Source organism: Myzus persicae, unplaced genomic scaffold (genome assembly GCF_001856785.1).
Source record: "Myzus persicae strain clone G006 unplaced genomic scaffold, MPER_G0061.0, whole genome shotgun sequence".
Taxonomy (NCBI): domain Eukaryota; kingdom Metazoa; phylum Arthropoda; class Insecta; order Hemiptera; family Aphididae; genus Myzus; species Myzus persicae.
The window spans coordinates 1-248,550 of record NW_019102619.1 but is presented as its reverse complement, the minus strand read 5'-3'; the positions used below and the strand labels follow the sequence as shown (position 1 = coordinate 248,550).

The 248,550-nt window shown below is 26.6% G+C and overlaps 1 protein-coding gene and 2 non-coding genes across 3 annotated transcripts; 2 read left to right on the top strand and 1 right to left on the bottom strand.

Moving 5' to 3' along the window:
• Positions 1–26,304: 26,304 nt before the first annotated feature.
• Trnat-ugu lies at positions 26,305–26,377 on the top strand. Its single transcript has one exon. It is a non-coding gene; the product is annotated as a tRNA-Thr (tRNA).
• Positions 26,378–29,290: 2,913 nt separating this feature from the next.
• Trnat-ugu lies at positions 29,291–29,363 on the bottom strand. The gene has a single exon. It is a non-coding gene; the product is annotated as a tRNA-Thr (tRNA).
• Positions 29,364–104,912: 75,549 nt separating this feature from the next.
• On the top strand, positions 104,913–237,859 carry LOC111032680. The gene is made up of 6 exons (XM_022313105.1): positions 104,913–105,342; positions 185,454–185,665; positions 190,757–190,892; positions 199,363–199,496; positions 220,005–220,209; positions 237,584–237,859. Exons 1-6 carry the CDS (start codon positions 105,279–105,281, stop codon positions 237,676–237,678), a joined length of 846 nt encoding a protein of 281 aa, XP_022168797.1. The 5' UTR covers positions 104,913–105,278; the 3' UTR covers positions 237,679–237,859.
• The last annotated feature ends 10,691 nt before the right edge of the window (positions 237,860–248,550 follow it).

Genomic DNA, 248,550 nt, shown 5'->3' with positions numbered 1-248,550 from the left:
TGTGTCGTTCGCGAACGAACGGGTCGTTTGATCCGATTCAATGTAATGAACGAAATGATCCGGATCGTGTAAAAATGAACCAGTCGTTCGTCAATATATTTTTTTTTTTCGTGAATTGGATACACTGGATACGACCCGTGGGCGTTGATCGTTCGCGAACGAATTTACTTTGATTTACTTTGTAGTATTATTGTTCTGACGACTCTAACAGGAGATAACAGTTATCATAAAAAAAATAATAATCTAATATAACCGTTTTAGACCAATGCTGTAAAAAGTAAAAACACACAAACAGTAAACACACTAAACACAAAAATTGTTTTTTTCTAATGTTTTTATGCATGAAACTATGAAAGATGAAAATATTGTCATAAAGTTTTAAATTCTGACATTAACTGTCTTCAGTATTATTATTCAAACATATCAATATGTAAGTAGTTAAGATGCAGTATAAAAACAAAACATGGTATTTATATGAATGAAATTGCCTTTATGTTTTATATGCTGTCATAAACTTTCTTCAGTATTCTTTTTTAAATACATGTCAATGTAACATAAAAACATTTTTTACAAATATACAAATATAGGTACATATTAGAAGGTTCACATATTATGATTCAAAAATAAAATTTGTGAAATCTTACTGGTTGTCAATCTACTTCTTTTTTCAGTCACTACTTGTCCAGCTCTTGAGAAAACTCGTTCACAAGGCACTGAAGTTGCAATCATGCATAATCTTCTTTTCACCAACTCATACATTCTTGGATAAACCTTTTTTCGCTCGGCCCACCAAGCTAAAGGATTTTCAAATCTACTTATTAAAGGTTCGTTCAAATACTTATCTACTTCGATGATTCCAGCAACTGATGGATTTGTTCCTCCAATCAAATTAACAACCGTTTGATCAAATTCTTCCCACAAAATCTGACTGAGCAGGAGACACAGCGCGAACGGGGCACAGATGCGACGGCGCTGGCGCGCTCGCAACCGGGTTGCATTAATTATATTTTAACAATTAGCTGGCGCACTCTGCCGTTGTCTGGTCTGAACAGTCACACATCGTCTTTTTCGTGCAGTTTGCAAGCGAACCAGACGGCATCGACGAAACTTCATTTTTGTGCACCTTTTATACAATATCATGGAGAAATAGAGAGTCCCATTAGGCGTTAAAGTTTCGTGTTGAGTGCAAGGAGCACACTGCTGTTTGTATCGGTAACGTACCTCCTAAGATATTGTTTTAAATGACCACCGTACCATCAATTCTTAGTATTATAATTTATAATTATTTCATGTTACCTTTTTGTTAATTATTTATGTCTACGATGAATGTTTGTTTCTTCCACAAGACTACGTATATTATGATGACATGAGCGTGAGGTGTCGACGTGTCGTTTAAGAGAATCAGGTCTATTAATCAATATTATGATCGTATGTCTAGACATATGTTGTCATTTGTCAGGCGTTATATACTTATATTACAATATAAATATAATGTACATTGTATTATTTGTTTGGGATTGATGTGTTCTTACCAGTCGATTTGTTCTTTGTTTTCAGTGAAGTTGGTATGCCGAATTCTTCGCATTTATATAATTTCTTATTTTCATCCAAATAATGTTTCAAACTAGTTGTTCCCAACGAATTCGAAATGTGTTTTTTTTTTATTTAGCTTATGAACGATTATCCTGTCTCACGAGAGAACGATTTCTGGTTGATAATTACAAAAATCCTACCCAGACTGTTGGCGGCTCTCCAATATTCAACTGGTCAAATGAAACTTCATAAACGAACCTGTGGCCTTAAAAATATGCTAGATGTCACAAAATAAATCTATTAGTAATTTGTAATTTGCAAAGAAACATTGTACACTTCACAAATCACGATGTGATCAAAAATTGCCGTTCAGATAGCTAAATGTACGATTTTGGACTTAGCAACACTGTGTTAAGAAGTAGGAACACATGTAAAATATTTTTTTGTCAATAGTAAAATTGTGATCTCACGGCGTTTTAGATAGACTATTTAGCTACACATATATCAGCGATGAGGGTTTATTCTTTCACCTTTTATTATTTCGGAATGAAACCACAAATTCAGAGGTATACTTAAGTTCCAGAGTACTTTTTGTTATTTTAAAATGTTATATATACAAGGTAATTATTAAAAAAATCTTTTTTAAGTTTTTTGTTGCAGTTATTATTTGTGTTTATTGAAGTAAAATAAATGCGGTAACGTTTTTATAAATTTGTTGAAATCATTCAAGCAATATTATAAGTGTTTGGTATTTAAAGTCAATAAATGAAAAAAATAGGGGTAAACTTAAGCATTGCAATAAAGTAAAAGTTTTTAAACTAATTTTTCGTATGATTTTGGATAGTTCAAACAAATTGAACATTTGGTGTAACAATCTTCAAGTTTAAATAATAATATTTGGTTGTTTTAATTTTTAATTAATCGTTAAACTATAACTTTATAAATAAACAGTCAAATATTATAATATTAGGTCATTGTTTAATAAACTTTAATGTTTAATAGGTACTTATTTATACCTTTTTAATGCAGCGATAAAACTATAAGACTGTAAATATTATTTTTTGAAGAATATAATAACTTAAACTACATTAAAAATGTTGTTCACATGAAACAAGTTTTATGCCTTGTTTCAAAAAAAGTTATGTACGAGTTATGTCTTGAAAAAAAAATACTAATTAATTGAGTGTCGTGTCCTATAAATTTTAATCACGATTTTCACTTTGCTAATTTACACAAAATGCAATTATGTTTACTCTGTGACTTACCCTACGTGCCACAGCATAAAGCAAGTTGAAGGGTATTTTCGATTAGCTGAGCGTATCGACGGCGGCTCCGAGTGGGAGAATTGCAAACACGGTAAATCACCGGCATGCTAAAATGCACAGATAAAAAGTTCATTGCAGTTTGCAGTGCACATGAAGTCGTTATTCGTGTGTATTAAGGACTAGTTATCATATAATTGTATGGGCACAACCCGGGTGGATTTCGTAAGTATAATTAATTTTGATGTTGAAAGTACAAACACAACGTAATTAAAAATCGTTATTTCAGGCATAATATTCAAAGAATGGTCTTATATTTATATGTATATGGTATATCCATTGAGATGATGTGACGATTAACGATTATTTATTTATGTGATATTATTTTTATTGCACAACACTTATAAGTTGTATGCTTGTAACGAGTGTTCGAATGTTGAAATGTAGTACGAATATTACAATTATTAAAGCTAAACTATAATGTTATAATATAATTGCGGACCATCGTACTCATCCGGTATTTACCTGTAACGTTTGTTGCGGTTCAACTAAAATTTAAGCCTCGTCCTTCGTATAAATCAATCTTCAAACGCATAAATGCATTCCCTGTATTATTGCACTTTTGGTCGTCTAAAATGTGAATTCACAATGTTCTAAATAATCGAATTCATTGTAGGTTTAAGCCGATGAAATATGTCAGATAAATATAAACACAATATTCACAGTTTGGATAACACAACATAATATACTATACGATGATGTAGTCGATGGGTCGTGCCTGTAGCTGCAAGTATTACTATTATTACAGCTAACCAAATAGGTAATGGTTAATTTACATTATTTTGCGTGTTTCAGGACAAGACGTGAGGTAATAATATTATGTATGAATATTCTCGGTACCTACTGTGTAGCGTTCGTGACAAATTGATTATAACTTGTATACCTGATGCAGTACTGAAAGCTGCCGTGGCTGATAAATTAAATATTTTTTGTCGTATCGCTCTAAGGGTTTCGAGAGTGAGAAAATGAACTAGTTTCTTCGCCGTTAACCTCTTTTGTGTGATCGTGATATACTTTTCGAGATATACCTTTGCCCGAAAACGGAACTCACGCAATTCCGATCGATCAATCCGTTTGCATAGGACGAATGTCCTTTGTCCAGATTATACTCGGCGCCCGCACATTCGTTTCGGCAACACTATCCATCCATCAATCCGTTCATTGTTGTTTGCCCGCCGTGTGACGTGGATGACTATAGAGTAAAAGGACTCATTACCTTTTTGTCGTCAATCGCGTAATAATATTGTCATTGTTTGGGCACCGATTCTATCCTGCAGGGTGGTGGGGGGGAGGAGTAGGAGGTCGTCGAGTGCACTTAACAAGAAGCTCCGGCACGCAGACCATCCGTGTTTTCATTGCACGGCCCATGTAAATAAAAATAAATCATCGATGAGTCTATTTGCAATATGTATATTGTGACACGTCAAGTAAAGTAGATATTTTTTTCAATATTATTATTATTACTGTTATCCTCTTTTTATATAATACATTCGACTGCCCAACAGTTCGATGATATAAAATATGTGTCTACTGTAAATTATATTCAAAATGTTTACCTATTAATATTTATTATTAATAAAAATGTATCGTGCAAATCGATTTTTTGCTGAAATTTCACCCAAAAAGTTTCATAGTTCAATTTTAATATAACTATCCTTACCTGGGTTAATTTCTATAATATTTTTCAAAAATTGTTAGGTTATAGGTTTCGACACATAGTACCAACATCATTGCAGGTCACGTGAATTGCGTGTTTTTATGTTTAACTCATAGGATACGAACATTTTACTTTTAACGATGATAATATTATGATTTATAAGGTAGCTTCTACAGGATTTATATAAATGTTGCATCAATTTGTCAATAATAATAAACGGTTATTATAGAATAGCCTCACAAAGGTTGTCCGGAGATTTGAGATTACTATTTTGACTGTAGCGGTGACATAACGAAACCTTTGTAATCCTTTATAGTTTACCACGTATATAGTATATGAATAGAAATGATATTGTGAATTGTGATGCATGCTTTTAAAAATATATATTATCCTAAATGGATACTACAAAAATGAGTATTATTTTTTATATCTTGAATGCAGTATAATATATTAATACTAAAAAGTATGTAAGTACATTGTAATGAATTATAATATATGTGATGATACATATATTGTTTATTGTTATGAACAAGTAATAATATAATGTTTAAATGAATAATTTTGATCTAGAATAAATATGAGAAACGAAAGTAGCTAAAGTGGGTATATAATTACACTTTAAAGTTAATTCAGGTATACCTAGTATACCCAGCTACGCTGTTTAGCTGTTTATAATAAGAAGGTATATAATGTATGCAAGGAAAAGTGATATATTAAATATTTTTTTCCGTAGGTATGTTGAAATAAATGTAAAAATATTATTACACAATTATTGTAAAATCTTTTATGGCTGGTTTCTGTATTATAATTTATAAGGGGAAGGTGTTGTTTTGTAGAAGTAATTTTTAATGCCCAATGTTAATGTTAATATTTTTTATTGGCGGATCAATAAAATATAGAGTACTAGTTAAAAAAAAATTAGTTTCAAATTATTCATTAGGTATTGTGTAATATTAATTTTGTAACTGTTGAATTCATTAGTTAACTTATTTTTATGCACAGATTATTATTCAAAAACCTTCAGGTGTAGTTTATTATAGTAAAATTTCAAATATTTTAAAACTTGAAGAAATATCACTAAATTTAAATCAAATTAAATGTAATACAAATCACGAATATGTAGGTTTCGGGTTTCGGCATAATAAGCTTTTTAATGTCAATTGTCGGGCATATTTTGTATAATAGAAGGGGGCAAGAATAAAAATATAAATCGTCTCGTGTCTATTTTAATTTGATTTCTTGGAAATTTTATATATTTTTCAAATGCAATTAATTGTCTTTTTCGTTATAAATTAAATATAACTACAAATTATATATTTGGTGAACCTATATATTGTCAGTGGCGTATTATACTTGTATTTAATGTTTATATTTAATCGGTTAAGGGGAGTTAACATATTCATGCCTATGGTCGTTTCTATGAGGCAGGGTGGGTCAAGGCGAGATCACTCTCTGCAAAAATAAAGTCTTCGGAAGCACCAATGCTCCTTACTGTGCAGATTCTTAATAAGTAATAACTATAATATGTGTCTATGTCACTATATTAACTTTAATGAATGACGCTTTATCATATATTACATAGGTACCTACTGAATATTATAATGGGTCGTTTACATGCAGCTACCGTAGTATACTAATATGTCGTGTTGATAGATTTTTACCTATCTACATAATAATATTTATTAATATTGTAATTTCAAAAATATAACTTATTCAAACTCATTAAAAAAGAAAAAAATATAATGTTGTAATGCTGACACATATTATTTTTGAGTTACCTACACACCTTGGTATGTATCAAACTCCATTCTATACTTTCTGACTTTAAAATCGAATCAGTCAATACCAATTAGCTTCCAAACACGACAAATCATTTTATTCAAAAATACAAAACTCATTAATATCACATATCTCATCCAATACACAACCCAGTAATCCTACCCATCGACTAAAAAGACTTATTAAACTAAAATAATACCTTTTTTCCGTTCAAAAACCGGAAACTGTTTGGAACTGACACAGTTTAGCACAAACTAAAATAATACCTATGAATATTTAAAAAAAACATGCTACTTAATATCGCTAGGAGGCCCTCTCTCTATTATAGAAATTATTTCTTATATAGTTGGTATGAAAACAATAATAACTGTTAACTGTTTATGATTTAAATAAAAATAAATAAATATCATTAAATGAGACATTAGATTGGTATTATTTATTTCATAAACATTATTATATCTAGAAGGCTCAATTATTCAGTTGTTTTTTTTTTGGTCATGAAAAATTAAATACTTGCACAACAAACCATTATTAGTTATACTTAAATACTTCTATATAAAAATAATTACAAAATGTATACAACACATAATTTATTGAACTGCAGGTTGTTTATTTTCGAATCTGTACTTTTAAAATACGGGCATAAAGTTAATAATTTTTTTTTTTTTTAATTCAGGTATAATATTAAATATGTATAACAATTAGTAAGCATAGCAATACTTATTACTTATGAGCTATGATTATGATACATGATGGGAGCATCAATCATCGATACTTTGTAATTTGTATGTATAGAAAATTTAAATGTTGTTTATAATTATTAAACTTCTCAAAAGGAATTTAAAAGAAAATAATATTAAGGAAGGCAGGTACTTCTGAAAAATGTACTCAGCTTTGATTCATTTTTTTGTCCAATATATCAATTGATATGCTTTGAAATCTATAATAATTACTGTAGACTACAGGTTAGGCTAGATTAGATTAAGATTATACGTAATGTATATGTTACAGTTAAAGTGTTGAATTCCGTTATTTTATGAAATAACTAGGTAGTTCATGAATTACCTACGAATGTTAGTTAAAGTATGAAACAATACATGAAAATTGTACTTTAACTAGTTATTTCATAGAATATCTAGTTATTATATACAATTTCAGTTTGATATCCGTTAAAGTATAAAATACATTAAAATTTAAAGTACCTATATATTAAAATATTTTATTTTACTGAATTAATTATAGTTATATTATTTATTTATATTTTTTCATGTAAGGCTATTATGGCATTTAGAGTTGCACAATACTTTTTTTTTCTACAAACATATCACTTCGTGCCACATTTGGTACAAGTTCACTTAAAAAAACCCTGACCAGTTCCCAGTGACTGCGCAGTTGCCGCAGATCTTAATGTAATACTTTTATTTGGAACTTCTACAGCTAACAAATTTTCTGAACATACTGTGAACTGTGAACTGGGATCGAGAGTATAGTTGTAATAACGCTCTTGTAATTATAATGTGTAGGTAGGTATCGAATAAATAAAAATAAAAGGTTAGGTCAATCTTATCTGATTTTGTTATATTAAATTGATGAAAATGTTAGAACTATATTTATTATATTTTGTTATTTACAATTTGACACATTAACGAAGTGATACCAGGGAATGTATAAAATAACTAGTTAAAGTATAAATTATATACATTACCTACAAGTTTTAGTTATTTTATAAATTACCTAGTTATTTCATAAACGAACTGATTCAACACTTTAACTGTAACATATATAATTGAAAAATTATATGTTGTACATTGTACAATTATTTAAATTTAAACATTCTGAATACAAATTTCATATCATTGTGGCTGTTTACTAATATTTTATGAGTCGTAAAATAAAAAAATCTTTAAGTACTTTAAGCAAATTAGAATAATTTTGCATTATACCTACGTATTAAATTATTTTAGTACACATTAGTAGAAATCGAAATTGAATTAGAATAATTGAAACTTGGCTTTGGTTTTGAGTTTACTGCGGCTTGGAGGGAGCACAACGATGTAAATAATCTTATTTTGAATGACGTTATTTCTACTTATTGCACGTGTATATAGATAGATAAGAGTTTATTGTTTATTCAAGGTCCTGATAACATGAGCTCGTTTAGTGCAGAGAGTGAGTACCCATACTAACTCAGTAACTCTTTTTTTTTATATGAATATAATTAATGCAATGAAAATAATAATGGTCTTTAAATTGACTTTAAGAACATTATTGATTGCTTTGTAGATATTGAGTTTGTACTGTACACAAAGATAATGTGTCTAATAATTATTTTGTAATAAATTATAATATTATGTGTGTTGTGTTAGTATTTCAAAGAGTGTCATTGATATTATGGTTGAGTATATTGCATTTTGCAGATTCCACATTAAATTATACATGATATGTGCTGAAGGACTGACACGTATACTGTTAATGTTTATAAATTGTATTTGACATAAATACATAATATAGTTTTGTTAGACTGCGTCTTGTATTATACATTATGTTTAATTTTTTGCTTGTTGATTCAATAGATTTGTACTTTTATTTAAGACAGTAGTCTTAGTTGATATGCTTTTGAAAAACCGTTGATCTAAGTTAATAAATAAGCAGCAAAAAATGTTCTTGATGATCTTATAAAATATGTATTCGAGACTATAAATGACAACTGCATATTTGTTTATGCTACAGTATTTACAGTATTTGTTGTATATTATATAGAATATAGATCGACTACATTATTGTATTATATCAAATAACTAATAAGTATAATAAGTTATGGTATAATATTGTTTTGATAAACCTAGGTACATCCAATTAACCTATTTTTTGTATGCAATTAAACTATATTACATTTGTTGAACACTTTTATTAGAAAATAAAGGAAGCAAAGGTATAGCTAGATGGGATTATTGATAGGGATAGGGATAGGGGAAGGGTTTGTTGATTGAAATATCAGTAGTACCTAAAAAATACAATTGTATTTGTAAATTCCTACAGAGTTATAATAATATAGCTGTACAATTACAGTTCATATCATACAGCTAATTAAATAAGTATAACAATAGTTAGCTAGTAATAATTATAATGATATTGTAATAAAATGTACAATATTAGTATGAATATAAAATCAAAGACCAATTTAAAGTGTACACTGTACAGGTAGAAATAACGTAATCTATTGAGTAATGACGTTATTAGAATAAATTAAAACTAATGAGATAGAAACAATATCTATGGAATATAATATTATTTGTATTATACAGGCACATAGCAGTAAGGAGAGGAAGAAGAGGATTATACATCGTATGTTTTGAAATGCATGTAGATACCGATATACTAATATTTGTAATTTGATATTATTGGAGTTAGAAGCAACTGTGGTGGAATAAGATGGTTTGGTCTGGACAGGCGTCGAGTTAAGAATGGACGCCATTTTTTAAATTTTTATTCGGAATGATTAGATCGTTTGACTGATTAATTTGCGGCGCTTGAGAATAGCTTTGTACATTGGAGTATTTGAGATACATTATAAATAAAACTTGAAAGTGTGATCACTTCAGGGTGCACTTTTATTGTTTTATCATTAATACAGATGTTTAATAAGAGATCATCCTCGAACTTGGCGCTTTGGTAAGGATGGTGACAGTAATTCGAGGTATGATGGTGGGGTTTGGAGGTTGAATTTGTTAGTTCTTGAGCAAAATCGTTGGATAATTTGAGACATAAGAGACACAAGTTGGACATGAGAGCAGAAAAATTTAGGTTTTTGCCTTTGTGAATCGGTAAATTTGTGAATGATGGTGTAGAGTTCTTGACTGCAATTTTAAAACGATTTTTAACTAATTTAGACTGTTTATCGTAATTGATAATATAAAACGACAATACACGATGGGTGCCGTACTGCTGTACAGTAGTTATGGAGTATGCCATTGTGATGGTTGTAATGGATGTATTAGATTTGAATTCAATAGTAAATCATTGCATATGGAAAACGATTCTGAGTGGAGACGGCTAGGTATGTTATCCTAGCATAATCGTAAATATTAAATAATTAAAAATGCTGAATATCAAATATTTTAAAAAATATTTTGTTAAAAATAGAAAAACGTGTGGGGAATCTTCTATTAAAATGTCTAACGTTAGCTTTAAAAACAACATTTTTTCGAATTTCTAATTGGAAAATAATTTGCAAATTTTCGGAATTTTAATGAATTGCGTATATATTTTAACTTTAAATGCATATACACGAGGGTCAAGTCCTTAGATTACCTATCGCAGTATCTCGAAGTCCTATTGATCCGTGGGGCATAGTTTGAGAACCTCTGCTATAATCTGTACACAACATTCAAAAATTAAAAAAGGTCCATAGACATAGGGTCAAAATCATTCCGCTATACCGTTAGTTGTTCACATACTAAGTCTGATAGAAACGTCAACACAATATTTATTTTAATTAATTAATTAATTTTTTTATACAAAAACAAACCATAGGAACGTGGGTGTCGCGGTCATGACGGCTGACCATAGCGGTTTTTTGCGTACCCTCTGTAAAGAAGTTTTACTTAAAAAAAAAAAGGTATTACTCATGTTGCAAATAGACATTACATTCAAAAATATAATTTTATAAAACGAATTACGTAAATGAAAAAAAGCGATAAAAGAACGGACTATCAAAAATATGTGTGACCGTGAAGCGGGTCTACACCAAAGTTATCGAACCAATGTAATAGTTGGTTCTTGCCTTCTCGGTAGTATGGAAATTTTAAAATGTGTTAAGGGATTGTGCGTTAAGGGAAAGGGCTGTCTTATCTAACAATTTATAAGCAGGGTGCTTTCTCGATGTTCTAAAGCCTAAAGGTATGGGATTTGTGGTAATCATGTCCGTTATTGTACTATCAAATGGGGATGTACCGATGTCTATTGTCTATCACAGTATATTATATAATATATTATGTTTATACTATTATATTGAAACCTGGTAATTATAAGTTATATTATATGATATGCTATCTTATTCCTATTAATTGTATTGATCAATAATAATATTCAAGGCTTAATTAGGTGAATACCGTTGATTCCTGGCTTGGTTATGTTGTGCTCGAAATTATCGATTACTTCGTCAACAATAACTTTCGAGAACATTGCGGACGGTAAGTCTATATTTGTTCTATGTGATACTAACTACTTCAATCTATACTGTTATGTATGCGATACTTAGTACAGGCCCTCCACAATAGATTTGTGGCGCTTGCTGCATCTACTAAATGTTTTTGCTGGTTCTACGTAGAAAACTTCCAATAAAATACAACACATTACAAGTTTGTAATATCGCTAGCCCTACGGGTGTTCCATAAAAGTTTTAAAGGTTATCAATGGTTAAAATAACAAAATGTCTTGATATATGCATAGGTTAAGTTACACATTAGTGTCAATATAAGTATTCCTATCAACATTTAAAAATTTTAAATTAATTTTAACGCGGTCCTAAAATTGGCCGGGTCCCTGTATTCTGGTCCAATCTCCCTTATGGGGGTCCTGACTAGGCGTGTTATATGCAAGGATGTTGTATTATATATTTATATCATACATGTTATGGTATGTGATCCTATATTATAGCATGGGTTAAGTTATAATAGACAATACAACTGTCAACTGGGGTAAACTGGACTAAGGAAACAGTGATAGTTAACTATGTTATACATTTTTTTAATGAATAGTAAATTGCATAATTTAAAAAATGTATAGTTAATTTATAATTTAAAAAAATATATGATTTAACCTGTACATAACTATTTTAACTATTTATAATTGATAATATATATATTATACATATTACATAGACACATAGTACTATACTATATTAATCATCGTGTAATTTCTAAAATTATTAGTTCTACCTATACTAAATAATTGTTTTTTCAATAGCAGAAAAAGATATTACCGAAATTGATAAATTTTACTGATTCTTTCACACGCAGTATACAATTTGTACAAAAAATATATGCAAACATTTTCTAAAAAACTATTTATAAATATTATCTCATACGAAGATTGATAACCGAAATAGGTAATACTAAATACTAAAAATACTACCTACTGAGCATTCTTTTTACTAAAAAACGTAGTTATTTATCTACCTACCAGACATTAAATGTATCTCTCCGCTTATATATATCATATTTTTTATTTTTAAATTATTAGTTTATTATTTATGACCATATTAACTATTCAATGTTCGGAAACAGTGTATTTATCGTCTTAAGTATAATACAACCCAGATTAAAATTGACTGACAAATGTTCACACGATCTTCGTTGAAATCTGCTTAAATATTCATAGTTTATAGTTTATAGTTTATACCAAACGTATATAAAATGATGTAGGTATACTATTTTAAGCATTCAAATGATGTATTGTATATTTTGATGTTGCTTCAGTTTACTGAATAATAAGTACCTACTATGTTATCATATTCAGTACCTAATATAAAATTCGGTAAATACCAATGTATTTTTGTTTTAAAATCTGTATTTTACTATTAATACGGTTTTGTATTGCTTATTAGGGTTGTAAAATGTACAGAATGACTCACCAAGCACGCTCACCCCAATAATTCTTCAATAATGAAATTATTCAAAATCTGATTTTTGGAAATTTTTAATACAATACCATGAAATCCTAAAATTCTTGAGATTTCTTGGAATTTTTAAAGACTTTTCATCGGGTATACAAATATCTGTTTTTTAAATAATATCCCCCCCCCTTTTTGGAACACTTTAACGTATCGAATCAAAACTCCAATGAGTAGTTTTTAAAATAACTATAATTAGTAAAAATTGTCTAAGTATAATTAACAAAAGATACATCCAGTATTGCATATATTTTATAATTTAGTAGAAACATTTTTAAGGACTATTATCTTTAGTATAAATATTTTTATATTCATACAAACATTTAGACAAGATTGTTTATTGCATGATATTATAATGTATAGTAAAAATGATCAGTTTTATTTATATTTATGTATCATCCAAAAGAAAGAGTATGGCGAACTGCGAGCAAATTGTGAAGGGAGGTGGCACAAAATTGTGCTTCAAAAGTCATATTTTTATTCTACCTTAAAAACAACATTTTTTCAGCATACATATTACATTTTTAAATGTGTATGATTTTGTTTACTTGCACACAGTACGTGGCGGACTCAATGATGAAATTATGAAAATAGCGCAAGACGTATAAAAATAATTGTGTTCCATTAATTAATTGTTGTTATAAAAATGAAGGTTATAACAAATATCATTACTTCAATTTTTTTAATTGGTAAAAAGGTGCCTTTTTTTTTTTTTTTTTTATTGATCTTAAGCTTCGGCAACTGAGGCCATTAGCTGTAGTAGGATTTGTATTGTAGGTTTGTTTGTATTGTATATTTTGGGACGGTAGGGGGGAACACGTGTGTGTTTGTTTTTGGCAGAATTTCGAATGGGGAACCCGTAGGTTTCTGCCATGCCCCGGGGGTGGGGGATGGCAGCACTTGTTCTCCGGTAAAGGTGCCTTTTCTATGTTTACTAGGGGCGCTAACGAGTCCTTCTACACCACTAGTATCACCATACAACATAACAATTTTTTTTTTTTTTTTGTAACCGAATATTGGTGTCTATTTACTCAAAAGAAACTGCACATGGTTATTTTGTTTTCGTACGTATACTAAATTCGATTTCACCAAATGTTTTTAATATTGCCGAATGACGATATATTAAGAATATAAACTCGTAGTATAATTTAATAATTTTATTTGTGTATGTGCAGCCACATGCACAGAAATGTAGACCAACATTTTTCTTCTATTAAAATTAAATATAGATATTAAAATGTATTTAAGCTGTGATGACAAATTTAAATTTCAAATACTTTTAACTTTTAAGCTTATCATCTGAAGATCGAAACTTGTAACAAAAATAAAATAAAAATACTGCCCATTATTTTAGGAAAAAATGACGTATGGCTTAAAGATTATTACAAGAAATATGTAAGATGAAAAAACAACAATGGACATTGTCTAAAAAATGTATTCATTTTAAGAGCAGCTCGACATCGGGTGTCGGCAAATGAAAAAATGTTAAAGAATTCAATGATTTTTCCAGTCTTTTATCTCATGTGAATGTTAAAAGATTTCCGATATTTGCGAAAAATTAAACGCATTCAATTACATGATAGCCGAGAAATTTTTGTCACTTATATTTTCAACGGATGATACAAAAATTGTTTGAATAATGAATAGTACTTAGTAGTAAACTACTAGGCAATAATGTATATTATATTATTATCTATTATAGGTATACAATCGTCAATTGATTATTGTCATAATACATACTTACCTAAGACGGTCCGAAAACGATTTCAACTGTCTTCAAGTTCAATGTAGGTAGTCTTAGAATTAGTTTTATTAGTTATTAATCAGTAAACGATACACCGTGCCTACATACAGATACACTTTGACTGCGGATAATAACATCTAAATCGAATACTTTTTATGATATCAACTCAGAAATAAGTAGAATACTATGTTGAATTTATTTTCGTAAAAATCAATAGATAACCCATATAATTACGTTTGAATAAAAAGAAGAAAACCGTGTTGATTAAATATTCTGTATTCATTTTAAACTAATGGACAAAATAAATTTATGATTCATCGCTTACAAAATCTTTGAGGAGTACTTCCTAAAATTGTGGTAAATTCTTCTTTATTTAAATGTATCACGCACTGTCCAACATTAGCATTTATATTTTATAGTCTTAATACTTGGATATTTTCTTGGCCTGGGTTCAATAGCAACTTTACGTGGGCATTTTCTACCGAATTATAACCTTTTGTCGTCTATATCTAAATAATATGTCTTTGTGTATTCGTCCTGGTAATTAATTTACCTACTTGAACGGAGGCCGTCCTGTAAGTTTTTGAAGTGTTATTGCAGACACGACTGATGAATAGAAAACTGGAAATACCATCGACGAAGAGGGCGCGAATCTGGCGCCGTTCGAGATGGCCATATGTCAAAGTCAAACATGGTGATGATGAATTTCAATGGTGAACGAAACTATTCGACGGAACTTTTGCATGATCAGTGGACGAAGCGATGCATCCACTAAGGTGACCTAGTCACAAAATAAAAGATACGTCATATACGTCGAAACCTATCTACTAAACGACAACTAATAATAAATTATGACCCATTCAATTGTATTATTATTATATAATATATATATTTTTGGTCATTTTTTTTTATATTGTACTAATTTCGTCTAAATACCTAGTATAGTTTATTATATAAATTATAAAGCATATTGATGTTTGTTCGCTAATCGTGTTTGTAAACTCAAATCTTATTGAGGTAAAAAAAAAGTACAAGAGTATATAACCATAGAAATACTGTAGCCTGTAGGCAAATAACTTTGACTAACCACACACAATTTTGATTTATAACTCAAATAATGGCTTAGTGGTTTCCAACTTTAACATTCTATTTTTTGGAAAAAAAAATATCAGAACATTTATTTATCTAGACTCTACATACGCTAGTTGAGAATTTAAGAACCACAATTATTTAAATAAGTTAATTATTTATATTGTAATATTTTTAATTAAATAGGTAAGATAATATGTGATGAATTATTTGTATAGCTAATACGGTAATACTGTAGGCTAATGCTAATAACTAATACCAGACGGCAGCCACCAGTGTTGATCTATTAGCTGTGATTCTGTGAATTATAATATGAATTATTTTTAATTTACATTTTGTAATTAGTGCTTCATAAATATAAGCAATTTATAAAATATATTTAGGAGATTAATCTATAGTATTTAATTAATACGAAGTCAAACAATATTACAAAATATTAACACATTTCGAGCCTAGTTATACCTATATTTTAGAATAAGATACGCTTTTCGAATGACATAATAATAATAAATTATAATACAATTATACATATTAACATTAATTATATTTTATACTTGATGCGTTGTTTAAATATCGCATACAAAGATACAAGTATTCATACCTCTCTCCGCTCGAAATAAAATATGGAGTAACAAAAGAGTGATACTATATTTTCCCATAACTTTGATTATACCATGTTTCTCTTTATATTACTAGATTAATTTGTTGTTATCGAAGTCATTATCGTCATCATCACTTTATGGAGTCATAAAAGTATTTTCGATAATCTAAACCAATTTTAGATATGAACATTATTGGGGAGGAAAATGTCCAAGTTGCACATTATATATACAGTAAACCCATCTATATTTTATAATAGGTACATGTCTACAGCAGTTCAGCATGTTTGGAAAATGAAAAGAGAGTTTATTTTTATCCTCCTACTCCCAACTACCATCCACCACTGTTTGCAAATATCCCCTATCTTAGGAAAACATCGTGATGTTTTTGATAAATTTTTTTTTCAAATAAACTGTTGCAGCCGGCTTCAATACAATTTTTTGATAAATTGATCATTGAATTCTTCCGCTAGATAGCTATTATAATAGTCAAATATACAATAAAAACGATAGCATCAATAATGATACTCATATATGAACAGTTGTGAATAAATTAAAGATGAACAAAATTGCTTTATGATTTTATCACTATTGAGAGCAGTCGATATTTTTATCAAAAACAAGTTGTTTATTTTTTAATAACGCTTATTGGGGAAAATTAGTTGCTCTAATTATAGATTTAAAAGTAGTTTTATTAATGTGCATAAAAACAAATCTAAACGTCACGTCACGTCGTGGCGGGTTGCAGGTGCCTGTATACGTTATTTTATTTTATTTAAATTTTAATCATTTGGTTATTCAGTGAACAGTTGATAAAGGAATAAATAAATTAAAAACAAGCAAGTTATTCCGTAAAAAGATCAAATAAATAATTGCCACGCGCTAGCTTGAAATCCGCGCGTCGTACCTCCGTGGTTGGCGGCCACGGTGAAAATTCGTAGAATGAGAATATATTTTATTTTAATTGCATAAAGGAATTGTACTACGGACTGACTGTACACCGTTTTCAAGATCGTGTGACGCAACTCGATTTTAATACCTACGTCAAAACGAATGATCAAAAACGAAGGCACTGGTACAAAAGAAAGTCGTTTCAAACAATAGTAATAATAATACCTACTAATGAAAAAAAAAAAAAAATGTATGATGTTACGGAAATCCTAACGCTTTTATTGTATAACTCCTCTTGTGCTCCGAGGATCAGTGTGCGTTACGATGACATTGTTTTCTTATAACACGGAAAAATATGCGTTTTATTGTTGTTATCGACAAGGGGCTGCAAACGGGACAATAAACACACACTTCCACAGTTGTATAGTTTATACACACTGCAATACTGCACATCATAATATACTTGCAGCTGATGATCTTGGATGCACACAAGTATATGTTTTATACGTTATACCTACGTTTACGTATAATGTATTATATATTATGTAAACAAATACGTATAGGTAGGTAAAAAAACCGATATCGGTGAAAAATATCGCGAAACGATGCGTTTGGCGCGGTATAGTGTTCATACATTATACCTATACCCGCGTTAAACAAAAGCGGGAAAAAATAAGGAAAAGAAGCTTTTTGGATAATATAAAAGCGTATATTTACAAGGCGCGAGAGCGAACGGCGGCGGTGGAGGCGAAAGCGGCAACCCATCAATTTCTATTACACGCACAATCGGCCGTTTGTTCGAATGCTTCGACGGCGAACCCTTTTGTCTTCACGCCGTTATACATGCATATCTATATACAATATATATATATATATGTTATTATTATATATATATATATATATATAGCAAATACATTATACATATATTGCATACGAGCATCGGGGAATTCACACTGTAGTCCTTGCCGATATACGCGCTCACACACAGACCGGACGCACACACAATATTGCCCAAGTATAATATGTTTTATTTCCATTCGTTCTCATTCCGTATAATATTATACAGCCCATATATAGGTATATTGTAGGGATATGTCATACATATACACACTCACCCCCGTTTTATCCTCTGTAATCATATGCATTTATTCAAATAATTCTGATTTTTGGAATTTTTGAGTAGACATATACGTCTTACATTATATAAAATTATAAACACAGTACACACCATACTTTTTAAACTACTTTTTTTCTATACAAGCATGAAATGCTAATAGCTGTACAGACTTCGTTTTTTAAAACGAGAAAAATAAATTTTTTTTAACATAAATTTATGTTTGGACATATTACATTACAGGAGTCAAACGATTACCTTAAAATTGATAAAACAAATAAATAATAGCATATAGATAACATAGTGAAGATGCCACTCGATAGAGATACATTGTCAATAATTGTCATGAAATATTAGTTATATATTATATCTATAAAATATAATAATGATATTTTTTTTTTTCTATTTATGCAGAGGTTATAAGACAGCTGTCTTTTTAGTATTCTTTTGCCATTCCCTGGGATAGCCGTGGATGAAAATGGGGATGGTGAATTAGTCGGTTAGGGAAGCGCGTATAATGCAGCTTTCACAATTCATGCCAGTGAGTATCTTTAAATTTCAGTGAAGAGTATTATTGGACACAGTTGGTGATGGAATTTTTGACTGCACCCCATAGTTGTTAGCCGTAAGACCAAATATAAGTTCGCAGTAGCTTACACAAAATAGTACTTAGGATACTAAAAAAGTAGTGTCTATGGTTATGTTTTTTAACAATCTTAATTTAAAATTGAAAACGTAAGTTTACCGAAAAATGTGACTGGTTAAAAATAAAAGGTTTCCCCTTCAGAAATATTCATCGAAACAAAATTTAATCTTTAGTTTATCACTAATGTGCGTAGTTATTTATGAGACTTATCTAACATAATATTATAGTCGAGGGCTCGGGGTAATTTTCTTCCGTTAAATTAAAAATAATTGTTTTAATTACACACCTATTGCATGTTATTACAAGCTTGATAAAATGTTTACATTCAAATATAAAATATATATTATAATATATACTCGTTGTGTAACTATTTGTTACATATTATTATACATACGAGTATACAAATAGTATATTGATTAGTGGGTTAGTGGCAATAATTGATAGGTAATTGATATTCACAATGTGATCAGTGCATTTTAACATATTAATTAGAATCACTAATCCTGAAGTCTTCGACTAGCGGCCTAGGCGTTTACAATAATACTGAATAAATAAGATAATAAATTATTTTACTATCTAGTTGATTGTTATAAACTTATTAGCTGATCCTGTGCACTTCGTTGCTCATTAAAAATGCCAACTCTATACATGAGAATCACTTGTGGTAATGGAAGCAGTATTATATTATCGGGTAGGCAATCCACGTGCGGCGAATTTCGGACCCTGCTAGGTGCATATTCTATATGAATAATATGTTTTATTTTTATTTTTTATTTTGATTGCAGACACGGCGATGAGCGACTGTAAGTGCAACTCAGCCACCTTGGTAGTCAATGCGCGAAAATTATTTTGATGAATGCTTTAACCTGATCCTCACGACTAAAAAATGGCAACCAAAAAACCAGAAAAACACTTATTTCTACTATACAATTGAGAAAGTTGTTCCGAGAATTAGTTATTAATTAAAATAAACGCGTAAATTGTATGTACACAAATAGTACGTGGTTTCACGTGGTATCGTGTTTCCAGCCATTTGCAACTTGACCAATTTGTCCATCAAATTATGTGTTTTACTTGCTCTTGTATATTTTCTTTGACTTGTAGCATTGCGAGTTCTGTGACCTAAGTTTGTACTCCTAATTGCCGTCATTTTTAAAAACAATAATATTCCATCAAAACTTACCAAAACTCCTTAAGCGTGATTACTTTGAACTAACCATGATGAACAAACACTTGTCAAAAACTTATTGTACAATTTTTCATTAATTTTCCGATTGAATCGACTGTGAAATGTGCAGTGTGCACCAAAAATTGAAGATAAGAAAATTTACTATTTTATATCAATATAATTTCGAAGGATGCATCTGTTTTAAACGATAAGCGTGATGCCGTGACTAAGGAAAATAGGGATTCATATATATATATTATAAAGATACATATAGATAGATTGTCGAATTTTACTTCTCGGAACAATTCATATAGTATCTGCACGCCGATCAAACACATAATTTGAAGGCAAAAAAAGGTCAGGTTGCAGGTAGCTGAAAACCCGGGGGCCGCGGCCGCCGTGCCGTGCAATATGTATATATATGAATAAAATGTACACGATTATTTTAATTAATAATGAATTTTCCGCTCAACTTTTTAAATTTTTTCTTCCATATGAACCTTCTCCTGCAAATAACAAATACAACAAAAAAAAGAATTAACGAAATCGGTTCAGCCGTTCACGCATGAATGCACGATACCGTGATTGAGGGAAAAAGGGATTAAAATAGAGAATAATGTTTGGAGTGGGTCACTCTTAATACCTAAGAGTTTAAAAAATAGCCTATGACCTATTCTCAAACCTACCAATTATACACAAAAAATTTCATGAAAATCGTTCAAGCCGTTTCAGAGGAGTTCAATAACAAACACTGTGAACGGAGAATTTAATATTTAAGATATAAATTATAAATTATAAATACAATGTTCATATTTAAAATAAAAAACTGATCAAATATCTTACAACCACGAAGATTATTTAGAAAATGTCTAATAAATTTAATTATGTTTAAAGTGTAAAATTATAGATATTTAGAAAATTCTTGAAATTTGTTTTTCACTTTTAATCGATATTTACTGGAGACAAAGTAGAGTTTCAGTATTTTATTCGAGTACAATTGTTATAGCTTGTCAACGATTGCGAAAGCTAATTATTATTAAATAAATATTTGTTTTAAAAATATATAAAAGTATAAAATACTCTTAATAATATTATTATTTTTGGTTTCTGATAGAAAGTATTATTGAGCCTTATAAATTGATTTCAGTATGGTAAAATATAACTAAATAAAATATATTATATATACGATTCAATATTTGGGCTACTTATTAAAATGAAAACTAAAATAAAATAAAAAATATAATAACAAACTCAGTATTTTAATAATATTTATTTATTTGTTTTTTGAAACCCAATAAATTATTTTATTTAAGAATATTATTAATGCGTTTTTAATTATATGTCGATAGTTTGGGAATAGTTTTAAAACATTTTGATAGAAACTTTTTTTTTTAATTAAAAAATGTACCTATCATTATTCTTTTATTCTTAGTGGAACAACGAGTGCACGATGTGTAAATTGGTCTTACAATGGTGCATGTTTTTTAATCAATTTTTTTTCCATTTGAAACTGCAAAAATTCTTTAATTTACTATAGTTACAATTATATATTCTGACAATATAGTTAATATGTTTTTTTTTTAAATATTTAAATTAAGTTTGTTATTTAACTAAATATATTATATAAATAGCCGTAAATAGTACTATATACTTCGAATCTATACTGTATATTAGGTATGGGCTTGTAATTTAGAAGTTAATAACATCTAGACTCTAGTAATATTGTATGAGATAATATTATAATAATTATTAATGTTCTATATTATATGCGATTTGTTTTTGGCCAAAATGAGTTCAATCCACCGTATTACTTCCTACCTAATAGAAAAGTAAGTAACTATGATAGCATTAGAAATATGTAAAAAAAATATCCTTATTTCTTTGAAATTTATAGACTAACATATGATGTGACAAACACTCTCGACTCAGAATCAATTTTTGTGTGCGATGACTTATAAAATTGACTCAAAAATTGCAATGAATTTATTTAACAAAACCCGCCATTACAACCCGTCACAATTACTTACTTATTGGCGAGGTATACTTGGCACCTATTATAGATACATCATTTTTTTTAAATTAAAAATTTTTTATAAAATAATTACTTTTGTATTTTTGTAGTTATAATATTATAATTTCCTCATTGTTAAGCACCTAGCACTGAAATCATTATAATTTGCATGATATTATGCACTCAATTATATGTTGTAATTAATATAAATAATACATAAGCGAATTAATGGCACCAATAAATGAAATTCAACAAGCTACATACAAACGTTTTCTTAGTAAGTAGAAGGGTCTGTTTTGTGTGAAACTGTGAGCATGAACACACACATAAATACATAAATTATATTAATTGCATCCCTAAATTTTGGAAATTATGTTATTATTCCTTGTAACGTACAACAGTTAACAACAAACATAAAAGTATTAAGTATTTTGTAATATTTGTATTTTGTATATTGTAAATACTCATATTACATATACGTAGACTGTGTAGTTTTAAAAGTAGATACAATATCAATCGAATACAAACAGTTAATCGAGAATTTTGAAATCCAAAATAATCTCTAACTGTGCAGATTATTTCAATGGCATGTTTTGACACAAAACATTATTTTTAATTGGAATTTGGGAGAAAGATTGGGAACACACGTTTAGATACATCATATTTATAAAAAATGCCACTTTTAGTACCAACGTTTAGATTGTAACTTTAAGGCTGTAAAAGTGTGTTTTACTATTTTACTTATAAGGGTCGTTTACTTTACCTTACCCATTAGAAACCACGAAGAGTCACCCCAAAATCGTTTCCCAAATATTATTTTTTGGAATTTAAAAATATTTTCATTATTACCTATTGCCATATTATATAAAATCATTAGGGCATTCATTACAAAAATATGAAATCTATTAAAATTGTATTTAATTTATGTAAATATATCTATATTTTTGTCCCAACAAAACGATGTCATATAAAAATTTTCTTTTATCGTTGTCGACTTTTAACTCATAACAATGTTTTTTATACATTCAACATTATCTGAATCCTCTTTACTCATAATATTTTTAACATTTCTCTTAAAACTGCGTCTTTTTAAAAAAAGTTTCTTGTTGACTTTCCATCTAACTATCTAAGTATAATATATTGATTATACTAAAACAATTATTTGCTTGTATAAAACGGAAAATGAGTATATGTATCACTATTGTACATTAAGGGTATATATGTTTACCTAAACTTCCTTTGATTTACCAGGTAAAAACTATAAAATAACTATATATATATGCCCAAAGGTATGGGCCCTATTTGTATCAAAACCACGACTTTTGGGTTAATGAGCTCAAACGTTCTGCGCCCATTTCAATAAAGTACCTACTTGGCTACTTATTAAATGCACACTCGTATATCCTTCTAAATTTTTCAATTTTCTTAAATAGTTAAATTTTAATAAGCCCGAACTTTAAATTTTGATAAATGATCTTGATAGCATGCAAATATGCAAAAATATTTCAAAATAATTATGTATATAGCTATATTGGTATAAGAGAGGTCATAAGTCATAAATCATAGTTAATTTTTATTAAATTGTATTTTTGATCCGAACTCTTTTTTTTCTGCTAATAAACTAATAACATAAATTCCTGGAATGTTTAATAATATTATTAACTATTATCAGAATCGAAAATAAATATAATTGATTTTTAATTTTTCTGGAATATTCTATCGGCTTGTTTTTGAAATACATTCAAAACTATTATTTTAATAACTTGGAGAATAACGCGTTAGTGCGTTACTTCATAGAAATTACTTTTAAAAAGTAATTTTGTTACAACTGCGTTACTTTAAGTAAAATGTAATGACTAATGAGATTACTGAAAAAGTAATTGCGTTACAGTGATTTGTAATTTTCGTTAAGTTACTTCCCAACACTGCAAATTACGAAAATATATTTTATAATTGTGTAATGATTCCATCCATTCATCAAGATAAGAATAACCAACAAAATGTAGGATTGACCTATTATTATTCACAAAGGCATTGATTAATCACCACCCCTCCCCAACAATTTTCTGGTTGACTTTGTTTTTAGCTTAAAAAATATTTACAAACCCTTGTGAGTTGTTGAATGCACGGCACAGTGTACATATTATAGACACTGTCTAGACAACGATTACCTACTATAATAAGTGCTTTTTATGAATTTGAAATATCCATATAACGTAATAGCATTATCTATGGTAATAGGTACCTAAAAGTAACTACTACCAACCCACTATGATGTGTATTTAAAAAAGGTAGGTAGGTATTTTAATATCTAATACATTCAAAGCATGTTACCGGCTTTATTTATTCTCAAGTCCGGATTTAGGTTAGTTTTTTTTAATGTGTTTTTATTGTATGTGGGAATAAATGAATACCTATTGATTCTGTTTTGATATTTTATTTTTAGTTTAAACAAAAACTATTAGGAAAAAAATATAAGTCAAAAACATGACTTTAAGACCAGGAGCCATAGGTACGAACAGTATTTATTTTAAATTATGAAAAACAAAATTAAGTCTATCTGTTAAACAAAATATCGCGTTCGAAAAAAATACCAAAAACAAGAAAATAATGGTTGAAAGTTTAATTGCCGAAAAATCAACTGTTGATTTAATTTTTAACACAATGAATACCGTGGAAATATGGACGAACTAAGTTTTATGTTAGAGTTACTGGTTGTAGTAAAATTGTTGCCTTTACAAAAATTGGTCCATTTCTTAAAATGCTTTGTCGATTTTTCAGGATTGAGAAATTGTTGAATCCTTTTATTATTAGTACAACAAAATATACTACAAAACGGCATAGTATAGTGGGCAACTAAAAAAAAATATCAAAACAGAATCAGCATTAAAGATTAAACGTACATAATATATTAAACAATCGACAGGCGACGAGAATAATATGTTTGTACGTATTATTCATTCGGTTTACTGCGGCCGCCTGCCAGTGCCGCGTAGAGGCGTCCGACGCAATGACGTCACAGGTTCGTTTGAATTTCACTGTAACTCACAGATGTATAAAAAAAATACTGGATTAACGACTTGGAAATGATTTTAAAGCCGACAAAATGGCTGACATTCTCTTATCTAAGAGGTGAATGCTTACATTTTCATAAAATTGATAAAGATATTAGTGTTATCATATTATCATATTAAATAATAAAATAATAATTATTAGTTCATGATTTTATTATTTCAATAACTTAAGTTACCTACTTAAGTCTAATATATATATTGTTAACTTTAAACTTATTCAACAGTTATGTAAATTATTTAATAAAAACTTACTTAATCTAGTACCAATTTATCATGTGAATTTTATATTTATAAAAATGTATTTTTTTACATACATTTATTATCTTTTTAAATAAAATATTCCTTTGTCTGATTTTAAAAGCAGTCCGATGGGCCGCTGCCGAGTTGTTGCCCTTTAATCATTATTATATTTTATTAAAGTAAAAACATGCCTATTTTTATATTTTCAACAAATATTAAACCGTGTACTAAGAAATTACTCTCACAATTATGCATTTTTAATTGATAGTTGGTATATATTTATTATTTATATTTACTACACTATACTATTTATATTTACCGGTCAAAACCTTTGACCCCTCTATTGAAAATTGAAATGACGCCACTGTTTACTAAAAGTCTAAAACTATATATACCTTCTTAAACGACGTTAAGACTGCAATTGTTGATTGAAATGAATGAAAAATAAAAATAATATTTAAAAAAATAAAGTTACCTAATTATATTTTAACTAACGCTCAAAATGTTTATTTACTGCAATTGCCAATTGGTAGATATTCCAATGATGACGATTTATTATTCATAAATATAAAATATTTATTTTATAGGAAAGTACACTGTTTTATTTGCACTATTTTTGTACCTATATATAAACAAAAATATATAGTATATACTCTATACCTGCATAATATTTTATACATAGGCATATCGCATATATAATAAATAGCAACTATCATCTTTCATATTGTCTAAACACATATAGTTTCACAACTACTCGCCATCGGGCCTCCATAGCTCAGTGGTTAGAGCACTGGTCTTGTAAACCAGGGGTCGAGAGTTCAATTCTCTCTGGAGGCATTCTACTTTTTTGCGTTTTTTTTACTTAGATTTCAATAGTTCTCCTTATTATTATAATTTACTATTTGTTCACTGGTTACAAAATCAACATAATATTCAAATTAAACTTTTAACTGGAAATACGGCATTGTTTTATATAAGCGATTTTAAATCGATTTTAGAAATAAAACTTATTAGAAAAATTCTTTTCCTAGGTGGAAATATTTGGTGGTATTTTCCTATAAACTATTCTATTAAAAATAAGTTATCCCAATTTGAAGCTACTGAATAAAATATATCTACTATCCACAAACAATTTATGCTAATAAAAAAATACCAAATATTGCTTTTCATTTTTTTATCCTTGATATTATAATGAAGTACCTATACGATAATACTAAATAGATAGTACGTTATTAATGATAAAACCATGACATTACATCATTTTTGTTTTTGAAAATTCCATTATTTTTTAGACAAACAAAACACGTACAGTTTGAATAACTATCCCAATAATTTATATTTGAACTTGGTACTTTAAAAATAATAATGTCGTTTTTTTAAATATCAAGCAAAATTTATAAATGTTACTTAATTAAAATTAAAACACAGTCACATCGTGTATACAAATTATGCCAGATACTCAAAACGAACGTTAAAGAACTACGATTTTTATAATTTACTAACAAAGCCGGTGTTATTATTCCGAATGGCTTTCTACTTTCCTTATATTATATATAATAAATTGTTATCAAGCATTTGTAAAACATTGAAAATGAATATCCATAAATTGAATTTATAATGTATTTATTATACATTATTATATAGTAGATATTTTCATACATTATAGTGTATTGCAGTCCTAGTCCTAGTCTTAGTTCTCGTAAGCAGTCCATTCAATATAACGCATTTATTATTATGCACCAATTTAAATAATTCAAAATATATTTTGCATCATGTCATAATTTTAACATTTACATTTTTTATTCATATTACTCATTTACTCTGTTGAACGTTTGGGTTTTTGTCATATATTAAAACGGGCCGGATTTATTAATCTTAAGTTACCTTATCTTAAATTTCCCAATCGAGCATTTTTAATAAGACCAAAATGTTTTGAATGCAAGTAATATTATTCGTAGAATAGGTATTAAAAACAACTGCTATGACGTATTGTTAATGAAACGTTATTGAACCAATAAGTAATTTTCAAATAATAAACTATACTTATTATAATTTAAAGGTAGTCCCGTTGATCATAAACATTATAGTTATCCGATGATACCTAGTTCGATTCATGCATTATGTATTCGTGGCATCATATTTGATTTTTTAAGCCTTTATAGAAAGCATGCGATATGACATATTTTGGGGTTTTATGAGTTTATTTGCTTGCATATTTCATTATACCTTATATCATATCTTATATATTCATAACATATATATTTACTGATACTTAGGTACCTATTCATAATTTCGGATCAATAACTAGGTAATTAGTAATTACTACCTAATAATATTTTTATAAATATTACATGAGTAACAATTTCCATGGCTACCTAAAAAATTATTAATTATTATTTATAATATTATATCGAATCAAATGAAAAAAAAAATAACATTAATTATTGCTATTAATTTAATCAGTGGATCCATTTATTATAAGTTATTAACTACAATTTCTTATGATATGTGCTTAAAAACTTGTTTTTATTTTTTGAAAAGTTTCCATTTTGTATAGGTTTTATTAAAAGTGGCAAAAAATGACAGAATGATGGAGTGTAAAAATAAATAATAAATAATAATAAACCTTTAAAGATTGTGAAATGTGATATTGACTCCTCGATACTAAAATAATCAAATTATTAATATATTTATCAGCACGTCATATAAAATTATCCATTCCATATGAAAATGATGTACCTATATGGCTATATATGTTACTTGCATAAGCCATGTTGGAAATCTGTCCATAACATTACCATTATATAACCGTTATTTCAAGTTTTAGCGTATAAGAAAATGTTTTCATGCCTAGTACCGTGGTTGGTAACTTACGGTTGAAAATAATATCATAATATAATATATTATTTCGCTATATTTATTCAGTAAGTGACCTCCCTTTTTCCGTTTTGGTCTACTGGAATCGATAATTTGTTATCTTCTGCGTCCGTGACAACTAGCTTCGTGTACATGTATACACCACAGCAGTCAGCAAGCTACCCGTCGAGGCACTGGTCAGAAACCACCCCTTGGCCGATTTGTATAAAGAGATGGCACTTATCTATGTTCAATGGGACAGCTGGGCGGGAACACGAGTCCCACATTTAACGAATGATCCATCGAATGGATTATTTTGTTCTTTGATCGCTTAAGAAGTCACCGACGAGTTATTTATTGATATAGTATATTGTATGTATAAAGTTCGTTAACCAGAGACTTTTGGTTGTAGAAGTGAACCTAGCTCACATTGTATACAGCGTGTATATAATATATATATAATACATATATATATATATATATATATATATAAACGTTGTTTTTGTATATAGTGTTAATGGAAATTTAATAATAGAAAGGTCACATAATACACAGACGGGTACAACAAACATATTATAATGGACACTGACAAAAAAAAGAAAAGTAAGTTATCCCTTTATTATTTTATATATAAAAATGACCACGACACACTATGAAATTGTAAGCTATTATTGTATATCCTTTTTATTATTATTTATTTTGTACACGATTTTTAATGTACTTTTTGTTGAGGGAAAATAAACCTTTTTTCATCTGCAAAAAAATTGACCCTAAATCGTTATTAAATGAATAATTAAAGATACATTTTAATCCTATAATTATAAATTTATTTATTTTTTAATTTGACATACTAAAATGTATTAAAAAAATATGAAAAAAATGAAAAAAATTAGATGCCTCCAGAGAGAATTGAACTCTCGACCCCTGGTTTACAAGACCAGTGCTCTAACCACTGAGCTATGGAGGCCATATATGCGAAATGGGCCAAATGTTAGACATTTGCACACTGTGTTGAGCATTTTTCTAGTTTCATTCACATGAACACGTGTTTGAAGCAATTAATATTTTTAAAAAAATGATGCGAAAAGATATACTTCCCGGAAGAACGGAATTGGTGGCTGCCGTTGGATTTGTGAGACACCTGGGAAATTTAAAAATTGATTTTTTTTTTAATCAACAATTAATTTTTAATCTATGTATAGATTTTATAAAACATACACAAACACAACAGTTTGTTCAACAGAAAAATTCATTAAGTGATAAAAAAAAAACGTGGCACAGTAACAAACTATAATTGAATATAATTAACTATCGATATTAACTAATGAATAATGATATTAACAATTTATGAACTAGGTATAGGTTTTATATTATAACCAGTCTTAAATTACCCTACATATTTAAAATGAAATAGTACACTCATTAGTACTCACTTTGACATAATTTATTATGGTTATAACAATTATTAAATAAGTTATAACTAAAAAGTTGTAATAATTTAATACATTTAAGTTATACCTTTTTTATTTTATTTATAAATCTTGAAATAGGAATGAAAAGGCTAATATTTGACAAAAAATAAACATATAGGTACTAAATATATTCGCCGTAAACATTTAAAAAAATTAGCTTTGTTAATAATATTGCAATGTACATAATATTATCATTGAGCTTATAATATTATACTGATATTATAGTATTCTTCTATCTACTATATTATTTTGTGCAATAATATATTATATACTCATATACCTAATGGCTAATATTACTTGATAAGTACTGTGTACCTATATAATGATAGTATTACGACTATTACGAGCTTTGTAATTACATCTCGCAGTGATGTAGTCTATCTTTAAGAAAAAATATAATTATCTATATACCTTTATCTCACCTTGCTACCCCGCACTACTGTTATACTACTCCTACGAATAATCAAAAAGCGCTCTCTATTATGTTATGTTTTCCATACACTGATTGCTTGTCTAGTAGTGTAAGGTCCACAATATTGTATTCCACGATACTATCATATCTATCTATTAATCGAGTATTTTTAGACTAATGTGCACAAATCGTAATTTAAAATATGTACCTACCTACTTGTATAAATAACTAAACAATTTTCAACTTGTCAACAATTTAATTGTGTTGTCACTTGTCAATCCTGTTCAATCGTGCACATGTAAAACATAATTCAGACGTTCTAATAAAACAATTGAAACAATTTTGGTTAAAATCAACTATTTTATTTTTATATGTTAACTTTTTTTGATGTGCAGTCGTGTTACGTTTTTTTCACAAGTAAAAAGTGTTCAATCTTGTTTAGGTACCGCCTAAGTCTATAACCTTTTTTAAGGTTACGTCTACGCGCCAATATTTTGAAATAAAAGTTTTAAAAAAATGCACGTGTCAGTTATATCTTAACATTTGTTTTGGTCAGATTTAAGAGGCGTGTGTGAGATTATTTAAAAAATGTATTACCTAACACAAAGTTTTTAATAACATTTTTATACGTATTATCTTCGTTTTAATAAATGATTAAATAAACGTATTTTCCCATCCTCCATCCACTTCATAATATTTTTTTAATGTGATTTTTGCTAACCATTTCATTGGATTATATATTTACATTTTAAAATTAATATCAGGTACATATTTTCTTAGTTTTGACGAAGAAACACTTGATTTATCCATCTCATCTAGTTTTGATTGCATTCTTCGTGGAAAAATAAACTTTCACCACCGTAGGTTGACGTGAATATAATATAAAGAGTATCTAATGAGTCATTTTTTAAAATCAAGCACAACATTCCTCCGGTAGTGAGTTTCAAACTTTAAACATTTTTTTTGGTAACAATATTATTTAGAAATAATAAAGTTTTTAAACCATTATTTTTCATTAAACTTCAGATTTAACAATGAAATAAAAATTTTCGAGTGATGCTGTTTAAATTTTTCGAACGTGTCTCCGATACGTGTCATAGATTAGCATAGATTATACCACACCTGATATATTATTATATTATATCAAATGGATGGTCCCGATTAAATATATATAACGAAAATAGAAAAAAAATTTTTTAATAAAAATTGATGAATCTATTAATCGATTTTAATCTATTTACAGTTTAATAATATTAAACTTATAAAACAGTAGACGGACGGAGAAAGTGCAAAGGTCACTTTTGCTCTTATTCCCTTTAATGCTCCTGAACGATACAGCCATATAAACATACACAAACAAAATATAATTTAAAAATATTATTATTATACGAATTCAAAAGTAATTGTATTTTTGAACCTAATAAGCATTCTCATTTCTCAAATCATATCAATAGTATACAAAGTTTTCAAAATGTTTTTATTCGTCCGTCTTCATACAACCAATAATAGAGAATAATATATACTTATAAAACAATTAGGATTCAGGGAAAATAGAAGTTGTGAGATTATGACCAAATATTAGCTTTATTACTAATATTGAAAATGGTTATCAATGTAAGGAAAAATTTGAAGTAGAATAGTCTTTACTTGCAATACTATTGTATATTATATATTACCTATACAGTATATACTATATAGTTTGGTTGAAAAAAACTTATTTTTATAAGGCACAATTTCATAGTGTACAACTTTTTCATATACCCACTCGGCTAACGATGGGTACCTGCCACTATAATCTTAATCTTTTTTTACTTGTATGAACTTTCTTTCAAAGAAACGCTTAAGTTAGGAAAACAAAATATCCATCGTGGATAATTTTTTTTTTGATGTTAGATATTTTGGTGTGTAAAAGCTAGTGTTTCGAAGAATATTCTTTTATTAAATGACTATCAAACAATGAGAATGTCAGAATGACATCTTCAAAATAATCAACTCATATTCTAAAAAAATTCGAACACACTTATTTAGATGGAGAAATAATTTGATTGGAAAATATTTTTTTTCTAATACTACCATTTTTATTTTTATTTTTAAATAGTTAAAATACTAAGACAACGTCCTAACAATTATATTTTTATTTTATTGATGTCCGGGAGAACTATTCACATTTTAAAAAGTATTTTATCTCTATGAATATTCTAATTTTATGATTTCGCGTTATTCATAAAAATACATAAAGTTGTATAGTAACGAGTAAGCTTTAAGAATTGCCCATTAAAATACCAAACATAATTATATGCGTGGGTATAGAAATATAGGTAGGTAGTTGAAAAAGCATTGCATGTTTAACGTAAACTGCTCTTTGAAAATATAGTCTTAAACACAAAACAGTTTAGTAAGTACTTATATATTATAATTTAAAAATAAATACCTACATTTCTGAACTATTATAGTAACACACTTTAAACATTTTATAACGGGTATAGATCTTGAGTTATTGCTATATTTCTTATTTAATTAATTAAGTAAACGCTTTGTAACAAAGTTACAGCACGAAATAAATAAGTCATAGTAATTCATCTATAAAGGAATTTGTGTGTATGTGTCATGCGTGTAAGTGATTTACAACAATATATATCGCAATCAACCATGCAATTTAATTCACAGATAATTCTATACCTCGAAGCCAAAATTTAAAATGTGTTTTAAAGAGGTTAACATTTTGAGATATACGACGAAAATTGATTTTTTTGTTGTTCATAAATGTTTTGATTAATTATATATTACAATAGTAATTAATGTAGAAATTATTATTTTTTTTTCTATAATATAAATGGTTTCCACTAGTTACATATAATTAAATTGTTTTTTTGATTAGATGTAATTTAAATAATATTAACCTGTATTTGATATTTTATCACCGTATTTTTACCGATGCTATAATTGATAAAATCATAACCAGATATTTGTTTGTTTCTGTTAAAAATTGATTACCCTTAGGAAAAAAAATATTACATACCTAAAATTACTTTCCACCGATTACAATTTAATAATTTCTTTTTTCCATTTTTTAAAGTATTGAACACCATTACACTTGATATTAAATAATTTAATAATGAATTGAATAAAGTTGAATCATATACAATTGGTATTTTTACGGACAACAAAATGAAAGGGGCAGCTAGTTTATTATTGGTTATCATTTTAGACCTGTATTTTATATTTAGTCAAATAAAACTACTGTGTTAAAAAATGTGTAAGTACCTAGTTTACATTTATTAGAGTAGGTACCTATAATAATACTGGTTAAATCCGCTATCATTTAATTTGTTAAGGATATATATCGTACAGGATCAGTTAGTATTAAATATGTATAAAATACCATTATTTTATATAATATAATTACACTTAGAAGTATACTTTATGAGAAAAATGTACATAATATAACCTAACCGTACTTATATACTTACATGTTATATTTTATACATGTTTAATTCATATAATTAATTTTTATATTATATTATTCCCTGATTAGGACCCTTCAACGAAAATACTATCAATTAGGTAGATTATAAGTACGGTACATATTAAATAATATAAACGTGCACATTTGATTAACATATTTTCATACAACCAATAGTCATGTTTTTTTGTTTAGCCAAGTATTCGTAAAAGCCTTTGAGCTATATTTGCACGATACCTATAGCTACTGCTCACATACTGTTTAAACAAAAACTACCTATGTCTTTTCCTACACCAGTATTTCTTCTTTTACCAAAACATATTTGGTTGTTTATCTTTGAACAACATTTATTCTCAACGAATGGGCTGAAGATATCCAAATTCACAATATGGAAACACGGAATTTTATCCATTCATATTTACACTTGGTTTCAATATTATATAAACTGTGGATCAGTGTAACAATATAAAGACAAATGCATTGCATAGTTCCTCACTTATAGATTTACAAAAACATGCATGAAAAATGCAGTAAGACAAATAGGTAACCATTTACCATTTGACCAACGGATGACGATGTGATTAATATGATTTCAATATAATTGAAAAGTTTTTGGATGAACATAAGTTACAGTTGTGTAGACACTTGTAGTTTTAGTTTACCAATACAACACGTATTGTCTACGCTTCATATTAGTTATTACTATAACGTATCGATTCATGTTATACGAATTATGTGGGATATAATAATAATATTGTGTCAAGCAAACACTATACGCCTATTAGTTGGGTAGTTTTAATCAATAAGTAACAACAATATTATAGCTTAGGTACGTTTTTCGCGAACACAACGAACTATGTTGTACTATATGTCATATTGTCATCATTCTTCATATACATTTCATGCGTTTCATAAATAAAAAGATAACACATTTTATTCAACCTGTCCAAGTGTTTTTATCAGCGATGACTGGTGAGTGTACCTATATTATTACAGTAGTATAGTTACACACACGACACACAATATCTACAGTAACAATAATAATAATGAACCGATTCGTAAAATAAATAAACAACATTATAACGGTAATCCAAACGGTTTTCCCTCGAGTGATGTTGTATACGTTCGATGTATATTCCATTCGCATGTTTATAATATTTAGATACATATACGTAATTTGCCGAATAACAATCATATTCATTCGACCCCGTTATAAACCTCAAGCTTTTGGCGTTGCTGTGGTATCGGGGTGTGTTACGAGGGGAGGGATCCACGCACTATGCTGCGGGAACAAACACGGATATTGTTGAAACGAGACACGCGTATAAATTAATATTGTGTGTGTGTGTGTGTGTGTATGTTCTTGCCATTTTCTGAAACAATATTTGAGAAACAATTATTATTTTATTCTTCCGTACTGTCATAACACATACGTTATACAGAACAAAACGGTCAGCTCTCGGTGTATTAATAGTTAATACGATATTGATATAATATAAATGAATTATCTAGTAGTTTTTGTTATTTATAGAACCTAATATACGTCTTGAGTCGGGTAGTTCGTTGGGACGAGTGTCTCATCTCAGGAAAATGTTTTTCTAGAAGAGAACGATTGAATCGGAGAAGGAGTCTTGGACAAGAAAGATCTTACAAACATTTTAATGACAAATTTTCAAAAATAACAATAAAAAAAATTTGGTCACAATTTAATGAATAAGTGATTTTCCCTATTTTCCCACCATCTGGAAACATGCGGTCGTAATCGTTATACCAAAAGCTGGGAAACCAAAAAACTTAGCTTCATCATATAGACCCATCAGTCTCTTACCAACGCTTGGCAAATTGTTCGAAAAATTGATTCTTCTCCGAATTCGACCCATCCTATACGAGCATCAAATCATACCTTCCACCCAGTTTGGTTTTCGACCAGGACATTCCACTATACACCAAGTTCATCGGCTCACTGACTTAATTGCCTCTGCCTTAGAAAGAAGGCAATACTGTGCTGGACTCTTCCTGGATGTTGCTCAGGCCTTTGATAAGGTCTGGCACGACGGGCTACTATTTAAATTGAAAAAATTCATGCCAGCTCAATTATTCCTAGTCATCAAATCTTTTCTAGAAAATAGAAGTTTCACTGTTAGACTAGGAAACTCATTTTCGCCTCTATTCAACATCACTGCAGGAGTGCCCCAAGGTAGCGATCTAGCGCCCGATCTTTATAATATTTACACTGCCGATATTCCACAAACTCCCAACACACTATTAGCCACCTTTGCTGACGACACAGCCCTATTGTCCACAAGCGATGATATTTCTATAGCGGCACACAATCTACAACATCATACTAGCCTAATTGAAACCTGGTGTAAAAACTGGTTGATTAAAATAAATGAAAGCAAGTCAACTCAAGTTACTTTTACCCTTCGCCATGGCAACTGTCCCTTAATTAAATTAAATAACGTTAATATTCCTGTCAGTAATGAAACCAAATATCTCGGCATAATACTTGACAAACGCCTAACTTGGGGCCCTCACCTAAAAAATAAAATAAAAATAGCGAATAGCAGACTCCACCTTTTTCGGCCTCTCCTAAAATCCAAACTAAAACTAAAACTTAAAATACTATTATACAAAACCGTTATCAGTCCACTATGGTCTTATGGTATCCAAATTTGGGGACCAGCCAAACCTTCAAACATTCGCCCTATCCAGTCATTTCAAAATATAACCCTTCGAATCATCACTGGTGCCCCCTGGTATGTATCGAATGAAAATATTCATAACGACTTACAAATCGAAACAGTAACTAGTAAGTAAGCTTTCAAAACGTCACTATAAATCCTTTCACATAAAACTGCCATCGAACATTAATCACCTAATTCAAAAAATGTCCTCAAATCTTATCCCTGATCAACCTCCAAGTAGACTGAAAAGAAACTGGAATCGTGACCTACTACTCTGAAAAAAAAGGAAAAAAAAAAACAACAACAATAGCAACATCAACTATACAATTTTCCTTGCTACACCTAGATATATAATATAATATAATAAAACCTAAATATTGTGTGAGGGGTATTACCATTGGGTGACTTCCCCTATCATGTGAATCATGTTATGTCCATTTCTAATTGTTATCTTAATGACTTATTGTACAGACTATGTGTATAGATTGTCTTTTTTTGAATAAAAAAAAAAAAAAGTGATTTTTCAATATAATTAAGCATAAGGTAAGCGTTATTAACTGCAATTTATTTATAATTGATTATGGTATTGCATTCTATAATGTATGGGTTGCTGTTATAGGATCTATTGAGCACAGACGATTGTGTATACTTGTCATGTCGATAAAAACTGGTGACAAAATGTATGTAAAATCAGTGGTAGACCTGAAAAATAAGCACTTAACATTAATAATTCTTTTACAAACCACATCTATAGAATAATTTCATAGCTGTATAGAAAATGTCATAAGAGATTTGAAGGATGATGATGAGTGATGACACTAATAGGTTTGGAATGTATTTTGAAAAATGTTATTCAAGACGGCCAGAATGGTCAACAGCCCAACCGGCTTATTGTTTTAGGTTGAGGCTTGGGATAAATATGAATAATATATATTGATAAAATAGGATAAAAATATGAACAAAATTAAGGGAAGTTATCGTACTCATGAATGAAGAAGAACAAATAAAATGTAGGCCAGTTGAAGACATCGAAGTTCTAAAAAAAAATGATCCTCAGATTTGGCTCTACTCAACTAATAAAACTCAAATCTCAAAACCTTCCGTAAATTAAATGAATGCAATAGTAACCGGATTTGAAGATGTCTTAATAGTGAGAGTGTTCATTCACGGTACATTTGATCATCTGTATGATAGGTATAATATAAATACTAATACACAATACTAAATAGTAAATACTAATACATGTAATACTTAATAAATAATGTATGTCTTGATAAAATTATTTTTATAGACACTATAAACTATAAAACTAAAAATATTGACATATTTTATGTTTATCAAATTTCAAATTTGACTCACAGATATAATTCAATCTATGATATGGTGTAAATTTGATATAATTATTAAGTGATAACGAAGCCAAAAATACTACTTTTTTGACACTTCGGAATCCAGAGTCAGGGACTCCATTTGACTAAGCCAAATTTGTCACAAGATTATACAAGTACCGATAAACTGTAAATCTGTAAACCTGTTAGTTCTAATATTATTTCCAGAGAGGGTTATTACTTATTATAACTAGGTAATAAAGATTATTTGAGAATATAGAAGCAAAATTAATGTTACAAAATGAAAATAAATGATACATTACTTAAAATAAGAAATAACTAAATAAAGAGTAACTTATTTTCATTTATCTTGATGGATGCAATAACTTATATTAGACGATAATATTAGATAGGTACTTATTTCCGTATGTCGAATATTATGTGATAATTATGAAGTAGTTTATCTACGACTTTATATCTAGATACATTTATTATATTTTTATATGTTCTATATTACGATGTTCGTATACCATGCTAAATCGGTCCCGAACAAGTTTGATCGCAAATAATATGAATATAACGGCATCTGTGTAAATAAACTAATGGCGTAGGTAGGTAACAATTTTTCAGGCAAAACACATTTTAGACTAAAAGTTTTTACGGTATCTCGTCCCTAGCTGAAACTCTTAATTAAACTTATCGAACGAAACAACTTTTCATTCCATTCATTTCAAACGTAAGTTTATTTCCTTAATATCTCAACAACTATCGAATCGACTATAAAGATCTTTTATGGTAAAGTATGTTTAGCAAACATCAATTTGATAATATACTCTGTGTATGGTGCACAGAAAAATGTATATTATGTAAGAAACCAAAAACGTACAATACTTCACAAAATTAATACAACTCAACTTAACCTTTATTTATTTAAAAACAAATTAACAAACATGCAATAAATTTGAAAATTCTAAGTGAAATATTGAATTAAATTTTTATGGTTTTAGTCCTAACTGTCAGTTATTTCCCTTATACGTCGTATTTTGGCAAACTTAAAAAACATATTTCATAGTTTTTTGATTTTTTATGCTGAGGCTAAATTAAAAGCGTTTGACTTAGTTAAATATAAAACATATTTATATAATTGTACGAATTGTCAAGCTTATTTTAATAATAGTAGGTATCCATAAATTTCGTAAATTTTAGTGTTTTTTTACAATTTTGATGGGAAAACTATACATTTGTTTTGATCAATTATTCTTCTAAGAGAGGTAAAATTACCATAGTTTTTACCATACTGTAAATTTAAAATTTAAAGATTATTATTTTAAATAAGTGTAATGTTTTTCAAGGTTGTTAAAGTTATCAATTTATAATAATTATTATCTAACCAAAAATCGTTAATAGCAATACTGTTCTAAATGATACTTATTAGGTATTAATAATATTCAGTTATGTTGTAAGATGTCTAAGCCCACGTTACTTATTAACTTCATGGTAAACATTATGAATTTATGACTCTAAAATGCTTTTTTTCTTGTTGTGTATTTTATTTAACAATAAATATTTATTTTAACCACCAAAAAATGCTGCAAAGTCCGTTTCTGTAAGACTAGTCATTTTTAAGGTTAGACCCATTATTTCATAAATCATTTTAATACCTATAATCTATATGCCTTAGTTGAGTGGGTTTTTTTTTATAATCTTATAATTAATTTCGTTTTATAGTTTGTAATACATAAATATATATTTATTAAAATTATGTTAAATGCAAGTATACATTTTCGCAGATAAAAATTAATTTGGCGATATTATTCAGCACTAAGAATATTATTAAAAAGAAAATTAGATAGTATTTTATTCATAACATTTTAAATACTGCATGATTTCATCATTATAATAATAATACGCAAATCAAACATTTTTGAAAAATATGGTTTTAAAAAATAATAAGTTATAGGTACAAGTAGTAATAACAATTAATAACAATAATATTAAATGTGAATTTTCTAATAATTTAAATATAAAAATTTATTAGTTACGTTTATAAATTGTTATTAGAATTTCTAATATTATTTTGCTGTGATAAAATTGATTCATACTGTGGATTAATAACATAGGTAAATTTATAAAGTACTTATTTTTATGAATAAGAATACAATATACTTTTATAAATAGTAGGTAGTTGTTCACTTAATTGTTTATGTTCTGCATAATCATACATTATTATTTTATATGGTTATATTTAAAATTTAAATGCTATTGCGCTAAGATAATATGTAGGCAATCGTTGTGTATAATGCCATTGCGGCATTGCTACCTACATGTGATGAATTTAATTATTTTTTCTGATGCCCAAAAACTCTACTTCAATCATCTACTTATCAAATAATAGTCTTGAATGAGGAATGAAAATGTGTTACGCTAGCAATATAATAATATAATCATATGGCAATTATTTTTGTTGTTTATATGCAACATAAATATATATACATTGTTTTTATGTATGTATCGTCATACCTTTGCTATGTCAAACCTTGTCAAACAAATAAAATAAGATATTATTTATAAAATATTAAATTAAATTGTTTACAATAATTAATTAATTTATAAAATAATTAATTTTATGGTGCGTGTAATTAGACGGTAAGTACCTACTTGTATACAAGTGTACTTAGTCGTCATATTTTGACCAATACAAATTGTTATATTGTATTGTTAAAATATAAATTAATGTGCATAATGGTGATGTATCATTCTATAGTTTATGTCAAAACCATAACTTTTTTCTGAGACATTTTAATAAAACGGTTTTTTGTGACACAACTTGCTTATTATTCAAATTATTATAACTATTTTGGCATAAGAAACAAAAATTTTAAATAATTAGTTAATTCTCAGATACTTACAATTACATACTTAAGTCATTATATTGACTTTAATAACAATATGATATTTATTATTCACATTGCTTATACATACTCGTTTATATCATGTCAGATGTACTTAAAAAGCCTATCCATGACCCACGACGATATTTTAAGGCAAATAAAATTGAATTATATTCAATATAATTTGAATTTCCTCCTATGGGAGAATTCTTCATTCTGTGAATCAAGTTTTTTTTATCATTATACACATAATCATATTCTCTTATTGTTTGATATATTTATGAACAGATTATGCAATAAAAATTAAAGAATAAAACAATATAATATGTATTATATATTTTGTATCATCATAATATTATTAACGGAAAAACGTGTTCAGCAATGGTATATTATGAACTAGGATAAGAAAATAGTCCTGTAAATTCATGCTCTGGAGTTTTATAAACCTTCCTAAGTAAGTTGTTATGGAATCAAGATTTTTTATAGAGAAAAAAAATATATTTTTAGATTTCTGAAGGTCGAAATGAATGAATACTAATAAAGTTCTTCAATCGTCGGAACACCAATTGCACGTACCTTCTGGACTCTGGTACCACAATCGGCTATTTGATTTATATTTTAACGAGTGAATATGACATGTGCACTTGAATATTTCATCGGTTTTCTGAAAAATATTTGTCTAATGTGTGGTGTTAAATATTAAATTTCAGAACTCTATTTCACACCGCTAGTATTAGGATCATTGCAAATATCTTTTGTAAATATAATACTCGTATATGGTTTTAATTATTTTTAATTATAATAAAATCTGAGTAACCAAACAATTAAAGTGTGTATCAGTGTATCACATTATAAAAAATCCTAATATGATAATAAAGGAACATATTACGTTATATATTTTGTTTGGAGAAGAACAGAAGATCATTTATTTAGGAGGAGAGGGTTTTTTTTACTTTTTTAAAAATGGAAAAAAAAATCTTTGGGTCACTGTCAATGTATTTTTATTATTCTACAATATAAAATATGTTTGTCTTGGAACTTTAATTATTCCTATGCAGTTTCCGATTGATAGAAGTATTTGTGTAGTTGTGCAATGCCCAAATTGAAATTATGATTGACACATTGGACCTAAACAGCTTTCGCATACGGTTTTTGTGTAATGAACACACATTGGCCTAGAATACTGCTGAATTATCGTATCAATTAACAATTTAAAAAGTATCGTATTCTATTCAGGGTGGTTTAAAATATTGTACAAAACAATTTAAAACTGTTGAGTTAGGTACTAATAAAAATAATTATTTAGAATATCATATAAGAAAATATGAATAGTATAAAAACTTGTATTAAAATATCAAGTCTTTACCTATAATTATTAATTCAATTAAAATAAGTGTCAACAAATAATGGTAAATATTTATAATAATGGCAAAATTGAAAATTGTTGTAATATGTTTGTATCGATGTAAAACTGTAAAAATGTATGACTTATTATAATTGGATTTTAAATTATTGAGGTAAACGTTACAGAATGTTCTTAACACTGTATTAAATTGTTAAATCTATTTGAAGTGCAAATTTCAAATGTATCACTAAGAAACATTATGTAAACTTGTTTTTGCTAAAAAATTTATTCTGTCTAAATGTTATAACATTTTTACTACTTTTGTACTCATTTTAATGCTTGAATAAATAATTTGAGAAATTTTCAAATGTCTTGAGTCATTTTTTAATGAATTACAAAAATCCATTTTCTCATACAAAAACATATATTTTTAAAATTTTACCATTTGTATGCTATTTTGTCAGTACTTTTTTCTTTGTGCTTAGGAAAACTAATAATATCTCTTTAAAGTACCAAATCGATACAATTTTAAATCGAAAGATAGGTTCTTATGAAACTTTTGGAGTACTCTTTTATTAGAAAAAATGATAGTAGCAAAATAACTAAAAATCAAACCCCAATTCATTGTAAAACCAATACAAGAGAGGGCTACTAAACAGGTAATCCGGATATCAGTTGGGGTCACACTTCCTTTGCCAGCCGGAAACTTTACATTATACTTTGTACTAAACTGAATAACATGAAAATCCTTTTTATCGAATAGTATAGTTTTAATCAAACAAATAATATTATCTTGCCGGTCGTTATTAAAATTGTAAATAAATAATACTAGTTTGTAAAATAATTTTGAAAGTTGGTTAAACTAATGACACTAAAGCCATTATTATATTTAATACAAATTCAGTTTCATGAGATGTCGAGTTTTAGAAGCAATACCTATGTAATTAATATAATAACAGCTTATCTTTGATCTACTATGGCTGTGAAAAAAAAACAAATAATTTTACATCACACAGAAACTTGCACGTTTGGCTAGGGGTAAAACGAGTTATTTGTTAGAACAGTCAACAAAATACTGTGGACTCTCTTTAGAATAAATAATAATATGTAGTCTAGACTTTAGTACCTACCCAGATCCCAGTTAATTATTAAGTTGTACACGAACCTATGGTATTTACTTACTCACTCATTAGATATTATTTTACTGTCATGCATCTAGGAAAATGATCTTTTACAATAGATTCATAGATACCACGTATGTATTGTGTAGGCATCTTGTTTGTCATGGACTCAAACTTCAATTACCTAAAAATCATATGAACAATATTATGAAAATTGTTTGGGCAATTGGGCTATTAAATTATACACAAAGAGGTATTTATTAGTTTTTTTAAAAATAATCTTCTTAATTTAGATGACATGTTCATGATATACTATCTTGCATTAAATGTGTTATAGGTCAAGTGTACAACTAATACAGTTGAAAAGAATTGCTCGTTATAAAATCTAACTATAAGCATTTCAATTCAATTTTTTAAACTTTTATTATGCTTATTATTTACAAGTCTTAAGTGGACGCTATACAAACGCATCCTATAGCAAATTGTAATAGGTTGCTATGGGTAATTAATTTAACTCTGTTAGGTATGTTTAATTTTAGAGTGAATTGATCTATTACCAGATTTAGAAGTAAGAATGTTATCTAGTGGATGACATAAGTCTTTTTTCCTAATTTTTTTAAAGCGATTTATTAGAATTTTAAAATGCTCATAACTAGCTTTGAATTTAAAATATAATAAACCTAGGTTATTTACTAGATAATTTTTATACTTACAAATTTGGTAATAAGTCAATTTACTCTAAAATTAAGCATACGTAACAGAGTTAAATTAATGTACAATTTGATACATATTATGTTATGCGCTTGTGAGATGGGGACAACACATGCGGGCATGGTGTCCCCTTAATAATATTTAGTCATTTATTAATACTTGATATAAAAGAATATAAGAATATAAGTATTATATATGTATGCAATGAATACAAAATTTAATTTAATTTTTACTTGTTTAACTATTTCTTGAAATTGTTTGCATTTGTTGTCCTTACAAGCCCGAAGTCCTATATAAATAATGTCTATGCTTGGTGACAACTATCATCAGCTGTACACAATGCTCAAATTGAAAATAATACAATAAAGAGACGTAGAAATGTATAGGAAACTATCGTCCAATTGTACACAGTTGGGAAAATTAGTTAAGGTGGGTGGTATTGGTACGTTACATTATTATATAAAAAAAATAAATGCAATTCTATGTTTGTATCCCACCAAACCCTTTTAAATAAAATACTGCAGGGTATATCGGAACGAATCTAAAACAAATACTTAACGAACAATAAATGGCACAATATCAGAAATGGTCTGTTTGCTAAACTTGACATTTTTTATCGTGGTTTGAATTTTTAAAATTATTTGTAATTTTAAAGACAGATACAAAGGTGTTATTAAAAAAATATATATATATTTATCTTAAAAAAACACTTAATTTGTGAACTATTAGAATACGTTAAGAGTTACATAAAATGATTAACGTGCATCTAACCACACAAAAAAATCTTCGTTCATAACAGCCCAACATTGTTGCTAATTTTACCTCCGTGTGTGCAATATTTATTGTACCTACGTTTAATTTATTACCATATTCCCTACAGACTATGTGCACAAAATAAATTGCTGATTGGAATGTAATTTGTACATCAAAAGAGTAAAATATTATCTACCTATTTTTGAGTAAATAATACAAGAAAATTGATAGTTCCGTAGGATAGTATATAAATTATGTTTTTCAAAACAATAGGTAGTGTACCTTGTTTTTGTATAATATTTAACCAATATTCATGTACATGAAAAATATACTTATGTTCGACCAAATTACCTATGCAATTATTGGTTTGAGCACTTTGAGCAATGGTTGGCCTTTGTACGGTATTTTGTTGAATCCGTGTGACGTGGAAGAGTGACAAGAGGTCGCAGAACTGAATCGAAAAATCACTCGACCCGATGTGGGTGACATATGTGCCAATTGTGTGTCTGTAGGTGTGGGATATTCAGCCATGTATAGGTATACTGTCTGCGATGTATAGTGACCGCTAAAGTGAAACTTATGGTGTGCGGCGTGCAACAGAGCAGAAGAAATAGAGTGGGGATGACTTAAAAATAATTTCGAAAAAAAAGAGACGAAGAGCGAACGAGTTTAGCGGTTTCGGTGGAGCTGCAGGGGGGTTGCGGTTTGGCGATGTTGGCGGTGGTGTTGGCGTGGGTGAGGGTTGGTTTGATGGATGAATATGACTCTCTTTTGCAGCCACTCCCCGCGGCTGGCGTCGTCGCCTTTCACACAGGAGACGGACGCACGTGGGACGCGCGAGCTCCAAAAAGGACTAAATGCGATTGATGAACGACGACTTTTTGGCGAACGGTTTGAATGCGACGGGATTCTGTCTATGGCCACTGCATCCGAAGTACCTACGCCCGATGTTAATGATTATATACGGCGATGAACGAGAAAAACGGAAGAGAAATAAGAAAAGAAAACCGCCTAACCGTTGTCAGCCATTATACATTTTTCAGTGACATCGTGGATCACTACTCGGCCGAAGTTTTCACCAAAACGACAATATCGTAAACTTTGCCAACAAATGAAAATCAATTTAAAAAAAAAAAATACCTATGTATACATATATTCACATAATCAAATAATGTAACATTCTGATTAATTAATTATTTAAAACGTATGTCAGTAGTTATCTAATTAAAAGTGTAATTATATGTTATTATGTAATTTATGAATTTAAAAGAAATCGTGTCGTTAAGCTTGGACGATTGTTAATAAAACTTTTAAAAAAAATATCGATCTATTAAAAAAACTTTTTCTTTATACTTGAATACCAATTTTCAGAGAACTATACGTTTTGGATTCAATGGATTTACTTAAATAAAAGTTAGGAAAATAGTTATATGAAATCAGCAATTTAAAATTTAAAAATGATTTTTTACTTGACATCTTATTTTTTATTTATACGGTTGGATTCATTGAAGTCTGTTTAATTAAAAAAAGTATATTGTGTTCTCTTATTATGTTATTATTGTCTTGTATGTTAATTTATCTTCCCTAACATTTTTGTGCTCAAATTAAACTTGTGAGTTAAATATCAAACAAAAAATTTTTATTGAGTATTGCTTAACTAAAAATTAATTATTATTGGTGTACAACCTCTAGTTTGATTACTGAATCATACATAATCATTTTTTTTATGATTTAAATGTACAATTTTTTTTTTAGAAAGCAATTTGGTGAATAAATGTCTTTTCATAATCTGTATTGTTAACACGTAATACATTTAAACATAAGTTATGTTAAAGCGCATTAAACTATTAAGTTTTCTCATGAAATATGATTTACTTATTTACACATTTAATTTTGGAACGGAATATTTGATAAAAAGTTTTGACATCAACGATGCACAAGTGCACGACACACTAAATAAATCGAAACTCATACACCACACTCGTTTATACGGTTAGTAGAATATTTTTGCATTACTGTTATTTTATTTTCGTTTTGTTATCCACAAACATGTTTCTATAATAAGTTTCTTTATGTTTGTTTTTAGAAGTTTGTAAATCCTGCAGTAACGCAAATGGTCATTTCGGATAAACGTTATGTGATATAACCACTTTTTACTGTTCAAGTTTGAAACTTTATGCATTTGACTATCTATAAAAACGATAAGGACGATTAAGTGATTATTCATCCTCACATTAAATTTGTTTTCTTGAATTTTTGAATTGTAATAACAATATCTTGATTTGAATAGTAGTACTTTTTAAAAAAATAGTGTACTTTGTATACAATTTAAAAAATTGATTTATTTTTTAGAATTTAATTTTTACTGGAAATGATTTTTAGTTAAAAGTTATTCAATGTTTTAAATAATATTTCAAACTATAGTATTTATCTTTGGAAGTTTAGTCGTTGTTCTAATATGAGTTCTATATTATGTATTATTATTTACTATATTAATTGATTTCTTTTCAAATAAAAATAATCATGGGAACCTATAAATAGTCTTAAAATGTATTATGATGAAAAAATCCTTATACCAACTATAACAAATATTGTGAATTTTTGGTGAATAAACCTCTGTTGGTGGTATTTATAGGAATAATTCCTAATAGAATAGTAAAATTAACAAAAATAGTTCCTACAAAAAGCTCAAAATTTATTTATGCCCTTTAATTTAATCGTTAATTCAACATTAACCCATTACACATGTACCTAATCTTACGATCCTTTTTATAAAGGTATTAATTGGATTTGTGTACTTATATTACGAAAGCTTAATGTGATAGTTTTGCTTATACTCTTACCTCGTTTCTTTATTAATCCTATTGACAGTTTGAGCGTTACTTGGACTTAAGTAATATCGAAAACGATTTTAGTTTGTGGTCGTGATATACCTACGTACTAAATGCTTAAATATCTTTGCGTATCGACAGTTTATTTTAATACTATAACTTATTGATAGAATAGATAATCACGAGACATACCATTTCTTAATATAAATTATTAGGTCAACTATATTATTTTATACGAATACAGTCATTAAAAAAAAAATTTTTGGTTGAAGTAAATCGATGGAAACTTTTAAACTCTTAATTTTTTCAATTCGATAGAAGATGTCTCTATCGAGTATAGTTGAGACTCGAATGTGTAGAACACATACTAGTTTATTATTATCCATTTAAATTGTAATATTAATAAGGCTATAGAAGTTACAAATGACATAGACAAATCAGGGTACTGTATAAACAAATATACATTATAAATTATATTTAATGTCAGCAGATAATCAAAATGCTTCTAATATATAGAAAAAATTATGACGTAACTATAATAATGACAAATTATCTAAATATTATAATATTTTAGATGAACTTATACTACTATTAACAACTACAACCAAATGTACAAATGTAGTTGATGTTAGAGTTTCTACATAAGGCATCAGAGGTTTTGACGAGACCTTAATTATCTGTTCTTTTGACTGTTTGTATATTATTACATTTTTAAAGATATTGACATATTGTTTAAATATTAAATTATTATAATATTAATATTAAATTATATTTAAGTATTTTAAACACAATTTTAAATAACTTCGCAAACGAAAAGTTTACTTCAGCGTTGATACTGTTTATTTTTCAATTCTTTAACGTTTCTAATAGTACATTTTTGAAACATATCCTTGGAAAACTTTATTTGGCTTCCTATTTTGCTAATGTGAACTGTGTTTAAGAATTATACCCTTGTGTAAAATACATTACTAAAGAACTTTTACACTCTATATATAACTGTCGAAAAAAATTATCTTATAAGTGTTGTCGTTTACACTGTGCTATAATTCACGAACTAAGGAATGACTCTCAAAAAGTTTAAACCCATACTATAGCGAGTACACACAAGACCACGAAGCCACTGTTGTTTAAAAACATTAGGAAATTTTAGATTTTAAAGTTGTATTCTTTTAATTTGATTATAAATAATAAAATTATATCACAACTAAATTCCGCCATAAGCATCATAAATACCATTAATTTTTGGTTAAGATGTGAGATTTTTTTACGAAAATAAATTTAAAATATTAACCTCAACTTTTTGCTATAAATCTCTATAATAAGATTCAAATACATGTTATATTATGTTTATATTGCACACATGTATTATGTATATTGGGCTGGTAGGTTGCAGTGTTTACATAATATAAACAATAACGATATAGTAAAACTTACTGTTTATATTTAAATAATGTTTGCTAAATTAAAACGATAATACTAACTTCCTCTATTTTTTTTTAATATTGGATAGTCAGTGAAAATGTATACTAAAGATATATTATTTTATTCATGATAAAAATAATAATTTTGGTATGAGCCAATTATTCTTATCTTAGATGAGATTAAAAAAAATGTATAAAACGTCAAGTTAATATGGTAAAAACTGAAAATCATCAGTGAACGTATTTTATCGTTTAAAAACATAGAATATAATATAATTATGTTGAACATGTAATTGTATTATTAGTTAAACTACTTTATCATCTTTGGTATGGGACATATTCTTAGGATATATTCTGGGCTTGGTTGAGTAACTTAATTAATCCTAAATCGATATAAATCCTTGTCATTTGTTTGGTTTTCTAAAGACTTAGCCTGCTACTATTGTGGTAATCATGATTTTTCATATAAATACTTAAATGCAGCTAAATACTTCTATATTCTGGACCAAAATCAAAAGAAATATCTAAGATTCTTAATTCTTTATTACATAAAAAAAAACGAATGAAGATCTTGAACAATTTATGAGTGCATATTATATTATAATACATTTTGAACAATTTATGAGCACATACTTTAAGATTATGATATAATAATAAATTATTATGAATACAGATATTTTTATAAGACGGCGCTTTGTGTATGCAATTTTAATACGTTGTTATAATGTTATGTGCATATTGAACGTCAAAAAATATTTCTAAAAAGTCACAACTCAAATGTGATGAAATACGATGTTCTAAGTTATTATATAAGGTTATTATTTATAAATTTATATTTATTATTTATTAGTATAATAGTTGTAAAATTTGAGTATGACACGGTATCAATTTTAAATCATTTCTAGTTGGTATTTTTAACTGGTAAGTTCTTAATATCTCAGTAGACTTCTTGAGGAATAAACAACTTATAGAAAAAATAGTCACGTTTTATATATTTTATGAATTACGGCGACCCGTTTTTAACAAAAATCGATTTTGGTTATATTTTTGTACTCGATAAAAAAAATGTACCTATAATATAAAAACATGACTCTACAATGATTATTTATTAAAGTTGTATTTTGAAGAGAAATAATTTTCGAAATAAGTCATAATTTATTGTTGTGTTTCATAATACTATTAAAGGTTGAAAATGTCAGTTTTTGATAAAGCCCAGTCTAATTTAGTCTAGCAATTTAAGCAAGGTTTACTAAATATTATTCTTTAATTCTATAGATGCCACAAAATATATTATCTTTACCACTATTATTCTGAATATTAAAAAATCCATTCATAATTTTAAATTGCCATACACCGTACCGTATACTAAATATTATAATTAATAAAATATAAAAGTTGTTCGAAAAAAAAAATATTCTGGAACTGAAAGGATTAAAAATGAGAAATATTATGTGGCCCATACGAATATAATACTATATTTGTTGATTTTCAATTACAGATTTTCATAGATAATAAATTGAGTGTTTTGTTCTCATGCAAATATTGCATAAGAGATCCGCCTCCAGTTGTATTTTAAATTAGGAGTTAACCCAACTCAATTTGTCTTCATAAAATATGAGTACCTACTAATTGATTTTTTTTTTATTAGAATATAAGGTATCTAAGCTCAACTACCTATATTATAGTTATAGAAATCAAATTTGAGAACAATACCCACAACTGCAGCTATCTCATTTCATGCAATTATCGTACCAAGCATAAGTGAGAGAGACCACGGTTGAAAGTCAAATAATTATTAATGTTTAATTGTTTAAATTCATTTATTATAATATTGTATTTATACGATTAGTTCGTCGTGATGTTATAAACTCTAATTGTTTAGAAAGTAATAGTGCAATAGCAAAGGAGTGGAACGAAATCAATAGCAAGTATGACATTATTGGAATATATGATATTTTAATAATTCTTTATTTCTATATTTCTATCTATAAACATTTTGCTAGTATTAAAATTGTTTATACTATAACTGTTAATGATTACCTCTACTATAAGCTATTTATTAATTCAATATACTCTGTAAATTATAATGGCATAATTCTAAAACAATAATACATATAATCATATAAGGAATATAAATAATATTTATATTATATACATTCAACTGAAGGTAACACTAAATATTTCCACCGGATGAACTTGTATTGAAATTAACTTTGGGAGGAACCTAGGAGTTATTAAAATATAAAATGTATTTTTTAATGGTACCTCACTCCTATTTTTAGGGCATCGTTTAGATTCATCAAATTTTTTCAAGTCGATTTGACTCATAATACTTAGTTCTAAGTTCAAAATTGAATGAATAACAGCCATAATTCAATTTTGAAAAATCAATTTTTAATTTACTTGGATAATTTATTAATTTTAGGTTCATGTAAGTTATTTTTTTTTTCATTGAAATATGTTATAATTATTATTAGCATGGTTATTATTATTATTATTATTATAAATAGTAGTAGTATTAGTATAGGTATTGAATATTGTTATTATTTCTAAATAAACACAAACAATAAAATGTACATAGTATTTAAATACTTAACATTTTTATTCATAATTTGATATTCTGAAATTAATTATAAAAATTAAGCACACAGTTGTCCTGAAGGAAGCAAAGGTTTTTGCATAGAAATTATAACAAATTATAAATGTATGATTATTGAATAAACTATAATACTATTGCTACTATAAATCCAGGACTTGAAAACATGGTAGCCCACCCTACAATACATAGTAAGTGCAAACACGATATACTAACCGGTCTTGCCATCTTGGCCGATGTCGATTTATCGTTTCAGTGCACACAACAATATGTACTGATGGTTTTGGAGTTTTAGAGTTTCCAATCGGAGTATTTTTGAACGACTCGGAACCGGAAAAATCGAGGCAGATACGAACGCATAATCGAGGCGATGGATGTCTGTCATCGTTTACTGTAATTGACTACAGTATGGTAAATGGAATTTCTATCGCAGAAAATATAATGCAATGCATTTTAAATTAACTACGTACATGACAGTATATTATTACTATACTCATATTACGTATATTGTGGAGTACGAAAAGTGTATGAATCACCATCGCTGTAACCACACATTTCATACTAGGTAGAACGTCAAACTTATATTTATATAATATGTTTAACGTTTAACGTATCAAATAATAGCAAGCAAATAATTATTTTCTTTTAACCAAAAACGAAACCGAAATAACTTTACAGAAGTATTTGAGCCTTGATTGAAATATATTCCATATTATTACAGAATGTAGTCGATTACGGTAACAACGACGTGTTTAAATTGCAAAATGTTTGATAAAAATTAATTTATCATTATAATTTATGTTGGGAATTGAGTGACAAGTAAAAATGTGTTTAATTTTTTTTTTTAACATGCCAGAAAAATATGTTGACCCATGTACATATTTTACCGTAGAAGTGCCAAAATATGTTGAACAGTTAATCATCATTCAATTAAGTTGCTTGTAATATAATAAGGTTAATTAAGGTTATACCTATACTTTATAGATTAAAGAATATATTAACTAATTATTATAATATTAAATCATCGCATAATATGATAAGCATAATAATAATATAGCTATTGAACTTGATAATCTGTATATATAGGTAAAGGAATGTGTCCTCCTGATTCATAATCAACGCAGAGCCGAACCTATTAGAGTTATTGACTTGACATTTTGAGGAAAGATTAATATTATAATTTTACCGTGTACTAAGAAAGGATTTTTCAAAATTTTGATATTATGGGGTTGTAATCGTCAAAAATAAATGTTTTCGTGTAAATTGTACATCTATTACATATTGTACGGCACGGCCACGGCGGCCCACGGGTTTCCATAGCTCAGTGTTTCCTTAAACTGCGTTCACTTATGAGATCACTTCAGGGTTCCGAGAAATTGAGTGCTTTTTTCAAAAATATGTTCAATAAAATTAATTTAAAAAATCCAACTAAAGATTAGTAGAGACTAGCGGGGAAAAAAATGTTTGGATTATAGAAAAAATAATATTTTTATATTAAATAATAATGTATATGGTATAGTTTATACTTCTATAGTGTGCTTATACAGTATACAGAAATAATATTTGAACGTTGTTTATATAAATGTATCAAGAAAAATAAAATACCGCTACAGACTTGATGCCGAATCTAATATGACTAATATTCACATTGACTATCAGGGTGGCTGAGTTTCACTTACAGCCATTCATCGGCGTGTCCACAATCAAAGTAAAAAATAAAACATAATATTCGTATAAAGTATGCACCTACCTGATAATATACTGTTCGCATTATCATAAGCGAATCTCATAGAGAGTTGGCATTTCTAACAGGCAATGAAGTCAGCTAGTCATTAAATACAAATATAGGTATGTATACATATATTGTTTTATATTATTAAATATTAGTTATGGATAATTCTTTAACAAAAATATCTCAATACTACTTTTTATATATACCTATTTAATTTTTTTAATTTATGGTTTTATTATATTATTGTGTTATCACTTATTCGTTTTTATAATCAACTTTAAATAGATAATGTTTATAACAGTTTTAAATATGAGTATTATATTTTATATTCAATAAAGTACCAATTTTAATTATCATAAATGCCAAATTCTACTCAAATGAATTTTAAAATTTCACCATCATGCAATTTAACGAACTAGTATTCCTAAAATAATGTTCACATTAATATAATATTACATAAAAATATAAAAATAATATATTCTTGGTTTTACTAAGATGCTTGCTGATTTTAGAACCTACTTAATGGACATAAGCAACAGGATTTTTTATAATTATCAGACATTTTATACTAGAATTTGAATTTATTAAAATATATCCATGAATAGTGTAAAATGTAAAGCTTAAATAAATTACTTCTGTGGTAAAGCATCTTAACTCGATTTTCAGCGTATGAAAGATTCCAAAATAATCAATAGGCGTTCGAGTTTAAAAGAAATTTAACTTCATAATATGGATGTATTGAATTTTTTTTACACTAAATTAGTATAAAATATAAACTAGGAGAAAGAATAATTCCTCTACCAAAGTAATCTGAAATAAATAATAAACTGTTGAAAAGGGCTGACATATTATTATAGTATGTTGTAATGAGGAATAATATATCAGAGAATCGTACTATTATAAAATAACAGTAAACAAATGGAGCAGATAATGAAATGTATTAAATATAGTCGGGTTAATGGACTAGAGGTTAGGTTAGGTTAGGAGTATCGATGGACTGTGAACATAATATTAGAGAGTTATTCAGTACTGTTACAATGGGCCTTGAAAGACGAGAAGATACATAAATATCTCGTTGTAATGGGGGGTAACAAATTTTAATTGTTAGTATGGTGTATTAACGTTGAAAATAATATATTATAGATTATTCATATTAATTATATTAAACTCTTCAGATTTTAAATATAGACACGGTTTTCATACCAGCATGAAATTAATTTTACTAAGTTCCAAGTGCAAACCAAAGGTTAGAAAAGCATAAAGGTTTTAATTGTTGCACACGATAATATGCAAATTTTTATTTTAAATTCATATAATTAATATCAGAAAAATGTCATAAATAATAATTATCTTTATATAAAATATATTTTTTATGTTTACCAGCTTATAGTGTATTCATCATAAAGCCATAAATGTAGGAAGGTACATAATTCATTATAATATTATGATCATATTTTTTTATGTTCACAGTAAAGATAATCTATTCAATAACAAACCGTACAAAAATCTAAGTTTTCAATAAGATGAACAATAACTACATCGTTTTTTTTTTCAAAAGATAACAGCGTAATGTCGTTATATAACTTGAAGAAAACAAAACAGTATTCAATATTAGAACATTAAAATATTTTTTTTGTAAAGAAAAACATTCTTTAATAGGTTAAGTATACTGGTGATGTTAATCAATAATAGATATACGAATGTGCGCAAAAATATTAATTACTTTAACGTGAACCGAATAAAACTTGGTGTACCTAGTGAAAGCTTTTGAAAAGAAAGAGACGGAAAATTACTCAGATCAAATAATGTTTAAGGTACCTTAATAGCTTTATTCAAAGTTGATGTCGAGTTTCTATCAATACCGAGTTTTGGTAGGCGAATAAAGAATTTCAAAACAATATTTTATTTGAGATTTTTTCACCTTACGAATAAAGTACCTCCTAGTAATTTGAATTTCATACGTTTACATTATACTTTAAAAACAGGAATAATAAAAATAGTTTTAGTTTTTAAGAGGAGTATGGGAGCTATTGGTTTTACGATGATGTGTATTTTTTTTCTTAAACATTTGTTAGAGCAGTAAATAGACTCCAATTCTTTTATGGCACATTCAAACGATCGGATCCGGGTTTTAGTGAACGGCATTTTAGGTCAAAATTGAAACATTTTCCATTAGTTGTGTTGGAGGAATTACGATGTAATACAGCTGAGGGCATTTTTTTGTAACTCAGTTTATATTAAAAATTTAATCGCTTTTTAAACTCAAATTGAAGTTTTATTACATGATTTTATATTCATTATTACACTATCAAATAAATTTTCCATTATTGACTTAAATAATAATTTAATATGATTTTTAGATTAAAAATATAGCCATAAATGTATCCATTGGTTTTATAATGATTTTTTTTTATTGTTATAATCTTTTTCTCCGAAGATACTTACATATTTTTATTAAAAATCTTATACTTGCATCATCGGTTTTATAAATCTATAGTTATTATTGCTTTTTACTTTAAAAAGGTAAATTTAATCGTTGTTTATCAGGCTTAAAAAATTAACCACGAACAATTTTTTTCGAAAAAATGTAATCCTAATAAGCGTGATTTTAACCGAGTTGTGCTAAGCTGGTTTTTAACAAAGCGATATTTATCAATGGACAAAATTAAATAAATATAAATATTTTAAAATAAAATGTAGTATTTTATCAGTTAATATCCAAATTATGTTTTAGTTAAACCCAATTTTTAAAAATAATTCATCAATAAATATGTCTTAATCACTTATTGATACAAACTTAAATGAATAACCATTTTTGAAAATTCTGATTTATATTTCAAAAATGAATTCTTGGTATTACTTCACCCAAAAGCCAAAATCAAAGAATTACAAGTTACAGTTTTAAAAAAATGATAACACTAATAAATGTATATGTAGGTATCATACGTTACTATGGTACAACAAGGTTTATATTTTACATTCAAGTTGTAAAAACTTCACTCGAAAAAATAAATAATAACAATATATTTTATTCAAAGACCACTCTCTCTTCGTCTATTAGTTTTCAAAGAACAGAAAAAATAAATAATAAGGGTTGGGTAGATTTAAAAAAATCAATAAGTTAATAGTGTTGTAAGCTTGTAACTTGTAGTTATAAGTCAAAAATACATTTTAATTATTAGAAATTTGGTATAAACCTAGATTAGACATAAATAATTGGTAATGGCCTAAACTTTATGAGTAGAGAAAGTGGCCTATTCACCAAGACTATTTTAAATTTCAGAGCAATGATAACTGATAAGTAATCTAATAATATTTGTACCTAACTAATATAGTTTAGGTAGGTATACCTAAAAATAGTTTTACTAAAAATGTGCTTGTTTATAATATAAGGTATGCCTTTTTTTATTTTTCGTGATTTTTTATAGAACTTTATAGAATAATTTATTGATAAGCTTAGACAAATAAATATGAATGAATTCTGGAATATGTTTTTATTTTTCCCTTATCAACTTATGATAATAAAACAGGGGAAAAAATGACTTAAAAAAATACAGAAGTTTTGTTTTTATGTGTGAAAATCTTTAAGAACACTAATACAAGTGACGAAAAGTATTTTTACATAACATGCTACATGTTAAATGTATAGGTATAGTGGTATATAACTGAAACATTATTGATACTCTAAATGTTTCGGTTAGCCAATATTTGTTCATATCTTAATTGTTACTGATTTGTTTGTAAATGTTTAGTATTCACTGTTTTAATTTTTAGCAACAAAAACCAGTGTGTTTTTACATTTTTGAGGAAAATAAAATGTATAGAATTTCTTATATTTGAGTAGATATTAAATATTTAAATTCATATTTTATTTTTTATTTGATAAAATATATCAATTCGATTTTAGTTTCTTTAGATGTTACACGTATATAATACAATTATTTCAAATGGTAATACTTATAGCCTATAGGTTAATATTATAGACATTTGAAGTTGGAAAGCAATTAGTTGTAATATTGAATGTTGATGTTGTCTTGTTCACGAATCACGAAAATGGCTTGTGGCATTTGATGAATGTTTGATTGTTTGAATGCATTGATTCGAATTTCAAACATGTCTAAATTTGTAATTATTTATATTCATTAGATTCACAGTTTTGGCTTTTATTGTTTTTGTATGAACATATGTTTGTGTTTAAGTATAGTGTTTTATTGTGTGCTTAACCGGCGATAACATTTTGTTACTTTTGTTAGGATACACAAAATGATAAAATGTGTAAATGTATTTTATGATTTATTATGTTTAATGAAATTCTATTTTATGATTATATAATTTACGGCTTTTGACCAATTTATAAACAGTTCTTTAATAAATTAATACGACCATGCTATTTAATTTTAAACAATTACATATATCAATAGAAACGATTTTTTTATATTTTAGTTCATTACATTTTTTTCCAGTGTTGAAAAATTGTCATCGACTATTATTATATTCCAGATGGATATTGATTAGGAAAATGTACTTAAGCAAAAGACGTTAGGTAGATTCAAAATTTAAGAGTTGTGTAAATGTGTAATACTGTAATAGTGATTAGCGAGTAGGTACATACGGTTTCAATATATTATATAATTATGCTCGTCCAAAAGTAAGTTCAGGACTTATATTTTAATATTTTGAAGTACAAAATTTAAGTTAGAAAACGTTAAAAATATTTATTTTTTGTTATTTATAATAATTTCTATCGTTGTTAGATTTAGTTGATAATCGGAGAGTTATGCTCATGCTTACACGAGTATAAACGAAATAGTAATCCACTCGTTGAGTAAATCTAGCAGTGAACTTATTTTTTTACGTCAAATGTATAAAATAGTACTATACTGTGCATTTGTGCTATACAGTAATATATATATATATATATATATATGATTAAATTCGACGAGCGATGAATTGTGAGACGTCCGTGTTCGTTTATCAAAAAAAAAAAAAACAACAAAAAAGTGTGTTTTGGAAAATGTCTAAGTACGTCTCGTAACTTTTTTTCTGAGAAAAATGGATGCTGGACGACAATAGCGATTACATCAGTGGTCAAATTATATTAACAAGTATTTTTTTTCTTATTTCGGACGGAACTATAAAACATATTTTATTACTTTATGATACATATACCTATGTATATTATATACGCTTTTGATGGGGTAAATTATACGTCCTGAATGTCCGAACACCATCCAATGAGAGACGAAATTATCGTGTCCTAAATCAAAGGACGATCTACCAATTTATATTTTATACAATACGTCAAAATATTAATATATATATATATATATACGTAATATGTCTGCATACTACACGTCGCATTGTTGTTGTATACAGTCAGTCAAAGGTTGATCGGGTCATCATAATATTATTATTACACATACCGATGAATACATCAGACAAATACGCGATGATACGATTTTAGAATTCAATATTGTAAAAGAATTCAAGTGGACCACATCATACGGTAATAAAAAAAGCTGATGACCGATTAGCCAACGAAGCGATATTATATCACTATTCGCTAATGGAGAGCAATTCCTTCTACGGTCTTCGAAGCCACGAGGAAAAAAAGATCATATATTACGGAGCATGGATGGAGCCATAGCCTACTCGTCTATGTAAACAATTTGAAGCACTCATATCTCGCTGATCAAGTAAGCTCATTGAGATGCGTTATCTACGCATGCTCGAGTATATTCGTTACATATTTATCACTATATACGCACTCATCACAGATGAATTCCAAGAGAGAATGCAGTTATTAGAATAAATATGTGACGAGTATACAATGCATGCGTAGGTAGCACGTCTCAACAAGCGACTCGTCGCTTATAATAATATACGCTTCAAATATCGGAACATGACTCCATCCATAGTACCTATATGATCGACCACATTACACTTATTCTATAACAATTCTAGATTTATCACTCATTAACCACGGCCAACAATTATAGTGGCAAAAGTCTTATAGAAAAGCCATTAAATACCAACAAACTTGAAGAAATTAATAAAAATAACATAAACAATTATTGATGTAACTAGCTTCTATAAAACATAAAATAATAACAACAATAATATTATATTCTACATAAAACGCGTTATTGCCCTATTTCAAAACAGTTATGACTAGATTCAGATCAGACACAATACGAGTATAATATTATGCTGCTTTGCTCAGGATCGATTATATTATTATAGAGTAAATGTCCATTGTGGTTTTTTGAGGATAATCATTGAGATTTAGATTTTTTTTATAGAAAACATAATTTTTAATTCAAAATATATTAATTGTCAATTATTTTTTTGTAACTGGAGAATAGAAAAAAAAAATCAAAAATGTTTCGATAATGATAATTACGTACAAAAATGATATATTAACTAGATATTTACGATTAGAATTCTTAACCACTTTGAACAATAATATAATTGTGTATTTTTATTTTTATTTTCTTAACAAAAATACCAAAATTCAATTGTATTTCTAATTGAATTATTAAAACATTAGAATCAAATTTGTAGTAAGGCATCGAGTTATTTAATAATCGTAAATTTTGTATTGACATTTTAATATTATGTAGGTACCTAGTTATTAATCTAGAACGCCGCCGTACAATAATCAAAGATACGGCAGTATTTCATAGAATATCGCAGTTACGGCGATGATTGCGCTTATAGCACAAAATATGTTTACTTTTAATTACGCGGTATTGTTGATGTTTTTTTGCAATCGATCCTGTGTATGAATAAATAACATTTATAAGAAATGTGTAAGGGTAGTGTATTGAATATTTGAGAATATTATTTCAGTTTTAATTTTTCTTTCGACTCGCTGCACGCTTTTCCCGAGTATGGAAGTGCGCGTAATATATATCTTACAAACAAAGAGTACAAAACAGAATGCTATGTTTTAAGTCGTACGCTCAGTATGAGATACACTTCCTGTTTGGCCATCCGATTACAATGGATGGAGCACTTGGTGATCACTGTTTCGACCAAATATACATTTTTCTCGAGAACACGGTCATAGCTGGTCAGGGGCGTATCTTATACTGCACGTGGGCGGTGGAGCGGATGGGATGATCCGGGTGGGTTTGCCCTTACGCATACTTAATATCAACACGAACCAAGAGAAGATGATTTTATCTGCAGACAAGTAACACAAACTGCACGCGTCGTCGGTATTCAGTTATCATATTAAATTTGTTGTTGTCTATATTATAATCATACGATAGTATTGTGTATAGTAATATAGTCTGTATGATATTGGCATTGGGGCTGCATATACTGTTATTCCATTATTATACTGGTGTGGCGGAGTGGTTGCCCGCAGGGAGTCTAGAAATGTCATGTATTATGTACTTGATCACGCGACTCGATGATAATAATTATATTATAATAATGGAATTTAAATTAAAATGTTTTCGCACTAAGAATCGAAGATATAATGAGTGAACCTATGCGAGACGAGAATGATAAAAAAAATTATTTTATTTTTTTTTACAAAAGTGTAGGGTGGTTATGATTTCAAATTATGTCAAAGAGAAGTTAATAAATCGACAAATTGAATTGTTTGGATAAAAAATACTCTGCGTATAGTGTATTTATAGGTAGTAAGACGTATATCACAACGTAGTATTCGGTGTAAATTGATTCGATAACCAAACATAATCATGATGATTAAAAATATATTCATATAGGTAGGTATTTATGTGTTCAATCTACTCATTTATCATGAGATAAGAAAATCATGGGCTCGACGTTCCATTATTAGGTATTATATTTAAATCAATTTGAAAACGTTCGATATCAACTATATCGTCTGGAATTGCAGATATAACAAAATAGTATTGCATGTGAATATTTAATTGTACGTAATTTACTAATTTACTTGTTTGGGTCGACGGTGAGTTCTTTGTGAATTTTCAATGTGCTCAGTCGTTCGATATATAATATACTTAACGCTTGCAAAATATTTTTCCTGTTATACATTCACTGCACGTCTACTGCAGTTGTTATACCCACAATAATCATTATTATTCGGTCGACTGCGCATTGTGTAAGGTGTAAGTGTGTAACAATGTTATTATGCTTTGGTGTATTATATTATCATTGTTTGTTGATTTAAAACTAGAAGTTTCGGATCCATTTTCGTGGGCGATAGTTTCTGTCCGTGGTCGCAACTAGCTCATCGCTCTAATTAATTATACAACCCAAACCGTCGGGTTTTAAATCAAGAAACTGACGGATACAAACAAACAAAATTTAAGTAAATCACCCGAAAGTTGTAATTTATTCACTAGAATAATATTCACAATCGATATCTTACAGTGATTAAGCAGTTTGATAAGAATTTCAAATGATATTAAGAAAACACACTGCATTATCAGTTGTACGAAATATAATATGAACTACAATAATAATTTACAAGTATTAGTTTAAATAATAATACCTATTATTACAAGCTCATAAACACACATAAACAATATAATAGTGTTACACCGAACACGCGTTATTGTATATTATTCACGTTAAACCGTTTATTCGAGAATAAATTATACATTGTTAGAGCTATTCTAAATACACGTGATGCTATAAAATGTAATTGTTTAAAATCGATGGTTTAACGATAATGAGAACCATATTGTAGTGTTACAGGATTACAGTATTGGTAATATCTTTTTTTAAGGAAATCGTTAAAGTAATGACGATAATATGCGTTGTAATATTTTATAACATTTGTAACGCCACATTGACCATAACGATATGGGAAAAAATCAATATAATATTGCACACCTATTATACGAATATAATAAAACGTGTTGTTTTCAATGATATCGTAAATAGCCGTGGAGGTAGATAATATTATATACTATAAAGGAAGCTGCGTTATTAAAATTGATGATTTCTCGTAGTTATTATTGCGACAAACGATCATATTGACATTGTGAAATCAAGGCGTTTTTATAGTTGTTTAATACATTTTTTTTTAAATTCTTCATGAGAACATTTATTTTTATCATTTTTTACATTAATACAATTTGATTTTGAATACAGTAAATAGTACCTAGTTTTGCTTATTTTATTTTTCAGAGTGTTGTAACCCTATGTATTAATTATGTAGAATATCATTTTAATACATTCTGAATTTAAATTTATTTTCTTAATTAGGTAGTAGGTATATTATAATTCCGATCCTAATTCCCTCTCGGTTTATTCCATTAAACACTTATTATAATCCCCGGCAGGGATTTCTTGCATTAAACTTCGTACTTTGAATCTACCCGACTTTATATTTCTCTTATTTTGTTCTTGGTTTTTTATAGAAAATCCTAGTAATGTAAAAATATGACATTTACATTTGGTTGTAAATTCGTAACCATTCAAATGCTTAAAATATTTTTCATACACATTAATATTATATTTTTTATTGCGTAATAAAATAAGCTATCTATATTTTATATTGTGATAGTATTAATTTTAGAAAATTGAGCTTTTACTATATTAATACGAGATACAATTTTTTTAGGAAATTAATGTTTTTTTTTTTGTACATAACGGTTATATTGCAGTCGACTAATGCTTATTTTACAATTGACTTTTATAATCTTTATGACACACATTCACAAAATTGTTTATGTATAAAAACCGTATCGGTTAAAAAAATTACCATTCAAAACGCAATTTATGAACGGTATATAAAACAATATTATTGACTGTGGTAATAGGCTTTTTATTTTTTTTTTGATATTATTTATATCAAAAAATTACTATAAAACTAAAATTAGTTATTTTTTAAATTTAAATATATATATTTTTTAATATTGATGATATCATACAATGAATACATTATAACATAGAATTTGTTGTAGGTTTTCTATATCTTTAATGTGACATCGTTTTTGACAATATACCGCCGTACTTCGTATTTACTCAAAACACCACAATGGTACTGACGCGAGAGTGTGAGACCACTTATAACCTAAAAATAAGTTTTAATTAGTATGTGAATAGATTTAAGATTTGGATTGTTATTTTTCAAAATTTTATCAAAATAGAAAAAATCATATTGCCTCATAAAAAATGAGTGTGTTGTTTTTAATGCACAATGATCATATTGTTCTACAATTTATATAGTGTAAACTAAATAAAGATTTTACTCTCATTCTTAATTTCTCTGATCTCAAATTAAATTGCTTACTTAAGTTATAAACGTATAACATAATATTTCATAGTTATAAATAATAATTGCTTTCATTTTATTTAATAATTTTTGAACTTAATTTTATACTTAAGATCTACTTGTAATACTATTAGGTGTACAAATAATTTAGTGTATTTTGATTGAATTTTTTGAGTTTATACAAAGATACTAATTTCTACGATACTTTGAATACCTATTTTATACGTTTGACATATTTTTTTGTATTAACTATACATATATCGTAAATTATTTTTAATTTTTAATTTTTATCACTACGATTTTAGAAATTAAAAATAAAATATAGGTACAAGCATCAAGGAAAATATATTTTTCACGTAAAAAAAAGAATGATAGAACGTTTATTTAATTTTAAGTTGAGATCAAAGCGAAAAATGCATTGATATAAAAATTATGTTTAATTATTTCTGTATGTATTTCTTTGGGTAGAAAGAGTAATAAAAACCACTTTTTAGACAGGTGATCATGTGCAGTTGGAGGGCATTTGAAAAGTTATTAGATGTCTCGATTTTCCGATCATTTTATCAAAACACAAAGAAAATTGACGATCGTTGTGATAATCAGGTAAAATGCCTGGAATTACCGTTTTAATTAAGTTCTATACAGAATGTTTTTTGAATGTGTTGATTTATTATTGATTTAAAATTTTATAACACACACACATCGAAGGGTACATGATGGTTACATTATGTTAATCTGTTAATGTGAAATACCACTATACTAGGAAAAATATTATTCTTTTATTGTGTTATTTTTACTGATATGATGATTTAAGTTATGGGTTGTAACTATACATATATAGTATATACCATAAATGTATTTATAACAGTTAAATTATGTTACAGATTATTGAATCCTCTCAATGTTTGCTATGTCTATCTTTAAATTATAATCACATTATGATAGTATTTTGACTGGTAGTAAATAAATAATTTAAATTATCTAATTTAATCTATACCATTATAGATTAATTATACTAAAACAAATGTAAATAATATTATTTAAGTTATTTGATTACCTTAATTTTTATTTATTTGGGAAATGAAATGGTTATTTTTTAATTGCAACAATATCTTAATATTTTTAAACTTATTGCTTATACACCTGTTAATTTGATGAGGTAGGTTAAGTTTATTTGTCTAGTGATATTGCACGATATTGAGTTCGTGATAGACTCAAGAAGACTGGAAATATTACACTTACGGATCAGAACCATTGGCAATTTTTCCGACAATTCATCTGATTCTAAAATTGTTCAGACCCAACGTCCATATCAGGGAGATATTTTACCTACGGGTTACTAGTGTATAACCGGTCTAGCTGTGTGGGATTCTGTCTAATTCGATTTCTACCCAGCCATTTAACGAGAACTCGCTGGGCACACTACGGGGGTCTTAGAACCAATATAAACTAACTCGTTTCCACCATTATCCTGTGTGGCTACATGTGTCGACTTGTCAAATATTAGACAAACGACCAACCATGACCGTATAACGACCCCATTGCGAGACAAACGGCGTCTACTTATATGGCTAGTAAAGAAAATATACGCCATTTGAGATAATTGTACTGAAATTTTATTATAATTATGTATGGACGCACAAGTCAGGTTATATACACGTCGCTGAATTTACTAAGCCAGGCGTTATATGACATGGGTAACTGTCGTCATAATGTGACTATATACCATATATCTTCCCTATTCATGTAAGACCTCAAATCGTGATTAGACATGGCGTTTCCAAAAGTGTCTTATCCTTTTTTTTATTATCGGTGCATGAGCGTGGTTATTATTATATTATCCTGGACCACTTACTTGGACTTTACTTTATTGTCCAACAATGCTCGGACTCTGCAATCAAATCTTTACCAGTCACTTGCATCAACACAAGACCACAACAAGCCATTATTCCAGAGATGCTTCATGGCACCATGTTGTGATGAATTGCGGTATTTTATAGGACACCGGTGATGGAACGACTACTCGCTAACCATGCTACCGCATAGTTTACGAAGTACCGCGAAGGACTAATACGCTCTTCATACTCTCGCCTCGATGTGGTGAAGAACGTTTTCCTCGTTTAAATGCAACATCACTATTCCGAAATATCTTTTACACCACATACGATAGTATAAGAGGCATTTTCATTTAGATATGGTCTCAAGTCAATAAATATTTGGTGGTGACCAAGTCATGGCTATTCATGGCGACTAGTATAGGCGCTTACTGATTGTCAGACATAACGGTGCTTATTGACGGTATAAATACCATTTTCATAACACGAGGCAGCACGTTAAATTTTTATTGTACAGTTATGTTGACAAATAATTGTAAGAATTATACACTTATAAAATAAAATAACTCTATGTAACAACAAACGGTCAGAAGAACTCCCACAATATACAACAGCCAATTACGTAGTGTTTTGCCGGTGACCCACCAAACCTCACCCACCATGTACTGATACCAACATTAATGAAGACCAAGTACAAACCATGATAAAAATGTGTTTGGTCAAAGAGTTTATTTTGATTTAAAACGTATTCATTTTTCAGATAAAATATATAAACATATAAAATTCACAAAAGTGCTTTTGTATACGTATTTACCTATTTGACTTCAATTTAATATAATATGGTTCAATGAAGATATTTATCTTAATATATTTATTGCGAGCTTGGACAACCATATTATTTATATACTTAACACCAATTTCTATTTTTTTAAATTAAATATTAAGTAAACAAATAGGTACCCTTGATCGTGTTCTCGAAAAGGGTAAATCGTATATACAATCAGGTTTTTCCCGTGGTGAATGTCTTCGAGATTTGATCGTTTCAGAGGTCTGCTGCGTATAGCTCATAATCTCATTAACTATTTAACGGTACATCAATAATAGAACTTAACATGTCGTAATGTGAAGGCGTATATAAATATGTAATACACGAATTCAATACATTTGCAGTGCGCGTAAAAAGTAATAGTAAAATAATTTTGTATTAATCACTACAAACTATAGGACAAAGAGAGAAGAAATAATAAAGTTATTGCGATATTGGGACGTGTCGGGCGGAGTATCCCGGCTCGAATAGAGCCTCGGTATACCAACGGGGAGAGTGGCCTGGTGCAGATTGTTAAAATAATCCAGAGGCCTACACTGGCAGTAACGGTGGTGGTAGGGAGGGATGTGGAAGCTGGCGTTGGTGATGACTACGTGATCCAAGGTTGAATTATAATTTTCACAACCATGACGGTGAATTGTCGGTGATCAATCAAACAAGTTAATGTCAACTTAAAAACTGTTGATACCCGTGAGTACACTTGTACCAATGTGCTTTTAAAAAGCGAAGAAATTGTTTATTTAAAAAAATATATATAGACGACGCGGTTGAGTGTTGATGCTTGTGTTGGTAGATATGGGGTGGTCCGTTAGACCGACGACGGCTTACGAGATGAAACTTCTGTTTTGTATTCTTCGGTCAAAAGCTTGTTGAACTGATTGGTTGAGCAGAACTGGTGAATTGGATGACGAAGTCGAATTCGATTTCATAATTTAGTGACGCTGGAAACCAAATTTCATTGGGACACATCACACATCGCTTTTATTATTATTTATTACTATTCGCCGCTGTTATGCGTCACCATATCGAACAACATACCCGTGGTGAACTAAATAATAATAATAATAATAATAATATTGTATCTAAAGGAAACCATTTAGAAAATTTAAAAATTCTTAAATATTTAAATTTATAACTTGTTCTTAAAGGTTATTCCGTGTTTGCCTGGTGTAAAATAATACCATTGCAATATAATATTCTATTGATTTAATCATAATGTAATAAAAACAAAACTATAAAATATAATGTAGTAAAAAATAAAAACTTTATAAAAAAAACTTTAAAATCTTCAATTCCTTTGAAATTTAATAATTAATTAAAAGTAGTCTTAAACAATAATAATACATCGCGAACAAATATTTATATATACATTGACTTAAAAAAAAAAAAGAAATTACACCGTTATACGGAGATACTGGAGCATACGCCTGATTACTTTATAATATTATAATATACATTATACATGTATACAACAAATTGTGTACCGACTACCGAGTATTATTCGTATTGTCTTGACTGTTGGCTGCAACCGACGATGTCAAGGCGGAAACTTTTTTTCACCCGTCTCGCGCCAACGACGTTCAACGATCACGGTCGTAAATTATAAGCAATATCGGTGCACCCACGAGGGCCGAGGAGATCACGGGCGCCTCCGCGACGTTCATCGCTCGAATCACATTTTTGAGATACCTACGTCATCGTCTGTGTACAATTTATTTATTAAATGTTTTCGTGTTTGTTGACGAAATAAAGAATAAAATATTTTATCACCGTGCGACTCCGATTGTCTTGTCTCGTTGTGCATCGGAGCACGACCTATTGTGAATCCGGCTGACACTCGAGCGGTCCAGACAGAGGCCATCGCGGGCGGAATGCGCGCCTTTGTATTTCTTTAATGAAATCTTCACATTTAAGAACAAAAGCTTCCAAGGAATTGAGAATTATCGATTATAATACGCTCGCTTTTGCCGGAACATTTCGGCGCCCTTTTTGGCACCAACAGCATATCCCGTCTAAAAGTTACCTAATTCTCTATATTTATTTTTTGTTTATCACAGCCATTTCGGCAGAGATTTAATACACACTCCCGCTAGCAGTAGTAGTGCTGTTTATATGCGTATCGCTACCTATTGACAAATGGACCGTTAGAGTCTTTGCCGGAACTGCCGTGGAAAACGCCCCGAACAAAACAAATGCAGACACCCGTTTTTTGCCTTTACTTTTCCATCTTACGAGTATAAGTAAGAATATATACACGCATATACATATTTCTTATGGCCCAGAAAACGCTTCCAAGTTGAACAGTCTGAAACGGTTGTTGTGTAGAAAAAAATACCATGTAAATTATGTTTATTGCCTGTGAAAACGGGGTGCATGACTAAAACGAAAAAAAAAAAAAACAAAAAAAAACTGCGATTTATTTATTTGTTTTGTTTTTTTTTTTTGCTGCTCTGCAGCGCTTCCTCTATAAAAATATGCGAAACGACTTTTCAGTGAACATTTTTTTTTCATCTACACTGGGCGACAAGAGCTTTTGGAAATCATATTGTGGATACTACAGCCTGGGTTCTGCATGTTTTTCTATTAAAACCATTTGGTTCGGATGTCACGATTATCATCAATGTTTTATGACCTGTGTATTTTGCACAAAACACGAATAGAGGACTCTGTTGTTGACAGCAGAGTTTTGTGAAGTGCAGAGAAAATTCACGTGGAATAATCCAGAATATTGACAAAGACAATAGACTATTAAGCAAATAATATGACATTATATTATATTATATAATGTAAGCCGAGTCTCGACAGGAAATTTAGTCTCGAATCTAAAGTCATCATTGCGATTGTGTAAGTAGGTGCTAAACGTTTTCCGTAAATATTAATAATTTAATTTAAATTATCTTAGAATTCCCGGGAGACGAGATGTTTATATTATTAAATTGCGTTGTATTTTACTGGAGATAATAATATGTTAACAAGAAATTTAAAAATAAAAATATTTTTTATATGCGTTATGATATAGGTATGAATTAATTACGTTCACGATTTTTTTGCTCAGTACATTTTTTCTTCAGTGTTCATAATAATGACTAAAATTCTTAAGTAAAAGAATGAATTAAAAAATGTTGACATAATTGTAATACAGTATCACAGAAAAATGTGAATTAATTTCATAAAAAAATATACGTTAGGTACTAAAATATAGTGATTTAAAATTTAAAACATGTTGTTTTGAAATCTAAAACTCGTATTAATAAATCGTTGGGATTGATCATGCGAGTTTATGTAGCAGTAAACATACCATAATACTATTACTTATTAGAAGAGTCGAACCATTTTAATTGGTTTACGCAGTCGGTGGTCTTCGGGGAATTTGATAAAAAAAAATCATTTGTCGTTTTCCGACCAACATATTATCCTGTTTGTCGCATTAACGAGGCCCGCAACGAAAAACAATGACAATAATAGCTTGGTTCCGTACAAATTAGCCACAATTACAGCAAAATCTCTTTTCCAAGAATTTTTTGTTGAAAAAATCCCTCCCTAGCTCTGATATATTACCTGAACTATTCTACAATAATGCGCCCCTATCACTATCACATAGAAATATTTTGTCATCACATCATAACATAGTTATTGTATTGTTGTTTCAACATGACACGTTCTGTGAAATTCTACGGTCAACTTTTATTATTGCACCCTCCATTAAATCCTAGTTTTTTTTTTCATTTTCACTCACATTATCTCACATACCACCAATATCTCGTTGCTAATCGATTATGGTTCGACCACTTTGTAATAAATATGTGTTGGGGAAATCTGAATTTAATGGCTATAAAAATATCACGAACACGGAGCTATAAAATATATGTGTTGATATTCGAATGCCGAGAAAAAGGAAACTGGGTCAATGGGTAAAAGTTTATTTATGTTGAATTTTTCCACGATAATCTCAAAAGTTCGAATAATTATATAATTAATATTGTTTAGGAGGGACCTATGCGATTCGTAAAAGCGTGAGAAAGAACAAAAGCCGTTTGTTCGTAGGTTTAAAAAACGTCGCGAAAAATTATTCTTATAATGTATTTGAAGCGTTAAAAAACAAAAATGTCTGTTTTAACATTTAAAAATGTACAAAGAACTTGGGAATTGTATAGAATTTATACTAAATGGTATACATTTGTTTTGTAAAACTGAACACCATTACAATTTTTGTTGTTATTGAATACTGATTTTTCTTCGTTTGTTACCCTCTTCTGCGAAATCAAAGTATTTATGTATTGTTTATTCTGAATTTTTGGCTCACCTGAATTAAGAATAGTCTTATAATATAATGTGTACACTCAATTTATATTATACAGGCTATTGAATCTTGCAAGATAAATTAAAAATAGAGAGACGCATACGAAAACAAAATATTAGCTTATGCGATTGTTTATGAGACTTATCATAATAATTCCTAGTCTTTTTTTAGTTAGAACTTAGAAATTTTAGTATGAAAATGCTGTGGGTTTTTTTAATAGATTGTTGAATATTTTAACTGGCGTACTTAAAAACTTTTGGGGGCGTTTTATATGTTGTTTAAGATTCAAGTATGGTTTATTACGGCTGTTAAATTCATATAGATAAACTCCAAAGCTGACGTGTATATATATAATATAATTGTGTCTATTTAATTATTTGAATACAATTTAATAATCATGATTTAAAAAGAGTCAACAACGAATAAAATAAAAATCATTTTTAAAATATAATGAATTATTCTCATATCTTCACACTCGTAAGTCATTTAGTCATTAGTTAATAACTATAGTTGTATATTTTGACACATTTTTCATTACGAATAATTATTTTATTAAAGTATTTTTATTTACAGCTTATAATTTCTTCACTCATATTATGTAGGTACATCATCTTGCACAAGATATTTGACTAACGTCGTTTCTATTATATTTATAAATAATAAATAAGGCCTACAGCGTGTATGTTATTATGTTTCGTAAAATAGATTTCAAATTATATGTAAATATTATACAGATAATACAATGAAATATATTATGCATCAGATACCAATTGTTAAAAAAACCCTAACCATTTAGGTCCACATTAAGTCCTACAAAATTAGGTAAAAATGTTTGAAACAGTGAAATTTTATTTATGGCAGAAACTTATAAATCTAGAAACCTCTCTATTGTTCCCAGTGGCATAAAAAGCCTCAAATGGTGAATTATTAAAAGAGTAACTGCTATTTACAGAGTACTAATTAACAATAAATAATACTCTAATATTTTTTTTAGTAATCTTTATTTTTAAATTTAACCTAATTCTGGAATAAATGTTACATTGCATTTACTTTTTTACTAAAACTAAAATCTGATTATTCTAAGACTCACATTTTTGTCAGTTATAGGTTTTATTAAGTCATTAAACAATATATTTTATTGAATCTACTAAGATTTCCGTTATTGGAATGTGTCCCAGTGTAGTTAGATGTTTAAATATGCAATTCTGATGAATAATTTACAACTAATTTTCCGTCACTATATTGAGTCATACAATTTAAAAATTCCATGTTTGATTATAACAAAAATCATAAAATTGTATTTACGTAAAAACTATAACACTTGAGTGTATATCTCCATATCTACGATTCATTATTTACACATTTATAAATACAATTTAAGTCGTGTTAAATTAAGTTATAATAAACAAATTATTGAAACTAAATAATAATAATTCAATACTTAGACAGGATGTATTATTTATGTTATATAATTATGTAATATATTGTAAAAATTCAAAAAATTTTTGGATCGCGAACGTAATAAATAATAAAACTTATTTAAGTTATATAATGTTTTTTTGTAACACATTTGAGTCCATTAATGAGTCAATATTGGGAAAATGTCCTAAGAATAAAAATGTATTATATGCATTTTTTTTTTAATGTCTTGGGCCTTTATTAGTTAAACGACCCAAATGGTAGTAGATAGGCTAGTAAATATTTTTAACAATTATATACATTTTACATAATGGATATAAATTTTATATATTTTACACGTGGTGCAAGTGGATCTTGCCTTAATCTAAAATTTCCTGTCATAATTATTTATGATGTATTGTATTATATTTACTAAATTGTGCTTACATATTATTGTGTACAATCAGAGGAAACTTGATAAAAATGTTTAGTAAAGTGTACCAATTTTTGTTAGTTATTTATCCTTAATTATGTATTTAAATTGATTTTCCTTTAATCAGTTTTGTAAGATCGGAGTCCAATAGACGATTTTTTTCTACGTATTCGTGCAAATCGGGACTAGTCAGTTTGACCTTAATTAATGGTCAAAAGAGTTAATTATCCACTTTTCCTATAAGTAGCGACTACTGCATTTTGTTTAATTATGCGAACACATATTTCAATAGATACCTACATATATATGTGCTTTTTTGATATATGTTACATATGTATATATTTGAAATACATTTCAAAAGTATTTTTAAAAAGTATGAATATTAATACAAAAAATAAGTCATGACGTTTCCTGGGTATAAGAATAAACGCATAACACTTGTATATGAGATCAAATTCGTTGTAGCCACTCAAGTTGTACTCACCTTTAGTAATGAAATGCATCATTGTTGTAACAGAATACCTATACGGTTATACTGTCAGTATGTCAGCATGATAGCATATCGTTATAGATTCAAATTCTCCGTGTGACGATTACGATTTGCTCGTATGGATCTAGAAGTACAATGCCGATTACCTACATAGTGTCATAGTATAATGACTATAATGCATATCATAACAGTAGGTATGATCTCAAAATGATAAACAGTACATTAGTTATAATGTATACAGTGCGGTAGAAGCACCAAGTCACTATTTATCTAATCTTAACGCGGCCCCCACAGTGCAGAGTCTATGCCCACATGTGTTTACCCTGTCTTACACACGTGTTCGTAGCAAATATACGTGTCGGATCATTACTACAGTTTATTTATATTAGAGTAACATTTTTATATGCTATAGAATTTTGAGAAGAGAACATAAGCTGCGTGAACGAAAGTTGTTTTTTTTCATATTTTTGTTTTTGAAAACGAATTAAAGTACTTAATAATTCATTTTTTTAAATTTTTTTTTATTATATGAAGAAACTATCTGCTTGGGTAATAATATTTAAACTTTCTCCAATATTAACAATAAATAAACTGTAGAAAGTATACTTTAGATTTGTTGTTATAAATGTGCAAGAGTGCAGGTAAGACAGAGACAACACAATATGTGGATGAATAGTCTTCTTAATATTTATTGTGGGTGGTATCGTGGTAAGTTGGTAACAATTATTGGATTCCAGTTGAAGTAATTCCAAAATTGTTTTGTTGTTTATTTAAATGATTACCTACCTAATATTTTAATGACATATTTGTTATTACATTGAATACAAATATATTGTGGTGTTAATACATTATTTGAAATTCCTTCGTCTGTCTGACTACTGTATATTCGAATAAACAACACGAATAATTTCAAGTATTTTATTATCAAGTTTTAATTTGTGTTTAAAAATTATTTTATATTATTATTTTTTTTTTTTTGAATGAAGAACATTTTTAAATTTTTTTAAAAGAAGTATTATTTAAAAAAATATAACGTTTTAAAATATGAGATATAAAATTAAAAATCTTGAAGCTATGAAAAACATTTTATAATTTATTTAGATTTTAGAAAGGAGATGCAAAGGCTAAATACCAGCCACCATTAAGTTATTAACCCTGTTGACTGTAAAGTATGAACCAGTAAAGTGTAATTAATAATATAGCATTTTGTTCGTTAATTGTAACATAATAATTATAAACCCAGTATGACATGTTAATATTGCTACGTGATTGTTTAAAAATAATGTTCGTACATTTTATTAAATTTGTTATTATTTATTTTTACTTAAAATGTATAAATGAAAACGAACAACGCTTGTAATCTAAATTTATTTGTATAGATAAAATTTTAATGAGTATCCTTTATTTAATTACATTTATTATTTTATAACTATTAAATAACTCTTTAATTTCTAATTTACTCTACTTTTTTGAGTCATTGATTAAGACTTTAAGCGCTTTATATTATTCATATAAATTACTTATTTAATTATCAGCCTTTATTGCTAATTAGCTGATCCTGTAGCATGACTTTTCCCGGGATTAATTAAATGCCTGTTATTTACTCTTTCTTAAATTCCGATGTAAACTACACACATTTTTTACACAGTTATTTGTCTTGTTTTGACTCTCAGATACAGGTGTAACATTATATTTAATTAAAACAACCATTTTATTTTCTGTAATCGATGGGAAATCGCAATTACCCTATACCTACAAACGAAATTATACATGTTTTTAGTTGATAAAAAAATCGCTTTCTGAAATGTAAAATTAAAAAATTGGCTTCGAGACGCACATTCTAGGGAAGATTACTCATGTACCAAATTTCAGAAAACCACGAGTGCGACAGACTTGGCTGTGGATCGCTTACACATACACCACCCTCTCAAATATTTTCTTTTATGGAAAAAATAACATTTATGTTACTCATATTTTAGACTTGACTATCTGTATTACCCGGGGCAAAATTAAACCAAGATGAGCAATCCACCTGCTGCGGATAGTTATAACTTATAAGTAACTAAAAGTAACTTTTTTTTCATACGTGGACCTAAATCTAAGTCACCCTGAAACAACTACAGTTGAGTTTATTATCTAAGACTTCATTGTTAAAATTGGTACTTAAGATATTTTTTGGATTCTATAAACGTCAGCCATACACTTTGTCTTTTATATACCCATTACTCGCTATTTAAATACACCAATTTTCCAACCCGTTGGAATAATACGTGTGTGTGTGCAAAATTTGGTATCCCCTAATTGGTTAAAATCTGTACATATTCATATCAGCGTCATTTAATATTGGGAACCAGACCATAATGATACCTAGCTATTTGTATTATATCTGATTGTTTATTATTATCTATATATCTATTTATAGGTAGTTTGAGTCTTGCTTCAGTTGAAATATTTTCAATTGTATTTTGCCAAAATCTCCTGAGTATTCTTTTAGTACCTACCTATATAGAAGTCTGTCCTCAGCCATACACTTTTCCTCTCAAATATAATAGCAGTTACAGTACTACTCAATTTTATGTTTTTATAGAATAGGTTTTTATTTTTATTAGAAATAAGCCTCGGTAGCGGTGGCTATTGGCTATAGAATAGCTTTATTAACCTACATGACGAAATATATCACAATACAGTAAATCAAACATCAGTAATTCCCAATAATTTTTACTCTACGCCCTTTATAGATTTTAAAAAATCTCACCTCCCCCCTGCCCAGACACGCACACAGTTACTTATTATCTATTTCCTATTTAACGCCCCCTCTACAAATTTAAAAAGCCCACAAGAAGGTGGTACCGCCCATGCTGAGAATCACTGTAGTAAATGATACCCAATCATAATAACTATTTTATTATCTGTAACCAATGGTAACCATTTAAATAAACAAAAGAAAAATTATTTTTTTTAAACCTAAAATCTTGTTTGTATGGTGGTAGAAGTGATATGGAAGGGCTGTAATTGGTATGAAATCCTTCAGGGGAGTATTAGGAATAACTTTGCGAAAACTAGGTTCGGTAATTTTCGGGTTAGCTGCTAGAAACTAAAAATCACTTACTTCTTCGTATAATAGTGTATAATTCAGATTATAGAGCATTATTTTAAATTATTAAAAAAAGAGAAGTTAGCTTTTGTATTTATGTCTGATTTGAAGTTGTAAGATTCGTAGAAATAGTTAATGTATTTATATAATACTACAATACTATGTTTCAAATAATTTAACAGCATACATTATACTAACAGAAATGACAATAAACTAATGATAATAATGAATTAGACAAAAGATCAACAACAAAATTAAAATTAAATTCAAGATTTATTTTTGCTTTTAAGTTTTGTTTGAAATTTGAATACATGGTACCACCCACATTATTAGGTTTTAACTTTTATGGACAATTGTATTGGCAGGCACTTGTATAATAATAATATGATACTCTATAATAATATTATGCAATAATAAGCAATTTATTACATTTTGTAAATTTATTTTTAGTCATAAAATATTATTGTTTATGTTATTGGTAGCTCAAGTTCTGATCGGCTATAGTGAATAATAAGGTTCTTATTAACCGTGTGTAGAATATACTAACGAAATAAAGTGGATATTATATCCTCATCAATTTTAATTAAAATAAAAATTATCTATTGAACAACATTTTATTTTAATTATTAAGCTACTTAAAAATAATCATTAAAACAATTTAACCTTTGAGGAAATTTTAATTTAATTTTCAAAAACACAGGTTTTAAATGTATTTTCAATACTGTTGTTTAATTAATTCGAGATATGTTTGTTTAAATTTAAATATTGTACGATTATCATTATTAACGTCACATAGTTTAAGTTCTTAAACCCATTTAATTGCTGGAATTAGAGTAGGTCCGTTTCAAAAAACACAATTTTGTCTCAGCTTAATACCAGAAATAAAACCCTATTATTATAGCTCGACACAAACATTTTATGAATTTAAAACAATGGCAACGATTATATTATTAGGTATATGAATGCGATATATTAGTATTACAGTATCTATAGCTTTTCTGCACTGATAGAGAAATCTCAACGAGAGCAACCTTTTTGTTAATTTAAGAACGTTTTGTTTGATAATAAATATTATGATAATACATTATTATTATTATTATTATTCGTTTATCGTTGTGTAAATATTAACTTTTTGTTGGGTTTGGTAAGAATATGGGAGTTAAAACTTTTTTTGTGTTGTGTAAGTACCTACCCTACAATCAGTTTATATATTTATACATATATATAATCCTAAGCATAAACTAATTTTAACTGTAAAATCAGAAAATGTCTAACATCATTACGTTAGTAAGTTTTTACATCAAAAGAGTAAAGTTATTTGGATAATGTTTTTTTTAACATAACATCTATTGACAAATATTGACAAATATCGTCATTTTTCTTATTTGATCAATGTTTCTTTACGCAACCATAATATTATTCTATGAAATATATCATATTTTTTGGAATCATTTTTCACTGACATGAATATATTTTTTATCGTTATTTTGCAGGAATATTTGTTTTTCAATTCATGCCATTGATTTTTTTTATAAACATTCACAATATTTCATGTGTGTTTTACTGAAGATCAATATAAATTTTTTTTTATCGTAAACACGTTATAGATTTACCCGCGTATAAAAAAAAATGTACAAGTAGTAAAATAATCGTACTGTTCAACATACGTATAATCCCTGTTTAAAATCGAGTAGCACGAAAGGTATTAAAAATAATTGTTCTAACTTGTTTTCAATGATATTATTGATTTTTCATGATGACAAATTTGGTATATGACTGTTCCTAATAACTTATCATTTATTACTGAATTTCTTTAACTTTTGCACTGAGAACGACGGTGTCACCATTTTCTATAGATTGTAAAGTTACGGCTATCTTTTAATCAGCCCATAATTTATTTTGGAGATTATCCTGCATTTCTTTACCTTCTCAATCGTTTTATAAAAATTGAAACCTTAAACCATTATTGTAAATTGCTGATTTTGTCAATATTAAAACATTGTTAGAACATTATATTGCCACAATATCGTGAAAAAATTTAACGTTAACAACATCAACTTCTTTGAAAATTGTTAATTTGTTAAGAAATCTGAATTGCAACAGTTTGTGTATTGTTAATTGTTATCGTGTACCTACACGAGTTCCATGTATCTTCAAACTAAAGTTATCGGATTAATTAATATCTATAAACATAAAGAAACCGATAATAGCTGAGAAAGTAACTGACAAATTTATAAAAAATATTCACGTACCTAGTTGAAATTCAAAAATTAATCATTTACTCGAATTTATAATATTTTGTTAATTCTTTGTTTGAAATCTTCTAAAATCTATTCAAATATATTTTGTTCAAAACATTAGTGATAAGATATAAGAATTAAATATTTTAATTTAGAAAGGTATTACAGAATCTTCTGATCTACATGGCTATAAATAACAATACGTCAATACATAATTACAAAATAAAATATTTATTTTAATAATTTTTATTAATAGTATCATAAAACGAAAACAATTAAAGAAAAATGACTGAATGCAGAATAATAGAGTATGTTTTATGACAAATTCAGAACTACCAGTAGTTTAGTTACATAAATGTAATAAACATAATGCATGATAGTTTGATGATCAAGAGGAAGCTTATTGTGTGTGTTTAAAAGAGCCAAGTTTAGAGAAAAGGACACTAAAATAAGATAGGAGATGATCACTGATACTTTAGTTATACTTTTACTGAGTACTGAGAGGTGGGTCGGACAAAAGTCTGAAACTCTAGAAATGGATGGCATATTAATTATAATGTATAACCCGCATGCTTAGGCTATTAAAATAAACAAAAGATTTTCTATTAAATTTAAGGTTTTTAAACTGTAGTTGATGTAGTTATGCCTCACGTATAATAGTGAATGCGATCTTTTTTTGTATATTCATGCAAAATTAGTAGGCGGCTACGATCTATATTGTTATGTACAAATAATTAATATACGTACATGTTATTAATTATTTCCCTAAGTGTACTAAAATAAAATATTCAAATAAATATTTAGATTTATTAGGTATATAAAATATAATAACACCCATATTCACTAAACGTAGATTTTTTAAAAACATAACCGCACATAATATAAAAAAGATTTATTGTGTCTACCCCTTCCATTTTTCATTTGTGGTTTCACTTGCCTCTATAAAACATAATTCACTGTGTTTTATTATAATTTTAGTGCGAATAAATTCAGCTTATTTGTATAGAATTATATAGGTTGGTAAAAAAAAGTTAATTTTAAAGTATACGTATAATGATATTTAAAAAACCGGGGAAGTCGTTTTGCTGTATAGACGTATAGTGTATACAGTTGTAGGTTTCGAGTGTACTTCGTCATTGCGTTGAGGTCACTTTAACGGACGGGTTAAATTTAAATTCAGTAATTGTTTATACAATGAATACCATAAAATACGAAAATCAATTTTGAGCAGAGATGGTGTGCCAAAGTATATTTCTAAAATATATTTTAGAATTAATAATTAATACTTTATTTTCATTTATTTATTTATTTTTCGATTGGTTATACTATGAGTTATACTCATTTTTGACAAAAACGTCGCATTTAATACAATTATTATGTAATAGTGTAATACTTATTTTCATATATTAGATATTGTTATTAATTTATTAGTCAATAAATAACTGAATTATGACTTACAGGCATTAATACTATTGCTTAGTAGAACGGTCTAAATAGATTAAAATTACTTAAAATTGATCTAAATATTTTGGATTTTGATAATTTAATTATGAAATAAAAATAAGAACATAAGCAATAATATTAAAGAGTGCAATAAAATCCTGCAATGAATATTTTTTAAATAACAACAATTATTGGATAAGTAATAATTATTTTACTGATCCTATTTAACTTCCAACTCAAAAATTGTGACAGTCAAGCTTCGAAAATTTTCATTTGCTTTAAGAGCAATTTATGTATTACACTGTCAGGCATATGGCTAAGAACATTTTAGATTCTGAGTGGAACGATGAATGTATTGATTTTACAATGATGTGTGTTTTTTTAAATTAATTTTTTTGTGTCTGTCATCACCTTTTAGGACAGTAAAACTGCTTCGATTTTCTTCAACAGCAACTTTTCTGATTGGAAAGTGAATCTAGTTGGTACTTTGGGGGGGGGGGGGGGGGTCAAAAGTAAAAATTTCCCAGTAGTTTTCAAAAGCGACGTCAAAAACAAAAGAAAAATTAAGGAAAACAGGGAATTTTTACACAAAATCGATTTTGGTTTTTGGTGTAACTCTATAACAAATGGCCGTAGGTATATGAAATTTTCACAGGTTGTTTATATTTGCATTTTCTATACACGGTAAAATTTTGAAAATAATTTGACTCTTTTTGAACTGTTTACGGACATTGTCAGTTTTCAATTTTTTTTAATTTTTTTTTTCTATAAATATCAATAAAATTTTATTTGTTGGTTAAAAATCTTGAAAATTGAATGCAAGGCTCCTAGTATATTGTTTCAAAGGCAGATGAAAAAAATTAAAAATCCTTAGTCACAGTTTTTTTTTATAAGCATTTAAAGTTCAAATATTGACAAAATACGTAAAAACGACGAAAATTTGGAAATTATTTTAAGTTAGAAATTCATAAAAAATTTTGTTTTTAAATCTAAGATTTTAAAATTTAATACAAGATCCTCATAAGTTTATCTACCTTTATCAAAAAAAAATTTTTTAGAAGAAAGTCAAATTAAATTTTTATGAGAGTTTGAAATTCATATTTTTACAACATTTGATATTCACTCGATTTCTCATGTAACGATTTTCTGTTTTTGTTGTAATTAAAAAACGAATGGCTGTAGATACTTGAAAATTTCACTGAATGTTGATATTAGCATTTTCTAAACACGATAAAATTTTGAAAATAATTTGACTCTTTTTGAGATGTTTACGGACATTGTCAATTTTCAATTTTCTTAGTTTTTTTTTCTATAAATACCAATAAAATTTTATTTGTTGGGCGAAAAAGCTTGAAAATTTAATACAAGGCTCCTGATATATTTTTACAATAGCAATTGTAAAATATTTAAAATACATAGGCACAATTTTTTTTTATAAGCATTTAAAATTCGAATTTTGACTCAGATATATTGGTATTAATATGTCTTAAACCAAGACTGACATACCGTCTCCACTCAGAATCGTTTTTCTTATACAATGATATTGTATCATTGAATTCAAATTTAATTCCATCCATTATACAGTGACCCACTTGTAACCTACTGTACAGCAGAGCGACATCCACTTACTCGCTTTTTTGGTATCGAAATGCATCGAATAAAAACTAAAAAGGGAGAATTTCAAATATCTATAAATATTCAGCCTTCAAAAATAACCAAAATATATTAAAAATATTTTGTGTATATAGAATTATGGAAAATGCTTATAAAAAAATTTAGTGGGAATTCAATGTCCATTGTAATTTATTCCTTTTTTAATTACAACAAAAATAATATATTAAACACTATTAAAATTAAAACTAAACTAAATATATATATTGATTTAGAATTTGTATGTGTATGTTTTATATTTCTTACTTTAAATTATAATTTTTATGTAAAGCCACTATTAAAATCGCTTTATTTCGGTATTAGAGCTTGGAAAGGTATGTAAGTCTTAATAATGAAATGCTAGGAAAAAATATTTAAAACCGTTGAAGACATTATAAAATATGTGACAAGGAATAAGGTTATAACTTATAATAGTCTTATATTAGCTATAATAAGCTCCAAATATCTGAAAAAAAAAACAAATTAGAGTACTGGATTTTTTAATTTCTTATGACTTTTTAATATATTGGTTCTTAAAAGATAAAAGATTCAATACATATATGATTGAGAATATATTGAACATAAAATAGAATACTTATAGATATTGTAAATTATGTTATTAGTATTAAAACATTGATATGAATATTACTTAAAATTGTGTTATGTAAATAATAATGTTTTATTAGATTGGACTATACAAAAATATATTAATAATTTGTGCCCATAAATATAGAAATTATGTTTTCGTGCCGCTCAAAACTTTCAAGTAGCCAATTTATAGTAAATTAATTGATGTAAATGTTTTAAAAGTTGAATCTTTTAAGTATTGAAAAAGGTTTATAAGTATAAAAGTTTTTGGAGGAAGTGAGTAAAGGAGTATTATTTACTACATCATAGTATGTGGGTGGGTGTATACAAGTAGAAACACAGCGAGGCAATGATCTGTGTCCGTGTATATAAAACTAATGGATATCCGGATAGAATACTGTCTTGTTATATTTAAAAAATATGGTAAATATGTAACCAAACACGTAGTGTATATTTTTTTATATTATTTTAATTATAAACTAGCTGACAAGTGTCTATTTCTCCAGTGACATTAAATATTTAAACTTAGTAGAAGAGGATTGTATGTTTTAATCGTTTATGGAGGATTGAATTAAACAGTGAACACTGTTTTTCGAGGCTTATCATCTGCACAGGACAAAACGAGTGCCATACCCAAAATTCCGGCCTGAATACTAATGTTATTACAACCCAAACAATTATTCCGGTAAGGCTTTCCGTGTATCCTTTCAGCTCAAACGTATTATTTTACGTGGATGACTTTTTATCTAAGGTCATTTCGTTTTCATAGATCCTTTTGCGAGATACTGTGCGATTCGCCTTTTAATGAGCATTTACTATAAAAAATAATTTACGTCTTAAAAATACATGTACTTGTTGACCTTAATAATTATTACCTACGTTATATTTGTTTCTATTGTAAATTGTTATCCTTTCAGTTTAAAGAAGGAACAATTTAAAAGTGTGTTATACTTTGATTATTGTATTTGTGATTTGTTTTTTTTTTATACGAATTTATAACACTAATACATCTAAATACTTTTATTGTATGATATTTTTAATACACAAGTTGATATTTGATAAGTATATAAATTTATATTAATTATAATGATTAATGACAAACACTAGATATTTTTAGCTAAGCTGAAAATAATTTGATTTCAGAGCATGGTGAGTGATTGCCAAATAATTAAGGTTACTAAATGTTATTGTTCTCTATTAATTTTAATTAAATAAGGTCTTATTAAAAAAAAAAAAATTATCGGCCGGTTGTTTGTAGCTAAGTTGTCAGTAATGGAATTATTTGCTAACATATTTACTTAGTTGGATCTGGATGATATCTGTCCTTCCTATTGTACTATTTTATTGTTGTAATTAAATAGGCATTTTTTTAAAATCTAATAAACAAACACTAATGTTATTTCTAAACTAAATAACATTTAATTCTAATCAATATAATAGAGATAAAATTGGACTTATACATTAGTACATTTTTTATTGATACAATATACTTGGCAACCTGGACCATTGGGCTTACAAATAATTTATAGTGATAACATATTATTATGAATAGGTACTTATTTTAAATATTAATTTTAAATTTTGGTTTGAGATTGGTGGGTGTTATTATGATGAATTGGATGATGTCGGTGGATTGAAAGTGACTGTGGAATATTTCGGCTAGTGATTTTAATACATTTTATTATCAGCGTAGTGCGATTAATTCATTCACACTACCTTTTTAAATATTTAAACATTATTGAAAAAAATAAAAATAAAAATGTTTTCTTGATTTTGTTCGATACGCAAGGTTTCATGAATAAATATAGAATGGTTATCAAATGTCGATTTCTATCCATATAGTATTTAGTTAGAACGAACTAACTACAAGTTGATATATGTTTATAAAATCAAAATAATTTATATTAATAATCATACCATATTATCATATAAAACATTATGAAGAAACAAAAGAAAAGTTGGGCGTAAGTAAATGAGAAATGAAAAGATAAGTGTTAATTTGGTAACATTTTGTAAATTTTTAAGTTTTAACTTATTTTAATCTGGCGATTTAATTTTATATTAATATTATGATAGTACAATTATGACTTAAATTATAATAACAGCTGGTTACATTTTTTGTGTGTCTACTGTCTAGAAAGTTCGCGCACGAATAAACATTGTTTATTCTAACAAACAACAATTACTTTAAGGCTTGTCGTAACATTAATATAAATAGTTGAGTCTGTATACTACGTAGAATACAATATGTATGAACATCCAATTTCCAATAAACTATTTCTAGGTTTAAAACTTGTAACTTATAAAGAAATAATTTGTAAGCCACTTGCAATCGACCACACTCATCACTTTTTCACCATCAGGTAAAAAAGATAGAAAGATAAGAAGGTATGTTTCAAATACTATAATACTATGTTGGTGGATCGTGTAGTTGTATAGATAGTAGCATACAATTTGAGTATTTTAATAATAAACTAATAATTGAATAACGATTGATTTTTGATTAAAACGGATTACATAAAGTGAACACCTCGATTTTTGGTCAATGTTCATCATAAACAGTGGCGCATATGAAGCTTGAGCCTAGGAGTGGTGTATACTCTTAGATGTATAATTATACCTACAATTATTTAATATATATATTAGTTAATGTAAAAATTTTCAAAAGAGTTTCGAACCCTTATATTATCATCTATGACATCTGTAGAGGGCTCTCCTTTCACGCCATGTATTAATCGACTTTTTGAAATTTTATTTAACAATAATATTTAGCGTTGTATTGTATTTATGTCAATTCGGCCATTTTGTTATTGATGATCCATACAATTGTAAATATTTAAAAAAAAAAACAAGTCTCGAGTCCCGGAGAATCCTTCTCCCCAATATTATCCTCTGGAATTTAATATTGCAGCTTGTCCTTTGAAATTCGCTAATAATGAGATCAAACTAAATATTTAAGAAAACCTAGTATATTCATTCATAACAAGATTATGCACTGGAATAATTGAGATTACTTTCTGCTACTGTATATGCCTGCGGTAATTATTGTTTATTATAAACCTATTATTAGTAAGCTATTTGTAGGTTGTGTAAACATAAAATATTGATCAATAAAATAATTAATGACTAAATAATGCAGACCAATAGATGGTTAGGTTAGGTTCAGTCTGATATTCAGAATTATTTACTGACTAAATACTATAAGTGATATGAAAGATATAGGTACACAATTCTTATAAAAATATAGGTCCATTGAAAAATTTCTTAGTTAAAAATATTTGTATAGTTTATGTATAACAGTTAATAATATATGCAACTATTGTAATTACATTTTGGAAATGTACATTTGAACGCATGTATTTGATAAGAAAATAAAACATTTTATTTTATTTAAGACTTTGCAATAAAGTAAATATAAAAATCAAGATCGTAGAATGCACTTGTTCCGTACCTACTTGTTTAATAACCTAACTTTATTGGTGACAGCGTTTCATAATATATATATCACTGAGAAATAAGTTTTCATTTTTAAGCTTTTCTTATTTAATAGTTGATACAGGCTCAAATAAAATATAACATAAGGTTATTCTACTGTAATGCATCTCATTGTATAATATGTGGGTATAGTGTGTACATATTATACATTATTACATAAATATTATATTGTATGAAACAACTACAGTAACAATGCATACTATTATATAGAAACAAAAGCTGTTCAGATTAAAATAAATATTGGAATTAAAATATTTAAAATTTACCTTTTTACTTAAATAACATATTTTATAAGGAATAATAAATGATCAAGCACTCTTTTTTTAAACTTTTTTTTTTACAAGTTATACACAATCTGTACAGCGTGCAATATTGTACATACCTATTTTTGCAAAATAAGAGATCCTCTATAGGAGAATGAAAAAAAAAATGGACAACTTGATAATGAAGACATACAAAGCAACCTATTAGTGACACTTTCTAAATTTAGTACCTACTCTAATATAAAATAATTCTATAGCAAAACCCAAATTATTAAAAAAATTTTCAATTAAACAATGATTATCATTATTATATACCTGATTAATTAAGTATGTGAATGGTAAAATCGCTGTATAAAACATGTTTACATAAAAACATAAATGTTTAATTTTAGATTTAGCTTATGTTCTAAATGTTTTGTAATTGAAATAATGTACTATTTATTCTTAAGAAAACACCGTTATGTGATAAATAAAACAAAACATTTCTGTAACACTTTTGTAAATTATCAGTGGTACATGGAAAATATTAATTTTTCAGTTTTTCAATACTCAGAAACCTTAGTGATATACCACTAAATAACAAATATCAATAAAGATGACTAAAACGTGGTTTATCTAAAGATCAAATAGTTTTAGTTATTTAAGTTTTGTACACTACCATTTTAGACTCTGATCTGAGATAATGTATTGGGCCTGCAATGATGTGTGTTTTTACAATTTTTTTTTATTTTTTGAGCTTCTGAAGTAACTTTTATAGTAGAAAAAATGATTCTATCTTTAACTTTGAGGGTGGTTGCTGGCATAAATTTGAATCAAGTTGATACGCTCAGAGTCAAAAGTGAAATAATTTTCACAATTATGAAAAAACTTTAATTTTTAAAATACTTGGGGAAATCAAAAAAAAAAAAAAAAAAAATACAGGAAAAACGAAAATGTATAATACACAATTCAGTTTTTGATAAAATTGAATTTGTGTTTTTCTGGTAATTTCAAAATAAATTACTGTAGAAACTTGATTTTTTCCACTGAGTTGGCCTAGTAAAAACAAATTATTTCATCATTGGCATTTGAAAATATTATAAGAATGTGTCGATAATTATACTCAAAAATATATGTAGCCTATCGAATTGAAGAAATACCTAACCAAATCTGATGATGGATTTTAGCTATGATTCAAGGTATAAGTAAGAATTGTATAGAATTGTCAATATACCAAGCTTACGGAAAAATAATGCAACAGTTACTATAATTCTATGTCTAATAGTAATATAATTACTATTAATTTTAATAATATCAACATTTATAATAAATGATAATGCTTTATGTAAAATAATACTGGAAATTTGATTGTATTTTAGTTCGGTTAAAATTATTTGTAACTGAATTGTCCTTAATTTTAATCGTAATTCGATTGAAAGTATATGGGTACGCTATATTATACCAGCTATAATAAGGTCAGTAGGTATAAAATCGACTTAAATAAATAATGTAGCCATTTAAATGAATCACCCGGGTTAGTGTAGATATTATAATAATATTATGTTTCCGAAATAACGTAACACACACTTACCTACTCATGTTTAAAATTAATGTATAGACATGCTGTGGCATGGAATAACGTATTTTCCGCTAGAATAAAATTAATAATGAATAAATGTTTGTAATATTTCGTTTCTAGATTCTCACATAAAAATTTAAAGCGTGTAAGTATACTTGACGTTTTTGTGATTTATAAAATATGTCAAGTGTGCAAGTGCCGAATCATGAAGGTCGTAAGGAAATATTTGAGTATTTTATGCGTAGCATACGACTGCAATATTTAAATAAGAGTAATCAAGGAATATATACTAATAATGAGGTGATAATGTTTTATTTTTTTACGAATTGTAAAATGTATGTGTACAACCGTGTGCCATAAACTCGAAACTAGAAAGTCTTAGGGTATGGTCAGTGGTCACTCCTGCGGCACATTTGAGAATATTGAATAATACATTTTTGTTTGATAAAATAACATTCGATTTGGCACACAATACTTATTTAAATTTCTTTTAACCGAATATAATTCATCATGTTATAAAAACTCCTTATTGATATTGTAATCAAAGTTATTATAATAACTTAATTTTATCATCATTTACCTAGATAAAATAAAATAATTTATCTAGAGAATGACAATATATGCTGAACTGTTTAAGTAGATTATTATTACTTGTGGATGTGAATACAAAAAAAAATTATATTAATATTGTTTTCTATGTTAAATCATGTAGTTACTAAATAGAATAGATTGATAATGTATTGTAGGAATACTATTTTATACGCACAAGCTTAAATAAACATTTATAATGCCATTATAAACAACGTAATTCCTCCCTTGATTTTACACGAGAAAAAAATGGAGAGAAAAAACAAATATGGCCTATTAAAAACCTAACGATAATGCTAAGTACAAAAGACATGCAAATATTTTTGTGGCCTCAAGTGGTGCAAAAGAAACAGCAATTCACGTTAACGTAGAAGTACCTAGGCATAAACTAATTATCTTTTGTAATATTTTAAACGCAGGAGAACAAATTGTTATAATTAAATTTGTTAAAGACACGTAACATGTTTCCACCCTATAAAATTGTGCTATCTATGTACTTAAAAAACAGGTAAGTGGTGTACAGTATTTGAAAACACATAACAAAATCAATTAAATGCATTGTGTAAATATGTGTTTAAAAAATCAATATATAGAACGTTTCAATAAAACATTTTTATGGAGAATTTTGTTTTTTTTTTTGTTAAGTACTTTCTACTAAATACAAAATTGAAATTGATTCGTTTTATTTGAAAGATTAATTAATTTAATCAATTTAAGTTTGTACATAATTGCTGTAAAGTGTAAACAGTATCATGGAATTCATTTAGTACGCCTATGATATAAAAGAGGAAATTTGTTATTTTAAAAACTGAATGACAAGATGAATTTGTATACGTGCCTTATACTATATTGGGTCTATAATAATTTTTTTCTAAAGAATTTAAAGTACGCCTACCTATCAAACTTATCATATATAGTAGGTTAATAAACAAAATTAAAAATTATCTTACATTGAAAAATAATGAATTCCTACAGTTAAAATTATAATATTTATAACATTTATAATATTAATTTATATTAATTCAAATTGATAAAAAAATGTATAATAATTATATTTAAATTACGTTTATACTGGTGCATTAGTGTTTTTCAATAAATCAAGAGACATTTTAATCCCCAGTTGTACATTGTAGACGAGTGGTTTTAAATACGTTTTTTTCACTATAAATTTTTTTTTATACCTACCGATTTAATATCACTTTACGATTCCCAATCCACTTTGCGATATTATGATAAATGTAATAAGTAATAACTAACAGGCTAACATTTTGTATTTAATATTTATTCATTGTCCAGCTAATATTAATTATTAATTAATGATTTTGATAGAAGTCACTATGAATAGCGGAATGGAAAAGGAAAAAATATGTTTCTAAGTACTTTTTTACCGGTTAGTGAAAAATATATTGTTGAAAATATCAACTAATTGTTGGTGTTAAATGTTAATGACAATCGAATATGAGTATGACCTACACTGAGTAAATCCTGGTTAATCCCAGAGTGCATCTATAGTTTTGGTTAATGCTAATATGAAACTGATGATGCAGTTACTTCTCGAAAACGCCTACACGTATGAACTAGAAAACTGAGTTTGTTTTTATAATAATGTATAGGTAGGCAACTATGTTATATGACTACAGTTGAGGACAATATTTCAATTTGTGATTCATGCTTTGTCAATCAATTCTTACTACGGAAGCTCATTTGATTATTAAATAATGCATACACCTACTACTGAATGATCTTCAAACAAGTACAATTTCGTCGTATTTTTAAAATATTCGATACTACTTTATTTAGAGTCGTCCTTACTTGCATTTCCGGGTACACGTGCCTTGTATTTTTATACAATATTTAGTGGAGTAATATCTTATACTGAATAGGTACAACAAAAGTATAAAAAAAACACAGATAACGTAAAAAACATTCAAAATTTTAATTTATTGTTCAATTTTTAAAGTATTCATATCAGGTACTTTTATTATGCTGTAGTCATATACTATCAAGCTTACTTAATAAATATAATATTATATTATATTTATGCATTTTTTTTATTCGTTATGAATGATAAGAGTATTGTTTTTAATTCATTTCAGAATATCCTTAAATAAATTATAGTCAATATTGTATTCTATAATTGTGGTGTAACGGACTATTGGTTTTATTAAAAAGCGTGTACTAATAAATGGTAGCCGATGTGAATAAGTGATTTTGTACATTATTTCTGCAAAAACAATATGTATTTGAAAAAAGTCTTTTCGAAAAACGTCTAGGATTTTCCTACATTTTAAAACCATTAACTTAAAAATATTAATATAAATTATACATCCGCACAACGTAAACATACCTATTTTTAGTTAACAAAATTAAATTGTATTTCATTGTACTTTTATTTTTTTATTGCTCTGGACATTTCAATTTGAACCTTTTGATGGAATATCGAATACGTTTTGGCGTACCTAACTTCACACAATCTAATATCGTATTTTATTATATTTATAGGGTATGTGCTTGGAATCTAACAGTAATATGGAAGGTACCCTGTTTCATTTGTAAATTGTCTTTATTATCATAGTAGGTACCTACCTATAGATAACAATATATTAGTAATTTATTTTTATATCCAAAAGAATGTCTTTTACTTAATTCATGTGGTAACTCATGTGATGGTATAACCAATAATTAATACGTATAAAGTAAATATTCGATCAAAGTTTAATTTTAAGAATATAATTGAACATTATTTTTCTATGAAATTAAAACCGTCAGTTGTGGTTTTCTGTTCATAATAATATTATATAGATAGTAAGATAATTTGAATTGGTTTTCAATTAAAAATAAGAATTTCATGAATATATAACCCGTAGTACGCATTACGCCCCATACATATTGATAGAAACTTCCATATTTCTTGCACAGTTTAATATAAGAATAAGTTGAAAAGTTTGAGAGCCAAATATTATGATTACGAAGAAACAATGTGCTGCTGCAAAAGTTAAGGAAGATAAAAACAAAAAAAAAAAAAAACTGTTCATTAATATTTTTGTTCAGGTATATTCATTTTGTATAAGCTGTGTATGTACTAAATCAAACCCCGCGTGTAACAAAAAAAAAATATTTATATAATATAATATATATACAATTTTCATAATACTTCGTTTCAATAAATATTTCTGTACAATTTATTGGTATCGATAACGATACGCACGTGACTAGTTCCTCGACTTTTGTTACAAACGTCCTCCGATGCTTATTGTGATTACAATATAAACTCGACCGTATAACCTACGGCCAATACTGATTATAGCAATCCGACTCCACGTAATGTACTAATGCATCGTTTGGCGACAGTTAGCTCAATTCGTTTGCTCGAATCGGCTAAACTACGTTCTAATGTGGTTCGTTTCGAGTTAAATCCGCGGACGGGATTTCGTTAAACACAAAGGTTTAATCCTTTTTTTCTTTTTGACTAAACCGAGTTTGACCTCTAAGAATTCGTTTTAGGTCAAAAGGGAATCTTAGCGTCTATTAAGCTCACGTACCGGTACCGACTCGGAGATATTGTGATAAGTGTCACGAAGGACGTTTTCGAATCTTCGGCGATTAAAATAAATCCTTATTCGACGTGACGTCCAAAAGCTATTCACGTGGGTCAATTATTGGAGTGTGCCCCTCGAACGACAGAAATCCCACGTGGCCGTTTACCGTTCGGCAGCCCTTCAATTCGGTTTTCGTCGATATTTTTTTTCATCAGATTTCCAGCTATCCGCGGAATGCCATCATATTATTGGATACAAATACCCGCTAGTATAAATACGTGAGTACCTACATCTTGTTAACGGGCGCGACTGGGTCGTCGGCCGTGAGTTGTTTTTCTTCGGGATTAAGTTGAAAAATTGTGCCAAAAATACAAGTTTTTCTTTTCCATACCGACGTCAGCGAATACCACCGGCTCGCTGCACCCTTTACAATCCATGGCAATATAATAACTCAGTCGGCAATCGAGAATCTGGATCTTGGCCCAGATCCCAACAAACCCCTGCTATAGTGCATTGTATTATTACCTTCCTCATGGGTCTCTTTCAAACTGAATTTGCGTGACATTTATCCCGTGGAGATTATATGACTTTACATGACTTTGGCCACCACGCAAGTATGTATAGAATTGAGTCTGAGGTGCGTCAATTATTGTCTTTGTTATTCTGTCTCTTAAAATATAATTCATAGTTTTCGGGCCGTAAGTCACCGCCATTAAAATAACACTGCAATATTATGTTTGAACTTCAAACCTTGAAGTAACCTGCAGCTGGCTGCTGTAAATGCAAAATACGATTTACCATAAAGTAAAAATGTACCTATTCTTTACCAATGTCGCCATATTTTACTGTGGACATACTAACAGTTTTCCCTTATAACATTTATCATTCAATTAATTACGTATATTCAAATATATATTTTTTTTCTTCTGAAAGCCAGGTTTATTTCATCCATTTCTCGTCCATCTAGAGAGCTAAAATGTAGTTTTCTTATTTGAATATGAGGGCTTTCTAAATTATAATTATGTAGTCTAAATAATTATACTAAGTACTATTGTTCGAGTTCAACCAAGGAGAGCTGCTGCTGCTACTTGTCAGTTGTCACTATTCTTATTCATAAGTTTAATTTATTTAATTATTTCGTTTAAAAAAAATGAAATCTGAAAATATTTACCCCATCGGGATAAATCTGATAAAATGTGATATATATTCAATATTACGATGATTTTGATTTATGATTAAATCGTGAATTAAATAATGGAAAAAATATATTTTTTCAAGTACAACAAAAATAACAGAAAATCATGATAAATAGCATATAAAAGAGAGACTTTAGTTATGTACACAATTATTCACTTTTATGTTGGTATTTCACTATTTCGGATACGCGTTAACCAGAACAATAAAAAAAACTACAATTTTTTTCAACTAACTTCTTTTTACCGTATTCATACTTTAATGGCATAAAATAAAATAACTTTTGATTTTGTATATTATAAACTGACGTGAAAACACATGAACATTATATCATCTATAAAAATGTATTGAAACATCTAAGACATATTTATGCAATTTTAATTTTTCTTAATAAATTGTCAACATTTCCTACATCTATCCCCATAAATATCTTTAGTAGATTCCCTTAAAAATCACATTTATGCTATGAAAAGGGCGTGATGTTTGATAAATATATTATATAAACCGTGTGTATATTACAAAATATATTTGTTTTTAAATCGAGGATCTGAGGAAGTCTTGCTTAATAGATATTTATAATTACTTAAACACTAGACATGTGTCTAGTATATCTTATATTAATAGGAATATGGATGTATTCAGAAAAAAAATATTTTTAAGATATGCAAAAAGCAAAAAGAAGTGCGATCACTAGATGATTTCTTCCCTCACCCTTTTTCATGTATTAATATGCTTGTAGGCTGTCGCATATAATATTTTTATTATGTAATTGGTTATAGATTGTATATTTCTTATAAAAATGAAAAAGGTATGATTAGGTGAATCAATAGTATTTATTTGTTAAAAGTTTGTTCATATTTTTATTTTTTATTTTTTGAAAATTAATACAAAACAAAAACAGTACCTATTCAACGCGCATTATAGGTATTGTGTACAGCATAAGCTGGTAACTCCATAACAAATTCTTTTGTTTTCTAGAGAATTAATTTTATTCTTATGCTAAATAGTTCAATACATTATTTCAGGTACCAATGTGAAAAATAAATTTCAAAATATAATTAGTTAATTTATTTAAAAATATTTTGTATACCTTTTATTACACACGTAAAGATATTACAATTTATAAGTGTTTTCTCTCCGATGAGATATTCAGTGTTTAAGACTTTAATTGCACGAGAAAAGGAAAGGGGAAAATTCAATTTAATTAAAAACGAACGTTGGAGTAATGCCAAAATAGTTTGCTAATCGACAAGGCGTTTCTTGTTTGCATAATGTTTGTTTTATTTGTAGACATTTCAAATCGCCTGATAAATAATACTTATTTATTATACATTTAAATCATCTTAAAGTGTCAACTAATTTTTACATAGATTATATTATTATTTATTTAAGGTTATACCTAATTTGTAGCATGCATAGCTTATATATTTGTTAGCCTATAAATAAAGAAACGAAATCCCAAAAAATCTTAGTGCACATGACTTTCAAAGTCTTCTTTTAAAAATTAAAAAACCTTAGTAATTACAAACATTGCAATTTTTTAAATTTTAATTTATTACAAAATATTACATTTACAATTTTTAATACCAGCCACTTAAAAATTTGACATATGTAACTACTATATTCAGTTATGAAGATAAACCTTATGAGAATATTAACTATTAGTTACGTAATAAAAAAAAACTGACGTTATTCCTGACACATTTTGTAGTATAACGTTAAAACAATAAATTACTGGTAGATATTAAATGAGTGAATTTTAATAATATAATTAAAATAATAAGCCAATTTACTAATTTTACCAAACTAGTTGACGAATATTCAAATTTCTACATATAAATAAATACTTTTATTACTTAAGTACAGTTTATCAATTTTGTCATGGTTTCATATTACGTTTTATACAATTTCTAAGTAAAATAAGTTAAGTTTAATTATTAAATATTTTTATTCTTTATACATATTTTCTTAATAAATACAATTTTTTCACTATTTATTTTTATACTTTTAATTACATACGTACATTATACAAATCCTTATTTTAAACTAAAAAATCAAACTACATGATTGGTTTTTATGTGAATAGTCTGATGTAATCATGGGTGTTAATTTATATAATTTTTTATAATATTTTGTATTATTTTACATAAATATTTTATAGAAGTGATAATTTTAAACGTTGAGGGAGTTTTTAATGTGATAATACAAAGGTTTTATAGAAAACATTTACATTTTTAAGGGAAAGTAATCAATTTAAAATATGTTTGGAACATTAGTGATTATAAACTAAAAATATTACAACATTTATATGTACATTACAGATAATGAGAACTTTTCTTAGTTTAAACTCAACAGGCTACCAAGATTTTTTAAAAAAAATGTCAACTATTTTTTAGTAAACCAGTACCTATCTCTGTTTAATAATATTATTTGAATGCGGTCGACCGTATTAAATGTCGAAGAATAAATAATAATATTCCATACTGCACTTGCACTACAATATTGGAATTGCTGTACAATTCTTAATTCGAGTTTTGAATGAACATTCCTTACAAGATTAAATTGTTATCATCGAAATAAGCGTAATCTACGATTAATAACTTCAAAGTTGATATCCTATCGAAGGAACAAAATATGTTTGTTTGTTTTACTCCAATATTACATTACCAATAGTATTGATTAAAAAAAATAGCTCTATAAGAAAAAAACTGACGTTATGATAGAAAAATGCGATTGTGTAACAGCTTTCTACAGTTAAAAAATAATTTACTTCAATGCGATAGGAACTTGTTACAACATCCACATCCCCGTATGCCCGAATATATACATTAAAACATTTCCTGTGATTGTAAAGTTCAACTGTTCAAGTACTGTAAACGTAATATAATTCAACTAAGATCACTGTCGAAATACATTGATTAAAATCTTATATCATTGATTTTGTGTTTTACGTTAATAATAATAATACAACACAGATTATTGCGCCAAGTAAGCAAATATTATGCGAGTCGAGTGCCCATAGCCATCAGTCATTTTATATTGTTTGTTATTTTAATTTCATCTCCATATTTTTTTATTATAATATTCTCTAACTTTTCCTCTGTGTATATTTTAAATTAATTTTTTCATAAAACTTTAAACTTTAAATATAAATGCACTAAGGATATGTTGTTTTAGTATTGCATTTCTATTTATGTTTAAATAATGACTCATTCAATAATTTACTTAATAGTTAAAATATTGTTTTAAAATTATTCCAGTGATTAGATTTTTGATATTAAATGTATTACCTTTTACTATCAACCTTTATTTATGGCCATGTTTTTTTCTAAATTTAAATATTTTAAACTTTTAAAGCATAAAAAATAAATACATTTATTCAAAAAAATTAATGAAGTTATCTTAACATAATTGGTTATATGTTAAAAGAATGTTTAAGCTGAATCGTGACTAAATTACAAATATTTAGCAGCTCAAATCGTTAACGTAAGTAAATTACATACCCTTGATAACCTAGGTTAGTAATTGATCCTACAAAGATTTAAAATTTTAGTAAATAAATCTGAAGACAACTTGAAGAATTAAAAATAATATTGAATTAAATATTAAATCTGTTGTATTTACTGCATTATTATAGTTTGTATAAGTTATTTAAGTTTTGTACCAACAAAAGAAAATTTCTACAAAAGGCGTCGAAACATTTACAATTATGATTATGACAACACTTTGCAATAAACTCTATATTTACCGGAATTATTCGATTCCAAAAACAATGAAATAAAATTTAACATTTTTATTGCACCCGTTACACAAAGACTGGGACATAATACTGTAGCAATTGTTACAACCCTTTATGAAATGATTCAAAGGTCTATCCCTTCGTAATGGTGTTGTTTATTGGACTTATCGTTCATCTAAAGATCCTGTAGCTAGTGGCGTTAGTGATAAGGCACGGTTGATTTAGCGTTTTGGTCCTTTTTCCTCTGCACTCACTTCCTTTCGTTTTTCTGAAAAAGGGGTTGGTTCGAAATAAACAAAGTTCGAGTAAAGGGTAAAATACCAAGTTGTATTATGTAATATGTATATTATAACGAGAGAGAGAGAGAGAGAGAGAGAGAGAGAGACTGACGCTTCTCCGTATCCGCACTTTGGCAAGTTTTGTTTGGCGTGGACGATGGAATGAACTGGGTTTTTGTTTAAGGACCGAAATTCGATTATTGATAGGAAGTTGAATTAAAAACGGCTTTTGACTTTTACATTCAGCTGTGGTTTCAAATAGAAAATGGCAACCACGCGTGCGTGCTTGTGTGTGTGTATATTTTATAATTGTAAGTATATAACGTAGTGGTTATTGTTTAATGCGTTCTTGAACCGGTGTTAAGGACATACGGTATTATGAAGGTATGAAAATTAGATGAAAGAAAAAAAGCTCCACATTTTGGTTTATAAAAAAAAAATTTTACCTACGTGTCTAGTTGTTATATTATTACCACATGACCACACATAGGTTAAAAGAGTCGCATGTGCTATTATGTTTTTTTTTTTTTACTAAGGTCGCAGTACACCAGTTCACATTAAAAACTTTATTATCCTTTCATAGCCGCTCGAGAGTTGAGTGTTTGTTTGGCAAACGCTTCAAGTGGAAAATATATTATGAATGTCTGTATTACATATTTTTTTTTTAAGTGTTTATTTCCATTGTGTGTACTTACTATTTTATTTTATTAACGTGATTGTTAGTATTATTATTATTGTTGTAATACATAAGTGAACACGTAAGGCATATATGTCTAATGAATGTACCTGCAGAGTTATAATTTTAATTATTTTCTCTACATGTGTTAATTAAATACCGAAATAGGATTTGTTTGCTTCACAAGTACACTCACCTCATTTCGTAGTTTCACGTTAGACATAATAGTGTAGGTATTCCTTTGAAACATAACGTTATAACATGAAAGTCTAAATAAATATGAGTTATATAAGTTTAGATTATTTAAATTAATTAAGTACATTTTTCATGGAGCTTATACTTTTACTATTATAAAGTATAAGATATATTACATCGTATAATAAAAGGTTGATTTTAAGAAAATTAATAGTTAATAGAGTTTTATTATAACACATATTTGTAAAGTATGGTATACCGTACATACCACATACAAAATAAATACATGGAATAAGGAACACCATCCTCATCTATTGCTATTTGCTAGACATTGCACCTACAAGCTCTTCAGAAAGTAGTTCTCGTTCTCCACAATTTATTCGTATTATATTTTATTAACATTTTAATGTGATATGTAAAATGTCATGTCTTGTGGTTACAGACATATTGAGTGCATTCTGCGAATTTCCGCATAAATGAAATTGTATGTACTTTTAGTCCAATAGCGAATCAAACATTTAGCTTCCAAAAAATAATAAAAATAAAATAGTAAACATAATTGGGTTTTCCATTGCAGCTGAGTTATATAATTTGTCTCGTTTATTCCAGATCAGCGTACAGATTAGGTATACTAAAAGTTTATATTTTTATTATTTTATTAATTTCTCAACAATACGGTTGTATTACTTTTTCTATTATCGAAAGAATCAAGTCACCTATGAAATTACATTAATGGATCCGTTCCTTTACGTCGATCGAGTACTAGCTAGTCATCTCGAAAAACGGTTAACTATGATAAATGAGAATGAGAATAATATTTTTATATCATATATATATTTTCCTGTCCTTTGGATAGCTGATAACAAACCAAACACATAAAAGGGGTCTATTTTCCTTCATATTGCACATGAAATATTGATGATCTATGTGTGCGTTAGTACACGTGAAAGCAAAGCCGATCGGTGACCAAAGTCACCGGGTCATTTTTTTCCGGCTTTCTCTGCAAGACACCAGACAATATGTCAAAAATGCTTTCCAAACACTTAAGCTTGTCACGATAAAAGTCGTATTTATATGTAGTACATAATAGTTTTCGTATAATTTTGTTGTACTTCAATTTATCAATACGGAACAAAGTGAGAAATGTATTTTTAAAATTTGATTTGATTGTTTTTGTTTGTATGCATTTAAATTTCATAGAAGATTCGAGCAAAGATCAGTTAAATACTCAAATCTTCGAATAATTGTACACTGGCTTGTATTATATGTTTTATATAATATATTGTTGAGATTTATGCCGCTTTATTTTCGTTCCATTAATAAATACTGCCAAATGCCATGATTATTGTTAATTACGTAAGACTTTCTGTTCTGAGCTTTTCTAGTCTTGTATAACCTTTCCTTACCAATTTAGGGTGACATCTTAGTCATAGTATGCTGTGGCGTATACGTTTAGTTGACAGATGTCAACGGAAATTACAGAATACATTGGGGCTTATAATATGAGACATATAGATAGAAACTGAGTACCTATCACATAAATTATCTGGTTGATAATTTTGTTTGGATAAATTATGTTAAATATTACTTATTATAACAATTTGTGAACAAATTATAAATATAAAATATTTTTTTTTTAGTTTTCTAATTTATTTCAATTTCAACTTACATTTTTGATATTTGTTTAACTACAAATATTCATAATTATTACAACTTTCAAGTTTTTAGTTGAAAAAAAAAATTAAATATTTCTACTATGTACAATATTTTGTCAAAATTTTAATATTATAGGTACTTAGGTATGTATTGATTAAAAAAATCTTTAAATATTATTATTGTTTTAGTACATTTCTTAATATTTTAGTTAAATAATTGTAAAGTTTCGTCTTTTATGTTCTATGAAATATTATAATTTTAAATTAAGTTGCAAACAATTGTTTTGTGTTCTCAATGTAAATTATAGTTCAGAAGAAAAAAATTCTCAGAAGTGTTGACATCACGACTGTTCTACTAATTTGTATTAGTCAATTTATCTAGAAAAACTGCTATTTTAAATTGTTTTTACACTTATTTTATTAAATGTAATTAAATTCAAAGTAGGTCCAAATCTAATACTTTCAACTTTCGAGAATTTTCTCCAACTAATTATATACTGGAAGATAGTTATTATTTTTTTTTTCTAAACTGTTCATTACTTAAGTTAAATATAAAACTAATTATTGAAAGGTAATCCATCGGTAGTATTATTAGATTTTATGAACAAGTAATTTAATCAGTAGTCTCTTCTTCCAAGTCAAATTCTACATTTACCATTAATTTTACAAAATGTGTAATTATTATAGAAAACTTTTTGCAGTTTGTCTGTGGCTACTCTTTTTAAAAATAAATCGCTATTCATGCTAGCTTTTAAAGTATTAAAAATAAAATAAATGCATAGAACCGAATTACTTAAAGTATACGTATACTCTATAAACTATCTATTGCCTTATTGTTTTATAAATACATTTTTATTTATATATTTTCAGTTCATGAGATTAATTAAAAAATTATAAAAATGAGATTTTGGCTTTTGTGGTTTTTTAAATACTTATTTCGATGATTTTAAATTTTGTCTGTAATCTTAAAAATCAATACCTATTGGGTTCAAGAAACAATAATGAAGAACGCAACAACTTTTTTGCGTTACCCACGCAGTATAAATTTCTAATCCTAAATTCTGTACGAGTCGGCAGGAATTGATTATAACTTAAGACACATCTTTCATTCTTCATAGTTTCAATAAGTAAATTCCATTGGGTGCAATCAGAAATTCAGTTCCATTCCATCAAATATTCTGTGCGAATTTTTGAAGTTTTCACGTGACATTGTGTTAATGCTATTTGTCTCGTACTTGAGACAGTTCTGATGATTTTTCCGTCGTCGTCCGGGGATAGTATATTTTACGAGAGAGAATGGTCTCTTTACTATTACTACAAATACTACTTTATTTTGTACTAAAAAACACATCGTTCATAATCATATTATATGGAAACTGATGTTTTATTGATGAAAACCATAATTTAAAATGACAAATAATTTCCTGGTCTACAATTTTCAATGATTTGAAAGCGTAATATTTGTATATAATTAGATTTAGGTAAATCAATTCAACAAACATAAGTTTCGTATAAACTTTAAAAATCAATGTTAATATTTTTAACTTATTATTAAGTTAATTTTAGTTTGTTTATAAGTGAACAACAGATGTATGGAATATATATTATATGATGATTTAGATATTCAGGGTAATTTGTTTCATGGACCATTACAATTTTAGAAATGTTTAAGCAATGATAATATTATATAAACAATTTGTTTTTCTTATAATAGTTCATATTTATCTAACATATATTTTGCATGTATCCAATATTATTTACTGTATATTTTATAGACATACCTTTAATAGGTGTGATCTTTAAATGTGTAAACCTTTTTATTTAATATTTGTATGTCATAAAGAAATAAATATTGGATTTATATTTTTAAGTTCTTATTTAATTTAGAATAGAGGTAGGTAATTGAAATATATTTCAGCAGTTTAGTTTAAGAATAAATAATAATTGTGCAATAAATACTAGGTATACAATAAATCTACTAAAAATATAATTTTAAATTTAACACAATGGTTAGGGTGAACTTTAATATAATGAAAACTACGTGTTAACCATGTCTAAAATATTTATCATATGATTATAAATTATATGCAATTTTCAACGAATATATAGCATGCATAGTTGAGTGAGTTGTTTAATTTCAAAGTGAAAAAACGAATAATTATTAATAAACTTCCCAATCAGTGATAATAATATAGGCACCATTATAATTAAAAAGGTCTTATATTAATACCATTAACTATTTCGTTTTTAAAACAATTTTATAATGTTTAATGTTCGTGACGCGTAAACTTTCCAGTCGCAAGGGAGAAGATATTACATTTTGGTGTTTTTTCCGTATACTAGTCACCATGAAGGACATTACGTTCATTAATTATAATATAGTTCAAACGAAAAAGTATAGTTTTAATTAATTTGTATAAAATGCTGTATTATTATAGACATGCATGTATTTTTTACAATTTATCTTCAGAATATAATAACTATTTATAATATAATATAATTTTAAATGCATAATGTTAATTGTATTACTTTTTTTTAGGTTTTTTCATTTGTGGATACTTAGGCTGATCCATTATTTTTGTCTCTATATTACGATTATATTCACCTTTTTTTATTTTGAAAAATAATGTAATGTATTTTAACTGGTACTAAATTGCTGGTTATTATTTAAATTGAATTAAATCAAATCGTAAACTTCCTATTGTAAAATATCAGGGTTGAAAATGAATGAAAGTTATATTTAAATTGGTTAATAATCAATTTTGTTCACATTAATATGTATTTTAAAATAACAGGTAAAAAGTATATGATATATTTCACCCTAAAAATTTAAAGTAAGAAGAACATTTTCTGGGGTTAAACATAAGTAATCATTGCATAAACGCAAATATAACAATGACGATAGTCGATAATTATGTGCTTATATGATCTGATGAAAATTGCATCGAAGATAATATTTTCATTCATATGTAGCAGTTCAAAGTACGATTTAAGATATTATATTTAGATATTCGTCATACATGTACTGAAACTAAATTCTGGAACACACCAAAATACTAATCGATATAAACAGACTGAAATAGAACAACTAGGTAAATAAAGCATAATATCATTTATCGTATTATTCGCATTTTAACAGAAGTTATATTTTTACTTATGCTTTATTTAGTTAAACTCGAATAAATTCAAATATAAAATTATATGAAAACGAATTATGTTTTGATGAAACATACGATCTTTATACCATCGAAATAAATGAATTCTTACACAAATTCAATCGATTAATATGTTAAAATGTATTACGGTAGAATCAAAATACTTATTAAGTACAGTGACACTTCTAATTCACACTTCCCAATAGCGAACGTTTTCTTAGAAACCAACTACAATATTTCTACAATCAAAACTCTCTGAATAGTGGACGCAATTTTAGTGACCGAAGGTGTCCGTCATTTAGAAGTTTCACGCTTTCACAGTAATATTGTTTTTATACTATACTTTTACATTACTTCTACTATTATTAAAATTATTGTGAGACACATAAACACCCAATAATTTGTACATTTTATTTATTATCTTATTGATTTTCATAAAATAATACATTAACTGATTAGTTATCAAGGTTATCTTATTATTACCTTTTAATTTCGGTTAATATACGTGTTCCAAAAATGTATGAAAATGCTAACACATTTAATACATATACATACAATAACCATTAAATGTTTGTCATACCGTTAGTAGTTGGATCCACATTCACTTTATTAAATAGTAGTTTTATTTTTATTTTACAATGATGTTTGTATTTTTAATTTTTCTGACTGTCATAATACTATGGAACAGTAAAAATGCTTCAATTTTCAATATTGAGGATGGTTTCTAGTAGAAAATTGTATCTAGTATGTATTTTGGTGAGTCAAAAGTATTGCTTAGCACTTTTCAAAAAACTGGAACAACTAAAAAAACCATTAAAGAAAACTGGAATTCGAACACAAAACCATATGTACCAATAGTAAAATAAATTACTTTAGTAGCAATATAAATATGTCATTAAATATACTATATTATAAAACGTAGTAGTAATATAAGAGACTGATAGATTGCCTCTGAATCGTTTTTCGTATAAATAATGTAATTAAAATTGAAATTATGCATTGCAGTGAGTTACTTTATCACCATGTATACTCGGTACATATTCTACAGCAAAGTGGTTACCTACTTTTCTCCTTTTTATTATTAAAAATAAACAATTACAATTTATTCATAATGAGTACATTTAGCAATTTTGATTGCATGTTTATAGTGACGGGAATAATTGAATTGGGATGGCACTTAGTTGTGCCGCTAATAGTTACACTATTGTTTATCTTGGTACTCCGATGACAGTAATTATTTTTTTCTGAACTAAATTCTTACGCGCTCTTTTTAAGTGAATTAGTAATTTGCTTGGTAGAAGTGGCACATCTGGATATCTGGAGTATTTCAAACGGTGAGACATTTTTAACGATTTTGGCTGAATGCATTTTTCCTATCTAATAAACGTATGCCAATATATTCCACGACCCATAAAAGGTTTTTATACAAATAACTAAAAGTTGATAGTATATTACCTGGATTTGCCACCAAATCGAATATTTCAACAATAGTAATAGTTATGAATATTATGCAATTGTTCTCAACATAATTGTAAATTAGACGATTTCATCTTTTAAAATTTTAAAATTATCAAATTGAAAGTATTCCGGAACTGATCCATATAATGTACGATTTACTGAGTATCATCGAACATGATATTTTAGTAGCCCACATTGATAGGTAACATATAAACATAAAAAATAAAAGCAAAATAGAAACCAAATACTTGGAAGCCGTAAACTTTTTTGGTTTACAATATTGTAATAAAGTTATTAAATGGATATATCACACTTAGTTCTAATTGAGAAATACTCTTTTATTTGTAAGAACCATCAAGAAATCTTTAAATCTGGCTAAACCCCCTATTTTTCACTCTTCTCTAAATATTCCCACAGGAGTGAATAAAAAGTTTTTATGTTTAAGTTTATATATTTAAGTCTAAATTAAATTGTCACTCTTCTGCCAGCCACAGTGCAATATTTTTTTAAACTTAATAATACCTACCTACCATCATATAACAAGTTATTTTAAATAAACAATATTAATGTGGGATTGAGGAGTTATATTATGAAGAAAATATAAGTCCTACAGATTTATATTTATTTATTTCTCTAATCAAATTTCAATTTATTTTTAATGACATTGTAATGACCGTTGGTCCACGGTCATCATCTATTTAATATTAAAAATAATTTATCAAACTAAAAAAATAATTATTTGGCTGTCCGGGTTATGCCATTGATGTGTAATGTAAATACGCTGACACTTTAAATAACACAATCTGGTAACTCTAACAGACATCCTATCAAGCAGTTGTTGATCTTCGTCCAGCCATATCGGCGTTATCATAGAAATATTATGTCTGCCGCTGGCCCGTATAATAATAGGTATGTATAGTCCGTGTATTTTTTTAAGGATTTCAATTTTTTTTCTGACATTCCTCTCACGTCTCTTCAACAAGTCAGCTCGGTGGAACCACTACCACACCGTTTGTTGTTTATACCCAGAGGTAATATATATCCATCTTGGCCAGAGAGTTTTCGGTGTAAGGCAGTGCGCGATCGGGTTGCTGACTTGTCAGCGTGGCAGCGTTTGAGTGGGGGGGTTAGGGTACGAGTTGGAAGAGTGTGACAAATGGCCGAGTGGGGGTCAGAGGAGGCGGCGAGCGATTGTTCTTTTGACGCCTCTAATGGACGTAATTTTTTCGTATAACCCGGCTCTCACCCCCTAGAGATGAGCCATCTCCCGACCGCCCCCCTCCCCCACCCGTCTTCTCACCAGCCAGCGAGATGCAAGTCGCGACGAGTCGACTGTTCAACCAGCCTGCTACCGCCTCCACCACCACCACCTCTCAAAGGGACTCGGCTGCGGTAGCGGTGGCAGCAGCGGCGGCGTTGAACGTTTTGCGCACGGCAGTCGGACGACAATGTTTCGCCCCGTCGGTAGTGTACTCCCGTCGATCGAGACCGAAGAGAATTCGAATACGAATGCGAATACGGTGGTGGCGCAGCGGTTGCAGTCCATGTCAAGCGGTGTTGTTCGCGTCGTGTCGGCCGATACGGTTTTCGAGTAGTGTGACATAACCGCCGTGCGTTGGCCCCCTCACCCATCCAACCGAAAACAATTTAAAAAAATAATAACCGTTGTTCTTTTTTTTATAACTATCGTCGTCATCAATTTTTTTTCGTCTCGTGCCGCATATTATCGTGATAATAATAATAATAATAATTGATAACATAACTGCTGCCCGTCTGTACACAACGAATTTCGTCCGCGTGTCCGATGGCGGCCTTGTTCCGGTCATCGTCTTCACCTTACGCAATATTTGTTTACCTGTTACTCATCCGTAAGTGGTTGCATACTTATAACGTACAAAAAAATAGCAGAGATTCTCTTTTATGCAGTTCAAATTAGTGTTATTATTTTAAGGATAATATCTATTGATAAAATATGCTTTTTAATACAAGCTGCAGAACCTAAAGGTGGTCCATTTCACCTCCTAGACCCATATTAGAGTGTATTATTATCACATGATAAATATTTTATTCAGTATTGTAACAATATTATTTCAGTACCTACAAAACAAAAATATTTATTTAGAACGTTATGAAATTATTACTTATGACACGGTGCACTAGGTACCTAAAATATCCATTATTGTGTGACTAATACGAGTAAATTAAATAACAAACCATGTATACCATATATTATTATTTATAATAGAAGATGTAATAACATAAATATTATTTTATAACAGTTAACACTATAGGTTCATCAGGTATAAAATATATAGATAACATTATACAGATATTAAACGAGCTGACAAAATATTATTTTCCCACATATATTATCCATGTATAGATAGTTTATGTATTTATTAACTATTTTAAATATAATATATAATATATGATTTATTTATTTTTTTAATTTGGGGGGCTGGGTCCCCTGGGCCATTACCCTTAATAGATATGGCTCTAAGAATTGTGAAGACAACAGAGAAAGAGAAACAAGTGCATGTCATGCTTAAAATGCATTTGTGAAATTTTGACAGGCAACACAATTTAATCGCACAGTGCCCTAAAATTGCCACTATAAGCTGCAAATCATAAATTCATTCATTTGCAATGACTGTTCCACTTGTGTAGCAAAAGCAATTATGCGTCAAATAGTACCCTAAATTTTAAATTTACGAATTTCGTAAATTAATGCATATTGGAAATATTTTGTCAATAGCATAGAGATTGTGCACTGAGCCGCTGTTCAGTGGTTCAATAGCTAATGCGCATTCGATAGGTGTATATTGGGTATTTATGGATAGCTGAACCTTAGAATATGTAGGTAATATATAATATATTATTATAATAGGTAAATATAATGGGGAGAAGCAATGCCAACACCAGTTCCTCCCCCGGTTCACGATAACAAGGAAAAAAAAATAGGCAAATATAATGACATGTCTCCCAAACGGGCCAAACTTTACTACTATTGTTCATTAAAAATATCATCAATACTCTTTATTAAAAATAAACATAATATGTATTCGGAACGAACTAAATATTTAAGAAAAACATAAACGAATAATGAATGGGCTTTATCAATAAGCTCCAAGAACGCGTTCAGTTAAGAATGCCTAGACCAAAAATACCAAAAAATGTAACCATCAAAATTTTAATGTCAAATTGGTTTAATTGATATGTTTATTACTAATAGCTTATGACACTAAGTACAATGAATTATTGCGCTGAATGAGGTGATTTAATTATTTAAATTTTACCCAACAGTGTAAATAAAAATACAAAGATTATTATCAAAATAATAAATATACCACTGTTATGGAGTTTTATGAATATTCAATTATTAATACCTATCTACGAATTATTGTTGTTTCATCATAACTCGTAATAATATTATAATATACGATTCGTATACAATTATATACTTTATAGTTTATACTTTAAATAACAATTATAAATTAAATCAAAATAATATGAATAATATTATAGAGCGTATTAGTGTACTTATATCATTTTTCATTTATTTATTTATACGAGTTTATAACTTTATGACTGTTGTAAGGTAAATTCTAAGAATTTTAGTCCTTCAATCAAAATAAATTTAATTGAATTAATAATACATTTCATAATGCCATAATTGTTTAATAAAATTAAACGTTTTGAAAACGGATAAGAACTTGATAAGTGTGAATAAATTAAAGATATAAGTACCTACCAAAAGGGATCAATCACAATAAATGTCTATAGTTTAATATTAGAGTTTTTAATAAAATCTATTAAATCAGCTAAGTACCTTAAACATATTTTTAAACTATTTAATCTTTAAATTGATAAATAAGTAAATTGGTTTACTAGTGTAATATTTGATTTTTTGTTTTTCATTTCATGGAACGTTAGATATATTAATAGTCTGTGAGAATGCTTATATGAAAATATACCACATATAAATCTAAATCAATTTAAACTATATATAGAATGTAATAACATTATCAAATTGAACAAACACAATAAAATATAACAATATTTTCCCTAAAAAGTTTGCTTATACCTGAAAACACAACTATATATTATGTTAAATCTTATGATGGTTAGATTTTCCTAAATGAGTGATGTAATATTTTAATCGATCGTATTTTGTTGCAAGCAAAGCTGGTCCTTAATTTAATTTAAATTAAATGCATGAGTGGTTAGACAACTGTAACATTGTAAGGGTTGGAAAAAGGTTTTTTTGGAAAAGTAATTTTTTCTAAATAATAAATATTCATATTTTTTTTGAGATTATTACATTTTTTAACTGGTCCATTGGGTGGAATGAAGATGTTATTTGATCTGTACAGTTTGATCACTCTGAACCTATGAATATTACGAATTTCGTGTTATCTTAAATCTTTATAAACACCTACACAACAGTTAATTTTATAAGCCGTTTAAGTAGCCATTAGAACATCAAACACATAAAAACAACAGTGTGTGTGGGAGTGATAAACGTGGTATACAAATTAGTTTGAAAAGGTGATCGTAGATATTAATATTGCAGTTGAAGTATTATTAAAAAACACAATAATATAATAAATACGTCACGTTGATATTATATTATATTTTACGTATGTTGTATCTATAGTGTAAAATGATCAATCAAGTTGATCTAAAAACGAATTAATGTTTGAAAACTTCGAACATATCCATTATAAATGGTAATTGACACACCCAATTTGTAACAATGGATATTATAAATACATTTTGAATTTTGATCATTCTATTACTTTCATATCATATCATGTCATTTCAAATATAAATGAATTTAAACGTGTATGTTGCAGTCATATCATTCAAAATTATTATTATCCAACCGTGTTTAATTGAGTGATTTATGTGTAAATAGATTAAAGAAAAATATAATATGTAAGTCTTGACAACTCAGAAGCTATATACGTTCTTAAGTACAATATTTTTATTTTGAACAATATATTTTTAAAAAAAATGAATTTTTTGATAGTTGCATAAAACATATTCTGACGTATTGTGGCGCTTATCATGTACCATTGCGTTGACATTTTACTAACGACATGTATTCATATAGTATATACATATATATGTATATAAGAGACAAGCTCATATAATAAATCTGTCACAGTCGTCCAAAGATTTTCTTCTATTTAATAATATTAACATTGAGCATGGTAGAGATTTAAAAATTATACATTTTCGTCATTTCAAATTTGAATAAATTATCGTTTGATATGCAGATACGTTTACAAGTTTAATACACGAAAAATGTCAACAGCACAGTAGGTACCTCTGGTACCTATATGATGGTTCTGAGATTATATTTAAACAAACTTTAATTTATGTCAGAAATATATATTACGCAACCTAAACGTGTCCTAAAATATGTTTTATTTAAATATTTTAGACAGACCTTTTCACATACCTCATCTAATTTTTAATGTTTTTTTCATCCTATTAGATCCCGAGTAACCGAGATATTCATTATATTAGTTATACAACGTAGTGTTTTTTTTTATGTTTATGGAGTATGGAGATATAATTATGTGTTGTGACCTTAGTTATTAAGACCCTTGGCTCATTTTTGTATGGCCCACGGATAGCAATTATAATGAACAGTAAATTTAAAAAAAAAATGAATAAAAAAAGTGATATACAATTTTCCTTTTGTGTCACAACTATATTAGTAAGAGGTATACATATTATACATATGTTACTTAACTTTTGATAAACTGTAATTGAATAAGTATTGAATAGTATTGTAAGTAATAAATAAAGTAAAAAATGTGTGTAAAATATTTTATTTGTATGTGCTGCCTGTAAAGTAAGCTATTCAATATATTTGGCCCAGTTAATATTTTGAGTTTGACATGCCTTCCTTAGAAGAAAAGATACTTTAACAAAATATGATTATAGCGTAAATGATTTTAAACAGAACACAATCAATATTTTTGTAAGCTAAAATTTGGAATTTTTCAAAAAGCTCATACAATTCGAGAAGCAGGAATTACACAATGTGAAATCGAAAAAATAAAAAATAAATACAAATTTCAAAAAATGGGTTTTATAGCAATTTAGAAAATTTCAAAATTTCGAAATTCAGAACTATAGCTTATTATACAATTGTACTCGTAGTATATAAAGTATGAATGATTTGATATTTTATTTAAAAGCATAAGTATTATATATTCATAATATTGTATTAATGATTTCTCAATTTCTAACCATAACATTTATACATTTTTTTCAATTCCTACAAAATGTATATTCTGTAAATGGATAATTGAACCCACTGAATACGGACTATACATTTTACTAAGTAAGGTAGTTAATTTGAATTAATCAGTAGGTAGGATCTTATTTTTAAGAAACTTTTAATAGGTATCTTGTTTGAAACCAGTTTTAAGAGGATCTTGATGTATGATCTATTATCTGCATTCTTATAGTAAATATCATACCATGATGTATAGTTTATTAATTTATAGACTATTGTGTCTGCATGTTTATAAAATGAGCAATAAATAAGTACTTATATGACTTTAAAAACAACTTCAGAAAATCGTGTTTGTTTTTTTGAAATTATTCAGAGTAAATAAACGTGTGGATTTAGTTATAGTTTCCGTTTATGTCGTAATAATATAAAAAACTTTTTTAAAGAACTATAAATAATTTGTAAACACTTCCTGACTGTACTTTTATTAATTCATCACATAGTCTCAAATACCACTTAAACTGAAAAGTTGAAAAAACCGACAAACTTCAAATAAAGAACTTGATAACTTAATAACAATAATTTATTAACCAAGATATAGGTACTAACTTGATTTCTTTTATCTAATTACTACGCTACCTTATAAATTATAAATAAACTGATTGAGTCTGAAATATTGTAGAATAATGATGTTTAAGAATAATTTTGTAAGTAATTAAACATAATTACTCATATAACTTTGCATAAACTGTGAATGATTATTTGCAGAACTCTTAATAAACCATTCAAAAACTACTTTAAAAAAATAAAAATATATGTACATAACTCTGAAAAAAAATGTAGTCTATTTCTACGATTTTTTTTTAACGCTGACTAACCAAAAATATAATTATCGATTGAGAATATACCATTATACAAATTAATTTAATACTGTGTAATATTATGTATGGTCTGAATAATAAATGTAAGTGTTTAACTAACGTCAAACATTTTGATGGATGTTTCTAAGAGCTCTGGTGGACCGAAATTCAAGCGTGAACGCATTTTCTTGGATTATTATCCACGACAACAGTTTTTATGAAATAAGAGTTTTTTGCTTTGTGCCAAGTTCTAAAGTATTCAACTCTTATCTTCTTTAACCAATTCTTTCTCTATTGTGAACTCAATATACTTTAAGATGACATAAAATTTAATATTTCATCCGGTCCATTAACAAAATGATTTTTAATTAAGATTATTTTTTTTTTTTAAATTCTTAAAAATATTTATGAGTGAAAAAAAAAACTATTGAATACTTTATATTACCTATCTAATTTTCGTGTTATGAATCAAATGTCATCAAATTATTAATTTAACTGTATAATATTCCATGGATTAAAATACACGTTACCAATACAATATGTACCTATCTACCTATATAGTTCAATATACGAACTGACGAAATTCTTAGATACAACAAAACATTTGCTTACTTATACAATTTTAAAGTGATTATTTTTCTTATTTATTATACATATAATAATTATGAACTGTTATTGGTTATACCTATTTAAATAAGTCATTATGATCATCTACATTATCTTAGTTAAGATATCGTTTCAAATTTAAAAATATTGTATTATTACAATAGTTATAGCTATGATATGTACAGATGTGAATAATAAAATTAAAACAAATTATTTCAGAACAAATATAATTGTGCAATATAAAATGAATAAGTATATCTTAAAATATTTATTTCATTTTCAATGAATTTAAATTTAAATTTGTAGATTCATCATAATATTATAACCATACCATTGAGCTTTAGTTGAATTACCAAAATAAATAGTTAATATCATAAATTATTGTGCCATTCGTAGTACACATATCTAAATAATTGCAAATATTAAACCAATAGGTGTTCATAACTTTTTCTCACCAAATAGATACCCTTTGTTCATACCTACAATATTGTGTTTTTTTTGAAATCTAAATTAAGTCTATTAGTTGTATAAGAAATTGTTGATGGCTTCTGCTGAAGTCTACGTAATCAAATTAAACTTAATTAATTATGCGATTCATTTTGTCAAGAGAAGCTTTTCAAGTGATTAAGATGACGCAGCACGTATTCTCATTGGTACACGGTAATTAACATTCAAGTATATTGTGTTGTGTGTATAAATTAGTTATGATATTAATTATTGTTAGCAGAAACTCAAGTGAGTGATCTGTAAGGTGATATTTGTATTATTTTATATTTAAATCTAACACGTCGTATATATGTATATACATTAATGTAATGTCCCACGGAGATCTGTCATTTTGAAATTGTGGGAGTAATATAAACAGTACCATTACCCTGTACTGTAAAATAGTACCTATAGATACTAGTGGACTCTCAGTGTAACACGGAGAAAAGTAAATTAAAATTCTACTAAAGTTTATTAAAAGTGAAATTGTTCATTGAACCAGGTGATTATACTAAATACAAACCTAGACCCACGAATGTTCTTGATATAATGTAATTGTTTTAAAATGATTAAAAAACATAACATATGACATTTAATATTAATATTGAGTTTAAAACTTTAAAACAAATGTAACATAGTATGTTTACTATATACCTACATTGTTAACTATAAGAGTGTCAAATAATCAATATAATACTAGTTATAATATTGATAATGTTAATTATTTTACTTGTCGATGTAAATAACTGAGTAAGTCCTTAAATTGCCAAAAATATACAAAAATAGTCACGTTTTGCCTAATAAAATACATGCAAATATGTTTTTTCCATGGTAATTTCGATGACAGTTAAATATTTATGGATGAAGGTAGTACCATTTATGTAAAGTAGATTTGAAATATTTTTTAACTAATAGGTCTGTATTGAAAAGATAAAAAAATTGAACTCGTTTTTTCAAAAATTCATTTTTGCACTCATTTTTCGGTTTTACTTTATTGTACCAATATGGATTTCTTTGTTTAAATTTATATTAAAAAAGCTTAAAAACTACAGGAAATAAGGAATTGGGTTTTACATTAAATTTCAATATTGTATTATTAGTGTTTACATAAAAATCAAAGATCCCCGAAATTCCATCCATAAATGTAATAAAAAATATGATATGAACGATATTAATTACAATATTTATACTCGATTGTGAATCTTTATGTGTACTTAACTACCCAAGTGTTGTAGGATAATTATTATTAATATACCTTCTGTAAATAATATTATTTGTGTGTGGTTTACCAGTGAATTTATAATTGTTTAATATTCAAATAGGTGATTTGCGGTTAAATACACAAACCTTTAGGTACCTCATTTAAAACAAAGTACAAATATATTATACTGCTAAAAAAATTATAAATATTAGATAATCTTTCAAGTGTATGCTGTGGTAGAATAAAGCACTTATTACACTTATAAATACAAACTTTACTGTTGTCGAGAAAAATTGTTTTTTTAGATAGCGCTCCAAAAATCTTACTGAAAAATGTGTGTACATGATGCATACAATAAAAATTTGAAAAAAAGAACGTTCAATAATGAAATGGATTCTATATGTTCACATTTTTTTTTTGCATATAATTTAAAATGTATGTTTTATTATTTCACTGTAGGTATATATGTTGTTAAATCTCAAAAGTGGCGTCGGTATTTATTATTAACTATTCATTTCCATGGTTGGGTCCTTAAACAATAAAAAGCCACAAGACACAAATACTAAATACGATAATGTTATATTCGATGTTACTAGCAGGTGGCAACCACACCTAAAAAAGTATCAGTAATATCGGTTATCAAAATGTAGGTCTTAATGTTAAGATTTTGATAAAAACAGAGTGCCATTGTGGATATTATTCAATGTGCTCAGAATCTAAAATAATAAATCGTCATAACGTAATTATTACGTTGCCGTCGTGAGTTTTATTTGTAGTAGGTACAATATTCTCAGCTTTTATATTATGTAGAAACTAGACATACTTCATAATTTTGGTTAGTTCTATGGTGTATTCAACAGGATGAATATAGAATGCAAATTAATAGAATACTTTATGAATCTGATATGCGTGATAATTTAACGCCTAGAAATTACAAGGTACCTATTTCATTTCAAAACAAACAGCGTACAATTATGTCTAATTACTTAAATTAAATAAAGGTTAATATATTTTAAAAAAACAATGAGCAACTATTGAATTGATTTATTTTTTGCTATTTTTATTATTATTATTATAACTGTACACGGAGAATTATTTTAAAATAATATCTGTCTGTAACATTATTATTATTCATGTCCATCACATTTTAATATTTTTGAAAGTCGAATATTTTGAACTACTCAAAATATAGTACCTAATAATATTTTGTCAATTTAATTAATTTTATTAAAAGCACAAAATACCATACCAATTTTTCGTTTACTATTTCATAGATATATAAAATAATAACCTCTGTGTAGAAATATTTTCAAGATATTAATTCATGTATAAGTCTGTTTTTTGCAAGTAAACAAGTATTGAACAAAGATCCTAAGTTTGAATTAATTTTTTAATAAAAAGCATACGAATCTACGAAATTAGGAATTTATGGGATTAAATCAGTTACGTTTTTCGGATATATCCTCCAAGCTGGTGTCCTATACAATACTCACAGATGTATAATATCATACAATAATATATATATTATCCCTGGACTTGTCTTGAAGTTTTGTAGGAGTTTTAATAGGGATTTATTTGAATATACTTTGGGTTATTGGTCAAACTTTTGGCTACAAAGGATGACTAGTGCAATCCGCCTGTTAATAATAATTCCTAGCTGGTTGAGTCCAAATTACTAGGAAATAGGGTGTCATGATTCGATTAAACAGTATTTTTCAAATAAATATTATTTCAAGTCTCAAAAGTATATTTATATATGAAACTTAAATGTATTTCGTGTGTATTTAGTATAAAAATTAAACGTATAAATGGTACCACATATTTTATTATCCCCTTCAAATGTATAAACATTAATGTTAAATTATGTTTTCTTCTCATTAAAACTGTTGGTAAAAAATTGGCTAGAAAAAATAAGCAAGTGAATAAAATCTATAAAAAAATGTTCTGATAAAAGAAAAAAAAATATGAAAGGTTGAGAGGTAAGATATGAAAAATATTATGGGTTAATGGTTTAAAAAAAGAACCACAATTAGATGAAATGATCGCATGGAAGATTATTCTTCAGATCTTTGTTATGGATTAACCAAACAGATGAGATAAATCTATAAAAATATTCTAAACAATAATCAAAAAAAGGTAGAAAAAATCAAAATATGTAATATATTATTAAAGCATATTATGGTGAGCAAAGTTATAATTTATTTATTCTATAAATAAGTTGCAAAATCTGTTAAACCAAACTTCGATAAAAACGAACAAGGATCATATATATTGTGCCTAAACTCTTAAGTGTAAGCCATAAAAGATATTGTATCTTCTAATTTATTATTAGTGTGGTCGATTTTTTTTTTATTGTCATGTGGGTGTTACTTTAAAAGAAAAAACGACCCACACACTCTGCTCAACCACCCCCACATAATATATTTAAATTGTTCAAAAAAATGTCTGCTGTATGAATAACTTAATAATAACTAAATATAGGTACTTTGGGGTATTATATGGTGTTAATATTTCCAACTAAATAATGTATTAATGTTACATATAGGTACAGTTTGTTGTTACAATCAATTCCTTATTTTATTTATTAGAAACACTACGGCATATTATATTTCAATTTTAAAAATTACTTTTATAATGTAACAAAAGTATTTTAAATTAACATCAAGAAAGAATAACAGAAAAAAAAAACATAAATGTAAAACATCTGAGTGAGATCAATTTTGTGAATAGGTAGTAGAAAGATGGTTCTATATTGGCAATCCTCATCATACTTATACCAGGAGCTGATCGCTGATTAGTGGTGTATACTGATATAAAAAAAAGTATACGTCTTATGTGAAGAAAAATAATATTGAAATTAATATAGTTGAAGAGAGATAAAATATATATTTTAGTTAATAATAGTTACTTAGAAAACTAAGAGTTAATTGTATTTAAAAAATATTTTATAACTTCCAGTGAAGTTCACTATAAGTTTACAATTCTAAAGCAGTAATGTACCTAGTTATATATAATATTATAATATAATTAAAAACAAGTCCATTTAGTTTTGTTACAGTAATTATCCACCTGTAACCTATATCAAAATACATTTATACACACGGTTTAGTTTTAATGTATACTCTGGGTTCCTTAATAATTACCGGATTCGTTCTTATTTTATAGTTAGGTTTATGCGAATATTATGCTAAGCAAACTGAATAGGTATACTTCAATAAGAGTATAAGGCATTGATAAGATTTCTTCAAATTACAAGTTTATTCATGATTTCACAAATAATTATAATTATTTAAGAACATATTTATTTACCGGCATTTAATTTAAGCATCGCTAGCTTGTTTATTAACATATACACAATATATTATGTTAATGTGAATATTGTAATTAAGTATCTGTTGTAGCTAGTAGGTAAATGGTATTTTTATTTTAATAATAGGTATTGCATTTCCTCTATCTATAACAATATAGTAAAAATATAAACATAGGTATTACTCCTGTAAGCATAGCTTGTGATAGGGTAGGAATAAACATTCTTTTGTGGAAATTTTATATATAATATAATTATAACAAATTAATAAATACATATATAAATTTAAAATCAATAAAAAATAATGTGATACACCATAGATACAAATACAAGTTTTTGCAATGCTACAGATAAAACTACACATGACATTTAAGATTAAAATCAAAATTGAATATTAAAACTAGAAAATTTAATTAAATGAGGATTATTATATAATGTGAAATACATAATTTAGAGTAAAGACATCTATAAACTATTTTTTTTCTCCAAGTACACCACTCAATTTATTTTTCTTATGGACTGTGCATTTGATTAAAATAATTTGGACCAAGGTAATCAACGAAACACTTTCCAAACGATTTAATTATGTATTTGACTGGAGTATTATTGGATCTAAATGTTTTTTTATGTGTAAATTCAATTTTATTTATTTTTATTATTTTTGTGTACCCATTTATTGGTTGAGAACATTATTGCAATTTTTTTATACAATAGCTCGGCTGGTAGAATGTCTGTATAATAATTTATTTTTGAAACCTCTAATGTTATTTTTATTCAAAATGACTCTTAGAACAGTATTTTGATTTAATTCCAGATCTTTAAAAGTATTATTTTTTGCTCCACCTCAAGTCAGAAGGCCTATTGAAAAGTTGACTGGTGAAATGCGAAATAAATATTTCAAATAGTTTGAAGTGGTAGCATATCTTTATGTTTGACAAATTTACACAATATGGAACGTAACTTTGCAACTATGTTATTTATATATAGGTTATGTAGGTTCCACCTGAAATTGTTATCTATAATGACTCCTAAAACGAATTTTTGATATTTATTTAATATGGTGGAAATAAAATGGACTACAATTTGTAATGTCATTACAATTATGAATCAATAGAAGGTGATCCTGGTAGATACATTTATTTATTGAAAATTATAAGAACGTGGTTTTTTCATAATTCAAAGTTAGCCCCATAGCACTTAGCACTTATTTATTATCTCTAAATCTTTAGTAGTTTTAAGTAGGACATTTTCATATGAGTTATCTGAAAATAACATGACATGTCGTCCGCGTACATCACTATTTTTCTATCAATATTTACATCAAATACTGCATCAATATAGAATAATAACAAAATTGGTTCTAAGCCACACCTTGCGGTACACCATATTTAATGTATTTACCATCATTTAGTTTATCGTTTATTTTCATTACTTGATTTCGGCCATGTAGGTAACTTATGAACCAGTGTAGGCTTTTGTTTTTTCCCCCAAAATTAGGTTAAATCTGTGCTTATGTATTACAATTTATAGTATCAAATGCCTTCGCCAAATCTAAGAAAACTCCGATCGCTGTTTTAACATTATCAAAAACACAAAATAAATATAGAAATGGTGTTAATACATGTATATATATTATATATATAGCAGTGTCAGTACCCAGATCGGGTTCGAAAGAAAATTGATTTTTTGAAATTAGATTGTTTTTTTTCTTCTAGATATGATATTAATCTTTCTTTTATTATTTTTGAAAAATTGGATAACATAGAAATAGGCCTAAAATTATTCATATTTTTACGTGCACCGTACTTGTAGAATAGTTTATTTATTGCTTAATTGAAGTCGTTTGGAATAATTCAATTTTCAATACTTATATTATAAATACATACCAAAGGATTTACAATCAAATCAGAAATACATTTTAGGATTTTAACTGATACTCTATTGTATCCTGCTGCCGTCTTGTTTCTAAATTTATTTATGGTTATTTGAACTTCCGAAGCTTCAATAGTTTTAAGAAAATAATCATTGAAAGATTCTTTATTCATAGGTATCGCATGTATACTTCATACATTTAGTTTTTACAGTGATCAGGTATAAACATTTGTGTTCTTTTTAACATTTTGACACTAATATAACGAAACAACAATCATGTGTACACATGGTTGACCGATTTCTGGGAACGCGTAACAGGGTAGGAATTCTTGAAAATGCTCAGAAAAGGCTGAGAAATCGAAAAATTTGAGAGAATCAATTGCTTTTTACTACCTTAGTACCTTGATAATTAATAACATATTTCAATAAATTAGAAACTCATATTTTTTTATAAGAATCAATACATTCACCTAGTTCAATTATAATGAAATTTAAATTTTAACTATTTTTTTTTTTAATCGATCATAAATAATGTTACAACTTAAAAATAATACAAACATTTAATAAAAAATATGTAAGTGTATGTGCGTTTGTGCAAAGATCACTACCTTGAATTACTATAAATTAAAATGTACAATTTATTATGTATGATAAAATAACTAAAATTATTAAACTAAAATTGAATAATATTAATAAGTCAACTATGATATACTTGATGTGAAAATGTATACCCAGCACTTCTACCTAAATTTATTATGTGGATAAAATACTATCAACAGCTTTAAGCTGTACTTTTAAAAATCAAGATCCTTGTTGATGTTGCTTTTTAGGAGCTCTTATTTTTATTGAAATATGCTGCAGCTATGCTATTATACATTATTATAGAAGAATATGCATGTATGTAACTTTTAGGTGCGAAAAATATATTAAGTTAGAACGTGACTACAATTCGAAGTCAATCTGTAATTGGTCAAATATGTTAACATCGATATCGCGCTTGCCACTTGTGGTGATATGTTTTACCTCAGAAAATAAATTATTCAGTGGTTACTCCAGTGGTATCACCATATTATAAAATTTAAATACTTGAGAGTATAAGCGCATGAGTGCATGACATAATACATATTACATTCATTTTACGGAATTTCTCAACTATGAACTAAAACATTCAGCTGAAGATTAATATTAGTTAAATTATATAAAATAGTACGATTCATATTTACTTAATTTAAAGACAAATTAAAGACAATTTAAAGATATATTTGGGCATAAATGCTGTGACTTAACAACTAGTTAGAATAAAATAATATATTTTTTAAAAACCACCTGGGAATTTTCAGAAATGCCAACCCTATGTGAACCCATGCAGATGTAAAATTTTCCCATTAACTTTTTTTTCTTGTCATTGGTGTATATTAATGAATACTGTCATCAATATTTTTGACCTCAATATTTCGCACGTGATTCACATGAATTTGTGCACCCCCTGTTTAAAAGGAAAATTAAATTTTCTATTTTATGACTGTATGTATGTATTGTAAGTACTTTTACAATTTTATGTTCTAAAATTAAGTTTATAAATTGTACTATAAACAAACAGTGGCATTAAACAAAACTATAATATTTAACAGTATCAGATTTAATAGGTATTGTATCAAAGTATGATATAATAAAAAATATTTTATAAAAATACAATTTTTAAAGTATACAAAATATTTGTATATTTTATCCAAAAAAATTCTGAAGATTTTTCCTGTGATTGAATCCAATTTAGACAATGTTGCTATGAACTAATTTTGTCCATAGTATAGTTCCTAATAATAAAACCGTCTATCTCAATCAAGCAACCAAACTACCAAACAATTTTACAAATACCTGTTAAGACTCTCAAGCACGATTTCCTAAATACATTTGCATGATATGGAGTGGATTCCTAAAAATAGTTGAGGCACACCTAAACTTGGACTTCCATAACAAAAATAACACACATCGTTGTAAGACTGGGCACAATAGACATATCTCATGTTTTGGTCAAACAAGAGGGAATAGAATAGGAATATTAATATTAGAGCAAAATTAATTAGGATGTAATATTTAAAAGAAAATATGTATTCGAAAAAATAATGAATGATTTAAATAGTTATAACTAATTTTAAACTAAAAAAAGTTAAAAAGAATTCTTCCTCGAGCACAGTTGGTACTATTCTCTGCAAATTCGTTAATTAATAAATTTGCATTCATATTAACTATAAATAAATTTTAGTAAAATCCAGGTCAGTATATTTAATATATTACACTTGTATTTGATAACGGCATTAGACAAGTGACAACACTGCGAGTACGATGCCCACTTCACATGTCTATACAACAAATTATTTAATCTGATTTATAACTTTTTGGGTAGAGGCGTTAATCTAATTATTATAAAGGTAAGTATTCAGTTATTTGATATTCTCTTAGAAAAATATACCAAACAAATAATAATTTTAATTAATTAATTTAAGCAACTGAATGCAAATTTAATCAGTAAAAGAGGAATAAATAAAATTGGCGATGTATCATTGAACATAAAATAAAAATGAGGGAAAATAAGTTTGCTATACAATATAAGATCATAGGTGTTGAGTATACGTTGTCATTTAATAAGTCACTGTAATGCATGTGTTAAGATTAAATTGAATAATAAATTATTGTATACAAAATATGATTCTGAAGCCATCAAAGCCTAATATATTACTATAAGTATATTTTATGATATATTTATGGTATCTAATATTATAGGTAGTAATTTATTTTTTATTTATTTTATTTTTAAAAGCTCCAAATTCTAACCATTAAAACAAATACTGTGAATATACAATTTCTATATTTTTTATTTGGTAGATATATAAACAACTTATGAGACACCTTGTACTACACTTAAAGGTTTGTCAAAAAATAGTTGTATCATACATTCATACATTATACACCAAAATAAAAACTAAAGCGGTTGAAAATGCATACACCTATAAATATCACAAAGGAACCAATCTATTTTTAAAATGATTTCATGTCAAGTATATGTTAAAATCAATATATTTTTAAAAATCAATTTTGTCAAATATTAATTTTAAGTGAACATTTCCCCTTCGCCAAGTATATCGACTAGATAACATTTTCTACCAGAAACCATGATCAAAATTAAAGGTGTATAGCTGATCCAAATGGCGATGACAGACAGAAAACAAAATCACACATCGTAGTAAAATCAATACATCATTTACAGAATATTTACGCAAATGTAACAATTATTTTGACACCTTAAATTCTTAGTTTCCTTGTAGGGTATTCCTTATGTGTATAAACTAAAGCCGTTAAGATAAATTTTAAATTTGGTATAGACAAAGATTATCCAATACGAATCAGTGGTGCATAATACGAGCGTAGTTGTGGGGGTTAGATCAACATTGGCTTTTTTTTATTGTATATGTATATAGACATTTAATAAGAGCGACAAATATTTATATTGATATATCGATAAGTACTTCAAATTTACTGCGAATGAATTGAATCCATTTGTGTTTAACCATAAATGTTCTTTAGTAGTAATTCATTAAATATTGCAGTAGCAAGTTTAGCCACCATAAAAAGGGCCCACGGATCTGTGACAAACAAACTTTTGCGCTTTTAATCCTTGATTTTACAATAACTGTAAGAACATAATGTTATAAGCACATTAACCAACTAAATTAATAGAATATTGTGATGAAAAATTAAACAATTTTATAATACCTTTAATGAAATTAGATTTCAATTAATTATCTGTAAATGTGTAAGATGAAAACTACAGTCTTTTGACTTAAAAAAAAAATTAATATATCAGCTTTACATTATGATGTATTAGATGTCTAGCAAATGGAAAATATATGTGTTTTTATTAATCCAAAAGGTTATTTTAATATGTTATTCGAGTCGTAATAACGTTTCACTTATTCATGCATGTTGTGGGAAATAAATATTTATTGTGCGGTATCAAATTTAATCTTAAGTCGTATTTTATGTTCAAAAATTAAATTAAATTGCATAGTATTTAATAAAACAATTTCAAAGAATACATCTTGATTAAAACATATCACATTTATCAATCTACAATATTGCATAATACAGTATAATAACATATCATAATATGATGTACATATTATGTAGGTACCTATACATAATATGCACGACATTCATTAAAATACGAGCTTTTACGATTTAAGTAATATTGTTGATATATTAATACTATTGCGATGTTTTATTTTAATACTCAGATTATAACAAGTAAAGGATAAAGTTTATGGTTACAAATATTGTTGAACAAATTAATATTGCTTTTCGCACAGCAGTAAACAGTGTTTTACGTTCAAAACAAATTTACTTGCAACCACAAGTCTTGATAAATTTTCATTATTTTTTTGTACTAGAAATACAATTACGTAATACATACATATGACTATAATATGAGTTGTATTGATACTAAAGTATGTTTTGTAGAATGTTTTAAAATATAATAAAATGTATTATAAATATTTTATGACATTTAAACCTATTATCTGATAATTCATAATGAAATACATTTTTGGTGCTTTTGTCCGATTATTTATTACGGAATTCAATTAGGGTCGTTATAATATATATTTATAAATAATAATGGCCAACTATTTTTGGGTTTAAATTTTTAATCATAGTACCCCATAAATTTAGTTGAAAGCAAAAAGGAGGGAAGAAGAATGGGTATGTTTTTTTTTATTCCATTTTAGAATTAAATCTCAAGACAAATTCTGATTTATGCATACCTATTTTGTTAAATATTTTGAGTAAATGTTATCACATTCCAATGATCTTTTAACATTTCAGACATGTAAAAATAATATAATACCCAACGACAAAATTATATTTTCTACTTATTAAAAAATTTAAAATATTGATAAACACCTAAAAAATAATATTTTTAAATTTAAAGAAGAAGTCACATTTAAATTGCTTAATTGAATTTTATAAGAGGTGTAAATTAAAAAAAAATCATCATATCTATATAATAACTATAGTTAGATATAGGATTGGAATTATTAAAGGGAAAACTAAATTATGTTCGTAATTTATAAATTATAACATTAAAGACCACTGAATTAATAAATATGACTTAACTCTAAAAATGTAATCACTGCCTACGTAGGTAGTTTAAGGTTATAGAGCACCTATATGCCACTCTCTAAAATCATTAGATAAATATCTCAAAAAAAAAAAATTGTACCTAGTTAATTAAAATATGTGAATAATAACTAACTATATATTTATAACTTCTAGTTTTGCAACAATATTTTTCTTATTTTTGTTTATAAACAATTTTATGATCAGTGAAGAAGTTCAGACAGTTTCTCGTAGTCCAACCTTTTAGTTGGCAATCAAGTCTCGTTAATACTTTGAAAAGATAAATTTCGACTCTAAGGTAGGTTTTAAATAAGTTCTGCTGAAATTATTCTTACAAAATACATGATGTATATTATTAGTCCATTTATATTGCACTAAGATGAATTCACCAACTGTTGAAAGTCTCAAACACAGATGTATATAATATACTCTATCTGGTTTTCATTTTTTGCAGTATATTAATTAATTGTTCACAATGTCACTTTGACTTTACATTCCATTAGTTATTATAATATAAATATAATTATTTCAGTTTATATATTTTTATTCTTAATAAAAATAAAAATAGATATTTTCCTTGCTTAACAACCTTACCTTATCTTTGTTTATCATTCTTTTAAAATATGATAATTTAAAGGTATCTTATTCCGGGATGGGTACTTTAGTACTACTTCTTGTCGCTTGGTGAACTGGGAGTGGTGAGTCAGGTTTTTATTGTTATGTTATTAATAACAATTTATTTAAAATTAACTAAATATGTGCATTTTTGATACCTTATTTTTACTATAAAACAACTTTAAAGTTAAACTTCAATTTTATAAAGTTTATCAAGAAAAAGTTCGAGATTGTACTTAAAAGCAATATATTCAGATGTCATTTCCATGCTTTTCATTATGATTTCAATTAATTATAAATAGTAATGTGATATATTGATAATAAACTAATACGTATTAGTGTATTACCCTAGTTATCAATAAAAACCTGTGTATGGTTTAAAGATTTTAATGAATAAATTATGTCAAATCCATATACTAGATAAGTCGATGGCCCAAAAAAATAACATAAAAGCATTGGATTAAAATAAATAATAGAAAGAAAAATGAGAATATAATATATTAAATATTATTTAAGATATGAAAATCTTGAAAGTACCTATATTTAAAATATTATTATTTTTATTATCTACTATAATACTTGCCATTCAATTTAAAGGCGTTTCACTTTTATGTTCTAACTGCATACAAATATTAACGTTTTTTTTTGTAAGATACTGCTAATTTTGTTTTCATTAGAAACGTTATAAATTGTCCCAAGTGAGCAATAATAAACTTTTTAAGCATTGGAAATATTCGTTATCGTTTGTTTTCTTAAATCATAGAAACATAAAAATATTAAGAATAAGCATAAAAAGTTTAGCTGTTAAATAGATGTTTATTGTACTCAGACTGAAATAAAAATAAGGTGTAATACTGTTATTTTGTTTCCACTTAAGAGTTTTAGTGTTAACTATATAATATCATGTACATTGTATAGATATTTTACGAACTTAAAATAATAAAATAAAATAATTTTTCATGTGAGTATATTAAATTTTTTTGAATTTTGGAAGTTTATAAATAATGCATAACGAATTATAATGCTTACCTAATCAGTTTGATTAAAAACAATTTAATTTAAATAAAGATACATAATATTATTAGTATACACTATACAATCACTAGGTACAGTATATTATTATATATAATCAATAATATGAAGTGGCTACCATTAAAAACACAAACAGGCAACTAATAATGAAGCCGTACTGTATAGAGAGCTGGGTGTTAGTCATCTCGCTTCATACGCCTTTGAACGCACATTATTATTATTGTAGTATGTTGTGGTATTTTATTTTAAGCGTATAATAAATAATCACATTATCAAAACTAATTCAGAGTGGATGTTGGTCAAAATTGTAATTTTTCCAGACATTTCTTCTGCATTTATTGACGATGATGTTACTTTTCAATGCTGTTTATAAACTATTAAGCAAATATCAAAAATTCACTTTAGACATTTTTCCCGATGCATAAATCATTTCTGAACACTTAGCTATCTAAAAAGTGTTCTCAAAAAAAAAAAAAAATCATTAATAAGCCATCTACTACTTAGCCCAGTAAACTCATAATTAAAAAAAAAAAAGTAAAAAAGTACCGTCATATTTGTTTATTTTTTGTCTATTATATATTTAATATTTATATTTAACTTATTTCTGATTATTACGTTCATACATTTTAAATAGTTATTATTTGCATTTTAGACTTGAATAGTAATAATATAATGTTTATAAGGATAAATATTGGCTATTAAGATGAAATTGATTTGATTTCTTCTGTCAAATATATTTTATCCGACACACCTAAACGTATTATACTACTGAAAATGATATAGGTAAATAGGTATTTTCGTTCAAATACCTAACTTACTTCTTACATTAAATGATATATATTTTTTACTTTAAAAATCATTATAATTGGTAATACAATTGGATATATAGATACGTAGTACTTACGTACAATAAAATTTTATTTATATACAAATGCTTCAACTTGAATAGTATGTGTTTCTGTCAATTGATTTTAAATTCGATTAACGCATAAGAACTTAAAAAATATATTCCATGTCAGCTCTGAATGAAAGATCGAATTGTGTGATTGTCTGAAATAGTTTCTATGAATGAAACTATCGCTGTTCTAAACTGAAAATGAGTTTCTAAAACAAAACTAATATATTTGCTTAAAATGACCCCATAAAAGACCTCAATACTAATATTGTAATTGATTTATATTTTAGCTTGTTTGATGTTAAATTAATGCACAATATAATATGACGTCACATGCATTAATTTGTTATATAATTTGTTATATTTTAACAACTAGGTATTATGTTTACGGTAAATGTTAAATAACAAACTATTATTTGCCAATAAAATATTTAACTTAAAATGTACATTTCAATCAAATATGTGGAAGTCGATATTTTATACATGAATACCTGCGAGCCGATATGTGAGGTTCAATTTTGAGTTTTTAAAACTATTGAAAACTATCGAGAGACTTGAAGCTTTGGAAACGTTTGGTTATTAATATTTAAAAGTGAAATTAAAATTCTGTTCAGAGTTCAAAATCGGTGAAACCAGTGGCGATTTATTTAAATAAAAATATTCAAAAAGGAATTGATAATGTCAACTCTACTAGATTTCGCGGTAAAGCTGAGTGGCTGGAAGACGGTAGTTGATTATGCAAATTACCATCCAGAGGCCGTGTTTTTTATTTTTTAGCATAAACATGTCAATGGTCCATGAATGCCATTAGACCTGCTGAAGTAGTGAAGGTCGGTCTAAACTAGTGTAAAACGTTCCGGATCAGTGGAGCCACTGACGATGATGGGGTACGGTGTATGGTTGCACGTGGCAGTGTGGTAGGGGTGTAAGCGCAAAGCGTCATTATCGTAACAGGCACGGGGAAGAGTTAATTAAAACCTTCGACCCGAAAGTCACCGAAAAACCCACCTCACTTTTCATGCATAACAAATTATTTTCGGAGTTATGATTTTAATATAATATATTATTATGTCTCAGAAGTTATGAATACAAGTAAAATATAATAATATTTTTAAACTTAAAAGTTGAGAAAGTTTTTACTCTGCACTAGAACACTTTTGACCAATAAATTTATCGACACATATAATATATTAACTATTTTATACACTCATTAGTCGTCAAAAGTTAATACAATAGTTAATTAATGAAATAATAAATGTAAAAATTTAATAATTTAATTTAGGTATGGATATAGGGATCTGATTAAACACACGAATATTGGGTTTATTAGATGTATATGTACTCAAGTATAATATTGATAATTACTAAATTTATTGTACATTAAATAACTTAAAATTGTAAGATAATTGTTAGCCAGTTTGCCACATAGTAAGTCTAAACTATCTTATAAATTATAATGTTAAGGATAAAAATAAAAATAGTCGAAGCCTGTTGGCATTTAATATTATAAGCAAACTTATAATAGATAGTCTTAGAATAAATTATTTCGTATGCAAAAAGTTTCTTTAAACAACAAAACAATTGTTATTCTTAACTTTTGAGCAATATTTTAATACTTTTGTTTAGTTTCATATGTTGTATTTAAATATTTGATACTGCATAGTATCTAAATACTTAAGTTATATTATCTATGAATACTACCAACAGAGTGTATTTCGAAATAAATTGTACTCCTGCTGTTTTAGTCGAGATGAAATCCGATCTGTGTAATTTTTAGCAGTAAGTTCATGTTACACCCAATGACATATTATTGTGACTACCTATAATTTATTACAGTGATCACCATGTGAAACGAACCTAAGTAGTAAGTATACAGAGCTTCTGAAAAGCCACTTGACATGATGGATTTCGATGGTTTAAAAGTTTCATTTTAGTAAGGTCATGGTGAACCTTTTGCTCGATAAATAATATAGTTTATAAGTATTTTCATATAAAAGATTAAAACTTACTTAATAATTTAGTAAGTTAGCTGTTATAAAATTTTAAATTAAAATCATATTATAATGTTTTTATACAAATCATGTTAGACTATAAACTATTCCATTGATATAATAATTATTCTCTGTGTGTATAATCAATCAGACAGCTAATAAATTATGAGTTATGAATTATGAGAATTAATAAATACAAGGGCTTAAAGTTAAAAAGATATTCACAGTCATTATAAATAAAATATTAATAAAATATATAATTTTCAGTGTTTTGAATCTGATGCACAGTCAAATATATATATAAATATATATGTTCAAAAAATGGTGTCTGTGTTTAGATCAAAGTAAAAATGTAATAAAAATAAATTTTATAAGCAATACAGAGGTGTAAAATATTTAGCTTTTAAATAAGTAAATTTTTGACAATATTTTAAATTTAAATCATTATAATTTAAAATTATATGAATCAAATGGAATCTGTAAAGACTATTGATGTAAGTAGGAAATTTCCAAGAGAACATTTTTTTTTTTCATTTACATTCACTTTTTTGTAATAAATTATCAATGCTGCGAATGCCGTTCAAATATTAAATATTATCGTTACCTTTTTATTTATTATGATTAAAAAGAAAATATTTAATTAATAAAATGTGTACAGTATATTTTTAATGTTATAAAATATACTAATGAATATTTATAATTTTTACACCACTTAAGTAAAAAAGTAAGCTCTAATAAAAAAAAAAAATTGAATTTGTAAATTTCAGATATTTTTCATCACTAGGTAGTATAGACTAAAGGAACACAGTGAACAAAATATTACAGTTTTTGAATGAAATCGGTAGATACCCTGGTTATTTTTATTTCTGAATGGTTTTGCTTTTACAAATATAAGAATAATACATTTCGATATTAATTAAATGATCAATACACGATTTATATATTAACTGCAATTCCTTAATTAGCATTATTTTACACCCTTTATAGTTTTTCTCATTAATATTACATTTTAAGGCAATTTTTTCATTTTGAATCAGGTAATTGTAATTTGTATTTATTTTGAACTGCTACTACTTTTATTTTTATTCATATTAATTTAGTTTTAGTTTAAATGTATTTGCAATTCAATGTCACTGACCAGTAACCAATTGTTTGAGCATTGACAAAATCAATATTAATTGATTCAAAACTATAAATATTTTGTGTAAATACATGTAGATAACTGAAAAATGTAAGACGAACAGAAAGTTGAACTTAAAATTACCATTTTATACCCTACATAATATTTAAATACATATATAAAAAAATAATCATTTTCATAAAAAATTTGAAATCTGAAAAAACTTTATATTTGCTGTAAGGACACATGGCACTTTGATCCGAATCTGATCGGTCATAGTACGGTGATGGCGAATGGTGATAAATTGAATTCAAATTTATTTTATAGACATGCAATCTATTAAAACAATTATTTCTGACAAAAATAAGATTTTATTTAACACATGATAAAAAATTAAAAGTACAATGATTATTGATACCGAAAAATGATTCATTTTTAAAATGTATAATAGTACATTTTATAATTTTTAAATAGTTAAAAATGCTGAGATTATATTTAAAGAAATAGGTTGATGTTCAATTCGTGGAAATTAAATTAAATACTATTCTGTAATGGAAATATCATAAAATCTGAATTAAGTACTTCACCAACTTAAAAAAAATCTGACAATTATAATTGCAAACAGTTAGGTTGTTCCGGAAAAACAAAACGGTGGCATTGCGGTAATAACAATTAACAATGAAATATATATGCGCATGGCGTGTGCTTTGTAATAACAACTTTGCGAGCGCTCACGTTTCGATATCGGATCGTTCTGCCACGCAATCCGTGTAGCCAAAAATTATCATAATATGCTATGGATGTACTCAATTAAATCACGAGGTTTGATCAATTTTTGATTCCGTTATTCCGTGTTACGGCGGTTAATGAGGAATTATTGTTATGGCATTGGCCAGGGAAGGAGATAAATTAGGTATATTATTATTATTATTGTAACAGTCGATCGAACGCGAATTTCTACCGAATGAGGGCCTGAGAGTTTGGCAAGAGTTTCAGCTAACCGTCATGCGGGTTATATAAACATATATATACAGTCCACTTTTCTGTACGACCATAATAATAGTGTTGTACAGCCGCTGAGTTGGCTCTCGCGGAAGTCACTTCACTCGATTTTCCGTGGCATTTATTTATTGCACCCGACACGGTGAAATATCGCCAAGTCGGTCGGACACGTCAGACGCGCCGCGGCCATATTATGTGCGAAATGCGAGTGTATACACATTGGCGGTAAAAAAAAAAAAAAACCTTAATCGTTCCGAGACTCGCTCGTGCACTTCACCCGAGCGCAATCAGTGGTGTTCGAGCGTCGAGGCCCAATCGCGAATTCGTCGACATTGAATAAAAATTATTGCATTTGGCTGTTGGAAGAAAGCGATTCGAGTTTAATCTGTGTAAAGTTCGGTCTCGGTAGTCTGTTGTACATAGTTCTATTTAGAATGTTTTAGTTTTCTTTTTCGCATTTTTACCAACCGAACGAGTTTTAATGTTTAATGAACACATAATGAAAATATTAATTATTCGCATTATTCAATTCGACATTCGACATTGTAACATTGTATACTCGAACAATACTTTTGAATAGATAATAATATAAACCCTGTCGTCGTGTTGTCATTTGTTTTTAATTATTCAAACAACATTATAAAATCTGTTTTAATCATCTACTTTTTTTTTAATATGCATAAAAAACTAAGTGAATTCCCTTCAATACATAAATTATGACAGTCAAATTTCGCAAATTTATGTATTATTTATTATTTGAACCAAAAAATAGTAACCAATTATAAAACGATAAAATTTAAATGAAAATCAATTTTTTACTTACAAAAGAAGTCATATTTGATAGTTAATTCAATTTAACGACATAGATTGGTATATGAATATATCCTATATATTCACTATTGATTGACTATAGTTAATAATTCTAGTACACACTTTTTAATTAAAATAAACATAAAATTACTTTTTGTGCCTTCCTATACTTATAGGTAATATATAATATGTATTCATTACATAATAATCAGAATATTTAGATACGACTTAAATTTAGATTAAAAAAAAATGATAAATATATGAATTAATGTTATATTGAAACACAATAGTAATTAATAATTATGTGTCATATTATATTATATGTTTATAACATTATATTGTAGGGATCTTAATATGTATAAGAAAAAATATGTTAAAATAAAATTACAAATTTATAAATTATATTTTGATTTTTGATTGATTGCACGAATATTTGTTGTTTTAAGATACATTAAAATTGTGAATAATACATAAAATAATTATTTTTTTATATGGTTAAGTATTCCATTTTTTTTTTATTGTTCATGAATACAAAATTCAGCATTGAACTGCATTCTTATTAAATTATATCCTTATGTTTTTAATTATTATGTATTTGCTTTCGATTATTTTAAAATAATTCTCCAATAAATTAGAGATCGATAAAAATGCTAGAATACAGATAATAAACACTATAATCAAATCAATAACAAACACTTTTCTATTTATATTTTCAACATTTTGTCTGGAAATGGTAGTTACTAGTTAGGTAGATCTGTTTTTTTTTATAATTTTTATTTTGTGTATTATTTTTGTATTATACTAAAATATTGCTAGTTAAGTGTTCTATTTTAACTTAAACATTTTTTTTTCTTTACCTACTCTTATGTGATACCCGTATCATATTATACAAACTAAATACATTTTTACATTTTTAATTTTGTTTAAAAAAATGTTCAAGATAGGATGTGCCTAAGGTAATAAGATTGTGATGTAAGGTGCATTAGAAGTTTATTGATCTATCTCAAAATACTTAAAATTGTAGACTTTGCAATTTTATAGGGATTAAAAACTAACTTTAAATCCTAGTTGGAACGCTTTTATTTTCTTATTTCCTTAGGTACTTATATAATAACTGTACTGAATAAAACATTATGCTTTGAACTATTTCAATAAATTTCAAGATTTTACAAAACTTTTAAATGTATTAGATTCAATAAACTCAAAACTGCAAAAATATACTTTCCAAAATGAATAATTACATTGATCTTACATTTTAGTTAAGAAATGTTATACAAAATGGATAGTTATTTTATTCGTTTACATTTTTACCTTGTGTATTATACTAAACAGTGTGAAAATTTACGCATGAGGTCACGTCCTCACAATATTATTATCGCATCATGCGTAATCCCTTCTGTTGATGCGTACCCAGGACGTATTGTCATAAGTTCACGGTGATAGCACTTATGCGTTAAATACTTATTAATTAGTTTGGTTTGATGTACACAGCGGGGCTTGGTGATATTTATATTATAAAGGCGTAAAAAATTATAATTTTTTTTTAATTTTAATACTTATATTTTAATCCTAATAACGTTTAACAAATACGAGTCTGACAGTTTGTCCTAATATTCATTGATCCTCCGTTGCATTTATATACAACACACTCAGATAAACTCTCACCGGATTATAATATTTTTGTTATTCATTTCAACTATAACTTGCAACGTATCTCACACTGCATGTTACAGCAAAACTAATCGCCCAAGGTATAAGCATGACAATAAAAGCGGGGTTTTCAAGTGGAAATGTCCACCGCGGTTGTAAAACGCGCTCGGCCAATACACTAAAAAACGTGTGCGATAGATGTTGATATTATATAATTATTATTATATATTTTCTATCTACATACGTTTAAAGTTTAAATTTTGGGTCTTTTAATATTATGTTGTGTAAAATTCCATGACCACTATATTATTTACAAGGTGATTCATATTTGACTTACACCAATTATTATTAAAAAGTTTTATTTATTTTGGAAATTTTGTTTTGACATCATATGATATCATAAAAAATTATTTTTACTTATTCGAATAAAAAAACACGGATGTTCAATTTAATATTATGAAATAGAATATTTCGGAGAACTTTGATCCATAAAATTCGAATTTTGAACGAGTAGTTGTTCAGTAATAAGTAGGGACCGGATTTGTATGTAAATGGACATTTTTCTACTGTAATATAATTTTGATTAAATATGTCAATGTTTTGTAACGTTTAGGTTCTATAATTAGTTTTTCTTATGCATATTTTAATAGAATAACGTTATATATTTTTTATATTAATATATTAGTCACATATTTTTTTTAGATAGTTGCATATTTTATAAACATAAAATAAAAAAATAATTTGAATTCAACTATAAAGGTTTGAAAAGTCTTAATATTTTTTTTATTTTAACTAGAATTGAGTAATGAAGCTATTTTGAGCCCATGATAAGCTAGCGTTTAGCTAAATAAATGTGCATTTTTCAGAAAATTGTATAAAATACTTAACAGTTTCTTCAATACTAATAATTTATAATTTATAATTATAATTCCATTTAAAATGTTTGATTATAAATGTATGAAATAATTAAAAATAATGAAAATAGTTTATATTTATATTATGCAAGCAATATGATTATATTTTTCAATTTGCGTGCATCTTTAAACTATTTTAAACTATTTTCCGAGTATTTGAATGTATCCACATACCTTGACAGTTGACATGCATATTGTCGTAATTGAATAAAATGTTGTTTTTAAATGTTGTGTATATGTCCTAAGATATTTTTTTCATAAGGAACTGAGAACTATTTATAAGTGTTTAAATTTTAGATGAGTGGAGTAGAGTAGTACATGGAAAGCCCGCAAAATTTTAGCCCTCAATTCTGCTCATCTAAATATCAATTATTTAAGACTTATCAACCCCTTATTTGAAGTTTGATTTTATGTATTGCAATATACTTTGTTTTAGATCATGAGATGTATATCGTTATTCAAAAAAGTAAAAACAAATTATATTAATGAAAATTGTAATATATATTATATCATTTTTTTTTCTAAATTTTGTTTTTCGTCGACAACAGATGATGTCAGAATAATATTTTCAAAAAAATTGAATTAATTATAAATCATATCAGTCGGTATACAATATAGATACACCTAATTAAATTCCTTATACATACATTATACACCTACCTAAATACATATTATTATGTTCGCAATCCATCGCATGATGATACGTAGATAGATGCAACTTCTTGCAGTATTTTGGCAGTAAACAAATACTATCTCATAGAATCGTCAAATTAGTGTATCTACCAAACAGCTATACACAGTCTATTGTAGTCACACCGGGATGAGAACGGTCTGTGTAAATATTAAATTTGTGATATCATCAGTTAACTTTATATCAACACACTAAGCAACTTTACACAGGTAGATATTTGTTTAAATCACAATCATAATATGGTACTAAGCAAGTCTTGAATTGGGAATATACGGTTTTGTTGTTTAGATTTTAGATTTCGATGTTTCGCAGTTATCTGTATTGCATTATAACTTTTAACTGTTTAATATTCGATTGCAAGGGAAATATTATTGGATCTATATAGTGCGTTATGCGTGGGTGTTGGGGAATAATAAAATCATTATGGGTAATAATACTCAAAGCAAACCATTTGAAACATCCCACGATATCGTAAAAATCGATATGTTGATTAATATTTGAATGCATAGTTTTGTGAACGGACAAATGAACGAGTTAAAATAAAAACTGGTTTATTGACTATAAAATATTTAAGTGAGGATTGATAATAATAATAATATATGATGTATTAAAAACAAACATTAAAAATAGTTTGGAGGCATTCATGGTTTTCACTGTGTTAAAATGAATTGTTATTACACTGTTAAGACAGATAATTTGTTAATTATAACTATGTGTTGAAAGAAACCCTCGTGAGAACTATGGGCTACTTTTCAGTTTGTATAAATATTTATACTGCTATATCATACAAACCCTAACTAACGGTAAACGTCTGTTTATCCGTTCCGGAACATCTGGTTTAACGTTTAATTGGGCGTCCTTTCACATATGTGTACACTATACACGGCCAAAACTACATATATGCGCTAAACGCATTAGCGAGCAATGGTTGAAGCTTCGATAATAGTTAAAAATAATTTAATAAAACAAATCAATATCAAATGTTCAATAAACTCTTTATTACAGATTTAATTTTAATTTTATATGTTCACATCATGTTATATTCATGTGTATCTCATGCTTTACTCTTTAATTTATTTATTTTTCTCAACGTAATCAAACAAACAATATACTTACTAATAAATATTCTTGAATTATTTTTAATACAATACCAAATTTGAATGTGTACACGAATTCTAAATTTAAAATGCATAAAATGATATATTATTTACAACTATTTGAAGTATTTTGTAATTTATAATAATATACATTATTATTTTAAGTTATTCTTACAAACTGTGTTCTTTCAAAATAACAATGCGTGTAAAATAACAAAAATATAATAATTTATCGTTTATTTTGTACAAACTTCTAAGTTTTTCCATTGATTGAGCGTTTGAGGCTTTAACTGCAATTTATTCAAGAATACAGATTATACAGAAGTTTGTTTCACCTTAATCGCTCTCTTCCCGTTCTCTTGTTAAATTTAAAACATGTCTAAATGGGAATATATAACACAGTATCTACGACATCTAATTATAAAGACTTACCACCTTAAAACTTTGAAGGCATTCAAGTGTCGCATTGTATTAATTGTGTACATCTACCTAAACAGTATCAGTATTACTCTACACACTTTAGTCACAAGTTATATACCTACAAAATTTTTTACTATATTTAAATTATAAGAAAACATTTGTTTGAAAAAATAAATGCAATAAAAAAAAGTATTTATTTTAATATGAGTTACATTATAATATAAAAATAATATGCATATAATGTAGATTAATAATGTACTTGGACAAGTATAAAAAAAAATATAGAGCTGTAGAAGTGTGTGAAAAATTGTGTATTCTATGAAAATGTTGTTTACAAAAAGGTGGACAATTGGGTACCTTTTGCTCTGCAATACATGTTGAGTTAGTCATATTAATGAATGTATTAAATTAAATTGAAATTCTTGTCTCATAGACATCATATCTTCTAAACCTTTTATTGTGGACCTATTTTCCTAAGTAAACAAAGTCAAATAACTCAAAACTAATATTATTTGTTTTCTAATATTGCGATGAATGATGAAACTATATAATATTTCTACCTCATTTTAAAATGAGTTATAAGTACTTCATTTTCTAATTCGTATTCTTCTCTAAAAATTCAATATTAAGTAAATTTGCTCTAATATTAACTAAAAATGAACAGTAATCATACTCCTAGCGTATATTTTCTAGGTTACTTGAGTGTAAAAAGACAGATATAACACATGTTGGTATGACGTCCTCTTAAAAATCGTGTGTAATAATTGTAATTAGCTTAATATTTACCTGTAGGTTTGTATTTTTAAAGAATATTTTATATACCTATCGAGGTTTATTAGGCCTAATAAATTACAATATTGTGTTATTACATACAGTTTGGTAAAGTAATATTAATAATAATTTGTATAATGTATTAATTTAGCTTGTTGGAAGTTCAGAAGATATATTTATGTATTTTGAATTATGGTGGCTTAATTATTTTAAGTTCGACTACTTCTAAATTACGACAAATGGGCATTTGTAGCTAATAAAACAATAATTACGCACACGTAAAATATAAATAGGTATTACTGTGAACAACAGTAGGACCGGCAAAAAAATAAACCAATTTCAGTGACAAACAATAAAATAAAATTCAATAACAAATATTTACTTGTAAAGAGCACACATTGAAAAAATTTAACAATAATCTACAAATTGTAAATTATTATCGCTCTGGTTTCTATAAAATCAAAAACATATTCTCAATCGTATAATATATAGTACAATATTATATACTTTAAACGCTCACGAGTCTCAGTTAAATGTCTATGGGGATACGTTGAGTATCAGTTCCTAGGAACATTGGATGGAACGGCAAGATACCAGTTATTCTTGGCATAATCAAAAATTATTATTCACAATAATCCACAAAAAAATATTTGAATAAATATTTCCCCTTGAATTTGTGATTTCCAAAAGAATAATAATACTATGTTGTTATCCAGCATACTAGAATTTTCATACATTTAACAACATTGTACTCCAAAATATGTTTCAGATGGAATAAATAAATAACGATACTACAAGTTAACTAGATCTTAGGCAAGAACTTTTTCCTTATTCATTGTTCATTACATTTTTTTATCTATTAACAAAATCGATTTATTATCTACTTTTCTAAGATAAAACATACAACTATTAGTTTTAAAGAACCGTTAAATTGTTGTATACTTTAATCTCTCCGTCCCCTAAAATTGTACCCACAAATATTTAATAAATAATAATAATACCATATTATAATTTTTAGTTAGGTAACAGTATTCATTTTCATTTTTTTTATCATAACCCTTAACAACAGTGCCTATTGGGATAAATCTAGATATTATATTAAATTTAGTTGAATGGATAGGTAGCAATAATGAATTTGATGGCGGTGGAGATAGAGCCTGGGTCCTGATTGAATGATTCAGCAGGTGATTCCGGATATTTAAAAATATAACAGTTTCGTTATACTTATACATTCCCGATCTGGATAGCACAAATGTTAAATCATATCCAAACCATATCATTATACTGGATTACTTATAGTTTTATAAAATAAACGTTTTACCACAGAATAATCAACATAATAATAATTCAAAAAATCAGTTCATAATAAACTATGCTAAAAAATATTTTGTATTTTATAAGTCATAAATTAAAATGATTGAATTTATGGTTAAATATTTTAATATTTTAATAGAGTATTGTTTTTTAATTCAATATTTTTCAAATTTTGAACAGGCATAAGAGATACGTATATTATAGAAAGTCTAAACATAAATTACCTACGCCGAGAATCCATTAGCTTAAAAAGTTAAACAATTCTTATGTAAAGTAGGTACTGTAATGAGCTTATAATATATTGTTGACAGAAAACATAAATAAGAAACCAATTTATAGTATAAATGTCAATTAAGTTATTTAATTAAAAATGAAAAAATAATTGTTTCTAACAGCTTAACATTTAGATAAATAGATAATCAAATTTAAGTTGTTATTTTAATGTAAAACATAAGTCTGAAAAATAAGGTTTAAACAATACACTTTCTTAAGTCCCAGGATATTGATATAAAATATATTAACATGATTTTATGGTGTTATATAGTTTAAATATTTATTTTAACGATTTTTCAATTCACTATATTATGATCAAAATTATTATTATAATAATACTTCAATTTTTTTTTTATATAATATAATATTATGTAATAATTACATATTTCACTGTATACTGTACATTATCAAATATATTTTCGAAAATGTATAATATGCTTTAAAATATTATATAAAAATGATAAGTATCACAGAGAAAATATTTAAAACAAACTTAAGATGAGTATAATAAGTATTGTACATTCAAGTCAACTTTACGTTACAAATCTCAATTATATTTTAATACGCCTAAATGAGTATTAATTATGAATATTTGTATCAATATTCAGTTTTCATCCACATATTAATTATAATTTATAAAATATATTGTGCTACCTTACTTATCACCATAGCTTAGACATTATAAATGTTGGCAGTTTTTTTTATCTATTCCACCATTCGCTGATTTCAAATAAAATAACTATAGGTTTTTTTAGAGTCGCTTGAGTAAAGGATTAGGGTAAACTTGTCTACAACGCGACGATGTAATGTAAAAACGAATCCGATATATTATGTGTAAAAAACTTTGCAACCAAATAAAACATATTGTGTTCTCGGCTGGAAAAACAAATACTAGTTGAAGCATGTAAAAGATTTTCTTTTGATTTAGAGCAGCGTATAAATGAAATGTGTTATAGAAACATTTATCAAAACAGATGGGTAAAAAATATTCCCTGAAAATTGCTCTCAGTGGTCTAATTTTAAACTAACACGAATCCCGTGGAACATCTATTTTACTTAGTGCATTTGAAAAATTTACTGTTCTATTTACATTGTACGTACATTGTGAAGTATTTTTTTTTTATTTATATTTATAAGGACGTGTTTCAAATTTATAAAAGTATTAAAACGGAAAGCATACCTAATATGTGTATCTTGTTGGCAGTTATTCTCCGCATACAATCGTATTACTGCTTTATAGCTGTAACAGTAGGTACAATATTAAGTCATCAATCACTTAAACTGTAATATATTTCCATATTTAATTTAAATAAAATAATACACATATTTCATAAGAATCCATAGACAGTCATTCAATAATTAATGTAAAATTGATCATCCGTAATAACATTGTAATATTATGAGTTAATAAAATACCTAGAATCAAGAAAAGTTAGAGACTTTAATTTTTTTTTAATGATCTATCTATCGCATACAATATGTATGGTCAGCTTGAACTAACAAATGCACATTCGCTTAGATAATACAATGTTTTTGCAAAAATGAATGCGACCTACCTAGATAATAATTAAATATATTATTAGTTATTGGCTATTGTAAAACCGATAAGACGTATATGATTTTAAACCCTTGCTTATACGAATTGACCACAGTTGCAACATGATAAACATTAAAAAAAAAAATTATTATATTGGTAGGGATGGGGGGACTTCAAGTTTGGTATTAAATTAAACTATTTAAGTACCTACTAATTGTGTAAGTATATGGAAATATATAATGACATGTTATAACAAGTAGAGATGTAAAATATAAAACTTGAAACTTTTAATACATTATTAGCAATGAATCCAATATAAAGATTTTGTTAAAAATATGTCAAAGCACACAGTCAAATTTGAACAAAATTTGAATAGCTAAATAAATGTATTTACATTTCGTTCTTGGATTTCAATTCATTGTATACTTAGCGAAATATTAAATTGTAGCTGTTATTTTATGTAGTATAAATTATAATATGTATACAGCACATAAACTATTTCACACAAATTTCATTAAAGAAAGTGCTTTATGTATTATACAGCCCATAATCGAATTCTAATAGAAATACACTAATACAGTTGTAAAATATATTTAGAAATGGAATTAAAAGATAAATACATTTGAATAAAATGAATAAACATTATACAAAGTACTCGTATTTTAAATTGTAAAGCAATGAGACACAGACAATATTATTATATAAAAAAATTTTTTTTTAAGAATATGCTATTATGGACTAAGTTGTAATTAAATAAAACTGAAATCCAAATGGACCATACATTAACTTCTATTTAACTAATTAATAATTTTAAGAATTATATTATTATTTTATTAATTCAAGGTATGAGGAAAAAATCAATGGCATTAATAATAGAAAAGTGAGTGATGTTCTGTGGACATAGGTACTCTAGATAAACACCAGCTGGTCGAAATTTCAAAACATTTCACCACGAAACCAACTAAAAGCACTTTAATCCATGGGTGACTTTTAGCTGTCAATAAGTCATGATAATTGAAATATTTTTCAGTTGTATAGTTTTTAGTTTACCATTTACCAGTATACATTCAAAGAACATATTAATTATTATTGTAAGACCTCGCAATTCCAATTTTTTTATGTACAAAATATGTAATTGTCTGTATGTGTGACTATGTGGGACGTGGGTGGTATTATGTAATAATGGAAATGAAAAATAACAGTGTAAATATATGAACTTTACTACCCATAGGCGTTCTTAAAATAACAGAAATAACAGTAATATTAAACAGTATGATATAAATTCAAATATATGTTCATAACAGTAAGCACCTACCGTGAACCATGGTTGTTGTGAACTTATAATGAAATTATTATCGGGTGAGAGCTGAGGGGTATACCGTGATCGGTCACGGATTGTGACCAAAACTAAAGCCAAACAATAATTTGCACATTTGAACACTTCACTTTAAAATATAATAATAATAATAATGCGGAGGTATTAATCAATCATAATATTCGAGTAGGCACCTAAATATTATAAAAAATTATTCTTGTCATATCATATTAGGCCTGGAATTTAAATGACAAGGGGGTTGGTACTACGTGGTCGATCTCGGATCGTGATTGAACAGGCTAAAGTAATGCGATCAAAGGAAATGAGAGATATGTTATGTGTATAGGTACCAAGTTATCATTTAATAATTAATTTGAATTATCATTCGATATCGTTCAACATCAAAAAGGGTTGGCTCTTTATATCTTATATACAAGATATTTTATCAGTTTTTTATCACAGATTTCAGGATCACATAACTCAAACATTATTTTATTTATCTATGGTCATCTTATTACTCAAAACCGATATCTATATAATATATAATATATAATATATATAAACATATACAATTTATTAAATACATACTTACCTAGGTTCATAATATATTATGCGTTATGTTAGAATCAATTTTATATCAGTCGATCAACTTAATAATATTCACCTAAATTATAAACGATTTGTATCGTGGTGATTAGAAACAATGAACTCCATTAGATATCCCATCTGTGCACTATAAAATCGTAAGCATGTTAAGTGATTTATCCTGTAATCCTTGGCATATACTGCAATTTGCCTATACTGGATACATTATTTAGTACTTAAAATATAGATATGTGTATAAATATATGTTACCGGATATGTTGACAGTTAGGAAATCAATACTATATTGGTTTATTTTATTATGACTACCATTCAAAAAATACACCCAAACTATACAACATAAAAAAATACGACCCACGTATGAGACGTGAGTATAATGTTGACTTTAGGTCATATGATGCAAATGCAAAATGAAGCCACTCAGAAGAGAAACTTTCCATGAGGTCTTCGGTCAAATTTTTTTGCAATTGATTTTTAATTAGAAAATTATGACATTAAATAATCCTTATAATAATTTGCTAGCTATAGAAGGCAATGCTTGCTGATCGTTATTATTACAATATTACCTATGGATTATTATTTAATTTTGATAGTAGAAATTATTAATATTTCATATTATTTATATTAAATATAATGATAATACGTATTATAAGTTTAAATAGCATATATTAGTGTATAATTCAATATAGGTACGCATACTACAAAATAATATAATATAATTATTATTTTTTATATTATATTGTAAACTTCCAAAACATTTGAATTACAAATTCCGGATTATCTGTGAGCACACCTGTTCGTCTTGTATTCAGTTTTACAATAATATCGGGTAATATCTATGTACCCCTGAAATACCATATTTTGTAGCTGTTGCCTCTAGGAGTGAAATTGGTTTCTCTGCCTGACCTACCGAATCTAAAACAGAATCAAGATTCAGTAATTTTGTTTTGCGGGAATTTATTTTAGACCTTATGTACATGTTTTTCCGAAACCCATTTCCAGTATCTATTTAAAAATATGTTCAGATAACATTCATTTATTTACAGAAAATATTCCGCTATATGAGCATTTTCGTATTGATTATTATTTTAAAAACATTAATTTTTAAATGGTATACAAGTCGTCAACAAACATTTTTTGAAAACTCATGACAATGAAAAACATAGAGAATATAAGTAAACTAAACAAATAATTTCTTAAATATAAGACGTTTGAATTGTATCAAGAGTTTAATCTGTCCAGCGATAGAACACACTGTGGTCCGACAACAATCGTTTCTGTTACACGACACTCTGTCATGTTGGACCTGTTTTCAATGGATGGGTATCGAATACAGTGCACGGAGTACTTTAAAATTATTTAGATAAGATAACAATTATTTTAAGTTTTATACTTGAATAGTATAACTAAAAAACTGAAATAAGATTTTAATAAATAACTATCGTTTATAAATTTTTTTTTAAAGTGGGTAATTGGATGTCGCTCCGCTGTACAGTTGGTTACAAATGGGTCACTATAAATGATGGTGTTAAATTTGAATTCAATGATATAAAATCATTGTATACGAAAAATTATCCTGAGGAAAGACAGTCTATTTAGCATATTTGATGATATTATTATGATTAAGGTAATTTATTTTACAAGTAAGCATTGCTACTAAGCAGTAGATTAAATTCATTTTTGCCCAAAAAAATACATTTGAAAAGTCATTATGTGTATGAAATGTAATAATAAACTTTAAAAGTTTCAAGTACCCACAAATAATATTTTTAATTTACAACAAAATAACATAAATTATAATTCTTCATTTTTTAATATGTAACTTTGTCCACATTTGAACAAAAAAAAATCTGTGCTTGTATATTTTTAGTTCATTTTTGACCCAACAAATACAATTTTATTAACAATTATAGAAAAAAAAAATAAACAAATTGAAAATTGAAAATGTCTATAAACGGCTCAAAACTTGTCCAAATATTTTGAAAATGTTATCAAGTATATAAATTGATAATATAAACATATGGTGTCAATTTAAAGTACCTTCAGTTATTAGTTTTTGTCTTTTTGAATTATAACAAAATAAGAAAACCGCTATATGAGAAACATAGTGAATATCAAATGTTGTAAACATTTCAACTCCAAATGCTCATAAAAAATTATTGTGGAATTCTGATCAGGTTTTTTTTTTTAATTTCCATGAACAAAAACTTACGAAGAACCTAGTATTACATTTTCAAGTTTTTTGACTTAGCGAATATTTTTTTATTGACATTAGTTTAAAAAAACAAATAATAATCGAAAATGTTATATTCCTATAAATAGTTTAGCACTAGATAAATATTTTGAAAATTGTATGGTATGTAGAAAACACGAATATAAACATTCAATGAAAATTTCATGTATCTATTTTTTTTTTAGAGTTAAATCAAAACCATGTTCGATTTTGTCGAAAACCGGTTTTCCATAAAAATTACGGTTTTCCTTAATTTTGTGTTTGTTTTTCTTACCACTTTTGAATACTATGTGGGAATTTTTTATTTTTGACTAACCAAAATACTAACTAGATTCACCTTCCTAGCAAAAAAGATGTCGTTGAAGAAAATCGAAGCACTTTTTATGCCCCAAAACAAGATGATTTATATAATTATTGCAAATTCTACTATTTTATTAATAGCTGTGTATATGGTGTATACATCCAACCATTCTAACCTGTATAGAGTTTTAAATTTGAGGTATGTTGCTTAATTATATTACACTTAATTCCCCTATTTTTTCGTAAAAATAAATAAAAGATTTTGCTGTATTTCCCAATATAGATATGAAAAAAATCAAAAAAAAAAATACTTCAAATTTAAAAATTGTTTATTATGTTAATCTAATTTGTGTATTTATATTCACTTGTTGTTTATGACTTCCACAATAATTGGTACACACCTATACCTGCCACAATGTATATAGTATGCCTGCAATATTAATTTGATGTAATTAATTACAGGTCGTGTAATAGTGCACGTGTAATGAAACAAGCCATGTATCATCCCTTTCACTAATTTACAATTCAATAGAATTTGTGCAGTCCTATACCATTATGCTTGGATGAAAAAAACTACAGAAAACCCCAGACGGATACAGATATTGTCGGGCTCTTGGCCAGCTTCGATCGTTTAACCGACACGGTTATGTGTTTTGCTGTTGTGGTAGTACAATGTACTAGTTATCTGCTATCTGGTATACCTTAAAATTACAATAAATCGTCGAATAGTTGTATTTAAAAACGATTTCGAACAGAGTTACGTTACAACCACGTTTGCTGACAATTCCTCAACGTTATTCAACAGTTACGGGTTGCTTCACTCTACACTTAAAAAAATCATCACGTAAATAGGACGTTTATCTTTTAAAAGTATGGCGTCTAGACTGGATTTCAAATATTTGACTTTTTGAGAACTAATGTTGTTAAGAAAGAAAATTGTAAAGAAAAATGTACAGAAAAATATATAAATCATCATTATGCCATGTTCGTTGGAAAAAAAGATACAGCAATTAAAAATTTAAAACTGACTAAAATGAATGCCCCATAACAAATATAATCGTGTTAACGATATTAATTAAAACGATTTTGGTTTACGCATTGAGTGACCGGGGTGTTCTTTATTGTCCCATTCGTTGTAATGTTGATTATTTCGTTTCTGAATAAAAAAATACATACACAGACTAAAAACAGAACTACCACAGGTACTCAACCATTAACCACTAACTGCTACCGCTTTATGTAATTTCATTTATGACATTACGTTTGTGTATCGGTGAATACACTATGTACACTATAATATACAATGTATTTTACTAGGGCTCCTCCGAACTTAATCAAATCATCATATTAATATACACTATGTTACGATGTGCATTTATAATTACTTTTAAAAGTATACAAGCGATAAAATATTTTATATCGTATATTTGTAAATATTTAAAAAATAATTTCAATAATAAATACCTTTGACAATTTGACAACTGTCAGTAAATAATATTATTCTTGTCATCAGAATTATTTATAATTTTTCCACTGAATTATATCAGCTAAGAAAATACAAAATAGAAAAATTAAAATTAGAAATAAAATATATTAGGAATATACCTATTATCGAATACTATATGCATGCATGTTATATAATAAATGTTAATAGTTTAATACAATGATATTTTAATAATTCATTATTTCTTCTTCTATAAAAACACTATTTTTTACTATTTCCTGGCCGGTCCGAGTAATCCTCATGTTTTATTGTCGACTCCGACGATGCCCAACGAAAAACGATATCACGGTAAATTATTATGTTAAACACCGAAGGTCTCGTGCATTTGGAGCATATGTATATGAAACTTGGCTATACGTCTTGTAGTCTTGAATTTGTTGCCGGGGGCTAACATTTCATGGTGATACCACGGTATCTATGTCATATGTATAGTTCGCAGTGAGTTGCAAACAGGTAATGTCCGATCTAAAAGTACATTGTATTATACACCACTGTAAAGATATTTGTATATGTCGATGACATTATACACACGTTTTCCTTGTATTTTAGGTGTGTTATGAAAGTAGTTAATATTTTTGTACCTGAAATTGTCCTATCATCCGGGTGCAGTACACAAGTACGTTTTTTTTTACAATCGATTTTATTTACGTTCATCTATATCTTTAGACCGTTATCAACACAAACACATTTCCAACATCACATGTTAAGCATCAAATAGACTATACAAATCATTGTTCACTTGATAGCAAAATCATTCTGTACTCACCATAGTGTATTGCACACGTCATATTTAAACTGCCATAAGTCTGTTGTACCGACCGTATGATGAAAGAACCTATGATCATACGCTTTACATTAAAATCGTGGGGTGGCTGCTGAACAGGTGCAGTAGCGCAACGACGACGATATTGATAATAATAATAATAATAATAATAATAATAATAATAATAATAATGTACAAGATTCGTATGAATCCAAGAAATCCCTTTGTAAACGCCTTCAGACACTCTTTGTTAGTACATACTCGAAAAACTGTTTTTGTCTCTCGTGCGTTGAATATTTGACATCGTCAGCGGATTTTCAGTCTTAAGATAGTAACGATGTTAATATTTTATATTATATAATAATATTATATCGTAACGTGTTGCCAATAACTTGGTTTTGATATCAATGTATCGTTCCTTAAGGGACACAATTTATTATAGGTTATATTTAATACACCATTTTAGTCACTATAATGAAAATAATACAAATTATAGTACTTATATGAATTCAATATATTATTATATTATTTACTATACTGTATAGTGTATACTAATATAAATAATTAATCATATTTTATTTCATATAAGATAGATAAATTACTAAAAAAAAATAGTCATTTGAATTGATGGATTATCTTGGACAAATATTTGTTCCTTATTCTTAGTTTTGTTTCATTATTTACTATACTAATTTATCCAGACAATTAAATAAATTTTTTTCTGTGAAAAAAAAAATATTAAATATAATACGAGTACATCAGAAAAAAAAATATGAAACAATAATTTTTCATTTATTTTAATATCCTATAAATCCCTTAATCACGAGTAAAACCATAGTTATGTAATTTATTTGTTTATTACCTAACTTGTAACTCATGATTCACTTTTGTTAATTTTTAAAATTATAAATTATTTATAATGGATAAGTACGTATCATTTTTATTAATTTTACTTCGTACGATTCAGTGGTGACTATCCTATATAGTTTAAGTGCTTCTAAATCACATCTTAACCATACTTATTTTGTTGTTCAGTTTTTCCTTTGGGTTATATACTTATATGTAGGTAGTCTACAGTCAAAATTAAACATTTTATATGGGTTGGATCCACACACTTAAACGAGAAGCGTGTTTGGACACGAATGTTTAATTTTGATCGGTCACGAATCGCGATTTTCAGCCAATGTAATTGCAATGAGTACGTCGTGGCCCGTGAGTGGTTTTTCAGAAATATCATCAGAATCCTATAATATTTATAGCTATATCGTCATTGAAGTAAAATAAATAAATGATGGCATTAAATTAAAAAAGTATAACACTGATATTATAAGTTAATTAATATTATAATAACATAGTATTGCGATGGACGTTTTTATTTTTTATTTTACATTCTTAAAATTTTAATTTATTATTATAAAGAAGAACAAAAGTAGTAAACAGTATTGTTAATGGAAAATAAGAACATACTATAGAAATATATCAACACCCTAAGCCACGATAGTAAAAATTTATATTTATATACAAAAGGGAAATTATTAAGTAATCTAAATTGAAATTTTTTTTATGATGTACTGTGTACATTAAAAACAGGTTGTTTTCTGAAAATAAACAAACATTTTTATAACTTAAAATTGTATAAATATTAAATAGAATATTAATAATATTAGTTTTAAGTCTTATCTTTTACATGTTTCAACCATTTTTTTTCTTCAAAATATTGACCTAAGAATATATTAAACGTTTTATAAAATGTTAAGCTGTATTTCGATCATATTTAATATTTATTCATTGGATGTCAGTCCAGTAAGCTTGTATTACAAAAAAAACGATGTATATATAGTTATTTAGAAAACTCAATTTTGATGTATACGTTAGACATGTATAAGATCGATTTATATTCAAAATAATTTTTTTATGATATATTCGAGAAGTTTCTTATTTAAACTTAACTTCGCACAAGATAGTTTCACGTTGGTATCCGGTTGTCGTAGTGAAATAAGTTTTGAATAAGCACATTGTTATATGCGCATTTATTTTATTTTAGTAGCTTTGCAATAAAAATATATTTGTTGTGGATAGTATTATGTTACAGAAAGACATTCGTATAGGAAGGAAACTGTTTTCGGTGATACGACCAAAGCTCGAAATAATGAACGGATTATGATTGGATCCCAGTCCTCGAAAATGTACTTTATTTACTGTCACATCGTATTGTTGTTATATTATTAATGTTTTTATTTATAAGGAAATAAAATAAACCAATTTCACAAATCAATTTTGAACTATTGTCAACTTCTAAACACCATTGAATACACTATTGTGACTAAGTGACAGCCATTGATTAAATTCCACAATTACCTATATAGATCTAAAAAGTACTCCTAAAATAAAACTCTTTATTGTTTATAGTACACACTCACAATGTCAAAACTCAAACGCATATTATGATCATTGAATTTAAATTATTATTAAAATAGTTGATGATGGTGGATGTATAATTATAATAATAATTATAATTATTAATACCTACTAAAAAACAATAATAATGATATCTGAAATTTGATGTAAATATAAAGTTTTAGGCACCTACCTATAATTTAGAAAAATAAAATCAAACATTTAGATTTTCTATTCATGAGTTTACTATTATAATATTATACATACATCATTTGTATTATAATACGATGGCGTAACATTGAATTTGAAAAACTGGTGTACAGAAAACGGCAATTTCAACTAAAATACATCCATATACCTAACATACCTAATAATAAATTTGAGTATTTATGGGGTTATACTTAATATTCCGTATATTATACTTATATTTCATTTACAGATTTCAGATGAGTAGGTACATAAATACCCATAAATATTATATATAACTAAGTTTAACTTTAGTTGGGTATTTAAAAAACAAGATATTACTATACTGTTAATGAAACCATGAATAATGAAAATTAAACACCTAATATAAGCTATCTACAAAATCGTGGATACGGTAAACAATTAGTAAGATTTAAGTATAACCATGTCCATTTCATTCTTATCATTCGTTAGAATAATCGTAAATATGAATACAAATGAAAGCAGAGAGAAGAAAAAACGAGTGCCATAATATACATTATGTTATTATATCAAAATAACTGATAAATGTACAAAACACATTTTTTATGTTCACCTTCTAGTTTCGATAATATTATTAATTAATATTTTTAGGTATCTATATTAGTTTCAAAATACTAAATAAAAATATACATGATGCACATAATGTTATGCTTTTTATACACCTACATATATTATACAAAAAATATTTTTGTCCGTAGATTTCCAAGTATTTTTTGATTTCTAGGTTAAAACGATAAAATAAAAATGACCAGTTTATAAAATATTTGTCAAATGTAAATATCGTTGATGTTTTTAGTGTCATTAATACTTTAAATAGTTCCAAATATATATTGTTGTATAAAAAAAAAATCATATGTACCTATAGTAATAATTAAAATTAAATGCAGTTATAAATATATATTTATATATATATTTTTACAATTCGATATTGTCTTTTTGAATTTAAATGAAAGAAATAATGAAAACAATAGTAGCTTATAAAAGAAATCGTTTCCTTGGAGAATTTTCGTTTTGTTTATCAGGATAATTGAAACAGAAAAATGAGTTTTATATGTTTTCTTAGGAGAAATGAAAAAAAAAAACTCTCTGAGATGAAACCGTATGCAATAAAAAATAATATGATAAATGAAATAATAGAGACAACATGTTTAACTATTAAATATTTATAAAAATAAACATTTTTATTTTATATATATTTTGTAGTTAACTAATATTGTTTCCTTTTTTTTATTTTTGATAAAACACCATTGGAAACACAGGCCATCGGGCTTACAAATAATGCAATAGATAACATAAATTATGTATTTATTTTAAATATTGATTTTGAATTTTGGTTTGATGATTGGTGGCTCTGATGAATTGGATGATGTTGGCTATGGATTGAGAGTGTATTATCCAGTATTTCGGCTAGTGATTCAGCCAGGTTTATTATTTTTTTTTTTAATTATTTTATATTACAAGTTACATTTGTACTTTTATATTGACGTATGGAAAATAATAAAAATAACACCATAAATACTAATTAATAAATATTTAAAAATATTTCATAATTTTTAAAATGTTATTCATAAAATTAAAATAACATATAAAATACTAAAACACATTACATTAGAATATTTACAGTAATTATAAGCATTTTATAATTTGAAAATATATATGTAGTTAGGTACAGATTAAAAATTGAAAAAATACGTTGCTGGTTATTTACAAAATTGGTGTTTAATAATTATCGTCATTATCTATACATATTATATCAAAGATATGTCATAATTGGTAATTTTGAAAATCATTGTTGCTGTCTTCCGTTAGATTAATAAATGTTTATTAATACGTCACACATAATATGTATAACGTATCAAAAACTCTGAATTCTTAAAGAATAATGCAAAACTATTTGACAATAGAGCATTTTGAAATACTTGAAACTTATTCTGATTAAAAATTCTAAAAGTTTTTTCATTACTAACTCATTAACATCTAATTTCTTAATAAAACGATAAAAGTGATCTCTTATTCAAAATAATGTTGTATATAAAATAGTATTACTAAACAAAAACCTACCAACTACTAAAATGTGTAAAAATATTTAGTAATATTGATGATATTTGAGGTGTAGAAAATTGTATCTACATAATTTATGTATTACTAATTATAAAAATGATCTTATGGTGTCGGTGTAGATTTGCTTAGTCATAATATATTCATAATATCGTTATTCATAAAATATACTTATAAGAATAATATTCCAATATTCCAAAAAGTTTCAAAATTTATTATATAACAAAAAAAATTGAATTAGCTCAGTATTACCCACAAGTACAGATAATAACTATAGTTAGGTATGTTATAATAGTTATTTTCGATTCCGATAGAATTATGGGAATAATATAAAGGTAATTGTTATTTAACTGCAGTACAATATATAATAGAAATTAATACTAATGGGCTCAATTGCAGATATTTTAGGCCAATAGTAATAATAAAAATTATAAATAGAATATTGTCAATGATAAGAATTTACTTTATTGATTTAATATATTGTTATTTTTTTTTAAAAAAGACAACTTTAAATAATCATACTTATTTTGTATAAAAGTAACTAGAACGTTTATGAACAGTAGGCTTTAAATTATAAAAGAAAGGAAAAAAATTTTAAATGTAGTTTCTGAGTTTCACATTTTACAGACGTTGATTTGTCTTATTGCGTTTCTCGGCTGTCTATGTGTGATGCGTACATTTGTTTTACAAACAAAAAGGCGGTGGTGTAAACCATGTAATCAGAAACTAAATCATCGCAGCTACCATTACTTTTAGCAAGGACATTTTTCCATCCATTTAATTTGACATCAAATTGTAGGGAACATTATTTTTCGATCTCTAACGGACGTGCAGGCCTTATACGAGAAAAATCGAGACTTTCCTCGATCGATTAGTCCCTGCTATTTTCATTTTATCCCCCTTTACACAGACCTAGCCATTAAACAGCTGGACATCAGGCACGTTTTGTAGTTTGTACATGTCAGAACTAGTACTATTTGTTTCCTTCTCTTTTTGCACAGCGTGTGATTCCCTGCAAATTGGGTGGGAGACAAAGCCCTTTATACCAATATAATCTTGGTAAAAAAATTACACTGTTGGTCGTTACTAACAGTTGTTAAATGTGAGAGGTAATGTATTTACCAGATTTTAATCATAAATAACAATTAAAGTTACGTTGTAAATTAAGTCGAGCTCGTTCAACGTTTCATACGTTTCTTTTTTTTAAACAGCTATTTTAAAATACATTTAAATCAATAGATATAGGTATATTGATGACTTACTATTTTACTGAAGAAGAAAGATTAGGAGAACCAATAGTGGCAATTTTCAGAGAGCTCACGAAAAGGGATAAATGACACAATTTACTGACATTATTTAAAATTTTAAAATAGCTGTGTGCTATAATAAAGGATAATGTTATCATTAGAACAGATTTATTGTAACCTATAGATTTAATAGTTGTATAGTTTGATTGAAACACAAAAAACGATTTATCACGGTGACATGACGAGGAGTAATGCTTACGATATTCTCCCTCGTGTTGCGATACCAAGGAAAAATAAATGTATGTACAATGTATATATTATAATATCAAAACGTTTATATTACAGTTGTAATATTAAGTTAAAAATATATTTGTATGTTATGTACGCAGGTATGTTCATTTTAATTGAATTTAATTGAACTATAATATAACAATATTATCAATGAAAATTAAATACAAATTATAATATAGATAATAACACACAGAAAAGGTTATTAATATTTCAATTTAAATAGGTTATAGGTGATTATTTCACGATGATCATAGGTATATTATATTAATATCAGAATATCATATCAAAATATAATAATTTATATTCAAATATTATATTGCTTTATTTAGATCACATGCAGACACTCAAAGTGACAAGGTGTAGGTAGGTACATACCAAGTATATAATAATAATATACATATTTGATTGTATATTAATTTTACATACCTAGTATGTAGTCATTTAGAATCAATAAAGAAATATTCCTAAACGAATAATATTAATTCGTCTAACTTCTTTGTTCTTAAAATTTAGATGTCATAATATTATAAGCAGATAAATGTATTTATTTAATTTTAAACGTGTAAAAGTTAAAAAATATTGCTTAAGTAATAAATTACCGAAATAAGTGATAACCATGCGTCTATGGATAACAATATGAATAAATATATTATATTTAGGACTTATAATTCAAAGTTAGCTACGACTTAATTATACAAGATAGAAACTAAAATTACCATTTAAATAAACTAACTTATTGCCGAATTTAATCCTATTATACTTTAAAAGAATTTCCAAGCTTATTACAAACAATAATAACAACATTTAATAATATTTTTGATATTCCTATCATTATAAATGATGTATATATGTACACTTTACAAACATACGCACATACATAATTTATGTAAAATTAATAATGATTCATAATATCATTATTATAACTTAAATCAGTTCACATTTTTTCATGCGTCAGGTACCAATACCTTTGTAAAAATATCCGTTGGCCGCAAGGGACATCGCTCAGTAATTCCCCCGTTCACGCCACTGCCTCTATAACTTGATTAAAGTTGATGGTAAAAAAAATATTATTAACATTCTAATAATCCAATACACAGCATTCGAAATAACAAGTAAAATAATTAAGCGACCGAGTTCGCCATTCGTTGAATCCGTCTCTGACGTCATTTAATAGGTAGTCGTCGTTTATCAATATCTACAACTATCGACGACAGCCGACAGTCATTGGTTGTTATTCGTATTGTACCTGCCTATTGATATGGTCTATTTAAATAGTATTAGCAGTGAGTATAATATTGCTCGAGGTATATTTTAAACGTTGTACTCTCTAAATTCGTATCGTGACGTTTTTGTACTAACAAAGGTATACTAATTAGAAGCGTATACGAAATCTGCGATGTCGAAAATGAAGGTGATGTGATGGGAAGAGCAATATACAATAATATTGTGTGCACGTCCAGATAAGATCCCGCCGTCCCATCATTTCAATGATTAGACAATAATTAATAATATAAAATAAATTGAGTGGACATTTTAATTAAACAAGATGGATAGATATTATAATTATTTCAAAATAATAACAATAAATTCAACCATAGCACGCTTTTCGATATTTTGTCTCAACGATGAAGATCTATTATGAATCTTTAAATATGTTTTTGTTAATAAGTAACCTTGACAACGAAAACCTTAAAAAAAAATCGGTCAGAAACATTTGATTGTATTTGTACCTGTATGGTTCATCGTAGTTATTCCAATTTCTGATCTAAAATCAACATTACCCTTACCGCGTCCAATAATATAGTTAGTATAGGTAATAACTAATAAGTACACAAAATGATTATGGTTTGCTTTTTTTAAATGATTTTTTGCAATGATTTTAAATTGTGTAAAACGTTAAAAATACTCTGCGATGTAACTAGTGTTTACCGTTAAAAGAATCGTCAGTATAAAGCAATATTCTGTTGTTTCTATATCATTATTATTGTACTAGGAATTACCAACCCAATGATTAAAATCTATTGTTCGAAGTAAAGTATAAGGTGTCGAATAACCAAAGCTACTATTGGGTACAATATAAAATAATAAAATAAATAATACATTTTTGTATTATACACGAAACACGAAGGTACGGACAAACGAACTTACAATTTGAAAATAAATACAATGAAGATACATGTATAACTGTATAAGTATTATATATCTAATGTACCTATTTACATTTTTACTTATTAGTATTTTATATAACCTACCGACCGTCTACTCTGCCCTACATGTAAAATTAAAATGATATCATCAGCAATTTAACTATTATAAAGTATTAAAATTAAAAATATGTAGGGTTCCTGCGTTCTTATGAATAAATTATCGTTATCTATTGGAATTAAACAAATGGAGCATTCTTCTCTCATTTAATCTTGTAAACCGCAGTGTTGGATAATAAGGTGACAGATAACAATATTATTATTTTTTGGTGGCTTGTACATAACTAAAAATTATAAAAATTTATTTTTTAAAGTCAATTTTTGTTAAAATATTAAAATATGTGTAACGTCAATATTTTAGATTTATTCCCTAATTTCTTGGTAGTTAATCGTTATGCCTTATAATCTTATAAGTTAAGTAGGTACAACTATTATATTAACATAACATTTTTATAATTTATAATATATCAACCTAAAATATTTTTGAAAAATCTAATGAAATAAGATATTTTTAAAAATAATAATAAACCAATGATTTAAATTAATTAAATTTTGTGTACCTATTTCTCACAGTCAGAAATGTCAAGGACTGATAGTCAATGAATTTAACGTTTTGACATATTGTTCATCACGGAATTTCATTATGCCTGTATTTCGTACAGTAAAATATTATTTATTAATATATATATTTTTTTAAATGAATGATTGCTAAATTTTGTAATCTCTTCTCGCTTTACTCGTCGTCTTATACCTACATTAGTGTTTCAAATAATTAGTTATGAATAATTAATAAGTACTGTATTTGAAAGTAAAAACTAATCGTTCAATTTCAATATTTTTTCTTTACAGACCAGGGTCTGTTCAAGTATTTTCTTTTTTAAATTTTGAGTAACCTCCTCGTAAAAAGCAATAATTAGTTATTATTTTGGTATCGAAGTTCATTAGATAGAGTAATATATCATACATTTAATGTGTTTGCTATTACGTGGAATATGTAATTAATTCAATCTGGACAAAAATTTAACCTGTATAAAATAACACATACAGTTTATTGATCTGTTTAGAAGTGCTTCTCTAGTGTTTCTCTAATTATACAAAATTTATACTCGGAGAAAATTGTAAATTACAAAATCATGGAATGAACATTTTAATTTAATTTAATTTTAGAAGTCTAACATTTAAACTGTATACAGTATCTAACGTGCATAAAATTTAAACTATATTCATATATTTGACATTACATACAATTAAACTATTCCTTTAAGACTAAACTGGCATCAATAACTTTTATGATTACAGTTGTTATGATATTTAATGTCGAATTATCCTCAAAAATCACATATTTTAATTTTATATTTTTATGGTAGTGAATAACGATGTTAAAAGCTTAGTTAATGGTATACGAGTATAATATCAAAAAAAATCTACATCTGTTTTCTACCATTGAAGAAAATAAAAGCCGGATCATTCGTTAAAACTTGTTTGTACACACAATAGTTACAAAAACACGTTAACAATAATTTATATTTCAAGATAAATATGGAAAGGACAGTTTGTTACACAAGACAAGACAAACAAAATACTAAACGTGATTGTGCGTTGGTAAATCTTAATTTAACTAGTAACTACTAACAAGCATAAAATAACCATTTCTCACCTTTTGGTTTTGGTTGTTCAAAGAGTAATATTGTATAAAAACTGTCGTTATTTATTCAAAACAATAAATTTCTTTAAGTACTTATTATAATAATAATACTTACTACTTTTTTTGTTCTACTACATTTAATATACAGTTTTACAGACATGAATAAATGGTTTTGACATTTTATATTTTAAAATATTTAATAATCTTATACTGTCGGTAATATAACTTATAAGTACTAATTATATATATTTTACAAAAATATTGACTTATTGTACTTTTGCGTTGTTATGTACTTTTTCCATAGTTAGGTGCTTAATTGATTGATTATTATTTATTAGTACTTAGATTGAATATCAGTGTTAAAAACAATTATGTTTGGTAGTTTGTGGTTGTTTGTTAAAGAAACAGAATTATGTACGTTGTTTTCAAATCACGAGTACTTAATTAATAACAAATTTATCTCTGACCCTAGCATACATCCTTCAAACTACGTTATAATTAAATGATATAATTTTGTTATAAGTAAAACAAAATTATTACAAATTAAATTTATGAATTAAAAACAATGAATAAGTAGGTAATAACAAACGTGTATGTATTTGAAATTGTATGTTGATTGAAATATTTTAATACAAAATATAATACTTAAGTAAACAGTATTATTTAGATTCCTATAATCTATTAAACGAGACTAACACTTGATAATATTTAAATATTTTGGAATTACTAATAATTATGCATACCGATATCCAAACAATGACTTCAAAACTCGTAACTCATAGTTAGGGCCCCCTACAGAAATGTTCAGTGTTGCCCATTATCATCCTGAAGAATAAAGAAAAATAAATGAAAAATAGTTTTGCTATTTTGTATTATTTTTACTAGTGGTATTTTCATAGATAAGTTGATTTTTTTTATTAATTTGAAATGCTTGATTATAAAGACATTGTTACGTATATTTAACGATAGAGTATAAACGAATATTACATGGTACATTTAATACTATTTTTCCGTAGTTCTTCAAAATCAAATTACTACACAAGACAGGTAACATTAATTACGTCGTAATATGAATAATAAAACTATCCTGATGTAAAAATATGTACAAAACAAAAGCAAATCAATCCAAAACATTGCTTAAATTATTTCATCTCATTCTAAATATTAAATGGGTATAAAATATTTTTTTTAAACATTGTATAACTACAATATATTGATTTGCATATAACACTAAATAAAAGTTAGTTTGACTCGTTTTGATGAATGGTATAATAGAATAAAAATCTCAATACCAACTGCAAGATCTTTTCTAAAAAATTTAATTAAAAAACAATACCTAATTTTTGGATTGTAAAAACCATTGCAATATGATCCACAAAGTTGCAATATTACCGATTTATTAATATTCCAGCTTTCTAGAATACAAATATAACATTTCATATTATAAAATTCTATGATCTTACATTCAGTAAATTTGTTCGTAAGGACAATATTCGTAGTTACATAGTTAGGTTTTACAAAGCAAGAAAAATAAAATAAAATTACATTTTGGAACTTATACAATTATTATACATAAATTTTTCATATTTTCATAATACATTTTTATATAGTACCGTGTCATTAAACATTAATTTTCAAGAAAAAAAAACTATAATGTATTAAAACGGTCTTCGTTTAGAAAAACAAAATATTTCGTTAAATTCAACTACAAACATATAATACACATTACCTGCGTATTTTATCCTCAAGAACATTCTGAAATTGCATAGTTTAGTTTGGTAAATTTGTTTGAAAATTACTTTCAACAGCGATAAAAGAAAAAAACATCAAATGTACATTGACAAGCCTAAAAAATAAAAATGTAATATATTTTTATGAAGCTGAATATGTAGTCATAATTTATTAATATACCTGTGGGTATCGTTTGTTTGATATGCATTTTTCCTTATAGAAATCAGATTTTTAATTAAGCTTATAGCATGTAACCCCTATTTATTTTTATGAAACTATTGGCACTTTTCAAAAAATATTAAATTCAATAAATATTTACTAATTTGTTCTATTCATAACACAATATATAACCATTCAGAGTATTCCATAAATTATTATTTGTTTAATGAATAATCGAATGTATGTAAAATAATTATCAAGCAACAATTAATGTTAAGTCAACTATGTGAAAAAAACTTAACAATATTCAGATATATTTATTTTCATAGGATTAAAAAACGTAAATTTAAAACAAATAATATTATGATTGTCAACGAATTATAAAAAAAAATAATATTTGTATTAGAAAATAAAAATATCAAAACTTGTTCCGAATTAAAATTAATAATAATAATAAACGTTTTGTATAATACAAAATATCATTTGTGTAGTATTAAAGGTTTATTATTCACATTTATTTTAAAATGAAAATATGTTAGGAATGCCACTGACAGAAAAGTTATAAAATTTTGTAAAATCAAAATAATGTGTTTAGAAAACTTTTTTTATACCCAAAGTTACACATTTTATTGTTATTATTCGTTTATTGATCAACAACACGATTTCACTATAGTTGGTAGGATAGTTATAGGGTTCTCTAAAAAAAATTTTAGGGTCAAATCCATCCAAGTTTTTTTTGTAGCAATATGTTTTGCAAAAAGAGTAGCGTGAAAATATATCGTTGCCGGTCCGCTGCAATCGGATGATTTATACAGTGCGAAAAGCGGTCCCTTTTAAACCACTTTGTAGCACTGCACCGACCCTTTCGCATCAGCTTCATCAACCAACCCCTACCAACGATTTTTCGTCTGTTTTTGAGTATTTTACTAGATTTCCTTCCGAATATTTGACGCCAATCCTGACAGTGCATGAGCATAATTTTTTTCTTCAGATAAAGATATTTTATATGGACTTAGTGAGTATAGGTAATATTAGAATAGTATGTCAGTTGTAAACTGATCTTATTTTCATAGAATATTTGCATGTATAAAATATAATTATGCAAATGTTGTTTATTAAAAATTGAACCTCATCTAATACAGTTCAAATAATGATCGAATCAATATAAATTGGTAATTTTTGTAGGTAGGCATGAATAATATGTGTTCAACTGATAAATCATTAAAACGGTGGTTATTTTTCACATGCTGTAAGTAAATACTAACAAAAAAGTTCCTCCAAAACGAATTACTGTTTGGTTTAGTTTAATCATCTTAAATTATTAAAAGTCAATTTAAAATCATGATAAAAACAATTTACCTTCATTATTGCAATATAATATCATTTAACCTATATAGTGGTTATATATTACTATAATATTCTACAGACTTAGTTAGTCTAATATATATATGTATACTTTTTACAGTTACGTCAATAATAATATACCTGGCTATTTTCCATGTACATAAAATGAGTTTATACTGTCATACTATATAGTGTAATAATATAGGTATAATTAACAATAGTAATCTTTTGATATTAATTTATATAAATAAAATACAAATAAATACAGTGTAGTGACCAAATGTTTAATAATTAAACATAATTAAGTCTGAATTTCAATATTATTTATTTGGATACATAAAACCCGTATTAGATAATCGATATATTATAACTGATAGACGAGAAAAAAAAATTAAAAACACTATAATTGGAGGATAATAGTTATTATATTAATATTTTTTTAGTGGGTATATTATCAGGTATTAAAACTGAAATATAATATTAAACAATAAAAATATGAGATTATTAACATGGGCTGTGGGAAATGAATTAACTTTTATGAAGATAATGTAAATGTTGAAGTCTTATGAATTTATAAATTATGTTTAATAGACAATAATACTAAGATAATAACAACTGTACTAAAACTCTAAACATCACATAATATATTTCATTTAAGATAATGTTTTTTTTTTTTTAATGTAGGGACGTTTTTCAAAATAAAATTAACTAACAAATAATGAGCTCGTTTTAATTAAATTTTCACGGTTTAAAGAACCAAGTATAAATAGGTGCATTGACATAGTAGAACATTTATAAGTCCTTAATTAAATCATTATTACTTTGGTATATGACTAATGAAGCTTCTGAAACAAATTAGCCCGGACATACATATAATTTTCATAAATGGACATTTATTTTTCTAAGAAATATTCAAATATTTTGGCTCCAATTTTATTCAGATGTATTTTCTTCCTTTTAACTATCTCCGTCCATATTATAACGTAATAAATCATAACAGTCTTTGCAAATAATTATAGTTAATATAATATTGGTCAATAAAAGCAAATGCGTTATTATTAATGATTGGTACATATATAATTATTTATTATTTGGGTATTATGCATTATCAAAAAATAGTAAACTTTTTAAACCTTAGACGTATTGATTAATTTTGTTTGTAGAATCCGTTGAGTGATTAATACTCGAAAAATGTTCGATAAATATTATTATTTAATTAATTTTTTTTACACGAAAAATCAACGCTCTTATAAGTACAAATACATTTGACGAGTGTTTGACATAGCATCTTGGGAACGGAAAAAATAAATATGATTAATTGCTCGTTGGAAATCACTCGGACCATTAGCAACGGTACATCGTACAAAAGCCTTCGTTCTGTATTTCTGTAATGGACAGCTGTAGTGAGGCAAAACCATCGTCGTTCAACTGGGTGTGATCAAACAGTCATATTCCAATTAGAATCAAGGAACATGATTTCCGGGATGTAATTATTACAGTGTTGTAACTATATTTAAGGTTGGATCACCAGAGATTGTGCATTTGAAAAGAAAAATATTATATTATTTTACTGTAGCTTATAAAGTATATTTAAGTTAAGGCTGTAGCACGTGTATCATTCGATAGCTGAAATATTCTAAAAATATTGAGAAAATAATATTAAATAATTATGTTTTAAAAATAGGTATTATTTTATATTGGTATAAGTAATAACCTTTTTATGTGCTTAATTTAATTTTAGTGCAACCATTTCACCATAACATTATTTATTATAATTACATAAAAAGATAAATTAAATCATATTTTTTGTGAAAAAAAACCTTAATTTTATAACCAGTAGGTATTATAGATTTCTATACTTCATTTAGAACTTTCAATATTTTAATAATCTCATAGTTCCATAGTATTATACAACAAAATGTCGTATAAAAACTTAATACATTTATTTAGTATTAAAATTTATAAAATACAAATTATATAACATTTTTATTGTATGATTTTTCTATTCAATGGTGTTTAACTAAACTACTATGAAATGTATTAACAAGTTTATTTGAAGCTCGAATCAACAAAATAATAATTTTTCGTACAAAAACATATTCATTTTAATACCATGGATTTTTTATAATGTCATTAAATATTATTGAATTCTGAAAATAAACCACTTTAAAATTAGGTATCTACACAAAACATATAAATACAATTATAAAATATTCGTTTTTAAATGAATGTCTTTAGTTACGTAGTTTAATTTATTTGTATGCCAATTTTCAATTTAGCTCTTGTAAGTATAAGAATCTATAATATTTATAAATATACATGTATTTCAGTTGAATTTGGTCATTGCATTATTATAAGAAAAAATATTGAATTATATTTTATGTTTATATTTTTGTTCAATCCTTCTTAATTATTCACGTCACAATTGCTACAGATACCTAGTTTAGAAATAACTATTTGTATTTATCGCGGTCATTATGTAATTTGAAGTGTTGACTACATTACTATCTAAAGGGTTCGGTCTATTGCAATTTAGTACATTATTCAATACACGTTCACTTTTAACTTTTTCCTTAGGGACCAAAATTCTTCTTCATCTATATCCTTTGATCGAATTCTACACTTTTAAAATTGTCTTCCCTGTAAGACATTAACATATTATTTCTTATAGCTACCTCAATTCTAGTTTCTTATCATGTACACAAATAGTAAAACCCATTTTCAGATTTTATTTCCAATATTCATATATTCATCTAAATTCTAATTGTGCATCAATCTTGTTCAAGTTCGATGAGTTCTATTTTATCCAAATAAGTATGTATTTAGTACTTAGCTTATAACTGCCATGACAAAATATTATACAATTAAAAAAAAGCTTCTAGCATAATGTTGATTTAAAAAGAGCTATCTAACTCATTTAACGTTTGATTTGGTTGGATTTAAAGAAACGTCTTTTAAAAGATTTTATTATAAATGTTATAATAATTAGTTAAAACTCAAGATACCTCATTAGTTAAATATATTACACACATCTACATTTATATTTTGTATATTAACATGTTGCAAGTTGCTTTAAATGGTTTGACAGTATTATCAATTATTATTGTTCTTTGATAAAATTGCCCTCAAATATCAAATTTTAAACATGAATTTAAAATGCCGCGATTTATGATTGATTTAAAATAATAATTATAAAACCAAAATATTGCTCCTATATGTAGTCACTTCCTTTTCTTCTTTCTTTTCTTATTGAAGCAATAATAAAAAAATAGTTGTTTGGTAGGTAAGTATTTAAATGAATAAATGGGTTTTCGTTAGAACTTTTAAATTTCGTATCATTTCATCATACACGAGACAACTATTTAAAACTATCATGTTGCTCATACAAGAGTTATTATTATTTTTTTTAGTAAAACCGAACTTACTGATATTTTTTTCAACAATGTTCATATTATGTTTTCGATGATTTATTTTTTGATATTTAAGAGAATACTGAGAAATTTAAAAAATAACCTCTTCAAAGATAAAGTTTTTATACGGTAAGTAGTTTGTGAAACCTTTTGAGCTGTTTAATATTATCATTTTATTTGAGTAAAACTATTATTTTTATTGAATTGCATAAATAATTATACATAAAAGAATGCTATAGATATTTATCAATATAATATTATAATATTACAAAAGGTTGTATCCACTCTCCTGTGCAGTAGGTTAGAAGGGTCGCTGTAATGGATGGCGTTAATTCAATGATATAATGTCATTGTATACCAAAAACGATTTTGAGTGGAGACGATATACTAGTCATCTTATATTAAAATAATATTTTTAAATTAAAACAAATAACTAAGATCGTTATTCTTCGTTTAAATATCTAAATTCGTCCAAATGTGAGCTTAAAATAGCTATTAAAAAAAAAAAAATGTGCAGCTACAGTTACAAGTTACATATATCTTTTTTGGATTGTTGGTGACAGTATGATCCTATAATATGAGATACCTTGTTTTAAATGTTCAATCCTTAGCTATTAAAACATTTTACAAATTTGTGACTTCAAAATTATTTGCAAATTTTAAAGATATTTAACCAAAGTTGTCAATTTTAAAACTTAAAGGCTTATAATACAAATTGTTTGTATGTGCCCATAATATTTTTTACCTGTTGTTATTATAATAACTTACGAGGAACATGATTTTAACTTTTTTCCAAGCTTTTTAACTAAAAACAAAATTATATTGACGTTTATAAAAAAAAACTAGAATAAACTACCAAACCAAACTGAAAATAGGTCAAAACTACTCAAAATATTATAAAATTGCTATCATAAATAGAAATCCAAAAATAAGCATTTTCTGAAAATGTCAAGTATTTGTGTTCATTTGTTTTTTTTTAATTTCAACAAAATAAAAATTGTTCGATGAAAATACATTAATTTTCTGAGGATCCAATGTCGAAAAAATTTAAACGTCAAACGCTCATAAACATTAGTTTGACTTTCCTGTAAACTTTTTTTGTCAAACATATTGAAACTTATAAGTAATAATATATTAAATTTTCAAATCTTAAATAGACATAGAAACATTTTTATGAATTTCTAATTCAAAATAATCTGCAATTTTTCGTGATTTTAAAGAATTTCGTCAAAAGTTTTAACTTTAGACACACATACAAAATTTGTTTTTAAATTTTCAATAATAAAACTTATGGGGACCTTTTATTAATGTTTAAAGTAATTTGACCTACCGATAATTTTTGTAACGACAACCATTTAAAAAAAACTAATAAAAATCGAAATAATCTTATGACTATCAATAGCTTAAAATAGTCAAAATTATTTTTAATTTACCCACAATATACCAACATTTATTTTTTTGGAGTTTTTGTACATAATATTATGATTTGGAATTTCTTCTTTAATGAAGACTAGCTTTTAGATTCTATATCTTCAAAATTACTAGTTTGATTTAATTTTTATTGGAATACACTGTGTTCAAAAATTAATTGCATACTAAAAAAATGTATATTATTCAGTCCAACGTCTTAGTAGTTAGGCCATGCAGAACTGTGTAATGGAAAATAGTCGTGGATTAATATTCTGAACCAGATTAAAATATATAATGAATTAAAGCAATAAAATGTATTCTATCTGTATATAATAATTTTAGCTAATTTACTTAAAACCAACTAGCATGGTCGTTAATATTGAGTAATGTTGAAATTAGATTTTTTAACAACCATTTTGAAGGAAATAATCGTAATTTTCGATGTGTTAATCAAATAGTTTCATACATAAATATTATTATAATCGAAACCAATTAATATCCGTATAATAGTTCTCAAATTCTTGAAATAGAAAACGATGTATAATATGAACTGCAACTTATTAAACTAACGATTTGTCATTTTTACCACATGTATATACTAGTATATTCATAAATAAATCACCATGAAGTTATTTTAAACGAATCTTAATCATATGCATGGCCAAGCATTATGAGAATAATTATTTTATAATATATATATATTTTTTTCAATTGTGTTAAGATGATTGAGAGTCTAAGAAACTATTCATAAATATGCAGTTCAATAGTATTATATCATTACTTAATATTTTTTATGTCTATTATTATGCATTATTGATCCCCAAAATTCAAAAATTTTAGTCCCTCGTGGACTTTGTCTTACTGATATTTTACTGTGAAGAATATTAGTTTCTTATTTCAAATAATTATGTGAGTTATTCCATCAATATTTTTTTTTAGTGAACATACCTATTTAATATAAATGCACATATATTATTTTAATGATTAATTAATAAATCCTAAGATTGTTATTTTTGTTTAATTCAAGATCTTATATTTTGATAAATTTTTTTTTTGAAGTTTTACATTTTTTTTTATTGTATAACTGTTATAAGTTAAATGTGTTAAATAATAGTTTTGTTATTTATTCATTTATAGTATCAGGTAATAATTTATTTATTACTCATTTCAATTAATTTAATTTAAAAATAAATTCATCACAATAAATTGAAATTTTGCAACAATTCTTAGAACATGTGTTTTCCTATTATTTATGTTTGAATATTTTAGTTATTCAATAGGAATTCGTCCACTAACGGTACCATTTCGTTTGGAATAAATGTCATCACATCTGAATTATGATCCTATAATACATTTATAAATACCTTTTTTCCCCCATTAAAGTCATCGACTGAACAAAATGAGGCCATTTAGTTTTTAAAGGGTGCTCCATATGCGTTGTGTTAACGTAAAAAAATAAGGAAGAATTCGATTATCTGAAATGTGAATGAGGTCTCGGATAATAAACAGGACGTGAGAATGGCCGTACTCCCAGTAGTTCCGAATAAATCCAAGATTTCAAATCGAAGCCATCAGAAGATAAGATGAAAAAACAATACTGAATCTACAGTAAAGAGTGAGGGTTTGAAAGGGTTGTCCACGACAATTCCAAAAAAACTTACAACATTTTAAAATACCTAAGCTAAAAGGTTTGATACTTTTATTATCTCTAATACGGTCGTATAATTTTATATTTAATACTGATATCTAGTTCTGTATACACATTATACATATACCTGAATTAAATATTTTATTACATTGAGATGTTTCTATAATTCAAAGAATATATTATGGGCTTATGACTTAAGTAATAATGTATTTACAATAATGATTTCTGAATTTTTATTTATTTTGGGTTCATTGATCGTGTAAACTCAACAAAAATAAATTATTATTTCTACTTTATCAAGATTCCTAACAGCTTATACAATATAACGTAGGTAATCTTTTTTATTAGTTCATATTGGAAAATGGTTTATCGTGAATCAGTATATTTTAGATAAAATGTTGTCGCCCGAAAATATCTTGACATAATTTGCTAATATTTGATTCAATCTAATTGGATTAAATTTCAGATTAAGATAAAGCTATAGTTATAATATGTTTACATTAATTGTAGGTAAGTATTATTAGATAGTAATGCAACTATATTCAAATACTATACTCAAAGAAATAACTATAAAAAAAAATACTTGATTTTTCAATTCCTATTATATAAATACCTTATAAATAATAACTATATTGTTTGAAATTAATAATATTATTACATATAAATATAGTTAAATTTAATAATTTAGTAGTATATTATACTATAATAATATTATATTTAAATGTTTTTTTTTATATTGTACTAGCTGTCCCGTCACGGCGCTGCCCTTGTATTATATAGCTATAAAAAAACCCCTTTTACCCCCTTAGAGGTTGAAACATCCTTTCTTAGTGCTCTTATACATTGCTTAAGGCACCTCTGTACAAAATTTCAAGTCTCTATACACAACAGTTTGGTAAGAGCGTTGATGAGTGAATAGTTGTGGTCTCCTATATGTATTTAGATTGATCTATTTTTTGCTTTAACTAAGTAGTTGAAAACAAGGGCTCACCTAACTATAATATTTGTAATGCTAATATTGTTGTTAAAGTTAGGTTAGGTTATCTAACTTCGTTATATACAGTTATTCTTATAAACTATAAAGTAATATGGGATCTATGATTTATCTATCATTTTTATTATTCTTAAGACTACATTATATAATTATCTTTCATGGATCAGGACTTGGACTTTTTAATACGTGATGGCTTAATTTGTGTTATAATCTGTGTTATTCAAATTGTCACGTTTTCGTTAGGGTGGAGCTGCAAATATAACATTCGTAATTAAGGAGCGTCGTGTTTTTCTCTCAGAAAACTGGAAAACCACTAGTTAGTCTGCTATGCTCGACTCTAGCCTGATTTACATTTATGATGTAAATACTTGGGTTTCTTTTTATATTATAATTTACTGTTCTATCTGATTTACATTGGTTGAATGATTGTTCCCGATTTTTTACCATAAGTACAGATTATATTTTGTTTGATTTGTTTTCTTCCGTCAGCGTATGGAGTTATAATATGTTAATAAAAGGTATGGAAATTGTTAGGAATAATATGTAACTATTTTTTTATACATAATACAGGGTGATTCAAAATTTATGTTACAGCCATTTTATCGCATAAATAGTCAAAATATTGAAAAATATATAATACGAGAGTTTTTTGATTTAGAAACATCTATTATGATTTCATAACTTTAAAATTGTGTACAATATTTTAGAGGCTTTTTTAAGGGAGGGGGGGGGTAAACTTAAAAAATTTAAATGAGCACCTATACTTTTTTTTGCAAACATAATAAGAAGACATTTTTCAAATAAATTTTAGTGCATGAACAACATTAATTAATGCAAAACTCTATGCCTGAGAGCTATTTAAAAAAAGTATAGGTTTCCATTTGAATTTCTAAAGTTGACCCCCTGAAATCTCCCTAAAATATTGTAGATAATTATAAAATTATGAAATCATAACAGATATTTCTATATCAAAAAACATTTGTAATATAATCACTAATATTTTAGGGGGTGTTTGGGGAGTCATAAAACATCTTATTTTTCAAACTCCATACATGAAGTAGTTCACACATGAAAGTTTTTTCAGATCACGAAAAAATAATGTTTTTTGGTTTATTTACTTGGTTATATTGAAAGTTAAATTTTATAGTACAATTAGTAAAAGTATGACTTACTATACATTTTTTTTACAAATTTCTTTATATAAAAAAAAAAATAACAAAACAAATCTTCGGCACGGGAAACGTTGGGTGGGTTAGCTAGGATACAAACTTTATACGTTTATTGTAAAACAAAATATATTAAACTGTGATTTTGATTTTATTTTAAGATTTTAAATACAATTTAGAGAGTTTTAGTAAATTAAATTAAAACTTTAAGTTGTTGTAGATGTAACATTTAATTAATTAATCATTTAATTTTCATAAGTGATATAAAAATGAAAAAATTTGGAAATCTTACAAAAATGATCTTAATATCTATTTATTACTATTTATCAAGACTCTTATTTTAAGAATATGCAGATAGCTCAACTGTTGGGTCAGACAGGTTTTTCAGAGAGCAAAATATTTTTATTTCAATAATTATTAATTTATCATATATACAGATTAGTGATAATAGTAGGATATTGAACATTTTGATATTGAAACACCAACTCATAGCTTAACTTGTATATTTTATTAGCTTGTTGTCGGTATGATAATAATTATTATCGTTCCGAAAAAAAAATTATATTTATTCATTTTAAATGTAGGTTGATATAAATCCAGATAAAAAAAAACAACACATAAATTTGTTTTTTTTTGTATTACGACTATATTGATTATTAAGTGAAGTGTAAGTACCTACCTATATAGTAGTTATTGTTTTTATATATTTATAAATGTGCAAAATATTTTATTATGAAGTTATAATATTATACTTGATGTATTACTCACCATTTCCAGGAAATTATCGGGCTGTTAAAAATATATTTTTTTATCTTTAAAAATTCTTTGTATCAACATTGCAGGAATTATTGTGTGTATGGCGATCGTTTGATTTGCTCAATTGAACCATACCATGAAATTCCCACGTACAATATTGACCATAAGAGAATTCACTTCGAAGAACTACACCATTTAATTTGTATATTTGGTACTGTTCTATTTGATACTCGTTGAAGTATACGTTTTGACAGAGAATTGGCACCTTTACAATTAAAATGGTGAATCTATAGTGATCGTCAATATTCGTGTAATATAACAATAAAGCTATTTCATCAACTGCAGATTCAGTCAGAATAGTTGATTCTATTATACATATAAGGAATAAGATGCATAAACTATCATTTGCAGTTTTTTGACGTTGTAATGTCTGGGTGGTTAAAGATTCTAAAGTAGCATAATGTGGGTGCCAATTTTTAATTTTAGTTTATGTGGAGGCAGTTTTAAAGGGTTATGCGAATCAGTAAATTTTTTTTAGAAAGTGCTAGATGTATAGATTAAATATACTATCAATACATTTACATAAAGTTTGGGCATATATTTCACACACAATCGGTAATACAATCATAGCTATTTTTAGAAATGGAACTGTCATCAAAGTTAAACATGTACAAATTATTCTACATTTTAGTTGTACACAAACTCGTATATTATTATTAATATTATTAAAAAATATTTTTTTTTAATTAAAATAAAATAGTTATAGACATTGAACGAGTTATCATAAAAAAGGAATAAATATCATCAATATGAAATGTAAGCTGTGATAAGTTATTGTAAGCCGAATAGCCATCTTTATAATAAATAACATAACATTAGGACCCAGGAATTTATAAAACTAGATTTAAAAATAAAATAACAGCGTGTGTCGGGGACAAATATCTGGATATTAAAAATATGATAAAACCTGATGGCTTAGTTCCTACAATTAATATGGTTATAAAATAATAACAGTCATAATTATTTTTTATGATTTTGATTTTTTATCTTCATAAACACAGTGAGAGTGATATTTGTATTTTGTTAGATTTCTAGTTTTCTAGTACTACTAATAATTCAAGATGCATATCTGTCAAAGTCACTGTAATACAGAAAATATGTGGATATTGTATTGTTTGAATTGTACAAAATAATACCTATCTAAAATATACAACTACGAGTCTACGAGAAATTTAAAATATTGAATTTAGTCATTTTTCACTATTCTATTTTCTAGAACTAGAATGTTTGAAAAGTAAAATGTATGTTCATATTTTTAATTTATAGACGTAGATACCCCCAAAAAACAGTTGGACCCCTCTTTATTCTCAAAAAAAAAAAAAATGGTCACATATAGTGTACCGTATGCGAAATAAAATAATTATTAAGCCCTTATTCCTCGATTTTCTCTGAATCTAAAATCAGTGGAATACTATAATATAGATAAGTATATATTATATATATACCTATTAATAAAATTAGAAGATTTTAGATTTAAATGGATGTGTTTCATTTTTTTTCATTTTTTTGAAAATAAGATGTTTTATCCCTGTAATAAATATTTAAAAATCCAAAATGTATTTAATATAATATTTTAAATTATAATAATCTTTTAAACCCACTATAATATAATATTATTAAAGTATTTTATATTTATTTTTTTGATATTATTGTACCTTTTTAATAAATATGTTATAAAATAACAAGTTCAATTCAGTACATTGGGCACGTTGATTAGTCCAACACTTTTAATAAATTGTAGGTACTTATTACAATAATAATGTGTTAAGATTTGAAATTGTCATTTTTTTAATAGTATGCCAATCCACTCTATATGTTATAACCTATTCGTATTTCAGGTACGTATCTGAATAATTATAAATCTTGGCCAATGAGTATGTATTAATTTATAAATATATGCACATTTTTATTTAATTTACGAATACATCGTACTAACATAAGTGTATTTTGTTATCTAAGATAATTGTTTTAAAAAAAAAGTAAGACATTTTAAAACTATTAAGTGTTTATTTTCATTATTAAAATTTGAAATCTTTTATAAATTAATTGGCCAATTTCATACATATTGAATTATGTCAAAAAAAGGTTACTTTGTAACTTTGTAAGTAGGTAGTTAGAATGTTTTGACATCCACTTTTTAATAAATAATTATAAATTATAAGAATTTCAATACTCTTTTAGTTTATGGGTCTTATAACATATTTTTAGCTATATTGGACTCTGACAAAACTTTTGAAAAGTGAAAAAAAAAAGTTTGAAATATTTTAGATAGTAGAAAAATATTACTATTTACATTTTTTATTCTATTAAAGGCAATGAATGTATGAAATAATATTTTGATCTTCAATATTTCGTTATAATAAGCAATATATTTTTCAAATAATTAATTGGTTTGTTTCCACCACAGTAATTAAGTATTAACTAAAACAATTTTAAATTCACAAAAAAAAAATATGTAAGAAATGTGACATAAATCATAATTTACAATGATAAATACATTTAAATTTCTCAATAGTATTTTCTGATTACCTAATATATTATACAATATTTTGGTTTGGGTTTTATTATTAGACTTATTACCACTAGTATCGGCATAATTTGTTTTAATGATTATAGTGATATAACATTTGAAACGATGATTTTAAATGTAAAATTAAAATTAAAATGTTGTGGAGATATTTATAAACAATTTAATGAATTAAAACATAACACAATGCAATAAGTGTCCAAGTTTATATTACTATTAAGTATCAGTTACCTTTGTATATAACAATTACTACGAACAGCTTATAATTTACCTTATCTGTATTTAATTAAGTTTTATTTTTTTATCGTTTAAGCATCATCTATAGGGTTATACGCTTTCAATTATACAGTTAGACTAAATTAAATTTCAAATAACATTTAAATATGCATTTAAAAAAAAATGAATCTTTTGATAGCAAAAATTAATTTTAAGAAGCATGTTTAGTGTTACTTATAAAGCATAAAATTATAATAATAACAAAATAAATATTGTTTTTTTTTGCTTTTAATTTAGTTTATTATAATATTACGACCGGTGTTTTTAGTTTGTTCAAATAATTTTTTTTAAATCACACAAAGTTCATTTGAATATATTTATGTAAGCATCATTAAATATTTCTGTTGTATTATGTTTTACATTAGGTACATTAAGGTTTAATTGTTATTAATTCACAGGCTTACATCGTTACTTAATATTAAGTGTTTTTAATCAAATATAACAAGAAAATAAAATGTAAAATTACTGAATAACTAATGGGCTAACACAAATACAAAATATAAAAATGCAAAGTTTAGTACTTAAGCAATTGTAGCATTAAATATATATTATGCCTATGTTTGGGGTGTAATCCCATTTTGAATGTTTCCTTACACACTGCTATAAAAGCAATAACGAAATCGCTAATTACTAGTCCAATTGATAAGGATATTGACTATTGTTTTACGTATAAAGAGCATATACACTTCACTACCAGCTATAAATATCCATTCAATTTCATTACTGAAAGGGTCTCCGTGACAGTTATGTGAATGGTCTAAGAGACGACATCTTGGAATCATTAGTATCATTGGTGTTCGTTGTGTAATTGAATAATAAAACAATGGTTAATATGGTGAGAGGAATGTACATGCCATACAGTACGTAATTGCGTTATGGACAAATGTGCTTTCCCCGTGAACGAAATTTCTTCCTCACACTCCACTTCCCCACTCGAATATACTTAATATTAACAGTAAATCAAGTGAGCCTAGGTAGGAGGGCGTCCACACCGGTGACCGTTCTCATAATAATCGTAAATTTAACGAGTACACGCATCCAACACACTAACGGTTATAATAACGGAGGTAAGTATTTTTGAAGTGTACAGTAATAATAAACACGTTGAAAATCAACTGTGTTCCAAACCTTTTATTGCTTAATGAAATGTATTTTTTTTTTTATTGTAACTACTTAATTGTTTTAATTTAAACTTTCTGTGCAGATAATTATGGTTTGTGCTTTAGTGTCTACTACACTAGACTAAAATTAAATTTGACCATTTTTGTTTGTTTTTGCGAATATGCAAATCAAGCTCATATTGTTTATTATAGTTCGGGTGTCGTCCTTTTGAGTATCTCGTTATACCTTAAAATTACCATATGTAATTCGAACTTGATTTTTATAGTCTATTTGATGGTGTTTTTTTTTTAAATTCTTATATAATATAAACGTATTTTTTACATTTTCATTAAAACTATAGATGATAAATTAAACTGTTTATTTAATTTACTTAAAAGTTCTAATTATTCGATACTAGTACCCGGATTCAATCGAATACTCTATCTTGTTACTAAATATTACTTGTTTTTACTTTCATTACGATTTTAATAAGTACTTACGAAAACGAGATGCAGTAACTTCAATTGAAATTGTATTTAATTAAACGTACCTACTTAACGAGTTGCATGCATGTACACTGCATTCAATATAAATAATATAATAAACAATAAATGTATTGTGGCTTCATGAGGCGAGGTCATACGCTCTAGCAACTCTCTGAGCGTACTTACCGGCCGCCATTGCTAGCACTCAGATGATACTACTTAGGTTTTTAGCAACACATCCTTGCCACACATACAAACATATTTTAGCCAACCGTTCCTCCTCCCTCCACACAGTACCAGGCTAATGATCTTAGTAGTTGAAGGATTAATCCAAATCCAAATGAATAAATGTATTGAGTACTTACTAGAAATGTTGACATGTTATGGATACTAGATATATTATATTCTATTGTGTATGAATAATATTTTTCGTTACGAAAGATAAATAGGTAAATCACACTAGTAAAATTTCTGATAACAAATGAGTGGCGAGTCAAGTATTTTTCCAGGATTCAGTCCAATTTATTCTTATCCTAGGGCCGATGAGTAACTATACGGTCATAAATCATGTTCAATGGCTACCTTGTATGATATTCACTGACCTGTTCTGAGCTTCGGTTTTAAACGATGTCTTCAAGCAATTGTATGAACTTTGGAGGCTGTAGGTAATATACGATAAGTCACACACCTAGTACTACGTGATACGAACGAAACTTATTTGGTATTTCTTCATAGTTCGCATCTGATTGCAGTGCCACTAGCTTTTATCACATGATAATAATATATTTATTTCGAATTTTCTTGACCGATTACATAAATTATACTAAATTAACTAACTCTTTTAAATACAAACCACATCCATTGTAGGTATATCAATAGGTATCAATATACTATGATCAAAGCGGCAAACTTTAAACCAATAACTCAGCATAACATGGGTTGACGGAATATTTTCTTCCATTGACCATGGCTATAAAACGAGATCATCCGACCATTTTCTCCGTATTTACTGAGTTATCCGATATCAACGGTTCTCGATAAAACCACATAGTGCGTAAAGTTTTGTGTATTGCAAATGTCTTAAAAACCCAATCGTCGTCATACTTTATTTATATCCACATTTTGTTGTTCTAATTTTGATCAAATCTTTTTCTCTCCGTCGAGTACGTTTTATTAATATATATTATATGTACTATATAGTGTGATTAAGTTCCTGTGAAACGTATAATACAGAATTGTAATTCTTGAACGTAACATTATTGATATATAATATTAATTATAATCAATATGATATTACCTATTTTTTTCGAGATGTATCATTTCTGGACTGCCCAAATGTGTCGGGAATTACGATCTCTGAGGATACGTCATGGTAAGACGCGAATTATGTCACCTATATTATTCATTGATTCACTGTTATAATAAATAGTTATCCCAACTCTTCTGTAACAGTTACATGTTGACATTATTTAGAACTTAATGGATAACGTATTTACATATTTTAATATGAGTATAAACCTAAATTAATTTGTAAAATCATAGTGGAACCTTAATAAAATAGCTCACTGTATAAGCGACACCATATTAGTGGGTATATTATACCAAATATAGTTAAATAAACGTATAATTTAATCATAGGAATGATGCAAGTGTGCATCAACCTGTATGTATGCACATTTGTATTATTCAAACCTTATAGATGGAGTAACTACATTAAACAAATAACACACCTTCAGTAATTACAGTAACATATCATGAAAATCAAATTGTATTCACAATAACAATTATATAATCATATGAACCTAATACCTATGTATTATTTAACATGTATGAACGTATCAAAATGTAAAATTTAAAATGGTTAGAAAATTAGCTCGGTTCATAATAAGGCTTGCATATTAGTATATTATATTTACATTTACATTTACGACGATAATAATAATATCACATACGTTAATATGTCCATTCAAAAAGTATACTTTGATACCTTTGATACATTTGAATTACCTTTTCACAAAATATATTATTGTAGGTACCTCCTTAGAAATTGTAATAGTTGGTTTTTCCTGTTTGAATTTTGTAAAGAGTAAAGAACAACAGAACACATACCAGTAAACACTACAGGCAGTTCAGAAAAAATAAAGAAATCTTTTCAATATTGGTTGTCGTATTAATTAAGTTTTTTTAATGTTTCGTCAATTGCGAAACACAAGAGTCCAGCATAAGAGTTTTATAATAATAATAATAACTGTCTTACAAAATATGATATTCTGCACTGAAATTGCATACTCAATGCGCCGTGTTAAACATTTTTTTACGTATTAAACTAATATAATTACAACTCACAGTTACATCTCTACACCATATTGTTTTTAAATTCTTATAAACACAAATTAGTTTTGTAATAATGATTTTTTAAACTAATTTCATGATAAAAGCACTATTCAAGACATCTGATGTATATCATCTTCAAAGAATGGAAATTATGTATTGAACCTGAGTGGTGCTTTAAAAAGGTCTTTTTTCAATGTTTTCATTATATTTTTTTAATAAGATTTCAAACGATGCTATAATATAACAGTCAAATTTATTATAATGAAATTGAAATTCTATCTTGTTTACACCTCGTCAAATTATAGTGTTCAAGTAAACATATTTGATAAAAAGTATAATCTCAAATAAAATAAGCCATGCACTTGTCACTTTTACTTTGGCGCAGGATAGTGATGTATTGAATTTCAAAGTATTATGAATTATAGCTTTCAATATACAAATTTAAGTGGAGCTCTGTACGACGTATTCGTTGACATTTCTTATCATTTTCGTAAATGGACATAGTTAGAAATGAGTTAGTGTAATTAGAGCTAGAAATTTATTCATTATCATTTTTTTGAAGTACAATATATTGTATTTAGGACTTGAGGTTTATTGATAATATCATGTTTTTTTTTTACAATTTTTTTATAATTATGCACATTGCACAATTAAAGTTATATCATGTATTATTTACTTACTTAGACATTGAGTAAATTTACATAATATAAAAATTGATAACCACTTATTAAATATATGAAATATAAAATAATACCATTAATAATATTATATTTATTCAAAATAAAATATATTTTAATCATATATTATTGTTTTGCTGTATAACAAAATAAAATCTATAAATACAGTCCTCATGTCATGTTTCAAATGTTGTATTAACATTAGTCATACAACTTTGTGTGTGGCCATTGATCGATAAATTGAAAAATAAGTTGTATAATTTAGCTTAATTTAGTTTAGTATAATTAAGTTCATAAAAAAAAGTTTATATTTTATAAACGATATATTATTATCAATTTGTGTAGCTAACAATTTTAAATTCGAGAGAAGGGTATAAGTAAGACAAAAATATTTTGTTATTTCAATCGGTCCGTTTATGAACAAAATAATTTTTAAAAATATTCTGATTTTACTTAGTTAGAATAAATAGACCACCTGTTATCATAAATACACAAGCATTAAAATTATTCATCGACCTTAATTTCGTATACACTAAACTGTCTATCATTTAATTTTAAATATTTGTTAATTTGACTCAGAATTACCAATTGTTCTCAACAATTAAAATATGTAGTTAGAATTAATTCGCACTTATTTTTAGGTAGGTACTAATTATTTGATGATGCAACCGATACAGTTATAGTTTCAGAACATATTATTATAACATTGATTTGGTTTGAAGGCTTGGACAAATGTATGAAATTGTATAAATCAACAAAGGGATTGAATAAAGCTTTTTGTTATATCATTTTTCATCAATCCCGGTTGCTCATAGGGGTTTTGTCACCGGCCGGAAGTTCCAGTTTCTACTATCCAACTCTAATGGTGTGTAAAAGTAGTCTCGCTGGGTCAGCTGAGTATAATGGACGTAAGAGTACAGAGTAGTTCCGGTTCAACAGAGCCGTTGGGCTTTGTGGTCTCATCCGGCAGCGTTAATCGACAGGCGCTTTCCGAACGCTATAAAACTATAATTCAATCAATTCCCGGCACACATTTAGATATCAACTTAAATTTAAAATCAACTGAAGCTTATGCATATCAATATAAATTGGTCGTAAAATAAATGATATCTGAGGATAATTGGCCACTTGTGCTAGAAAAGTTTACAATGAATTACGTATTATTGGCTATTGCATATTATACATTAATTTACTATAAGAACACGGTAAAACGTTTTTCAACTAAAAATTAACAGTCGACATTTATATTTAATATTTATATTTTAATATTACAACTAATTGTATTAAGTTATAAATTAAAATGTTAACCACAATATTTTAAGCACCCACGTTTATTAAAAATTAAAAATGTGACGCATATTTTTAGTATAATTTTAATCTTTATTCAATAAAAAACTAAAATTATAAAATTATTCGATTAAAAAGTTTACATATCTTACCTTTTATACATTTATAAATATTAAAATGTATTGTTACCTAGAAATATATTTACTAATATCTAAAAATTACATTTTTACCAAAATACATAAAATAATACGAAATAAAAAAACAACTGTGGAAATTGTTCTACCGTAAAGTAGGCATGGGTTTCACCTTGAGTAGGTCATGAAATCTGATAGGTTCTTGATATGAATAGTTTAAAATTAATTTAAATATTTTGAAAATTGAATTATGTATATTTGATAATAAAAAACACTTAGTGGCATAAATAAACATAAAATAATTGTTCGTTTAAATATTCAATCTTGTAGAAATTCGGACTTTAAATGTCTTTAAAAATAATAGTGAGTATCTAGGCATTTTTCATATTGTTATGTTCCTGTAATAAAAACGTACGAGGAATTTTTATTATATTGCCAAGCCTTAATTATTGTATTATAACTGAAAACAGAATACATTCTTAACTACAAAATAATTTGCACAATTTCTTCATTTTAAATAATTTTGTCAACATAAGAACTTCAAAAGCTAATAAAATAAACTATGTAAAATTATTTTCAATAATTTTAACTGCTATTAGATCAACTTAAGTTTCTTGTATTAAATTTATATGCTTTTTAGCTGAGTGTAATTTTTTTCGTTAGTTTATGAACAATTATGAAAAATAAAAAATAAAATTTTAAATGGATATAAATAGCTTAAAATAAGCCTAAATATTTTTAAAATGTAATTGTGTTTATTAAGTGATAGTTTAAGTCATGTTGAATGTGTCGAGTTTTTTTTTGTTACGATTAATACATTTTAGATTTTGTCAAAAACTTGTGTTGAGTTAATATACGTTCTCATTTTGCTGTCATTTTTTTTTTTTGCTTTTCCTGATTATTTTCAAATGTACAGTTGCTTTTTTAGAAAACTTTTGATCTCTCCATAATATTAATTTGTGATGTCAAAAAAAAAATCAAATTAGAACACTCCCCTCCATGTACCAATTTAATCTGATTTCTGACAAGAAACCAAGCTTAAGATTGAAACATTATTTCTACTAAAAAAATTAAAAATAAAAACCGTCATTACCTATTGTAAAACACATTCATCGCTATATACAAAATTTAGACTTTGTATTTTTTCATAAAAAAATAAATGGTAGGCTTAAAAATGATAGCCTTGGATAGTTAGAAGTCTTAAGAGTGACTATTATAGGTATAATAAATACTAATAATATTTACAGAATAACTGTGTTCCTTATTATGATATAGAATATACTATATATAAATATGAAACCATAAATATTAAATATAGCACTTTTATTGTACAGCTTTAGTTGTATTTTCTGAAATCATAAATACTTATTATTACAAATTCCGTTTAAAATCTATAAAATAGTAATACAGGAAGGTATTTGTGTCAATCAAATAACATGATTTTACGAGACAAAAATATTTCACTTCTAAAGTCAATATATAATTTTTATACTTGTGATGTAAATTCACAATGCGATATTTATTATATATATTTTTATTGCTTTTTCGTGAATTCATCGAAAGTTTAAATTGGAACTTTGACGCAAAAAAAGTCATTTTTTAGAGTTTTATAATAAATTGAAAAAGATTTTGAAAAATATGTAAGTCAATTGAAAAATATTATACCGATTGCATTTATTTTGAAACTTTCTGACAAACTATGTGTCTTTATGTAATCCAGCAATAATGTTGTACCTACCTTTAAATTGAAAAAAATCAATTATGATTGTATATTTTAAGAAATTAAAACGTTAATTATCATTGTATCATGGTTTTTTTTTTAGGGTTTTCTTAATTACGAGGCTGATAATAGATTTTAAATTAAAACTGTTTGGTACCTATAAGGGTTGTCCAATTCTGTTTTGACATGGGTCATCTCTCTATTCATAAATTCAAAATATTGTTTCATAAATCGTGTGTGCTTGGTCATTTTACATCTCGCGTTTTCGTGTTTTCAACATATTGTTTCCAAATGTCGACGATGTACCTACTCAGTATTATACTCCGCCCACACCAATATGACCTAGAAATAAAAAGTATTTTTTTTTTAACTCACGTGTAGCTACAGATATTTCAATAGTAAATAATTAATTTTATTTGTAACGGTTTTTTTTGCAAGTGGTTTTCATTATAATCGACATCGATGAACCTCATTGTTTCCATTGTTAACATTAGCAACTTGACATTTATTTAAAATTGAATTTTCATTTTTTCAATGTAGAAATAACCTGTAGAAATATAGGGGAAAATTAATTTTCGATTATATTTAATGTATAAGCAAAGCATTACACAAACTGTAAATTCACATTTTTTTTTACAAAATTAGCTTGATATTAAATAACAGAAACATTCTTTATATTCAAGTGTTGTATACTGTAAACTAAGAATTCAATGTAACATTTTCAAATCAACTTGTTTCACATGTTACCAATATAATATAATATATGTGTTATTTAAAACTTTTTTGATTTTGTATACAATTTTATTTAATCTTGATGAATATTCATATTATTAATTTAAACCATAACCCTTTTATATTTTTGAATAACTTTAATGATTTTTGCCACCTTTTTTTAATATTATAACAGTACTATTTTTTAGCTTATAAACTTTGGGTACTTAGTTTTTTAGTATTTTAAATACTTAAGTGATTGCGCCTTTTTGAATAAAAATAATGTTTTTAGAAATGTTGATACATAATATATTCGTTTGATTATTTTTATGGTTTTATAAAGGCTTATTAATAAGTAATAAGTAATTACTATACAAGTGAACACTAAAAGAAAACAAAATTGTACAAATGTATGAAATATTTAAAATGACTAACCCTATTCTAATAGAACAATCTCAACTTTAATAAATTTAAACAAATTAAGCATAGCTACATTAGATTTTTGCATACCATAAATACATGATACATTATTACTTTATGCTGATAATTTTATAGCTGTACAATATTACTTGACAATTAAGAGTTTAAATTATTTTAATAAATAATTTAGTCGATACTTAATTCAACGAAATAGATGATATTATAATTGTAGGTTTTGTGCAATGTCAAGCACATTTAAATCACAAATATGATTATGTGTTAATAGAATAGTTGTAACTGTATCAATTACTAATAACCCGACTTCGCCCGGGGGAAAAAAAATAATAAATATAAAATACGATGGTTTAGTGTACTTTTGTTTTAGTTAACGGGTAATTCTGCAAATCTGCATTTGGTTCACCTCATTTTATGAACTAGTTAAACCAAGATGGGCAATCCACCTGTGGCAGATTGGATATAGCCCTTGGTATATTTTTTTACCAGGTTTAAATTACTCTTTAAATCAGTGGTTCTCAACCTTTTTTATTTTACGCCCCACCGGTAAATTTTCCAAATACCAACTCGTACCCTAAAATTAGATTTTTTTTAGTGATACAGAATAATTCTATATTTTATTATATAATTAAACTTTGAACCTACCAATATTAGATTACCTGCGAAGAGGTCGATCATTATAGCGTACTCGTATAATTTTTATTGATGGTCGACCTTCCAAAAATTAATTAATTTTACTAATTGTAAAATGGCATAATTATTTTAACAACAAAATTACTATTTCATAACCACTAAAATCCCCCATGCAGTATCTAAATTCTCCTGGAGAGGGGGAAGGAATTACCCTGGTTGGAAACTGCTGCTCTAAATTATCCTAATATCACAACCTCTAAAACTTTTATCAAAATTGGTTAAGTAGTTTTTGAATTTATAATGAACTAACATACGAACGTTGTATTTTGTTGAACCTTTTAATAACAAACAAATAAAATCTAATAGCAATGCATGGGCAAGCCTAAACCGATTTTTGTTTTTAGTTTTATGCATGTTATCAGTGGCTGCTTGGAAAAAAAATATTCGATTTTTGTAAGCAAAAATGAAATGCATGTGGGAGTATGAGCCACATTAAATTTCAAAATTACATACACAGCTATGCCCAAGTTCGTGGTCGAAAAAAATATTTAAAAAACCATACTACTTATATAAATCGAGACAGTGTTTTCCGAGATTATCCCGAACATAAAAAAAGGCCCTTAAATTCACTTTATATAGGTACTTCAATTACTGTGGCACTTATGTAACTATGTTATTCAAGAATGGTGTAACTTTCTTTAAGTGAAAGAATTTGTAGTATCCGTTGGGTAGTTACAGATATTACTTCTTACATTTTATAATGACTTACAGATATATCTATATATTTGACAGTATTTTTCGTTTGCAAAGACTAAATTATCCAAACAATTTAAAGTATCAATACAGTTAATCATAGATGTAGAATACCAATTTTAAGAAATTGGGACTATGCATGTTTTTTCCAACAATTATTATAAATCGTCTTAAATATATTACATTGCCTGCAGTGATGGTGACTTAAAATGTATAGAAGCTAGTATTTTATACAAATATATAAGTCTATACATATTATAAAAATTAAATAGGGGGATGAGGTGACCGAGTGGTCTGACTCTTCCGCTGCGACTCAGCCGGTCGCGGTTCGATCCTCGGCCACCGGGCGGCATTTTTCTCCGGACAAGTCGCGGTGACCGGAGAGCAAGTGCTGCCATCCCCCACCCCCGGGTCATGGCAGAAACCTACGGGTGCCCCATTCGAAATTCTGCCAAAACAAACACACACGTGTTCCCCCCTACCGTACCAAAAACATACAAACCATCAATACAAAAACCTACAGTACCTACTAATAGCTAATGGCCACAGTTGCCGGGCTCAGGATCAATTAAAAAAAAAAAAAAAAAATTAAATAAATATATATAGATATATATATATTAACATATTTGCATAGTTTTTTTTACTAAGCTCTACTTTTAATGGTTTTAGAAGATGCTTAGTTTCATTTTGACGTTTACAATAACAGCAGTCAAGAATGATACAGAAATTAAGTTAATTCATTATTTGAAAATAACGTAATGCTTTGTTCATTAGTTATAATTATGTGGTGAAAACAAACACAGTCTAAACTCGATTGTCAAGCATTATTAATTCCAACTATCGTATGCGTTGATAATTTAATAACCGGATATTATGTTTGGGAAGATAGTTAGGTATATCATAATTTTATTTAATATGAAATAGGAACATTATAAGTGAAAATGCTATATCTAAAATGTTTAACTTTTTTCAACTGGATCATTTGTTTTTAAGGATTAGTCTGTATAAAGATTAATATTAAAATATGAATTCTACAGAAAATGTAGATAGTTTTTACAAAATGTATATTATTATGTGGCTTGGTGAGGCTCGGTCGTACGCTGGATCTGGAAAAACTCTGAGTGTGTGTGCCGGCCGGCGTTGATAGCTCCAGGATGGGTGACCACCAGGGATTCATAGCTACAAAATCCTTGTCACACATACAATAGGTGTTTGAAAACCAACCGTTCCCCCCTACAAACTAAACAGCTAATGGACATAGTTGAAGAGCTAGAGTTCAATTAAAAATATATACATCTATATTATTAAAAATTTTGCTCATTTTATGATTTGCTATTTATTTTTCATAAGAATTAGTCTTCATTTTCAACATTATAGTATTATATTTAGGTTAAAAACAATTAAAAGTTACCTAATACGTGAAGGTTAAAATACCAAGTATCCTATAAAATAATATTGTATTAAAAAATTTTAAAATGGTATTCTAATTTACTCAAAATTATAATATATTGATACTTTTTTTTGATCAATCGGTTTTTATATAATATCAAGTACATATTTTTTTTCGACGATTATAAAAACATCCGAGAATCTTATGTGACAACATAAATCGTAAATTATCAAGCTCCAGATCTATTGATTCTAAGCGTACTGCAGTGTATGAATTTGTCAGAGGTTCAAAATACTTGGCAATGGCTCAAACTTATTTGAATAGCGTTTGAAACTGGTGGATGAGTTAACGAGTACCAAAAAAAAAATGGAAAAATCTGAGCTATAATGATTTCTAACGAGATATCGCACTATAGGGACCAGTGATATTATACTCCAAAAAGTCAATCTGGTTGAGCATTGCCTTTAATCGTCTTATCCTAATCCCCGATTATATTTTTCTTAATCATACTTAAGAAGTCTGAATAGGTATGTTAGCAAATATTTTCATTGAACGAATTCCAAACGAGATGAGTAGGACATATCATATAATATATTATATACTTCCATACTCAACGTATTAATATTGGAACCATACTATAGTGTAGATATAGTATAATATATGTGTATAAAATAGGACACTTATTTTTAACAAAGAGTTACGATCATAATTTATAATCTTTATTTAATGAACATACATTTCTATACGTCAATAAATATTTCAAATAGTATTATTAAGTATTTAAATTTTTTATCCTTCGTTTTAAATGATAATATTACGACTAAATACCTACATAGATTATATTTTTAATTTATAGTGTATACTTCAATGCAACATGCTGTTTCAAGTGTCAAATCTGATGTGTTATCTTGGTTTGCTTTAATTTAATTGAATTTGCATCAATGCACCATGTTTCAATTAGATCTATTGCATTATACATGTCTTTGAAAAGTTTTAGATTTTTGTAGCAAATAAAAAAAATCATATTGGGGTAAATTCATAGAAAAACTCGTTATTGTTTTTGATGAAACAGACTTTCGATTGATTTAGCCATTAGCCGACATTTTGAAATATTTGAATTTATTCATAATATTATACACTAAACACTATACTCGCACTATAATACAGTATCAAGAAAAATATTTTGTAAGGTTGACTTGAAATTCAGTGAATCGTTGTAAACTCGTTCGGCTATAAATTGATCGGTGAGGTTAATTTTTCATTCTTGATTAAATTACAAACGTTTTGATGGTACATTTTAACTTTGTTTTACTTTCCACAAGCGAATTTTTATTTTGAATGCATAACCAAATCGTGTATTTCACATTTACCTAATTTCTATTGGCCGTACAACGATGTATTTTATTACTTGTAACAAATTAAATGACATAAGTCATACTTCGAGTAAGAAGCATTGTCCATACGTTTTTACATGGGTAAAAATGTTACTGTATTATTATTGTAGCATAATAATAACGAACTGAACTCAAGCTATAGTGGCATATTTAATGATGATATAAATGATCGGAATCTACCTACATTTTGAAATTTCCCAGTTGCTTTCCCGGATAGGTAAATGCATAAACATGCAACAAATTATTACCTTTAGGGAAACCTAGAGGAAGACCCGAGTTTGAATCCCAACGAGGATTGCATTTCTAGAGAGAAAACTTTTTCAATACTTCCAACTTTTAGATAACACTATATGTGCACACATACAATTTCTTTATATCAACTCGGGATAAAAATTTACGTGATTATATTTATTTTAGCTTTTAAGAAGAAAGTAGAAAGTAATGATACGACACTGGCATGTGGTAGAATAAGAGTAAAGTGACACAAATTTCTAACCTAACTCAGTCTTTTTATATTTTTTTATTTCTCGATAATTTAAAAAAAAACATATTTTATCTTTACCCAATACTAACATCGTTTATATATTATTATGTTGTGTAAAATGTAACAGTATTCACACATGTTTGTATTTTAAAATATACCTTTGATTTACTTTATTATATGTACGTAACACTGTGCGCATGTAATCTTTAATGTAAATATGTCCTGTATCAATAATATTATGAACCATTAGAAACTAAAGTCTACGTATTACATAATGTTACAGATATCGTCCGAAGTTTGCACAACGTTAGCATACAGTTCATACCTCCTGCAGTAGAAAGAGGACACGATGTCATGATATATTGCAATTACGATTTAGACGGAGCTCCAATGTTGTCCGTCAAATGGTATAGAGGAAGCCACGAATTCTACAGGTACTCCCCCGGGATGATACCCAGAACGCAGACATTCCCATTTTACGGGCTTAACGTAGACGTAAGTACTCGTTATCTTTACTAATCTGGATCAATATTATAAGTGCTTTTTTAGAAAAATATTTTACCGAAATTATAAAGACATTAAAAATAATTTATGTTGAAGAAGAAAATCAGATACTAAAAATGAAAAATGAAAATTCTAAAATTGTATTTGTCATTTTAAGATTTAATCATTTTAAACCTGTTAAAACTGGCACAACTATATGAATACTTAATGACAATTTGTAAAAGAATTTTTGTAATATTAACATCTTTAATCTAAAATAGGCTATAAAATACTTAGAAGAAACAAAATCTGTGAATATTGAAACTATTGTCGTCTTAATGTTTTTCAGATTTACAAATTCAAAACCTAAATTGAAAATTGCAATAATATTTGTGAATCTCTAATGTAATAATAAATTATTATTTACAAAAAATAGTTATTGATGGAAAATACAAACACCGCGAGACTCTATGTATATACATCATGCGCATAAAGTAAAGCGATTTAATAACATCGAAATATGAATACCCTTAAAAAAATCATGTACGACGAACAGATGTTTCTTTTAAAAGTTTAATAAAACAATCATCAACATAAAATAATTTGTGTTCGGTATTGTGTGCGTAAGAGTAATTATGTTGTTTTTATTTAAGAAATACTAACCTCATTGTTTAGTTATTGAATAAATACAATGCTGTTAAATAATGGTCACGGGACAATAAAAAATCGAGAAAATCTCGTGAAGACATTCAGCTGGTTCCTCGAATAAAATCCCATGCCTGTCATCGTAAACCTTTTTTCCCTCTATCCTCTCCTTGTCTTCCTTTATGCGACTTAAATCGACTTGATTTAATGCGCGTTTCCGTTTTATTGTCAGAAAAGCTTCCGAGTTTCACATAGTCTCGAAAAAGTTTTTTTTTCCCAAGTAATAACATAGGCATTAGGGTCGGTGGACGACATGGCCGGTAAAGGGCACAGGCCGAACAAAAACATTGTTGTCAACGTCGGTAAAACCGTTTTTCCGGTCATCAACGATTGTTACCGCAGATAAGTTTATACGCATCGTGTGCCCGTGTATTTATTTCCGTGTTAGTGTGTATGAAACATATAAATCATACAGTTTGAATAATACATGCGCCTTTTTGTGTTATATTATATTATACTTGGTTCCTGGGAAAAGTTCTTCAGATTCATTTTCTGACAGTTATCCATGTGCCATATTTCCATGTCACCGCCTTCTAGGGAAATTAGTTTGAAAAAATACAAATAAAAAGGGCAAGGAAAAATTCAAAAGTATAAGTAGAGGACAAGTGCTGTTTGCCGGGAACAGCATAATACCGAAAGGAGTAAAACTTTAAATTGTTTTAACGAAACCTTTTCACTAATTTCTATCGTTTTGTGATTGTTTTTAAAATTGATTGTTAAATTTCGTATTGTTAGATATGGTTTGAAAAGTTTCTGACAGTTTTATAAAGCTAACTTTGTAATACTATTTATTTAGTTGAATGGGAATGCTATATTATTACTATGTACCTATACATTTATATTGCATACTAAAATTGTCTTTAATTATTAGAGACAAGACAGTAAGTTGTATCGTTAGGCAATCAAAAATAAAAATAGTTTAATTTGTTTGATAATTATTTTTTCTTACATAAAAATATAACTTTAGTGTCTAGACAGATAATTTACTATAAAAAAATACTAAATTGTCAAGCTACCTATACACGTTGACAAAAAATAAAACAAATACGTTTAATTATGTACGTAATGTATAATCATATATCAAATTAAGATTCAATACAATAAAAAATATATATTTATTCCAACAAAACCATTTAAAATAATTAACTCAAGATACATTTGGATAGATTTTAGATCAATTAACTTAGTTAAAATCTATCCATGGAAATTATATTGATTAGAATGAATAGCATTTAAAATCATTTTATTAGATTCGAATTTAATTATTTTCTTAGTTTACATTTTAGTTACTGTGTTAGAGAGAAAAATGAAATATCAAATGGTACAATTAGTTTTAAATAAATTGATTTCATATTAGGTACACGTAGTATTTTTGTTATCATATTGATTTCATTTAATTTGAATTTAAGACCCAAAATTAATGATACTTATTATTTTTTATTTTATCATGTGTATAGCAACACCATTTATTATTTTTCTGTTTATTTCAAACTTGTTTTTCATTGAAAAATTTTAATTAATCATATATTGGATTATAAATGAATAACATCCTACTTACTGGGTAAGGTTAGGTTACTAACATAATTATAATATTACCTTTTATAGTGTTTAAAAAGATTTTATTCTTAATGGTTTTTGGCATTACTAATATTACTAAGTGCTTAGATCATTCATTAATTTAAACATAAATGTACCTAACGTATATACGACAGTCAAGTAACAATATATTTACACTGAAAGATAAAATATTCTCCCGAGGACGTATATTTCTGAACTACCTATTGTATATTTAGTATATACATATATATATGTTAATGGTTATATACTATACTAGGTATATAAACATACATTGTAATAAAATGGCTTTTCAGCGTGCTCTGTTTATCCTAAAAAAGTGACAATGTGTACACTGTACATGCATATACAAATTTAATTTAGAGTGATTTACTATTTAGAAACTTCCTTAATTTTTAAAAAAATAGCATTTTTTGAAACATTGTTTAATTCAAGCAGCATATTATATATTTAACGTTTACAGCGTTTGTAAAAACTAAAAACTAATTTTAATTTATTTTAGTAAACATATATAATGAGTAACCTAATATCTTGCACTTTTCACAATAATTATTACAAATTTAAGAGTGTTAAGATAAAGGTTATATTGTATGCGAATTGTTGACCACGAACCAAATAATATAACGAAGTGACGTATTCCATGTATATACAGTTAGTAAATAAACAATAGTATGCATTTGTAAACAGTAGATATGTTCAATATATAAAATAATAAAGTATGTTTTATGTACATTCACATTCTAGATTTTTTAATAATTATATAGATAGAAAAAAAAATTAATATTTTACCCTAAATAACTAAACCAAAAACAGTTTAAAAATAAATTATCTTTTTCTTGAAGTTATACTTGACAAAGGTACTATACAGCTTCTAATACAAGTGTGGGCAGTTTGTAAAACAATCTTCAAAATTGTCCAAGATATTTAATCCAGGCATTTGTTTGATACCAATTCAAAATATTGTTTTACAAGTATTATGTATAAAATGTTATTGCTATATTTTTATTTAAATGTTAATCTTATATGATTAATGGCTTGCATGTATGGTGACCTAAAAACCTCATTGTACACTGTTCAGTATACAATATATTGTTTGCCACTTATTTGGTAATCTGGTTAAATAATTTTAATGAAGACTAATAGTATTTTAAACAATTAAACAAAGCGAATTTCAGAAAATATTCTAACAATATAGATGTAAATAACTGTATTTTAAAATATATAATATATTAAGTATCATAATCACACATATTACAATTGAATACAATAACTTAATAATTATTAATTATTTATACTCAAGGTGTTATAACAACTGATTATTTTATTACAGAGATAAATATTAATATACATTTTAATAAGCTTTGTTTTTGGGTAGTTATAAATGTACATACTCGTAGGTAACTGATTTTTATACTTTATTAATAAATTAAATTATATAATAAGATATAGCATATACATTGGTAAAAGGTATTTATTTTATCTATTATCTAAAGATATTCCTAATTAAAATATTCCTAATTTCTACTACAACTCATTATTTCATAATAATCTAAGCTAACAGTAAGAATTTAGTTTTAGAAATATTACATTATTTAATAACAAATCGCCCAACATTTATTTTGTGTGACATAATAAGTAATAACAAATACAAATACAATTTTATATCCTCATTTCTGAAACGAAACATGAGTTCATATTGAATGCGACTTTTTTTAAAACTGTAATTGGATCTAATTGTGTAACGTGTATAAGAGCTTAAATAATAATTTGTATTTTCGTGGTCGTGTCTTGATTTATAAGCTTAGAACAATTTATTTTCTTCCAAGTCCAAAATGAAAAACGAAGAGAAAGCAATGTCATTGGTAAAAGTTGTTTGAGTTCATAAATCTTCATTTTGGGAAGAATTGTGTTGGGTTAAGTATACTTTAAAGACAAGAAAACTTGTTATAAACTTGTCATAGACTTTTTGTGATTGATTTTCAATACCCACCATGTTTTACTGATAATTGCTAACATTTTTATTGTAAGGCTAATTCGTTTGCTTTTTAAAAACACCAAATTAAGAAATAAATATGTTTAATTTTTATTTGAGGTCATTATTGTAGCGTAACAATTGTGTATCGACATTTGATAAAATCTTGTCTATATAAAATATAACATATTGACCATATTCCATCACCTGTTCATCAATATTATCTGGGTACCTAAGTTCTAAAAAAATGTATAGGTACTTATTTATGTCAATCAGTCAAACTGACTATAAAAACACCACAGTAAAATAGTCAATAAATTAAAAATATTTTTAAATTTCCTTGTATTTTCAGTTGATTAATTTAATACATTAATTACCAAATTAAAATATAAAATAATACACATATACTTGTATTTAAAATAAATGATAATAATGATTGTCTCTAAAGTAGTATGCATTCGAAATAATAATTCTATTAAACTTGTTTTTTCCAAAACTTGAATCTAAAGTGTATGTGCATACGCATTAAAATAAAATATATAGGTATGAAAAATATAAGCAAATCTGGATTATTTATTTGTACAGTGCAAATATTTTTTTAACGATTACTGACTAAGTTATGCATGAAAAAATATGATTTTATTGATGTGTATATTAAATTATAATACCTAAAAAAATGTAGGATACCACTCCAATAGAATATTTATTGACTAAAAGCCGGTAGTTTTTACACATTATAAAGATAAATAGATAGGTATCTCTGATGCCTAGTTTATATAAATATATAATAATTATAATATGCTAACACAGAATGTACACAATTGTGAAAAATAAAACGTATATTATTGCAGTTATCTGTATCGAATGCGACACAAGTATTTCTGCGGGATGTTGGCTTCAATCTGTCTGGAAACTTGAGCTGTGAAGTAACAACAGACGGGCCTTCATTCAAAACTGCGCTCGTCTCAAAACGAATCATAGTTGTGGGTAAGTAGGAACTGAACACTGAACAGTGAACACTTTTTAAAAATTTAGTTACCTTCTATGTAATTACATTTTAAGTTTTAAAGAAAATATTTGTATAATATTTGCTAAAAATATTAACATAAAATAACAAAAATAATTTATTAATAACAACTTTTCTAAATATAAGTTTATCTGTATCAGGGATGGGAAATATATCATACAAACACATACATGACTGATTTTTCGTCTGCATTAAACATATGAGTCAATATTGTATTTTAATTATAAATAAATTCAAACAATATATATTGTTTGTCTTCGATTAAAATCCAACTTGTCTAATCAGTTGAACTGTAGTTTGAGTTTGTGATGTCACGTTTATATTTTTTGATTTTTTTGTACACTGATTATAATATTATGTTGGAAACTCCCTATTTAAATATATATTAACCTTTTGAATTAAAACTAAGAGCTTTTTGACATTATATTTTAAAATATATATATGATGAAGATTGAAAATACAAATTTTAAGATATTATACAATTTTACTGGCCTGACATAATAAAGATCTAATGGTACCTTTTAGCAAGTTACCCTAGAAAGAAATGAATACATTGTTTAAACTCTTATAATTTCCCAAAGGGTTGATTTTTCTAACTATGTTATTCCTTTAGGACAAGAACTATCATAAACATTTCAAATTTAACAGCTTAACTATGCAATTATATTTGTAATATAATATATTCCAATGAAGCAAATAAGCAATGACATGGTTATTATCTTATTCGCTTTTTACATTATTATTTAATTATAAGATATTTATACATTTTTTCATACAGTTATTAGTTTTTGAAATACAAAAAAATTGATTTTTGCTAACACATGTGGAATAGTCCGTTTTCCCGTAATTTTATATTTTCAGCGGAGTGATGAAGGTATTGAAATTACAATTTTTGTAGTGCACGATAACTAATAAAAAAATACTTTAATTTTCAACTTAGTAGGTGGTTTTTGATAAATATTTGATCTATTAGGTGTTTTTAATAGGTGAAAATTAAAATTACAAAGTATTTTTCAAAATAATCAGAAAAATCTAATTGAAAACGGGATTTTTTACGCAAAACCAATTTTGAACGAAATCGATTTCGTTTTTCAGTATCCATAACTTAAAAACAATTTACCGTAAGCACTTAAATTTTCGAAAATTCTTTATATTAGCATTTTATATTCATGATAACAATTTCAAAATATTCTCGTGCTATTTAATAAGCAATTTATAAACATTTTACTTTTAAAATTTTTGATTTTGAGTTATCGCTATACACTACACTAAAATATAGTTATTGTTTATTTGTTTTAGACAAATTTATCTTTTTTAATTTTCTATACATTTCTCGCCGTCTCTTGTTGGATTATATTTTTTCTTTTTTCTTTAATATATTCTTTTGAAATTGTTATTAAAAAGGTATTACTAATAATGTTTTATTTTTATACATTTTCAACAGTTCTAATAACAACATAATATTATGGTTTTATAAAATTTGTTGGGTTTTTCGGTATCAAAACCTTCTATATTCAGCGTTAGACGATTTCATCTCCAATTGAAATGAATAATAGATAAGTGAGCATATCGATTCACGATTTAAAGTGCAAAACGTGCGTCTGATGTTCAATGTTTTGGATTTTCTGATTATGCTGAAAACTGTCTCTGAGACAAAATGAAACATTGAAACCGAAATGTTATAGTGCTGAGGTGATATTTCTGTCCAAATATTGTCAAAGGTATCATCATGCACATTTAAAGCGTTGATTTAGCTTTCAAGTTTCAATAGTTGCTTTTACCATTTTCTCTGATACATACGTTTATTTTTTTAAATAAAAAGTCTAATATATTGTCATATCATTTTGACTGAATTTATAGTTTATGTACTAATTTTACTATTTTTCTAGAAAATAATGTTCTTAATGTTTTTATTTTGTTTTAAATATTGGGGTCAATTATGGATGTTAATACTATGTCTTGAATAAAAATAAAAATGAAAGTCTAACTATCAAAATCATGTTCAAATACAAATTAAAAAAAATTTGCATACACTACTAAATTATATAATATAAGGTATTGCGGTTAGGTTTTGTTGAATTTCCATAGATTACACAGTCCTTTGTACTGTTAGTCATTATTAAAATGGGGTAACTTTAACAGTTGTAAATCTATAAATTAATTAATTAATTTTTTAATTAAATTATTTTTCTCACTCAATAACAAATAGCCGGGATTTTTGGCGACACATTGAATCTCGCTGTTAACGATTTATGTCAGTACATAAATTTTACCCCAGCATCATGGCTTTACCAAAGGAGGGGAGTACCGCAAAACTGTTAAACGCGTAAATCTATTTTTTAACCACCCTTCCATAGCTATGAAACTTTGGCAAAAAGCTCTTATTATTAAAAAAAAAACATACGACGAATGAATGCAATAATTTTAAATGTTTGATAATATAAATATAAGTTCGTAAGATTATTCATTATTTAAATGTTATTTATTTGCACAAATAATTCCAATAAAGTATTGAGATTTGTATTAGGTTAAAGTATCATTACAATACATTTGACATAAATCAGTTCTTTTATATATTATATTATATTATAAACAATAAATGTTGTCGGCTAAGCATATCAATAAATTACGTCAATGAATAAAGATTGAGGACCTATTAAATAATAGTGTAATAATGTAATAATAAGTGCACCGTTTTGATATGACTAAAAATTTCCTAGTGAGTTCGCACTAGCTGAAGTTATGGCACTTAGTATTCTTATTACCCAGCAATTGCTAAAGGATACTGGACCACTTTCAATAAATTTTAAATATTTCAAACAATTGATATAATGTGGTAAGTTATAGTACACAAAACGATTTGAATTCAAATTTTTTAAACGAAACTCCTTGGTTTTGTCAATTAAAAGTATAAATAACAAGTTGGACGAAATTAACAATTATTTTAAACTGCACCTCTGTATATTTTTAAAGCAATTTAAAATTATTTTGCTATACTTAACCAACCTATGCTTCATTAGTTTATTGCTTTCGATTTAATTTACTATAGAATTTTATCCATGCAAATGATTTTGGGTAAAATTTCAACCTTAAAAGCCACGCCATTATATTTTATGATGTGTTATGATTTTATGAACACATTTCAAATGATTAACAATTTCACAATTGATGCCAACACTGAAAATACAAAACAAATTTATGATATTGAAATATTTACGAATGAATACATTTTTGTGTATAAAATTTAAATTAATTTAATTTAACTATAAGTAAATTAGTTCATTTTGTTTAAATAACAATAAACAGGGCATTTAATACGTTATTTACCTAAAAAACTGATATTAATAGCAAAAACTAAGTGGATTAATTTTACAAAATTGACAATTTTGATATTCAGTTGTATGTATTAAAGAAAATAAAATCGTAAAATCATACGACAATTAAAATCACTTTTGATTCAACAACAAATATTATTAGCGTATTTACGTGATTACTTTTTTATTTTTCAAATTACCTTTATGTCTATGTAAAAATAGTTTTTAAATCAATATTCAAAGTAAATCACCTGTACTAGAACTTCTCAACACTTCTAAAAACAAAAGTAAATTGTGGACTGTGTATGGATAAAATTTATAATATTTTTATTCTTCTTGATCTATATAGGTAGCTTAAATAAGTTTTTAATTTTAGTCTATCTTTAATAAAGTTTTTAAAACTACAAAAAAATTAATTACATATACTCTACAGAATCACCAAAACTAATTGCTGTCTATGGCTACAATTTCTGTATTAATAAATTTATTTTAAATTCATCCTTATTACAAATTGTTGATTTAATTAATAAAAATACAAAACATATCAACTAATCTATTATTTTGTCGCTTATTTTGAGATGTATTTTTTATATTTTATTCTCGACCATTCAGATAATTAATTTTACTAATTTCTAATAAGCAATATGCCTGAAATAAAGTATTGTGGACAATTTTAATTTAAAATAATCAACGAAAAAGCAATTCCAAAATAGATAAATAATCTGCAGTATAGGTAAAAATAATAAACAATTAAAACACGTTTGTGAGTATTTTTTATTTTATAATATAATGATAAGACATTTCTTAGACTATGTAGACTATATACAAACATGGATATTTACAGAAAGTTAGTATTGATGGTAATTTTTTTATTAATTTACTTAATTGTTTAATAAATTATTTACTGAAGATTAGAATATAAATATTTTAGGCTTTTAAAAATTGATTATTTTACTTTAATTACAACCTATTATGAATAAACTTTTTTATATCACATAGGTAAATTGTCTGAAATTCCAATATCACCAAAAGTTTTTATAGAAATTCTAAGAAAATCAAAGTACGTAATACGTAAAAAAATATTCAATATGATATATTTATTAAAATTTATAAAATATATTTCCAAAACTTTTTTGAATATTTTTAAGTTTCAATCAGAGTTATTAGTTTCACATTATTTATTTATTTATCTATTTGTAAACAATATCGTGTCTTGATATCCTTTCATATAGTATTTTTTCACAGGGAAATATGATGATCATATTCAATAAAATTAGTTAGGTTAAAAATAAATTAATAAAAGTCACTTAAAGTTGTTCGAGAAATTAAACATTAAAAATTACGGTGTTGTATGATTGAGAAGGTTTTACCTTTTTAGCAACACGATTGAGAACGATGTCGGTAGATCAAAGAAACAATATTTTGTACCTTACAATTAAACAATTGAGAACGATATTTCTAGCGACGTTGCCATTTATCTTAACTTTTAGTAATAATTTTTAGGGCAGGGATTTTGATGCAAAGGCATCTTTTTTTGGTGTTTTGAAATGTTGTTTTGTAAGTATAAAATGTGCAAACTGATTTTTTTTTTTATTTTTTTTAAGAAAATGCATTTTTTAGGCATTTTTCACAATTTGTTTATAAAATGTACGACAATTCATGCGATTAACAAGAGACATTTGGCACACTGTCGACGGTTAATGATAAATTATCATAGCTAGGCTTTTACGCTCAAACTATTGCCGTTATATATACCTATATACCATACATATATATTATATATATATATAGGTACAATGATATGTGTGTTTTTTTTTTTATCAAATTTAAAATTTAAATATGATTTTTTTGTTAACAATTTATTAAATGCTTAACTTTAATAGCTAAGGATTGAAAATTTAAAACAAAGTTCCATGTAAGTTTATTTTGTAACCAAAATATAGTGATTGATATCTTATATATATTGTATATGTATTGTATTTTTATTATTTTTATTTTTAATTAATGTGGCAACGTTGCATAAAAGTTAACAGGAAAGAACGTTCTCAATCGTGATATTAAAAAAGGTACGGCCGATAAGGACCGTTCTCAATCGTGTTCTACCTAAAAATTTAAAGTCGAATTATACTCTTTTTTAATTTAGTAGGTTCTCTTAAAAATACAACTCATAATTTTCTCATATTATATGGAATTTAGTTTTTTTTTAAGTTCAAAATATTAATTCAGATTGAGTTGTCTGTCATTATTAAAGCTTTATTTCACAAAATGTAGTATTTTTGTATTACTTATAAAAATTAAATCATATAGAAAAATATTAAAATTTGATACTTAAATTTTGCTCATAAATTATTACCACAAATTGCTGATTCCGAATAATTAAACTATTGAAGTTTAAAATTCACGTAAGCATTGGAATTTATTTTAGTCAAAATAAAACATAACAAAAATACAAAATATGAAATATAAAATGAGACTATATCCATGGTTGGATATATATTGTGTTATAAAAAAAAATATTTATACAAACACACTCATATTATATTTATATACTTTTTGTATGGTAAATCTTTAGTCTGCAATTCTAAAGTTTTATGGTTTAATTTAATATATTCTGCGTTATATTCGAATATTATAATAATTTATTATACATAGTTAATATAGTCAGGTTCAATAATAGCTTTATTATTCTTCTGGGTGAGCTAACAATAACAATTTTAAAAATTGTATTTTTCTGATAATTGTATCTTAAACTTGATGTACATTGTACACCAAACACAATATTTAAAACACGTGAACATTTCATGGTCTGATTTTTTCATTTAAGTGATTTATGTACGTGTATGTCATATACACAAATACACAATAATGTGTGGACTTAAGAATTACTTTAGAAAATTTATTTGACGTTTTTACAACCATTATCATTACAATTTATAACAATTATTTATAAAGCTTTTTATACCACCTACAGAACAAAAAACACAATCGTAGATGGTAAGATTGTACATTTATTTTTAGATGCGTTCTATTCTTTTGAACACACCATGGTTCGTCTTATATTGCTGTATGTTTACAAGGTCAGGGTATAACTTAAGTAGGCAACTGATATAATAATATTATGTTATAACTCTAGCCATCTATTCAATAACTTTTGTTCTTATAAATATTAATAATTTTATTTATATTTAATATCATAATAGTTATATATTTAAGACAAAACTGATAATAAAAGTTATTGCATTTGTTTGTTTTGACTTATTTCAGTTGCATCCTGCATAAAATATAAGATATAACTATAAGTTATAACTAATATAGTTATACTTATTTTTAAAAGAATTATTACAATACAGTATATTTATTGTTAATAAATTGGGAAGCTATAGTAGATCTAATTTGAAATATGTAGATATAATAAATGATATATGGCTTCTCTCAGGTCAAAACAATTTTCAAAAAATGCTTAAATATTTTTGGATTTAAAAGAAACTTTTTTATAAATTCAAAAATATTCATTTTGTAAGAGTTATTTGTTAATAATATGAAGAGAAATATAATTTTGAAATTCGTTGAATTTTGAATGAATATAAAAAATACAGCATAATATTGTAAAGTTGTATCATTCTTACATTTTTTTAAATAACTTGCTGATCCCGTGCAGTTTGTTGCCCGTTAAAAATGCCAACTCTATATGAGACTTGATGGTGATAATGCGATCAGTATATTTTACCTACCTGCTGTGGATTGCGGACCCCGATTGATGAATACTTTATATAAATAATTTGTTTTATTTTTATTTTGATTGCGGACACGCTGATGAGCGGCTATAAGTGCAACTCAGCCACCTTGGTAGGCAATGTGCGAAAATTCAATTGTATGTATGCTTATACTTGATCTGCCCGATAAACCACTTTAGGCAACCAATGAACAAAAAAAATACCAATTTATACTAAATATATTTATATTTCTCCTATAACGAATAAACCGTATATAAACAAATATTTCCTCCGTAAATCTTAAAATCCCTGTTTGAGCAACTCCCCGGGTCGGACTTACCGGGTCCAATTGTGAATCTAAACCATCCAGGGCGTCACCCAAACGCACAAAAAAAAATATATTCAAATTAGTCCAGCCGTTTAGGGGGAGTTCAGTGACATACACACGTACAGTAGAATTACATATATTATTATTATTATATTGTATTATAAGATAAGAAATAATCCAATGGATAATAAGGAACACACTACAAGTTGAAATTGTATGAAATATTTTTATTTCTTTTTATAATATTGTTTAATATATTAACCATGGTTGCATGGACTGCTATGCACAAGTCAATATTTTACATTTACAGTAACATAAATCACACAACTATTTTAAATTTAGATGATTAAGATATTTTAAAAATTATCTTTATACAACACTTAACATCTATTGGATTTAGTATTAGTAATCGAAGTGTGAAAACCATACAATTTTACTGCATTATGTTGTATTTTTGAGAATATAAATTCCTTTCATTCATCCTCAATACAACCAATTTCTATATTGTATTTTTCTCCATATTATACATATACAACTCCACACAATTTATATTTCATAGAATTTAAAAGAAAAAAATTAAAAAAATTAAACTGTTTTTTTTTAATTATAATTTTTAGTTTGTGGAAAAGGAAGGCTTTTAGTCATATATTACCTATACTACAAAAAAGATTACACTACAATATCTGTAATTATATTTTGAATTAGATTTAATGATTTTCTAATTAGTTAATATAGGTACTGTATATACCGATTTAATTTAGCATTAGTTATATTAAAATACAGGTAAATAAATTATACTTATTCTATAAATAGTTTTTAAAAATATTCTTTGTAAGTCTAGGGGTTGTTTTAAGTACCTGTCATATGATATATATAATTATAATAATTAATAGGTGAAATTTCATTTCATTTTAACCATTATTTTTTTAAGTGTTTTATTTGCATTTGTATTTTGTTTGTAAATTGTAATCTAAAATAAACAATATATTACCCACTTAATTTAAAAATAATATTATATGTATTTTCTAAGTGCTACAGTAATATTTCATATGATTATAATTTTGTTTTGTTTCAGAGCTACCAAAATCAAAACCAGTAATTGTGACGGATAAAGATAAATATGATCCAGGTGATACTCTAATAGCAAATTGTTCATCACCAGCTTCTAAACCAGCGGCCAGTTTAACGTTCTTTTTAAACAATATGCCAGTGAGTACAGTAATGCCCACTAAACTACCTATTATTTATATTTAACAATAAAAATATGATTCTTATTTTGGGTTACAATGATTTATTTTTTATACCATGTCTTAGGTACTTGAGAGTTTTGTGTGTTTATTTGATTCGTATGCGAAGTTATATAGTGAGAAGTAGGTGGGGTTATACTATGCATAGTAACTTCTTTGGTTTTTTTTTGACCTTTGACCAAATTTTAAAATTATAGTTGCAATATTTATTAAATAGATTATCTAATCATCTCTCATTATTCACATTTATTCTTCCACGATCTTTGATATAGTTTATAGCACCAAAGGTCATACGCACAATAATATACATGTGATGTATACCTATAATGTTAATAATCACTGTGTATCATAGTTTATAATTATTAACTATAGGTATATATTCATATATTATAAGTATACATATTACAAGTTATGTATGTAATTTGTACATTAATAATGTTTATTATGTGTATTATACATTATACATGTTGTATTCGAATAATAATATGTTTCTCCTGGATTCTGATTGTAAATAGGTAGGTACGTGGGATTACATTCAAATACAAATTAGCAAAAAGTAATTGTATGCTCTGGGGAATAAAATCTAAGTTAAGTTGAACTAAAAAATTGAATATTATTTTACAAACCTACTAACATAATATAATACCTTCCTACATTGCAATTAATTCATTTTTCCAAAAATAAGACTTTTTATATAAATACTTAATAGGTAGCCTATAATAATATAATAGTAAAAGAACGAAGATAGTTATTTTGTACCTATTATTTAGGATACAATGTATAAATATTCCAATCAAATTAATGTATCTAATATGATATTAGATAAACATTACTGTGCATGATTTCAGCTATGGCAATGTTATTTGTAAATATTTATACTTAAAAGTTAAAACCACTGGAGAACCATAAGCTAAAAAGTGTTTTTTTTTATATTGAAATTATAATTTTGTTCATCAATGAGCTTATCTACATTAAACTCATAGAAAATTGTATGCATGTTAAATAAGGTATATTATGCCAGGTTCGTATTAAAATTAAATAAACTGAAACTGAACTTTCAAACCTAAAAGTTGTATATCAATTTTATACAGCATGCATTATTCAAATTATTTAAATGTTTAATTCGTTATTTGTTTGAAATTTGAACTGAATAGTATTTTATATCTTTGTTATCACATCCAAAGGAAAAATCGATTTTCTAAAAAATTATTTATTTTTTATTATACCTTTCTTATCCTACTTCCTCGGCCCACAACATTATAGACATTCGATCCCTTTTAATTACTATACTTTTCAAACTCCCAGTTCTAATTACATCATATTATAAAAAAATGGTTACAAGGTTAATCGGAAACATCAAACAGATAAATTATAATTTAATTATTATCATTATGATGTTCAATTTACATACATTTTAGTAAAGCAATAGTGCATGTCCCATGAATGATGATAATCCTATAATTACCTATAGTTCTTAAGCAATAGTAGATATTACAATTTAAGTATAAGTGTATTACAAACTAACGATGGTCAGTTATGGCATTACAATTTTGTTTTATTTAATTGTACACAAATAAAAATATTATATTGAACATAATCCTATAAATCAGCTACTTTATTAACTTATCACTGATTTCTGGAATGTACCTAAGTAATCAAAGAGTGTATTGTGCATTGTTTTACAATGATCATTTTTTTTCTGCAAACAAATTTTTGTATAAAAGGAATGCTAAAGATTTATCTAACATTTTTCATGATCAAGTATTTAGTTAATAATTAAAATAGTGCCTATTCAATTTCCCCAATAAATTATCTTAGCACAATGATAAAATACAAAAACTATATATATTTTTACAGAAATATCTTTATGCTCCTTATACAGAGTTTAACTTATAGGATTTTTTTTAATTCCATGATTAATAGCTTCATTAAAAGCACTTTTTTCATTATTTATAACTTATTTATTGAACATGCCATAACAAAGGTAAAAAACGCTTATTTTTGACTTAGTGTTCTGTAAAAATGTATTATTCTTGGAGTTGAATATTTCGTATATATTAAAAAATAAAAACTTAATATATCGATGTATACTTGATATTTTAAATATCTATCTCACTTGTAATAACAAGTTTTGGAAGATATAATATAATATTAAATTGAAAAAATGTATTTAATTCTTACTTAGGAATTTTGTGTTAACTTTAATATGATACCTACATATTATTTCGTTTTGCATTATTATGTGATACTTTCCTTTTAAGTATAATCATTTGGTCAGGCGTTGGTTTGATCCAAATGTTTAGTACAGAAAATATCCATTTTGTTATGTTAATTTGAAAATGCAATGTTGGGTATATTATTTTGAACACCTGCCTTTAAGTTTCCTTACCAGACTCTAACTTTCTGCATACCATTATACATACTTGGTCAAAAGCTACGACAATTTACCATCCAAACTTTACCAAAATCTAATTTTGTAAGGTATTTACTTTAATTGTGTGTAGTTCAATAGAAATGTATTTATTATTATTATTATCATTAGATCAAAAGTACCTAATAACAGTCATTATCAACTACTGTATATACCTACTATTAAAAACCATGTTTTCTTTGCTAGTTTCATCTGGTTTCTAAAGTAATTTATATGGTCATAATGTGTGTTTTTTGTAATCAGAGTAATACAAATAAGATTTCTGTTATTTAGTAATGATATATGTATTTTAGATTTTCAGTGCAACGATAAGTGTAATAGTTTTACATCGATATGTGTGGTTTTTTTTATGTGTCTATATCTCTCATAATTTTTTGGCGCTGTATAAATACTTCCATTTTTTTATATACATGGTAGTTTCTGATACAAAATTGAATCTGGCTAGTAATTTTGGAGGGAGGGTCGTGTTGTAAGTAGGTATGGTAATAGGTAGGTATTCAATACTTTTCGAAATAACTCGGAAGAACAAAAAAACAATTACTTGAGAACTAGTTTAATTAAGCAAAATCAATTTTGATTTTTTTTTTTTGTTGATCAATAATGAATAATTGCAATAAAGACTTGAATTTTTAACTAAATATTTAAAATGGAATTTTCTAAAGATAAGACGGTTTTCAAAATGTTGATTATTTTTAAGCTATTTATAGGCATAGAACAATTTTAGCACATCCATTATTGTGATAAACAAAACACCTAATGTAAAGAAAAATGGTAACCATTAACCACTTGCCTATATTTTTTATTTTTGAACTACAAAACAATTTGAAAATATTTGACAATTAGTAGAACAAATTATGAGAAACATTTTATTACATTTACAAGCATCTATCCAAATATTGGACATCCTTCAAAAGGTTAAATGTCAAAAAATTGAACGTCAATCACTTTTGAATTCTTAGAAAATAAGATAATTAATAGAATATAAGAAATAGTTATATTTGAACTTCAAACGCTTAATATGACTTTCCGGTAAACTTATTTTTTGATTTCAGATAGGAAAACTTATGAACAACTTTCAAAATAATTTTAGATTTAAAATTAAATATATTTATGAATTTCTAACTACAAAATAATTTGAAATGTTGACAAATCTAGTCAAAATTTTAATTTACAATGCTCATAATAAACTAGTTATAGTAAATTTCCGATTAATATTTTTTTTACTTTCACCAACAACTTATGAGCAATCTTGTACCTACTAAATGATAACGTTTTCTATTATTTATTTTTACTAAGTTGTTTGACCATCCGAGAACCTTTTTTTCCATAATCATTAAAAAAAACTAGTAAAAACCCAAAATGTTTATGTCTATAAATAAGAACATTTGTTTTACATGACTGACATATATAGGGATTCTTCCTTAGCTTTAAGATATAGCCAGAGGTAAGATCAACGCTGGTGGCAAAATGCTCAATTTATTATATAATATATATAATTTGGTATTTTTTAGTGTTTTAGTTGGTATGCGCCATTTGTTTTTATTATTTTTGATGAATAAGTATTCATTTGTTTTTTTAACGTTTACCCCATTCTGGCAAATTGTATTGATCTTACTCAGATTTTATATTTTATATTTTATATTGTGCTAATTTTGGTAAAATAAGTAGCCAGAAGGTATTCTATAAGTTTTAAGTAATAGTTTTTTTAGGTACCAAATCTTATTTAGTTAGTCAACACAGTTTGTACTTAATAAAAAAAAATTGAAATCTGATAAAAATTTATACAAACGATATTTATTGTTTGATTAAAAAACTTTTTACAAGTCAATACATGTTCGGTATTTTCTAGTTTAATTATATCATTAAAATGGCAACCAACAATTCTTATGAATATTTAGAGATGTCTTTAAGTATATGTGTATGTATTAAGTCATTAAGACAATTATTTTAAAACTCATTTCATATTCATTAATTATCACATTTATCAATACATTTTAAAAGTAATCATCTTATGAATTACTTTTTTAAATAAAATGTATATGTCATTCAGCTCACTGGAGTAATATTCGTATTGATGCAACCTATGCTATGCATTGATGTAGTTTATCATATTTCATTAAAGCTTTCACGAGTATGATAAATACTATTAATCGTACCTATAACATCATTAAACCTTACCTTGTCTAACCTAACCGATTTGAGTGAAGCTGCAAGCAAGAAATTGTTTTCATTTTTTTAAATTTAAATTTTATTCAAACATATAAGCAATCTTTAAAAAGTTAAAACATTTATTTTTGTTTTTCGAAAGATCTTAATTATGGTGATTATATAAATACTAGTTTGTAAATAAAATATAATTACTTATGAAATGTATTTATTTTTATTTTAAAGCAGTAACCGATATATTCAACGTGCCTATTAATACATTGTTATATTTTATTTTTTTTTTAAATTTTTATTTTTTACATCAGTGTATTTTGATTTTGTTATAATTAATAACAAGTTAAGACTACATAATTGAATCTATAAAATGTCCGACTTTTTCAATTTATTTTTCTTGTGACTTTTAAATGTGTAATATGTGTATATTTAAATTAATTGAATAATGTAAAGTTTTGTACCTCAAAAAGAATCAGAAATATTATCGAAGCCAATATTACGATAAACATTTTAATCTTCTGTTGTTGCTAGACTATGTTGAATACAATACAAGTAATATATTTTCCCCGTGATGTGATATGTTGGTGTCTGTTATATGACTACATCACATTCAACTTTTTGATTATATTTTTTCAAAATGGCCTCCAAAGTATAAATTTTTTAAATCACAAATCAAGTTTAAAAATGTCTATAACTTAATGAAAATTGATATTTAAATACATCGTTTTAATCAACAAAAACGTTTTGAAATTAATTATAACATTACCAAATTGTATCCCATAATTATTTAATTACAATGTATTTTCGAAACTTTACTTTGAAGCTTTGATTCGCAATTAATCAATTCGTAATGTTCACGACTATTAACAAATTATTGAATAACAAAATTAGTGTTCATAATAATTTAGAAATAAAAACTTTTTAAATAAGTATATACCTGCATAACACTATTAAATCAAAATAAATTTAATTTCAGTCATTTCATGTACAAATTAGACAAAAAATAATTGAAACATAAATTAAAATATCATTTTATATCAATACTTGTCGAGTGTGAATGCAACCAACAGCCTATTAATGGTATGAAAAAAATTATACATCCTATAATATATGTTATTCCTGGTATACTTTCATACCATTAAAATATATAAATTTTTAAAAAAAAATCAATAATAAAACCATGCAGAATGTGTTGTAAAAAATAATTTCATTATAATTAATACATTTGTAATTAAAATGTATAGATTTTTTTTTAAATCGACCAACTCTTACCTATCCTCAAAACAATATCTAGTATTTATTTGAAATTAATGTTTTTTAATAAAATGTATATTGTATAGTTGCTTAAGTTTGTTATATAGCATTAAAATATCATCTAATAATTAACACAATGTATAGGAAATTGTATTTAGTTGTTTTACTTTTTAAAACATGCTCTCGACATTTAAATTATTACAATGATTAATTTTTCAAATGTTGACTCAACATTTCAAATGAATTTACTTTAATAATTATTTATTCTTATGATGAACACTAAAATAAATTATTAACAATTTGCTCCGTGCTAGAAATGTGTTCTGTCTCAAAGAACAAAAATGAACTGTGAAAAAAAACCTGTAGTGTGCCACGAGTCTTATGTTGAGTGCTTGATGATTGTCTCGCTTCATTCGTTTACCTTGGCACAGGATAGCTGGTGGTAAATTATTATTATCGATTTGAACTCGATGAGAACCAATCAGTTGAAAATATACATTAAGATTTTGATATATTCTGAGTCATAAACCTTTTTTTCATAAATCGTTTATTAAAAAACATAATTAGTAAAATATTTTTTTTTCTTTTTACTTATTGGGTACATAGGTATTTACTTATAATATATATTTTATTGTTTAATAAATCGAGTCACATATTATGTTTTTAGAATGCTTATTAGAAAAAAAGAGGGTAAGTGGATGTCGCTCTGCTGTACGTTAGGTGTCTAGAAGGTCGCTGTAATGAATGGTATTAAATTTGAATTCAATGTATGATATTCATTGTATGTATGCGAAAAACGATTCAAAGCGGAGACAGCATGTCAGTCTATTATATTTTATTTTTTTATTACTTATTACTTCTTATTAATACAGTAGACGGTAAGTTGAATAAATATTATTAATTAAAATTATGATTTAAAATATTTCAAATGTCTATGGTTATTCGTTTTTGAATTTCTACAAAATAAGAAAATCGCTACATGAGAAATCAAGTGAATATCCAATGTTGTAAAAAATTTAAGCTTCAAACGCTCATAAAAAGTTAATTTGACTTTCCGGTAGAATTTTTTGATTTGATAAAAGAAGACAAACGTATAAAGAATCATGTATTCGATTTTCAAATCTAAGTTATAAAAAGTAAAATTGTATGAATATCGAACTGAAAATAATTTAATAATTTTCATGATTTTTTAATTTTTTCATAATTCAAAATTTAAACCCTCATATAAAATTATTATGGATTTACGTTGTCTCTTTTTTTTTTAATTTCCATTAAAAAAACTTACAAGAAACCTTGTATTACATTTCCAAGTTTTTGACACAGTGAACATTATTTTATCGACTTGAGTTTAAAAAAAAACAAATAATAATCGAAAATTTCATATGCCGACAAATAGTTCAACACAAGTCAAAATATTTTTAAAATTATGTGATGTATAGAAAATTCTAACACAGACATTCAGTAAAAATTTCATATATCAATGTTCAATTTTTTAGAGTTACACTAAAAACAAAAGTCGAATTTTTCAAAATCTGGTTTTGCGCAAAAATTACAGTTTTTATTTAATTGTTTGTTTGTTTTTCCTGTCGCTTTTGAAACCCATTGGACATTTTAAATTTCGATCTCCCGAATTCACCAACTAGATTCATATTCCTACAAGAAAAGTATAGCAATTGACGAAAATCTTCATGGAATAACCTGAATATAAAAATATACATACATACATTTTTTTAAATTTTTGACTTCTTGTGTTATTTATACGCAATAAAACATTTTCGATTATTACTAATTCTTTTTAACTTAGTGTCAATAAAAAATTTTTAGTCTATCAAAAATCTTAAAAATGTAATAAAAGGTTACTTGTACGTAGTTATATGGCAGTTTTAATATTAAAGATATTTATTCACAGTTTTTTTTTTTAAAGCATTTTAAGTTTATATTTTAACAACAATTATGAAAATTTACTAACTATTTGTAGTTATAAAATTATAAATTGTTCAATTTTTAAAGCTAAAGGATTTATTTAATCCACTGTATTATTAAGAGTAAAATAAATTGATTTATTATGAATCATATCATAAAATATAATTGATAATATAGGCTGACAGACGGTTTTCTCTCAGAATCATTTATCGTATACCTACAATGATTATATTATATCTTTGAATTTATATTGAAAATATTCGCTTCATTGACCGCTCTAGACACCTACGTACAGCAGAGTGGTACCCACTTGCCCACCTTGTTTAGTTGTAATTACAAAATAAGTAGAGTATTATTGATTTTAACAAATTTTCTGTAACTTTGAGAGCAATACTTATGAGCGGGGTTCGGGACTTAATGCATTTGTTTATTTTTATGGATTGACTTAAGATGTAACAGATCGATATAGAAGTGTATGTCATGTTACAACACGTTCAATTGTGAAATTTTAAAGTGCTTTTTTTTGCTTTTTTCAGTGGTTTTTAAAAAAAATGCTAATTTCCAATTTTATGATTATTTTTACTTTTTTGATCAGTTTTTGTTGTTTTTTCATGGTTTTCGTTTGCAAAGTTGTTTTTTATAGAATTAAAATTAAAAATAATTCTTATATTATCCATGTATAATATGAAGATAAATATATTTTTTTTTTTTTGATTTTTTAGTTTTTATTTTTAAATAAATATTTTTGCTTAAATTTAAGTTTTTTAAATGCTTATTTGAGTGCTAATAATGATGTTTATGAACGCTTTTCTAAGCGTTTATTTGAATGATTTCAAGTGCTATAAGTTTCAAGCCCTGATTATGAGGAACCTTGTATTACATTTTCAAGCATATATACATACCTACAAATTAAAATGTTGGACGTCCTTCAAACGGTTGAATATCAGTAACGATACAATTTTGAATATAACATTAAGTAAATATTTATTGAATATTCTAAACCTTGAACTTTGAAAACTTTAATGTCAACATTTTTTTTTTGTATTTTCCAATAATTTTTTTGTTAGGGGTTTTTTTTATAGGTATTATTTGTCTTACTTCGCTTTGTAGTTATGTTTACTATGAGAATTGACCTTGGGGTTATGATTAGTTTTTTATTTAATATATTTTCGTATTATGTTCAGCTTTTATGACAAATCTGTATTTATTAATCTTATAAAGAATTTTAGGTTTCATTGATTTTATTTAGGTTTTTAATTCTTTAAAAATTTCATATTCGGTGATTAACATTTGTTGGATATTTACGATGACTGATATGTCCTTTTCACTTTTAAGTTTGTGTGTGAAGATTTCTTACTTTTTCCCTGATATTTTGTGATTCCACAGAAGTTGTGAACTGTCTACATTTATTTTGATATTATTGTTTTTATCTATTAATATAAGATAGTAAATAAAATATAGGTAATAACAAATAAGGTAATGTAGATAAAATGTCTGAGGTAAATTTGACGAAATTTGTTGAAAAATTGTGGACATTTTCCATTGTTACTTTCTGCTTATATTGCATGTGGTTGGTTATTAGGTTTAGTATGTTATTTATAAATAATCAATTTTCAATTGGCGTATAGCAAATACTTCTCCATTCGATGGATTATTGGCTTTTTAGTTTTCTGAACGATTTGAATTCGGCATTGCAATTTGGAGATATGCTGTTTTATTAATATTGTCTGTTTTATTTTAATAAGGAGTTAAGGGGTTGTGTTCTTTAGCTTAACTATTGGTATATATAGAGCGTATTTGTTGCCAATTTTAATAGTGTTTTTATATGTGTTCATCTATATTATCACCCATAGGCAGAGGTTTTACGTAATAAATATAGTTAATTGTGTTAGTGAACTTTGAACTATATAATGCTTGTATAGAATGATAGGCGGAAACTTTGTAATCACTGCAATACTGCTATCGATATAGGTATAAAATCTGAACACAAAATTAATGTATAATATGGTCTCTACAATTTTCGGTGTCCAGGCACATACCATTGGATATACTATTTATATAGTTTTATACAAGCTATATGACACAATAATTCATGTTCAATAAACGTATGTACCGTAGAGAGTTGTTATTATTATAATAAAATATAAACTAATTATTAATTAGTTTATGATATTTAGAAAGTAATAAATATTAGAATATTATGTACTGTGTATCTTGCTTTTTTACTGCATATAAATAGAAGAAAATGTATTTATCATAATAATGACAAATAAAAAAATAAGTAGCCATCTATAACGATTACTACATCAAAAATCAAATTTCTTTAGTGTTTCTAAAATACAATTTAAAATGCAAATTTATAACCAGTATCAAGTAAAAATGCAGATATTTTAAATAAACAATCATCATAATAATTCTTATATTTTTATATTTTTTATTTTTTTTATACTATCTAAAAATTGGTTTATGTAGTGATGCGGATAATTAAATATCTAATACTAAAGCATTAAAATTACTTTCTTTCGATAAACATTTTACTCCTCGGATAAAATACTCTAGGGACATAAGTGTAATTTAGTTCTCGAAGTAGACATTAGACAATCACGATCATTAAGAGTATTAACGGACAATATATGGTTTGTTTGGGGCCACACTTGACCTAACGAATATATATTTTTTCAAGACTCTCCCCCGTACCTATATACCCTTACATCCTTACATTGAAAATGTCTAGTTCATCACGTTCTAGTCATTGAATTTTTTTTTCACACACACCATTTTCACGTGTAGATATATAAAATCGTGACATTAATATACGTGTTGTATATATATATTCTTTTAATGATATTATTATTTTTCACTAGGGGAAACGTTTTTGTTCAAATGCCTGAGGGTTCTTTCTACTATCGACGTACATTATTTACTAATTACAAAGTCTGTATGCAGGGGTTCATATTATTTTTTTCCGAAATCTGCAACTCCTTATTTTTATACATGCGATGGTTCAAGTGACCACTTAACGGGTCTCGTTAGTGTTAGACTTTATAAACACGAGCATTTCAATGACATGGATTTCGAGTACAGAAAAACATAACGAGAAGACCATATAACATTGTAGATACTGTAGAATGTAGATATTAAAGATACCGACAGTACGATCCAAAATAATGAGTATTCGTATTGTGCATTAGGTATAAAATAGGTAAGAATTATGGAATTATGTAATTTACTTTTAACTATAATATCTACAGAATTTTTTTAATTGTTTCTATGAGAATATATGAAATACTATGTAATAGTAATGTTTAAGATGTGGTAACATAAATAATGTACTCATATTTTAAATAGAACATAAAATAAATATTTGGTTTGAGGATTATTATACTTAGAATAATTACAACAGTTTTATATTTGAAATCAAAAATAAGTTAAATCTAAACAACATTTTTACTTATTTCCTTAGAAATCTAAAGTAATTCAAAGTTCTTAAAATACATCACTTGAAAATATTATTAATTCCAACAAATTCTGACAGTTCTATATATATTATTATATATATGTGACAATTTTTTAAAAAACACTATCGATGCTTATTCAAGAAAAATATTATTGTTCACTACATGCATGAAACATCTGTGAATAGTACATTTTTTTTCAATTATCTTTAACACTTAAGTTTATAATGTAATAAATTGGTAATGTTGACAATTTATCAGTTGAAGATAAGTTGTTACAAACTGTGTATATAATATGATAACATCGTTCAGACAGTGTAAAAAAGAAATTAACTTAAAAAATATATTGTTGTATTATACCTCCTTTTATTTTGAAATAATTTAAAAAGTTTAGAAGAAGTTTTTGCTTTCCATTATTTTATGTAATTTTATTTTACTTAAGTTAAGTAGATATTTTATTTTTGTATGGTAATGTTGTTAAATTATAAAATATTGGACTTTAATTTACTAAGTGATACTGCAATACTATAAAAACAAACTGATACGATGTGATGCAATAAAAATAAACTGTTACGATGTGTTTAATTATAATAGACACAATAAAAACATTAATAGAATATAAATCTGAAATGTTCAATAATTGTTTCCCTACTGCTCAGTGTTCAATTGACAATAGGAATCATACTAATAACAATAAAAAAGTTGTTTATTAAAATATCTAAAACCATATTATAATTTATAATAAATTCAATGTTTCAACAAATAACAATATAAATAATAATAAAGTGTAAATATTTGGTATTGGCGTAATTTATATTATGTTACAGTTACACTAGAGAGGTGCTCTACAAATTTACCAGAATGTTTAGATAAATATTATTCAAAATACTGAAAAACCAAAAAACCTTATTCATCACAATGTGGAATGTATTTAAAAAATAAAGTGACGACTGTGCGTAATTTAAAGTTATTAAATTATCATCGGTGCACCAAAATTATAAATAACTTCTTGAAAGTCTATTAGTGAACAATCACATATATTATCTAGGTAGGTAAGTATAATATAAGACTTTAGCAGTATACACTTGGATTGATACATACTTGCTGTGTAATCGATAAAAAATTCTATTGATTATTGATTGTGATGCACAGAACATAGTATGATTATTATAACAATAATATTTTTTATTTTGTATTAATAAAAAAAACCTCGGGTCATATAATGACTATATAATAAATTACGTGTTAATAATATGTATATTTTTTATTGCTTAAGCATCCACAACAAGGTTATAAGCTTACACATTTTAAACAGTTATACTTACTTAATATGTACCTATTACTGTTTTATTTAAACGTTATCTTTAAATTATATATAATATGTATTGATTTAGTTATAACCGGTTATAACATATTAAGTTATAATAACTAATATTAAAGCTTAAATTAAGGTATTATTAAATATTAAAACTTTCTTCAGTTGTTTTTTTTACATTTATATTACATCATTATAACTATACTAACTGGTGATGAATTTAAAAAAACACCTTTAAACAACTTTATTTAACCTTTTTATTTAGGCCTTCTGTAATACATTCAAGTATATTAAGTGTATTCGTGCATGTAAACTGTGGTGTGGTATTTAAACATCTTATGAAGAATTGCATGTGTACTCAACGTAATAATTTAATTTGTTTTAGACCTTTAGTTTAATATTTTTGATGACTTGATTCAAACAACAAAGATTTTCAAACAAGTATAAAATAATAATGTGTGACATTTATTATATTATTATACCGCATATAAAAAATAATGCAGTTATTACGTATTTCCGCATTGCAACATTTTGCTTATTTATTGAATTTCATTCACGAAGCCTATAATGTTAGAACTAAGAATGTATACTCAGAGGAAATAGATGTCATTATAATACAATTTATATTACAAAAATGCATAATTTAAATAAAAAATATGAAAAATAAATAGTGTGCATATTTTTAAATCGTATAATAATATTTTTTTATTTTTTTATTCAATACCATTAGTTTATTCTATTGCACAGTACAGGTAAAATTACTTAATTCTATAATTTACCAACAAAACTCTTTTTTTTTTTTGATCATTTAATCAACATCATTAGGTAGGTACGTAAATATATCACCATTTTCGACGATCTGGTAGCAGTTTATCACGAGGATACACTCAGTGAACAAAGCACAATAATTGCTCCTGCACATGTTGACCACAGTTGTGCATTGTCCACTATATTATACCACGTTTTAATATCGTATTCCGTTAAATTGTCAGATCCGTTTAAATCACTTTGATTTCCCCCCTGTGCATAAGGGTTTAGTGCAGTAGGTATCATCTCCATCCTACGGCTATAATAATACGCAGCTGACAAAAGCACACCCGGTTCATATTTCATTTTTGCGCCTGGGTTATTCGCTAATGACTTAATTATATAGAAGATACACTGCTTTCTCTTCTCCACCACAACATCCTATTTTTGGCTTTTGATTAGCACCGGTTGTTGTATTTATCTTGTGTAAAATAGAAATGGGTGAAATAAGGGAATAAAGGAAAGGGAAGTGGTAAGCATATTGCTGAGTCTGAATAAACTATACTAGACGCTGAGTTTAAACTATTAACACGATCATAAAACCTCAAATGGAAAATTATAAATTAGATAATTTTCTCTGTATACTTCTCACGAAGTTTTTAGCCAAATTTTAAGCTCATTATTATTTCACAGAAATCTGAACGACGTACTTATGCGTAACGAAAATATATATGACTGTTTAGTGTTCTTTTTTCTTAAATTCTGAATTAAATGTTTCATGTAATAAATAAATACAAATTAATTGTGAAAATAATCGGTTGATACAAACTCATACTTAGTCAATTATTTTGATTTATAGTTTTAGGTCAATAATGTGTATTGAAAACAAGGAAACAAGGAATGTTATCATTTTTTCTACAAAAATACCTATGTACCTACTTCTATGCACATTGTAAGCACATTATCCACGAAAATTAAATATTTTTTTTGATTATAAAATATAGAGGTGTCATTGGCTACTGTCCGTGTGTTCGTAGCTAATAAAATACTCAAAAACTACTCTACCGATTTCGACGAACGGACTCCGATTTTTCTATGAACTGATAGGTACACCAAAACTGTGATATACACCGATAAAGTATTTACCACCGTATTATATATATTTTCCCGGATGAAATTGGTTTGTAGTTTTTACCACTAGTTTCTTTATAAATTATCATTTGATAATTGTTAAATAACTGATGTCTGATACATCATGATTAATTATTATTTTATAATAATTCAATATTAGCTACATTATATATTTTCTAACACACAATTTATTGTATCTAAATTTGATATGAATACATTTTATTATTTACAACACGTACCTACGCGGTGTATTCATCTACGTCACTAATATTAGATTAAATGTTTCATATACGTTTTTATAACTGCTAGCTTGGCAATTATAAACTATTTTTATCTAAATAAAATGTATGGTTGTGTACAAACAAAATTAAATTAATAACCATTTAAATGGTTTAATTTTTTCTACCCACCTATTCATTCAAATTATATTTTATGTATTCATTTAATCCATTTTAATAATCCAGCTGTAATTAAATAGTTGTAATTAATTTTAAGACACCTAAAGTAAGCTATGTTGTATACAATAATATTAGATAATATTTAATACACATTTATGTGTGTAAAATAAATAGAAGTTTTTTTGGCTAAATAAACTTTACTATAAAAAAAATATATTTAACTAAGTTGTACAATTAATTATTGTATTATATTAAAAAACATTAAGTATTATTATATTTTTATTACATGTTTATGTTACAAGGTTTTCACAACACTATTAGTAACTGTTAAGATAATATTAATTTTTGAAAATTAAGTAGTTTTTATTAAAAGCTCAAACCAATCATTTGAAAATACAAAGTTCTGTCTAACGGTCTGAATTGTCTGTCATAGAGTTTATAAGAGTATTATGCTCAGATATTTTGCATATCATTATTAAATTGTCTCGTCTGGTACCTTAAATTTTACATATTACATGTTGTGCATTTCAAACAGACAATTACAGAGAGGCATATTAACAGCAACATAATATATTATTTATTATTAGGTACTATAATATGTCTATATGCCAATATGTGGTGTATGGAGTTAAAACTTAAACTCAAATTGAAATATAAATCACATAATATAAAAATTAACTACAAATAAATAAACATATTAATTTATAAGTAACTAATTTTTAATACGACGTTATTGCTGTAGTAAGTAGGGGCCTAACGTAGTACGTAGTACGTAGCCACAAATAAATGATAAATTTTCAATTTTATTTATGAACTTTCAACATTTTCTTTATTTTTTTTCTGTGTGCTGTACCTAAATATTCAATAATAGTCAATAATAGTTGATTAAAATTGTTAAATACACTGTTCAAATGTATTATTTTTGTTAATTGTTTTATACATAGAACAACTGTGAGACGACACAAATGGATTTTATGATGACAAACAGTACTCAATGGGCGGTCGGGCCGATACAATTTTAATGATAAATGCGATCTATACATATATAATAAAAATAATATGGTACACATATCATAACATCTCATTAGATACTCAATTCTACATTAGATTAAAATTGCCAAAAAAAAAAAATCAAGTTAATTTTATCCTGATAATTCGATTACGTGTTGTATAACAATATTACTATGTTGTTTTACCAGAATGAATTGTTTGCATCAAACTTGATTCATGTGTTTTGTGCTATCTAATAATATATCGTAAGTCACAATACTTAGATTGAAATAATCTTCAAATACAAAAAAAAATTCCAACTAGTTTTAAAATAATTTACTTTAGTAAAAAGTTTGTTTATTACATTTTAAAAAACATCCACACAAACAGTCGTTATATAAAAATTACAAAAAATAATTAACGTTTAAATAATTTAATCGGTTATCCTTCGTAGCAAAAAAATCGGTACGTCTTAGGTAAGTCGACAATCAATAGTCAACACTCTCACACTGAACATGATGCGATTACGATTTACACATTTTGATGGTCAAAAAAATTAATTAAGTCCTACTACCTTTTCAGAATCTCGTTGAACGAATAACTATTACTCGAAATAATATGTGGAGAATGATATAGTTATAAAAGGCCCATTCAAGGTGTATACTGGCTTGTTTTTTTAATAGTACCGTCAGGTATTCAAAACCTTATTTTTGGAATTATTTAAAGAAATACTTATAACACTTTAATATGTACAGACCATAATATTTTACTTGAGATTTTTTGTTTATTTTAATGAGTGTCCATTTTACTTTAAATTAGTTAGCAAGTAATTTTTTTACAGTTATTGTTGATGTATTTAAGTTACATTTTGAACAAGTAGTTTCCAACTTATTGAACTATATGAATTATAAGCCATAACACTATAATAGTACTAATAGTCCTTGGTACTAGTGGCGAACCATCGTATTATACATTCAATTAAAATAGATGTACATTTTTTATATTAATTGGTTAGTCCTGTTATTGTTAGGTCTTTTTATCCTGACAATTTTTACAAATTGTTATAAAATGCTAATAGATAAATATAGCTTACTTACTATACTTTGTAAATTAACTAAAAAGCAAACTGTACATTATCCTCCCTGTCATATTTAATCCTTTATCGAACTTTTTTTCGTATTTATATCACATATTTCCTCATATAATGCGTAGTAAATTATATTATCCTTAGTACATTATGTTTAATCACTCAGAAAATCACTTGTTCAAATTTAGTTTTGGACATAATAATATTAAAAAAAATCATTTGCTCAATACTTTATAGTAAAAACGAATAGTTCTCATTTTAAAAATAGAAGTTTGTATTACCAAAGTAAATAGTAAATAGTATAAATAGTACAAAAAATTTAAAGTTTTAAAAAAACAGTCTTTAATTATATTTAAAAGTTTCAACAATCGAAAAATCAGATTTAATGACACAGAATAATTGCATGATTAAAGAGGAAAAAGAGGTGAGCATATATGGTGAACCCTCTATAGTACATATTATGTTATATAATCATTAAGAGTTGATGTTTAAATACAATTATTAATGGCACGGTATTATTTATTTAATGCAAATATTACAAATACAAGCAAATTAAAAATACAAGGAATCAAAAAAAATATTTAATAAAATAGTAATACTAAATTAGTAGAAAGACTAAGAAGTATTAAAATATATAAAAAAGTAATTAAATACTTTTACCAAAATTCTTTACAATACAGTACAATAATCAATTATTTTAAACGGTACACAGCTATTGAGTACAATTTATACCTGAGCGAGAAAAATACAATATTATACTAATTGAGTTACAGTAAAACGAAATATAAAGCGATTGAGCCCGAACTCGGAAAAAGTAAAATATACCAATCGAGTACTTGAGAAAAATAAAACTTTTTCACTTAAAAGATGCCAAGACTTATAGCACCAAACAACATTAAAATATGCTCTCACGCACGCCCCTAAAAATATATGTGTTGTGTTCAACAGTACATTTTTATTGTTCTGTTTGAAATAGAAATCCGAAAATTGTTAAATACTAAAGTAGAACATGTACATTTGAAGCGTACTGCGTAGGCACGTGACTACGTGATTTCGTTTTTTACACCACACTATTAATCAGATTTTTCCAAATTAATATGAAAAAAAACTTCTTATACCTGCAGTTCTAAGCCTATAAAAATCGGAAGGGAAATGTATTTTTCAAAGCTTAAGGGGTCAGATAGTATTAAAAATAGAGTCATTAAGTAGGTACTTATTATAATTTAATTATTTCGGGACCACCACAATTAGAGGGTAACTCAAACAATATGGGACTCAAGTCATTAAGATTTTTTTTACTCAGTCGTATGCAACGATTTTAAAATGTATAGTAAACAATATAGCCTAACATATTAATATTATAACACAATAAACACTTTCAATACAAGACTAATATCGTAATAACATGTAGAAGTAAATATATTACATACAAATGAGAGTAATGTTAAATATAATAAATTAAAATTACTGTAACATGCTGTTATTAATATATTTTATTGAAAATTAATTAAGATGAATAATTATGATATGCTAAAAACATATAAAATCATACATTTGATTTTTGTTTTTTTGAAATTCATCTCCCTGAAATTCAATAATATAGCATATTGTTAATATAATCAAAAATATTAACTTAATATTATCAATCTTTAATGACAATATTTTAATATGGTTGAATTAAAATTATTTATTTCATACACACAACTATATTAAAGATAAACAGCTAGTTACATGTAGGTACTTTATTGTATTATAATGTTGTTAATTAAGCTTAAGAATCTCAATTAAAATATTTTTTAGTTTAGGTGCATTATTATATATATGTATATATTTTTAAACTATATTAAATTCAAAATTATAATAAAACTTAAATATTACATTATGTATAAAAAATAATTAGTAAGATTTATATTATTAAGATATTTTTGTAATTACCTGTAGAGATTACTGAATTGTCTTTGGTTTATATTTTTAAAAATTCTTCCGATGACAAATGTAATATTTTAAAATCATTTATTACCGTAGAGCAATAAGTTTGACTAAAATCAGTAGTATAAATCGAGCAGTTAGAAACTATATTGTTTTGATCGTAAGTTGATTTGTAGATTTTATTATGACATTTTACGAGAAAACTTTATCTGAACCCAATGAAAGTAGTTCAACAAACTATAATTTTCAATTCAAGGATGTAATAAATTAGCATCAAATATTATTTTATAGTTTATTATTATATTTTGAATATATTTAATCAATATAATATTATGTACACCTAACATAATATATTATGCATTTTCTTACCTACTATACATATTATCATTAGATTATTATCCAGTGTGTGCTTACTGCTTAATTCTTTGAATTTATTAAACTAATGTGCACATTTATAAAATATAAATCACCACCAGAATATACGTTCATAAGAATAATCTAATGATGAATTATATTCATATTTTTTTCTCGACTCTTTTGATTATTTATTAAGTACAAAAATAAAACATTTTTAAATTTCTATGTCTTTAAAAAAAAACTTTTATTTGTATATTATCTCACTGTTATATAAATGTATTTATATGTATATAATATATATTTCTCATCTTTTGTATAGTATTATTTAAAGTTTAAACAGCAGATATCAAAATTATTTTTTAATGGTTACTTAAAATATGTAATAGTTATAATAAGTACACATTATTCTTCTAACTGATTTGCATCATACTTATTCTAGCAAATGAAACTCAACTATTAACCAATACGCAATAATATTGACCGTATTATAACTTACGTATACATCATATATATTTAAAATAATAATATTGGGTCTTGGTAGACGTAAGTATGTAATCGTATGTATTTTCTCGTGGTTACAAATTAATTCTGAGTTTATGAGCTTAGCTTGGGAATAAATTCTAGTTTATTTAGTTTAATTCATAAAAGGAATTTTATACTTGTTTAATGTTAAAAAATATTTCATTTTCTCTAACACAAAATATAGAAATGATTTTGTATAAAACGTTTGGGTTAATTCTATAAGTAGTTAGTAATAATATAAACTTAAGTAGTCACATATTGTAGCTTTACCTACACTTTTATTATACATTTTAATATATGATGACTTTTACAATATTAAAACAACTTTATCCAAACAGTAAAACATATATATTAGGGATTCAATCCGATTTTAACACAATATATTTACTTGTATTTAATTGAAGTAAAATATTTCAACGGATACAAAATATCGAAATTTGATCAATATAATCGCCAGATTAAAAAACATATAAGTAATAATGTGATAAAATCTAATTAAATTTTATTGTTTTGTTCTATCACTTTTAAAGCAATAACCAAAAATACATGATATTTTTCAAAATATTATAGCCCTTTTTGGACTTTTTATAATTTACCTATGTAGACATTTACAACTTTTTTTATTTTTATGGATTCATGTTAATTACATTGTTGTTCCTGTGTCAAAAAGTTTCTCTTTTTTCATATGTATGAAAAAATACTAACTCTATACTTTTTTAGTTAACTATTATTGACAATTGTTACAAACGAATCTTTTTTAAATGATTTCAGATTGGTAGTCCAGAAACTATGAAGTACACAACTTCAAATTCCTTGCAATTGAGCAGGCTAACAGTAACGCTGAAATTAGATCAGAGCCATTTCAAAGACGGCCGTAAGCTTTTACTACAGTGCACTGCTCTAATAAATACTTTGTACAAGCAAACTTCGGAACTTAGGTTACCGATAAAATCAACAGAGCCAGTGCCTGAAAAAGGTCAGTATGTTATTTTAAGTTGTATAAGTGATGTTGTTGTATAACTTATTAAAAACTTAGAAAATATAATATAGAATGTTAGTTTTTATATTCTGGAGAGATGGTTGTATTGATTTTACTAAAAAGTGTGGATTTTTTTTTTTTTTTTTTTTTTTTTTTTTTTTATTAAAAAAGCATTGATCTTCAAATAGCTGAAAAGGAGTCAAAATATTTCAAACACATTATGGTGTATAGAAAATGTCAATATAAACTTTTCGTAAATATTTTAAGTATAGGTTATTTTTTTAGAATTACATTAAAAAACAAAATCAATTTTTCGAAAAATGATTAAAATCTCAGTTTTTCCTTAATTTTTTCTGTTCTTCCTGTTCTTCTGTTTTCTTTAAAAAACTATCTGGAATTTTTTTTTTGGTTTCAACCCCTAAAGTACCAACAAGTTTCACTTTCATACCAGACCAGTTGAAGAAGTAAAAATATTGTACCTACAATGAATAAAATAAAATATGTATTATGTACATATTCGTATCGTTATAATATCGTCAGTCCTTTTGTGGGGATGATATGTATGAAATCCGATTAAAAGATGTATATTTAATATATTATAAAATTGGGTTTGCATGCAATAATTGATCAAATTATTTAACTCTATTGTAGATTTGACGATTAAAAAAAATTTCTGAAATATGAACTTCAAACAAATATACATGGTTTTCATACATTTGGGACATTCGTGGAATATCCACTTTCGCCGCCTTAGTATACACATTATATAAATGAAAGTAATATTGTCAAATGGTGATTTGTTTTCTGGATGTTAAAAAATAACGAGTAGATATATTATTTTCTATATTAATACATCCACTCAAATGTTAGATACTCCATCACCATACGCATCACACAATGATTTTGTGTATCGATGAATTTCATTCCGAACTCAAAACAAATAATGAAATACGTTTTGTTTTTTTATGTAAGCTTATCAATTTTCATTTATTACATAATATATTAAATTAGTAAATTTATATTTAATGCATACTAATTTTTATTTTTTGAGCAATGCACATAATATAAACATCTTTATAAAATTTATTTCACATAATTTCACATATTTTGGAATTTTTAGTACGTATTTCACTATTTTTGAGTGAATTTAATTTTCACCCGGATTTACAACCAAGATTTTAAATGTTCTATAATTTAACCAAAATACCAATAAGTTCATTATATCTATTAGTCATTAGATAATGTAAAGAGTAGGTCTGGGTTGATATTTTTCAGAAGCTTAAAAGTATAAACCAATGAATAAAAATAGGTATAACGTAGACCTTCAAATAAAAAATGAAATAATAATATTACGCTAAGTTAAGATGTATAAACATTGATAGATTACAAAAATAATAATTTAAAATGTCAAAAAAGTACCTTTATTGTTACATTATATTTTATTGAATATAATACTATACAATGTATGTGCATTTTAGATCGACAAGATGTATGATCTTTAAAATGACAATTTTATTAAATAATGTTCTATAATGAATACTGGTTACCCCAGCTTGATAAAAAACTTACTCGTAACAATAAAAAACCTCGTTACACATATTTAAGGAAATAAGAAAAGAAAATGTTCAGCTTTAGTCTTTATGTTTTTTTTTTTATCATACCGAATTTAAATGTATTTAAAACTTTAAAATGTACCTACACTAGATCCATATAATCTGTGGCATTACAAACTGTTTTGTGTTATTTTTTCGTTTTTCTTCAACCAACATTCTACTTGTGTTAAATGTTGTGAAATTTGTGAATATTCTATAGTATCTGCATTTAGGTACATTATTTGGTCGGTGTATTATGGTAAATTCTAAATAGGTAACACAATTCTACCATGTTACATAATATTATTACAAATTACTTATAATCTTACTCTATCGTAAAATATGGAATTACAATTTTCACTGGAGTGTTAAAAATGATATTGAAATATCTTCGTAAATCAATATTTCAATGTACAATATAACGATGCCGAAAGCGTTTTTAAAAATATGATTGAGAAATAAATTGAAATTTAATTTTGTTCATAGTTAAATATATATGTTAAATTCTATGTAGCTACAGATTTTTTTCTGGACATACAGTTGCGGATAGGCCCACAGGGAATTCGGTATTTTTTCGGTAGGCCTTATCCTGTGTTGACGGGTGGGGGCCCTAGGATTATTTATCAAGTACTTAACCTCGTGTGATGAGAATTGAAAATAATTTTAATAAAGATGTAAATTGACTAATTTAATAATTTTAACCACTCTACAAGAAAAATACCATTATCACCTAGCTACAAACAATATTTATTAAAAACTAATATAATATTAGTGTTTAAGCTGGGCGTTAAAACTCTTACCAGCCGCATTCCCACATTTATCTTACTTAAAAGACTATCATTCCCACTTCTTTATCTTTCATTATTTTTAAGTTCACCCAGATCAATTTACCAACGAAAATGTTCGACAACAACAACACTATCATAATACATTTACACATTGTTACAATCCTATTTTAAAGTCTATCGAAACAGGATATATTTTTAACCATGCATTATACATGTTGTATTCACCGTAAAATGATTAGGCGATGAAAAAGAATCACTAATGCTACTGTGTTAATTTATTTAACAATACCTATTTTTTTAAATTCATGTTGGCCATTTTATATTTTAATGAAAATATCAGTTAGAAGTTGCTTTTCATTTTACTAAAAACCGTGATTACTTTTTTATCACAAATATACTTATATGGTGTAACAATTAACAAAATCTACATTGAATATGCTCGAATTTTCGTTAATTTTGAATGAGTAATGTTAATTTATATCCGAGGTGTTAAGCATGAAAGGCGAATAAGTTAACCGTAAACCGAAATTTTCAAAAAGTCAACTGACGCCGTGGGATTAATAATATGATGGCACCGTACTCGCTGGATAGTAATAAACAATGTTTTGTTTTAAACAATCGGCTATGTTACCGGACGAAATTCGAAATCAGCTCACTTGTAATTTATTTTTCCAACTACCCATATCCACACCTAAAACCTGCAATAATATGGCTGAATCTGAATCATATAACATTGAAACCGCTGTCTGCATCGAAACTACAATAAAATACATCATTGAAAAGATCATAAATGAAATAGAATACGAAAATATGCGAACAGAGTTAAGCCTTTTTGACAATATTATGAAGAGGACCGAACCGCTGGGGACATAGCGACGCTCCTAGGTTATGCGATGAAGTTTGCAGGCAGCGACGAGGCGTCGATCGTCGGCCAACCAGACGAAGAACCCTGGAATGGACCGGATGAGCCGAGAATAGAAAACGCCGAGGTCACGCGGTCGATCATCGACCAACTGGATGAAGAATCCTGGAACAGACCGGTCGAGCCGGTAATAGGAGACTCAGTGGTTGCGCCTGTTGAGGTGGTAGTAGAGCAATATGACGAGACAGTGGACGTCACACCCGCAAGGGGATCCGAGGTTAGGAACAGTTTCGGGTATTTGATTGGTTGGCTGGACCCGGGGGCAAAACCAATTGTACTCGCACCCGAAACGCACGGAATTCGTCTCCGCCGCTTGGAGAGGCATCAGAGGAGCCGTACGAGGATTGTGTTGTTGCTCTCCGAAGGGAAGGCGTCCGAAAGTCCCCCGCCCCCCTGCCGAGGGCAGCAGACACGGTGAGGCGACTTTGAGTCGAGTAAAGTTACGTGAAAATGCATTTTTAGGGTTATGGGTGGTATGTCGCCAATACACGTTCTCCGGCCACCGGCGGTGGCGAGACGGGATAGCGGACGTCACGAGCTCGAGGACCCTCTGGCGGCGAGGCTGACTGCTGGCTGCTTCTGAACGACGACACGACGGCGCCGCCGCCCGCGCTACCAGTGACAACTGCAGTAGTGCAGCACGTGGCGGCTGCGGTGGGGACCGAAGAACTCACGATGGGTGAGCGATAGAAGGCTATAATTAAAGAGTAGCTAAGAACAAAGACGTCAGCAGCTCCGGACCCGACGGAACGAAAAGTTTCAGGGTTCGGCGGTGCGCGACTCCGCGGCAGAGCCTCCGATTCCACAAGCACCGAGATTATAGTCTTCGACGCTCGCTCCGAGCTTAGGTCACCGTTTGTCGCCGGCACGACAGTCAACGTCTTCAAAACCTGCAGGACTATCACTCGCACAACATTAGCACCCTAGGCACTCGTCGTCAATCTTGTTTTCGTCCGCCGCTATGGTCGTCTTCCCCCCTCGAGCCGAGGCGCAGGCGACTCTTGTCCACCCCGCAGGACGGTCATGAGATCGCTGTATTGGTGACCAGTAGCCATTTACTTCCAGACATTTTTTGCGGCACCCATTTGCCATCACGTACCCCCCACGTCGCCTCGTCTTATCTGATGCCCTTTTTTTTTGTTTAATTTATATATTGTTTACTGTTTTTTTTTTTTGCAATTTATGCTTTGTATTACATTTTTTCATTTTTTCGGCATACAACTAACTACAAAATTTGAATAGAGTTAAAAGCATTTTTAAGCTTTTTTTTCTATTGTGAACATGGTTCTATTAAAAATAAACATTTTGTTTACACAGTAATATGTCGTTTCTTATTTTACGTTGTACAATTATGAATATGATTTTATTTATTTCAACATAATAAGGGCTCATGAAGAATATTAACCAATTTTTTTATTTTATTATTTAAGTACCAAATTTTCAGAAGAAACATCATCTAGCAGATAATATTAGCGAACCTGTAAAGTGTTGTGTCGTTTGTTGTTTTAGTTAACTATAATTTGTACACTAATACTTATCCGGTTCTTTATTTATGTTATAAACTACTTTATCATTTTCAGTCACACAAGTAGGTTGTGAACGGGATTTTTCCAAATTAAAATATATTAAAAATTACTTGAGAAACTCAATTACTCGAGATCATTTAGAATGTTTTATACTCATAAATGTAGAAAAACATATTTTAACTTCTTTTATTACAGATAGTGTAATTGATAAGGTTGCATTAAACAGCGAGTCTTTAAAAAAATTATTAATGTATTAACTATAAAAAATAAACAAATCTGTACTAAAAGTAAATATATTACTTATTATATACCTAGTTTTGTATTTTATTGTTATATCAAAATAATATGTTGCTCGCTCTTATTTTTTGGGGGCCTTTATTCAAATTAATTCCCGATAAAAAAATATAAGCCTATCCGCCACTGTATACAGGTCATAGTTAACTGCCATATAAGTCAAAACGTAATAATATAAAATAAAGTATAGGAATATTATAATTTTGGGGCAGATATGAACTTTATGTTGCCCAATTACAGCAATATCGATCCAACGCGTTCAGTACACTTCTGTTTACACAAATTCCAGGTCAATTTGCATGCCATTTATTGTTCTAGATCACATCAGAAAGAGCCAAAAGGTGCTCATGCCACTGAAATAATCCCATTTATAAAATTGTTTTTCAACCACATCCTCCCACTTCCAAGAGTCTTGAGGTTTGAGCGCCTAAATAATATCTTAAAGGTACCTAACATTTCTGCAGAATCAGTTCATTCTCTAGAGTCGTTCTAGTCGTTCGCATAATCGTTCTTTCCATGCAGTTATTCTACAATTTTGTTGTATTCCAACGAAATCTAAGAAACATTGAGACAGTATTTTCCGGGATTTTAGTCTCGGCATGGCAACTTCTTGTACACTTATGATATCGGTTGAAAATAAATAAAATAAATTGCCATGCCACTACCACAGTGGTGGTGAACTGTAGTATGAGTATAATATTGATAATATATATAAACAACCTCTACCTGTTTTATCTGTTATGTATTTTAATAGATTTTATGTTAGTTACTCGAATCTTTGAGCAGTGCATATATCTGTATTTTGTACATTGGCTGGCATTTCCCAGCTGAAAACCATAATGCCATTTAATGACTTTAGTTTCAGTTGCATACTGGTCTTGATTAAATTATGGGTAAAAAAACTTATATTTTGTGTTACCATTAGAAGATTTTACATTTTCTTAAGCTTAAGTTTTCATCAAAATTTTTATCCAAAAAATATTGTTTATAAAAAGTAATTTTATAAAACGTTCTTTTAAAAACTTTTCACTAATTTATTTCTAAGGAAATGTTGTTTTGTCTGCATATTTCAAAATTCATACTAAGTGTTGGTAATGGACACTCACAATGAACCACTTCTTAATTGGACTATATTCTCAGGTATCAAACTCTGATTTTCTGAGTGAGAGGTATTCATTACATCAAATTTATGGACCATCATTATATCTAATGAAATAGGTACCCGGGTAATATATTTCAAGGGAAGCTATATTGATAAGTTTAATTCTTGATTTTACGGTGTATGTAAAAAACATTATTTGTCTTTACTAAAAGCATTCTAAATACATTTCTGCTGCTTAAGCATTATTATTCATTTTTCGAGATTTTTAAATAATTTAATATTATACATTTTTTTTTTTTTATAAATACGCCTTGATAACTAGTTAAATTAATTTCCATCGACTTTGCGTGCACAATACTGTTAAATATTAAAATTAGCCGTTGAATACTAACGAATTCTATAAAACTATATTTATTAAATTCTCAAACTAATATCATAATATTATGATTTTATAAAAGTTGGTTTAATGTTTTAATAGGATATTACTACACAAATTATTAAAGGTAATGAATTTGATACCAGCAATAAGTTACAAATTAAGCTAAACACACTATATTATTAAATTATTTTAAAAGTAAAAAAAAATAATTATAAATTATAATATTAAATAATAAAGGATTTTTTTATCCTTTAAATTATATTAAGTATATTTACTATAATTCGTAAATCAGTACTGGTACCAAGTTCATTATCTTAATTAATACAACCATTTGACTTTCATAAAATAAATTTATCAATTATCATCAAATTTAAAATTAATCCTCACTGTGGTTGCGATCTTATTACCATATTTGTTTTAGTATTACAAACTACTTCTAAAATGGGTACAACAATTTGAGAAAAAAACTATTGTTGCTAATGAATCAATGTATCTACTAGGGTATTGAAAATGTGAATTTATACAAATTGTATTAGATGAGAACAAGTAACAGATGTTAATATAAGAAACAATAAATATTATTCTGCTAAAAGTCGTAGCGAGTTGAGTACTTTACATCATACATATTACATACAAAGGTGCATTATAAAGTTGGGCCAAGCACGATATTAAGACAATAACTGAATAAATTATTCCAACAATTTTTTTTTCATTTCGAGGATATGCTACTGTTTTTCATGGTTGTTTTGATTCTTCTACATTGTTAATATAGGTTTTTTGTTATTCTTCAATTGTTGAAAGCTACTGTTGGCAGAATATTTTATAATTTTAATCGTTTAGTACAAATTATAACTAGTTTTATGTAATTTTATGCAAAATAATAATTTTAACAACAAAACCTGAGAAGTTTATTTGCCGTATAGTGGATTTCAAGTGTTACCCATCATTGAAAAAGTCATTATGACGGATGTGTAAATTTAAATTAAATTATAAATTTTAGTACCTATACGAAAAACAGCTAAAAACGATACTGAGCGGAGACAGTCCTTCATTACTTCAAAGGATATTTTATAATTTATTTATAATACTATATTTATCATTAATTATTATTAATTTATTTATGCATTTATTTATTTAGTCATGCTCACGCAGTAGATTAGATAATTTTTTTCTAAAAACACCACATACACTATATATTAATATTGTTTCAACATTATATCGTGCATTATTTCATTATTATTAGGTAAATTGACTTATAAGTTAGGTGCATTCTATACCGCAGGGAGTAGAACGTTGTGAATAGGTTTGTGATTATTATAAATTAGTCTATAATTAGTATAAATATTTTGAAAATAAGAATATACATATTATAACCCGCATCAACAAACCCTCAGGAATATAAAATCTGACAAAGATAAAAAAAAATGATCTACAGCTGAGTTAAAAGTAAATGGCATTACGAATGACTAAAAATGAACATTAAATTAAACGAAATAAAAAGAATAACAGAAAAATGGAATAACCCAATGTCTCTCAAAAGAAGAGACAAAGTTCTATTAAATCGCCTCACAATAGGTCGCCTAACAATAGGCCTCACACTACACACATGGTCATCTATTGAAAAAAGAGCCACCAAGAACATGTCTTACATGCGGATATCCAACCCCAATCAAATATATCATTACCGAATGTAGAGACACGAAAGAGGCCCGACAAAAATATAATATACCTGAACACCTTCACGACCCACTGGGTCTTGACCAAGAATTCATCAAAAATATATTTTTATTTTTGAAAGATATTGGATTGTATAATTTAATTTGAATTATCTAAGTACCATAATATAAAAAACAAGCTAACTGTCACGTAATTGAGGCTTTATTCTTTAACAAGAAAAAAAAAATTGTATAAAGATAATAATATAGATGATGTCGAAAAGTTCTAAATATACAATTAATACAATAATACCATACAAATAACCAAAATAATTTTAAAATTAGCCAATGCAAATTTACATTCATTGCTAATTTAAAAATCTGGTAAAAATTTGATGTCTACAAAAAAAACGTAATTGATTCTGTTCAAAATTAGTGTTGGCATAAATATTCTCGTTTTCCATATTTTTGAAGTGAAACTCCATTACAGGAGGTATACGAAAAAAACTATCACGGTTTTTTCTAGGTGCCTACTAACAGTATTATTTTAGAATTTTTTTCTGTGGTTTTTCTATTTTTGTAAATATAGTAATAAAAATTAATAATTTGAATGTAACAAACAAAAATTTAGGCACCTCTAGGCCCTGATGGCCCTATCTCAATGTTATTGCACATTTGCGCCATCGTCTTCAAAAAGTTAGGTTTTAACTGTTTGATGTTGGAAGCGAGTTGGTTGAAGGATATATTGCTTTTATTGTTTATGTCGTTTATGATTACGTTATAATAAAAACAAATTAATAAACGAATATGTATAATTTTTCATGAGTTATGTATATTTTATGAGTATTCAAAATGTTTGGGGCTCCGTAGAATTCGCTTGGCAACATAAGGGCTCTAAGAACAAAAAAAATATGTGGACTACTATTATACAGAATATATTAGAAAAGTATGGGAAACCTTAAAGTTAGATGTGTACTTCCATGTGAGTAATTCAATGCTTTATCCCCTCCGTTAAACAATTCATAAATATGACACTGGACCCAACATAAAATAAATAAAAATGAGATCATAATTTTGTTCTAACAATTAACAAATGGTATTTCAATTATACAAATGGAAATTCAGAACTTATATATAATGATGTTGCTGATGTAAAACGTAAATGCAAGTCTGAACAATTATTAGAAACCTAATATTTTATCGGTTGGATTTCTGAAAAAAGTTTCACTTCATCCGCGTGTATACTCGCATCACGCACATTTATTTCTGTTTATTTTGAAAAGGATTGAGAACTCAAAGTTAAAACTATACATTAATTAATTTGTTTGGTGGCTTAACTGGGTGCATTGTTCACATCGTTTTTAAATGCGAGTACTTTACGAGACACGAGGTAGAGAAATACTAAAATTAGATCTTACAGATCGAGATTAATTGGTTGACGCTGCTAAGCATTAAAAGTGAGCAATAATGAGGCAAAAGAATGAATTGACAATCATGTATCTAGATAAAGGTATCTGACTATATATTCTCCACTACAATAAGTTGATAAAATGGTATACTATAATAAAAAAAATGTTTGAGTTAGGTAAGAATAATGTGGAATGTGTCACGTGTGCTGAAATCGCATATCACGGAAGTCATCGTGTCATCGTGGTTATCTGTTATCGACTCCGATCTTCGTATAATAATAACAATAATAACACAATGCTTATTGATTTGTACGACGTCCATCGAATTTCAATTGTTTATGAGTAGCAAGGTTTCAACTGAAAACTTTAAAACTAGAGTGCATAGCACAATATCTTTAGAAATGGTCATTAAACTATGTACATATCAACAACTATTTGAAATTTACAACTGATGAGACAGGTAGGGAGGAATATGTGTAATAAAAGACAACTGCACTACATTCAAAAATTTAGATTTTTGCCCCATACACAGCTTCTAGTATACTACCAATAACTTTCAATCTTGCTACATCTTAAACTGTATTGGTATTTAGTAGTATAAATGACATATGGTCTTAAATATATAAATTGAAAAAAACCACACATATATTATTTTATTTAGTGATATCCTAATTATGTGTCTATCATAATTAATTGTAGGTATGATTATATTTCAAACAGCTCTACAAACGTCTAATATCTCTATCTACCGACTATAAATTGAATTTATTGGACACCTGAAAACTGTATTTTCATAAATTTAATTACATCTTCCTTACTAAGTCTAAGTGTATTACCCAAGAATAATTATTGCATTCATTCTGTCTGTTTCGTGTTATACTGAACCAATGGCAACCATTAACAAACAAAAAAACTTGTAATTTCCATCATGAATCTCAAAATGTCTATACCACACTTCTTCTCAGTGAACCTCTACACGGTGGTACGAAGATACTATGAAATTGTCCGATCACTAGCCATCTTATTTTAGAACCTATATTAATTAGTCAGTCAGGACACTTTTGGTTATAATATAATGATACATATATTATATAAAATCAACATATTTACTTCTGTATATAAAATACTTATGTGATTATTTGCTTTTGATAAAATTAATTTTTAAACTATAAATTACGTAGGTATTGAATTCTATTTGTTTTGTACTACCATCCTAAAAATTAATACATAATATTAATGTACAAAAATAATTTTAATACATATAAAACACAAAATACAAAATATACCTACATAAAACATAATATACAAATATTTCTATAATGATGTCACCACAATTACGAAAACAATGAAAATATATGCTTGAAACTCAGTTTTATGATTTATATCTTAACGTTATAACTTTTGTGCTATAAGATGTTTTTAAAAAAGTATTCATTTATAAGCTCTCTGTGAACAAATATAATTTATATAATGTATATGCTATAAATTAAATAATTTTTAGAATTAAAATTGTTCATGTTTGTTGGACATCGTAATTTGATTTATATTCTAATCATATTAAAAAAAATCGCAAGTAGACATTTTTTGAAAAGCTTAAAAAGTTTTAATGCAAAATATGATTGTGATTTATTCTTGTAAATGAATTTCATTTAAAACTTTTTTGAATATTATTATTAGTATTACCTTCTAATAATGTAATATAACGAATTATACAAACAATTTGGCGATCTGAATTTTGAAATAAGTTTGGATATATTCATTTAAAATAATGATTGTCTTAAGACCATGATATTGATAATTACAATTATTTTTAATTTACTAACTAATTATAAATGGTAAAATTTAAATTTAAATATATTATCTATATATATTATTTAGTGATCACACAATCCTAATCTTCTATATATATAAAGGAAAGTTACTTTAGCAATAATCAAAGCAGAGCCGAACCTATTTGAGTTATAGAATTGTTGTTTTGAGGATGGATTAATATTGTAATGTCAAGTTCAACTATTAAAGGATTTTTGAAAATTTTGATTTTAAAGAGTTGAAATTTTTCACGCACAAATTGTAAATCTATATAAATTATACATATTTTACAGCACGGCGACCTGTGGGTTTCCATTGCGACATGCAACCATAACTTTTTGTCCGTCTAACTATGTGTTTGATCGGCGTGTACGTATGAATTGTTCCGAGTAGTAAAATTCTACAATCTATCTTTATCTATCTATGTATATAAAAATAAATCCCTATTTTCCTTAATTGAGGCATCACGCTTATCGCATATCATTTAAAACAGGTCCATCTATTTTCTATCCGCGATATAAAACAGTTAATTTATAATAATTGTAAGTATTTATAAATGTTTGTTCATCGTGGTTAGTTTAAGCAATCACGATTAAGATTTTAAACAAACTTGAGTCAAAATTCGATCTCTACGGGGGTAAAAGAGGAGTTTTTTATATAGCTATATAATACACGGGCAACGCCGTGACGGGACATCTAGTTGTATTATATAATAAAAATAAATGAATGTTTTGAATAATTAAATTAAATTTTTTAACTATAGCCTATAGGGAATATTGTGTATTATGTAAGACAATGAACTTCTGACTGTGAGTAGGTATGTTCATCCGGCTATTGTCATTGTTAAAGTATACAAGGTCAAACTTTATAATACACCACAATTATTTGGTGACTAAAACATAAGTATGACCTTAAGTGTCATAGAATTAATGAAAGATCTAAACATTTTGAGTAAAATAATAATTTAATTAATATTAAAATTGTACAATTTGCATTATCTAAACATTGTTAAATAAAATCAAAATGTATTAATTTATCTTCTATAATTATCATCTTATGTAAAAACAATATTACACCATAAATACTTAATTTATATATTATATCTATAGCCTAGTCTTAAATATTATTTTATTTTTAAATTAATATTTAAAGATTCTGGGCCCCGCACATGTGGAGGCCCAGGGAAACATATTATTATGTATCTAAGTCGTTAAATAAAAACTATAAAGTTACGGTTTAGGTTACAATTTAGGTTAATGTTAAAAAATTATAGTTCAACTTCAAAACAATAAAATATATACTTTTTTGTAGAGTAAATTAATTGCAATAAAGATATTGTCTTAAAAATAGGAAGTTAAGCACTTTGAACAGATCAATGCAAGATATAGTGGTGAATTAATAACCATACATTTGATAGCAATGATAAATTATTACATTCGAAAACGAAAATAAGTGGAACTCAGATATAATCACTCAGATGTTTTTATCTTCAAATTATTATATTTTTAATGTATTATGTTTGTGTAATAGCCCGATGACTCTTATTTTACTCAAAACAAATTAAAACGTATCGCAGTATTATTGCCATAGAAAATCAACAACATTTGCAGTTTATGGTTAATTTTTCAAAGAGCAGCTGGAAATGTATTTCAGTGTTTGGTTTTAATAAGTTTTTTTATTTAATTTTTTTCTCTTTGGACATTTTGTCAGACAATGAAGAAGATTCACATAGGCACATAGGGGTGGTTTAATGTAGTATTTAATATATGCCAATATTCAATTTGAAATCGAAGCTAGTTTGTACTTGAAAAAAGTAATTTAATTTATTTTCGTTGTAGTTTTCTTTATGCAAGATAAAACTAGGTTGGGACAATGAACCTACAAATAACCTACGAAAAATATTATAAAGACATCCGAGCAAGTGTGATTTTATCTGAGATTTGTTCAGAATCGTTTTTTTTTAATGTCAAGACCCATGATTTATATTTGCTTCCAAAATGTATAATAATACACCATCACACTGTGTGTAAAGGTGAGGCTTATAAACTTGTAAGGGATCTAAATTATGTTTTTTTTATAATTTTTAATATAATATCGTTAAGAAATGAGTTATTTGTAAGTATATAAATATAAGCTAGGTGTTTCTTTCATGAGTAATAACTATGAACTAAGATATCTTAGTCTGTGGTAATAACACTAATATTATTTTTAAAAGTTTGAACGTTTCTAAATTTTTTTTACTGATATTAACAGTTTATAATATTGTTTATTTTTTTTTTGTTTTTTTTTTTTTTTAATTTTCTTTTTCTTTTTATAATTTTAAGATTTGAACAGTTTTTATGGTGTCAGCCTAGCACCTCAAAATCGAAATTCTGAGGTCAAACCATACTAAAAAAAAACGATTTAATAAGTCTCAATAATTTGTAACCAAAAAATCAGAGTTTTTAACCTAAGTCTTCATCCCCAAATACATTTTTTTTCTTTAACGGATGCTAAGCTGATAGTAACACTGAATTATAAATTTATATTTTATCACAAACTACAAATTTTGTAACCAATTTCTAAGAGGTGCTAAATTGAGAATGGTTCCTTATCATACTACTATGTAAAATAGAACCCCCTTTTTTGTATATAACTCAAAAAGTACCCAACGGATTTTAGTACAGTTTTCACTAATCAATAGGTCTAGATTCAGGTAAGGTTTTAATATACAATTTATTCGTATAACTTGATTAATAAAATAAATAAATTATTAGTGCCACACATCCGTATGTACTTAAATTGCATACAATTATCGTCCCGTGCACAGATTTCTCTTGCGCAGTGGCACTCTCTTTTTATTTTGTCGAAACAAAATAACTGAGTTCTTTCAGTATATAGATAACACATTAATTATCGTTGTCGATGAGCAAAGTGTATGGGAACTGCTGTGCGTATGTTTTTTGATGTCTAATTTGCTGGACCTAATTGAAAATGTTTAGTGTTTACCCAGATTCATATAATATTTCGACTATAACGTCAAGTTGGTGTCAAGAAAAGGCAATATTGTCACCAACTAACGATAAAGTCAATAAAATAAATGACATGATACTGTTAAATTTCAATGCACTAACAAAAGTGTACTATTCCGTTGATACTGATTTAGATACAGAGTAGGCGATACATTATCCAACTAAATTTTTAAATTATTTATCTCCTTCAGGGACTCCACCGCACAAATTAATTCTAAAGGTAGATTCTCCTATAATTTTACTTCTTAACTTAAGTCCACTAAAATTATGCAACGGTACACGATTACAAAGTATAAAATCCTTAAAAAACTGTCTGCTTGAGTGTATAATCCTTACTGGCTGTGGAGCTGGGGAAATGGTCTTGGTTCCTAGAATACCAATAATACCAACCAATTTGCCATTCCAGTTCAAACGGCTCCAATTTCCCGTGAAATTATTAAGCTTTGCAATGACTATTAATAAGGCACAGGTCAAACATTAAACGTTGCAGGTTTAGACTTAACCGTCCAGTGTTTTTCCCATGGTCAATATTGTACGAAGCTCTGTCACGTGTCACATGCAAACAAAATCTATTTGTGCTGGCCGTAGAAGCGAGACACTTAAAATGGTGTATCCAAAAATATTTAATGATTAAGACAAATTGATATAATTAACAAAAAAATAAAAATTATACAAATATATTCCACACTCATACATACAATTATACTAAAAAAATTAATCAAATTAAATATCTGATGTAATTCACATCAAATTTTTCACATATTCCTAAACATATATAAATTTACTGATATCTAATAATAGTAAAGTATTGCCGAGTCAGCTAGTATAATATATATTGAATACATTTGTATGTACACAATGTACATACTTCATAAGTACTGCGTATCTAAGGTCTTCGACCTACTTATTAGTTATTAAAACATTACTTATTCGCTAATAAACGTCTAAGAGGTATACATAAATTAAAAAAGGACCTAGCTTAAGTACTTACTAAATTTCAGATGTACAGATGTAAACGCATAATATGATTTTATTATATAACTATGTGGGTGTTTATTAAATAAAAAAAAAATATAACATATTTTATAAATTCATAATATTATATAACATTATACATTTGATTCACAATATTCTTTTGATGCAATGTTCACTTGTGTCAAATAAGTTATGAAATGCAATAAATAAAAAGATTTTATATTGAAATGTTTCTTTAGAACACATAATAAACATCTGCAACAATTTAATAAATTAAGTATATCACAGAATAATACAAGGTAATTAGGTAATATAATATTTGTTTTTTTTCTACACTAAAAAAATAAAAGAATTTCAAACGATACCTCAACCTTAGATACCTAGTACTTATGAAGTATGTGCATTGTATAGGTATAAATTTATTCAATATGTGTAAAGAATCATACTCAGTTTAGCATCCCTTACGAATTGGTTACAAACTTTGTAATTTGGTATTAAGTAGAATTTATAATTCGGGGTTACTACCCCAAATGAGCCCTATAAGCTCAGAATCCGTTATGGAAAGAAAAAAAGTGGGTAAGTAGATGTCCCTCTGCTGTGCAGTAGGTTACTAGTGAGTATAGTGAGTAGTGGGTCACTGTAATGGATAGTGTTAAATTTGAATTCAATGATATAAAATCATTGTATACGAAAAACGATTCTGAGCGAAGACGGTCTGTAAGCCTTTAATATTACTTAGTAATTTGGTTTATTTGATTATATTATTGTGATTAAAGTTTATTTAAATTTATTTTACTATTAAGTATTAGTACTACAGTAGGTTAAATTCATTTTTGCCAAAAATAAATACACTTTAAAAGTCATTGTGTGTATAAAATGTATAATAATGTACTCTAAAAGTTTCAAGTACCCACGAATAATATTCTTAAATTATAACAAAATATCATAAATCATTATTCTTGGTTATTTAATATGTAATTTCGTCCACATTTGAATACAAAACAACTATATTATAAAAAACTATACTTAAATATTTTTAGATATTTTGGTTACAAAATAACCTACTTAAGTGGAACCTTGTTTTAAATTTTCAGTCCTTAGCTATAAAAGTTGAAAATTTAAAAAATATTTAAATATAAGGTTATTTGTAAATTTTGAATTATATAAATATCGTCAAAATTTGAACTCTAAATGCTTAAAAAAAAAACTAGTGACTATATACAATATACTAGGAGTTTTTTTATACAATTTTCAAGTTTTTTGACCCAACAAATTTAATTTTATTGATATTTATAAAAAAAAAATAAAAAACTAGAGAAATTAAACATGTCCATAAACAGTTTAAAACGAGTTAACATATTTTGAACATTTTATCAAGTATATGAATTGGTAAAAAAAATGGTGTAAATTTAAAGTATCTACAGTTATTTATTTTTGAATTATAACAAAATCAGATAATCGCTACTTACAACTTACATGAGAAATGGAGTGAATATCCAATGTTTTCATTCAAACATTTTTTTTTTTTTTTAATTGATACATTATCTTCAGCAACATGGTCCATTGTGTTTATAAATAATAGAAATCGATAACATATTATTATACGAACTTATTCTTAATATTAATTTTTGATTTTGGTTTGAAGATTTACGACTGTGATGAATGGATGATGTTGGCTATGGGTTGAGGGTGATTGTGGAGTATTTTGGTTAGTGATTCGGACAGGTTGTGACTAATTCTGAGGTTTTTTGTATATTTGGCATTCATTGAGAATGTAATTGAACAAATAATTTATATTTCAGAATGTTTTATTATGCTACGTATACTTACATATTTTTTGTGATTCATCTCGATGCAATAATTATCATAATTTATGTTTAATTTTTTGTTAATTTTTCATTTGTTTCAGTTACTTCTCCAAGTCTTGGATGTCAGGTAACGTCTTCTATCAACTGTTCGACGATGATCGCTGCTTCAGTTTTGTTATGGAACGTATTCAGATAGTCTAAACGTGGAAATCTATATATATAATATATATATGTATATCTTAAGAGTCTTGTATTTCACACTTTTGCATGTAAATACAATTTTAAGTTGTAAGAAAAAAACACATCGAATAATACTGCGGAGTGGTAACAAAACATTACCACATGACAGAATTAAAAAAAAAAAGAAACGACCAGCGTGTTATATATTTTTTCAAAAATAAAGGAAATTCGATTGTGAGTTAATTATTATTATTTACCAACTTATTTTTTTTATCTTTTGACATTTTTAGATTAGATTAAGTGTTAACAAATAAAATGATTATTTACAACTACAACAAAGCGATGCATATTATTAAACGAATTTTGTAGATAAGTACGAAACATATAATTTTGAAAAAAGTGTTTGTAAATATTTATGATTTTATATACATATTTAATGTTTATTAATAAAAATATATTATATAGATTATGTAACCATTTTAATAGCAATATTAAATTTTGCTATTTAAAATCAGTTTGGTACCAAAGATAAATTTAAAAAAAGTTAACTTCGTGTTGGACTTTGAAAAGTTATTTAATATTTAATAATCCATTAGCATCTAATTTTGCTTTGTCGCTTGTTTGCACAGTTTCAATTTTGAAAATGGAAATAAAGATATTATAACACTATAATTTCTACAAAATATCAAAAATTATAATTATAAATACGTTGATTATAAATTGTTTAGTTATTTGAAGAAATAATTTTAATAACTATATTTAATTAAATCAAATGAAAATGTGTATAATATTGTTATTATTCATAAATATTATCGAATGTATTTGTTAAAAAAAAGATATTTTAAAGTATAGACACTTTTGATGTTAATATACGTCTAATTGATATACGTGTGTTTATCTTTTGTTAAATTATGATCGATTCTTTGTAATATCAATCTTATAAAATCAGTTAATAATATGATTCCCTAAGCATTTAAAAATTGCATTCATGTTCAATTTTATTTATGTATTTTATTTTATGCCTATTGACATTTTGGTTCCTCGATGAATACGTATTTTTATTTTTATGAATACTTAAGTATTTAAGCTTTGTCACACTTTCCAAAATGTATTTTTTAAAAAATATTCCTGTACTCCAATTTCATCATAGTATTCAAGTTTATAAGAAGTGATAGCAAATTGTTATCCATAATGTATGAATGAAAAATTATAACTCTTATAATAAAATAATTTTGATATTTTTTTAAGTCTTTACTTTAATACCTATATTATATTTTATTGTGTATTATATGTTTCAGTATAAACTAAAAAAAAAATGTTTTAATAAAAAAAAACTTAAGCAATTCCATGTATTTATAATTAATATATAAATAACAAATGTAATAATATATCCTTAAAAACAAAATAAATAGTTTGAAAAATGTGAAGATTTTACCAGGATTTTTGCAAACTCAAAATTAATTTTTCTTACTTATAATCAGTTATAAAATATGAAAATCAAATTTATATTATGAATTAATCTTTACCTTTTTGTTTGAGTAAACATTTATGATCAATTAACAAATTATTAAATCCTTTCACTACCTCCTAAAATCGAAAAATTATTCACAATAGCTATATAAAGCGCAAAAAAGGTTCAACCCAGAAAAGGGAATCAACTTTGAATTCGGATGACTGGTAAGTACCAATAAATGGACAAATACACTCTGTTATAAACGTTTATCTATAACCTCAAGTAGATATAAAAAAAATATTGATGAATACCTATTAAAAAGATTTAAAGTAGTATTCCAGTTTTATTAAATTTATTCCTCTGACTTGTTTGTTAACTCTCAAAAGTTTCAACAAGATGCAATTTAAATACCCACATAATATTGAAGTAACAGGCATTTTTATTATTGATCAATGATTTTGATCTAATAATAGTGTGTTAAATATTAATTAATATTTCTACTAAAATAACGTTGTCTTTAGCATTGAAATATCGAATATCAATAGGTACTCATTAATTAAGTAGCTAAAAAGAGTATAAACATAATATTATAGAGTTCTGAACTTACCGGATGGTATAACCTGTACACATCTATAAATTCAATTAATTTTAATCTTTGTGCGTGATACAAAGCAAAATCAAAAAGTTATGAATTTATAATATTATAACTTTTTACATACTTTTAAATTTTTTTCTACTGCATATGAACCTTGTTTTAGCATGTCTGGCTCTTAAATGTTTTAAAACAATAACAATTTAAGGACTACAAACATTTTTTGTATCAGCAACAAACTAACAATTACAATTTTTTTTGTTAAAAACAACCTAACCTTACCTAGTGTGTCATTTATAAATAAAGGTATATAACAATTATTAAAAAATTCCTTAATTAAAATATTGAATCAAGTTACTTGAAAAAATGTATGTATTGTGAAAAATTAAATGTTCAGTAGCAAAGTGTATCAGCTGTCAAACACATATTTGTTATTATAGTTATCTATAAACTATCATTACAGCTTTAAAATAAGAAGACCAGCTGCCAAGTTCATCGATCACATTTTATATAAAAAAAAAAGAAAAAATATTTTGAATTATGAACGAAGGGAGAATGTTATTGGTTTTACAACGATGTGTATTTTTTCCTATGAACATATTTTAGGGTAGTAAACGTGGTCCAAATGTTTTGTGTAGCATGTGCAATAGATTGTAAAATGAGTGTAGATTTATAGATTATACTGTATGATTGTCAAGAAGATCACGAAATACAACAAAAGAATTTGTCTACACTTAATACATATTCAATTATTGATACAAATTATAATTTATATTCATGTGTCCCTGAACTATTTAACAAATTTAACAAAATATCAACCTCAGTATTTAGTAGTTATACTATTAATATATTGTATCAGTTTTCAAATAGCGAAATAAAAAAAAAGCTGTATAGGTACTGACTAGTATGTAATTTAAAAAATCTCAGTCTAGCTGTATTATATATTTTATCAGTAACAAAATTAATTTTTAATTCTATAAAATACATATTTTAATATTGTCTAAGTAAGTAGGCTCCTTATATTTACTATTACTTAATTATTTACTTACTTACTTATGTATTTTAATTGAAATATTTTGTATTTAAACAAATAAGATACAGTGTCAACAACAAATATAAAGTCAATTGCAGTACACAAATTCCATTTAAGGTATTTAATATTTCATATTTTTATTAATAGGTACGACTAACAAAAGAATTTAAATTGCGTAGTTTATTTTGGAAAACCTTATTTATAAGATTTGACCTCAATATTCGTTTTTGAAGTTCAGTGTTTCAAGTATTTGGTTACAATTTAAGTGTATCTAGGATACCCAAGGGCAACACATTTTAAGTATAATAATAATTATAATTTTGGAAGTTTTCAACAATTATATTTCCAAACAATTATAAACAATTCAGTATCAAACATTTTAAATACAAAACATCATATTTAATTTACATTATCTGTGATAGACATAAATTGTGTATAAAGACTAAGGTGTAAATTACATTTTTTATTTTTATTAACAATTATTTTGTACGAAAACAAAATATTATTTTTCATATTATTTATTTTAAAAATAAATATCTAAAAATAAATAATTTTAATTCTATGAGAGTATAATCATGTAGGGATTATAATATTTTATGATATATTAGACTAGGTATGTAATAAGCTTAAATGTATTAATATTTCTAGAACAGTTCAAACGTCATTTGTTCTTCCAAAAACTCTACGTACTAATTTATAGTTGATGTCGTATTCCGTGCCAAAAGTTAAAATAATTACCCATAGTAAAATAATTGTTTTGTGTGTGTTGTATATTTCAACTGAGCCAAACTATAGGGGATTATAGGGTGCGTTTACATCCAGGACTACAGGCACTAAAAGGGCTCCATTCTAAAATTTGAGTTTATAGTGTGTTTTGATCAAATATAATTCTTATTTTCAACTAAATATTTCATAGTTTGTAGATTTGTTACCTATTTTTACTAAATTGTCTCGTCACATGCTGAAAGTTTAACATAGAAAAAAAATCAAATTTTCACGTTTGGACTAATTTTTTTTCATCTGTTATTTTCTCGTTGGCCGGAAATGAGATTTAGCGCAGAAAGAAAAGTTGGGTTTCGTTGGGAAAAGTTAATACCTTTTCATATCACTGATATATTATCTTATTGCATAGGCATTATAACTTATAAGTCATATACGTCTCAAAAAAATAAAATAATCCCAGTTCGAAGCAAACATGACGGTACTGCAGTGTATGAGACCGGCTGTATATTTTGCTCCGGGCCAAATATAATATCGCTACCAAGTTACGCTACTGCGTCTCAGTATGAAGTTCAACGAATAAGGTATGGTTGTTTATAAAATGGGCGACGTTCACCGAACGAAAGATAATAATTATTATGTTGTTTATTCCGTATGTCAATTTAATGAATCTTACAAATAGGTTGGGTCCTCAAATACAGTAAGAAACTTTAGAAAATATAAAGTTCGCTGTCTAGAACGGTGCCACCAGCTTTTATTATCTTTACATCCTAAACACGTAATACAACACAAGAACTCTCCATAAAACAGAAATGCCAAAGTTTCGATTTATGTATCAAAGACTAAATAAACAGGTTGGTATTAATACTTGTTATGAAATATAAAGAGAACAACATTGCTCCCTGCAAAATTGTGTTTTATATTTAAAATAGGTAATTTAAATAGGTCAGTTTACCATAATGTTATATTATTCTTTGAAATATTAATTTGGTATTTACCGTTTTGGTATTGCGAGAAAGAGGAACGGGGATAAATGACAGGGAAGTAAAGTTAATTAACAATGAACACAAGTTATTCAGTATTTTATACTTAAAAATAATATTTTTCTTAACAATTTCTTTCCCGTACGAAAACAAAATATTAGTTAATATTCGACTGTTAGTGCAAAATATAAATTTAATGCATTACTATGCAGGGTGTACTTATATTCTTATGTCGTTGTACGTGTGATTTTTTAACGATCATGAATAATATAGAATTTCAAAAAAACTTTATTTCTTTATTTTTACTTGGCAATTGTTTCATCTCACTATGAAAGTTGTACCTACCAACAGCAAAATCAACTTATTATTTTTTAAATTATAACGGGTACATTATTGATAGATTTTGGTTGAGCTTTGCCTGGTTCAGCGATCCATTAGTTTGTTAACTACGGTCCTTTATCGTTTAACTAAAATAATTGAAATACAATTCATTTACTATAGCTAACTTTTTTTTTTTTACTATATTTTATACACTTAAATTTTCACCTAAAATACCAGCTTAGCCATTTACTTTTTTGAGGCCATTGAGTATTCCTTGTCTCTAGACACTGGAATTAGAGTCAGCACCAATAACAACAGTTTTGAGAATTCACTATTAAAAAATACCCTCATTTAATAAAATGTATTCGATTGAAGGGCGGATCATTTTTTGAATGGTTCTACATATAAATGTTTGACAAAAACTTCTTGATAGTTTAATGTTTGGCATCTAGGTAAAAACTTAATTATAAATATCTAACTATTTAAAATATGCTAAATATATTGAAGCAATTTAAAATGTATTAACTTAAACGTAATCGTAATGATATTAAATGATGAACTATTTTTTTCTAATTTAAAAATAATGTCTGAAAGTCATACGTCAATTATTAACAAGTTTGGTTTTTGTTTTTATTGATCTGTTAATTATTTAAATCGACAGAAAAGGCCATTATTAGAAGTTTTGTGAAACTGCATCGTAGTATCAAAGACAAGATAAATCAGTGAAATAGTTTAAAAAGAAAATACGAAAATATTATGATTTTACGCATGGAGATTTCCAATGATCCTTCTCAATCACTAAAAATCATATCAGGTGAATTTTAGGAATTTCTAACCAAAGTGTTGGATGTATATTAAATAATCGAACAATTTTTATAGTATATTGTTCACATCGTTTATTTCATGAGCAATGTTGATAGTAAACCAAAAATTGTTTAGCTCTAGTAAATTAAATTTTTAAAAATTATTTCATTTAAATCTATTAATTAATTTAAGAGCACCGCAGTTAATAACCTAATACAATAAACATATAAATAAACTCATATAAATTTTTATATAATGTGGGTTTGTTGTTCGCATTACGTGTAGGTAAGATAATAGCCGTATACTTATTATAGGCGCAACAACTAATTAGTAAACTTATTTCTCAAAAATGTATTTTAAATAATGAATATTGGCCCCAAAAATTATCATAAAATAAATTTCTAAGTTTTTTCCTAGAAAGTAAAAATATAAAAGAGAAAAATTGAATTTAAAAATTTATTTTTGCCAATAAAATTAATTAAATAATAATAAGTAAAATGTTGTCAATATTTTAACTTACAATTATTATGAAAAAAACTGTTGATCAATGGACAATGATCTTTGATACATTTTAAATCATAATATGTTAAAATAATAAAATGCATTTAACATTTCATTATGTTTGTAAATAACTTCGATTTATTTACATAACAATATACTATTATAAAGTTTTAAATATTTATCAATTTTTTATTTATTAACCAAAAAAAATTGTATTTTTTAAGTTATTACATATATTTTATCTTTATAATCGGAAGCAAAATACTTTTTTAAACGTGTTGATATTCATGTTAATCAGTAAAGAATATAGTTTATTTTATAAATTAATTGCATGTAAAGTTTAATGAATAAATAAATTTAAATAAATGGCTATATTTTAATAGCTAATGTCAAAGTTCATTTAGACCAGTGAATAATATTTTTACATGCACAGTACACGGTGCCCATTTGTAACAGTTGTAACACACCTCAACACATCATATAAATTTTAATGAATTCGTTGAATACAATTATTTACTGTGGGCCAAAATACAAACAAAGTTTCCGAATCTTCGATTTTGTTTGTTTGTTTGTTTTTTTTTTTTCAAATTGTAGGTATTTAAAGAGGTATTTTATACATGGTACATTGAACATACATAAAAGTGAAATTAAATTAACAATTGTATACCTATATATTATTTTTATTATCATGGTTTCACATTCAAAAACTTACAAACGTAACGTAAATAATAAAGCTACAGAGTCACATAATATAATACAACTTATGAAGTATTTATCTCGAAATGAAAAGTCTGTTTCAGCTGACAGAAAAGTAGTATTTTATCTGATAAATTATGTATAACAGTCAACAATTCTATCAAACAAACTTAACATGACAAAATAAAAAATCTAAAACTTCCAAATAAAATACAAATCATTAACACAAAAAGGAACTAACTCCAGTAGATAACAAAAACTTGATTTTGATTAAGGAAGAAATAGTCTACCATTTCACCAAACTTTCTTTAATCTTATAAAGAAATATTACTGCCTGAGAGAATCTTTGGTTTTTGGTTATACAAATAAAATGATGAGAATATGAACTGATGGATTGTTTTTCAAATACGTAATAATTTATTTTTCACATCAAATTAGTCAATGATATGGTTAATATATTTTTTAATTGAGAGTTAAATTTAGAAATGTCTTGAATTAAATTGAATACAAAAAAAATGTTCTACTATAAAAGTGATTGTTTTCAGTTATAGCTAAAACTAATTTAAGACAAATAATTAAAACACTAATATTATAATTGGGTGTAACTGAATAATTTTAATAAAAAGGCGCTGACTTTGATGACCTAGCATTACATTTTCAAAAGACTTATAATTACATGTATTATAGTTATTGAGGTGATAATAATTAATAAAATTCGTATGTACCTAGTTTTACAACGAAATATGGTATTCAATTATGAAATATAGTTTTCCTTCAGTACTTAGAAGTACGTTAAACCAAAATGTATACATATTACATTATTTACGTATTTATATTATATTACATAAAAAAAAATAATACCGATTCAAGTTATAATTATGCGAGTATTTTTTTTTTAATAACTCAAGATAAATAATTATATTAATATCACATTTTAACTATTACATACACGTTAATTCATAAATTCAATAATTATTATTGGCGATTTTCAGTAAAATAACTAACAATGTTTTAATTGAATTTCGAAAATTTTCTCAAACCAAAATGGTTTCACTGTCTATTATAATCTTGAAAACATCAAAGGAAATTAAATCTCTAATAAATCAGTTCTTCACCATTTAATTTGAATCGACAGTTATGAGTCTGGAATACACTAAAAACGCCATGACAGTATAAAACAACAATTATAGGTATACGTCACTGCAAAACCAGTAATTGCCTCACTTCACACAGGCCATTTTAGATTCTGTGAATGAATGTATTGATTTTACAGTGATGTGTGTTTTTTTTTTGTTCTCATCTGTGTACAAGATACGTTGTCGAAAAAATGCTTTGATTTTCAACTTCAGTAACTTTTTGGGTGGGAAAGTGAATCTAGTGAAAAAGTCGAAATTGTAAATTCCTCATAATTTTCAAAAGCGCTTGGAAAAGAAAATTTAGGAAAAATTGGAATTTTTATTTAAAACTAATTTTGACAGCCAATTTTGTTTTTCGTGTGTAACTGAAAAAAAAAATAACCTTAATACATTATTTTTTTACCGAATGTTTAAATTAACATTTTCGATTCGTATTTGTTTTTTTTAAATTATTATTATTATTGCCGATAAGGCGATGAAACATTATTTACTCGGTCAAAAATCTTTTTAGTACAAGGTTCCGTTTAAGTTTACTACACCTTTAACAAAAAAAAAAAAAAACGTTTACCTGAATGTCAAATTATTTTTATACGAGCGTATGAAATTTAAATTTTTTGACATTGAATATTTACGAATTACTTTAGAACAATTTTCTTTTTCTGTTGTAATTTAAAAACAAATAACAGTGTATATTTAAAATGTTCTCCAAATATTTATTTTATCATTTTATATATATGATAAAATAAAAGCAAAATATTTTGTCTCGTTTTGAGCTATTTTTTAAACATATTCAACTGTCGATGTTTTCTAATGTGAAACATCTAATGCGAATGATGAGGCCGGTTGTTACAGTGGAAATGCGAAAACAACATCTAATGCCCCTTTACTATAAAAAATAGTTTTTCTTAAAAAAATATGAATATTTTGTTTTTGATTGGCATTATATACGTTCTGAATATGGTCAAACGATGAGAAATGTCTAAGAAAGTAACTATTGCAATATTTTGTATTCTAAAGATATTTCACCTACTATAAGATAAACTTGGTGGATTCTTGAATGATTAATTCCAAAAGAAAATTGCAAATCTGGGAAAATTGTATTTAATACTGATATTGTTTACAAAATATTAATTTATTAAATTGTTATATTAATGAATTTAATGAATCATTTCATATTTTAAGACTTACAGGTAAAAAACAATTAGACAATACATTTTAATTCAAGTTATTTATTCTAACTTATTAAAATGTATTTTTTAGTATTTTACTAAATTTTTTAAATATTATTTATTTATGACCACTTAAAATTTATAAATACGAAAGTAAATAAAGGTTAGCTCATAATCATTTTTCGAATGCAATGATTTATCATTGCATTCATATTTAAAATTATAATACGACACTGGCTTTCACCAAAGTGAGCGAAGCGAAACAATTGTACTACATCCAGTCCCTGTATCCTGTCCGTACATTTTCCTTTGTAACAAAAACTCTTTATTACTTAAACTTTAAATTATGCATTTGTATTCATTGTCATATTTATATAATTTTTTAGTATAGTAAATATATAATTAGGTACTTATTATATTTTTTATAATTCTAAACATAAAATCATTTTAATCAACATCGATTTCATAATCATTTTATTTTTTTATTTAGCGAGTTGGTTATTTTATTTATTTAAATAAATTATGTGATATGTATATAAAACATATATATTCGTATATTGTGAATTGTTATTAAAAAAATGTATTTGGGTTATTAGGAAATACCATTAACATTTATCAGGCTTAATACAAATCCCTAATATTATGGCTACGGCATCATTAATTATAATAACCATGACTTAATTTTTAGACAATTCTTAATTCAAATATAGATATACTCGTGTATGCTCAAAAATATGATAAAATTTAACAACTAGTTATTTTACCTATTTAGCTAAGCAAATACAAATTAAGGCTTGGATTTGCCAAAAATATTTGTTTTGCTTTAGATACACCTACACAAAAAATTGCATTTTCAAGTGAAAATTCGTTTCACTCATAATCTGATTCTAATTAAATGATCATTGTTTTACTTTTTAGTTGTCTTTAGTGTCAAAATTATGGCATTTATGCTGGGGGTGCACGGTGCACTCAAAAGAGCAAAATTATTATATTTAAGGGGTTCTTTTCAAACATAAAGGTTTGAAATAGGGGTACCAAAATTTAACCAGCTCCTGGGACCTTTAATCTCAAGTTTCGGCAGAGGTGTTTTGATAGTTTTTAATTAAAAATACTTTCATTGCTTATATTGCTATAATGTTGTCATCAATTTTTCTAATTTTATATTTTTTTATCACTTTGTATTTACAAAATATTACAAAAGTTTAACATTTTATTACAGATTATTTGATTAATTGATCATGGTATTATAACTTTATCAATGATATAATAACTAACATTTATAGAAAACTACTGCGGAATAGTGATGGGACGGTTTCAAACCAGGGCTTCAAAACGTTTTCATAACGTTACGAGTATAACGTTAAACGATTCAAAAAACGATTGAAATCGATAACGGATAACATATCGGTAAACGACAAACGATTGAAACTGTTATGATAAGGTAACACTGTAATAATAATAATAATAATAATAATAATAA

What these genes read in the sequence shown, in the direction of transcription:
- LOC111032680 (XM_022313105.1), top strand. Translation starts at nt 105,279, where the DNA reads ATGGCGGCCTTGTTCCGGTCATCGTCTTCACCTTACGCAATATTTGTT. An exon ending in TGTTTACCTGTTACTCATCC is followed by an intron (nt 105,343 to 185,453) that starts GTAAGTGGTTGC and finishes ATAATGTTACAG; the next exon opens with ATATCGTCCGAAGTTTGCAC. An exon ending in TTTACGGGCTTAACGTAGAC is followed by an intron (nt 185,666 to 190,756) that starts GTAAGTACTCGT and finishes ATATTATTGCAG; the next exon opens with TTATCTGTATCGAATGCGAC.